The sequence below is a fragment of the Rhamphochromis sp. 'chilingali' genome (assembly GCF_963969265.1).
Source record: "Rhamphochromis sp. 'chilingali' genome assembly, chromosome: 2".
In the NCBI taxonomy this organism is placed as follows: Eukaryota; Metazoa; Chordata; class Actinopteri; order Cichliformes; family Cichlidae; genus Rhamphochromis; species Rhamphochromis sp. 'chilingali'.
Genome location: NC_137930.1, coordinates 27030223 through 27286945, shown reverse-complemented (window position 1 = coordinate 27286945; position 256723 = coordinate 27030223). Strand labels below are relative to the sequence as shown.

Sequence of the window (256723 nt, the reverse complement as noted above, 5' to 3'; positions counted from 1 at the left end):
TATTTTAGTAAAGAATGTCTAGCCATGTTTAAGTTTCTTCAAGCTACACCGCTCTGGACTGTAGAGTACTGAATTATAAGAAGATTTAACTAAAACCACCTATGCTAATCTGAATGAGGTGGAACAAGGTTTCTTATAAAACAATGAATGAATTTAGAAACCTTGTTCCACCTCATTCAGATTAGCATAATTGTACCATAATGTGAAGAATTCTATTTGAAAAAAAAAAAACTGCACAGTCTATGGAAGATAAACTGCACGCATCAGCTGTAGAAACAACGAAAATGAAAGCCAGGATGTCTATTTGTAAGGACTTCACTGAGAACAAACAGCTAAACAACTTCAAGTATCTCCTTATTCTTCTGTGAAACAAATATATTCACATTATAATACTTATGCCACACAGCTGTTGGGGAAGAATATAAACATTAATCTAAAGATATCTGCTGCTGAAGGCTCAATACAGACATTACAGATTGGTGGGGGACCTGCAAATGAAGACCACTTGGATGAGTTACTGACAGGAATACTGGAGTGCCAGCAACCTTTGGACAACACCAGGTTATGTCCATCTAGATAGTTTGCACATATTTTCTCCTGTTAAATTTTCTGTTGTTTATGTGTGTTCCTATCTCCTCATTTAATCTACATTTATTTGAAATTTGTATGAATTATTCTATTTCTCAGGTGACAAAACACATGGAGGAAACTAAAGGGTTGCAAAGCAGTTTAAACTTCAAATCCTCAGAGGCAAGGGTAGCAAGGTTAGTGCTGGTCATTTACTATCCATTGAAAGCCCAGCTATTGAATTTCATGAACTTAAATTAAGGTAATTTAGGGAGGAGCAGGAAATGAAAAAATAAAGATACTGCTAGTAGATCTGGAAATGAAGGCGAGAGATGCACCTCTCATTTCAAAAACGTAGACGTTTTCATTACTGATGCTGGAAATCTGGGGTTTTTTTTCTGTTTCTCTGTGGTAATTAATTCTACATCTGGACTGGATCAGACTGTTTTAAACCAAGGATGAAGGGAGGGAGGTCAGTGCAGTTGCTGCAATGAAGTGTGTGCATGAGCCTGGTTATAGTGCCATTACTCAACTGTCATGGGGTGCAAGCATGGTGCTCTGAGCACACCCACTGTCACTGAGCAGTACTCTATTACAATGTCCACTTTACCTTTTAACAGTGGAAAACTATAACTGAAGGGTGCATACATTTTTTTATTTGTTTGTATGAGGCTCATATTCATGGATATTCATTTTAACTTCTAGCTAGCCTCAAGGCAGTCTATGGCTTGTCCTTTTTGTAGCACTGCATACACTGTGAATGTCTTCACATACGAATCATTCATTGATGTCACCAAAAAACACCTTAAATTTAGAGGCACCTGGTGCCAAATTGGTACAGGCTGTCCTCTTTGGTTCACGGAAGTGAAATAATCTCCGCTGTATTTCCTTCATGCATTTGAAAATGATCTTGAAAACTCCTATCATCAAATTCTTGTTTATCTTAATTAGTGCAGTCCAAGTAATCCATATGTTTTCTTCGACAAACATTAACCTGTGGTTAAACCTACATCCCTGGAGGTTTAGTTTAAGCTTCAATTTAATCCTAGAGAAGCACCAATCTTCCTTCAGAAAATTGCCAATTTCATTCAGGACTAAGCGTAGGAGAATTTCAAAGCATGATTGAGAAAACTTTTAGATGGTTATTTTAGTCTAGGATTTGACTTGATGTCTTGGAAGCCATCCCTTAGTGTTTTTGAGACATCACAAAGAACCTGCTATGGCCATAGCACATCTTCACCATGGTGAAGAAGGCTGCTATATGTCTGTACCTCTGAAAGAAACTTGAAAGGGCTAAACAGAAGTCAAGTTCTTCATCTGAAGTTAACTTTCACAAAGAAGCAATAGAAAGCATCGTAACGGGAAATGTCACAAACTGGTATGACCTGAAGGCTGTGCAGCAAGTGATTGAAACTGTGCAGAGGATCACAGACACCCATCTCAAAGCATCCGTGATATCTGTGAAGTGAGGAGTCTGCAAAGAGCTCAAAAGATAATGCTAATAATATTGATAATATCAACCCCAGCCACAACCAGCCAATTAAATGATGCAATTATGAAGTGTTAGATTTATAAAATACAAAGTGATGGTTGCCTCTCCTTTATATATGTGTTTGTATTACATTTGCAGTGCAAAGTTAGGCCTGTGAAAACAGTGAGTATGAAAGTTTGGCATTTATATGCAAAGAAACATGATATTAAACTGAGTGATTTTGTTCACTCTTATTCATCCAAAGGGTTTTGGCTACTTTGTGCCACAATGTCCTATATATTAGATGCACCTTGGAATACTGTCCATGATTGCATGATACTGTCCATGAGCAAACGTTGCAGGTCATAGGAGGAGACAAAAGCTTAACATAATGAAAAGCACCAACAGTGTTCATCTTATGTCTCTATCTGGTATTGGTGCTTTCTGAGGAGGCTGTAGCTCAGGTGATAGGATGGGTCAGTTCCCAAATCGTCCAGCCACAATCCAAAGTATCCCTGGGTAAGAGACTGAATCCCAAGTTTCCCCCCAATGTGAGCATGTATGTGACTGTTAGAAAGCACTTAGGCACAGAAAAAGTGACTGCTGCAGAAAGCACTTTGAGTGCGCAGTTGAGTAGAAAGGTGCTATATAAGTACCACTCCATTTATCATTGTGTTTTATTTTGGTAATCACTTACTTTCTGTGTCTCTAATGCTTTTGCTTACTGCCGTTGTGTTTTTCCCTTCATTTTTGGATTGTTTGCTCCTCCCTCATTAGGCTTAGCTGCATCTATGTATATTTATATCCCATCCCTCCCTTTGTTAGTTGTCAGCACGTCTGCTTGCTAACATCCTTCCCTGTCTTTATTCCTGAGTTTGTTCTTTTAGCATGATTTGGATTGTTCTTCATTATCCTTCTCCTGCCTGAACCCTGAGGCATCTTTTGCCTTTCTTCTTCAGTAACTTTCATGAAAGTTTGTTTTGTGTTTGTTTGTGTTTTGAACTATACCAAACAATTATAGTCTCTCTGAGAATAACACTTTTATCTTTGAAGACAACGATCATGGTAAATCTTCACATTTATATGGTGGGTGTTTAAGGTCCCTGAAACTTGCTATATTTTTTTTTTTTACATTATCCTCCTATTTGACTATATGAAGACCATCATTTACAAAACAAATTCCAAGTTGTATTTAGTACAAACCTAATAAAAAAAGAGTTGTGGTGCCGTGTGAAAGTTAAATAAAGTCAGAAAGCAGTGATTTGTAAATCTTACAGACCCATATTTTATTCACAATATAACATCTCAAATGTTTGAAACTGATTAAATAAACAAATTTTAAAAGAAAATATTAGCTTACTTTTACTCCCTTTCATAAATAGTACTTAAATGTCTTGCTATAAAGACACTATAGCTGCTAAAGTAGGCAAGGCCTTCTGTGAAAAATAAATTGTCTGGATGGGAGTATATGTTGCTCTCAAAAAACTTTCAGCACTGATGGTGCCTTTCCAGATGTACACGTTACCAATTCTAGTTCCATTTCCAGCTGCACGTCCTTCTTCTCTATAGTATGGATGATGCAGCATCCATAGTTTTCAAAATTAATTTCACGATTCTGTTTATCGCTGCAGTGAACTGTGTTCACAGACAGTCAATAATGCACCTTTTTAATACAGAGTTGAGATCTCAGATTTCCGATGCTGATTTTCAGCCTTGTCCCTTGTGTTCTATAGAGTTCCAATTTTTGTGATATCATGTAGTGAAGAAGTCATGTTACTCCTACCAGTCAACCTAATTCTTTTTTATTAATACTTATTTTATTAATACTGCGACCATCATCAGGAAATGTTATAAAGAGGTCAAGGGAAATCAAGAGAGCAGATGGATCAGATTTAGAGACTTTCCGAAACTATTCATGGCATTTTAATCACCATGTTGGTAACTCTGGCATTCTGTTTTGCCAAACTTTCATTGTTCAAGCATAACTGCTTGAATTGGTATCTTGCAAATTAATTTTGGGCAGATAAACTGACAACTAGAGACAAAAATTTAATATCAGTCAGTACTGGCTAAAACTCTTTTGAACTTCACTTCATCTAAATACAGCACTTTAAGCCATTAAGCGGGGTGTAAAACTCCATCACTCCATCACATAATCAGACTGTTTTCTTTGAACTTGGCATCATTATGCATCCCCATTGTTTGCACTGATTTGATCAAAGGACAGCCGCATAACACTAAGCTCTTCAAATTCTCCCCTAATATGTCCGTAACTGTAGTGAAAGTTAATGGTGACAATGCAATCAATCAAGTTGTGCAGGCATCTTTTCTCTTATATGTATAATCATTTATTTCAAAGACTTTTTGGGGACAAGAGTCCCTCAGTGGGCATTCTAATTTTCTTCTTAGACAACAACAGAGACACATTTACAGTGTTTCATTGTTGCCAAATTATGTCCTTGATCACATAGTAGTTAATGCAACTGGATCACATTTTCTACTTTTGGTGCTTTTTATTATATGTGGTCACATGTTACTGCAATCCAGTCACACGTGTTCCATGTTAATGGTTTGTAAAGCTAGTCTACTAAAGGTGGTTTGGAGCAAAAGAACAACCAGATCTAAAAATTTTATTTTTTTTATGCTGTCTCATCATGATGGCAGTTGCATCGACCTTAAGCCACAAAATGTGTTCTGAGCAACAAATACTCTAAAAAGAAGATATTATTGGGAAAAATTGTGTCGTCTAGATTTGTGTCACAATGTCTAGACAAGCTAATACAATGCCTGCTGTCCACCTCACTAATCATGACATCAAACTGTATCAGATGAACTGTCTAACTGTGGAAGAAATGCCTGACAGAGTGTTTACTCTGCAGTCCCTGCTTGTGTCAAAGTGACATATGAAAGTACTTAAACCCTGTTAAACCCAAGGAGGTGGTGTGGCTATTCACGAGAAAGTTGAAAAGGTGTTCAAGTGCAGGAGCAGCATGTTTATAATGAGAAGAACAGGGTGCACTGCAGCAGTATAAAGAAAGAGCTCTATTGCACATTAAAGTCTGGAATGTTTTACAGAGGGTAATAAAGCCCCCGGCTAATCACAATCACCAGGAGTGCACTATCTGTCAGCCAATGACCGTGTACAATCACCGAGGTTTACCCCAATAATATATATATATAGATATAGATATATATCTATATATCTATATCTAGAGATGGAGATGGAGATAGAGGTATATACACACTGGCTGTTGCACTTTAAGGCTAAAACTAACACCCCCAAAAGTTGATTCTGTTCCTCTGGACATAGCGTTTTGAGTGGTAGAATGATGAAGAAACTGACCTCACAGCCCATTGTTTGCCAGTGGTACTAGCTTACCGGTGAATCATTATGCAAATGTACTGTTTAAAAGGTTTGGGAAACCTGCAGCTGAGACTCAAGTCACTTGGATGAGTGATGAAAAATTTCTCCCAGTAAAAACACTGCGTCCAGATCAACAGAATCAACTTTTTGGGTTGATGATTGAGCATGCAACAAGACACTATAACAAACATCATCAGGATGTACTCCACAAGTCCTCTCTGTGTGGAGTTTGCATGTTTTCTTCAGGTACTCTGTCTTTCTCTCACCGTACAAGGACATGCATGGGGTTAGGTTAATTGGCTTCTAATTTGCCCATAAGTATAAATGGTTGTCTGTCTTTATGTGTCAGCCCTGCAACTTGCCCACGGTATGCCCTGCAACCCTAAATTGGATGAAGAGAAGAAAATGGATATATTAGAAAGGAAAAAATAAAATTAGTGTAGCATGTCAAAAGTAAAATAATCTAAAACTTGGTTTGTATGCAAGGATCAGCAGTCCACAAGCACCATCGGCTCATTAGCTAACAGGTTATTTACTATGTCACCATGACATGAATGCAGGCCAGCCTAGTCTATTGTTTAGTTGGCACAGTGGTGACACAGTCACATAAGTATTTTATGATTCATTTAGCTCGTGAGGATTCGGGGCAATTAAGAGTATCATTCATTAGCAGCATCATGCTGAATTGTAAACAGAAGCTCTTGGTGGGAAAAGATGAAACAGGTCTGCTTTTTTAGACTGACAAAAGCACAAAAGCAAGCTTTAATCAGTTTATTCACCATCCAATACAGTTATCTTCACCGATAATACTTGGCCTTTCACTTCCTACATTCAATTATTATTATGTGGACTAACTTATGGATTCATCTATCTGTGTGCTTAAGAAGATATTTTCAAACACAATATTAGATTCTTAATACAGCGGTTCATTACAGTGAAACAAAGATGAAGGTGAGTCATATCATGACTCATGTCCTATTGCACCAACTATTTTCTGGGAAAGAGTTTTAGCTTTTATTGTTTAGAAATGTTTAAAATGGGAATAACAATCATATGGATGATATAAACACCCGTTTATGCTCATACATTTGACAAAATTGACAAAGACTAAAAACGAAAGACATTTTGATTATGTTTCGTAATCACAGGGCTTCAAATAGTGCTGTTTTTACAGATGTCATTGGTGTCTCAGAGATAAAGTGAGGGTATTATTAGATACCAATAAATAATGGTTCTCTCTTGAAATGGATGTTGAACGGGGAAAGTCACGAAAAAAGCTGTGATGGGTGTCACTTAATTTATTTTCACTTGCTTTTTCATTTTGCTTGAAGCTTTATTAGGTTCAGTTCAATTCAAGTTCATTTTATTTATATTGTAAGGTAAAGAGCCTACAATAATACAGAAAAAACCCCAGAAATCAAATGCTTTTTCTTAATCCTTATCCTGGGGAAAAAAACTGCCAGTGTTTCTTGCTTTCTTGCTCTTTTTATTTTGTGGTATCACCTTCGGCGTGAGTGGCACCTGTGCAGTCCTATTTTTTTGTTTGTGCCACACAGTTAGCATCATGACAGGAAACCATGGGATACCTTTCAGGTGGAAACCATGGCTGGTTTAAAGGACCAAAAATTACTTGGTCAGACTATTGTTTGGTTTAAAATATACCCTTCCACAAAATTAATCCTAAAAGTGCTCTTAAAACTAGCTGCTTTAATCTGTTCTGCCAGACTTTGTCCTGAAAGCCATTTTTAATGTATGATAACTCTGTGGCTGAGTAAGAGGTTATTCATAGGTTCTAAATTTGCGTGTGGTTTGTCCAGTTTCTCCTTCTGGCTCTTGTGTCAGTATACATCTGTTTCTTTATTTGTTGGTTTTGTAGTGTTGGGTGTGTGTGTGTGTGTGTGTGTGTGTGTGTGTGTGTGTGTGTGTGTGTGTGTGTGTGTGTGTGTGCGTGCCTGTTTATTTGCCTGGTTTTTAACCTGCATACATACAAATTCATCTGGCCATCCCTGACTGAATAAAGGAATGCTTTTATTCATTGTTTTTTGCTACTTGTATGCAAGCGTTGACCTTTAATTGTGATTTGTACAACATCCTTGGGTGACTGACTTGAAATTGGCTTTTGTATAAATAAGTACAGTATATTGTAGACAGCAATATGTAAATGTTATGCATCCTTCAGTTGAGGCTACAACAAGAGCATAACCTAATAACCTAGCTGAGTTTTTCTCTGTATTTTTTGCATACTCTTCATATCTTGGTTGAAGAAGATCACAACATGCTGTAGATTAGAAATGTTTAGTAGCAAAATCCAGAATTCATCCTTAATAGATAAACTTACAAAAGAAACAACCCCCATCAACAAAAATTCAGGTACAGCGTTTAAGGGAATCATGTGGCAATTAAACAGGAAAGGAAAATTATCAACTTTTTAGATGCCAAAAAATTGTTTCAGTGAGAATATGTGTTGCCCACAAAGGCCTCCCTAGCATGTAATCAGGTAATGTTTAGAGGGTTTATGATAGTATAATGACATATAAACATGTGATTTGCCATCACATTCAGTCAGCCAGAGTGAAGGAAAGATAAATGCCTCGCTGTGGTGGGGTTTGCAAACGCCTCCGGCTCACTAACATCTTACAAGGAGCTTTGGACTTTACAGTAAAATGAGTAAAGGCATAACATATTTTGAAAATATTCAAATGTGCATCACAATAACAGAGTTCACTACAGAAGGGCAGCATCTGCAGAAAGGCATCAAGACGGAGTGAACAATTTCCCTGCAGCAATCATTAGAGCACCACATGGGTTTGAGCCAGAGTAAAGGCTACAAAAGACATTGCTCCTTCCATCCAGCAGGGCATCTGTGTTTAAATCATAATATTTGCATAACTGTACACATTTTTTACTAAAGAAACTTTATGAATATATGATGTAAACCGGACCCAGAGATGGGATTACAACTTAAGCCTTTAGCAAATGCTAAGTCAAGTATGCAGAACAGTTCCAGCTGTCTTAATGAAAGACAGTGAAGAACATGAGTGACAAGGAGCAGCTTTAGGCGATCTGGCAGGAGAAAGAGGTACAAAGGATTAATTGAGGGCACAGAGGTGTTAAAGAACTGTAAAATGAAATTTCTTCCTTTTTCGAAAACAATTTGGCTCCTATTCTCAGTAGTCATGCACACCATTGGTTTGCATTATATGACAATCTGCCATTATGCTGGTCTAAAGAAGTGAAGGCAGGAATTGCATGGTCAAACTCCAAAATGTTCAACTGACACAAAGGAAATACAAAAATCATAGTTATTACTATCAAAATGTCTAGTTTATAGGTTAGATTAGGAAGTGATTTCTAGTCCCATCTCTGCGGTGGCTGGGAAGTGCAAATCGCAACAAATTAAAAAACCGCAACAAATAAAAAACAAACCACAACAAAATACAAAAAGCCCACAACAAATTACAAAAAGCCCACAACAAAATACAAAAAGCCCACAACAAATTACAAAAAGCCCACAACAAAATACAAAAAGCCCACAACAAATTACAAAAAGCCCACAACAAAATACAAAAAGCCCACAACAAATTACAAAAAGCCCACAACAAATTACAAAAAGCCCACAACAAAATACAAAAAGCCCACAACAAATTACAAAAAGCCCACAACAAATTACAAAAAGCCCACAACAAATTAAAAATCCTTGACGGAAAGGGATTGTCTGAAATACCGGAAGTGACACAAGCGTGATGTCATGAGAGGGGGCGTGGTCAGGGTTTTTGGTTGAGGCGCCACATTTCTGGGCCGAACAAAGCGCTAGCGAAAGAGCGAAAGTACACGGATAACACCAGCTATGGTTCGTACTTGCTGTGCGGTCGGTTGTAAAGTTAGATCGCACGACCGGCAAGGGAATAAGGTTGAAAATGGTTTATCTTTTCATTCTTTCCCCACCTGGAAGCAACATGAGGCAGCTCATGTATCGGATGTTACCAAACGAAGGCGTCTAGCCTGGATAGCAGCTGTGAGACGAGCTGATATCCAGTTCTCTTCCATCTCCAAATATCTGTTGGTGCTCCAGACATTTTCATTCCCGTAAGTTATAGATATGTTCATATCACTCTTTATCCGGTCTTTAAGTCTGACGTCACTAGCATGGGCTCAAACGCTGCTGCAGGTCCATAAATCACAGGATCACTGTGGCATTACTGAGAGTTGAAAAACTGTCTAAAGTCTTTCATCTGTAATAAAATTATCAGCGTTCTGCTCTACCATGTGTAACAATTGAGTTTAACATCCAGGCATCCATGAAAACGAAACGGAATATATGACATTTAACAGAGTTAGAAATTAGCAGGAAGTTAGCTCGCTAGCTTCCATCTAAATGAGGGATTTTGGAAACAAATTCAAACGTACAACTCTGCTATCACTTCCAACATAAATGAAGACAGAAAACTAAACAGCAGTGACGTTTGTAGGGCACTGTGAGTAAAATGCGTTTGATTTCCTCCCGAACATTCAAATTAGTGCAATCATAAATTCATTCATGAGGTGCAAATTAGAGTGAGAACACGTGGAGGCTCTGGCTACGTTCACACTGCACGCGAAAACGCATCAAATCCGACTTTTTTGACCGTATGCGACCCATATCCAATCATGGTATGACTGTGTAAAAACAGCACAAATCCGATATTTTCAAATCCGATCTGGGTCACTTTCGTATGTGGAACTTAATCCGATACATATCTGATGTTTTAGGAAGCAACTGCTGTTTGAATGGTCATGACGCATTAAATCCGTCTTTTATTTCACTGACACAAAACATATGCCAATTATCAGCGCTGGAGAAGACATTGAGAACACATGAGCGCTTCGTGTGCATCCCGTGCAGATGTTAGTGAAACTGTTGGGAAGATAACGTGAACATTTTATTTGTACTGTATAATCTGCAGATTCTGACATAAATCTGCAACTATCCTTTGAAGCACCGCTCCTCTCTAAAACAACAATAAGGATCATTATTAGGCCATATGTAAATAACAAAATAACTTAAAGCAAAATTGGACAACGTAAAGTCTGAAACAAGTCTTTATATTAAGGGCCATCAGTCAAACAATGCTGTTTGGTCTAAACAGAGCGCGTTGTGTGTGACGTCTTCTTTTGCGCATGCGGGCCACTTTGAGGGTTCACAAAGGACTGCGTTTGCTGTCGCATTTTATTTGTAGTGTGAACAAGCAGACACAAAATCAGATTTAAATTTAAAAAAAAAAAATCGGAATTGAGCATTAAGACCTGCAGTGTGAACGTAGCCATAGTGAGTTCAGTGCATTGATGTGACATTGTCCTGAAGGATTTAGTTATTCTCAATGGTTAAAGAAATTGCAATTATTTATTCATATTTATTATAAATAATCCTAATTATATATCTTGCTTCCATGTTTGTGTCCTGTGTCACAAAAAATAAATTTTTTACTATAATACATTGATTAATGACCTGCAGAATCTCCTTATCATATTACGTGTCCATAATTGTCACCTAAAGTCAAACTTTATGCTTTCTCCATCTTGAAAGTGATGACATCCTTGCATTACATACTTTAGGTTCATTTTCTGAAGGCAGGTTTCTGAAAGAGAACAGGCAGATTTGGAATATAACATGCAGCATTCTATAGATGGATACATAAAAAAATGGAAAATTACATGTATGTGCTAACTTTCTAAATACTTTGTTACATTTATGATAAAATGGATTTGAAAGTAGATAAAACAAATTTATGTCGGCCTTGGCTCATTAGAGTCCTTGTCTTTAAATTAACTTTGTATGTTTCAGGTGCTGCACTCTCAAAGACTGAATGAACCAGCATTGGGTCATTGTGAGCATCACAGGGAAGGTTGAAGCCGCCCACTGCACCTGTATGGCCGGAGTCCTGGAGACCTGCATCCATGGCGCTGCTCTTCTGTTTAATGTAGAAGCAACAGTGCAGATCTGTGGCACAAGGACTGTTACAGATGAACCTGCATACTGGGGTTTTCTGGGTAATATGACCAGAGGTTGGCCATAAGATGGACTTCTCCTCTTCAGCTGACCAAAAACTGCTCTCAATCAAAACATAAACAGACCATCTGTAGTGACAGGTAAAAGGAGCCGTCCTCAAAAAAGAAAAATCCCACCTGCTACTGTGGAGGAGTTGTCACTGCTATTGGAATCTTTGCTGGAACACAGTAAAGCTGTGGGTTGTGGGAATGACCCATAATGTTTTATATAAGGGTCTAGATTTATGCCTGAAGTGCACTGCCATGTAAATAATTTGCATTTACTGAATATGTACTGACTGAGTACCACTGTTCAAAAGTTGAATAAAGAAACAAACTAAGTTTTGCTCTTTTTTTTTTATTAAAACCACCTTACAGAACATCACATCAGTTACAATGTAGAATCCATGTCATAGTTTATAAAGGACAAAATGTTTACACAAAATCATGACAGCATTTACACGATATCACCCACTACTAACGTTACTTTATTTACTATCAATTACTTCAATTTATGTTCTGAAAAATTACCGCTATTTATACAGCACAAGACTAAAGAATATTTAACAGGAGCAAGTTTCATTTTCCCCTGGTTTTACTACCACACTGTTCACCAAAACGGCAGCAAACCTTCACCATCTTATCCAGAAGGGTCACCTCTTCACCCTCACATGGAAGAAGTAATCTGATTGGCATGGTGGTATGTTTGAAGCAGGTCCCTTGTGTAGCGCTGGAACTCAGTCACGATGTTTCATCCATTTCATAGGCTGGTTTGCTGCAATAATGCCAAATAATTAGTAACTCTATAAATAGAAGGTAGTTCTGCAAAATCACTCAGTAGGATGTTTTTTTCTAATTTTCTATGACCTCAGAGTGCATCGAAAATAAAACTAATAGGCTATAAAGATATGAACATATTTAGAACTGAAAATGTCTGGAGCACCAACAGATATTTGGAGATGGAAGAGAACTGGATATCAGCTCGTCTCACAGCTGCAATCCAGGCTAGACGCCTTCGTTTGGTAACATCCGATACATGAGCTGCCTCATGTTGCTTCCAGGTGGGGAAAGAATGAAAAGATAAACCATTTTCAACCTTATTCCCTTGCCGGTCGTGCGATCTAACTTTACAACCGACCGCACAGCAAGTACGAACCATAGCTGGTGTTATCCGTGTACTTTCGCTCTTTCGCTAGCGCTTTGTTCGGCCCAGAAATGTGGCGCCTCAACCAAAAACCCTGACCACGCCCCCTCTCATGACATCACGCTTGTGTCACTTCCGGTATTTCAGACAATCCCTTTCCGTCAAGGATTTTTAATTTGTTGTGGGCTTTTTGTAATTTGTTGTGGGCTTTTTGTATTTTGTTGTGGGCTTTTTGTAATTTGTTGTGGGCTTTTTGTAATTTGTTGTGGGCTTTTTGTATTTTGTTGTGGTTTGTTTTTTATTTGTTGCGGTTTTTTAATTTGTTGCGATTTGCACTTCCCAGCCACCGTACATCCTGAAGAAGGAACGCAGCATGACTAAACATGAAGCAGAGACAGTTTAGAGCAGAGGTGTCAAACAAAAGGCCCGGGGGCCAGGATCAAGCCGGTGGAGGCTCAAATTCACCAGAATTGGACAGCTTTAGGTGAAGGAGCGCAAAGATTTTGAACTATTTTCATAAGTTTTACATGTTTTCCTGATGATAAAAACAACCAACCACTATTGTTTTTCATTCTACATCAAAGTAACAAATAAACAGTAAAATGAAAGGAAAGTTCCTGTTTTTCATCTGTTAATGGGTCAAAAACTTAATCTTTTGTAATTACAGGACACTCTGTTTATATTAAATGTTATAGTAAATTAACAAAAACTTAGATGTTTTATACTTACAGACAGCCTGTGCATTGAACAATTACAACTTTTTGTAATTTTACACATTTATCATGTAGTTTCAGTACTACTTAAGATCAAATTGGGCTGTTTGAGTTTGACATCCCTGTTTCAAAGAGTGCCATCAGCGTAGGACAGTGTTTCAACAAGGCTGGATTCAGCCTGCTTTGACTGATTGGAGCAGCAAAAATCAATGGAGGGGTCAGCAGAGAAAGAGAAAACAAAGATCTGCTCCATTCTCTTTACTCCTGCTCTCTGTGGTGACAAAATACATTACAAAGTAATCACATCATAGTGACCTATAGTTATTGGGCTTGAGCCAGCAAAATGAATAGGACTGACTCTGATGTGTCGCATCTCAATAGGGAATTTTGAGTTGCTTGAGTTGGCCCAGCGTCAGCTCCAGAGCAACTCTGCCCTCTATCTGACCAAAGCAGGCATGAGCTTATCCCTTCAGAAGTGTTGGTCATTGGTCAAAAAATTGAAATAATTGAAAATCTGCTTTTTTTAGTAACTGTTTTATTAAATTGCAAATATTCTAGTACATCATATTATTTATCATTCAGAATATTTCCTCACCCATATGTGTTTTTTAGTGTTGATCACTGATCCATCATTATCAATGTGCCCTTTTATTTGCATTTTCTAATTGTGTGACGCCCTCACTAATATAACCAGCTGCCCCAGTTGGCACAAAAAACTATATTGATTGATTGAACATCTGCTTTCATTGAATTTTCCCTGTAAAAAAACTCTAGATCTGGCTAAATCATCTGTTTTCACTTTATATTTTATATCAAAACACTTTGTGAAACATCTAAACCAAATACTTTGCTTTCTTGCTGTTTGTTTGCATGGTTGAATAGTGGTACAATTTACTGAAAAAGAGAAAAAATTAAGTTTCTAAACACATCAGGTGTTGTTCAGTTTTCCACACCTAATAGTTAGATACAAGACTACAGTCAGCAATCAAAAATCATTCAGAAAAATCTAATAACAGGGGAAATGTGGATGGGTTTTTTTCCAGACTGATGTCTAATAAACAGACAGGCCTGAGGCAGCCTAAGAGCAAGTATAGATGCAGTGCAATGAGTTTATGTGTGTCGCTTACCGCTTTCATACTCAGTTGTCAGTTGTAATCATTCAAATAGCTGTGCACTTACATTACATATTTTTTTCTTTGCTTGCAGAATAGCAGTTTCAAATGAAACTCAAACAGATGCCAAAGCTCCAAGAAGCAATGTGTTTATTACACTTGAGCTGAGGCAACAGTCTGAATCTATGGCTCTGAATTCCACTTGTCAATTCACCATTGCAGCTATATTATTTGTAAGTGCCCAAGATGGAGCGGAAGACTGAATTCGAGACATGAAAAAGACATAACATTACAACGGAGCAAAGAAAAGAAATGTAAATGAAATTGTGTATTCACTTTGACCCCATAACATCTCTTTCAAAGGCTGTATTATTACTCAGTAAACGAAACCACTGAATATGACTGCCAAATGTAGGCATATGAATATAAACGCAGAACAATCAATATCATTACCTTTTGTCATTTTCTGTTTTGCTTCTCTTCCCGCTGTCTTTGGTCTCAGTTGGGGAGGATTGCGTTTGAGTCTTTCAAAGAGAATCACCTGCCGTCATACCTTCGGGCATCAAAAGACTTTCAGAAAAGCTCTTTAAAAAACCTCTAATAAGACATCATGAATTATGCTCCAAGATAGCAGAAACAACAGAGCTGCTTTTCTGACATGAAGAATTGGTGCCAGGCAGAAACTGGTAAACATACAACAATAACAAAAATGTATAACTATATCCCACGCTTTAACGATCTTTATAACAGACAGTAGTTTTTGCTTTTAGCAGTGTGATCAGCATGAATGGAAATGTAAGTTGGTCTTTCTGTCGTTAGCTTTCTGTGAAAATTCCCCAAACTCTTCAGTGGTTAAATACCATGTCTTTGGCAATAATGGGAATTTTTCCTATAGTTACACAAGGGGGTCTGCATACCTTAGATCCTTAACCTTCCTTTTCTGTTGGCATACTTGTTACCATTTTCCAAGTTCTTGTAAAAATTCAGTGATAGACAACATTACCAGTTGTTCATCATGAACTACAGAGGGCAAAGGTAGGTCAGGAGAAAAGTTATTTGGATTAGAGTACACAAGCCTTTCACACAGAGAAATGGAAAGATAGTAATCAGTGGGTTTTTTCCTTCACAATCCTTGTAGTAAGACTTCCAACTTAACAACACAAACTCTTTCATCTGGAACATGTCCTTGCCTGAGATAGATGACTTCTGTCAAAAAGAGCCAACCCCCATCTGAACTATGGCCAAGACCCCACCTGATTTACATGAACGTGCAGAACAACACCATAAACACCCCACATCCACTTAATCCCTTCATGGATGTGTTGAGCCCCTCCCTGACCGGCTTCTGACAGCCTTCGTGTCTTAGCTGGGCTGGAGCCACCGAATCCATCATCTTTCTCCAACTCTGCCGGTGCAGCCGTCTGATCAATGATACCACTAATAATAACTGCCACGCTGTCACCTCACCTCTCATCATCCCAACTGGCACAGCCGGGGGCAGCTCTCTGCAGATTGCCTCTGCAGATTAGGACTCCATTAGTGAAGCTATTTACCCACCTTTCCTCCCCTCAGGCTCCCCTTCACTTTGTTTGCCCACTAAAAGACCCCATAGAGGGCAAAATAACTTTTTTTTTTCCAAAATGAGAAATAATACTGTTTCATGAATATTGCTCCAAAGGTATCTGATAAATCTAGAGTTCAGAGTTCCTGTTCGGCTTACCACTATAGGCAGGTTCTTCATAAAGTTTCAACTTCAAGGCTTATGGTAAGAAACTGCATCCAGCTTTTCTCTCTGTGAGCCCCATTCATCATTTTGCCAGTACACACCTCCATGGCATCACCCACGCAGTCAGCGAAAGGTTAACTTGGCACACAGCCACTCCTCTTCTCTTCTCTTTATATAGCATTCAGCATGTAGAACCACACTTGGCTTTGCAGGACTGAAAAAAGTGCATTATATATGAACATAGAGGCTGAAATCTCTGGTTTGCCCCTTCATGCAGCGTCACTGGCACGACATTCTGTAAATCACTGGCCCTGACATCCCAGCCCATTACAGCAGTCACTTAAACCAATCATTAGAGAAAGAAGAGCCATTGCATCTCTGCCCTTCTCTTCCATTATCACTTCTATATTAATCATCTGCAAAGAGAAGGACAAAGAGAACAAAGGTTCCAATTTACCCCCCCCCCCCCCCCCCCCCCAAAAAAAAAAAAAAAAACAACAATATGCAAAACTTTGTCTGCATGACTAAGTTGATTCAAACGAATGTGAAGTCAAAGCAATGGTCAGAATATAAAATGCTGTAAAATATGAAACCTTAGTATATAACCTGAACAGTATATAACTTCTGGAAATGATGAACACTGGCGCTTGTAATTATGCACAATGAGTCTTGCAAATCCAATATTCACCCAATATGATTTGTGGAAGACCAGCTCCTATTACACAATAGAAAAATAGGTATTTAAGCAGATACAAATGATCTATTCTGATAATGTGACTGCTCTGCCTCTCGGATTTCCCAAAAGACGGTGAAAGTGTTTTGAAATTTCAATGCCAATCTGCCCTTACTAGGAGAGAGAAATTACTATAGTGAATCTCTCCTCTGCCAGTCCATTATCGGACCAGCTTCTCTCCAGGTAATTTCACTGGCAAGCGAGTGTACTCCTGATAGACAGAATGGAAAAGAAAAATGTCATATTTCCCCCCACCACTCTTTAATTCATGAGTCCTCTGCCTTATCAGACCACTGGAGTCCTGACCTGTTTTACTTTCTGCAGGTGTCCATTATGTGTGTGGGTGTTCTTCTCCCAGAAGACTTCAGTTTTTTTCCCTTTCCTTAACACTGTGCAGGCCGAGGTTCCCCCGCTTCCCCCAAGGGACTGATAACACCTCACACATACTGAGTCAAGGGGATGGGATGGGATAAGTCTCTCAGAATTCAGAAATGGTTTTCCCTAAATTTGATTAGCGTTTCATAGTGCTCAATTTTCTTGCCCTGCACCAAGGGCAAGCCGTGGGATTATGCAGTCTGCTACGCACATGCGAGGCACACATAAAAGTAGTGTTGGCCAAAAATACTTTGCATTTATTTCAAAGTGCTTAGGGTGGCAGTGGCTTAGTGCTAGTGACAATGAGTCATAGAAGGGGTATCAGGATGGTAGCTGGCTCTGCTTTGTCATAATTTGGATTTGTCTTTTGAAGTTTTGGCAGCCTCTGGGGGGCAGTCCATCTTCTCAACCTGGGACCAGGAGAGAACTTACCAGGAGCTCTTAGTTATACAGGCACAACTGCTCCATAACAGAGGAGAACGTGAGATTGAGGTGGATAAGAGCTTTGTTTGGGGTGATAGAGACACTCTCTCACCTGATGGTTAGATTTTTACTACGATTTATAATTTTCCATTTTGAATTGGTATGATGCATGGTTTGGTTATGTATGGTTTTTAACACGTTTGACTCTTTTATGTTTGTTTGGTTGTTTTTTTTTAATTCTTGATGTTAAAAAAGCATTCCCTGATTACCAACCTTTGTGTCATCTATTCTTGAGCAAAACCAGAATTTTTCTCTGTTTTTGGCCATAACCCCAATCCACAGAGGACGCCATCGCCCACGTCCTGCACACCACCCTCAGCCACGTGGACAAAAAACAGGGTAACTATGTGAGAATGCTGTTTGTTGATTACAGTTCAGCGTTTAACACAATAGTGCCCAGCAGACAAAGCTGAGGGATCTGGGACTCAACAGCTGTCTGTGTGCTTGGGTGTTGGACTTCTTCACTGGCAGAACTCAGGTGGTGAGGGTGGGTAGATGCGTCTCTAACAGCATCACCGTCAACACAGGAGCACCACAGGGAAGTGTCCTCTCGCCACTGCTCTACTCCCTCTACACTTCAGACTGTGTGGCCACCCACGGGATAGTGTTCGTTAACAGTCTGAATGGACCAGGGGAAGAAGTTGTTTGTGAGTCTGGAGGTTTGGGACCTGACTGACCTGAGGCGCTGACCAGAGGGCAACAAGTCAAAAAGGTGGTGCACCTGTGATGGGCATGGTTTTGCTGAAACAGGAGGATCTGGCGATGGCCTCCAGGTTCTCTGCTCTGCTCTTTTCTGGGACTACCCCGAGGGGGTAAAAGAAGAAGTGGCAAGGGATTGGATCATTTGGGCTGCTTTGGCTATAACAACTAGCCACAACATTAAATCCGCCATTTTTGGCAGCTGATCTTTGGAACCTGTGAGTTGTGGGGCCATTGTGAAATCTGATTTTTCAACCAAGTTTTCTTCAACCAAGGCTGAACTGGGTGCATTGTAATGTTTAAAGAGAATATTACTACTCTAATATCGGACACAGTGTGAACAATGTGTGCTGCATGTCAAGGCAACCCAAGCTTTCCACACATCATTGTAAACTGCTGTCTTTATGATCCTATTCTGGATTGCTAGAGTTGAATAATTACATCAGAATATACTAACCACTTTCATTTCTGAGATTTCAGAATTCTTCAACATTGCTAAAAAGAATCGAGTGCTGCAAAAAAAACAACAACAAAAAAACCCCCCACGATAATCAGGTAAACCAAAGTCATCTATAAAAGTAATAATGACAAGGAGTAACTTACTGTTAATCATACATACACATCTTGCTGCCATGATGTGTATAGGCGCTTCCTATGTCCCAGGTAATGTCTCCAATCAGCCCAATGACACAAAGCAGCTTTATGTTAATGACTATTCACGTAAAGATAATATTGCTGCCTATGACGGAGTATGAATAAAAACAGAGGTTAATTGCACTGTGATTGAATCGAATCAAGTGAAAGCAGAGCAGTTAAAACATAATTAAGAAGGGGATCTGGTTGTAGATGGGCTTTCAGTTAAACCCATAAGTCATGAAATTGATTAGGGAAGATGAGCAAAGATACCGGATGCCCAGCATGGATGTCAGGGAATGATAGATCACAAGTCAGGCTGATCACTCTGCATCATTACGGTATGCACTTCTGCTATCAAAAGATGTCAGCTGGAAATGCTGTCATAACTTTTGACCTATTGGTAAATTGATGTTGATGTCAATTTGAGTCAGTAGTGAAGAGGGAACCATTTCATCAGTTTTAATATAAAGGTAGAGATATACAGTAAAATCTATGTTATTCATATTGACAGAAACACAAAGTTGGATTATGGTAGCCGGGGAGTTTGGATATCTAACCATTATGGATAGCTGCTTGTGTGCAATCTGGCAAGAGTGAGGTATTACCTGAGGACAGACTTCCATCAATCATATCAAGCAGAACAATATATAAAACTAGGGAGGCACAGCTAAGAACACAGCACCCATTTGTCTTGTCCTTCATTATGGTCTTTCTCAATTTGCATTGATTGGCTACAGAAAATGAATGTTGGCAGTGAGAGAGAAGACTGAGCAAAACAGTGAAAAAAAAGAGGAACTGTGTGCAAAGAAGAGATGGGGAGGGAGACAAAGACATAGTGTCAAGATTAGAAGGGTAGAAAAACTCAAGCCAACAGTAATAAAGAAAAAGAAAGGTGAAAAAATAGATAGCAACAGCATGTCAGGATGAGGAAAAACAACAAAATAACTCAGGGCTTTAGTGTGAAAGTAGAAAAAACATGCAGCCCGATTGTGATGCAGGTTAATCACAGGCTTGGCCCTTGTCCAGCTGCTCCTGGTCACGGAGAGGTCAAGTAGGCCACATCCATCAGCAAAGGAAGGCAGGATAGACTCTTAAGTGGCCTGGTTCCTCCCCTTCCAGCCACTACAGAGTGATGACGGCCTTGTCTGAGATAAAGGGCGATCCGTTGGCCTGATTTGTAGCCAGTAGAACAATTTCAATACCCATCTTTGGCTTGATAGATGAGGTCCCTGTTTGATAAAGGGCCAATTTGCCATTGGGCCAATAGGGATGAAATTGCAGCAGTCGCCTTTATTTTGTCCTCTCCTCAATCCATAGCAAAAACAAGGATGAAGGGAAAGAACCACATAATGCAAAACAGATACTCTAAAAATTAATCTTCATGGAATATTGCTCTGTTTGCTTGTGATTAAGTCTGAGGTTTGCTTTGATCACAAGCGTATCATGTTACTTTAAACAGCAACAGTCAGATTTTATTACATGAATGGCAGAAAAGACAATAAAAACATCTTTAAGGGGCTAGGCTGCTCAGCGGTATACATGGAATATTAAATGTCTCAATCAATAGGCCTGGTTCAGCTGTAGTAAAATAAGATAGCACCAAAGGATCTGCTTCAGCCTCCTGTCAATCTTCCCTCTAGACTTAAGCTTACACTGGATAACTGTTAAGTAGGGAGATGTGTCAAACTTTGGTTGCCAATCAGAAATCTACAGAATTGATGTCAGCTAGAGGGTATGCCTGTCATTACTACTGAAGTACCTGGATCGAGTTCTCTGGATTCCAAATTACACTAAAGCAGCAGCATACTGATTGAAATCTCTGGAGATATCCATGATCCAGAGGCTGTATATGCATCTTTTCAATTTGAAGGAGTCAAGCACCCAAAATTGCCAGAAGCCTTTGGGAGCACAGTCTTCTGTGTTAACTCCCAGAACATATCTGTAGTAATTAGGACTATATATTCTTTAACTAGCAAAATTGAGGACAAGGAAGTGTGGTAGGACACTTTAATGTCATTCCTCATCTAAGTATGCTGTGCACACTATGAGATCAGAAAAAAAGACCCAAAAATTGTGCTATGAAGAGTCTCTAAAGTTTTTTTTCTGTTTTTATTCAGTCCATGTCACATACCGGGGCATGTGATGCAAAATAAATACGCTCTTGGTGTGGGTGACAGGGCTCGTGTGGAAATGCTGAATATTCAAGAAAAAAAACAACAGTAACAAAAAGAGTTTATGATTGCCAGGAGCTGGCTTCAGGACACTGAGGACTTGTACGTTTGCACATTCTGAATGCTGTTAGTTTGGTCTTTGGAAAAGAGAAACTGATTATTTAGCCAGTTCTTCCTTTTATGTCAGCGATTTCCAACAATTCCAGTCGGTAACCTGAGCAGTGTGGGAATGGACTCAGGTAATTCATAGTACCATAAGTTGAGTGACAAAAATTGGATGGACTAGTTAACCATCTGAAACGCTGTTCACATCTACTTATTTTATTCTTATTTTATTCTACGGTACCGTACAAAGGTAGTAGTCTATTCCTCATGCCTGGCTGGAATTTTTGTTTGTTTTTTTGTTTGTTGAGCCACTTAACGTTGATCTGTTGAATCATTCAAGTGTAAAAAAAAAACTTTAGACACTTTTTGTTACTACTACATCATCTGCTCCCATTTCTTTATCTGAATCTACAAAAGATGCCAAAGATAACATAGTTTGACAAACACGGCATTTTTGCACCAACAAGGTGATTCTTAAAGACCTATTATCAAAAAACTCAGCATATCTTAGCAGGGTGTGCAGTGTGTCCTCTAAAAACATATCAAAACCAGACACGTGGAGGACAAAAGAAAAGTGAGAGGCCTCAAAAACACTATCTAGCAAAAGAAAAGTATCTGAACCCTACGTGATTAAGAAAGAGGAAAACATCAAGCAATGAGCTGAGACAAGACCTAAGAGATGCAGTTCTTCAGTTGATCCATCTGCTGTTTGCCAATGCCTCATTAGAAATGGTCTCAATGAAAGAGTGGCTGACAAGTAGCCATAGTTAAGGAAAAGGAAACAGGGACAAAAGGCTGAGGTATAACAAATTACACAAATTGAAAATCAGTGGCAACAGGTTTATGGAGAGTGTTTGTTTTAAATTCTCTTCATGTATATGGAGGAGGACAGGAAGTCTAAAACTGCTTGAAGAAGAAAATTTGCTTGAAAGAGTTCAGGCTGTGCTGGAGACGAAAGATGGTCACGCTTAATATTGACTTTCAAACTTGTTACAAATGTACAACTTCTGTTTTACCTGAAATACTTTATTTCCATGTGTGTTATTATAGATTTCAATAGATCACTGCATCTATTACCAGTTGGCTACCAAAATAGTTTGCTATTTATCCATTTATCTGAAGAATTTTGAAATGCTATTATTGCTATAAGTTCAGTATACATTGGACAGAAAGCATCAAGTATATTATCCATCTTTGAGAAACGTCCATAGATGAATGAAACACTATAGTGATACCATGACGATAGTGTGTTTGCCATTTGTGAGATGTGCCAAAAGAGAGGAGAAGTGACATGATCTTCTGTAAGATGTGATATAAAAATATGTGATTTTTGACAATTTTTTACAATCCTCGAGAATACTTTAAATTCAGACATATTGATGCAATATGTTAAATGCAATTACACTAACCATTGTTCTGATTGCACCACCTGCCTTCATTAAAGTCATGTTGTGGAGTAATACATCAAAACTCAGCTTCTCAGACAGAGATTATTAGTAATCTTGTTTCTGCCTCCTGAGTCTCGTTATGCTTGAGAATTTCCTCCATGTGCACTCTGAAACATCGATGGTAAATGAATTTTAAAGAATTGGTCATTCAGCCTATTTTTTACAGACACACGGCGAATGACACGGAAAACCATTCAATATATTAAAATGCTTTCAAAACATCAACCGAAAACCAACGTCTACAAAAAAAAGAAAAAACAAAAGTGTGAGAATATCTCCCCTATTAACACTGGTCTAATTTAAAACACTTGAAGAAGAAGAAATAGGAAAAGAGAAATCTTCCATTTAAAATCAATGGTACTTATGCACCCTAAATCAAGGGCTTTCTTCCTCAACTAGACATAATACGGCATAATCATACTTTTTCCCAAAAGTAGATTAATATTTCAAAGTGTAACGCTCTTTCAGTGGGATATTAAACTAATTTTAAACCCGGCTGCTGCCCAAGCCATTTGCGTGCATGAATGATCTCCGTTAGATGTTGCATTATCCGAGCCAATTTTGTTTTCATCCTGTAATCGTGTTAATCAATTCAGCTTTCTCCTGTGTCATAGCTCGTTGCGTATTCGTGTAAGTAAATAAATAGGAACACTGATGAACATTGAACACATGCAGCCTTTCATTCACGGTCACCAGCTGAGAGGACAATCAGGACAGCAGCTATTCCTGGTCACATGCCTGAGGGGGCCCTCTGTCTATTACTTTGCTAGACAATGCTCAGTGATAGAGCAGTTGGCTTTTATAAGCACAAAGCAGTGAGTATTGCCCTGGTTTTCGACAGTAAGTATTTACAATGTCAGTTCTAAAGGTCCTGTACTGAATGTCAGGCAGCAATAAAAAACGCATTAGAAGTCTGTTTTGCATAACAGCTGAAATCTGTCTGCTGTCTGGGGCGTATGAGGTGTTATCGTGTGTATTTGCATTTAATATATAATTTATCTTAGATTTAAAAGTCAAGCACTTTTACAGAGCTGAAGTGCTGTATTTATTTGCAAGTCTTTTTTCACAAGAAATCTTTTAAGTAAGAAAGGCGTTTGTTTTTCTTTGACTTCTTGTATTTGTTTTTTATCTCAGCAGAGCAAGAATTCAGGTTGGATCTCTCTTTTTTTTGGTGACTCATTATACACATTTTTGTAAAGCACCCCTAATACGAAAACCTCAGTGTGATGTGTCGCCTATACAGTGACAAAATTAGATTTATTTACCAGCCATTTATTAATCATTTTGACTGGCTCACTAATTTCCGGGCAGAACGGGTAGACTCCGAGGATGTTTGTGAGGGATGAGTGCATTTAAATCAAAGCAGGATGTAATCAGCCATGCAGGGTTTTGCGCTGTCCCCGGGGGGATTTAATACTCCATTATTTAAAGCAAGGCCCCATCATTGTGAAAATAAAACAAAAAACTGGCAAAGGTTGCACCGAGCTGTCAAACATCAGACTAACAAAAAACACCTGATTTGTAATTTGACAACATATCAGATTAGTGTTTTTAACTGGAATATTTAATCTTTTGTGATGACTTTTATGCTGGAACATTTCTCCATGAATAAAATTTGAACCTCACACTTTTATCACAAAAACTATTTGTTTGCTGTAACCTTTCATTTTCTTTTTCCTCAAAGCGCACTTTTTTTTCTCGCACATTCTGAATGATGTCTTAAAGGCTTAGGCACAAAACATATCCATACTCTTTCCAAATTAACACCCTATGCTCAAATCTACAACTGTGCTGCTGTTGTGACTGGAGTTGCCCTATATTGTTAATCTGGTGGGAATCAGCCTGAGCTATCTGAAAATGCCAGTTTTCCAATTACTTCTGTGTTTATTTATCCATCCATCAATTTTCTTAACTGATTATCCTGTTCAGGGCTGGAACCTATTCCAGCTTTCGCAGGGTGAAAGGCAGGTTGCACCCTGGACAGGTTGCCAGTCTATCAGAGGGGGACAGATAACCATTCACACCAATTTAGGATCACCGCCATTAACCAAAGATACATTTCTTTAGACTGTGTGAGGAAGCCAGAGTACCTGCAAAGAACCAATGCAGGCACATGCAGGGAGTACATTGTAACGTGCGGTGGAGATGAAGCCAGCCGCGGAGGTGTGCAGGTGGATAGCGAATGAGCAACAGCTTCTGACTTTCCAAAAAGTACTCATTTATTTACAATATCAAAAATAAGTGCTACCTCTACCACACATTACTGAAGAGCACACTAGTCCGCGTACACACGGGAGCATCCATTACAGGAGGAGTGCGAAGAAGAACAAAAAGGGGGTGACACCAGTCGTGAGACAGGAGGCGCCGCCATGTGGTGATACACTGCATTACGATAGCAACTGTTACAACATGCAGGATGGGACTGAATGGCACTGTTAACCAATCTGCCATCCCATTTTTTAAAACCTTTTTTTAAAATCCTAATTTAATTTTGCATTCTATTTACCGATTTACTACTGTTATGTATATACTACATGTATCCATTTATTCATGTATTATGTCATGGAGACATTTATTTACCCAAACTAATTTATTTCTACTTTTTCTTTTTACATTCCTTTCTGCTTTATAATGGAAATGAGGGGGCTGTCACTGCAAGTGCACCTATTGATGATCAATGGAGGGGGCCCATTTTAACCATAGAACTAATAAAGACTGAGATCCATTTAGTTTTATTTAATGACTTTTGTTATTATTTTCTTTCAGTTTGCTCCACTGTATCTCATCGTCAACTGAAGATGAAATCCTTTATGTTGTACAAATTGAAATTTGTACAGCATAAAGGAAAATCTATTCTGGGATGGCAAGATTTACACTGTAGCTCACCAAAAGAGCGGGAGGAGTCCAAAGTTCTTATCTATAACATTTAGAGGAATCACTGGTGGTTGCAGCAGACTTTTCTCTAGTGTGTTTGTCCAGCAAAATTGTACAGAAAGTTGCACACTAAGCAACCTCTCTCTTGATGGAAAATACCAGACAAATAGATATGCTGTCAAATCATTTAAATCACGTAAGTTTCAACCTGTGTAGTCTTAAACTTGTAAATCTAAGGAAGTAAATCCTTCCCGTGTAAAATTTGGTTCACACTGCCATCTACTGAAAGGTGACATCAACCCTTGCCACATGTGGACCTTTTCAGAATAGGAAAGCTTTTTTAATTGAATATGAATCTTGCACACCAAAACGATAAAGTATTATGCATGTTGTTAGAAATGTTATTTTAAAGTCACTTTTGTGGCAGTTGCATACAAACTGTCCCTGATAGGGGCTTGTAAGCTATGCAACTGACATTTTATCATACAGTAAATGTATAATTTCACTAACAGGGAAATCAAATTCTCCTATTAACCACTTTAGAATCTACAAATAGCAAATAAGCCAATGTGATTTGATGCTCCTGGAAAGATGGTACTATTTAAAAAAAGAATGAAAAGAAAATAATGTTTACTTAATCCAGCAGAAAGTGGCTCTCGCTGACTGATGGCTGCTGGGGCTGTGTGTGGGTTGTGATAAAGAAACTAGCCTGTGCAACAATTCCTTGTATCAGTCTCATGAGAATGAAGGTTGTTAGCCAAACTGCAGTGTGTCATTCAAAAAAGTAATTAAGAATGACTTGTAAGTTTTAAATGCCATATAAACTACCACTGCTTTAAATTAAACTTTAATGCTTTGTTCTGGATGAATAAAACTCCTGTTGCGTTATACTACACATTGTTGTTACAAGCAAACAAACCAGCATGTAGTGAATGATTGTCTATTATGCAGATAATAATGTAAATGAGATGAGTGCTTAAAACTGTATCTCTCTACAGTGCTGACATATTCAATCCATATTCTCTTTTTGTAGCTTCCTGTGGTGCTGAAACATTCAACAAAGATAGCAGTTGGTTCTATAATGCCCTTCCCCAGTGTCTTCTCCATAGTAATGAAATATTATCGCCACCAATCAGTGATTATAAATACAAAAATTCTTTAACTAATAACCACAGGCATAGACTAGTGCTGCATTGCAAAACTCACACAATGATTAAAATGTGAAAAGATTGTTAGAATAGAGAGAACTTGATCAGGATTATATGCAGGTGTACAAAAAGTTCAAGGATTCATAAAATGACCTCGCTTCAAAATCAAACAATCACCGAAGGGTAATCAGAAAAAGTAAGAGCGTGTCAGCGGCACTTGTGCTAAAGCAATTTTATACATGAAAATGTGTTTCATTGCCTCTGTAATTATGCCATTATCAGCATTAAAGTATTGCTAATGTTTCAATTAAATATGTATTCTGAGTGGAGATCATTGGCTCATTACACCTTGATGAATACAACAAGAGTTAAAATGGGATTTGGCAGGGTGGGGAACCATAAGATCCGGTGCAGCAGTGCAGTTTGAGCAAAAGAATCACTCAGAAATAAGTCACATAATATCTTGTACTGTGAGTTCTAGTAAAGATTTTTTTTATATTTTGGTTCTCATCAGACTTGTGCTGCTACTCACATATTCATTGCTCTAATTCAACAAGATGTGAGCAGATGTTTTATGAGCCATATGGCTGATTTCCAACCCTTAGACACTATAAAGCTAATATAAAGGTGAAATCCAATGAGTGAATTGAATCAGCATCAAACTGCCTAGAATAGTATTTTCATATAACATACAACAGAATAGTTATAAGCGTACTTAATTTTATTTTGCAAGATTTAAAAAAAAAAACATAACTCATCAATCATGTGTAGATCCTGTATTTGATTTAAAAGCTTTTAATTTGACTATTACAGTGGGGCAAGAAAGTATTTAGTCAGCCACCGATTGTGCAAGTTCCCCCACCTAAAATGATGACAGAGGTCAGTAATTTGCACCAGAGGTACACTTCAACTGTGAGAGACAGAATGTGAAAAAAAAAATCCATGAATCCACATGGTAGGATTTGTAAAGAATTTATTTGTAAATTAGGGTGGAAAATAAGTATTTGGTCACCTCAAACAAGGAAAATCTCTGGCTCTCACAGACCTGTAACGTCTTCTGTACGAAGCTTTTCTGTCCCCCACTCGTTACCTGTATGAATGGCACCTGTTTGAACTCATCATCTGTATAAAAGACACCTGTCCACAGCCTCAAACAGTCAGACTCCAAACTCCGCCATGGCCAAGACCAAAGAGCTTTCGAAGGACACCAGGAAAAGTATTGTAGACCTGCACCAGACTGGGAAGAGTGAATCTACAACAGGCAAGCAGCTTGGTGTGAAAAAATCAACTGTGGGAGCAATCATCAGAAAATGGAAGACATACAAGACCACTGATAATCTCCCTCGATCTGGGGCTCCACGCAAGATCTCATCCCGTGGGGTCAAAATGATCATGAGAACGATGAGCAAAGATCCCAGAACCACACGGGGGGACCTGGTGAATGACCTGCAGAGAGCTGGGACCAAAGTAACAAAGGTCACCATCAGTAACACACTACAACGGCAGGGAATCAAATCCCGCAGTGCCAGACGTGTTCCGCTGCTGAAGCCAGTGCATGTCCAGGCCCGTCTGAAGTTTGCCAGAGAGCACATGGATGATACAGCAGAGGATTGGGAGAATGTCATGTGGTCAGATGAAACCAAAGTAGAACTTTTTGGTATAAACTCAACTCGTCGTGTTTGGAGGAAGAAGAATACTGAGTTGCATCCCAAGAACACCATACCTACTGTGAAGCATGGGGGTGGAAACATCATGCTATGGGGCTGTTTTTCTGCCAAGGGGACAGGACGACTGATCCGTGTTAAGGACTGAATGAACGGGGCCATGTATCGTGAGATTTTGAGCCAAAACCTCCTTCCATCAGTGAGAACTTTGAAGATGAAACGAGGCTGGGTCTTCCAACATGACAATGATCCAAAACACACCGCCCGGGCAACAAAGGAGTACAAGCATTTGAAAGTCCTGGAGTGGCCTAGCCAGTCTCCAGACCTCAACCCCATAGAAAATCTGTGGCGGGAGTTGAAAGTCCGTGTTGCTCGGCGACAGCCCCAAAACATCACTGCTCTCGAGAAGATCTGCATGTCTCCTCTTTCTCACGCTTCTCCATCTCTGAGCGATGCACATTTCACTTTCTCTCTATGGGAAATGGCTACCGCGACTGTACATTTACAAAATTTTACAAAAACTGCATTTTCTAAAAAGGTTATTCCATTCACGCTCACTCCTCTTCTGCAGCGCTAGCTAGACGCTGAGTAGCACAACCAAAACTTTATTTGCCTCTGAATTATGAAAGCATCGCAGGAAAGGGAAGGAAAAAAAGAGATGCGTTGAAGGTGTAAGCGAGTGGTAGGATGCAATTATTTTCTTATTAGTGAGCAAGTGCAAATATCTTCATGCCATCGCTGGAAGTAATGCCAGGCCGCAGCACATAAAAAATTAAATAATTTGACAGTAATATGCATTAACCTGCCTATCAGATTTAATTGCTCATTAACTGAAGGTGCTGGAACGGTGTTTCAGATTGTTCCGGTGCTGAATACAACTAATGTCTCCCTTTTTTAAGCTTTTATTGACAGGATAGTAGAGCGAGTAGACAGGAAGGCAGAGAGATAGCATTGGTGGGAATGACATTCAGAAAAGGGTCCGGTGAAGATTCAAACCCAGCCCCTCCCTCCAGTAGTCTTTGGCAAATGGGTCACCTGCTAAACCCAGGAGCTATAGAAGGACCCCAACTAATATTTCTTGAATTAGTGCTGATTAATCAGCTTTTTATTGTGGCTTTATTTAACTTATTAGAGCTATTGAAACAAATCTGTTCTTATCGGTTAAAACAGTTGAGCCAGTAAGTGAGAATCTTCATCCTGAGCCCATAACTTGCGCCTATCACTTTCAGAGGGAGGGTCAAGGGGTCAGATTTATTTTCTTTCAGTGCCTGAAGGTACATTGCAAACTTCTTGGCAAAAATGTGTGTTGTGCATTGATAAAAACAAATATATGGAGGCAAGTGTATAATTGCAGAGCTTTCACCTGGTTTCCTAAATAATAAGGTGTATGAAGTTTAATCTACCCATAGGCACAGGCACTGCTTGTTCGAGGCAGTGAATCATTGTGAACCTTTAACAGCAATCTGAATCGCATGAGAGTAAGTAATCCCACTAGCTCTGCAGTGCAATACTAGGAACAACCTTTTCACTAATTGCTTCAGCAACAGCATGGCGACTTTCCATCACAGTATTCTGCAGTTTCATAAAGGTCAAAGATATTCTTCATGCTTTATCTAGCCCTTTTCCCCCAAAACTGTAAATGGTTCCATGACCACAATCATAACTGAATTAAGAAAAGTTATACTAACTTGTAATTGCATTCTTTGTATATATATACATATGTATTTAAAAAAAGCAGTCTGCTGAACCAGTGCATTTCAAATTGTTTCAACAAATAGTGAAATAATGGAACTGACACCATGTTTAGTAGTAATTGCTGCTACCGTTACACTGGCACAAACAAGTTTAGTAACAAGCAATTTCATACATACATATGCTCATTGATCATTTAAAGCACCTCAAAAACAACAGTGCACATGGTTTAACTCAAAGTTAAGACTTCTGATCTATTCAGGCCAAAACGCTGTGTGAAACTGTGCACAACAATTGGCGTCTACTTTAGCTTTGATAATACTGTCAGGAATCACATTGCCATCTGTGTTGAGAAGCACATGAAGTAGCAAGTGTTGGACTGTTTTCTTAAAGAGGAGTGCCTAAGGCTCAAACTTGTGCTTGCCTTTCAACATTCAAAGATACAATGTTACCTACTGAGTTCAGAGGGCGATACACTACGAGGAAAAAAGAAAACTCTTTAAAGATGTTTAGAGCGCCTTTGCCATGCAAGGTAAAGAGATCACACAAACAGCCAAAGCCTGAGACCATAAAGACAAAGTTGTTTGTGTGATGTGTCTAACACCACCAGATAGGAGTGTACCTGACTGAAATGCTTAAAACCACTTCTAAGGAAAAAACAGCTTTTATTGTTAAGAGGTGCTCCGATAAGATCTAATAAACCAGACAAGCACAAACACAAGTAATTAAAATCATTTCTCTGAGGTACTCATAACCTGCCACTTCATCGTTTTCCTCATCAGAACATGCTGACATTTCAGTGAAACACAGTGAGTATGGTATATCTGATTTCCAGGCTTCAGCCAGCCACAGCTGAATTACAAGGAGTGGGCACTTTTCAACCATTGTCACAGAGGTCTAAGTAAATTATCAAGTAAGAGGTATAGGTCAGCAGCTAGTTTGCCTTCTCAGTGCAAACTCCACTGTGATTTTGAGACAACTCTAATCAGTGCAACAAATTACATTCTAATAACCACTGCCCTAGACTCGGTCTTTTCTCCCAGTGCAGTCTTTCACAGATGCAGATGTATGCAGCATTTTTACCATCATCATCCTATATCATAGTCTAATGATATGGCATTTAATAGTACCATAACGATAATCAAACCAGCATATATACAGTAAGTACAGCTTCTGTTTAATACCATGGTTATTTTTAGTGTGCTGAGTTAATATCACACTTCCCAAGAGCTCCATTACATTCACTTATAAAATGGATGTTGCAACATTGCCCCTCCTGGACCCATTGTTTGTGCATTTGTCTTTATTTACTGTTTCACTGTAAAAGATAAATGTGTCTGAAATTGATTGCTTTAATCTGCATTTTGCTTACAGCACCATCTAATGTTGCAAAATGTAAAAGCTTTGGATCTTTTCACACAGTCAGAGGCAAATAACAGTTGATACCCAACCAGGCCAAAACCATCAAAGTATTGCATCATTCTTCAAAGGAAGCATAGCTTACATTTACATTCCAGGCACTGTTAAATGGAGAGGGAGTATTTTATGATGCTGACACCAGCACATGCAAATTGTATTTAAGTTAAATAAATAATAAATTGCAAATTATGTTGGGTTAAGACTACAACAGCCATCCATCCATCCATCCATTCTGTTTCGCTTATCCTTGACAGGGTCGCAGGGGGACTGGAGCCTATTCCAGCTACGATAGGGCGAGAGGCGGGATACACCCTGGACAGATCGCCAGTCTGTAGCAGGGCAAACACAGAGAGGCACAACCACTCGCACTGACATAAGACTGCAACATTTTTTTAACTCTTGTGTTGATTTGGCACACTATACATTGATTCCTGCACAATACTGCTCTCTTTTGGACAAAAAGAAACAAGAATTATAAGCAAACAATGGCATGAGTGGTATTGGCTGCCTTGTGCTAAGCCTAAAAAACTAACACCTCCCTGTCGCTGGGCCAGGGGCCGGGGGCGCCCTTAGTCAGGGCTGATTGCCTCTTCCGCTCGCGGGGGGGTAGGCGGACTCACCTGAGCGGCATTCGCAATCATGTCTCGCTGGCTTAAAGGGTGAACTAGGTCCTGCAGTGTTCTTGTTGGTTGACTGGGAGCTGCAAAGTTGCAGCTGATTGTGAAAACAGCAACCGTAATAATAACGTATGCGGAAAAGCATGAAAATCGGGTTGGGTCTGCCGTGGAGGTATTAAACAGACCAAAATGGAAACATTTGGCTATAATGAAGACCATTACATCGGTCAAAAACTAATGTAGCATATGAGCACGACCACCTCGACTGTTTACCAACTGTGTGCTTAGTTTTCCACAGGACTGCATAAAGTCCTGTAAAAATTTCTTTTTCACATGACTCAAAATCCTCTACTGTTCACTGACTCCTGACCAGAACCAAATCCCACTTCATTCCTCACTCTGACTAATGCAATTGAGGTCTAAGTTTTTGGCTTTCTGGTATAGACAGTAACAGTCTGAACCCAGCTGTAGTGTGTTTAGGGTTACCACATTGCACATTTGCACAGTTATGATTCTATACTAATCAGCAAATAGCTAAGCAGCTGCAGGATGAGACTGTGGATGTAAAACATGAACTGAGCAACCAGTTAGTTACTGCAAACTTGACTTCATTGCTTTGGATGAACCAACACAGAGAAAGATGCACACATCCAATTTAGACCCTGCCTTACCTATTTTAAATGTTGGACATTTAGATGTGTTTTTGTTTTCTGCAGTTTCCTGCAATGTGGGAGTTATGGAAAGCAGCATAGGAAAATGACAGTTCTTCTTCTTGTTGTTTTTTTAGTCAGGATGACAGCAGCATCTGTGAGCATGCAAAAAAAATTCACCCTTAAGACCAACTGAAGTAGAAACTCCTCCTGATACATATTTGATTAAAAAAACTGTCTTTTCTCTGCATTTATAATGGGTGCCTGTGGGCCAAAACCAAACAAGTCTGTAAAGGACCACCTGGGGTGACTAGAGTGCTGGTTCAGGCAGCATGAAATTTTCTGGAGAAGTCACAAGTTTTAGAGGAGCCGAACAAACATGTGAAAAGAAAACAAGGGAGATTAAGGGAGATCTTAAAAAAGTGAGGATGTCAGTTAGGGTGCTAATTAGTTAAAGTCCATGACATTTAATGTGCTTATGTTTCTGTCACTAGGCAGGGAATCTAATGATATCTTTTTAGATAAACACAGATTTCACACATTCTTCTAGGGAGGAATGACTCATGTGATAATGCAGATGGTTAGAGCAATAGAGTCAACTATAAAAAAAAATTTTGCATTGCATTACAGTGTCATAGGCTCAAAAACATCAGCGGGGAAAGCATGTAATAAATATTAGGGAGAGTAGGTGAACTGGAATCTAAACATGTATTTTATTGCACAAAATGATTAGATCAATAAATTACTACACCAGAATGGCCTTAGGGGTGGAGACTAGCAATGCAGTGTGAAATATCAACGGATAGCATGCAGTTTTTCAATTTCAAACCAAGAAAGGTGGCCACATACTAACATGCATACAGACCTAATGAATCAGCTTATCCAAGTCAGGGACCAGAGGTGGGGAGCCTATCCCAGCTGTCATGGGACAAGAGGATGGATAAACCCTGGACACGTCGCCACTCAATCAGGTCTAGCAAGGAGAGACAGACAAGCATTCACACTCATGTTCACACCTACAGCTAGTTTCCATCCATCTATTTTCTTATCAAATTCAGGGTCGCAAGGAGGCTGGAGCCTATCCCAGCTGTCACTTGGGAACAAGGCAGGGTACACCGTGGACATGTCGCCAGTCCATCACAGAGCAAAAATAGATAGGCAGACAACCACACCTATTGCCACTTTAAAACCACCAGTTACCCTATTGTGCAGTCTTTGGACTTCAGGGAACCAGTGCAAACTCCACACAAAAAGGTTTCCAGTCAATTCAAACTTCTGACCTTCTTATTGTGCAAAGCCCTTCACCACTGTGCTGCCAGCATCTCTAATGTGTAAGATAATGAAGACAATATTAAATGATGGCAAGCTAAAGATACATGCCCTGAGTAACAACATTGGAGCCTTAAATAAATCTTTAAGAAGAGAGGAAAAATAATAGCCAAGACGGTGAAAAGGCAAAATATGTGGAGGCTGTAAAATGACTGAAAGAGAATTAAGCATTTCACCTTCACAGTATAACACATGGATATCTATTTCTTAGAGAAGGCTGCTACAACCACAGATGATGTTTTAAGCCCATGCATTGACAGCATGATAAAGGGATCATTTTTGGTCAAGCCTGGAGTCATTTTAGAGGTTTTTTGAAGATCTGTATTGGGTGTTTTTGGAATGTAATGGTATTTTTAGAGATCAAAGCACATGTAGGCGTGGAATGCTATGAAGATGTTGCTGTAGCAAGTAAAGAAGCAAAATGAGATCAGTGTATTTGAAATCTGACTTAAAGGGATTTAAAAGCGGTCAATCATAGAGGAAAGTAACAAAGAGACAGTAGAGGGAGTGGGAGGAGAGAATGGACATATATGCTAGATAAGAGTTGATGATGGTAACCAGCACTATTATATCCCACTATATGAGTTTAGTTCAGGTTAAAAGGCCTGAATAGAGCAAAGTTTTTATATAGGCCATTTCTGCGAATTCAGTCATCCAACACAGAAATATAAAGGCTTTAAAGTCTTCAAAGTACCATAGAAAAAACAGTCTTCTTATTAATGGCCTTTATGTAGTAAGTATAAACACTATGTAATGAAAGCTTTCCAACTATTGCTAACCCTGACTAATATTTCTGTGTGTTGATTTCCACTTTTTTATATCACAGAACAGTTGTAATTCAGTATTCTGTGTCAACATTTGCCTACATTTGAGTGGTTGAATTTACTGTGAACAATTGTATCCAGAGTAAGTCTGACAAGACAAACAAGGGATTTTTACTTGCTCTCCATATATCACAAATCCATGCTAATTTTTTTCTTGTTGAGCATTAAGATTTTTATTTAAAAAATTTCATATCAAAATAAGGCTGAGAATATTTTTTATTGTATGAATATATTATTTAGAATATAAATTTCTAAAGTTCTTTGTGTCAATATATTTAGTGCTAAGTTGTCAACTTTGCCCATACTGTTGTGTAGTGTCTGTAAAAGTGTATAGTGAGTGATGCAACAGCAAACAGGACTTTATCATACTTACCTGTACTTAATAATGTCTTAAATCTCAAGCAGGTATGAGGATAAATTATCTAACAGGTTTGTGGGTTGCTTTTATGCATACTGTATATCTCTTAACAGTAAAGGTTATACATCAGAGGGTTTATATATATATAGCCGTGGCAATCGTGGCTCAAGAGTTGGGAGTTCGCCTTGTAATTTGAAGGTTGCCGGTTCGAGCCCCGGCTTGGACAGTCTCGGTTGTTGTGTCCTTGGGCGAGACACTTCACCCGTTGCCTACTGGTAGTGATCAGAGGGCCCGGTGGCGCCAGTGTCCGGCAGCCTCGCCTCCGTCAGCGCGCCCCAGGGTGGCTGTGGCTACAATGTAGCTTGCCATCACCAGTGTGTGAATGTGTGCGTGGATGACTGGATATGTGAAGCGCTTTGGGGTCCTACAGGCCATTTATAGGGCCTTATGTTTTTATTTTGCTGTACTAATGTAAGGTGACCTTGACGATCTTTAAGGCGCCTATAATTAAAATGTATTATTATTATCATTATTATTATGTTATTATTATACATTAATATGCATAAAGGAGAAACAAAGTGTTTTAGTCAGTTATATGTTTGTTAGGGAGATTTTTAATATCTGTAGTCTTAATGTTTCCCTGGTTAATTTGAGGTAAAATGATAGTTTTTTTTAAGCTAGCAGATAACAGAGGTTTGTTTTGTTTTTTTGGTTTTTTTTTAATGCACGGCATTTGGCTGTTTAACTGTCATTACATGTGCACATGATTTAATTTACGTTACATTTTTTCTAAAACCCAGTTGTATTTTTATTCGATTTAATTAAATATTTTAGCACAGTTTTAGCTTAGTTTTACCCTGACATTTGTGGTATGCTACGTACATGGGGAGGAAGATTTGCCTGAGAGATCTGACTCAGGGTAAAAATGGCTCACTACTTCCTCAGACCACTTTTTTTATAAGTCACTGACGGCGCTGTCTGAGAGAGAAGAAACGTGGACGGTGTAGTTTAAATCGTTTCCACAGCTTTAGTTTGTGTTAGTTACTTCTTACTCGAAAACATACATTTGTAAAATGACGGGACAGTCTTCGTTGTTATTGCGTAAACAATTATCAGGTAAGTTAGCTAACTGTTGCTGCTAAGTCTGTGGACACTAGCATTTCACTTTGTTTTATTGTCAGTCACAAGTGAGAAGCAGACGTGTTTCGTTTGGTTGTTGTTTAGTAGTAGCAGTGTTTGTCATATGTGACCTGTGTGTTTTATATATAAAAGCTTGAAAATGTAGTTGTAATGCACGTGTCGCGCGTAGATAGCGTGTCACACAGCTGTTAGCGGACATATGACTAAGGCTAGCTGCTATTGCTCAACAGCTACTATTTAAAAGTCAGTACACCCCCATTCATTACATGTGCTTACTCTCTCCATGTCTACTTGATGTTATTCGAAACACACAGTGTGGTGAGTTTAAACACGTTTGATCACTTTGAATCTGCAGAACTGATCAAGAACCCAGTGGACGGCTTTTCTGCCGGGCTCGTGGACGATGATAACATCTATCAATGGGAAGTGGTCGTTATTGGACCTCAAGACACATTATAGTGAGTGATTCTTGTTTATTGATCTTAACTAATGGATTTATATCCATCTGAAGCTAAAGCTGGTCTTGTTAACACCATCCTCTTTCTCATTTTCAGTGAAGGAGGTTTCTTCAAAGCTATCTTAACATTTCCTCGCGACTATCCTTTGAAGCCTCCTAAGATGAAGTTCGCCACTGAAATCTGGCATCCAAATGGTAAGAGCAAGCATCTCAGAACCTCTTCCTCTTTATGTATTCTACATCAAAGGATAGAAAATTAGCATTTTTCTTTTTGGGGGGGGGCTGTCTTAAATTGTGGTTATGATTATGCAAACATTACTTCTAATCACAGCCAATGGCTTAGATGGTAATTTATATTATTAAAAAATACAAGAATTATGAGTTTTAAAAATATATAAGCCTTAGCTTAACACTCGGGTATGTACAGTAGTGCTGTGCAATACTGCAGATTTTGGTATTGATCAGATATGAAGCAAATACAGGGCCAGCATTGCCGATACCACTACCTTTACCCTATAAATGCAGCTTATATACCGGAGAGCAGCGTGTGTGATTTACAAGATTAATCATCATCATTTTGCAATTTCTGAACACATTTTAATGACCACTAAATCACAGTGAAAACACCTGATGTGGCTGTCCAACACTGGACTGGAAGACCTACATAAAAAAAAAAGATGTTTACTTTGCTCCCAAAACACAGATGGGAAAGTAGCAACTGTTTGCTTCTGTGACATGCCAGCATGCCCTGAGCAAAGCAAGAGGCAAACTGTGTATTATAACTACTTGTAGTAATCATTTAGCTTTAGGTGTTTTTAGTTGTTTGCATTCCCAGCATTAAATCAGACTCGATCTCAGTGGGTGTTGGTCTCCGCCAAGGCTTTTATTTGTCACAGACTCGTTTTATGGGGAGAATTTCTAGACACAGCTAATTGACGGAGGATATCGGGTCTTTTGTCTCAGCTTCTTGCAGATGATATGGTTTTGTTGGCTACATTGAGAAATGACTTTCAGGTTACACCCGAGTGGTTTGCAGTCGAGATGAGAATCAGCACCTCTAGGTCTGAGGCCACGGTTCACAGCTGGAAGAGAGTGCCCACTCTGGGTAGGGGACAAGTTGCTGCACCAAGTCGAGGAGTTCAAGTATATCTGGGTTTTGTTCTCAAGAGAGAGGAGTTGGGAAAGTGACAGGCAGATTGGTGCAGTCTTGGCAGCAGTGTGGGTGCTGTACTGGTTCGTTGTGGTGAGGAGACTAGTGTAAAAGTGAGTCTGTCTGTTTACCGACTGATCTATGTCCTTACTCTCACCTGTGGTCACAAGCTCTGAGTAGTGACTGAAAGAATAAGATCACAAGTGCAAGTGATGGAAATGAGTTTTCTCCGAATGGTGTCATCTTTCAGCCTTAGAAATGGAGTGAGGGCCTCAGAGTAGAGCTGCTATTCTCTTCCAGGATGTCTCCTTTGCCCGTTCTAGGTGACATGTTTTGGGTCCCAGGGCTGATTCAATACACGCTAGACAGATTATGTCTCTCAGCTGGCTGATTGGTTTCATCATATATACATAACACAATTAATATTTAGTTGAAATGATTGAAATTGAGTGATACCAGAGTGAAGGAATGGTAAATCTGCTTTTTAAGTAATAATGTGGATTGTACTTGGGACAAAAACTAATTATATTTATAATTAAATTACTCAAATTTTCATTTTATAAAATAAATAAATTGTGAATCTGGAAAAAATTCTTTAAATGACATTAAATACATAACCAATAACACTTTAAGAAGAAACATGTTTTGCTTTTATTATCATTATTTTGCTATTATGATTGCTTCTTCAGTTGGTAGTCTGTGTATGTTAACTATATCAGTAGGGTGAGGATCAATAGATCCATCAATCGTGTACTTTTAAGTGGTATGACATGAGCCACTTTTACCACAAGTGGTATGGAATAAGCCTATACCACACCACTTGTGGTAAAAGTCCCTTAATGAGCTTTTACCTTTTATTTTATATCTGCAGCACTGTAACAGTCTGTTTATTTTCCTGTTTTCTTTTATGCCAGTGGCAAAAAATGGCGAAGTTTGCATTTCCATTCTGCACGAACCTGGTGAGGACAAGTACGGCTACGAGAAGCCTGAGGAGCGCTGGCTACCGATCCATACAGTGGAGACCATCATGATCAGTGTCATCTCCATGCTGGCAGATCCCAATGTAGATTCTCCTGCCAATGTGGATGCAGCTGTAAGTGCTCATGTTCTCCGCTAGCTTCAGACAACGTGTAAGCTCTAAGAGAAATGAAGTAAACGTGTTACAGGCATCTCTGATTTGTGCAGCTTGTGTGGCCAAGATGTAGAAACAAGAAGTGATGGAGGGAGTAAATGACACTGTATACAATCACTGTCTATTATACCCGGCAGAAAGAGTGGAGAGAAGATCCTACAGGAATTTTTAAGAAAAAGGTGGCGCGTTGTGTACGGAAAAGCCAAGACACTGCTTTTGACTAAGGCGTCAGTCTGATCATCAGTTCTGTAAGTACAATCACCCAGATTTAACCTCTTCACATCTGCTAGGCTGCCTTTGAGCAAGTTTGGCATTAGCTGCATTTTAAGTAATGACAAGAAGAAGCTTTATTGTTCATGCATTACAAATTTATTTATTTTTTTTGTTAGTTTGTTTGATTTTTAGAGCCCTCTGAATTCATAGCCTTCTACCATAGTGATTTACTTCCTTATGAAACTAGAACAGAAACTGAAATGTTTATTTTTTTCTTGGGTAGGAGCTGGATGTGGATTGCCCGTTGAGGGAGATGGCTGGCAGATCTTTGCAACTTTTTGCCAGTGAAGAAACTTCTTCATGAATATTGCTGAACAGCAGTAACATCAATGCTGCAGTTTTATATCATTACCACTTTATCAGCATTTCACTAGCAGGACATGTGCAGCCTTTTTGTGTGGCTTGCATACTTATGGAATTTGACAGTACACTGCTCCTATTTTGTTTTTTTGTTTTTTTCCCCCAAAGTAAATGTATTAACATAATATTTAGGATGATTTCCATAATTTAAGTAGTGTAATGTTAAATTCTGTGTATGGGGAAAAAAATCATCAGATTTTGGAGAAGGCACCAGGATAAATGCACCTTCTCTAAAGCTTGTTTATATTAATCTATTTATTTGTAGTGAAGCTGTTGCGTGTCGACTGCTCGAGTTATTTTTTTTTCCTTCAATTTGCAACACTGAGCCACTCATTTCACTATATATGCAGTTTTTCATTAATCGCAGTCATTGATCAGATGGAAATCTAGAAACACATCTTCCTCTTTCTCAGGTACTTCTTCTTTCCTTTGTTGGTGAACTTGAACACTGCCTTAACTTCAGCAAGGACTGCATTTAAGAGCCTTTTTTTTTTTTTTTAACTCAAGGAAAAAAGGTGTCTCATACAAACCAAAGAGAAACCGTGATTTTAATTATTATTATTTTTTTAAATTAACAGACTTTCTTCCTATCCTTGTGATTGCATATGTAGAGTAAATGTATTCTCTCATTCCTATGGAAGAGGTCACAGGTCAGCAGTTATTTTAATACCTCTTACAGAAGTTTATATGTAACAGCTTTTTTTTTTTTATGGTTACAATAGCATGGATATGTCAAATGAAATATAGTTGTATTGATATAAGTGTGAATAAAGTCGTGCAGATACTGTTCTTTCTGTAGAAACCTTTTCTTCCCTCCGCTGTACACCAACACATCCTTAAACAGACCTCAAGTCACTGAAGTTTTCCTTCACACCTAGTGGCACATTTGGTTAAAAACTAAACGGCAATAACTGCACTAGTTTCGTGTCTCCATAATTGCTTTATTGAATTAAGCACCAGCTCAATATAATCAACAAGTGAAGACATGCTTGAACATAAACTGTATAAAATCTTAACACAAAAGCAGACCCTCCTTTACCACCCCACCCAAAAATCCATCTTGCAAGTGTAGAAAACTGCAGTCCTAGTTGCTCACTGTCCAGGGGCTGACAGGCTTTTGTTCATGAACTGCTTCTTGACGAAGCAAACCCACCACTGAAAGAAGAAAAAGTTGGTAAACTTTTCAGTCAAAAGGACACGTTTCAGTGTTAACTGCTGAAACCTGCACATATTTAGATTGTAGAAAGCAGCTTAAATCTAGCATTTGAGCCTGTATCCCTCCTGGGTTAGCTGTGTGGTGACCTAGATTTGATATTAAGTTGTATAAATCAGATAAAGGAGGCAGGAAATCAAGACAGGAACAACAGTTAATTTTCGTTCGCCTCTGATCCAAATATGAGCTATGCAAGTTCTTTTCTGTATTGCAACTTAAATCCTACTGGATGCATCAGACACAGTAATTAAGGAACAAGGGGTGCATTAGCCCTGAGACATTTCCCTTGTCATGTTCACAGACCGCAACAGCCAATCACTTTGGACATGCCAGACTTACCTTGCTGGGTTTATCTGTCTGGGGGTCAAACACACGATCGCATAGCCTCAAGCCAGTCTCCTGTCGGAGCTGCTGGAGGTAGGCCCTCATAGTCTCTAAAGAAGGATGAAGAGCAAATATTATCAGTCCAGCCACAGACAGCAACAACTACTGTTTAACAGCAGGAAGGCATGGCTTTAGTAGTCGACCTTCCACATAATATACTGTACAAAAAAAAAGAGATCCAGGCATTTAGATTTAGGAGTAAGATTGCTGTAAAAGATCTGAGAGGATTCACTTGGATATGGAGTTCAGTAAAATAACTCGATATTTTCAGGAGTTTTTAAATAGGGTGGAATTCCATTAGTTTCATGTGTAACAGTTGGTACTTTATAAATGATAATCACATAAGTATAAAACAACATTTTCAGCCCCAGACCCCTAAAGCTTAAAGGTCAGCATTTCTATTTTTACCTTGAAATATAAGAGGTGTACAAAGGAACCAGTCTAATTCAGAGTCAGGGAATTGAAACAACATAACCAGTTGGTATAAATATGGTGAAATGTCAAGTTTGTTTTTACTTATTTACTGATAAACACCCTAAGGCAGACAAACATGTACTAATCCTAGCTTGTGGCTTCTTACCTTCCTCTTGCTTGTTTGCAGGTTTGACATACATAGCATTAAGGGGGAAGCCAGGTTCTCCAGGAATGGGAAAGTTTGTGATGCCCAGAGTGTACATCTCCTTTTCTCCCTGGCTCCTGGAGCTGCACTGTAGAGCCACATATCCCAATGGAAATAGTTTGATTATGTTTTCTGGTCACCTACTTGAATATATATATTTAAGTAGCTCATTGCTACAAGTGATGAAACTGCATTAAGCCCTTTGTGGGGATTTCAATTTACCTTCTGTAGTTTCTTTAGGCATTCAGAAATATAGAGTGTGACATAGATCAGTGTCCTGTCTGCCTCATTCTGAAAGAAACACATGTACACACACATTTTTGAAAAATTTATATAAAGCATTGAGGTTACTGTAATTTGTAGTAGTTAGGTCTCAGAATTGAACAGCCTAAACTATGCAAACTATGAAAAGATTGCACTGTTTGCAATCACAGGAAGAGGCAAGCCAGGGCATGTGGAAAAACCAAGTGCTCAGCTGCTCCAGAGAGTAAGAGAAAACATAGAGGAAAAGGGGCACCAGTGAGGTGCATACCTGCCTCCTTATTCAAATAAAACTTATTAAGCTACTTTAAAAAAAAAAAAAATTATATGTTGATACAATGGTGGGGGCACAAATACAGCAAAACCACCCTAAGGTTTATGACTATTTTGGTCTCCTTAAACATGGAACACATGCAATCAAAACAGTGCAAATGTCAATGAATTGCTTACCTTGATTTCATAGTTCTTGAAGAAAACATTGGCCTTGAAGTAGTAGATAGCCTCGTCAATAATATCAGAATCTACGCCTAAAATTTAAAAAAGCAAAGAAGAAATCAACAAATTTATGGCTCTAAATTCAGTATTTGTGCATGTGCATATGTATGTGTCACTGTTAAAATGTCATTTCCCGTTTTGGCCATGCAGGCCTTTTTTGCTACCAGCAGAGCTCCATTCTTGATTTATGAGCTGCTAACAAGCAACTAGAATCACCCAATCACAAAATATAATAACTTTATTATTCAATAGCACTGAACCTGTCAAACCCACAACACCATGGAAGACTGAAATGAACATTTAGGTGGAGTAGACACTACAAAATGCACCGTTTTATTACAGAAGTGCTCATAGACTCTAATGAAGAAGTTAGAAGTTGAGGGTGAGCTTTTTACACCATATAAGGAAGTGTATCTGATGCATGTATCAGGAAATACAGTAGGGGTCATAACAAGATACAACCCATTGCCTAAAAATGACTTAACCAAATCAAAAAACACTACTATAGACTTCACTACAATTGATATGCGTTATGTGAAGGACATTATCGAGTAAAATATACTCGATAAATATTACACAAGTAAAATATATCGCATAGCCTTACCGTCTCCTCTGGCTGGTCCTTTAAACTGAGTTTTGACGGGGAGCAAAGCCATGTTCCCCACCAGCCTCGTTTCGGTGGCCATCAGGTTTGAGTGATACGCCTGAAAAATATTAAAAGAAAAAGTTGCTGTCACCTGATATCTTTGGGAACATTTCTGCCAGATAGCATCATTGCTACTATGCTAGCCTGGTTTAATAGTTATGTTACCGTAGAACCAAATAATAAGAAGTAGTATAGGCAGCGTGCTAAAACCTATTTGCAACAAAGCATCAAACGCGAATTTGCGCTTTCTGACATGTCAAACATCGTTAAATTGCGACCCAAATGGTTAGGTAATTAGCGAACTATGCTAACGTTAACTCGGAGGCCCCTTTTTTCCTACTCAGTGGGATTTCAGCGCAATATTTCTGCTCTAAACCTAGCAGTAAAGTTCTCTGCTCGTCAATAATAGTGTGTTCCTTCTTATTTTTACTCACCGGCATGTTGAATGATAAATATCAGTCCAACTGCTCAGCGACAGAAATATTCCAACACTTGCAAGATGCTGCTTCCGTGCTGTCCCACCCTTCGGCTTTACAGGAAGTGGCCACGTGTCATGTGGCGTATCAACCAGCCGGGGGCGCTAAATAAACACTTTACATCACACGGGCGGCAAAACGTGTATTTTGCGTTGCATTTTATTCAAAAAAATATAATAGCAATATATTTTAATAACTGCTAAGCATTTAAATGCATCAAACCACTGTTTTAAAATATACTTTTAAATGAATAGCTTCATTTTCATCAAAACAAACAAAAAAAAAAACATGAAACATTATTTATGATATCCACAATCTTCTTCACGTGTCCATTTCTCGGTATCCATCCAGTTACAACAAACAGTCCGATTGGAACTCCTTTGCCAGTCTTGCTACACAAAGTCTGTATTTGCAGGATTGGCCGTACTCCGCCTCAGCTGTTCGCTTTGTCTTGAAAAATGTCGTCATAATTTAGGTTAGCAGGCTGTTCCTCAACCTCCTGTAGGAAAACAAGGTACAGAACAAAAAAAAAACTGGTTGATCATGAAAAGCTATATAATGCATCTCACACACACACACACACACACACACACACACAGTATATTTATTATATAAATATATATTTATTATATATATATATATTTATTTTTTTCCAGTTGTGTTTAATTGGGGTGGGTGGGTTGTGCTGTTTCTTCACCTTTGGCTCCTTAAACTCCAGGTCCTCTCCGTACTGTATTGAGAAGTCAATGTGTTGCAGTACTATGTTAATACCTTCTTCATCAGTGCGGTCAAAAGGGAGGAATCTTACTATACTGTAGTCATCAATCTAGATACACAAACAGATACTGTCTCATTAAAAACAGACAAATATATTAATAAAAATATCAATCTGGTCATAAACATGATGCAGTACCAAATCAAGGCCTTTACTTACGAGACCACAAATAGCTTTGGTTAGCTTCTTGAACTTTTTGCTTCTGATTGTGTTGGAGCCGTCTTCCATCATCGAGTACATGTCCGGGTCCAGGTATCTTTATAAAAAAAAAAAAAATGCAATGCATAAAAATGTAAGCAAATTAAAACTAAGAATTGTGTCTTCAAACATGTTCAGGTTTTGAATAACATGAAAAGAAAACATTAATCTAGTCCTAGTACAGACGACAAAGGGAATTACTTTTGTAGATTTTGTGTGCACTTAACATTGTCAATTCATATGAAACTTACTTTTCAATCTCCTTCTTTGCTTTGGGGCTAAGCAGATCCATTTTTGTCATGATGTTTACCTGAGGAATCTCTAATGACACCATAGCACTGAGGGCAGCCATGACTCCAGAGATAAACTACAGTAGGAGACAAGTAAAAGGTGTGCTCTCACTATTACATTATGTTTGTGTTTGTACAGAAATGAAGTTAAAAAAGGAAAATCAAATAAATCAGAGGAAGACACTGTGAGACTGTTACCTTAAAAGACTCCACCATGAACTGCGAGTCAACAAGGAAAACTCCACAAACCCGAAACTCCCACTGCTGGAGCTGCTCCACCAGCTGCTTCATTACAGGAAGGTGTGTGTACAGCTCAATCTGCCCTGTAAAGAGAAGCCACGCTTCACACCAGTTCTATGAGGCACACACGGACAACCACTTTTCCAACGATAACATACCTTGTTCCAAGACTGAAATAATGATATATACACTCATCTGCCAATTCAATAGGTTTGTTACTCTCTAATGGCAGCAGCTCAACTACATTTAAGCATACAGACACGTTCAATATGCTGAAGTTTAAAGCAAGCATCAGAAAAGGGAAATATGGTATGGTTATTGATGCCAGACGGGCTGGTCTGAGTATTTCTGAAACTGATCTGCTGGGATTTTCCCCAAACAGCCATCAACAACCATCCGTAGGGTTTACAGACAACAGTCCAGAAAAAAAAAAAAAAAAAAAGAGCGCCACTTCTCTGGGTGAGAATTCTTGTTCATGTATGAGGAGAAAGACCAGACTGTTTAAAGCTAATATGAAGGCAAGAGTAAACTCATATTCATTACAACCTAGGTTTACAGAAGAACATCTCTGAATGCACAACATGTTGAACCTTGAATCGGATAGGCTACAGCAGCAGAACACCACACCAGGTGCCACTACTGTCAACTATGACCAGGAAACTGAGGCTATAATTTGCAAAGGTTCAAGAAAACATAATTTAAACCCCACAGCCTACCTGAGTATTGCTGCTGACTACCTTATGATCACAGTAAACCCATCTTCTGATTGTTGCTTCTAGTAGGATAATTTGTCATACTACAAAGCTCAAAATCATCTCAAACTATGTCTCGCTGCATGCTCAATCATCCAGGTAATGAAATCCCAAAACATTGATCCTGTCCATCAAAACCATAGCACTTTCAGTGGGAGAAACATTATATCACTCATCCAAGTGCCTTCTTCAGTCTCAGATGGCCAAAATCAACGTTTTGGCATCTCAAACAAACTGACAAATCTGCAGCAATTTTGTGATGCTATCGTGTCAGTATGGTCCAAAGTCTATAAGAAATTCACCGTGTTGAATGTATGCCATAAGGAATTAAGGTAATTTTGAGGGTAAGTGGTCATGAGTGTAAATCTATTTTGGTGATTTTAACAAAATTAACAAATAACAGTGCCCAGGATATGTTGAATCCCATCCACACTCCAGCACAAACAACTGCACTGTGCTGAAGCTAATGGAAGTCTGGCTTCAACATACCCTCTTTGAAACATTTACCTGGACAGTCAAACAATATGTAGTCATCTTCCACGTGGCCCAGGCTTTCCTCCAGCCAATCAAAGTTGTTTGCGAAGTACTCCATGCAGAAAACCAGACCTCCGTTTGGGCCAAATCTTAAAGACTCGTCCTCCATCACGTCATCCACCTGAATAAGCTCACGAATGTCTGAGAGCAAACATAATAAAGTTACCATGTGGGTTGTGTAAAATAACTCCTATATGCTAAATACTAAAGCAAGAATTAATGTTAGAGCCTAATTAAAAGCCATTTATCAGGGTTAATCGTATCTTCCTCTCTTCTATGGACACTACTATGTCATATAAACTAAAACTATGCTGCATTTACCTGCCATGACAGGGTAATCAAAGTGCTCAGCTGCTGGGTCCAAATTGACCACCTGAACCGAACGGTTTAAGGTCTCTGAATGCTGGACCATGGTGGAGCAGTAGGTACTCTGAAATGAAAATGAACTCCAGTAAACAAAAAGCAGATGCAGTCTGTGTTGAACACAAGACAACCTCATGCCTTAGCATTAGCCGAATAGCACAACAAGGTATTTCAACAAGTTTAACTGAATGAGTGATAACTTACCTTACCGCTACCCGCGGGACCCATCACTAGCTGTGCATAACGAGGCATTGTGCCTCAGTTAAAGAGAGCTGTGTAAAACTGGGTCCTTTTTGTCGCCAAAAGTAGCTTCGTAGAACTGTTCGTAATATTGATGCACTAGCGGTGGTGGTGCTTGTGCTTCTTCTTCTCCTTCTTTTTCTTCTTCGTCTTCTTGTAAGAAACATCTACATTGTATTAGCACTTCTGCCACCTATTGGTCAAAGCGTGGTTAACAAGCTTGGATCATTACTAAGAAATTTAATTGTTAAGTTATACACTATATGAAGACGTCTTTCTATTTAAGGTAAGACATTTCCGTCAGTAGAGACAGAATACAAGTCTCTCATAAATAATGAAGTTAAATAAACGTAGGAGAATACATACATTAAAAAGCTAAAACTATTTTTCTGAGCAGTTAAATAATTTCAGAAATTACTCTCTCTTTGTATAATATGTTTAATTTATGTAAAATAAAACAAAAAAATAATGGGATAAAGGATAAAGTACAAAGATAACGTCATTACTAAACACTAGGGGGCAGCATTCTGTCGTCGTAGCTTCTAACCTGCATACCTCTAAGAGAATAAGAAGGAAAGGAAGTCGTTGCAAACCGAAACATTACCATCGGCATGCCAAGCAAGAGCAACAACACGCAAGCGATTGCTCCTGGTCTCCTAATTTGACTGAGCCTCTAAAAGCTGTCATAATTGGGGAGGGAAATGTCTCGATAGAGTGGATGGAGCGGATAGGTGAAGCTTTTGGAAAGAGCTTACCGACTGGAGGTGGACTTCTTATTATCAGGTGAGCTCTTTCATCATAGTCCGTCTTGCAAAACGTTTCAAATTACTTTGCACGTTACGTAAACAGTATTAGCTTCATTATGCTCTGTGCCACACTCTTTTGCTATAACTTAAGGCGGCCCTGCTAAGCCTGTCGTCAAAGAGTCGTTAAATGTCCCGTAAGAGCTCAGACTTAAAGAGAGAAGCTGTCCTTCTTTCACTGGTACATAAATAACTACAGGGCTCAATATTGTCTATGGTGGAGGAACTTCCAAAAGCCACGCACTGTCATTACCAACAGTAGCGGTGCTCATTAATGTGTTAAAAGCTAATCTACGCCAGCGCTAAACTTGGCAAGCGGGCGTTGCTAGCTGATAATAGCAACACAGTGAACGGAAGAATGCTACATGCAGGGACAAGTAGGCTAGTAGACTAGACATAAAGTGTCGCTACCCTATTTTTGTAACGTTTTGGTAAGAATGGACTGATCGCTGCTATTGCTAACAGGTCACTTAAAAACAAGCCTTTAAGTTCGCAGCTTAATTCCGTAAACCCACAGATTTGTGGCATTCACAGACTTGGGAATACATTAGTGGAACCTCATAGTCCGTTAAATTATATAGCTTTTACTAACATTTAAAATTGTAATTAGTGATCTTTTTTTTCTTCTCCCCCTCTGTTTTCCAGAGTTGTAGGCTATGAGTGTGGGTGATGGAGGACGGTCAGCATGGGGACTTGGACTACTTGATCCAAGATGAGGACACTCTCATTGAAGGTGTCAGCAACCAGGTCTTATTTGTGGTGGTGCTCAGTGTCGCCTTCCTTGCAGGCCTCCTCACTCTCCTCTGCAGGTAAGCAATTGTTGTTTAATAAAAGGAAAGTGCCGTTTTCTTTTTCTTTGGATGACAGGTGTTCAGGACCGATAATATATGCATATATCTGAGGGTTGTAATCATGTAGAATATTGCACTTTAGGGCTACTCGTAACACTGATGATGAAGTTCATCAGTGTTACCGTTTCATTACTGTGTTCACAGGCAGTTAGTGTATTAAAACTTAGCTCACTGTCTTGGATTTGCATTGTCATGCTCTGTTTCATAGTTTACGCTGACAAACATCTGATTGCCAAATCATCCTTTGACATTTGCAGACAAGAGCAGCAAAATATTCATCCTGAGAATCAGGAGCATGTTAGAGCCGTCCGACAACAGCTCCAGACCGAGCAGGTAAAGACGCAAGCGCAGCTCTAGCCTTTTTAGCCCTACGTATTACTTGGAATCCTTTGAGTGGTTTGAAACATCGCCTGAACATTTCAAACTCAGAAAAGCAGAGTTTTGAGGATTATATTTTAATTTGGAGGATGTCATCCTTTACTAAAACTATTATTTTGTTGGTGTTTAATTTCTATGTTATCTTAAGAAAGCAACCTCTAAAATTTATATTTATATCTCTGAAATTTAAAAGAAGCAATTAGTTTTGGCTCTAGAACTGGCAAAAGTCCAGAAGAAGGAACTGAAAAGGTTTAAATTGTCAAGTCACAACAGGAAGTTGCAAAGGGGCTGATTATAGATAAATATTAATATTCTTTTACAGCTAGTAAATGGTTTATAATTTTTATTGTTCATTTGGAGGGAATGACTCTCAAAATTGTGCGCTCTGTTATAACAAATGTGCTAAACGTTTTAATTTGTATGCTTTTGATTTCATTTTGCAGGATGAAAATCCCCAGGCTGAAGCCAGGCAGCAGTATTACACAGACATGTCGTGTCCTGTATGTTTACAGCAGGCTGTTCTGCCTGTGGAAACCAATTGTGGACACCTTTTCTGTGGTGAGATTATTGTACAGATTTCAGTAATGTGCACTAAACAAAACAATATGATTTCATTCTTTTAATCGCTTATTTCATTACTAAAAAAGTAGTACAAAAAGTACAAAATTTCTACAAATGTTGACATTATTTGAAAATATGCACATCAAGGAAAACAACATTTGAAGTAAAAAAAAAAAATTCTTTTTTCTTTTTTTTTTTGTGCTTTAGTTTTACTCATGTGCCATATCCTGTATTCTTACACAGGCTCCTGCATCATAGCCTACTGGAGGTACGGCACCTGGCTGGGAGCTATTAACTGCCCCATCTGCAGACAAATGGTGAGTCTTTCAGTACTTGTTAAAATGCACACTAGGGATATTCATAAGTTGCCAGCTGTTCTGTATTCATATCTTTGAATGCACAAAAATACCTTAATTCTTTTTAGGCGTTTAGCTACTGCCACAGTTGTTGGAAATGAGTGTTAAATGGAATAAGTGATGTGTCAGTCAGAGCGGTGCTGTGTGACCTGTCACTGCTCTACATATATATATATATTACCACCCAGTTGATTTATAATATCAACTGGCCGATATAACTATAAATGAGTACATAAAAAGAAAAAAGAAAAACACATGGCAAATTTTGGGGAAAACTGTTATCTATGCCTCTAATGTTTCAGTAAAGGACTAGATGTTACAATCCCAGACAATGCATTGCTTTTAATGGAGAAAATCTTGAAGGATGGCTGTTATGAAGAAAGCAGCGCAGAAACATTACCAGCAGCACACATCGTCGTGTGCCTTCTTTTACCCAAGCTAGCCTGCCATTTCCCCTGCTTAGGTTTAGGGATTAGAGATCTGATCTAAATTGTTAAATTTGCGACACATCGTCCGTAGTGGACCTTGGATTCATCGGGTGTTTCGGCCATTATCACTAGACTCCTCATCCAAGGAGGCCCTGCCAGGGTTGATCAGGCCCTGGAGTGTGTCAATGATTTATGTTAAAATTGTTTTTCTCTCCTTCTTTCTCCTGTTTAATTTTCTACAGTTTATTTTCTATCTATTCACTACAACTGAGAAATACTTACCTCTTTAGCATTTATGGAGCCTCATTTCTTCAAAGGGACAGAAAAGGTGACAGAGAGGAGTAAGACAAGTAAGATGAGATAAGATAGGAGAGAGCAGAGAGGAGAGCTGGAAGGAGGCGCCCGATCTGGCTTCCCACACCTCCCCGCCGGATCTGGCTGTGCGCTCTACCTCCCCACTGCCTACCAGAAAAGGGAAGAAGAGCAGAGGGGAGAAGAGTGGAACGTTTTTCATTCTTCTTTTTAGTTAGTACTACCATGAAGTTAACTGCACAGTCCCCAGGAGGCCCTGAGACAGCTGTAGCAGTCAACCAGCAAAACTTTTAATGTTATGTTTTACTCTTTCGACGCCCCCTGTTGAGGCAGGCCCGTGGTGGGCCTGCCTCATGCCAAGGATTGGTCGTGGTGATCAATCCTTGGCATGTGTATCGCAGTTAGCTGACTGCCTTAGCTGCCCAAGTGATGTCAGCCCTTTGTAGCCATAGCCTGTGACTGGTCCTCTCAGCAGTGTTAGCTAATTCTCTTATAGCCTGCCGTTGTGCCTGTCCTCTGATCCCAATCTCTCTCAGCAGTTTTGCTGTTGTACTGGCAACAAAGCCCCCCCCCCCCCCCCCCCCCCCCCCCCCCCCCCCCCCCCAAAAAAAAAAGTGTATATATGTCAACCGATGTATGTGATTATCATCAATATCAGTATTGGTATCCTTCTTAAAAATATCTTTATTTTTTTTTTTCTTTTAATTCCAGGTAACATTGCTCTTTCCACTATTTCATGAGCACGCTGGTCCTCAGAGGGTACAGGATGGGGAAGCTGAACCTCAGCTAATATTAAGAGATATCAATGATTACAACCGCAGGTTTTCCGGCCAGCCGAGATCTGTGAGTATTTCACAGTGATATTTATTTAGATTGGGGCTTTAAGTTCGAATATTCATTCTGTACAACCCAGAATATGGTTATATTTTAAGGGGGGGTGCTCATCTGATTATGACCTGATCTGTCTCCTTTGGTCTTGGGAGCTGCGGACTTCTCCATTGTATAACTCCTTCTTTGTCTCTGTGAGTCATAGTCTGAAACCCAACAACAGTTATATTCTTGATACAAAAGTTAGGAAAGTTGTTAAAGAAGTGGATGTTTGCTCTCTCTGCAAGTCTATCATGGGAGACATGCGAAAGAGAGGGGTTTAAAATTTGCAGCCATCCATGAAATGGCCGATATGATACTACCTTAAATGAGATAAACGTGAGTTATTATTGACAACTTTGTTTCTGTGGTTTACCTCAGTTTATGGACAGGCTGCGGGATGTGCCCACTCTGCTTCGTCACGCCTTTAGAGAGATGTTTACTGTGGGTGGCCTCTTCTGGATGTTCAGGATTCGAATTCTTCTCTGCCTCATTGGGGCAATCACCTACCTGGCCTCTCCGCTCGACATCCTTCCCGAAGCGCTCTTTGGTCTTCTGGGATTCATGGACGATTTCTTTGTAATCCTACTTCTCTTTGTGTACATCTCTATCATGTACAGAGAGGTGGTTACTCAGAGACTGAACGGCTAGGCCTTCTCAAAAGCCTCGGGAAGAGTGAAGTCAACATCTGAGGACGTGCAAAAAAACGGAATAAATGTTCAAAGAGCAGTTAGTCGATAATACAGATTTTGCTCTCGCTCTCTCTCTCTCTCTCTCTGAAGCCTTGGATGTTATTTTATCACAGGAGATGGGTTAGCAAAAAAAAGTACTCTCAATATTGACTCTGTATATAGAATTTACCATTCAAGATTCTAAGGTCATATGAGTCAGTACCAACAGAAGCAGAATATAAGGATGCAATGTAAAAATCTACTTGGAGTCAGGCACTGAGGTCAGTCAGGAAAGTCTTTCTTGCCTGTCAGTTTCCAACCTTAACTAAATAGTCAACAGTGCCATGAACGGGCATTTGGTTAATGTGTATGTCATCATTATGGAGACAATCGTGTAAAACTGTAATGTCTTTATTAAATGGATTTAAAGTCAACAGTCTACATTTGGGTTGTCAGTTGACAAGCAAAGGTGTGTTACAAGAACCCTGTTAATGGGGTTATTAGAACCTGCTTTATTCATTTATAGTTACGCCCATATTTCAGTGATCTGTAACCTGCATAACCATGACTTGAAACCAATGTTTGTGTCAAAATCACTAAAGTTTTTCACCTGGAAACGTCTAGATTTATTCATCCATTCTAACATGCTTCGAACTTTCCTGGGCTTACCCACGTGAAAATATAGTGAACAACACCAACCAGTCTGATGATGATTTCTCAGTTAGAGATGACTTTGTTTTTCAAGAAAAGAAAGAACTGATTAAAGTTCATTTTTAATCATCAGCTCACTCAAGTAATGAATGTTAATGTCATGTTTCAATGTTCAAAGATTATTTTAAGGATTCTCTTTTTTTTCTCTTTTTTTTTTCTTCTTCACATTTCAGGATCTTAATCAGTTTGTCAGTGTCAGTTCAGCTTCACGCACTACAGAGCTTTTCAGAACGTCAGAGTCTCTCAATCTGTCAGATTTTGAAATGTATTAAAGTCTTATTTATGTTCAAATTAAATTAATGTTCTATACAAAATGTGTTTTACTGAGGATATAAATAAATGGGGGATTACCAAACTGTTCAAGTGTAAATCCAGCTTGAACTTCTGACTGGTGCACAGTAAATATCTCCACCTCAACTTCTTTTATTATTTTTTTTTTAGTTGTGATTACTTAAATAGGTAGTGTTGTCTAGTGGAGCCAGAGAGGGAGACTTCATTATCTGCCCTTTTCCCTCAAAGTTACTGTGTAACCATGGTTACTTTTTGAGCAATGAGTCCAGGCTATTTGGTTTCTGGGGATTCAAGCCAATGTTTGATAAGCTTGTCATGGTAGGCAAAGTAAAAGGAGCAGGTTAACTGTAAATTTCACTGTATTTCAGAGATTTAGATTACCAAAAAAGGAGACCAGCAGATACCTCATGGAATGTCTTGTTTTAGGGTGTGCCCACATACCAGTATGTGTCATACTTGAGTACTGCTCCACTAGTGTCCCTTTCAGTTTAAACTAAAGCCAGAGACAGCAGCATATGTTGTAATGCTCCAGGTGAACTACATTTGAGAGGTTTTTTGGAAGTCCCACCCTGATGTAATCTTTATTTTGGAAGCATCATGCAAGGGGCACTTTGTGCACAGACTTCGTGTACATGCCAAAATGCATGTCAGAAATGTGTAAAAATGCTGCTTCTCTCATACAATCTATTAACATAATTTCAAAGATATCACGTGCACTCATTTTCTCAGGGTTAGTGGGATTCCATCTAAATTAAATGGAATTGTGGCAATTGCATGAAGAAATCAAGTGGTTTTCTTTTATAAATCATTAGTTGCTTTTGATGGGAATTTTTTGTGTGTGGTTAGACCTGCTCCAACTTTTTTTTTTTTTACAATAGAACAGAATAGCCCTTTATTGTCTTTGTGCATGTACAACAACATTTTTGTGTGGACTGATTCTGTGTGGATAATTTGAAAGCAAGAAAAATGATCCACATGTGAAAAAATATTCAAGACAGTTGCCAATTTTCGCAGGAGTGGATGTCCCCAAAAATCCACCCCTAGGTCAGACTATGCAATGCTCAAAGAAATTACAACAAACCTTAAGAGCTACAGCTCAACAACAATAAAAGCGCTATATAAATACAGGCCATTTACCATTTTATCATTTACCAATATCATCAGTTGAACAAGTTATTGAATCATATGTTGGACTTAGTTATTAACAAACTTTCTGTATTTTGGCTTAGTTTTCTTTTAAACCCCACTGGGTGTCTCACTGTGAGAAGTACCCTCTGGTGCTCTCTATAAGCATTTAGACTTATGCTTTTACGCAGCACTGAGTCAGCTGTATGTCTTCCCAAGCTTATGCGCTGCTTCCGTTTTGCTTGCCAGAAAAAAAAGTAATTTCCTTGGATTGTTTTGTTTTTTTTGCCTGTGATTGTGTCTACATATTTTAGAACCATAAATAAATGAATGTTTCATTTGGTGCTTGTTTTGTGCTAGTTTTCAGATTCTTTTGAAATAATAATTGGTTGTGGACTAGCTTTTCATGTAATTAATACCTGACAGTACATTCAAAGTGAGAACTGCCCTTTAAAACGAACTATAGACTCCGCCCACACAGCCCGCCTCTGGTAGACGCCGGACTAGCGAACCAGCGAACCCGACCATTGGCGGACGGATTGTGAGACACCCAGAGAGCCAGAGATCTCGGGAGTGTATGAAGCTGACTATCAAGTTCAGGCTCTCTTCGCCACGTAAAGTCGGTCTACGTTAGATCACGATGAGTACATCAGAGTCTTTGGATCGTATGGAAGTGTGTGAAAGCCTCTTAACATGGGTAAGTAATCGAGTTATAGTTGTTTTTCCGCTGACAGACGGTTCTCCGGCGCCCCGGCGACGCTAGCTAGGCTAATGGTAGCTCGAAGAGCTAACGGGAGTAACGTTAGCTGGCTAGAGGAAAATGACTCGCCTCACAGTGGTTACGTATGCAGGCCAGCTGTTTGCTGTGTTTAGCTGCTGATGTGTTGGTTGCTAGCCGCCAGCACACCACATACCATGGCTTAACTATTGATTTTTGATTCATGCGCTGTGTAATCGGGCTTTTATCTAACGTTATTTGAGCTTTCGTTTACTAAATCCCTACCGAATGGTGTGTCAAACCGCATTGGCCTTGTTATGATTTAAAGCTTCTTTTGGTCAAACCTTTTTTGTCTTTTCTTATGGTATGAGGATAAACGCTCGGCGTCTGCTTTGGGGTTAAATTCCTGTCATCGTTGTTCAGTGTAGCATATTATTATGTTCGCCTTTCTTCCTCATTCCTTCTTCTGAATAAAATGTTAATGCTAAATAACTTCTTGGGCTTGGATTTTTAACCAGACATTACCCTATATTGTTGATGCTCAGAGGCTGAAAACTGGGATTTAAGCTAAAGGCGTCGGACTGTAGAGTCACGTGCTGCAGACTGGTATATGTTTACATTGATCAATGAGGTCTCCCAACACTGGGTTTCTAGAAAAGGCATAACACGTTGTACTTGGAAAGCTGTCACATCCTCATTTACCATAGTATGACGTGACGATTGCTGATGGTTAAACCAGTGACCTTAAGGTTAATAAAGTGCTGCTCAGGCATTTGACTGGATGGAACGTTATGAAAACTCTGCATGGAAAAATTACATGTTTTCACAATACTCTAGTGGTAGAAATGTCAGAATTGTATAATGGAAACATCTATCTGGTGTTGGTTATATTGGAGCCGAGTTCATGCATGCTACCCTGCTTCTCTAATGTCAGCATATCTGCACACAAGCTGGTTTCTGAGCAGGTTCACTTGGGTCACCTGGATGTTGTTGTGTGATACTTGAAGCCATAAAACATCCAGTGATTCCAGAAACTTCACTGAAGATGTGTCAAGAAGAGCAGTAGATGACCCCACAGATTAGTTTTACACACATAGCATAAAATAATTGATTCCCTTTGTGAAAAGGCCCAGTAAACCTTTGTCATAGTGATAATGGATCTGGCAAACATGCCTCACATACCTTACATGCCTATTAACAGTGAAGATACATCAGTGACTAATTAGGACTAAAACGAGACAAGTGTTACTGGTTTAGATTAGTGCAGCATTAAGATCAAGCATAGCTGATTTTCATGCATGTTCTTTGAATTAAATTTGCAAGTACTATTTAATGACTTTGTAAATACTAGATTTGTTTGGAGAAACACTATTTACCTTCCCAGCTTTCTAGTTCAAAGTCTATAATATCCAAATGTGTTTGCATGAAGAGCAATGCAGGCAATTATCCTTTAAATTCACGGTGAGCCATTCAGCTTCATGTATTCTGCCTGCTGAATGGTCCGCCTTGCAAGCGCCCACAGCTAAAACAAGTGGAATATTTCCCGGACTGAGAACACGTGATTATCTCCCACTGCATGCTACATGTGAGTGTGTGTAGCTTTGGTAATTATCCAGACTGTTAATGAAAAATTAACTAGATATTTAGTATATATATTATACTAATATATATAGTATAGATATTTCTCAACTCATACTTTAAATATATAGGGTTGCACATGACTGGAAAATACACATCATGTACTTTTACTGTCATTATATGAAATTACTGGATGTTTAAAAAGAATTAATGAATAAAAGCCACAGGATTTAATGTTTTTGTTGTTTTTCATTAATTTGCCCTTGGGAAGGTTTGGTATCACAGCAGGTAGAGCAGGTCATCTACTAACTGGAAGGTCGGTGGTTTGATCCTTTTTGATCCAGTCTGCGTGGCAGAGTGTCTTTGGGAACGATACTGAACCCAGAGTTATTCTTAATGCATGTATCAGAGTGTGAATGTGCAGCACTTACATGCTGCACATTCACACATAGAGAGAAGTTATTGTGTGAATGAGACATGTTGTATAAGGCCAGAATGCTTGAGTAGAAAGCCCTATATGAGAATCAGCCATTTACCATTAAATCTGAGAAAACACACAGGAGATGGTTAGTCTGGTGTATTTATCAATGTTGTGATTTAGGGTTTCGATGCGCTGCAGATTTGAAAAAGGCTAATCCGGCCTCTTAATACGTGATCGCTTACATTCTAAACTTTATTTAGTCGTGCACACGTTCTCCACAGCTGAGCATGTCCTGACCCAGCTGTTACTGCAAACTTTTAGGTGTGGATTTCCTGTTGGGTCTCAGTCCACCCCATGTGTTACCACCAACTTATGTACTACAGCTGACATTTATAATAACATGATTGTTTATTGTTTTTGGTTGACTAGCTGAGTTTTTACTTTTCACTACACGCTCATTTCCAAAAGTACATATGAAACCAAGTTTACGTGTTGCAGTGGCTTATGAAACACATCTTGATGAAGCATTGTTTTGGTTCAGTGGCCCTTTATGGTCTATACTGTCAGTCAATGTGTTCTTATTAATGCAAGAATTATCTGTGATGGCCAAAAATGTTTGTGGTAAACCAGGTAGTCTAATGTGAAGTTCCTGGTCAACCCTTTTAATACACTGCTGACTCGTGAGCTGAACCTGAGCAAAATTGGAGCCTCCAGTTTACAATACCTCAGTTTACACGATACGTTTTTCATAACTATAGTTTGTATCAGTTAATGACCCATATGGAAAAAAAAAAAATATATATATATATATACAGTGGGGCAAAAAAGTATTTAGTCAGCCACCGATTGTGCAAGTTCCCCCACTTAAAATGATGACAGAGGTCAGTAATTTGCACCAGAGGTACACTTCAACTGTGAGAGACAGAATGTGAAAAAAAAATCCATGAATCCACATGGTAGGATTTGTAAAGAATTTATTCGTAAATCAGGGTGGAAAATAAGCATTTGGTCACCTCAAACAAGGAAAATCTCTGGCTCTCACAGACCTGTAACGTCTTCTGTACGAAGCTTTTCTGTCCCCCACTCGTTACCTGTATGAATGGCACCTGTTTGAACTCATCATCTGTATAAAAGACACCTGTCCACAGCCTCAAACAGTCAGACTCCAAACTCCGCCATGGCCAAGACCAAAGAGCTTTCGAAGGACACCAGGAAAAGTATTGTAGACCTGCACCAGACTGGGAAGAGTGAATCTACAATAGGCAAGCAGCTTGGTGTGAAAAAATCAACTGTGGGAGCAATCATCAGAAAATGGAAGACATACAAGACCACTGATAATCTCCCTCGATCTGGGGCTCCACGCAAGATCTCATCCCGTGGGGTCAAAATGATCATGAGAACGGTGAGCAAAGATCCCAGAACCACACGGGGGGACCTGGTGAATGACCTGCAGAGAGCTGGGACCAAAGTAACAAAGGTCACCATCAGTAACACACTACAACGGCAGGGAATCAAATCCCGCAGTGCCAGACGTGTTCCGCTGCTGAAGCCAGTGCATGTCCAGGCCCGTCTGAAGTTTGCCAGAGAGCACATGGATGATACAGCAGAGGATTGGGAGAATGTCATGTGGTCAGATGAAACCAAAGTAGAACTTTTTGGTAAAAACTCAACTCGTCGTGTTTGGAGGAAGAAGAATACTGAGTTGCATCCCAAGAACACCATACCTACTGTGAAGCATGGGGGTGGAAACATCATGCTATGGGGCTGTTTTTCTGCCAAGGGGACAGGACGACTGATCCGTGTTAAGGACAGAATGAATGGGGCCATGTATCGTGAGATTTTGAGCCAAAACCTCCTTCCATCAGTGAGAACTTTGAAGATGAAACGAGGCTGGGTCTTCCAACATGACAATGATCCAAAACACACCGCCCGGGCAACAAAGGAGTGGCTCCGTAAGAAGCATTTGAAAGTCCTGGAGTGGCCTAGCCAGTCTCCAGACCTCAACCCCATAGAAAATCTGTGGCGGGAGTTGAAAGTCCGTGTTGCTCGGCGACAGCCCCAAAACATCACTGCTCTCGAGAAGATCTGCATGGAGGAATGGGCCAAAATACCAGCTACTGTGTGTGCAAACCTGGTAAAGACCTATAGTAAACGTTTGACCTCTGTTATTGCCAACAAAGGTTATGTTACAAAGTATTGAGTTGTATTTTTGTTATTGACCAAATACTTATTTTCCACCCTGATTTACGAATAAATTCTTTACAAATCCTACCATGTGAATTCATGGATTTTTCTTTCACATTCTGTCTCTCACAGTTGAAGTGTACCTCTGGTGCAAATTACTGACCTCTGTCATCATTTTAGGTGGGGGAACTTGCACAATCGGTAGCTGACTAAATACTTTTTTGCCCCACTGTATATATATCTCTTATAAAGTTTGTATCTGTGTATTGTGTCTTGTGTGAAACTTGTATGAAAAGCATACGAGAGTGAAAACAGATATACTGTAAGATCCATTGAAAAATTATATATAATTGTAATATAATGTAATATATATAATGAAACTTGTATGTTTTGGATACTTACTAAAACAATATATGAAAGTAATGAGAAAGTGGCCACTTTCATGAGTAAATCATATAAGTTTTTACTATTTCTTTTCCATATGGGGTGCTAGTAAACATGTCGCTTTTGCCTGGTTTCTTTTAACGCAGAGAAAAATCCAAGTGAGCTCCAAGCGAAGCAAAATTCCTCACTACAAATCACATGAGAATTTTCACTCCGCTTATTGGCCAGATGGATTTCCGGAAGGAGCAATAAAAGTAAACTACAGCAAGAAGGTGCTGTGTTCTGGACACTTGGAGAACATGGAAAATTTTGGGGGGTTTTTTTCACGGCTAATTGCTAGCCCATACAGACCTTTGCACATCTATAAACAAACTGCTCTGTAGTTCATTTGGAGCCGCACTGAGACCAACATCTTCAAAGGGTCTCGAATTGGTTGTTTTTGTCCACACCTGCGATTATTGTGTTCACAATCTATAAAAGTGAACCACACCAAGGGGGAAAACAAACCAGAGTTCGGTTTTAAACATAGGTTAGGGACTATAGTGGATATCTAGAAGGTATCTTTGGACCGCTTCCCACTTGTTTAAGAGAAGTTGCCTTGAGCAGGACAAAAGGGTAGCTGTCGAAGCAGTTTTTCATAAAAATCCAGGGTGTGCAGACGGTACTATTCCAGTAGTTGCTGAAGTGGTTGTTGGCCTTATTTTGCTCTCTCGTAAGTGCTTCAAGGCTTCTTGATTAGTATAATCGTAACAAGCTGAATGGAAGGTGATCCTGATAATTAAGAGGACATTTATTAGCCCAGTTTTGCTCTTGGACGAGTGCTTCAGGGTTCCACGATTAGTTTAATTAAAATAAGCTGATTGGAACATGAGCTGATGATGTCATTCAGAGGACATTTAGTAGCCTAGCGCTATCTCAAAAGTTGACATCCCATCTGAAATCAATAAAGTTTGAATTAGGCTTATATTATAAAATATTATATATAATATTTTACACTGGGGCTCATATTCTGTTGCCCTTTAGTCGAGGCAACACAAAGGTCTATCACCGAAGTTTTCTTTCCAAGACAGTATTTACCAAAGCATAGGAAATACTAACTAGATTTAGTCCTCTGTAACTACCGATTGCATGTATTTAGCTCTTGATTCACATAAACGTAGAGACTATAAAGGGGATGGATATAAAATTAAATCATATTTTTTATATTCAGTGATGTAATCCAGCATATTGGCGATAAACATTAGGTTTGATTGAAGGCTGATTGGCTATTTGTGACTGATGTAATTACTGGGTTAATTGTTTTTAGATTTGTGCCTGATCAACATTCAAGACACCAAATGTGACATAATTAACTAATCTCTAAAGGCGTTTTTATGAGGATAAGTGTACTGAACAGAATGATACTTGGCTTCATTCATGGAAAACGTGACTGCACAATGTCCTGCACCTGCACATAAAGCAACCCACCTGCACTGGTCAGCTTTGGCTTTTATTAGAAATCACATCAGCATACATTCCTTTCCGATGCTTTGTTATATAGTGTTACTCTATGTATTGCGCTGGTTTGGACAGTGGGACATGCAGCTAAAGCTGTCAAGCTCACATTACCATGAAAGCCACTATTGTTTAGAAAGAATAGTGTAGGATCTTTTTCAAGCTACAGCCACACAAAAATGAAAGGAAATTTTTATCAGTCAGCAAAGTGGAAAAGTAGCTGATTGATTTAAGATGACTTGAGGTAATACGTTAAATCAAGCACAAAAGCACATTGCGTGTCAGGGGCTGTGAATTCATTTCTTTTGTACAACTCTCACAGCGTGTTGTCAGCTAAGGACTGCCCGGCATAGTGTCACGTTTGTTAGTGGTCAGTGTGGTTTTTGCAGGACTGGCTATTCCTTTATTTTCTTTCCTTGTCTGCCTTTCCTGCAAAAGGAAACGATGCAGACCAAATATTGCTGTTGTGCAGTACTAAGTTCATAACAATAGGGATCCATGCAGCCGTTTCTACTTAGATGTTTGTCTTGTCTCAGTTCCTCTTAACTCAGTGGCTGTTCAAAAGAAAAGGGATTTGTGTTGTTGCCGTGCTCGTATTTTAGTAACACATTTTAATACTGCCTAAAAAAGCTAACACAGCAAATGTTTTAAGAGGCAAGTCTTGCTATTATCGTCTATCCCAGTTCCATCAAATATAGGAAGTTAGTAAGTAACTGTATCCTGTACTTTAAAGCTGGCAAAAGAGTTTAAGTGAGCTGGTAGATGGAGTGAAAACTGTGGGTGTGGGTAATCAGGTGAAGTTTCTCTGCCTTTTCCCCAGTAATTGGTGTTACATAATCACGACTATTGTTTAGGTTCTCTTTTGTGTTGGCTCCTGGCCAGTGTCTGGCTTTCTGTTCCTGCTGCCTAGGACTACTTGACAAATCGCTTATTTTGAAAGCAGTAATAGATAAAGTTTTGCAGCTAATTGGCCCCCCAATGTAATTACAGTGCAAAAAAAAAAGACAAGCGGAAAAGACTCAAAATTCGCATCTAAACTGTAGCGTTACCTTTCATGTCCAGCCTAAATACAACTCTAGTCTAAAAGCTTTCCCTGTAGATGGATGTTACTGCAATGTCATGCTCTCCTCATACCACATGAGCTGTGTCCTTCTAAGGTGCACAGTGTCAAGTGTCTTCTTGTTTACTAATCTTGTTCTTTCCTAATGATGAAATAGTGCCGTTAGTTGCTTTTCTGTGACATAATAACACACTTCCCATGGTCCCAGACTTAAATTGTTAACTTAAAATATAAATTAGTGTGAAACTGTTAAAATAGTTAGAAATCAAATTAGTTTAGTACAGTAAATTCATCCATGGTGGGAAAACGTACTAGACATGAATTAAAATGATGACACTCACAGAGACAAGCAGGTAGAACCGGGACAAAGTTGCTGGTGTCTTTTTGGTACCTCTGTGTCATTCATTCAGTTTATGTCACTCACAGAAAAATAGATTGCCGCAAGAAACAAACCTCACTAACCTGTGTCGTTGTTGATGAGCAAAATATGTGGACGGCTGGTTGGCTTTTACTTTTAATAGAGGCCTTGCATTATGTATATACTATACTATATAATAGAAAGTGAGGGAGACAGAATTATGTACAAACAGGATTTTAACTAGGTTTTTCATCCCTTTTCTTAGTGTATCTTCTTCCTTTGGCTCTTGTAAAGTTGGCATGCAGACTGATATCACTTCTTTCTGGGCAACAGACTTTCTGCCAGAGGGGTATGCTACAGAAAAATATGGAGGGTAGGAAGAGAAGACATGTGAAATAGTTAGAAGGGACATAATGAAATAATGATATAATAGAAATTGAGCAGAATGACAAGTGAAGTCCGCAAGAGCAGTAAGTGTGAGTTCTTGTTAGTACTGTGGATGATTGAGAGTTATTAAAAGGCACCATTATAAAATTTGCAATGCGTACGGTGGATCTGCTCAGTGGACAGCAGATAAGTGTGTGATGATACTAGCCAGCATACAGCTGTGACAGTATGATTGTGAGCAAGGGATTCCCTAAAACAGGGCGTTTAATCTTATAATAGGTTTTTTCTAGTGTTTCAAACATGTTATGCTGTTTTCAACACACTGGTTACTCCTGTATAATTGTATAGTTTAGTTCTGTAACCAGCGCTTTGTTTACTTATTTCAGATCCAGACATTTGGAGTAGAGGCTCCATGCAAGACTGTAGAAGACCTGACAAGTGGTGTTGTCATGGCACAAGTTCTACAGAAAATGTAAGTAGTTACTGTTAATGTTTGTGTAGAAAGAAAATGCAATGTTTCTAATCAGTTTTTGATGAATTTTATTACATCATTGTAAAGTTTAGGTAAACAAATACAGTTTAATCTCTATAAAGTTATATTAAATCCATAGTCCACAAATGAATAAAAAAAACCCCAGTCATTTCATTTGGTATGCTTTTTTTTTTTTATTTTTACCAAAGCCCACTTTGCATTGTTTTGTTTTGTTTTTTGTCTGAAATTTCTAGAGATGTAGTGTATTTTAGTGATGCTTGGATTAGTAGAATCAAGCCAGACGTTGGAGACAACTGGAGGTTAAAGGTAAACATGACTTACTCTTGATTTCAATAATAGCAAAGTGTGCATGAGATGGGCTTTGTCAAATGGTCTCTTTTTTATCAGTATTTGCTGATTAAACCTGAATTTTACTAATAATATACGTTCTTCTCTTTTACAGATCAGCAATCTAAAGAAAATCTTGAAAGGCATCCTAGACTATATCCAGGAGGTGAGAGTATTTAAATTATTATAATGATTTTAAAATGAACTTTCAGTACTTTACATCCAGACATTCTTGTAGAGGAGAAGTGATTGTCTACTCTACTCCAGTCAGCTTAAGTCATCACAAGTCCTAATAATCCAGTTGTTCTTGAGGTTTCTGATGTGATTTTATTGTTTAAAATTTACTGTTTTATTGGATGTGATACAACTACCGATTGCTAGGTTGCTAAGACGTTGCCATGGTGGTCTGTAGTTAATCGCGTTTACTTTTCAGGTTATCTGTCGTGTTGTTCTAGCTGAGGAGTAGGATAAGTTCATAAAGTGTGATACTTACTGGAAATGGAGACCATTCGACTTGTAAGTAAAAGTTGTGTCCTTTGAAACGTGTTGGCTGCAGCACTGAGGCACAACTTTTACTTTGTGTAAAGCCCTTCATCATTTCTGGTTTGTTTCACTTTTGACAGTTTAACAGCTCGGAGAGTAGCTGGCAAGAGTTTGTCGACAAGTCCATCACTTCCAATCAAACTATAAACGCAACAATATAGTAGTGACCAAAACAATCACAAGGCGGTATTGCCATCTGGTTGAGGAATACACATTTTCCCCTTGCGACAGGTTACACAGGCCTATGTGCCTGGCACTCTAGCAATCGTTTTCCCAGCAACTACAGTCAACTTCCAGCAATGACTTGCAACTGGTCAGTGAATACTATTTCTTTCACTCATCTGGTTGCCAGATGGACTAAACCCCAAAACACTGTATATGTGTGTATATAATATGTAAAATACTTTAAAAAATGCAGACGTACAACTCACTTTTTTAAATTGTTCATAATATTGTGCGCCACCCCCCAGAACACACAACCAGAGCTTGGAGCTCACAGCTCGAGGGGACTGTGAAGTTCCTAGAAGGAACTCTGCTTTGTTCCAATCTGCCTTTATGTTTAAAGCTGGCAGGAAGTGGAATAAGCTCATTGAACTACTGTTTATTGCCACTCTTTCTCATGTGATGTTAAAAGGGGGATTCTCTTTTATCCTCTTGATCTATTTGTGTTTATGTGTGACAGTAATTGTTATATGGGATTTGGTGCTGTGTTACAGTCTGTGTTTTATTGAAGGAACTACCAGTTGAATTTGTGTTAGGATAATTTTTCCTTGCTTACGTGATTTTGTGTATTTGTGTTTATTGCTTGATCTCCCCGGTGACTGTGGATAGAAATGATCTAGTAACTGATGTAAATCTGGTAGAATGCATCTCTTCTCTTAGGAGATTCATGTTCTTGTGCATTGACCCTGATAAATAAATACAAACCAATACAATGTATAGCCCTTACATATTTCATCCTTGTCTCTAGGTCTTAGGTCAGGATATTAATGACTTCCCACTACCTGATGTTAATCTTATTGGAGAACACTCTGATGCAGCTGAGCTTGGAAGGATGTTACAACTTATATTGGGCTGCGCTGTCACCTGTGAACAGAAACAAGGTGAATATTGGATTTAAGAGGCCCATGTTCTGTGTTGTCTCCCTGCTTTACCCACTGATTCAGAAAGTTATGTGCTACTTTATACTTACTTACTCTTAATTTTGGTTTTCTCTCTAATCCCTAGAATACATCAAAACCATAATGGTGATGGAAGAATCGGTGCAGCATGTTGTTATGACTGCCATCCAAGAGGTACCTTGTTATCTATTTTAGACCTTTAAAAAGTATTATGTGCATATAATAACTAATAAATGAAAGTAAGAGTCTTTGATTCTTGCTTTTTAGTGATCAACAGCTAACTGGTCACATTTTTATGGATAAAAAAACACACTCTGGTCACTGGTATTGTTAATTATAAATTTGAAACCTATTCGATTCAGGAATGATGATAAATAGTAATATTGATACCAATAAAACTAATGGTATCCATCGCTAGTGTTGTTTTCACTTCTAATCATTTTTGTTTGTATCTGTAGCTGATGACTAAAGAGACTCCAGCTACAGGAGGAACTGACTCATATGTGGATCTGGACAGACAGGTATGTAGATTTCAAGCTTTGACAAGCTCCTATGCAGCATTTCACTCAGGTTGAGATCTAGACTTTGACTCCGTCATTGCAACAGTGTGATCGTTACTTTTTCAGCAATCTCTTGTACATTTGCTGCTGTGCTTGGTCTGTTGACCCAATTTTGGCCATGCTGTCAGACAGATGGCCTCACATTTGACTCTTCAATACTTTGGTATACAGATCGGTTCATGATCCACTCAATTACTATAAGGTGCTTCGTACCATCTGTCAGCCATATCCTGTGGCTGACAAATGGTAGGAGGTGTGCTGATTGGCTGTATTTGGTTTTTCCTCTGCATCGTCACCAAACATCTCCGGTTTGGTCTCGTCTGTCGTCTGTCCAAAGATCTGCTCTTTTCCAGAGCTCTTGTGCTTTGCTCAGATGTAGCTTTGCAAACCTAAGCCTTGTTTCTATGTTTGTTTTAGTGGGGAAAAAATCCTGACAACCCATCAAAACTATCCATACTTGTATACTTGTTCAGTCTTTTTCTATGAACTTTTTCTCATAATCATGTTAGAGCAAAGAACAGCATAGGCTTGAACAAAGTTGTGAAGGTAGCCAGCAAAATAATAGTTTTCCCACAGTCTACTCCTTGCTGTATATGAGCAGCAGGTAGTGTGAAAGGGCTGAGCTATTGTGCTGAGCCAGATTCATCCCCTTCAGAGAATTTGAACCACTTCCTTCAGGCTGCAGACGGAGAAGAACACGAGTAAGATGTCATAGGATCTAAACTTTTTTATTACCTGTGCAGTAGCGTTCTTTAGTTTTATGTCTCTCTTATTTACCTTGTGGATTTTTGTTTGGTTTTTTTTTGGGGGGGGGGGGGGTTGGAGGATTATGTCTTATGATTTTGTGTACTTGGAATCTTTTGGATGTAAATTTAATAAAAACAATAAAAACAACAATGTTTTTATTGTTGTGTGTAGTTTTACTGCTTTTATATTGTCTTTCTATAAACCTTCTTTGCTATTGGATTAGATTGAATTAAAATTATTATTATTATTATTTTTTTGATCAGTGAATCCACTGATTAGCAGCACCTGACTGCTACTTACCCTCTTAATTTATATGAAAATATTAAGGATGTACTTAATTTTTCACAAGTCTGCATGGAATTGTTTTCCTTTTTTATTAAGTGTACTACATAAAACATTTTGAGGAGCAGCAGTTCTTGATTTATGCTTAATCTGTTTTCAGCTGAAGAAGACAGTTGAGGAGCTGAATGATGCTTTGGCTACCAAGGAAGAGATTGCCCAGAGGTGTCGCGAGCTTGACTTGCAGGTTGGTTTTGTATGAATAACGGCCAGTGGTTTTAGGCTCTTCACAGCTAGCACCGTGTACATTTACTCTTCCACTACACTCCACTACAACCTATTACAATAAGGTTGTGAACAACTTTTCTGCTCTAACTCATTTGTTACATAAGTGTCATACTTCATAATATAGTTTACAGATATTTTTAGTTACACTTTAAAAGCAGCTCCATTTTTGGATTGATGTCATCAAAATTGTTGATTCAGTTGCTACTGATTGGCATGTCCCATAGTTCCTTATTTAATAATTGCCTTGCCAAATTGGCGATCTGACCCACCAGCCCAAAATCTTCACTGTAAATGAAAGACTGTTAATTGCAGTTGTTGCCAAAAAGTGGAGCTGTAATTTAAAGGGATACTTGCTCTCCACTTGTGTTGAATCAGTTTCCTCTTATCTTTCCTCTTTACTCTTTCAATACTGTTTGCCTTGGTTTAAAGGCTCTCCGTGCCCAAGAGGAGCGTGATAGACTGAGGTTAGACTTTAATGAGCTAGAAGAGAGGGTAAATCCAGACTTTATTTTCTTTGTTTCTTTCTTATGTTCATGGTGTGTGATTTTCTTTAGCCTGCTTGCAACAGGTTCCCCTTTTCCAAATTCTGTGTGCATGTATGTGTACACATTTGTGCACAAGCATTTGTGCACAAGCATTTGTGCACAAGCATTTGTGCAACTGTACACATTGTCCTGTTGGAGCACACCAGGCACAACTGCAGTTTGGTCTGGCTGTGTCAGATGTGGCTTTCTTTTACCTTGGTGTGTCCCATGCTTTTCCACAGCAATAGTAGAAAGCGAGGGAAATAGGTTAACATTTGAATTCAGAAATGAGTCACTTATTGGAAAAATGCGTTCATCACTGTTTAAACATTATGCAGTCTTCAGATTTTTATTTTTTATTTTTTTGGTTGCATAACTCTGATCAGCAAGCAGTCAGCAAAATTATTAAGCCTGTACCTGAAGGCACTTGGTATCTTTTGAGGAACCCGTGTGCTGGTTTTGGAATTAATTGCAGCTGATTTTCACCCTGTTTCCTGCGTTTTGAGCTGCACGGTTCGCATCTTTGATGTGATACAGTTTTGTTGCCATAAGGGAATTTTCACAAGGAATTTCGTAGGAATTTTAGACATGGAAGTGTTAAGCTTTTTAGAAGAGAGAGTGAGTCACACCATATTAGTTTAAAATGCATTTTTAAATAAAATAAAAAAGAGCAAATAGATTCACTAGATAATTTTCCTAAAGTCCCAGAAGGATTAAATTATTTTCCAGTGTTTTAAGGCATGTTTATAGACTTGATCCAGGCAAATTAATAAAAATCCCTTCCTTATTGACTGATTATATTAATTTTTTAAAGAAGGTTTGTATTTTCTCTCAACAAATTATATCAATATATCTAATTTTTACTGTTTACATTAAAATGCAGCAGCAGCTTTTGCTTTGCTTTGCCCATCACACTGAGAAAACACCAACCATGTAGCTCTCTCTGCCATGTTGGAGTTAATTGATTTGCCTTATTAAGGTGTGTTTGGTGTGTGTTTGTTAAACTAATGGACCTGGATGCTGTAAAGGAAACAAGCAAATTAAAGTAGCTTACCTACATTGTGAAAGTTATAAATCATCTCTAACTTGTTTCCCTTCTGCATCTCTTCTTTTCATGTGTTTAAAATCCCTTCAATCGATCATTTCCACACCTTTTGTGTTCCCGTTAATCTTTCTTTTCTCCACGCTGTCCCATTTTTCACCTTTTCTTATCCCATTCCTCTCATTTCACTCATGATTTCGTGTATCCCATTCTTTGGCCTTTTCTTCAACACTTCCCTTTCTCCAGGTGGCAGCCCTGCAAGAGGAGAAGAGCAGTTTGCTAGCAGAAAACCAGGTCTTAATGGAGAGACTTAACCAGTCTGACTCCATAGAGGATATAAACAGCCCTGCTGGACGCAGACATCTTCAGCTGCAGACGCAACTGGAGCAGCTACAGGAAGAAACCTTCAGGTCTCGATTTGCATGCAACGTGGAAAGGAATTTCAACAAGTCAGGGTTGAATTGATTAATGCCCAAAATCTGCAGGCTCAATGACACTTGTTTCTAATTCCCTCTAGGTTGGAGGCAGCAAAAGATGATTACCGGATCCGTTGTGAGGAGCTGGAAAAAGAACTTTTGGATGTGAAGTCCCAGAATGAAGACCTTACATCACTGGCTGATGAGGCCCAGTCTCTAAAAGATGAGATTGATGTCCTCAGGTATTTTGAGGATGCAAAACGAACCCTTAACATATTAAAATTATTAAATTAAAACAAACTAAAAAACTAATAAGACAGGAGCTTTGTTGTTTGTAGTAATTCTAGCTAAGGTGCTGTGAAGCACACGTTTTAATTTTAGCATTCATTCATTAGTAGATGTATTGGCCTAAAGACAGAAAATAAAAGAGCCAAGAAAACACTATGGCTTAAAAAACTTTTAGCTTTACAGCTTGTTATCTGTCCATAAACTAAACTTTAACTAATCCAGTGTGGAAATCAGCAGGATCAGTATGACAGTGGTGAAAATAAAACTGCTTGTTGTTTTCATCGCAGGCACTCATCTGACAAGGTGTCAAAACTGGAGGGCACCGTGGAACACTACAAGAAGAAACTGGAGGACATGGGACTGCTCAGAAGACAAGTACAATCTCTCACTCACACGCGCGCACACACACACACACACAGCAACTTTAATACAGCTTTTATTCTCATGAGTGCTAACACTGCAGTTCTTGAAAACGTGTAAATCAGATTGTGAAACATGACTTTCAGTCTAAAAAAAAAATGTATGTCCGTATTTTCCAGAACAAGCTTATGGAAGAGAAAACCACAGCTTTAATGCAGGCTAATGTTGGCTTAGAGGAAGAGCTACGAAAGGCGAATGCTGCCAAAGCCCAGTTGGAGACGTACAAGAGACAGGTACCTGTTCCTAAATAAATAAGTTTTACATTTTCCCAGTCTTAGTACTGTTTTACAATTTTCATGCTTGTGTAATAATTTTTTAGCGATCAGGTCTTCTTTTGAACTGTCATCTCTCTTCACAGGTGGTTGAACTTCAGAACAGACTGTCAGAGGAGTCTAAAAAGGCGGACAAGATGGAGTTTGAGTATAAACGCCTCAAAGAGAAAGTCGATTCTTTACAAAAAGAAAAAGATGTACGTATATTTAATGTGACTAAAATTAGGACTGATGACATACAAAAGAATTACTTTAATTTTTTGTTTGTTTTGTTTTTATGAAATATGCCACTTTACTGTTCTTTCAGACCTGTTTCTCTTTTTAGATGAAATCAAATTTGTTACAGCTAGAAAAGCCAAACCTTGTAACTTAGCATGAGAGGAAATTTTGACCAAAGGCTCTTGATAACTGGTACTTGCGCAGCTGTCTGGAAAGTATTTTACTGGAAATGTTTTACTACTAAGCACACTGATGTTGATTCCAGATCCTGCACTTCTGCTGTTTGACCTTCTGTCTGTCTCGCTCATTCACACGTTTGACTCTTTGTCTCTTTATAGCGTATGCGAAGTGAGAGAGATTCATTGAAGGAAACTATTGAGGAATTACACTGTGTTCAAGCTCAAGAGGGACAGTTCACATCAGGTGAAGAAATGTCTTTGTCCTGAAATATAATAGGTGTAGCTTTGCCTCTTATAAGTTTAATGAATTCTTGCTCATCTTATTTACAACTAATATCTGTATTTAAAGGTTTATTCCCATTGGGTAGCAACGATGGTTCTGATTCACTGGCTGCTGAGATCACCACTCCAGAGATGCGGTATATGTGTGTGTGTGTGTGTGTGTGTGTGTGTATATGTTTTAACCCATATGTTTTTGTGCCAGTTTGATTATTTTAAATGAAAGAGAAGAATAATGATATTAGATCATCCTAGAAGTTGGTTTTTTAAATAAAAAAGAACAAAAAACTAATAACTGAGTAACAAATACAACAGCAAACTATGCAAAAAGAATATAACTAATGCTCTGGTAAAATAAATTTACTTTTTAAGGCTTGATTCCTAAATTTTGGATAGTAAAGTATGTCTCTAGTGTAATTTATTTTACAACCAGATAGTTTCAAGCCCGCTTCAAGGCTTTCTCTGCTGTTTTATGGTGGATGGGTTTAGCTTAAAAACCCTGTAGAGCGTTATGTAATAATTGAGTGTGAGTTACATCAGACTGCCAGCAGCTTTCCAGGACAGCTGGATTTTCTGTTGGCTGGATAATATGCTTAAATTTTTATTCAGTACTTGTGAACCCAGGAAAAATGTGGATTTGTATACAAATCTTCTAAAAGCTACTTTCAGGGAGAGGGAAGGTTAACCCCATCCAGGCAGTTCATTTACTGTAAAGGTAAATGATGAAAACATGTTGTTTTGTGAATGACTAATGACTTTATGTTCCAGTTGATGTCTTTTGGTGACTTTTCAGTATCAACATGCTGCTTTTATAAGAGGCACCTGTTGCCTGTTTATTTGATCTGAACTGTAAAACAGGGAGTCGCACTCGCAGCTGAAAATTCAGTCCCTCAGCCAACTGCACCTCACCTGAAAGTCGTAGTCAGTACCTGTAGTCAGTAATAAATTGTTTGGAAACAACAGTTCTTCAGTTGGAATGGATTCATGTGCCATGCCCTAAAAACAGGGCTTGACACAAAGCTTCCTACCCATCCTGCTGTTTTGGTGATTAGCTGAATGTAAGGCTCTCAGGTGCTTTATATTCATTTGGCTGTCTGTCACACTAGAGCCCAAGACAAGGCTGGCCTCAAGCTTTATCTCCTGCTGTATTAAATACAGGGAATATCCAACCAAATTTGTGTAGATAACATTTTTGACTCAAGTGTGGAATTTGTCAGATTTAACCCACTGCTGTAACACTGTCAGGAGCACTAAAACGGAGCAGGCCATAGGTATAATTCATTAAGCAGACAGTGTTGTAATAAGGTGATTCACTACAGTGATTAGTTACGCTGAAGTGAATATCTCACTTACACTCACTACTTGACCTGAGCTTGCTTGTGTGTATGTTTCCGTGCACAGGAGTACACCATTTCAAAGTGAGCCCTCTTCCTGTTGTGGTTGAGGTTTCCCTTTCTGCACGAGGTGCCCTATACTAACACGAAATGATAAAATAAATAAATAACAAAATATTGCGAATTTTAAGTTCATCATTTAGACTAATATTCTGAAGCATTTTTGAGACTGTGGTATAAAACAAGAATGCTTGTTATTTGAGTTTAATGCTCTTGATGCTTCTGTGTTTCTAGAGAACACGTGATTCGTCTTCAGCATGAAAACAAGATGCTGAAACTGGCTCAGGAGGGATCAGACAATGAGAAGATCGCTCTGTTGCAGAGTCTACTCGAGGATGCCAACAGGAGAAAAAATGAACTGGAGACAGAGAACAGGTTGGCATCGAGCACAAAGACATATAGCTTATTGGTATTAACAGGAAATCACCTATTACTGAACCCAGTGTCTCACTGATATAGAATATGAGAAGAGCAAACAATAATATTGTTCTTCCTTTTGGTCTGTTCATATTAATATTGAGCCACATTTTCACTTGTGTGCTGGAATGTGGGTGATTCTCGCCTTTACTTCTCCACACAGTTGTTCTTGTCTTTGTTGTATTTCAGTGAATGACTTATCAGCTAAAAATCTCCTTCTAATATTGGATCTACAACAGTTTATTTTGCAGTTTGGTCACTGATTTGTTGAAAATAACAACACTGTGGTGAAACGTTGTACTTGTTATCTAGGTTGATAAATCAGCGCTTGATGGAGGAACAGAGTCAGGTAGAGGAGCTACAAAAGAATCTTCAAGAACAGGGTTCAAAAGCAGATGATGTAAGTAAATGCTTGTACTCATGTACTCATACTGTGTTTAATTCCAGCACCAGTTTACTGGTGGCAGTAAACACAGAAAGCAATCAAACTACACTTCAGAGAGTGCAGTGCTCTGTTTCTACTGACGGCTTAGGTCCTGGAAAGTCATGTGCAATAGTGAAAAAGGCAACGAACATTTTTTTCACAACATCAGCCTTTTTAATTCTTGTGCTTACCTCAATGCACTGTAAACATTAACAACTTCTAACAGCTTTTGCATTCCCCTTTCTGCGCATATGTCATTTTATTTATTTATTTACAATTATTTCTGCTGTAGCATTAGACACACTAGCTTTCTTGGGATGATGTCTAGCCATGTTAAAGACAGGTGTTTGAGGCTTGATTGCGACAGTGAACGAGATTAATACAAGCTCCTCAGCAATTCAGCAACTCTAATTTTTCTCCATCTTATTAACACATTTGCCTGCCGCCTCACCTCTGATGCTAAATGTTTTCATGGCCCTCCTCTCTGTTCCTTGTCTCTTTCAAACTAGTTCCTAGTATGGGACAACAGATTTTTAAGAAAATGCGATTTGGAGCATCTCCCAGGAAGGTTGATGTGAGGAAGAGAGTTTACGTGCATGTTTAACTTTGTCTTTACTGCCTGATTAACACTGATCTAAAACTTGTTTTCTTTTGTGGGGTTTCTGGTTTAATTTCTTGTCCGTCACTGTAGATCTTAGATCTCAGTATCAGCCTCATCTTTCCTTTCACTCAATATCACGAGAACAGTGTCTAAAATCATGCAACAGAAAGAAGAGAATGGAAAACTATTTCCCTCAAATAACATTGAAAGTACAGATGCAACATTTATGTGAGAATCAAAGATGTGAAACTGTCAGATTATTATGTCACATTTGGCACCTCTTTTTAATTTTTGCCATTTTGTTCTTTTGTTATTGTTATTTTCCAACTGTTCTCCACTGTCAGACTATAGTAAGTATATCTTTGTGATTTCAGCAAGTTGCAGCTTTTAGACTTTTCAGTTCTGATGTTTGCATAGCTTTTTAAAACATATTTATATTGACAAGAATGTGTAACCGAATGTAGCATTTACACTTTAGAGTAGTAGCAAGTCGCAAATATTCTCTGTTCTTGTGAGTAGTTTTAAATCCCCTCCCCTGATAGAAACCCCAAAGTCCTTGTCTTCTCCTCTAGCTTCCCTGTAGCAATCGGAGCATGTAATCTCTCAGTACTCTGAAAATGAGTTTTGTCTATACTGGCTGCACGTCGCCTTGATGTCAAATTGGGGACTGGTGCTGATTCAAAATGTAAAGAAATTAGGTTCCTGCTTTAATTGTACATTCTCAGTATCATCAACACTTTGACTATACTGAAGGTCTCTTCATCTCTTCATCTTTCCACATCTTGGATCATGATCTTTTCCAAAAACAGTTCAACGTACAGGAATGATTGAATTTTGATACCACGATTTCTAACACATTCGCCCGTTTTGTTTGTTTTCTTCTTTTTCTTCCAGTCTTCTATTTTGAAGAAGAAATATGAGGAGCACATGTGAGTGTGTTTTAACTTAATTTGCCCATGTCGCTTAATTCTGCATTTCATATTGTGAGCTACCTGATATAAGGTGCAATGTTCTTTTTCTTAGGGAAAAAGTACAAGAGCTGAATAATGAGCTGCTGAAGAAAAATGCCTTCATTGATGAAATGGAGCCGAAATACAACACCAGCAGTGAGTTTACGGTGATATCTGAATATGCAAAACACGCTGACATTTAAAACATTTTGTGTGTAATGTTGCTGTACAGGTAACTCTTCATGCACTGACATTAAAATGTATGAGTCAGTTTAAAGGAAATCTAAACTAAGATGCTGTTTCCCCTCTCAGTCCAACGAGTGGAGGAGCTGGAAGAGGCCTTGAAGAAAAAAGATGAAGACATGAAACAGATGGAGGAGCGATACAAGAAATACCTCGAAAAAGCCAAGAGTGTGAGTAAATGTTTACTAGCAAAGGGTCCATAAATGAATAGTCTTCTTTAGGGCGGGCTGTATGGGACACAAAAAAAAAAACCCAAACATAACCTGAATGTGTCCTTCACAGGTAATCCGAACACTGGACCCCAAACAGAACCAAGGTTCAGGTCCTGAAGTCCAAGCCCTGAAAAACCAGCTGCAGGAGAAGGAGAGGATGTTGCATTCACTGGAGGTAATCAATTATCTAGTTGGGAATTAGGGTGCCTGAAAAAAGGGCCTGGCAAAATAAGTAATAGACTCATGTGCCAATATTTATTTTAGAAACATCCTCCACTCTAAGGTTGATTTTGCCTTCATGTTTCCTCCAAACAGAAAGAAATGGACAAGACAAAGAGCCAAAGAGATCACGAGGAGAAACTGATTGTGTCAGCCTGGTACAATATGGTAAGGAGCACCTATACAGTCTGAAGCAAATCCTGGTGATACAGACGATTGGTCTTCTTTTTAAAATGCACTGTGGCACATACAGCTGAGATTTGTGGCCAAGCAAGTACACTGAACAAAAATATAAACGCAACACCTTTGTTACTGCTCCCATTCCCCATGGGATGGACGTAGAGACCTAAAATTCATTCCAGATACACAATATAACCATCCCTCCCAAACAGTGGTCACAAATCAGTCCAAATGTGTGGTAGTGGGCACATCTGCTATATTGAGATAATCCATCCCACCTCACAGGTGTGCCACATCAGGATGCTGATCTGACATCATGAGTAGTGCACAGGTGTACCTCAGACTGCCCACAACAAAAGGCCACCCTGGAATGTGCAGTTTTTTGCACTATTGGGGGTCTGGGGACCCAGAACCGGTCAGTATCTGGTGTGACCACCATTTGCCTCATGCAGTGCAACACATCGTCGCATGGAGTCTATCAGATTGTCAATTGTGGCCTGTGGAATGTTGGTCCACTCCACTTCAATGGCTGTGCGAGGTTGTTGGATATTCGTGGGAACTGGTACACGCTGTCGTATACGCCGGTCAAGCACATCCCGAACATGTTCAATGGGTGACATGTCCGGTGAGTATGCTGGCCATGCAAGAACTGGGACATTCTCAGCTGCCATCTGCCCTGAACAATGTGAACCATGATTCATCCGTGAAGCGCACACCTCTCCAACGTGCCAGACGCCATCGAATGTGAGCATTTGCCCACACAAGTCTGTTACAGCGACGAGCTGGAGTCAGGTCAAGACCCCGATGAGGACGACGGGCATGCAGTTGAGCATCCCTGAGACGGTTTCTGACAGTTTGTGCAGAAATTGTTTGGTTGTGCAAACCAATTGTTCCAGCAGCTGTCTGGGTGGCTGGTCTCAGACGATCTTGGAGGTGAACCTGCTGGATGTGGAGGTCCTGGGCTGGTGTGGTTACACGAGGTCTGCGGTTGTGAGGCCGGTTGGATGTGCTGCCATATTCTCTGAAACGCCTGTGGAGACGGCTTATGGTTGAGAAATGAACATTCAATGCACGGGCGACAGATCTGGTTGACATTCCTGCTGTCAGCATGCCAATTGCACGCTCCCTCATTGCTTGTGGCATCTGTGGCATTTTGCTGTGAGACAAAACTGCACATTCCAGGGTGGCCTTTTGTTGTGGGCAGTCTGAGGTACACCTGTGCACTACTCATGATGTCAGATCAGCATCCTGATGTGGCACACCTGTGAGGTGGGATGGATTATCTCAATATGGCAGATGTGCCCACTACCACACATTTGGACTGATTTGTGACCACTGTTTGGGAGGGATGGTTATATTGTGTATCTGGAATGAATTTTAGGTCTCTACGTCCATCCCATGGGGAATGGGAGCAGTAACAAAGGTGTTGCGTTTATATTTTTGTTCAGTGTAATAATAGCAATACACAGAAATAGCTACTGTCAGGAAGTAATTCATAGCTGAACAAAGCATCTACTAAAGCATTGAAAGACAAAAATGTTATAATTGGAGCTTTTTTTAAATGTTGCGTATGTTTTCTGCTGTAGATAACAGATATAATACATTTCTCTACCACAGAGGGTAAACACCCCTTTTTGTTTGCCCAAGAAAATCACCACTAGATGGCAGCACAGACTATTCAATAACGTCAATGGCTGTTTGCTCATTATATATCTCATCAGTTGCTGGTATTATTGTTCATGAGCTGCTAAATCAGCACTAATGTTGAATGTCAGCTAATTTAATTTCCTATACCTCAGGCTTGGTGGACTAACTAGCAGATAATCTAATGACTGTCTTAATATGTGTGTTAACAGTCTGCGCTCCTTCTTGAGGGCTGTCTTTGACTTGGAGTGTTGCTGATTTGTAGTGACTTTCAAATGGGGCCTTAAGCTTTCCTCCTCTGTTTCTTTTACCAGGGTATGTCTCTGCAGAAGAAGGCTGCTGAAGATCGACTCGCCAACACTGGTTCTGGTCAGTCTTTCCTGGCCCGGCAGAGACAAGCCACCAGCACCCGGCGCCAGTATCCCGGTCACGCCCAGTCAGCTACCGCCAGGTAGATGGCAGTAGGGCACGAAATGCTGCAGCCAGCTATTTTACAAGTCCCCCGAACGATGTGCCTATTTTGAGGCATTCTGTTTTCATTCATTTCTAATGGAAGTAAATGTTTTCCTGCATTTCCTGCCGATTGATTTTCTTTTTTTTTCCTTCTTGATCAGATCCATGAGGTAGAGATGCCAAGAAAGGTTGCCCCCAAATCTTGCACCTTTTTTTTTTCCTCCTCCCCCTAAGCGTATTTTACCTTGACGCCCATCATGCAAGACTTCTACCTTTTATCAGGCTTCAGCATATTTAATAGGTTCTGACCAATCACACCAAACATCCTTTCTTCCTCCCTCTCTACCACTGACCTTCTTGAACCTGTGCTATGTAGTAAACTTGTGCCATGCAGGTTTTCCAGACTGCAAGGCTCAGAAGAATCGCGTGTCCTTGTCAAGTTACTGTAATTTTTGATAAGAGGAACCGCTCTACCTGTTCATGCAGTATTTATGCACATCTCTACCTGTAGTAACATTTTCAAGTTCAGCTTGTTTTTTTGCAGTGGACTTGACAGCTTTTCTGTCCTGCGTCATCTATTGTAACTCTTTATGATGTAGCTTTAAGGAGGTAAAAGCAACTTTTAGTTTAATGTGTCAGTGTTTCATTTCAGTCTCGACCAGCAAATACATCGAAGCATAGGATTATGTAATGTCTCGTGTAAATCTTTGATTTGCTTGCTAAATGTTCTAACTGATTTGAGTGATTTCAAATAGGACTGCATGATTGTTGGTAATGGTGCAGCAATAATTGTGAATGGTAGCTTTTTTTCCCCGAAGGAAAAAAAAAAGACTTCTTTAGGTTTTGAAATTGTTCCAGGTGGTGCAATTTAAGACTTGATAGATTTCCTGTGCTAGTGTACATACTGGTGTAAATTAGTTTTAAGTATCTAAGAGAACAAGGAGCCACCAGCATTTACAGAGTTGACAGACAACACCTTATGTGCCATAGTGTTTGATATAAATGTCTGTACCTTGGCAATCTGTCAGGTTTACCTTCCCCCTAATATGACGTGACAAAATAATGTATTCACAGAACGTTTAGCGGTGAGATGGTTGGAGAGTTTTAGACCTGAGGACTGTCTGTTGAAAGAGATTTAGTTTCTGGATCATCTGCAGAGTGGACATGAAGACCTGTTCAGTGTCACACATCAGAGTGGACTGTTCCATATCACTTTCTATAATCAGCTCATTGCTGTCACAGTAAAAAGCACTTTTTTTCCAGGTTTGCTAAAGGGTGTTTAAAATGCGCACTACATACAGGTATATAACTTTAAATGGGAGTCTTAAATAGGGTATGCTTTTCTCAATATGTGTTTAACCGATTGTTTGTTCCGTTGTCATTTTCCAGTTTTAACGCATATCAGGAATCATAACTTACTAACCTTGAAATAATTTTGCTTGGTGTTAGATCAGGAGCAGATTGTTGATTTTAGGCTAAAAAGCCCTGCCATCTGACCATTACTTCTTTTCTTTTTTTTCTTTTTTTCCCCTCCCTCAACAGCAATGTCCCTGCATGACTGGCACACCAATGACCTGCCCGAGCCTTGTGTAGCCTGGCCTGTTCTTTATGTGGCCTACACTGACCCCCAGCTGGGCTAGGCTGTGGCACGCGTGCATGAACTACCTACCTGTTTGCATGACTTTGCATTGACTCAAGTCTGCGAATAACCAGCCCACTAGCAGCAGCGCGAGCACTAACAACCCTCTGCGGTGTCACGCATTATAACCTCCAGACAAACCCGGGGAGGAACGGGATTGGAAAAGAAAACCTTCGCTCTCCTTTCCCCTGTTAATTTTTCCACCATTCCGACTCCTTTCCCCACACCCTGATGCTCTTTGTTACATTCTCTCCTCCTCCCCTCTTGTAGCCTTCATAAACATGCCTGCTTGTTTGCTTCCACACTGCATCAAGTCTGTTACACCATGTTACAAACAACCAGGAAAAAGGAGTGGAGTAAGCCAGTTATCTGTCAGTCAAGTTTTGGGTTTAAATAGGCCTGTTCTCTAGTATTTATGTCTAACTTGATTTTGTTTGGCTGCTTAGGGATACCTCAATGACATATTCCTGCATACTCTGTTTATTTGTGTGGCTCGAGGATTGGGGTAATATTTGAGAGGTATAACCGGCAAATCAGTATGCATAACAAAATAGGACTCCATTCTGTTTTTAACTTCTACAGTAAGTATTTTTATGAAAGCCCTGAACATGTTGCTAGATTGCATCTTAAAAGTGCTTTTACCTCAAGTATTGAATGCAACCAGTTTTGGACTAAAGGCAACAATGCTGCCCGAAAAGTGTTTGCAGAGATATAAATATAAAGTGTTTAAATGAAAGACATTGTTACAGATGTGTTTTGAAAAGCAGTAAAAGCCCCCATTAAGCCTGCTTGCAGTTTTTTGTTGTTTTGTTTTGTTAAACGCACATCTACATAGTGTTTCTGATAGTAGCCAAATTTCAGTTGATTCCTAATTGATTAATATTTTTTTTTAGAAGCAAATAACCTGTGCCCTACCATATCTTGGTGTATTTTACCTTGGATTTGAAAATTCTTGGTAGTACAGACATGAAACTGTGCATTAGCTCATGCAGGCTGATGTGCCGTCTATTCACTTAAAGTAAAATTGGTTCATCACACTAAAATTGGAAATGGTCTCCAGTGGTCCTGCTGACCATAGACTCTCCTAAAAAAAAAAAAAAAAAATTATATATATATATATATATATATATATATATATATATATATATATATATATAAAAATTTATTTAAGGCCCTTCACATCAGACAGTTGAGAGGCATCCTGTATTTGGACGCTTACTACTTAAACATGTTACAGTATTAGTAATGGAGAACCATTGATGTTACTGAGAGTAATATTGTACATTTTATGTAGCTTCTTTAAATAAATGTCATTATTTTCCCTAAAGATTATGAAACTATTGAAAAGCGGGACTCAAGGTTAAATGTATGTCAAAAGTATGACTGCATACATTAATTTAAATAAGAGCGTTGGTTGCATCATCTGATTTAGTGCCTTTTTTTATTTGTTATATGAAAACATTAATTTGGTCCTTTTCTTTCTGTAACAATAGATCTTACACACACATTTATTTTGTTATTTGGGGAAAAATGTTAAATATGGATTTTAACTTCATAAATTATTGTGTTGGGCTTAATGTGGGCTTTTCTCTGCTTTTAATCTATTTTACTTCTATTTGATATGTTACATAAGCTTAAATGATTCATGGTGTGCATTTTTTTTAATCTTAACAGCTTATTCTTTTGCTGCTTGTACAGCAGTGTTAAACTTTTAGTAGTATTATAGCACCACTCATATTGTTACAGTGGATGTAATTTATCCATCATTTAAATACTTGTCTTATGCAACAAAAGGAAGATAAAGTTTGTGAACATGTACCTCCCGTTTCTTAAGTAGGAGAATTTTCTTAGAAATCGTTTTATTTAAAAAGTTTTTTTCTTTTGCTTTAACAAACAAATCACTCTTTATTTTTAATTTAATAATTTACTTCAGCCCTACAAATGGTCATGTTTTTTAATGCCTGCAAAGACTGGTGGGTTTTTGTTGTTGTTGTTTTTTTTTCTTTTTAGTGGGAAAAGAGGTTCATTAGCTCTTGAGGATGGATGTTTAACTGCATTAAAATGTTATCTCTGCAAGTCATGTTTGTTTTCCAAAACTGAGTAGTGGATGAATATTTTCAAGTATGAAGTCAGTAGCAAAGTACGGCGGTGTCTTGTCCCAGAGTTTTTGAAACCATTAGCCTGTGACCTCTGCAGTTTCAGCTGTAAATGTTATTCCACAGAACTCTTAACCGTCCATCCCCATACGCTGGTAAGAAATCTGTATATAATGAAACACATCCACATTGGGGTTGACCTGTTGAGATTTATATCAGGGATTTGAGGAAAACGTTTTTTTTTTAATCTCCCTTAAGAAAAAGCACAATGTCTTAACCCCTTTTATCCCAGTGAAATCAGCTCCTGTGTTTTGTTGCTCTTATTTGCATCTGTTTGTTCTTTAATAATACATCAAATCGGCTAGTTTGGACTACTTTCAGACCTCGTCAATGCCACTTCTTTGTCAGTACAAAGTAAAGTTACCTAATGCTGAGGTTATTACTCATTGTTTTCTAATTAACCGAACTCTAATTGAGAAAAGCAGTAATCCTACAAAACTCTGTCCTAATGTAGTGCATTTTTCTTTTAAAACATGCTTAAGATGAAATGACTACCCAGTATTCTCTGTTGTTAGCTGGTTGCGCACCTACAATGGAGACCAGTCAAACTGTATTAGAAAGAAAATATGAACAGGGAGCTGTTAACAAGTCGTAATCATAACGTGCAGTGTTTGCTGTAGGTTTTTGTTTTGTTTTTGTTTTTTACTCTGTGAAAATGAACAAAATTCGTATTGAAGTAGCAAATAACCTTCCATTTGCCAAGTTTTATATAGCTTGTATACAAACACACTATGTACATAAGTATGTGACTTGGGAAGCGTGTAGACATTTTAAGAATGAGGAAAGTAGAAATCCTGTCTACTTTGGATTATAGCACCTGTCCAGTGAGGGCTTACTGATGAAAACGTGCTTCCTACACTGCTAAAAATGACATTGTAAATAAAGCTTGTATAAAACTGGCTGCTGGGCTTTCTTTTGTTATCACCTAAAACCACACATTTCCATTACTTGCTGTTAAAATTAATCTCATTTATTAAATAAGTTAAAATGTGTATTTCTCTTATAAGGCAATGATCAGTTAAGGGTAAACTAAAAGATTCTATATGTAAGAGGCTGTAAATGTCATTGCCTTATTAATCTCTTTACAACAAAGCTTCTTTCATTTGATCATGAGACAAATTCTGATGATTGTCTGTTAAAATGGCTTTTAAATCGAGGGTGTTTGTTATTATTTTGTTCCTAATGCAGAATCACTCTTACCTGCAAAATGCAAGTGTGGCATTAGTGTGCTTTCCCTATTATTGCACTTTGCCTCGTCTATCACCCCATCTTTGTTCTTCAAAGTCACTAATGCCAGAAGGGGTAGTGTTGAGTTTTGATTCTGCATGTCTGCTTGTCTTATAAACTGAATTTGCTCACTCATACTCAACCCGGCCTGGGAAACAAAGCAACAGATGCCCCTTGAGGCTGCAGACACCAGAACTTCCCTGTATCAGTGTCCCATTCTTCGATCTTCTTTTTCTCACTCTAACCTCAGCCTCCGGGTTCTTCCTCGTGACACGTCAAGGCAGATGTCCAGAGTCAATATAAATACACTTCTCTGGTTACTCACTTCTCACACTGACAGTATGATTGAAAGGAGGAGAGGTCATCGTTGCAGTCCACAAAGGTAGGTAGGAGGCCATGGTGAACAAATGGATCAGACACAGGCCTGTCTCCCAGTCAGTTTGAATGTGTGCACCATTTGAAAATAAGGATACTAAATATTTCTTTTGGACTTACAGTTGCGTTATTATCTTAATGTCTTCCTCTTTTATGGTTTCTCACTGTGTTTTGGTTTGCATGGTCATAGAAAACTGCTGGGTTAGGTATAGGAAATGATTATGGGTTGGGTCAGGCGAGACCCTTTGACAGCATTACTCACATGTTAGAAAGTCTTGCTGCTAAAGCCCTGAAGGCAAGCTTCTCCCATGTTCACCAGGAAAGAAAGTGTAGGTTTACCTCCATGTCATACTTACTCCCTGTTGGGCTGACTGAACTGACCTACAAGTTCCTAACAAAATTGTTACCGAAATTTCATCTGTTGTATATCATATCACAATTTCTCGTGAGAAAATGTTAAAAATCAATATATCAGTGTTTGAGTTTATATGAGCTGGAAAGTATGGACACTTCACATTTTGATTGTTGTATTGCAGTTTGCTAAACTTGATTTTGTATAATTCAACTACAAAGAATTGGAGAGGAAAAACTGAGGCCAGTGAAAGTCACAGACAAACACCGAGTCATGAACAACATGAATAGAGACTAACCAGAAGCACTGAAAAAAAATGTGTGGATTAGACAAATGCCATAAATTCTTCTTCTGTCTTTTGAAACCTAAATACATAGTGTCTGCTTCATTATAATGCCATCATGGTCAGACCTTCTCTGAAACATAATAAACTCAGAGATGAATTAATTTTAAAAAAGAAAGAAAAACAATGTTTCACATACATAAAATGAGGCGACTGTAATTTTACAGTTAAACTTTATAAGTTGTTGGCATGGATGAGGTGATTCTCTCTCTTTAATTTATTTTTCTAAAAATGTTGAACAGCTTGAACGCTTAAAGGCTGTGGAGCCATTGGAAGTGTGATCTGTACAGTAAGGTACACCTATTTTAAAAAACATTGTTGCTCTTAACATGCTGTCAAAGAAACAGCATTTTTTAATATCCAAAGAAAATGTTGTCATTGATGCCAGATGTTTTTTCTCCCCTCCTTTTTCCTCTCTCCATTTCTCAGTATTGAAGTCATTACGGAAACATTCCATTGAAAGGAAAATCAGAGCAAATACGAGCTGTCATTTCCTTAATGAAAGAGCCTGTTACTATTTCTTCATAACTTAGCATTTGGCTGACAATATAGGCTTTATGACACTTTCATTTTACATTTCAATCAGGCTGCTGGGGGGGTGCAGAGGCCTGATAACACAAGGCTCTCACTGATGCACGAACGATAACACGCACACACACACACACACACTCGCAGGCACACACGGATCAGGTGGTGGCACTTTTGGATTGAAGCCTGGTGGGTACCTGACCTGAGATTTTGACATGCACACAAAAACCAATGGGCACACACACCATCACTGTCAGCTAACACACAGGCAAGCCCTCCAATTTTCCATTATCATTTCTGGCATGACTTCAGTGAAACATAGGTGAGAAGTGCACCGGTGTAACTGAAACCTCATGCTCAGCCTGTTGACACAGTCAGAGAGTGAAAGGAAGGCAGAGTGGCTCTTTATATTGTGTTGACCCCTGCGAGAAAGGAGAACTGAGCAGAGTTTGAAGGGATCAGTTTGACAGACAGCTGCTGTGCGCAAAAGGCTGCGGTTTATAAAAAAGGTCCAAGCAGGCGATGCTTTTTGGAGACACGAGGCTTTCATTTGCCACGAAGATTTATTTTTTTCTGTCATATTATTGGCCTTATCACAGGCTTGTTAAAATGCCTTTGGTTGAGGGATAGGTTACAGAGTTCAGTAAACAAACAGAACACTTCTTCTCTACATGAAACTCCAGCCTTTTTATGTATTGGCCTCGTGTCCTGTATACAGATTGCTCATTAACCTCTTCAATTTCATTGCATAATTTATATATTGATTTTGACTTGCATCTCATTGTCATAAAACTAGTATGTACCATATGATGTTCTTGGTTAACCACATGCTTTGAAAAATCTTATTTTCCAAGTAGTAGCACATGGCTTTTACTACTGATGCCCATTTCTCTATTTATTTATTCATAGTAATAAATGCTAATAGGAGATGTGGAGTATTCCTACATATATGGGACCTTTGATTCTATAATTCATTAATTTTTCTATCGTCAGCACAGAAACAGCATGTCACATCATAAACATGAGTGGTTAACATGCAGAAAAATGTTTGAAATGTTTTAAGTGGGATTCGCACAGGACTGCAAAAAGTCTTGAGCCAGGCCTCATTTCTTTCTTCATTTTGTTTTGAAAATTTAAAGCATGTGTAGGTATTTCAAGGTACATTGAAATACAGTATATAAGGCAACACAGAGCTTGTACAATTCTAACGAGCTTGTAAGTCAATTTTTGGTATGAGCGCCTTTATTCTTCAACACAGCCTAAAGTCTCTTAGGCAGCTTTCTTTTTGTTTCTTCAAGTAGTCTCCAGGTGTAGTTCTCTGGACTTCTTAAAGGACATTCAAAGCTCTTCTTTGGCTGCTTTTTGTTTTGACCTCTGTGAAGATGATCCCACACTGCTTCAGTAATCTTGAGGTCTGGGCTTTGGGGAGGCCAATCTATGACTGATTGTGTTCCATTGTGTGTGTGTTTTCTGTCCAAGTATGCTTTTATTGCATTGGTAATGTGTTTGGGATCACTGTCAGTGTGAGAAATGAAGCCAATCAGATGCTTTCCTGGTCGATCAAAATGCAATGGCCTGAAATGCTGTTCCAAACCATGACAGAGCCTGATGCTGATGACAATTTTAACCAAAAACGTCAAATTTGAATTCATGACTCCCGTCCAGTTCTTGTGTAATTTGGCAACCTCAGTCTTTTCTCCCTGTTTTCCTTCCACAAGACTGGAACTGAGATTAAAAAGCTCAATGATCAACTGAAGGTCCAGGTGGATTTTTTCCTGTTTCTTAAGAATGTGACTTTGGATACTGTTCATCTGTTGTAGACAGTTTTTAATGCCTGCTACTTTTTCTTTGCCCTCCACTTTCCTCAAATTTCTTAATTGCACATACAGATCAGAGATGTGCTGAGATATGCTAAGTTTTTGGCTAATAGCTCTTTGGGACTCACATTGTTGATGTAAAAATACAATGTTATACCTATTTAAACTGTGTAATCTTTGGGATGATGTGTTTTTGTAACAAAACAAAGTGCCCAAAGATGCAATTTAAGGTCAGTTAAAAGGTCTGGACTGTAAATGAGTGCAAAAGTAGCCAATGCCCAAAGAAAAGCTTTGAATGACCTTCAGAAAGCCTGGAGAACAAGACCACTTTAAAATGACAAGAAAGTCTGGCTCCTTGGAAACAAAACATTAAGAAAGAAAAAAAAACCCCCCAGTGCTCTTGCTTTTTAAAAATCTTTGTCCTCGAGAGGCTCTAAGCTGCGTAAGTACATTACATGAACATTAACCTTTACACCATGTATAAGTAATCAAGTTCAGGTACTGCAGATAGTACACACACACACACACACACACAGGTCAACAGGGAGCAGAAATCCACCGGGCCAGAGGGATAAACGTCTGAGTGATCTCCATGGTTTTTGAGCCAGAGTGAGTCACACTGGGCGCCGTGACCACTAAATCAAAGAGCTGTTTGAACAGCTGCATTCCTTCACACCCCTTCATCCTCTCATTCTCTTGATGTGCAGTAATTCTAATTCTGGCTTTGCTGCTGACCCAATCCCTGTCCCCTTTCCATGTTCTGGTGTGATGGAGATCAAACTTAATGGAAAAGGAGTGCAAGCAAGTTTAGTCATCCTCTGATAATGAAAAGGTGTCTGTTTGAGTTCCAGTGTGATGATGAGACAGAGAAAGTGCAGCAGATTTATGGACACATGACAGCCTGAGTGAGTCGACCTGCCGTTGCTTTTCACATATACAGCTGCCCTCCTCCACACTCATTTACTGTTAGGCCTTTAGTTTTCAGTGACAGGCGTGGTAATTGGAGCGGTATGGACAAATCTCATACTGAAACAATTCTTTTGTTTTAGGTTTCTGACATTTTACTGTTTCAGTATCAGAATCAGAATCAGAATCAGAATACTTTATTGATCCCTGGGGGAAATTATTTTTTGTTACAGTGCTCCATTTTAAACCAACATTAAGACAAGACAGACAATACACTAACTAAGAATAGTACAATATATACATATATATACATACATACATACATAAGTCACTCATAAATAAATAGTTGGAAAAGAAACATGTGTAGTTGTAGCAGCAAACAGTGTGTTAAGTGGATGCGTTGTACAGTACTACCTAATATTACTGTGCAATCATGTGTAATGATTATATTAATGTTTCTGTTCAATATTTCCTCCACGTTCCTGCCCCGATTTTTAACTTGCATGCTTAGGGTGATGATCCTGATCACTAGGCCAGTTTTATTCTACTCTGCATGAGTATTTAGCAACATAAACAACTTATCAGTAAAGTCTGGCATTTGACATTGTTCCTCCTACTTTGGGGGCCTACAAGTTCAACTTCAGGCCATGCAAACTATGTTACATCTGGCATTTAGTGATAGATCCTGAAAAAGAAATGAAGCATCACAGTTTCTCCATTAAAGTGTCATCTTTGAAGTCATCTGTTAACAGGACCAAACAGAGATGCTTACACTGGCGGTTTCAGGTGGTAGTTTCAGGTGGCTCTTCATTTTGAGAAGTTGTTAGCTTTTTTTTTTTAATGTAGGTATTTCCTATTGTTATTCACACTGCCTGAAATAAAACAGTGGTTTAAAAGAGAGAGCTAGGGGAACATTTAAGAAACATGTGCGTATTTAATATCCCACCATTATGACTGCATCCTTAGTGAGTATTTGTTGCTACAATCTCAGGAGAATCTTTTGGAAAATTGAAATGTAACTCTGAAACAAGTCATTTTTAAAAAATCTGCTTCAAACCTGAGGAGGAAAAAACACTGAAGGAGTAGTGCCTGCTGCAGCACTAATTCAAAACAGATGAGGTCTCTCAGCTACCATACTGGATTATAGGTTGACTTCTGTAATGATTCATCAGCATGGTGGACCCTGCAGGCTCTGGGATGGGTTTCATTGGTCTTAGTTTTGCTTTATTTCTTATCAAGTTGCTTTGCAGTTCTGTATTTTTATTTTTGAGTCTTGTTTTATTTAACAACATAATTAAAACCAAAGCAAGTGTGGATACAACATGTAATGTATGTAAAAGATGGACGTACCACTGTGCTGTCACCTTTTGGACTTTGTATTTTGAAGCCTTAGCATCAGTGTTTTGATCTGATGGTTGAGTTCATTTAATTTCAGCCTCAAAGAAAATGGATGAATAAATTTTTTTCCACAATCATTCTAAACAAAATACCCTGCAAATAAAAAATGAAAAGAAAAATACATTAAAACTTCTTAATCTAGGTGTTTTTAATGAGATTGCCTCACCTAACACATATCGTGTATTTTTACATGTTCATTTCCCAAGAAATTGAAATCTTAAATCAGACCATGCCATTTGAAATCCCAAACTTTCTATTGTGTGATATAAAATTAACAGTTTAAATGACAGTTTTAGTGATTTTACCAACATCCAAAATAATGCTCTTTTATATGTGTTTATTTTTTTAAAGAAAAGATTATCTGTTTCACTATACACAAGTCCGTGAGGAGAGGAAGCACGTTGAGCAGGTACACAGGCTGAGAGAAGACAGCGCTAATAAAAAGGGTAATCAGGGAATTGAACACAGGAGGGAAACACAGGTGAAACAAATAAAAACGGTCATGCAAGGGGAGAAATATTAAATGGAACAAACAGGAGACAAATAAAAAATAAAACAGATAAAAGTAATTAACAAATACAGAGGTAGATAGTCAGCAACTTTACAGTGAGGAAAACACCGAGGGAGCTTGTTTCCACCACTTTTTTTTTTTTTTCACAGTGGTGGAAACAAACATGACTTTTGGCCAATGCCAATAAGTTACAATTTCCAGCCATTATCCCAAAACTCAACCCACCAACTCAAATTTCTGAGAAAGTAACTTGACATGTTGTGTTATCAAGTCGAAACTCTGACATAATAACCCCAAACCTCAACTCATTGAAGACAAACTTTTTTTTCATAGCGGCAGTAACGACCTTTCCTAAAAAACTGCAATTCACAAAATCCAAAAACACTATACAAACCTCAGAAGAAGAAAAAAACACATCGATTTGAAACTAGAGTTCAAGGCCACAAAGAAAGTGTCCAGTAAGGTCACAGATCATCTTAGTGGTAGAGTCATCCTCCGGCTAACTTCCATGCAGGAAACCCTCCTTGCAAACAGAGAAGCCGCACCCGTCAGTATTAAACCAAAAGTGCAGATTTAAGATCTTGTCACCTTCACCTTTTGTGTCACAGTCGTAACCACACTTTGATTGGTTCTTCATTAACTTTTTTAAAGATTTTTTTTTGACTTGGTATAAATGCAATCCTCTACATATGTTTTTAAGTCAAGTTATTTAGCAACAATTCTTTGAGAATCAGAAAACTACTTCAAATTGTCACACGATCAACATTTTTCTGCTTTTTTACACCTAAGGAAAACCACACCGCACGAATGTGAGTCAAATATGAAAAACGTGAAAAACAGAGTTCAACAACAAACACTGAGAGGAAGGTGGTCGGGTGATGAACAATTACGAACATAAGCTGGGATCAGAGCTTTGGATCAAGTATACAAGGTATGTGTGTCTGCCCACAGATCCGCCGGGACACCCTGGATTCCAGTAAGTGCTTTTTACCCTGAACACCACTTCTGCCTTTGAAGCTGTGACTAAAGGCTCAGTCACACAACCACTTCCATCACAGCTAACCATACAGTCATGCCTTTTCTGCTGTCTGTGCCATTTGCCATTAATGTCATGTTTGTTTTTGAAACGCGAAACTATAGATGTTTACAAGTACCAGATAATTAAATGTGCTGTGACTATCAAACACAACCATCATGTGGTTTGTGTCCCTGCTAAAACTAGAAACTCTGTGTTGAGAAGTCACAGATTAGAATAGATGGGATTACTGTAAGCAGAGCAAAACAGCAGGACAAATTATCATGTCATAGGAAGAAAATGTGTGTGTTTTTCTTTCTTTTTCTTTCCAAAACCCAAAAAGATGTCATTATAAAAGTCAAATATCTGTGCAATAAAGTCATATTTTCTCTGCCTGACGAAGACAAATACCCTCCAGGACTCATTTATAAATACTCTAAATGACTCTGATTGTATCACAATTTTATATGACCACCTCAAACACAGGACACAACCTAGATCAGGATTTGCCTGTAGAGGACATTCCACAAGGTACCTCTGTGTGGTTTGTATAGTTAATAAAAACTATGAGTCACCATCTAGATTGTAAAAAAAATTAAGAAGTCTCTTTCAGTAAGAATATACCCAAATGACCTAAAATACCTTTACCCTAAATAGCACAGACAGACTACAGGCTTTGTTACTTTCCTGGGCATCTTCTGAGTCCTGTGTTTACCAAAAATATACCAGATCTATAACAGGTAAACAGATGAAGTGAAGCAATCAATGAGGGAAAAAAAAGCCATGTTGTGACAAACAGTTTAACATCCACAGCCTTGTTTTTTATTTTATGCTATCTTGTTAGCACACAAACTGTCCCTCAGCCTCTGGATCTTCTGTTTGGTCTAGTTTCTGTAAGAGAGACATAATGAAGTCTGTCTTTGTATATGATCTGTCTGACATCTATGTATTACTCACTTCTGATCTAACTTGATCGACTGATGTTCAAAGTGGTAAACAGAGATGGGCAGTAACGCATTACGTGTAACGCGTTACTGTAATCTGATTACTTTTTTCAGGTAACGAGTAAAGTAAGGGATTACTATTGCAAAAACGGTAATTAGATTACCGTTACTTTCCCGTAGGAACGCTGCGTTACTGCGTTACTAAAACCGTGATTTTTTTTGCGAGAATGTCTCATGACAGTGACGTAAGCGAGTGCGACGTTCGTGGCAACAGCTGTGTGCAGATCAACAATGGATCATATATCGAGTTCAATTCAGTTAAATTCAATTCAATTTTATTTATATAGTGCCAAATCACAACAAAAGTCGCCTCAAGGCGCTTCATAGATACAGGGAAAAACCCAACAATCATATGACCCCCTATGAGCAAGCACTTTGGCGACAGTGGGAAGGAAAAACTCCCTTTTAACAGGAAGAAACCTCCGGCAGAACCAGGCTCAGGGAGGGGCGGGGCCATCTGCTGCGACCGGTTGGGGTGAGAGAAGGAAGACAGGATAAAAGACATGCTGTGGAAGAGAGACCGAGGTTAATAACAGATATGATTCAATGCAGAGAGGTCTGTTAAGTGCAGGAGAGAGTATGAGCGTGCAGCGTTTAAAGCGTGGAAGTACTGACCTTACTTTGAGTTTGATTCCATAAAAAGTGACAAAAACATTAGTGTCCATTGTGCGTGGGAAGAATACTTCTTTTTACAGCGGAAAAAAAACCCCCTAAACGTCCAAGCAAGCACCGAGTGCGCTACGACGTAATGGGAAACTCACAGAGAAACTCGCGGATTCTTCCACTGACCGCTGCGGCACACCTGCACCAGGGTAAACCTCCGCCTACCCCACTCCTGCTTTACAGGTGAAACTAGAGCAAAAGGACCGCTGAGTCTTTGACTTTATTTATTTTCTGCTGTGTTTTACTTGCATCTATTTGAAAGACTGAGTGTAAACACAAAAAAATATTTTTTATGTGCTGGAATGTGCAGAAAATAGGTTTAAATGTTAAACTAATTTCTTCCAGTCAGAGAATGTTGCATATAATTAAATTTTTGCTTGATGCATGAAGTTAAAAGGTTAAAACTAATAAAACAAGTTTTAAAAAGAGACTTTTCCATTTGATTACATTTTGTATGATGGATTATGCAGAAAAAGTAGAATTGGGCAGAAAGATCTATCGCTTTATCACCTATTCAGGTTGTAAATCGTGTTTTTAAAAAGTAACTAAGTAATTAATTACTTTTGAAAATAAGTAATCAGTAAAGTAACGGGATTACTTTTTTGGGGAAGTAATCGGTAATTAGTTACTGATTACTTTTTTTAAGTAACTTGACCAACACTGGTGGTAAGTTTAATTGATCCAGTGAGACTTTGGCATGAACATCTGCATCTGCAGCCATTAAAGGAGGGAGATGGTATTGGAAGGTCACTTCTGGTCTGGCTCATTTGTTATTGAATCATCTATAGGAGCTCAGAGGACAATCAATAAATCATTTATCACCCTTTTTTAAATAATAAATTCGAATGAAAATATTATTTTAAACTTCACAAAACTCTTTGAAAACTAAAAGTCTTCATCTGTAACTTGAAAATGTCTGAGGCTAAAAACGAAATATAATGTGTACTATATATATATCCTGTGGCTTAATATTTTATGAGAATATCAAAACTTCTCTCATATCTGCACATAAAGCTCCACTCCAGGTTTAACTGAACACAATCTGCTTTGTATAATAATGTGTGTTGGAAATAAAAGCCAGCCACCTCCACTAAAACCACATAGACCATTTTCACGCATGAACTGCCGCTCTGAACTTGTCTAGACATTACCACACAAAGGTACACGTGACAACACTTGGGACAGTCTTTAATCTGCCAGCTCCCTAGTAAAAAGTCCATGTGATGCCTGATTGGGCTGATGTGAAAAATATCAAGCAGGTAACTGTCCCGAGAAATCCCAGCTCGCGAGTGGGAGTCATGTCTCCTGGGTCCTGCAGGCTTTATCTGGGCCCCTACGTGCCTAAACCGAAGAAATCTTTGGAGTGAGAACATCTCCAAAGATTACTGTGCTAAATATCAAAAAGGGCATATTTGGATAATTTATCAGCCGGATTCCTCCAACATTATCTGGAGGTCATGTGTGAAAATGTCTACAGGCAGGCAATGCAAGCATGGAGGCAATCAGGCATCTGCCAGCACACAAGCCGCAGATACTAGAGCCAGGTCTTTTCAATTAGACACAATAAGACAGTGGTTTATATGACTGACCATCTGTAATCGGACAATTACTGGAACTGCATATGCAGTCCATATGATTCTCATCTCTTCCTGTTCTTTTTTTCGTGCCTGATTCAACACTTCATCAAAATGTGCTTTCCACTACCAATATCCACAGTTTAGGTCAGCTATTTTTCTCCCTGACTGATTACAGCTCAGGACAGGCCCTGGTTTCCCATCTAGAATCATCTGTGGATTTGCCAAAACCTCGTTCAAGTTAACTGAACTGTTCCTACATCACAGCTGTAGTCCTTCTGTCCCGCAGGTACTTGTCTACTTCTTCTGGAGGCCTCTAGGTCAGCCAAGCCCAAATGGTCTTCTTTTTCAGCTTGACAGCTTCCTTCATCATCGGTGTCCCCTTGATGATTCTTAGTTTGCAGCTCCAACAGGCGCTGACAGCCTACTGACCACAATTCAAGTAACCACCAGCACTGGGTCCAAACGTGGCTTTCTTTGCTTCCATGTCTCTAACATCCTCACAGTGTATCCAAAAATGTCCCGTGGAGGAAAAATGTGCCACAACTACATGTTAGCTGTTCACCCACCCAAGTGTCCAAGAAATCGCACCTCATATCTGATGATACAATCAGAAAGTCAAGCTTTGAACTTTGACCTTAAGTGTTTTGCTGCAAATAAGTAAGCCTGTGATTGCTAATAAGGTGTTTCTAGCACCGGAACCCAACCATGAGGTCTCACAAACATTCAGGAATATTCTCCAGAGACAAAACACACAACTCAGGTATAGTGTCCATTGGGCACCAGAGGCCACAACAAACTCTGGAAAATGGAACTGCAGGAGAATGGAGGCATAAGCCAGACAACTCAACTACTCAACCTCCCACACCAGCACGGGGTACTTCCCCAGCAGAGTGGTTAGCATGGTTCCATCTCACAGACGAAAAGTTCCACACCCAGGTTTCGCTGTTTAACGAGCCCTAGTGGATTTCAGTGGAGAGACCCATCTCCAAACAGGACATGTTTTGTTTATGTTTTTATGCATTCTTCTTTTGACCCAATATAAACTTCTTCTTCTTCTTTTTATTTGTTATATCTTGTTCATGGTGTTTCCACACACACACACACACACACACACACACACACACACACACACACACACACACACACACACACACACACACACACAGTGGGGAAAAAAAGTATTTAGTCAGTCACCGATTGTGCAAGTTCCCCCACCTAAAATGATGACAGAGGTCAGTAATTTGCACCAGAGGTACACTTCAACTGTGAGAGACAGAATGTGAAAAAAAAAATCCATGAATCCACATGGTAGGATTTGTAAAGAATTTATTCGTAAATCAGGGTGGAAAATAAGTATTTGGTCAATAACAAAAATACAACTCAATACTTTGTAACATAACCTTTGTTGGCAATAACAGAGGTCAAACGTTTACTATAGGTCTTTACCAGGTTTGCACACACAGTAGCTGGTATTTTGGCCCATTCCTCCATGCAGATCTTCTCGAGAGCAGTGATGTTTTGGGGCTGTCGCCGAGCAACACGGACTTTCAACTCCCGCCACAGATTTTCTATGGGGTTGAGGTCTGGAGACTGGCTAGGCCACTCCAGGACTTTCAAATGCTTCTTACGGAGCCACTCCTTTGTTGCCCGGGCGGTGTGTTTTGGATCATTGTCATGTTGGAAGACCCAGCCTCGTTTCATCTTCAAAGTTCTCACTGATGGAAGGAGGTTTTGGCTCAAAATCTCACGATACATGGCCCCATTCATTCTGTCCTTAACACGGATCAGTCGTCCTGTCCCCTTGGCAGAAAAACAGCCCCATAGCATGATGTTTCCACCCCCATGCTTCACAGTAGGTATGGTGTTCTTGGGATGCAACTCAGTATTCTTCTTCCTCCAAACACGACGAGTTGAGTTTATACCAAAAAGTTCTACTTTGGTTTCATCTGACCACATGACATTCTCCCAATCCTCTGCTGTATCATCCATGTGCTCTCTGGCAAACTTCAGACAGGCCTGGACATGCACTGGCTTCAGCAGCGGAACACGTCTGGCACTGCGGGATTTGATTCCCTGCCGTTGTAGTGTGTTACTGATGGTGACCTTTGTTACTTTGGTCCCAGCTCTCTGCAGGTCATTCACCAGGTCCCCCCGTGTGGTTCTGGGATCTTTGCTCACCGTTCTCATGATCATTTTGACCCCACGGGATGAGATCTTGCGTGGAGCCCCAGATCGAGGGAGATTATCAGTGGTCTTGTATGTCTTCCATTTTCTGATGATTGCTCCCACAGTTGATTTTTTCACACCAAGCTGCTTGCCTATTGTAGATTCACTCTTCCCAGTCTGGTGCAGGTCTACAATACTTTTCCTGGTGTCCTTCGAAAGCTCTTTGGTCTTGGCCATAGCGGAGTTTGGAGTCTGACTGTTTGAGGCTGTGGACAGGTGTCTTTTATACAGATGATGAGTTCAAACAGGTGCCATTCATACAGGTAATGAGTGGGGGACAGAAAAGCTTCTTACAGAAGACGTTACAGGTCTGTGAGAGCCAGAGATTTTCCTTGTTTGAGGTGACCAAATACTTATTTTCCACCCTAATTTACGAATAAATTCTTTACAAATCCTACCATGTGGATTCATGGATTTTTTTTTCACATTCTGTCTCTCACAGTTGAAGTGTACCTCTGGTGCAAATTACTGACCTCTGTCATCATTTTAGGTGGGGGAACTTGCACAATCGGTGGCTGACTAAATACTATTTTGCCCCACTGTTTATATATATATATATATACAACACCCAGCACGCCCCTGCGGGCGGTTTATCCTTCAAGCTCGGGTCCTCTACCAGAGGCCTGGGAGCTTGAGGGTCCTGCGCAGTATCTTAGCTGTTCCCAGGACTGCGCTCTTCTGGACAGAGATCTCCGATGTTGTTCCCGGGATCTGCTGGAGCCACTCGCCTAGCTTGGGAGTCACCGCACCTAGTGCGGTGACTCCCACTAGACTCCCACTATATATATATATATATATATATATATATATATGATATTCTTTTCTCATTTTGCAATATTGTTGCATTAGAAAACAAAAACCCCCAAACAGTGTTGTATGAGTCACCTGTCAGGATCAAATGCATTCACCACCCCATCTGTAAAAATGAAACATATGTGGTCATTTCCATACTGTGAGACGCTTTTGAAGATTTTTCTAAAGAGGCCGAATCGGATGTTTGCTCAGGATCTCTCAGAAGACCCCAGTTCTGTTTGATCTTCATAAACAAAGCCACTTTAAAGTGGAAATATACAGATGTAATGTTGCATCTGTATTGACAGGAGGTCACTGAAATCCATTCCAGATTTCAAACAGACTTACTGCACTCAACTTGAACAAAATATTGTCAGTGTTTTTTGGAGTATTCAAAATTAATTTAACTAATAAAACTGTGGATTACTGGTTTAACATTTAGTTCACTTGTGCAAAAAATCTGACCATAAAACCAAATCATCTTTAAAGTCACCTGGTAAGGTTTAACTTATATCATTACAATAAAAAAAACATTTTTCAACCCACAAGAACATAAAACTAGGTGCGTTTAATCTCCCCACATGCTGGTGTGTCATATGGTTTTTAGTTGCAAAGGTATTTTGCACTGACGTGACATTTTTAGCAACGTGTTAGTTAATCTCTGAGGAGTCATGAACCCCAGACTTCATTCTGATCCTCGCTCCAAGCGAGGTACTAAAACTGTGACTTCTGCTGCAATAAAAAACCATAAAAAGCACACGTTAAGGGCTCTTACACCAGGCATGCCATATGTGATGCTACATTGAGCTGGGGAGGATGATCGAACAGCCTTTGCCAGATAAAAAACAGGTGTGTGCTTAGTCGCACACAGATGATGTTCTTTTAATCTTCATACAGATGCACAGAACAAATGATCAAACACACACATGCGTGCACGCACACACACACACACACGCACACACACACACATTCGAAGTTGTTTTCGCTTCTCTCAATGTGTCCTGCCAACAGATTGGACAAATTAGCTTAAGATAAAGATCATTTCCAGTAGATTGTTTATGTACATGATTGACAGTTTCCTGTTAGTCACTAACATCATTAGACAAATGCAGCAATGTTCAGAAATGAGTGAAGTCGAAATGGATCGAAAATAGCACGAGTAACCATGTGTTATAATTTATATTTACAATTCTGGATTCTAAAAAGATGGTGAGAATGATCTCCAAACTATCTTTGGGCAGAATAAACTCAGAGGGACCGGCTTCTTTCTCAACGTAACACTCTGTCTGACACCGCTGCTTCTTTTCTGTCTTTACTTTTCTGGACTGAATTTGTCGTCTCACCCTTCATCCTATCTTCCATCCTCTCTGCTTCCTTTTTCTCCTTCAGTCCAGTTCTGGAACTTGCAGAAACGACTCTATCCACTAGGAGGCGCTTTAACCGATATTGGTAAAATTGGTTTATTTACACACAGCTATGCAAAAACACAGCAGATTATTAGTGTACCAAGGGGAAATGTATGCACATGCAGCCACATATCTGATTATCATCATTCACTGCTAAATGATTTAAACGGATTTAAATCGCACGAGTCAACGCTGTCAATTACATTCGGTGAGCTTGACTCCGTGAGCTTAATGTCTTGCACTGTTGAAACCAATTATCATGCAAGACACTTTTCTCTCTCTCTCTCCAGCCGGTTCTATTTGTATGCAAACAGCAAGCGACAGAAATCGGGCCCCGGGGTCGTTCCTCGCGTCAATAAACCATTTCGTATTTACTCAGACGTCTGAAAACATCAACATGTGTTCACTGCCCCCGTGTGAACCAGGGGTTTCGAGCCAGAGCGCACAGATCGGCCTCGAGACGCAGATATAAACCTCAAGGCCTTACTTAGGAAATTCAGTCAAAAACTGCTAAAACATTAGAAAATGTAAAGCTGTGTTGGATCTAATGATAATACGACCTAATAAATATATAAAAATAGGTTACAAATACATTTTCTGCGTGGACCCTGAATAGTAAAAATGTCATATTGGTAGTCCTTATTTATTCAGGGCGAGGTGACTGACCTTTTCTCAGCTGCTGCATGTCTCTGCTGGCCTTTCATGAAAAGGTGAAGCTCTGCGGTTTCCTTGTCTGTCCCAGATGTAAGCCAGTGTTATGGCAGGTTTTCTCATGCGAATGCCTCCTGTTTGTAAGGCATTAAGGACTAGAACATGATAATCTATCCACGGGATCTCGAGCGGCACCCAAAAAAACAATGCCTTTGGGGCCTGCTTCTCTAGGGCGACAAAAAGAGACCTCATCAGTCTAACGATAATTGAAATCAGGGATAAATGCTGTAATCAGTGTAGCTTTTGTTAATCACACATATCGGTGATAAATTGCTCTTGATTTAAGTCTGGTAAAGGTATGCACACTGAATTCATTGACATATGAATTGTGATCGACGAGGTGACGTTTAATCAGATTACTGTATGTGAGTGTGAGAGAGAAAGCGAGAGAGAGAGAGAGAGAGAGAGAGAGAGAGAGAGAGAAAGGAAAGGGTGGACTGCAGCAGGGTGGTGGCGGTGGGGTTTATGCAGACAACCTGGGGGAGGGGGTGGGGTGGTAGGTGCTCATTCACACACGTCAGAGAGAGAGAAAGAGAGACGCAGAAACAAACAGTGCACGTCTCCGTGGATAGACGGAGCAGTGTGCGCAAAAGTTTGGGGTTTTTAAATATCTATCTGGCAAGTGCAGCTTCGTGCACCACGCTCACATTCACCGAACCAGACATCAGGAAAACAGAGGTCAAAACGTAATCCCGAGTTTTATTCTGATGTTTAGCTTCAGGTGCTGGCACGGCGTGGACCTGTTGCTTCAACTTTTGCAGGCAACTTTTGGATAAACTCGCGCAGTTTTTCTTGCCAGAAGGGAGTACAGAGAGGGGAGTGTGTGTCTGTTGGAGGGGGATCCAACATGACCAGCAGTGAGAGGATGATGTGACCCTGTGTAGACTCCTATGACCGCCTCTCTCTCTCTCTCAGACACACGTGAAGCGGCAGCGTCGAGTCCAGGAGGCTGAAGTCAACATGATTCTGTCCGGCGGTTTATCGGATACTTGTCATCTCATTTTACGTGACCGCACGGAGCCCAAGCTGTGGAAGTAGGACTTGGTCCATGCTTTTTTGGTATAGTTGCTGCAAACACCTTGTGGTAGAGTAAACACAGGCCACCGTGCACGGTTTGGAGACGGCTACGATGCGGGGCACTTTGGGCGCATTCATTCAGTCCTGCCTCATACTGTTGGTCCGAGCAGACCAGTGGAGGCTGAAGGACTCCGCCAGCTGCGAGCTGAACAGGAAAGTAAGTTGTATGAAGAGAGTGTATGAGTGATCACACTGTTTCAGTTTGCAACAGTGTTGCTTTTTGTGTCTTTTCATTTGCTTTTAATTTTGCACTTTTTGCATAACAGATAAAATAGTTGATCTCAGACTGGACCTGTCTTGGATTTAGTTTTTTTTTACTTAAACCCTCCGAGGGTTTTATAACTTGTAAAATCAGCCCAGTTTGTTTTTTGTGCAACTACTCACTTATCGTCATTATTTGTTTAATTAATAAATTGATGATCTGATCTTTGAAATCTGAAAAAAAGCTTCCAAATCTCTAATGTAGCTTTAACTTGAAAACTAACAATCTTACAAAGAAGTGGATTGCCTACAATTTTCTGTCAGCTAATCAATGAACTATTTCTTTTAACACTCCTTTTGTGTATTGGGATTGTGTTATTTGTAGATCTTTATCTAATCTACAAAAAGATGTGTGCATTCATAAAAATAACCTTTCAGTCTCTTTGCGAGTAGTCTTCTTGTAACACCGTTCATCATACCCCAGAGTAACTCAGACCAATTTGAGGTCAGATCCAGCAGCAACAGGAAGGAAAACATTCAGGGCAACAGCCTGTAGTCTGACAGTCACTGACATGTGTATTGTTCATTTGACACTTGGGCTCTAAGTGGCCTGTTAATAAGTCATTATCAGCATGTTAGTGGTCTGTCTAATAAACAGCCACTCACAGACAAAGAGGCAGTTGGTGTCAGACAGGCTGTAATGTAAACATAATGGAAAGACTGTAAATTTGCCCCTTTGTTTCTTTCTCGCTTGTTTTCCTATGTTTTTTTCTTTTCTTAGAGTTGCTATTGTTTAGGTGCTACGTGCTTGGGTGATAATTTGATTACTTGAGCAACTCACAATTAGAATTAATTAGACAATCAGGAATCTCCTACATTAAGGATTTCTATATTTCATGAGATTGTGGTTTAGGACTATCGAACAAACATAAAAAGTAAAATATTTAGCACGTTATTATGAACCACTCAGTTTATGTTTGTTTGTGGTTACTGTGTGGAGTTTACGTGTTCTCCACATGTCTGTCTACACTGGCCTCCTCCTGCACTCCAAACACATACATGGGATTTAGTTAATTGATGATTCTAAATTGTGAATGTTTGTCTGTCTCCGTGTGTGATTAGCGACGTGTTCAGGATCTATCTTGCCTCTCGCCCTATCACACTAGGGATAGGCTGCAGACCTTCTGTGACCCTGAATTGGATAAGTGGAAGAGGGCCCATGAACGGGTCTGTCTATCTTGATTGTAGCTTTGCTAATATTTTTTTCTTGTACCCACAGCAAACTGACCTAAACTCCTTCCTGTGGATGATCAAACGGGACCCTCCTTCATATTTCTACGGTACAATCCATGTTCCCTACACACGTGTTTGGGACTTTATCCCAGAAAATTCCAAGCAGGCCTTCCAGGAGAGCAATATTGTCTACTTTGAGTTGGACCTAACAGACCCTTACACCATCTCAGCTCTGACCAGCTGTCAGCTGCTTCCTCAAGGTGAGAACCTGCAGGATGTATTACCCAGAGACATTTACAGGAGGCTTAAAAGACACCTTGAGTATGTAAAGCTCATGATGCCTTCTTGGATGACCCCGGATCAGAGAGGGAAGGGACTCTACGCAGACTACCTCTTCAATGCCATCGCTGGGAACTGGGAGAGGAAGCGACCCGTTTGGGTGATGCTGATGGTGAACTCGTTAACCGAGGCAGACATTAAGACGAGAGGGGTGCCGGTGCTGGACCTGTATCTGGCCCAAGAGGCGGAGAGGATGAGGAAGAGAACAGGAGCTGTCGAGAAGGTGGAGGAACAGTGCCATCCACTCAATGGGCTCAACTTCTCCCAGGTTAGTTAGAGAGATGTACTTCTTCATACCGTCTCATCTTTGCTTGTGTGAAAGTGTCAATATTGCAAAAATAACAGAAACACAGTGGTACAGCTGTAATCCTACAGCAGAGACTGTTTCAGATAAATTACACATGATGAGGAGAGTGAGGTGGACACATTGAAGCAATGCTATTTCCCAAACCTACAGTTACAATTTACACAAGCATAAAAAGGTCGCTGGGCTATAATTATCTCCATAGTCAACATTTAATGTGTAGCAGCACATAAGTTTCTAATAACTTCCACAGAGGAGTGATCAACTGATTGGACTTTTAAGATAAACATTATTTTAAGATGTGTGCTTTATCTGAACGCGATTATGTCTTTTCGAGTCTGAACAACATCCATCTCATGCTGATGATGCCAAATGATGTGATGTTACATGAAGCAGCTGGTGGGTTCAGGCTTCAGCCTTCATGCATCAGGCTTGCTTGTTTCAATAAACATCAACCTCCCCCCCCAACACTCTCATATATTGTAAAATACATCAGCATAAGACACTAGTATGTGTAATATAAATGATTGAGACTGTCCCTTTCCCTCTTTTCCCATAGCTTATGTGGAGAAAGGTGTGGTGTGAGTAATCAGCTGTATAAACATCCAAGCGCTTGTTTTTTACATCCTTTTGTTATTAAGAAAAAATGGATTCTAATAACTCAAGTCTGAAATCATCAGAAAAAAGGGAACCTTGTTCCTCAAACCTCTCTCACAGCCTTTCTGTTTATCTGTCTGTGCCCCTCGGTGACCCTTTCAGCATTACAAACATGTCTCAAAGACAGCAGCCACTATGAAATCATGTCGCATATTACTGTGGAATTTCTGCCAATGCTGGCCGGGAGTTAGAGGGATTACACCATTTAGCCTAACACCCAGAAGCTTAAATTGTTGTTATTTTAAAGGACGCCCTGTTGGCCACCATAAGTCTCAACTCAAACCACCCAACACCACTTATATAAGCATTCTCTAGAGATGGAAACAAGGGTTTTAATAATCTCACAGCACATATAATCAGTCATATGTAAAATGAATTATGCTTTTTTACTTGTTGGTGTAGGCAGTTTAATAGAAATCTTTTTTCCCCATGGCAGTGCTTACATCTTAATAAACACATGGCGTGTGAGTGATAGATGACAGTTACTGTGAAAGCATTTTTTCCCTCTCACTGAGGTAAGATGATTAGCTTGTGCTCTAAACATCTAAGACTGATTTAAGAATGGCTTTGAATAACTGTGAGTGTTTTTGATTAGAGTCCTCTAATAAATAAGAACTACAGGAGTATCAGCTAATTGCTAACCCCTTTCTAGAAAGCATGCTTTTTTCGTAATTAGACAAAATATCCAATGGCCAGTGGATATATTAATATAGTTTCGATATTTCCAGGAAATCTGCAATAATGATATTTATGACACTTTAGAAAAAATATGTTTTATTTGTTATTGCAGCTTGCAGCCAGTGACATTGATTTCTGCTACCAAAATTTCCATTTTCAATTCGTTGTTGTCACTGATTACAAGCTATGTAATTTGAAGTGAGAACCTACTGCTACAAGCTCCCAGCAGCTTTAGCTGAACTCTAAAAAGTCTGTCAGCGTAGCAACTAATAGTTCCCACTGCACACAGCAGGCAAGAATAAACAGCCAAACTTAACTCAACTGTTCCGCATAGACGAGACACAGTTATTTACAATATCTTAACTCAGGCACTACAATAATTAAACTTCTGGGCGCACACATCAGGCACAAACACAGGTGAGCCAATCCATTATAAAAACATTAAAGAGGATTCAGGTATTGCAGCTGTTTAGTCTCTAAAGATACAGCAGTCGGGACATACAACAGGCCTGTTTGCACACTGCTGACTAGAACCTATCAGATTTAGCATATAATACTCGCCCCAAAGCCAGATTTGCACAGCATACAATATGGTCAAATGCCCTTCTGCAGCAAATGTAGGACTGTAAAATCACTGCCTAATAACAATATTAAACTGCAGCAGCTTATAATAGGCCAAAGGGTTACTTTCATCTGCGTGCACAAATATAATACTCCAAAGGTGCTCCGAGGTTTAGGCAATGAATTTCTTCACGAGTTCTACAGAAGAAATTGTCCCAAGTTTTCAAAATGTCTTTGAAGGCATTCATCAGCAACAGGTCTGTGATTTTCATCTGTAATGCATTGAACAGTAACCATGGCGTCACTGGAGAATAATCACTCTGGTGAGGCCAACAGGAACAGTTCTGAGAGTCATCAGGGGGATGATGCTCTATAATATGCTGGTCTTTTGCTGTGCTCTTTTATAAGCTAGCTGATAACAAAACAAGTGTTTTGATATTACTGTCATTTAAAAAAATGCACCATGTTTTAACTATTAGTGGCTACTATGTAAAGTCATTTGACCATGATAGCTGGTGATGTTTAAAGAAAAGAAAAAAACATCATTACTTGGCATTTTTAATATATTACAACTTCCTATCACACATTTCTTAGACAGCTGATAACAGGAACACTCTTGCCACTATAAAGGTTTTTAACACATTTACCTAGGTTTTTTTGGCACTTGGCAGGGGGTGCTGCAGCACCCCTACTTACCACGACCTTGAACAACAGCAAAACTGAGAGGAGCCCAATTCAGAACAAAGTTGAGCCCATTATAATGTAGCAGTTGTGACAAAGCATTATATAAAGTGATGTAACATAAAACAAATGTAAGCATAAAACTAGAAACATAACTGCTTAACACTTTTGTTTAACAGCAATTAAAATAACGGAATCTTAAAACCCTTCAGGAGCTATGTAATATTTTTATGTAATAAAGTAGTAATAAAGCAGAAATTCAAAAATATTTTCTAACCTGTAATTTTGTGTCTTGGGTTGATCATTTTAACTAGTTGGCTAAATCCCACCTTTTCCATCATGTAACAGCATCAGTAATTTCCATCCACCATTTCCTTTTTCTGTCTACTGAGCATGACTAGCAAGTGTTCCAGGGATGCTAGTTGAGTCATTTACTTTATTTACTGTTGGATTGTGTTGGGAGTGGTGAAGCAAGTTTGCCCTTTCCACCTTTAGCAGGATTAGTTTGTTGGAGGTTGCTGAAGTAGCTCCCTATTTAGGTACTACATTACCATCAGAGGCTAGCATTCTGTTATGGCGATATACTGATATTACGGCAGGCTCTGTATCCAATGACCACTGGTATTGGCCCATGTTGGTCTTGTTGACTGATGTCAGAGTATAACTAGCATAACCGGCTATTGTTATCTGTTTCGTCACATCAGTTTTATAAAATGTTTGAAGGGACTGAAAACCTAAACAACTTCATATGTTCTATGATGATTTCTGTGTTGCCCTGGCACAATAATGAAACAAATAACTAACACAAGATAAAGAAAACAGAAGGACATTTTGGTAACAACTAGTTGTCTGAAGTTTGCACTGCTTGTACTGCTCAAATGGTGATTTGGTGTATGCACCTGACATTATCACCAACATTTGCAAAGAAGTTTAAATGCCCAGAATCATTTACGGGAGGTGGCATATCTCCTAATTCATTTCCCGAATCAAAGTTGGCCTGTTATGAAAGACATTGATACTTTGCTTATTTTGTTGTATAGACATGGTTGTTAGACATTATTAATATCAGAGAAAGGTTGCGGGTGGCTGAAATTGGGTTTGTCAACAGACCTGTAAAGTGATTAAACCTTCCATCATCGCAGCTTCCATTTAATTAGGTCCATAAAACCTCCAGAAGGCTCAACAATGGATTGTAGTGTCCTGAAAACAACCCCTGTCCTGATCCTATCAAAACAACACACAGCTTGGCACTCCGTAATTTCCACACTCAGTTTCAGTCTAATCACCAGCAGCTCGACTGACGCCTTCACCCCGCTGGCTTAAAGCAGCCTGCTTTATACCTTTTTTCACAGTTCTGCCTTGTAGTTGAAAAGGGCAATTCCATTTAAAGCCTTTTAGCTCAACTCAACTGTAAGATGTCCAGATAGAGTGTGATGAGTGAGATACACGCTTGGTGAAACAATACTGCCGCCTCAGCCACCAGTCTTGACAGAGATGTTTAATCAGGCTGCAAATAGAGAAGCACATTTATGGTTTGTAATAGTCTCTGTAATGTTTTCACTGGCTATTTGGCTCTGGCATGGAAAATAAAAATATTTAATGCACTGAAACAGTGAAAAGTTCTCTCCTCGTGCCTTTGTTAAGGACAAACCAGCATGTAGGCCTGTTCACTTCCAACAACTCAGATGGGTATGCATTTGAAGTAAAATTGATTTTCAAAGCCACAGTTGATGTAGACATTCTCTTCTTTTGTGAAAAATCAACACAAAACCTTTCCACAGCTGATTGGATGACTGCACCACTAGCTTTATTTCTGACTTTCGCACTGGAAAATCATGGTTGCCCTTCAGGAATTTTACCAAAACCTTGAAGAAGTTTGAGACAAATAGGTTTTGCAATCATGTATAATTGGACATCCAAAGTACATCTTTTAATGGGTTTTGAAGGCTTGGTATTTGTTCTAAGAAATGAAAGAAAAAGAAGGAAAGAATTACACAATCATCTCACTGTCATTTAGTTTTCATAATCTCAACTCTTTCCATAATCAGCTAATGAGCCAGCTTCCTGCCTTCTCTGAATGTATCCAAACAGATAAATTCACAGAGGGGAATGCAAATGACATAATGCAGTCATTTACATATAAAGATAATGCTGTACATTTTGAACAAATCTTTCCCTGAAAGGTTTCAGTGGTTTTGTACTTGAGACATTCACAAAGAGATAAAGTAATTGCATCAAGCAAGGAAATTTGAGCTCTAAAGTATATGAATTTTGAAAAAGTTTAGATGTTGAACTCCTGCATGCAGCAGGAATGCTTCTTGGACCGATGGCTTAGGAAATTTAGAAAAATTACTGGATTCATGGATCTTAAAGGCAGGCAATTTGTTGATACCCTAGAATATTGGTACCCGGTGCAACTTTTTTACATAAAAAAGACAAGATGCGGCTTTTTTTTTGCTTGTCAATATAAATTAAGCACATTTAGGTCATTATTTTCATGCCACAACTTATTATGCTTTCTTTTGTCGCATCTCTAATCTGGCTAAGCATGACTGCTCTTATTCTTGCGTGGTGCCCCTAGTCTTTTGAAGAGCGAGCTCAGCCTTGCCCATTACACTAAGTGAGCTTGTTGAGGACAACAATAGCTGCATGAAGGCTGGCTTTCTCTGTCACTGTTGCTGGATACCCACAAGACATTCCACACCTCAGTGGAGCGGACCTGCTAATGAAAGTGTTGTTTCTTTGCTTCCATCATTGGGTGTAATGGTGCATGGAGAGGTGATGAATGCGGGTCTCAGTGTACGTCTAGGAGAACAGAGAAAGAATTTTTTGAGCCCATTTGGTTCATTCATGACCAGGAGAACAGGGAGAGCTGAGATGCAGACTGAGATCAGTAGAAGAGCCATTAGGGAAGGAAGGCGTGACTCCATCTTCATTAAAGGTATCATGACGTTACCTCTGTTTGACAACCTTGAAACTCCATTTGTGGTATTTTCTTTTCACAAGAACTGACGAGCCACTGAGCTCTGGATGTGCAAGGTTTCATAAGTCGAGGCCTCATGATATCTGAACAAAACCCACATTTATAACATCACAGACTCAGAATGAAGCTGTTTTCTCTTTCGATGGAGCAGTTCAGTTCTCATTAGACTTTCAGTTCGCCTCTCTTCCCTCTTTTTAGGCTCGTCTTTTTTGCCTGAGGAGAAGCATAAGATATTAGAGAGATATTTTACTAAGGAAAGCCAAACACAACTTCTGCCTGATGTGAAATTCAACACGGACAAGGCTCAATAGCACTAGTGATTTTAACCTAATTATCATATCTTCCTGCATGTCTGTAATCCAAGCTGTTTTCACACATGCACATCAGCCCTGAACTTTTTGAGCCATCACCCTGTGGAGGTGCACACGAAAAGCAAATGTAGATCGGATATGATGCCGTCTTTAACCTGCTGTCTCCTTACAAAGTTTCTGTGCTGTTCAATCGAGTCCACTTGAGAATAGCACAGGTCACTGTCAGGTGAGTTCACAGTGAGCGAGTTGGTGTCAAGTGTCCTGCCTCCTGCATACTTTAACCCGGCTGTGCCCTCACCTAAGAAAAAAAACCAGAGTATGTCTTGTAGTGAGAATGTAACCGTTTCAGACCATTGACAGCAGTGTGCTACATTTGAGAAAGTGCAACTTTAGACAGTGTCCCAACCTGATTCACCCAAGAATATCTGAGGTTCACGTGTGAAAATGAATTGCAACTGTTTCTGGCCTCAAATTCAAAAAGGCTTCTTACTGCACTAACGTACCCATTGCATCCTTTTTTTTTTTAAAAAATCTCTACAAAACTGTTTGAACTTTAAATACAATTCTACATTTATGTAAGAGCATCAAAAGGAGATATGGTAACAGAAGTGTGCTGTTACAGGAACATAATACTAAAGAGCAACTACATGAACAAAAAAAGTATTAATGCCCATGGGAGGAGCTTGCCTGTCAAAACCGAATCTATTGTAAGCAATAAACAATATAAATGTTAATTGTTTTGGTAATTTCTCAGCTTTCAGTGTGCTGCTCTGCACAAGACTTTGTCACTTATGCATGAAGCCACACTTCCTCCATGGTTCAGATTAACTGCACAGATATGAGCGCATTCGTAACAGTTTGTCTAACTCTCAACCGGAAAGCAAAGAAATGTATTTCTCAGGGATTTACTGACTAGCATATTCTAGGCCACTAATGATTCAAATGTTCCATCCATCCATTCGCTTCCGCTTATCCTTTTCAGGGTCGCGGGGGGTGCTGGAGCCTATCCCAGCTGTCATAGGGCGAGAGGCGGGGTACACCCTGGACAGGTCGCCAGTTTGTCGCAGGGCCAACACACAGGGACAGACAACCATTCGCACTCACATTCACTCGCACATTCACACCTAGTGGCAATTTGGATTATCCAATTAACCTATCCCCTCAAGCTGCATGTCTTTGGACGGTGGGAGGAAGCCGGAGTACCCGGAGGGAACCCACGCAAACACGGGGAGAACATGCAAACTCCACACAGAAAGACCCTGGACTGATGTTGGAATTGAACTCAGGACCTTCTTGCTGTGCGGCAACAGTGCTAACCACCGTGCCACCAAATTAAAATGGTTTTATTTGAAAAGGAACCATGCATTGTACCAGAATTAGCTTAAGGCTGGCAACTTAAGTTAACTATTTTTATGTAGCCTGGCATCCAGGCTGTTTAGTAGCTTCTACTATTGGACGAGACCTGCCTATGAGTTTTTGTTCAAACATGTTGTGGGGTAAGATTATAGATAAATCTTTTTTTAATTAGATAAATTAAGTTAAAATAATTTAGCTCTTTATCAAAATGCAAAATTCAAAACTATTGCTACACTGCAGGTAATTGTTGGTCACGGAATCAGTGAATCATCATCACTGCGGGCAGGGCAGTGGTATTGGTTTTGGCTGGGAAAACAAAAATTCTTTCGTTTGAGAAACAGAGAACATATGGAGTCATAATGACAGTATTACACAGTAATACACAGGAGCAAATCTGATTAGAGCTCATTTGTCCAACTGAAAAGTCATAGCAGTGAGCATGTGACGAGAAAAATGTCTGTGTGTGCTCTTATGGCTGCAGTCAAAATAAAGGGAAAAGAACAGCATTTTAACATTTTAACCTGCACTTGAATTTATTAGACTCATTACGGTACTCTTGAAGTCGAAGTTAAATGCTCTGCCAAATAATTGTCTTGGCTTAAAGAATATTAATTTGTTATTTTGGAGAAATGATGAATCGTGCATATTTTTAAAATAACTTGCTAAAACGGTTTTGGCAACAAAACATCACTGTTTGAAATATTAAAGGCAAACATGCAGTGCAATTTTCAAAAAGCCAACAAAGCAGATATGGACTGAGCGCAGGAGGACACGATCTAGTGAAAAACATTTATTTACATGCAACCTGTTGCCCAGGTGTTGCAGTGCAGCTGCATGATCTCATTCATATTACAGAAAGTCATTTGTATTCTTATGCCCAGCATTAACTCGAGCATTTCGTCTCTAAATTGTTTATAAAATAATTTATTATCTTGCTTCACTCTACTTTGATCACAGGGAGTAAACTGCACATGTTTAATTACAGCTTGGGGCGTGTTTGTCCAGTGTATATTTTTTCATATAATTGCTTGTATCCGTTTATTATTGCTTGCATGTGCACGTGAATATTTCCATGCACATGTGCACTTCTGTGCTTGTTTGCAGGAGTTGGATATGAATGATGGTTTGTATCTGTGTGTATGCGTAAGTGCATGTTTATGTGCATATACAGCTCTATGGTTGAACTTTGAACATGCCCTTACAGCTTCTTTCCTCGGTTTCATGTCAAATGGCGGTGCTTGATTTCCTCCCCACTGTTGACCAAACAGTCCCGTATTAGATGTCTGGCATTTCCTCAGACATTATCTGTCAATCTGTCTCGATACATGACACCAGAGACAAAGAAGCGGCAACTGTTACTCCCAAATCACTTTACAGATAGAAACTGAAGCCTGGCAACAAGTCAGAAAAGAATACAAATCAAAAATCAGCAGTCTGTATCGACTCTTGATATGTAGTTTGTATTGGCTGCTTTCATTTTAACAGCAAAAAAAGAAAAAAAAAAGAAAAGAATAAAACACCAGAGATTTTGTTTTTCTCCTGGTGGTTGAGGAGTTGAATGTGGTGCCATTCGCTTTGGTGATTGCAAATATTCATGTTCATATTACAGCGCTCCCTTCTTCGCTTTAAAGTTTACACGTGTAACGTCTCAAATATTTGAGGAGATATTAGAGAGAATTTCTTTTATTTCTCTTGTTGTCAGGATATTCTTTGTGTGATCACTGCACACCTTTTTAAAAGAATCATTAGAAAACCGGCGTCATACCGAGCTAGAAAAACGTTACAAATTCCATTTTCCTGTCCTGTGTAAGTCCACCCATTTGCATAGTTTTATTTTTTGAGTATATTTGCTTCAAAGTGGATGAGATTCAGCTGGATGGTGCCAACTGCGTGCCAAGAAAAAGAGCTTTGATTCCTGAAAGTATATACAGTAATACACTCCCGCCGAGCGGAGTTTGACTTTTTGAGACTGCCGCAGGCTTTTCCTGGTTGTGTAACACAAGCTTCTGCTGCTCAGTTAGGGATTTAATAGCTTGTCTTTCTGACTTAACGCTAAGTCATGAAAGTTTCTGCAGGTTCCAGAGAACATTACACTGCATTCATACATGGATGCTCCAAATTAAAACATAACACTTACACTCAAAGCTTTAGAAAACATAAGCTCTTAAAGAAAACATGTAAAACTGCACATAATAGCTGCCACTTATGTCAAATAAATGCAAGTCACTAATCCTGATCCAGGGTAACACAAGTTAAACACACTTCATTAGAAATAATTCATCGCTGACTTGATCTTTTTCAAGGATTAATGTATAATAACTGAATTGGGACATGTAAAAATAACTCAGATGAACAGAAAGATATCTCTGAAACTGCTTATTTTAATAGGCAGTTTTCCATCCACTGTTCCAACATCTGATTATGAAACCTTACTGAAAGTAAACAGCTCACAAAGAAACATGGATTTTGTTGTTTCACAGTGAACCGCCGCCTTCATTTAAGTAAGAAAAGCTCAGCATCTGCAAATGAACTTAACCCTCACATACTAAGGCCTTCGCTTAATTAAAGCTAATGTAGGTTACATGTAAGAGCTGCGGGAGTCGTTACGACACTAATTTCAATTTGTTTGGTGCCCATCAATCCCTCTATTGTAGTGTAAGTTAACATTTTTGCGGGCTGTATGTGGTTGAGGCCCCGGGTTTGTTGTTTATACTAAGTCGTGACCAATTAGCATTAAATTAGCATGTGACTGATGAAAAGTAAGAAATCCCATACATGCTTGTTTTAGTGTAATTTATTTCTGTGTGTTGCAAAAGAGATACAAGCTAAGTAAAAACAGTTTAGAAGTAAAAGTGTCATGATAAAGGATTTGTTAAAAAAAAATAAAAGGTTGCTTCTCATGGTTCAGTCTTGACTCTGGTAAATTTTATCCTGTTTGTTTTCCCATGACTGATGAAGCCATTGATCAGGATTACTTGATAGCTAAATTGCTGTAATATCGCTAATGGCTCAGTCACACTAGAGTAAAAGTCCACAACTGCCTTGCGACTAGGAAAAATCAGTGCCTCAGTGTCCGAGGCAAGCGTGCGGGTATAACTCCCTCAAACGTTAGTCAACCAAGGTGATTGTGCGAGGTAACGTGTCTCCAAACAGTCACGGTGCGACTGTGACTGCAGACAGATTGGCAAAGATTTGCTAGCAATTTTGGAAAAGTGACAATTCGTGAACAAAGAAATATTGCAAACACACTGCAGTTGATCTAAGTCAGTCTTCATTGGTTGTATTCTGGTTATTTTACTATATAAAAGCAAGGTTGCTGACCGCCTGAATTTGAATCACATCACTATTTGTGGTGGAAAATCTGGATTTCAGTTTCAAATGTGTGAGGTTCTAAGTAGCCTCTGAATGCAAGTAGTTCATGTGGATTTCTGTGTGTGTAGATGTGCAACAGATTTGCAGTTTTTGCTGGTAGTTAATCGCTGTTTCATCACAAACAAACCCTATTGCCAACCTGACCCATTCAATCGCAAACTTACAGCAGACTAATAACAGACTGGCCCCATCTTAACAATTCTTAATTGGTGCACCAAAGCTGCTTTGAAGATGGCAACTAAATGCAAGTGGTCACAGACCTGGCCTCTGTCTTCAACAACAAGATTGTGAAATAATTTCCGTTGTGTCCGCGGTCTCTGACCTAGAGAAAACAGTGGAACACCTTTCAAGGAGGTATTATCAAGCTGGATCATCACTGAATGCTGAAAAAAACATGGAGATGCTTTTTAAATTAACCTTTCGCCGTATGACATGATTTCTCATAAATTCTGCCTGGTAAGCTTATGCTTTCTGTGTGCTGCTGAGGTTTGTGGCTGGTCTGGATTAAATCCAGTTACTCCACTGCCTGTCGAAGTGAGCCAAACCTGGCTGGACTTCAGCCGAGTGATACAAGGCCAAAGCTGTCCGCAAGCTCCCACACAGAGGATTAATAGTTTCTGTGTCACCTGGAACTTGTCAAAAGGTTTTTTTTTCTAAAGGACATTTTTTAAAATTAGGAAAATAATATATTTATCATTTTTAATTTGAAGGAATGTCAGATAATTATATTTTCATATGTTTGCTTTGAGGTCAGCTTTCTCATACTTAGAAAAAAGTTGATTAAACATTTGTAGCACGTATTTCCAGTTAAGATTTTTTTTTTTTTGGCTTCGGCTTCAGTCTGTAAAATACAATGATGTTATTGACCATTAAATGAAGCAGGTAAATGATTCTGATAATACTTAATGTGTTTGAATAAACTTTTAAAAGAGATAAATGACCATAAATGCACTTGTGTCCTTCTGGCTCCAGTCCACATTTTTGGGGTTTCGGTGAAGTTTCACAGGTGAGTGCCACACAGCACACTTTGTGAGAGTTCTGCACAGATGTTTTGAACTGTCTCAGTGCTGTTACACACCTCATTCACAGCAGGTCTGTAATGAATAGCTGCCTTGAGCATCCACTAGATTTCTCCCCCCCCCCCCCCCCCCCCCCCCCAGCTAGGTGATGATTTCTTAAATACATTGCAAAGCTGCTTTTTGACCATTACGTGCCATTACTAACGTGTCACTTGCCAGGCTGTGTTCAGTTTCAGAAAACACAGCTCGACCCACTATTAGATGCTTCTGAGATATTTTTTGCTGCGTGGCAATTTCTACAAATTAGCTGAAAAAGTGAAATGTTTTGTAAATGACGAATAGCTGTCATGTTGGGAGTGGAGGCCAGGACCTTACACATGCTGCAAATGCAGCGAAATGAGGAAGATGCTTTTGAAATGATCTTTTTGCTGTATTCTGCTGAGAATTCTGGTAATAACTTTATTCATTCATTAATTTAAGATTAGCTACAATGTGTGTATGACGAAGGAACCAGTCATCGTTTAAGGTAGCCTTTGACAATTAGAATCATCTTCATAGTGCTGGTTTTTAAGGTTAGCATGAGCTGGAGAGGCCCAAAAAAGTTACTCTGTAGCTTAGCTTATTATCAGTGTTCCACTGTCAGACTAAAATTGCTCCACAAAACCTTGCCCACATTTTCTCCTCCTTTTATAACTTTGTATTGACAAAAATTGCCATGTGGGTAGCCTTCACATGATTCAGATCTGGCACTTACTTCTTTGTGTGGGCATAATTAAACACTCTAATTTAACTCTTTATAGAATTAGGCATGGTAACCATGGTTGATTAGACAGTTGTGATCACTTACACGAATATCTGACATGAGCTGGCAAAGAGACACCGAGCTACACATGCTCCACAGCTAATCAGGACCTGCAAAGGTAATCAGATAGCCTTTACCTCAGGCAGCAGCACACCACAGACATTGTCAAGCTGTCCAAAGGAGAGGCAGGAAAATTTCTGTCTTTCCTTGGGCTTTTGTTAGGTGCCTTGCATGCAGACCTGGTCTTCTTTCATTGTGAAGCAGTACACCTTATGGTGAAAGCATTTGACAGTAAATAACGCTGCAGACACTCTGCACATGTCAGGTTAGGACACTATTTAGCTGATTTTTCTAAAAGGAATTAAGCTGCTCACACTCTAAAAAGAAAAGCATTAGACTGTCAAAGTAACTACTAAACATTGCCTCACCTGTCCCTGCCTCATTTTCTTACCCAATTGGAAAATTGATATATATGTGTTTTTGGCTGAGAACAGAGCTAATTGGAGGTTTGAGTGTCACACGGCCTGCACAGTTTCCCTTTACCTGAACGGAAAAAAAAATGGTAAAAGCAATTTTTCCAATTCTGGAAGCCCGTAGTTGATTTCGATAAGATCTTTTCAGAGGAACACTCCTTTTGATAAATCGCTGCTAAGATAACTGACACATATTGGTCTGAATACAACGGCAAATGTGATGGTCTGGTGATTTGACTTGTTTCGTATCTGTAGATGAAGACAGATATGTTGTATAAACTTATGCGGTGTGTGGTTTTTGTGTGCCGTGCATTTTTGTCTGCGTGACGTGCTATATGTGTGTTTGAATCATTTTTTGAAAATAGTCAAATATTTTACATTATTGACATTGCTGCATTCAAATACCAGGCTAAAATAACGTTTAAAAAACCTGCTAAGGTGTACCTAAGCCTTCGTGAACACATACTTTTCCAGCATTTGTGGAATTTCTACTCAGAAGTTGAGGCGTTTTTAGGTTTGGCTTTTGAGGTTTGAGTTTCAGGTGGTTTTGTGACTTCAACAAAACTGTTTGGTAAGGTTTTTAACCTATGTATTTCAATACCATCGATATAACTAATTTTCATGGTCTGTTACTTGCGATACTTTTTCTGCCCCCAAACATCGATTTTGTTTATCTATTTTCAAAGTAATTTAGAAAGCAAAACCTACCAGACTCACTCTGATGCAAACTGCTCAGGTGAGTACTTGTTGCTTTTTATTTTAATTTTGTACTCAGTATCTTTGTTGTTGGGGAAAAAAACAAGCACGCTGTATTTTTTTTTCACATTTGCAGTTTTTCTGAAGTCACACACTTTGAATCTGTTTCTGAGTCTGCAATAATAAAGAAACTTTACAGACATGATGCAAAGTTTGATTCCTCACCATCTAAACTTGTATGCAAACCACTCTTTGACCCTGTGTGAATCTTTCATTGGCTGTTTCTTATTTCACAGTTTCCTCCCCTTATCTAAAACGTGTTGAAGCCTCTTCGCTTGCTGTTTTTACAGTATATTTCATCATTTGTGTTGCTTTGACAGTTGCTATTTTGGTGTCAGTTTGCATATCAGGATGCTTATATTTGTACCATTCACAATAGTTGCAGAGGGACACTTCTCTGAAAACTGAACTCCCAGCACATTTGTGATGTTTGGATGTTTTTCATATTTTGTTGACTGTTCATAAATCTGTGGTTGTGAAGCTGTGGGAAGTGGTAGATGTCCAGACAACAACAACCATCACACTCTCTGATTTTCACTTGGCCTACCTATCTTTTTTTTAACCGCTATTTCTTTTTCTTTCCGTGGAAACACGATTCTCTCTTTCCTCCCGCTGTTTGTCTCAAAAATATTTTCACCCTCTGTTTATCTCCTTTACTTCCTTTGTCTCCTGTACTGATCAGCCTGACAGAACAATAAACAGATTCATTTCTCAGATGGTTTGGATGCAAGGGCCCATTTTCCATTGCATAGACTTATTCTGTAGGTGATTGGGAGGTGTAGCGTTTATACTGCTGATGGCGTTAAAGGTCGATGTTGAGTTTATTGGGATTCCAGTCTCTGTTTTTGTTTAGAATAAGAGAAGTGATGCAAGCTGACTGAAAGTGTTCACATGCATATTACTGTAAATAAGCGTGTGTGCTTGTGCATGTGCCTGGCTTCTTCAGTTTGGTTTGCCCGCGGTGATTTGGTTCTGAGTCTAGGCCAGTGGTAAATAGCACTATGTGGGTTTTTAATTCCTGCTGTGTCTTTATTTCTTGGAGAACTTGGAGAGCAATTTCTTATCCTGCTGTCTGTTGTTGTTTTTTTAAACATCATTTGCCCCCATCATCCTGTGCAGTGAGGAATTTGGTGTATTTCAATTCAATGTCCAAACTTTTTACGGGATTAATATACAGATTCAAAAAAGTACAAAATAATCATCTTAACCTTCCTGCCTTCTTGGGACCTTTTTGTGCCACTGCTATGTGTTAAATGGCTGCCATTTCCACTGTGTTCAGTGGAATATAACCAAACTTGCCACAGGATAGTTTTTACCTGTCAATGTTAATATTCCAGTGTGAATTCCTTAAATCAGCCTAAAATGGCTGAGCAGCAGAAATCCCCACACCCATCACCCTGGGGACCATTTTCTGCCCATTGACTTCCATTATAAACGCTATTTTTCAACCCCAAATTATCATCATATGATTTTATTTTTTCTTCTTTTCTTGGATGTCAATGAAGACTCAGGGCCTTGAAGTTTTAATTTTTAAATTGCAAAAAAAATGCAAAAAAAATAATGGCAGGTCAAAATGTATGTTGGTGCCAATCTTTGGTCCATCTAAAGGCCTACTTATAATGACAATCACATATTACTTCAACTGGTTTTTTGTGGAAATATTTAGTTTCGTTTTTTGGTTTTTGGGGCTTATAACACAGGGCGCTCATGTAATAACACTGGGATTTGAAGGGTTAAAACAACGAAAATATAATTAAAACTTTACATGAATATTTCAGGGAGAAGTAGTTTTACAAGGTTGGCTAATTTAAAGTGGAATAAAATATGGATATATGGTCTTTTTATGGCGTGGCTGAGAATGGTCCCTAGGGTGATGGGTGTGAGTTTTTTAAAGGATGGCAGGAACAAAGCAATTTAGTCAACGCTGTTGGATTAAAGTTTTGGGCATGTAGTAGTAGTAGTTTGAGTTTTCCCTTTTCCTCTTCTTCCGTAATTTACATTTCCCATGTAAACCTTTTCACCTTCAGCCTCTTTTTGTCTTCATATGTTTCCATAATTTCTTTGGACTTCTGCATCTTGACTCTTTGCAGTTTCCTGTTTTCACATGTGTGCTGAATAAAGGTTCAATTATCTGTGTAGCATGATGTGGATGACTTAGAATGCATGTGATTGGTCTGTGTTTACTCTGTACATACACTGATAAAGACAAAAAGCTGGTTAAAATAACCTTACTACAAATACGAGAGTAGTTCTGCAGAATATAACAGAATTGTCAACTCGAAAATAACAAACTACGTCCATTCTTTGAATCACTGTGGTTTGGCAGCGATGTAAATGGATAAGCTTTTAATAAATACTCCTCTGGCCTTGCAAGAAACCATCAAGCAGTCTTGATCTATGCATTGTTATCGCCACAGGCTAAGGATGAAATAGCTGCCACCATCACCAAGGGGGCAAAGTTTGTGGAATGAGTGCACTGAGTGGGATTTTTCTGTTTCTGCAGAGGTTGGAGTGCAAAAGAGCACACGGACTAAAATGCAATTCATGCATCTAAAACTATGTTTTTTATAAACTCGACACTGAGATATTTCCAGATATTGGAAATACTGGAAAGTCTTTTTCTTGCCTGTATCCTTGCTTGGCTGTTTTTTTTTGTCCAGCTGCGATTCCCAGTTTGTCGATGGCCAGCCATTTGTCTACAATGGCATACAACACTCTGCTATTGAAGCAACCTGCTGTACCGAAATATTACAACTTTTTCCCAGATGAAAGAAGATAAAACAATTTATTTCCGACGTGGCCGGTGGCTAATTTTTGCCTGTTTGAGTGTGGAAAATCTTGAATTAATCTACTCTTCTTTCTTTGCCTGTTTGCGTGATAACACACATACATTCTCAGATGGTCAGTGTGCGTCTGCAGTAAGTGTTCGCAGCTGTTTTGGCTTGAATCTCGGCATGAAACAGCTTGGCAGTGTTGTTCTTGACTCGTGCTGTCCTGAATTAATAGTGTTCTTTCAGTCAACAGACAGTCGTCGAGATTGATGGCTGTTTTCCTTGTGGCTCGCTGTGTTTTCAAGATCTTTGTGTTGTGTCTTGGTGGACCGAGTCGCCGAGTGGCTCGCTGGTTGCTGTGTGGGCCTGTTTTGTATGTACGTGTGAGAGAAAGGAAGAGTGACAGGCAGGAAGACAGAGGCAGGAAAATTTTGCGAATAGTGGACACTCCTGTTTGGTCACTGTCAGAATGTGTGATGACAGGTGGCAGCATGTGTGTGTGGGAAAGTGTGTGTTTACAGTGCTTCTATGTTGATTAGGAAATTAGCTTTGCACAGAGAAGCCACTGTTGTTATGTTAATTTATATAAAAAGTTAGAAAAGCTGGAGTTACTGAACTTTGACATTTTGGCATTTTTACTTAGACAGTCAATCAGGTATAAGAAGACATTACAGTAAATCAAGGGGCTGATCACAGACTAAGAATGACCCTTGTGTGCAAACGGCGTGTTGTTAGGACTCCTGTACAGCTTGTTCAGGGTATAGCGAAGCAGTATAGCCGGATAGAGCGCGGGGGTTTGAGAAGTTGACATTTCAATCACCACAACCCCCACGATCTGCGCGCGCGTGCACACACACACACACACACAATGCGCGTGTAGAAACCTCGAGCCATTTGGTTTGAGGCTGATTCCCTGTGACAGCCTAAATATTTGGCTGTGTCAGGCACCAAGGTAAATGCACCCCGCAAGAATGTTTTTACAGGGCGAGAGAAAGGGAGAGAGAGACAGAAGGGAAGCGAGGAGGGCGAGAGATAGGTTTTGGACAGAGATAAATAGAGAAAGAGAGAGAACGCACAGAGAGGAAGAGAAGGAGAAGTGTAGTCACGGTTTCATATGAATGTGGTCTGAGTGCTGGCCGCTGGTTTCTCTGTGATGTACATGGAGCATGTGCTCATTTTTTTTATGTGCTGAAGTCTGGAGGCATAACTCTACTCCAAATAATTAATCAATAAGAAATTGTATTGACACACTCTAAGTTTAAACTTCAGCCTCCCAAGAGATCTATGAGGAAACAAAACATGCACATTAACTTATTCATTGAAAACATTTTTAAAAAGCAGACAAAACAAACATATTACTTTACTGATAACAGCTATTAGTGAAATCCTTGCTCATCTTAGATGACTTGGCTTTTATAAACACACTTGTGAAGTAAAAATTGCTTGCTGATGATTTTAGTATTTTAGTGATTTAAAATGAAACTGTGGGCTTAACCTGGCTATTAAAGGAGTTGTTCATGTCAGCATTAACTCACAAGGATCATAAGGATTAGGAAATATAAATGGTATATGAGGATACTTTTTCCCTAAAGAGAGAGAATACGTTTTTGGTCATTATTATTTTCAAAGCTTTGGGCCTGAGGACTTTTTTACTTTCTCCTCTTTCTTTCCTGTACAGGAAATCCTTGCCCAATACTTTCCTTCTTTTGTTGCATTGGAAAATTAATAAATCTTTCTTCAAAGGTCTGCTCTGAGTTCTGCAGAGCGGGCAGTAATCCATGATGATGAAGCATTTAAGCACACACACACACACACAAACATATAGGCACAGACACATACATGTACATATAAACACACTAAGATGAGACCTAATCTTGTACAGGTTATACACACGTACATACACGAAAACATACACACGGAGCGAGGAGGTCATTAGTGACCCGAGGAATGTAAGGGTCAAATCTTAAAAAGATCTGATAGAGGGGATCTATAGGATCAAAGGAGAGAAGGATGGAAAAAGAGGGAGTGAAGGAATATGCAGGATGAAAGAGGAGAAGAAGGGAGGTATGAAACGATGGGAGGATAAATGTGTGAGGGAGAGATGTGTAGGCAAGTCGGAGAAAATATGCTCAGGGGAGTTGTTAGGAGGGAATTGAAAGAAAGAAGCAACAATACGGATAAGTCAAACTGACAGGTGTGCGTATCTGTGTTTAAATGGTGGGTTTTCAGCAAGAAAGTGAAAAGGTTGCGCTGTGGTGAAAGATTTATGTGTGTGCGGTGGGTTTCTGTGCGGTGGGAGTGTCAGTGAATGTCTGCTGAATAAAACACTTTATTTCCACTTTTGCAGCCGCAATAGCCATTAAACAGCCGTTTCTTTACAAACATAAAGACAAAAATCATAAAACTGGCAGTATCTTCACTTTTTTTAACCACAGTCTTATAGAAAAAGAAACTTGCTATGTTTTCTTTCACTTTTCAGCTTGTAGTTATGGTTTAAACCACCTTTTTAGTTTATTTAGGTTTTCTCTTTATTTTCATACACCTTTTCCTGGCTCAAAACCAATATTGGATATTTATTTGACCAGAAAGCAGCAGAAAAATACAAAATAAACACATTATGTTGATTTTTTTTTTCTCAAGACTGTTAGATGTTACACTGAAACGCGAAAGTTCGTTTTTCATGGTTTTAAACCTCTGAAACCTCTGAAACTGTGGAGTGGACAAATTGAGACTTTCAGTTTAAAATACACAATGAGACTATTATGAAAGAGAAAACAATCAATTTGAAATCAGTCACATTTTTTTAATCATCTTAGGTATTAGAAGTTCAGCCCTGTTTTGTCTGGAAACTCAGATAAAAATAGACGTTACTTCCTGAACCCCATCACAATCAAATCACAGGGCATTGGTGTTTAAATGTTAACTACCTGAGGACAGCACAAGGTCTCCGAATCACTGTTTTGTGAAGTCCTAGCAGTGCTGCTGTGCTCCTGATGGGTCTTGTTTTAGGGCTGACTGCTCTCATCCTGAGGTTTCATCGATAACAACAGTAGTGAAAGTCTTTTCACTACTGTTCTTTTTCTCTCCCTTTTTTTCTTTGTTTTCTTCTCTATTATTGGTCTGAACCTTTCTCTTACTGTTGCTGGTATAAATCATACTCAGTGCCTGTTTCTGTCTTATTTATGTGCATGTATGACAAAGAGAAAAGGAGACTTGTATTACTGTGATAGCATCACAAGCAAGTAGGAAACCGAGGAGCTGTTGGGAGTCTTCATTTGTACTTGGGAGATTGCCTGGAAGATCTCTGTCTCACTCTCTCTCTTTCTGTGTGTGTGTGCACGCATCTGTCTGAGGACATGGTTTGTCAGCAGTGTGGATAGCCTACTTTATAAAACGTGTGTTACTCCATATGCTTTTTCTGCTCACTTAGGCACGCAAAAACAGAATATTTGGAAAAATCACAAAAAAACCACAAAGACGCTTGCACGCACCAGCACGCATGCTCATCTTTAGTGTCTCATTAAAGCCCAGCTGAAAATTAAACTAGTCAAACACTCTCTAAATCTCAGTGCAAGCTCTTACAATCAGAATAACATAAATTAGCTGGAGGCTTTGCCATAAAAGGAATATAGCTTTGTGTTTACATGTTGGTCACATTATGCCAGATTCATATTATGACATGATCTCTCGTATAGTTTACATAGTCTATATATTTATATACAGACCAGTATAGCCGGATAGAGCGCGAGATTAAAGACGTAAAGTCATCTTATCTTTGCTTGTTATGATTATGGTGATTATGATGGCAGCATTAAGGCCGAAATATACTGAACCTAAAGTAACATGAAGCAGACCAGTGTTGAATGCTGCTGGCTGTTGTGCCGCTGTCTTTCCCTGGATACAAAAGAGGTCCTTCTCTAAACTGTGACACTATTCCTATTCCTATATTATTCCTGTGTTATGGAATTAATTGTGCTGACTTATTTATGGTGCCATCACATTAGTACTGAATAGGTTTGTCACCAGAACTGAAAGTTTCGATACCTTTTGACACCAAACCAAAAAACACTGATACTCGAATACTAATTGATAAAGAAAAAGCACAGATTATATCGCATTAGATACTCATTTGCAGCAGTATTGAAATCAACAGTGCTTTCTTCACTTCCACCAGCTGACGCTCTGCTTTACACAGCCCCACTGTAAGCTGACAGGCTCACAGCCCTTCCCCTCACTAGAAGCTGAACACATGAAAAGTAGTGCAACAAACTTGGTGATGCTTATTAAAAGACCAACAGCCCACTCTTTATCAACAGTTGTCATACATGTTAGCCTGGACACATGTTACCTGATTAATTACAGAGCTGCCGCGTGCTATCATTAAAATAGGGTCTAGTGGCTTTGGCTAACAATAAAATGCTAATGCTAATTTTGGACTTAGGGATATTTTATATTCAGTGCAGTGAATTGACGTCAAATCTGCTGTCACTAGCCACCGTTTCTTGGTCGTGCACTTATCAAGTTTTGTAACCTGCTTGAAGACATGACTGTGTTGTTTTTTTTCCCTGCTGTTTTAATGGTATATCAGTAGAAATGCTCAAACATTCACAGATTATATAAAGGGAGATGGTGGAACAGTTGAAAAGATGATACTTTGTGGACAAAACTGGAAAAAGCAGTTTTTTTCTCCTTGTTTTGATCTCTTCTTCTCCTACATCAGTGCACATGTAGTTCTCTGATCAGGAAAATAATGTAGCGGCTACCTGCTTTGCTGCCATAACAGAGAGCATAAATGAATGAGGCCGTGAAGCCAGCAACCTGGTGGGTATACTGGGGCCTTTAGAGAGCAAACATTATCAGTCCTGCTCATCTGTGTTGTTAATGGACAATGTTAGTTTGTCAAGATAGCAAAAATTATTTGTTTTTAAAAAGTATTGTGTTTCTTTTAAAGAAAGACACCTAGACAAATGATTCAGTAGATATATCTATAGCAGGAACTTTTCATTTAATTGTTTGTCCATTATCTAACTTTGGTGTAGAATGAATGACAAGGGATCTTTATTAATAGAAAAAAGCTGTAAAACGTATGAAAATATCCTGAAAAGTTCAAAATTAAAAAAGCCTTCCAGTGAAACGGACTGGCATCTTTGCTTGCCCGATTTTGACCCCCGGGCCTTATGTTTGACACCTCTGCTTTAGAGAAAATCAACATTTGGCTCTGGTACATGTTCCTTCACATGATTTAAAGCATCTTTCCACTTGGCTCGCAACCAAATGACAATTTTTACTAAATAGTTGAGGAGGTGTAACACCTTAACAATACTCTACAAAACTCAAAACCTTAAACTAAGACTCCAAACTCCAGGGCGAGAGCAGCAAGAGTTTTTTGAACACTCCAAATCTCCACATGTGGGAATCTGACCGTGATGATGTTTGCTCTAGATGCACACACCCACCCCACTCCATCTCCACAAGAGGGGAGATTTCCATGACAAAGGACAATTATTGACTTTCATTGGCTCCGCTTTCTTTGATATCAGCAAGGGGTGTGTCTGTGTGTCTGTCTGTGTGTGCAGGAGGGGGCGGGTTAGGGGACAGCAGAAGAAACAGGGGGATCTGATGAAAGGAGCCGAGTGGGGAAAAAGCACCCGCTGACCCGCAATGGAGTAGTAGAAGAGGACGATTACAGCAGAAAGAAAGGAATGATTTGTTAAGGTTTTCTTCCTTTCAGTCCTCCACTTTACTGCTTTTTTCTGTTTCCTCACTTTCTGGTTAGTGTTTTCTTTCTGTCTGTCTTATTCCTTCCCCGCATTTTTTTTTGTACTTTAAGCTGCCTATATATGACTGATCCTCCCCCTCACCCACACCTCCGCTCCCTCCTCCTCTCCCTTCACTACCATAATTTAAGGGGCTGAAAGGCATGGCGAGCACAGAAAGAGGAGAAGGGAGAGCAGTGAAAAAGGGGAGACCCTGCAGATGAGGGCCTTCCTTCACGGAGATGGCACAGATGTGAGGGTGTTTTTGTGAAATGAGTCGGGGAGGGGCGGCGATAGGCTAATTTGCGTGGCATAAAGACGGGGGTCCTTTTCATATGCAGAGCTCCACTTTGATGCGCGGCCGATGAAAGCTGGAGGGAGCACAGAGGAGAGGAGAAGAGAGGGTGACGGAGGGGTTCTTTGTCCCCCTGACAAGAAGGCATCTGCTCCACGCTGCTCTCCTCTCCTGCTCTCTTCAGCTATAAGGAGGCTCCCACAAAGGGGAAGCCGAGGGGGAAAAGTGTCATCGGAGCACCTTAGAAAGCAGAACATAAAAAGCAAAAACATAACAAAAAAATAGCCGCTCAGGTCCGCCTTGCATACAGATACGCATATCGTTACAGAATTCAAGAGCTGAGGCTTCACACACAAACTGGTGAATTGCAAAAACATGCTGACATACTGTGGACAAATTTACATAGTTCCACTGCTAACCAAAAACGTATTCACTTTGACTCATTGTTCCTTTTGAGAAGCAAATAAACTATACAAAACTTTCTTCTGTCACTGGGATTGAGATCAATGGCTTCCAGGGTGAAAGGTGTGCGTTTGTGTGCATGTGTCTGTGTGTGTGCGGTGAGAGATCAGAGGGAGACCATGCACTGAGGTGACTGGCGGTGCTTTCTGTACGAACCCCTGTCTCAAGTCTGATGTGTAGACTGTACAGCTTTCTGAGCATGTGCGTGCGCTGATGTGCAATTGTGTATATCTATATTTGCATGTGCATGTGTGCATATGTCTTTCATCTCACCAGGCCTCTCTAACCAAACACTGGCTGATTTCATGCTCACACAAAAGCTGAATCTGTGCTGCAAAGCTGAAAGGGGTCCAGGCAGAAAAAAGTGTCCTTTTTAAAGTGGTTAATTCAATAGGACACGTAAATCAGAATTTTATGCCCAGTCTTGCCTAAAATTTAACATGTTTGCTGTTTGCTGACAGTGTCTGTCAGTCAGACTAGTATAGCTCAACAACTTTTAAATGGAATCCTATAAAGAGTGTACATAAAATAGTTTTCAGATAATGGATCATTTTAACTCTAAACCAGGCTGGACTCCAAAAGGCTAGGCATGCTGCGCTATGTTGAAACTGATAGCTCCTCTCCATTTCCCCACTGTGGCAGTTACCACTACATATCATCACAGCAAAAATCTTCCTTATGTGGATTCCTCGCTTCTCAAGATTTTCCGCTCTAGGTGAGCTATCCTCTCACCTTTTATCAGACATTTGTGTTTTTTTTTAGCAGCAGAGCTCCTCTCTCTTACGGATAATTGACATTGTCTTGCATTGACAGCCACATGTGCTGTCATTTCTCTTGATCCTCTTTCTTTGTTGTTTTTGTTTTTTTGTGTTGCATTGCTCAACAGCTGATCTGGGAATATCTTTAACTCTCAATTTGATTGTCTCTTTGTTTGGCAGGCCTTGAAATAAAACCTCAGAGTCACAGAATGAAGCCTCCTGAATACAACTGTCATCATTAATGGTTCCCAACAATAGCATTCTTCAGCTGCATGGCAGTTTTAGCAGTGGCACACTGCACAGCCAATAACTGTTCAAAGATTGCTTTGGCTTGTAGTTGAGAGGGCACTGTTTATTGCTGGTATCCAGTAATTACACCAGAACATACCAATGCTCACATGTATGTGTGAGGTTGCTGACTCGCTGCTTGTTTGATTGTTAGAAGTTGTATTTTACACATATAATTGACATTAATTTGCTTGATCTTCATATTTTTGACCCCAGAAAAACCTCTGGGTCTTAGAGGGAGGTAGAAATAAATCTTTCATTAATTGGTTATCCCTGTCTTATTTTAGGTGATCTTTGCCCTGAACCAGACTTTATTACAACAGGAGTCTTTAAGGGCAGGAAGCCTACAGGTCCCATATACCACTGAAGACCTCATCAGGCACTACAACTGTGGAGATCTCAACTCCATTATCTTCAATCATGACACATCACAGGTCAGATCATCCACAATCTCATCTTATCTTGTCTTGTCTTGTCTTATCTGTAACTTTCAGTCTGTCTAATAAGCTTAGATTCATTTTGATCTTAGGTTTGTCCAACTGGCACAACCCTTAACCTTTTACTTTCACCCCTAACCTACTGACCCACCTCACCTTCTTCTTCCCCCACCCCACACACCCCCAGCGCACACATGCACTTTCTCCATACTTAGCTACTTCTGTTCTTTCTTTGCCACCATTGCTATATGTTTCTCCTGCCAATCTCATGAGATCTTTGTCAGTCCAAAGGCTTTTAAGTCAATTGTACCATCAGTCATGTAAAGAAAATAAATAAGTAAAAACCCTTGAACGATATGTCTTAAGAATTTCAGATTTTTTATTGATTCAACCTTAGTCAAAGGTTTGCAAATAACCTATAAATAAACAATCATGTCTTCTGTGTTTTACTTTCATGGCCAACTACCTTGGGAACTATAGGTCCCTAACTTCAATAATGTGACACTGCCACCCAATGAGCAGGCCACTGCCCAGGAAATAGACAGCTACTTCCGACAGGAACTCATCTACAAGAGAAATGAAAGGATGGGCAAGAGGGTCAAGGCTCTGCTTGAGGAACACCCAGACAAGAGCTTCTTTTTTGCTTTTGGAGCAGGTTGGTGTTCTCTAATCTACACAAAATACACACAGAAAAAAATGAACAGTGAACTCTGTGATCAGTGTTTGGAGTATCAGCTTTATAATATGCAGTGTGGGTTGTTGGTTTACTAGTGTGTTATTAGATACAGTAAATGCCGCTATATACGTATAATATCCCAAATCCACGAGTTCCTCCCCGTGGATACTTCTATGTGTATGTGTATTTGTAAAGTGGTAATGAGATCTTTCCTTCAGTCCAGACCAAAACTCCTGGACACAAATTTACTTAATTACCTTCAAAATGACTGAATGAGTGAATGGTCTGTGTGTGTGTGTGTGTGTGTGTGTGTGTGTGTGTGTGTGTGTGTGTGTGTGTGTGTGTGTGCGTGTGTGCGTGTGCATGGCGGGGCCTGGGGCTCACTAAGCCTTGACCCCTGTGGGACATGGTCCTGCTCCCGGCTGGATGCTTCTGCCCGTCTTTGGGATGTGGATGCTTGTTTGTTCTGGGGTGCGTGGCTGGATGTTCCAGTGTGGTTGTTGGCTTGCTCCCTTGGTGGCAGGGTAATAATAATTACTTTTATCCATTTAATATAATGACTTTAATTCCAGTTTTGTTTGAAGAGCACTCCTACAAAGGAGATTAGAGACTTCTTAGTCAGAGCAGCTTAGCAAACTCAGGTAGAGAAAGCAAAGACATCGTAACCTCCTAAGACCCGAACTCTTTCATGGCATGCATTTTTAATTTCTCTTTGCTATTTGGGCTGATTGGGACCGAATGAATGTAAAAACAAAGAATTACGTGATTTTTATTTTTTTTTTTTACCTGATTTTTGTTTCTGAGAAAAATGAGATCCACATATGAGGGCATTCGCTTTAAATTTCGATAGAACAATAGCAGTATAATGTCCTCATAAGTGGATATCAGACACTTGTAGAGCAAAATGTAGTATTTTGGTCTAAACAACTCAAAATGTGATGTCCACATATGTGGACGCCAGGTCCTAGGAGGTTAAGGAAGAGGTGAACAGAAGCCCCAGAAAAGCTGAATTTAGCTTGTCTTCCCAGAACTGAAAGGGCAGAGTCCAGAAACACACACATATATATACATTTATACATATAAGTGGGAATTCGTGTCTCTTACTGTTGTCTTTAAATAAAGAAAACAATTTTTTTGGATGTTATTGCATTGGATTTATGGAAACCGGTGCTGCTAATCAGCCCTATGAATGAATAACTCACTGACTGATAGATGGTCTTTATCAACTTTGAGTCCAAATAGTTTAGTTTAAAGGAGATCTTCTATAAACCATAATTTTATCAATGCAGGGTTAACCAGAAGCAGACTTGTGGTGTGTTTGAGTCATTTAGAAATGTCAGCATAATACTTTGAATTCTTTTAACACTACATAGCAACCTCATAAGTATCACCCATCTAATAAAAGAATCCAATGAAAACAGGGACGGTGATAAGAACAGAAATCAAGCATACTTCTATGTGTGTGTGTGTGTGTGTGTGTGTGTGTGTGTGTGTGTGTGTGTGTGTGTGTGTGTGTTCACTTTATGTGTGCATAAGTCCATCAGCCAGACTTTCTTTATTCTGTTTTGAAAATGGACAATCAATTGATTCATTCATTTTCTCTATCCTTTGAATTTGTCTTTGTTGTAAATCACTGATTGATCTATTGATTATATTTTGGACAGTTTTCTAATGTAATGTCCAACAATCAGCTTATTTTTGCATAAAGTGTTTACAGATAATTAATAACACATCTATAAACTATTTATTAGCCATCAATAAGGGGAGTCTTATTGAAAAGTAGCGCCATTACATTCTGAATTTGGCATGTCATAAAGTTTCAGTTCATTTCATACTTCTTATACAGAGCTGTATGAGAAGAGTGGACCAAATTGTATTAATTTCTTAATCCAATTTTGTTGTTTTGTTTTGTGTTTTTTTGCTTTTAAGCAATGTTACTGTGTAAACCTTTGGGGGGTCATTTTTGAGTAGAACAGCAGTGAGCTTTGAGCAGAAAGAGAGAGGCTTTCACAGACTATTGGTCTGCTGCAGGAAACAGATGAGGAAAAGCAGATGAACACGCTCACACACACACACACACACACACACACACACACACACACACACACACACACACACACACACACACACACACACACACACACACACACAAAACCCACTCCCAGTGCCTAACAAGGAGTACATTTCAGAGCTATCCCCTAAGGAGGTGCCTTTACAAGGGCTTGGTCTCTCTAAAGGTGTGTGCCTCTGTGTGTATTTTTGTATGTATGGGTGTGTGCTTATATGTGTGTTCACTGTGCATGTGTGTGTCTGCATGTGAGCTGGTGAGTGAAAGTGATATGGCCAATCAGCCCAGAAGCATTGGTCTTAGACATATGGAGGGCAGGTTAGGTCGTTGTGTACAAGGAATGGGATGTGGCACACGATGGTCCACACACACACACACACACACACACACACACACACACACACACACACACACACACACACACACATTACACAGGCCCCTGAGTATCTGGGTAAAATGTGTCCTTAATTATCCCGGGTGGGGTCAGAGGACAAGCACACTCACGCACACACACCGGCTACAATGGAGCCCATTATGTCAGGGTACTTCGTTTCCCTGTTGCTATCAGCTGTGAGATCTGTCTTATCACTGACCTTATCATGTCCCTCTGATTCGTTAAAGAATGTTTAAACAGATTAAAGATTTTTTTATGTTCCACATTTTCAAAGCTTTAGGTAATCTGTGATTATGAATAATGTTAACTTTAGATTAAATTTGATTCAGAGGAATTAGAGTTGTGCTTTTTGAAACAGCAGTAGCATATTTGACATATTTCTTTTCCCGGGTAATGATCCCATTTGACTGCAGAGGTCGGCCTGCAGATTCCTGACTGACCTATGTGGAAAATTGTTGAGGGTTTTCATTTTTGCTTTCAGTAAGCTTTATTGCCACAACAACTTAAGTACACTGGAAATAAAATAATGACCTAAAATAACTTCAGCATTAACATTCTAATATAGTACAAAGTTAACTGTGATGAGGAAATATGGCTGTTTTTTTATATTTAATTTTTATTTACATGATCAACGCAGTTTGTCTGTTTGTCTGTCAGCAAGACAATTCACTCACTGGCCACTTTGTTAGGTATACTTCAGTAGTTCTGAAGCGCACTTCTACAAAGGAGATTAGAAGCGTTGTAGTCAGAGCACCTTAACAAGTTCAGATACAGAAAGCAAAGTCAATTTTTAAGTAACACGAGACAGAAAAGCTGATTTTTTTTCTGGAACTGATGGGTAGTACATGGCACAAATTGAGCCTAATCAGCCAGTCACATGACACAAACTCAGTGCTTTTAGGCAGATATGTGCATATAGACATGCTAAAGTTTAAACTGAGCGTCAGAATGGGGAAAAAGGTAATTTAAGTGATTTTGAATGTGGCATGGTTGTTGGTGCCAGACGGGCTGGTCTGACCGTTTCAAAAAACTGCTGATTTGCTGGAATTTTCTTACACAACCATCTCAAGGTTTTCCAGAAAATTGTCTTACAAAGAGAAAATAGCGAGCAACAGTTCTCTGGATAAAACTGCCTTGTTAATGCCAGATGCCAGAGAAGAATGCTATGAATGCTTCAAGTTGATAGCAAGGCAACAATACTTTAAATAATTACTTATTATAACTAAGGTATGCATAAGAGAACCTCTATATGCACGCATTTAATGCAGATTGGCTACAGCAGCAGAACATTACACCGGGTGCCTCTCCTGTTAGCTAAGAACAAGAAATTGAGGCTACACTTCAAACTGGCTGGTGAACAAGCCGAACTAGGAGACGCATAGTCAAAGGAACCCGTAAAGGTTTTGTGCAGATATGTATACCTTCTGTCATAATTGAACAATCGTGCACTGGATTTGACCCACAGTTGTTATCTTTGACTGTGTGAGCCATATTATGTGAGTATTTAGGTGTTTTTGCATTGTACGAAAAAAAAAAATAAATCCATGAATGGACAGTAGTCACACACTAGAGTAAAATGCTTTCGCACCCTAAATAATTTCCCATACAGGAACACATACACACTGATTTATACACCAAGAAAGAATTGCTTTGTTACACGTGGGTGGAAAACGAGGCCCTGCCAAAGTCTTTTACCTGAACTGAGCTGTAGGGGCTAAACTGACTGGTCAACTGAGAAATTGTTATTTAATTTCTTGTCATCATTTTCACACTCATGTTAAAAATTCACCAGAATGTGGCCTGTGATTGGTTTGCATCCCAGCTTTCACTGTTAGATAAACTTTGTTTTTCAGCAGTCTGGCCAGAATAGTGGTCAGGAAGGCAGCAGTCAAACAAACAGTAGCGGTCGCTGGTCAGTACCTCACACTACACTTTAAGGCCCAATGGAGCAGACACATACACACACTCTCACTCTACACTGGCTGTGTCTCTCTTTACTCCCACCTCACACTTTGTTGTCTAGAGTCCTTTCTTCTTTTCCTTGTGCAAACTGCCTGTTAATGCAAGTTCACAGAGTGCAGTGGGTAAAGATTTGAAGAAGGAAAAGAGATGCGGTGATAAGAGCCGGTTATAACAGAGTCACATTCATGGTGCACAGACCTCTGTGACCACCCAGTAGTTCTGGTTGTTATGAGAAAATTTAAGGTAGAAAAAAGTTTCATACACCTGCAGCACAAAGTACCCTGTGTCATGCTTAGTGCCCCATCTTTCTGCTAAAGCATAAAAACCAGGCTTATTAGAGTAACAGAGACATTGCCCCAGTCTTTCCTGTCATCCTCATACAAAAACATGTCAATAAAAAGATTTTGACTATACTGGGATTTGAGCCAGCTTTCAGCGATTTGCCTTTTTAAAAAATTTTTAAAAGTTTTTTTAACAACATAACTCATAATGGTGTACATATAATATTTGCCAGTTCTTTAGTCCTAGAAGGAGCAGTGATTTTAGACTCAATATATTCTGCCCTTGTCTTGACCATAATGGTAAAACTATGAAGGTTTTTCCAGTTTTACTTTGCGTAGCTAAACAGCTATCCTGTCACAACTTTGTACTTTACTGTACTGTAAGTAAATACCTCCTAGAAATTTGTCTTTTCCCCCCACTTGTTTGTCTGAAATACCACGCCCATCACTCAACGTGAATGATGATGTTGAAAACGTGCCATATGTTCAGACAGACATATGGAAGTGGTTATTGCTCCGCTCCATAGGTACAGTAACCCAATCCATGTATACAATCTGAACCCTTGTTCCCTTTATAATCTCTGCCATACCCTGGCACGCTTGACTTTAATAAAATGGTGTGTTTACATATCGCTAAAGGCCGAGAGCGACGTTCTGCCTGCTCTCAAATGTTTTTTCTTTTTCCAGGCTGAACTTGAATACATCCATGTTTCAGCCTGAAGCTCCTTAGCACACCATGATTCCCCTGAAAATCTGCTCCAAAACCACAAATTTAAATATTTGCGGCAGTGTAATAGCCAGTGTGGTTGACAGGCTCTAACGGTTACTGTACTTTGAAATGTTTGACTCTTTTCACAGACAATTAAGGTTTGACTTTGGATCTTTTGCTGTTTAGCTTGGTACAGCCTTGCTAAAGTGAATACCCCTTGGTTAGTGAGCTGTTTAGTACTGTGGGTATGCCTGTAATAAATGGATGTTTTGGCTCATGAGCTGCAACTCATGACAGAAGTTGACATGAACTCATAACTCACACAAAGCACCTTGACAAGTCAGTATGTGGGTTGCTCTTGGTACTGGAATCCCTTGATGAACTGCTGAGTCCTCTAGTTTCAACATAAGCAAAGGGTACTAACATAGCCACATTTATAATGCATTTGTTTGCCAAACTATTTAAAAGCAACTTAAATAATAAGAATATATCTGGCATATTCCAATTGGAGCCCCCTCGAGCCAATGGACATGACAGTGAATCCAAATCCCACTACCATTTTAAGATGGTAGCGTGACAGTAACCATTTTCAGCTGCTACTTTATATCAGTTTTTATGTTAACAGTGAAGTTATGTGGCTTTTATTGACACATAAGTGCTGTACCACAAAAATAGAGTGAAGCCAATAAGATAACCGTACATATCTCACTGTAAATAACTCAGAAGCTTTTTTTTGTTATTTTATGATGTGATAATGATACAGTTATTATTTCACAATTATGTGAAATAATACATGCAGAAGCAAAAATGTTCTGTATCACATTTAATGTTATAGATAATCTCAATTGATATTTGGGATTCAGGTATTTGTTTTTGTTTAATATTTTAAAGCATTATTTGCTGCCAATGGTTGGTGCTGCTCTCCCAAAGTGCAGAGTAGGATTAGGATTAGGTTTAGCAGATACGATGACAGTCATATGGGAGACGGGGTACACTCTGGATAGGTTGTCAGCTAATCATATGGCATGAAGCAACCACTGACACTCACATCTACACCTACAGGCAATTTAGAGTCACCAGCTTACAAAGCATGCTTTAGTCTGTGGCAGGACTTAACCACTGGCACAGTGATAACATTGAGCCTTGGGGAGTCAGTAAGTTTGAACCCAGCAGTAACAGCGCTAACCACCGTGCCAACCCCATATAAACATAGGTTTGAATATTTCCCTCAATGTAAATATAGTTGTGATGAAGAGTTAAAACAAATTGATGCAGAATCTATAGTTTATGATCCTGCTACACACTGCAATCAAACCATATTCAGCTCATTTGAAAAGCATTACATTATAACTGTTGTTACAACACTTTTTTGTGTAAATAAACTAAGCCTCTACTGCCCCTACATACATAAAATGGTAGCTTCATAGGATTGACTAGAGATTTCTCCAGGTTAAATCTTCCACATGCATGGCTCAGATCTCTGCTGTGTGTTTTTACTGTATGCACGGCATCACCGCTGCCACTGCCCCTTTGGTTTTTCTCGCCCAGATGGTGTGAAAGTCAAAAAAAATATGGTGCTTTTTTCACAGCAACCTCACACTCATAAACAGCCAGTTTACAACTGTTTGGGGTAGTCGCTGACACAAGTAACACACATGTCATCCAACACCATTAAAATCCAGACCAGACCTACCACACACCGGTTAGGGAAACAGGCAGCTAGGGCCAGACCATCTGCCAATCCTACATTAAGTCCCGGATTTAAGTTTGAATGACACCTTTATGCCTAACCTTTTTTTTAAGGTTTAGTTTATGATGATACATTTAATGATAAATGAAATTATCAGTTATTAAGATATTTAATCATGTTGATCGAATAAAACAACAGCTATCAGGTGTTTTTTTTTAAAAAACAAATCTGAAGAGGTGGACACGGTGTGTTTACCACCTCCAGAGTGGTAAACACACTGTGATGAGGTTTTGTGTCAGAAGAGAGGAACAACTAGCTGCTTTGAGTTCAGCCAGACAGACTTTTACTTATTATTTAAAACTGTGAGTAGTTTCTGTTTGCATGTATAATATTAAACTCAGCCCAGATTAAAAGACAAAACATTTTAGCAATCAGATGTTAAGATACCACGATCTGTAATGTATCATTAGCACATGCAATGTCTTCTTCCATGAGGATAAAAGAGCGATAAACCTGTCAGCCCCTCTGGGTAACTAACTGCTTGTTAAGCTGCTGAGTGAAGCGCTCCTAAATATATACATTTTGTTGAAGTCATCTGGTCAAAGGCCTCAGCCTCTGTACTTGAAAGACATATTTCCTACAGCTCACGCTTCTCTCTCGGCTGCAGCACTAAATGCTTGTCACAACAGTTTGCTGTGATTTATTAAAAGAGTTGAACTCCTCACCCACTGACCTCATTCAAACTCAGGAGTATTTCCTTATCCACCTGGAAAAAGGCTTTTTACATGCCTGCCCAGAGGCTCAGTTTCATTTGGACCAGAGGTAACTCGCTTCTATATAAAAGGGGAGAGGGAAAGAAAAATGACATCTTTAGCAGCAGCAGTGCATCTATTGATGATTTTGAGTGGAAATTTCTCATGTACAGTTCCTGTATGAATGAGTCTGTCTCTGGCTGTACGGTGACTCTGTACATTCAAACAAGCAAAGCAAGGTTTGACCTCAGTAACTTCTTTTCTGGCTTAGATTAGCTTTATGTGTCCTGTACACAGTGTTGGGAAGGTTACTTTTAAAATGTATTCCACTACAGATTACAGAATACATGCCCCAAACAGTATTTTGTAATGTATTCCGCTATGTTACTCAATGAGAGTAACGTATTCTGAATACTTTGGATTACCTAATATATTATCATGCTTTTTACAACTACATGAATCTACATTGCTGTGTGATTTATTACTTTTACTGAAGGTTACTCGCCATACCAATACCAACTAGATGTTAAAATCTTAATATAAAGTGAGTAACAGTAGGTGGACATTAGGTAAGGCTGCACTTTTTGCAGCGATCTCGTATAGAAAACTATTCCGCACGTATATAAAACAGGTCCACGGCTCCGAACCCTAACGGCATAAAACCGTAAAGAGACCTCTGGCTAATACGTCGGGTTCCGTGTCGGGATCGCAGCCGAATACTAGCTTTACTTTGTTGTCTGGGTCAACTTTGTATATATATATATTATATATTTACATGCTTCCATCTCCTGTTTCTGGTCGGTGACATCTCTTACTTTTCGACTCTCTTTCTTGCTCCCTCGCTCACAGACACATAACGGGTATGGCAGTCCATTCTCCCTGCAGCACGGACTACACTGCCCATTTTTTAGTAATCTTTTGGAAAATGCTACATTGGCTTCGATGTAGGAAAACTCATAGGAGACGTATTAATTTGGGTCTAATTTGATTTTGAAAGATGGCAAAAACTCACAGCTCAGGCTTCAGTCACACAGACCTTGAGACAGGTAGAGGACACCCTTGCAACCTCTGGCTGTTAGCGAAAAAAAATGTATTACCCAACTGGTTGGCAAGTGTTTGCTGGAGGTTGCTGGCTATTGCTGGCATGTAGCACCAAAAACCTCTTTGTGATGGTTTTGATTATGTTGCCATGGTTGCTCACAGTTAGAATCAAAGATGCTTGCGAACTACTAGCCGAGCTGCAGTGAAACTACTGCAACACAAACGAGAAATGGAGAATCTTCACCTTCAAAGTAAAAGTTGTCCCCTTGCAGCTGCAACCAAGATGTTTCAAAACGTGCACCTTTTACTTTTAAAGCAAATGGTGTCTGTTTCCTTCATTCATTGTTTTACAAGTCAGAATCTTCCATGCAAGCTACAGTGACAGCAGCAACCTGCCAGCAACCAAGCATTTGCCAGCAGGGTTTTGATGCAGCACCATATGTCTTTTGGTGACCTATTTCATTTTGAGATTGCCAGCAACCACTTTCCAACCAGTCTGGGGAACACAGATGTTTTCTTAGCAACCAGATGTTACCAGGGTTCACTGATTGATCTCTAGGTCTAACTGGAGTTTTAAGTTTCACAGACAGCCAGCAACCACTCACCAACCAGTCGGGGAATACAAACTTTTCCCTAGAAACAAGGGGTTGCCAAGGAGTTGCCAGCTGGTTTCTAGGTCTGCGGATTGGGAACTTAAGGCTTCACAATGGGACTTAACTAACCAATGGGTGATGTCACAGTGGCTTTCTCAATTTTTATCTGCAGTCTGTGGGATTAAGTAAGAGTTCAAACACATACCAGAGCTGACAGAGTAACCGAGCGAGGAGGAGAGTAGATCAACGAGGCACTCAGAGAGGTTACCTTTGCTCATGGCTGAACAAGGGAGCTGTACTTTACTAATTTAATTCAATTTATTTGGGACAGTGCATGTTAATGAACATACATGTAAAAAAAATGTCTAACTGATGATATTTCTCTGACCGCTTATTGCTGAAAGATTATTTCTGCTCAAGAAATGTAGGTCACTCTAGCTTTTACTATTTGGGGGAGGCCTTATGCTCAGGGGATTCTTTTCTGTAACATTAGGACCTGACACTTGGACACTTGGAACCTCTGCCTATGCAACTTCTATTTACATCTGCAGAAGTATGAAGGTTAGGCATACTGAAGCTGGGGAGTAGAAATCACCTTATCTGGAAAGAAGAGTAAACACAGACAAACTCTGAAGCGAGGGGCCGTCCTCTAACTCCCTGTGAGAGTATAGCCTACGGAACTGGACGACCTAGCCTGCCCTAACATGTGCTCATCTTTTTTTTGTAGAAATACTTGATTGATGTCATTTCCATAACAAATGCATTTTTATTTTGTGTTTTACATCTGTGTCCTCTCAAAGATTATATCTGCAAGAGGAGAACTTGGTCTTACAATGTTCCCACAATACTGTTTGTGCAAAGAAGAAGCAAAGAAGTTAATGAACTACCGTTTTAGTTGAACAGAGTACAAATAGTCGTTAGCTTCATTAGAGTCCTAAAATGAATGACTTGATAAATGAGTGAGTTTCATGTGTCCTAAATTATAAGCATTAGGGAAATGAAGGTGCTGTCCTCCTGCTAAAGATGCAGAAAGAACAAAATAATCAGCTTAAGATGGTATGGTTTTAATTAACATGTGCTGAAATTACCCTTTTGTGGGTCATAACTTCTGTTTGGCATTTAAAAAGATCTGGAGTGAATGAGAGGTTTTAATCAGAAAAACATCATTTTTAGGTTTTGCCCAAGCTGCTTCGGATGTTTTAGCTGCTGCAGAAGTTAAACGTGGGTGTGTTTTCTTATGAAGCTAAAATGAGAAAGCTGGAGGATGTAGGCTCACAGTTCAATGCAGGTCACAATCTTTTTAAATAGGTAGTAAAGGATAAAACAAGAGTGAATAGAGACAGAGGACGAACAACCGGGAAACTGTCTGAAAAAAGTGCTTTTGAATTTGTCAAAAAAAGGAGAAAAAGAAAAGTGATTGTGTTGTAAAGGCAACACGGCAGTCACAAACGTCCGGGGAGACTTTAAAATACTCTGTCCCGTGGATCTGCTTCTAGTTATAACACAGACCTAAAGCAAAGACGATATGCAGGCCTCGTGGACAACTGCTACCGCTCTTGCAGATTACTCAAACTAAATGGGCACAAAATTGCACTCCAAGCCACATGTTTTCGATGGAAGTCCTGTGAGAAAACGTCTGAGAAAAATGACGATCTGGAATTCTTTTTAAAAAGTGAGAGGGCATCCGACTCCCCTTGGTATATTTTTTTTCTGTGCTCAAACAGTTGAAAACCTGAGCAGAGACTCACAGCAGGATCGCAGAGGTTTGTGTGTGTGCGTGTCTTGTTTTTGTTTGAGAGGAAGTGGTTTTTGAGGCTACAGTATGCAACCTCCAGGAATACATTCTGGTGGCAGAGTGTAACATAACTGGCCATGTTGTGTAGACAGTTTTTCATTCTTTTGCTGTAAAAAAACAACAACTGATAACTTTTGACAGTCTTTAAAACTTTCTGGCTTTTCTGGATTCAGTATAACGGTAATCAAAGTCTGCAGTATGTGTTGCTCACACAGAACAAAGCTTTGTGTCTTTGCTGACAAGTACACTCGTCTACCTTTTTATTAGCTTCCAGTGTCCTGACCATGAGATTGTGAACCACTGGTCAAACAGACCCAGAAGAAAGGATAATAATAATTACATACTCATACTCACTCATTTACCTGCTTATTAAATATCTCAAATCTCAAATATCTAATCAGCCAGTCACATGGCTGCAACATGTACATGCCTAAATACATTTGCATGTGGTTTCAGCCAGTTCAGCGTCAGAATTGTTTAGCGTCAGAATTTGGGAAGAATTTAAGTGACTTTGAACATGGAATGATAGTTGGTGCCAGATAGGCTGGTCTGAGTATTTTAGAAACTGCTGATCTCTAGGGTTTACAGAGAATGATCTGAAAAAGAGAACATGCCCAGTTGATGCCAATACAAAAATGCCTGTTGTATGCCTTGTTGCAACCAAGTTATGCAGAAGCGTATCTCTGAACACAACACATCGAACCTTGACGGACGATGCCACTCCTTTCAGCTAAAAACAGAAAAGTGAGGCCACAATTTCAACAGGCTCACCAAAGTTGGATAACAAAAGAATGGAAAGCTGATGCCTGGCCTGATGAGTCTCAATTTCTGCAGCAACAGTAGGGTGGAAGAGTGGCTCCATCCAGCCAGTGGTGGTGGTGTAATGGTGTGGTGCATGCCTACCATGCACGTCCCTTTGGGACCACAGTGTATCCATCTCCTGATTGGTTGCTTTCTACAGGATAATGCGCCTTGTCATCTCAAATCATCTCAAACTGTGACAACTCATGACAAAGAGTTCACTGTACTCAAATGGGCTCCACAGACATCAGTCTAAATCAGGGGTGTCCAACTCCAGGCCTCAAGGGCCGGTGTCCTGCAAGTTTTAGATATCACCCTGGGTCAACAAACCTGATTCAAATGATTAGTTCATTACCAGCCTCTGGAGAACTTCAAGACATGTTGAAGAGGAAATTTAGCCATTTAAATCAGCTGTGTTGGATCAAGGACACATCTAAAACCTGCAGGACACCGGCCTTCGAGGCCTGACGTTGGACACCCCTGGTCTACATCCAACATATGACCTTTGCAGTGTGGTAGAACAGCAGATTTATATTATGACTGCACAGCTACTTTCTGATGATATCATTTCAATATGGACCCAAATATGTGAGGAATGTGTACAGCACCTTGTTCAGTCTGTACCATGAAGAATTAGGAGAGTTCTGAAGAGAAAAGTTGGCCTAACCTAATACTAGCTAGGTGAACCTGGTGAGTATGTAAGCTTGTATAATATTGAAGTTGCAATAGGCATCTTTTACAAAGCCTGTTTCTTTTTCTCAAAAGAATATATCTGCATATATCAAATTGCCTTCTCTTTCTTTATATAAATGTCTTCATTGTGCATACATTTTTCATCTGTCTCACTTTACCGTTTCAAAAAGTCTCTACCATGCAGCTGAAGAAACAATTAAATTTAACATGAAATCCAAAGACTGTATATCAGTAAGAGAGCGTTCTCAGTCACGGGTATTCAAACACACGGGTATTTTTTTCTCCTTCTTGGCGCTTGAGACGCTGAACTGGATATAAGCACTGGAAAGTGACGAGTACAGTTTTTTAGGAGCTTTACTTTGATATTTCCACTTTATGCTACAGTCAGTTCCAGGCTGTAGGTGGACAGGTGGCCCAGCACCATCCCCTATTAAATATTCTCTGAAACTTTATTTGTAAAATGAGACATTCAGTGGTAGGGACCTTCAGAATTGGCATTGCTCCGGTTTATTTTGTCAGAACTGCTCGCTTGTAAAGAATTTTCCAACTTTGATCACTTTTTCACAGTCAATGAGCCGGTGTGTACTCAAGTCCCTTAATGTCTTGGCAGAAGGAGCTAAAAATGAGGACTGCGCTGAGCGAGAGAGTGTAGACTATTGCAGCCTGACAGATGTAATCCCTAACACGGCTCCAAAGTGCTGTGTGCCACCACAAATTTTCAAGTGAGGGTTTATTTAAAAAACAACCTCACACCACATACCTCTTATGTGCCCTGTTTTTCATTTAGGCTCAGCATAAATTTAAAGCTGCAGTTGCTCAGCACAACCTTAAAAACTTCTTGCAGACCCTTGAGCGCTTATCACACTAATTATAAGCATGGTTCATGTTTAAAAAAAACAAAAAAATGCACAAAGCAAGACAAAGTAATTAAATGACAAACGCATTTAATGATCCGTCTTCATCAATTCTGTAAGTGCGAACAAAGTTGCAGCAAATTTGCACTAAGCAATGCAACTCCATGTACTTTCTCTCACATTCTCCCAAATAACATCCACATTAAAGAGACCATTATTCCGAAACACTTGTCTGGGACAGAGACGGTGATCATTAAATAACAAATTGGTGGTAACAAACAGTGTCAGATGAGATGAAGGCAATGTAATCGATTTCCTCTGAAGCACCTAAAACCTTTCTGATCCAAATTATGTGAACGAGGAGTTCACGTCTAGTTGTAATGTCTTCTCAAATTCACATTTCCTAATCTCCGCTTTCCCTAGTTTAGCTTGAGCTCAAGATATTTGGTTAATTGTTTGAAAACCACCACCAAGCTAACACCGCGCTTCAAACTGTCTTGTCCCCACTCATTTATTCAGGTTGGTGGTAGTAAGCCAACTTTGCGTGGGCACAGCTTCAAGATACAGTCTACAGAATCTCAATAGTTTGTTTTAGCTGTAAAACTGTGGCCTTAAAGGATGCTCTTGTCCTCTGCTATCACAGTCTGGCATCTGAAGTCTTGACATTCCTGTATTGCTTTGCAATCTGTTTTTCTTTTGTAAGAAGGATAAATCTGCTCTTTTGTTTCTGCTTCTGTCTTGAATTGCCTTGTTTTCTGTCTGCATTTATGTCTAGCTTCTTTGTTTTGCCTTCCCTGTGTGTCTCGCTTTTTCTTTGTCATCTCTACTTCAACAGCTGTGTCTGTTTACATAATCCTGATTGCTATCAGTTTGATTGTAAATTGTTTTATTTCACTGAATTAAGCCTATTAGTGAACTGTCTGTCACACAGTAACATGCCTGAGAGAAGTACAAGGAGAAATGTTTTGGTATTGGTGGAGATGTTAGCATTCTTTGGCCTAACTCTATAAAGGTACGTGGTGTGTGGCTTTCTCTTGTGTATGATCAGTCTTTCAAATTCTTACAGCCGTATCACAACCATCGTTTATCACAGCTTTCTCTTATCACTGGCATCTCCCTTTCAAAACCACATCCTGGAGGAGTTTGAATGAATGAGGTCTGATTGTAATGATGTAATATGTTGTCGAGTCTGACTAAAACAACACATGAAGCTCTACTGCTGTCCTCTGTGCTGGACTGCTCTGATGCTACAGAGTCCACCATTTTTAAAGTCTTTGTGGTAAGTTATGTTTTTGAAGGACCTGCAAGAGATAAAACTGTACTGAGTTACAATGTAATATAATCTACAGTTAGAAAGTTGATGTACTCCAATAAAAGGCTTGAGACTTGGGTGGAGACTAAATCCGCTGGCTTGTATGCACACCCGTTTAACCAAAGCTGTCTTGGTTTTGGCATTCTCTCTTATGCTTTCACGAAAAGAGGTACTCTTTTTTTCCTGCAGGGGGTTTGGATCAAAATGACAGCACATATTTGCATGTAACATCATGCTAAATTTATTCCAGGCAATGACATTGACATTAAAAAAAGTTTTTTTCCATGACTCATCCAATGGTAAAAAAAAATCACGGTGCCCACAAGGATATGAATAATGTTAACATTAAGAGTTTCAGCGCCACAAGCTGGCTGCATGAGATAATCTAGTGTATGCCTCTGATACAGGATTATTTGGGCTGTGATTTTAGACCATGGTGGCATCATAACATATCTTGCATAATAGCATTTTTGTAGATAGAAATTAAATGTCAAAAACTATAAAGTGAATATATATAAAGTGAAGTACTTTAGCATTTTATAGTTCATGTTTAAAAAATCAAATGTTTTAGCCCATTACTAGGTGGTTGCTAAGCTGCATGCTAAAGTCATGCATCACGAAAAGTACCTTGGATATAAATTGCATTCTACTTGTTGTGAAATTAAAATGATTTGATGGTTTTATATGTGTATAATATGTGCATAATTGGTACAAATTTGTACCAATTATCATCTGTAGACGGTTGCTTGGCAATATTTTGGTTGTTTATCTTTTGAATGTATAAGAGGAGTTGTGACTTTGTGCGTTGTAGGAAGATTATGAAAGTTTCATGTATGTAGAACAACAGCTGTTGCTGTGCAATCACACTGTGGTATTCAGATTAAACACTCAGTGGTTATTTCATGTATTTCCATTCTGTCACCTTCAACAGCAGTGTTATCAGTGTAGCTCTAGTACCAACTATGCATTTCTCTGGGTAGGTATTTGATTTGCTATTGTAAAATTCTCAGAGTCTCAACTGGATGAAAACTAGTGACTGACCACGCCACTAGAAAGTTTGTTTTGTTCAATAAGATTATACTATTCTATTATTTTAGTTAACAATATATCAAGTCATATTATGCCAGAACTTTTTATATGACCAGTACTTTGGTTTTATGACCCAAAGTGATTTTATTTCCCATCACCCTCAGCGTACTGTACTTTTATTTCTGTGGTCACTACTAACATTTTTTAGTTAAAGTAAGATGGAATACCTGCATCACATGAGAAATGCATCTTATTCAAAGTGTTAAGTAGATTTGCCACCAACTTTCCTTGCAACTTTTTTTTGTTTAAGAAGAAACAAAAATCACTGCATCAATATTTATTAATTATTTAATACTCATTTGTTTTGCTCCAATCTAAACTTTTGAGTCAGATTTTAGTTTCTTGAAAGTAAGCAGCACTTTTATGTAAAGCTTTTTTGATTTCATTTGTTGTACGCCAATTGTTCATTTTTTCCTTAAAATAGAAAGAAAAAAGTCGTGAAGCCTGCTTTAAAATCAGTGAAACAAACCATTCACAAAAAAGAAATCCAGTATTTTCAGCTGTATCCAATGAAATGTTTTATCCGTCTACAAATTATGATAGAATAATAAAGTGAAGATTGATAGACTGTATTACAAGGCACTGTGTGTAATTACTCTTAACTAGCTTGACAGTGTTTAATCATCATGCCTGTGGTTTGATATTACTTCCAACGGTGTCCTGTTCTTTTCAACCAAATTGCATGTGACTGATAATTGATGAGGTTTCAGTTTAATACAAGGAGGAATTGACTGTCCATCAAGGACATGCAAATCTATGACTTAACCAGAGATTAAAAAAGTGCAGTGTAAGCAGAGCCCGTATTTCCAGACACTTGATATGTGTGTTAATACTGAGCTGGCATTGTTTGAAAAACACCAGGATGGCTGTGTGATTTCTATGTGAGTTGATAACCAGTCATTTTCTTGTCATTTGCCTTTGACATGACTGTTGCCTCCATGGATGGCTAAGTCTCCTTGACAGTTGAAGGCACTGAGGTTTTGCTCAACTTTTAGCAGCTCAAAGAGCCAAAACTGTGATTTTCCAGTAAAATCTTTGGCAGGTTAGTACTTCCGACGTCCTAGAGATGTCAGATCATGAAATTCAGTTTGTTATTTTAATAGTCTCTCTGTTTTTATAGCTCTCTTTGTCTCTGTGCTATAATTTATGCACAGTTGATGTTCAGGAAACCGCTGTAGCGTCAAATATCTGAACAAGAATAGAAAAACTGAAAATGACCATTTGAGCCAAAGATTGTGGCTCTACGTCTTGGCCAATAATAGTATCTTCCCGAAAGAAGCAAACCAAACGCTCCACACATCAGATATCTTATTGTCATCGTCTTCAGTAAAAGGCTTTATTCAGTGCTCAGTGGTCATGATTATGGGCTGCTGGGTCCAGCTGACTAGCAAGGAACATGTGTACATAAACGGAAAGAAAAGGCTATGTAGGGCAGAATGTCCTCAGCGGTGCCTATACGTGTAGAGTTTGTTTATCCAGCATGCTGTAATGTTATGAGAACTGCTGCTTCAGCCTTAGTTACAAGTTGTAATGTAAATATTGATGTGTATGGAAAAGGAACAGTATTTAAAGCTTACCATATGTTCTAATAATTTGACACACTGATTCTGAAAACTGGATAAGCGTTTAAGGACAAATACTGCTGTGGTCCTTTTCTGTTAGAGTTAGCAAAACTGTATTTTGTTCATGTTACAGACAAATATTCACATTTAGCACTTAAAGTCATGTGAAAAGGTCCTGTGGCATGTAGAACCTAGCTTGTAACTAGCTAGTAGCACCACCTGTAGCAGCAACAACGAAGTAATAATTTTTTTGTATGGCTTTCTAAGTCTTTCACATGGTTGTGGAAGAATTTTGACCACTGTTCTTTACAGTGTTGATTCAGTATGGGCAGTAACGCGTTACTGTAATCTGATTACTTTTTTAAAGTAACGAGTAAAGTAAGTAGGGTTGCCAACTCCCTGAAAAATAAATAAGGGACACCTCGTGGCCAGGGCCGGGCGACCCAGTTGTCTTCACCCTTCCCAGTGTGGTGAATTTTCTAGCTCTTTTTTTGTGTGTGAAATTATTTTTTTTAACCCTTTGACTTGAATTTGATTTAAGTAGATGTGTATTCTTTGTGATATGAACACATGTGAAACAAATGATCATTTAGCCATTTATTTTTAGCTCAAAATGACAACATTAACAGAGTAAAACAGGTCTCTTTCTTAAACAGAAGCCTGTCATGCTTAACTTTTGAGAATATAAGTAAATCTTTCTTTAAAAGAACTCTGTCCTGCTTAACTTAAAATAATAGAAAACAATAGAAAGAAAAATATTCTTGTAACAGTGCACATTTAGTGCATTTAGTACAATTGGCTTCAGCTGAGGTCAGTGGCGGCTGGCCCATAGGGGGCGCTCGGGCTCCGCCCCCCCAAATGTGGAGGAGTAAAAATATATATTTTTAAAAAATTCATCAATGATAGTTTTACTATGTGTGTGCCCATATACAGCCAGGCGTATTTTAACATTTTCACCAGCTGACTCATTAAAGTTCAACCAACAAACGGTGTTTTTCTTCTTCTGGGGCGCTCGTCAAAGCGCCCTTGATATGCAGCGAAATAGCCTATCATTAAATGGTTGCCAGGGGAAAATAATAAATATTTGACCTATCAGCGTCGCTGAATTAAATGGTTTGGGGGCGCTTAAAATTGCGCCCCTGCAGAAAACGCGCGAAGATTTGCTGTTCTAGAATTTTACCTCAGTCAGTAGCCTAAGTGAGCTATAAGGTCAGAGAGAGACGATGGCAGCGGTATTGTTAACGGTTGAGGCACAGCCTCCCCCAAATTCGGTTAGATCGCTTCTAACCTACCCTTTTGCCAGAAGGACAATGGCAGAAAAACTGCAAGTTAAAGAGTTGGGACCTGACAAGCCCGAAATTCAACTAACCCAGGCAACGAAGGAGAAGTCAAAAGCATACAACAGGACTTTTTGTCGGAGTTGGTTCCAGCGCAAGTCGTGGCTGACGACTCAGCCACGCTGGCGCTGGCGCTCTATCAGGTTCTGATGGAAAACAACCTTCAAGACACATTCACCGAAACTGTAAGTCTTCTTAACATCCTCATCACCACACCAATGACAACATCAGAATCGGAGAGGTGTTTCTCTACTTTAAAGAGGATAAAAACTTTCCTGAGAAACAATATGGCTCAGGATCGGCTCAACGCTCTGGCTATGCTGTCCATAGAGAAAAAACTCACACAAGAACTTCCTGATTTCAACACCAGGGTCATCGAGAAATTTGCCACTCAGAAAGACAGACGAGCAAAGTTCTTGTACAAATAAGAACCCTTAACCATATTTACTCTCTTTCTCCATCCCTCTCTCTTTCTCTCTTTAGCCCACCCCCCCAATCAGTTTACAGTTGTTGTTTTCAATAGTTATTTTTCATTCATTCATTCATTCATTCAAAAAAAAAAAAATCTGTTCATGTTCATTTTTACAAATCTATACAAATGGCCAGAATATGGTTGTTCATTTTTACAAATCTATACAAATGGCCAGAATATGGTTGTTCATTTTAAATTTAAATTAAAATTGTGTTGTTTGATGTACTCATTAAATGGGTCATTTTAGTCGATATCATAAAAATTGCCCCCCCTGAGATTTTTTTCAGGAGCCGCCACTGGCTGAGGTATTATTTCAGCTTTTCTAATGCTAATCAGCTGCTCCCGTTTGTAAACCCACTTGTTCCCATGATTATGCATCTTAACTCATCATATTCATCTATGTATTACTTTTATGTATTAGTCATCTATTTGTTGTAATCATCTATCCTTGCAGTCGTTTATTACACAAAATAAATTATATTATCACACTTCTGGCCACATAGCGCTGATATTCACTGCACATGCCCATATTAACTTTTTCCAGCCAGGTGTTTTCCTTTTCCCATTCTTCCCTTTGTCTGAGGGGAACAAACATTGCTGCTCTAACGCTGGGCTCACACTGTGCGGTTTTAGGCCCATTTTGAGCCGATTTTTGAGTGATCGGACCGATTTTGGCCTTCATCGTGTAGTATACGTGGGGTAACGAGAAGTGATTAACACCTCACGACCAGCTCCCGATCATCAATCGCTCGTGAGCCGCTCACACTGCTCGCGCGCAAACACGTAAACGTCGGTGAAAAAGACGGAGCAGCACGGCTGTGCAGCGTGTGATCTGGACACAAGCGATGGAGGCACAACTTGTAGAACTTTGAAAAGCTCATCCGAGCCTTTTCGATGTGGCCTCACAAAATTATCACGACCACAACAACCGTGAAAATAGTTGGATTTACATTGCTGCTTAATCACAGCTGCCTGATCATGTTTTTCATTAGCAATTTAGCAAAGTTGATGGTGGTGGTGTGTCTGTGTGAGTGAGAGACAGAGAGAGCGAGCGACAGATTTTCTGTTATAACCTTCATGTTATGGACGCACAGTGTGAGCACTCAGGTCGCATCAGAGCATCGGGCGGTATAGTGTGAGACCTGCATCGTGACCTACCAACGTCTAACCCCTGCGAGTCAATCGTGCAGTTTGAGCAGGAGCTGAATAACGCGACTGAAAAAATCGCACAGTGTCTGCCCAGCTTTAGGTGTACTGTCATCCGAGACTTGCACCGCAGTGACGGCGTTTGTTTCCCTGTTGGCCATGCTTCTTGTTGTGGTCATCTGTTGTCTTCCGGTATTTTCTCCGTAAGCGACCTTTCCTCGACCAATGAGATGAGCGGTAATCTGAATTGTCATACTCGAATTGTCATAAGTGTGCTGTCAGCTCATTGGTCACAAAGCAGGAGAGGGGCTGGGAATTATGTTTTCAAACAAAGCGTTAATTCCATTAACATTTATAGACTACTTTTGATTCTCACTGTATTACGGGACAAAGTGCGTCCCTTATTAGCTCAATACGGGACGTGTACTTTTGTTTCTAAATACGGGACGATTCCGTATTTTAAGGGACGGTTGGCAACCCTAAAAGTAAGGGATTACTATCGCAAAAACGGTAATTAGATTACCGTTACTTTCCCGTAGGAACGCTACGTTACTGCGTTACTAAAACTGTGATTTCTTGCGAGAATGTCTCATGACAGTGACGTAAGTGAGTGCGACGTTTGTGACAACAGCTGTGTGCAGATCAACAATGGATAATATATCGAGTGCAGGAGAGAGTATGAGCGTGCAGCGTTTAAAGTGTGGAAGTACTGACCTTACTTTGAGTTTAATTCCATAAAAAGTGACAAAAACATTAGCGTCCGCTGATCACTGCGTGGGAAGAAAACTTCTTTTTACAGCGAAAAAAACCCCTAAACAAGCACCGAGTGCGCAACGACATAATGGGAAATTCACAGAGAAACTCGCGGATTCTTCCACACCGCTGCAGCACACCTGCACCAGAGCACACCTCCGCCTACCCCACTCCTGCTTTAGAGGTGAAAATAGAGCAACAGGACTGCTAGTCTTTGACTTTATTTAATTTCTGCTGTGTTTTACTTGCATCTATTTGAAAGACTGAGTGTAAACACAAAAAATATTTTATTTTACCTATGTGCTAGAATGTGCAGAAAATAGGCTTAAATGTTAAACTAAAGTCAGAGAATGGTGCATATAATTAAATTTTTGCTTGATGCGTAAAGTTAAAAAATTAAAACTGATAAAACAAGTTAAAAAGAGACTTTTCCATTTGATTACATTTTGTATGATGGATTATGCAGAAAAAGTGGAATTGGGCTGAAAGATCTATCGCTTTATCACCTATTCAGGTTGTAAATCGTGTTTTTAAAAAGTAACTAAGTAATTAATTACTTTTGAAAATAAGTAATCAGTAAAGTAACGGGATTACTTTTTGGGGGAAGTAATCAGAAATTAGTTAATGATTATTTTTTTCAAGTAACTTGACCAACACTGTCTGCCACAGGACTCACAGTCTCACTTTGATTGGGTCATTGCAACAAACCTGATTTGTTTTGCCAGTGTTTGTTCTGTAGATTTACTGGTGTGCTTGGTATCTGCTATATCCCCAAATGTTGACCATTCTTTAGCTGTTAGATAGATTGCCTTGCAATTAGCCTTTAGCTCTAGACTCCGGGCCCTGTGGTTGCAAAACAAGCTAAAATCGTTACCAGAAGTTTGGTTGTTTGTTCATTTGCAACTTTGCAATTCCTAAGCTGTCATGTTCTTTTTTTTGAGAAGAGTCTTTCCCCTGGCAACCATGCCAAACGAGGCATATCTGTTCAGTTTTTTTCTAACTGTTTTGGCATGCTGAGAAATAGCTCCCGGTTTATTCACAGCTTCTTTGAGCATTCCACGTTATGACGTTAGTGAGGAATTTGCAGGGAAGACTGTGGCATTATGTGGCCTCACGTTAACCTGTTATGTTAACACACATGCTCCAGACCACCAAACTGCCAAAACTATTGTTTATACAGAGATGCTCACACTTGCTGATGATCGGTTAATCGTGTGCATTTGATTAGCAGCATCTGCTTACCCCCTTGATTCCTATGGAAGCTTTAAGGGTGTACTTAGTATTTCACAGGACTATATAGAGTTACTTTCCTGGTTTTATAGTGTCAACCAGGAAAGTAATGTTATCTCAATATCATAATAAAAGTTCAATGAAGAGAAACATAATTTATTGAGATACAGAATTCAGTTATTCTATGTGGTGATGAGACTCAGATGACCCATTATAACAACAGAGTCCCGGCTACGATAGGATTTAGCCCAGGACCCCTTGGAGTTTAGACGCTAGTCGTGGTGCAGGTGAAGATGGAGGTTTGTATAGAGTTTTGAGTGACTACGGTGAGGCGGAGATGGGCTGAACAAATTAGAGCCTGAATGGCAGAATGACAAATGAGCAGTGATATTTACAGCACACAGAATGGAGGCTAACTGGCTTACAGAAACCAGACAAGAAAATGACTGGACTAGAGCAATGATGTCGGCATTGAGTTTGACAGTGTGGGAAAGTGGATGTAAGAACTAGACTAGCCGCTGATGTATCCATCTTTCCAGCAAAAGTCTTTGCAACAATGCAAATGACTACCTTGTAACAGCTTTCAGACACAATGTTTAAAGAGTGTTTTGAAAGATTTTAGTTTTCATGTTTATTGTTAGACTCTGCTGGTAGATGATTGTAAAAGATGTCACTTTTATATAACCATAACATGAACTGGTCCATGGTACTCCAACTCAGAGGTCCATTCATGTATGCATGTAGCTCCACGAAGGAAGTTAGCTGTGAATGAAAGCTTTCAGGTCACAGGTCTTTATCTGTACCATTCCCCCCCTTCTCAGTGGTACAAAATAAACCATACAGTGAATATATTGTGCAATAGGACACAAAGTAAAAGCCAATTTCATAAATGTAAAATGTATGAAATTGGTCTAAATGAGTAATCAGTGAAAATATGTCAGATGTCACACATGTTATTCTAGAAGTGTGCTCTTAAAACTGTGGCGTGGGCTGTATGCTGGGCGGCAGCCTGCAGCTCTGTTTTGAATGGGACCCTATAAATATAAACTACTGCTTATGTACCCAACCCAAAACAACACGTAACAACACCTTAACTTAGAAAACTCTAAACTTAATTAGTAATGAGAAACATGGTGAGTCAGTAGACTCCAACATTTCCAACTTTTATAACTATGGTACAAAGATATGTTTGTTTTGATTTAGCTTGAGACAACCAGGAGTTAAACTGTGCTGGAGGCAGCCGTAGTGGAGCTCTGCTTGTTGATACCTTTAGATATTATCTCTCACGTATGCAGTAGAACACTGCCTTCCTTTTTTCTGTCCATCCACCCATTTCCATTTTCTTAACCACTTATCCAATTCAGGATCACTGGGGGGCTGGAGCCTATCCCAGGAGTCACAGGGCGAGAGCAGGGTACATTATACAGGGCAGTGGTAACTTTAGTAATTTTTTTTATCCATACAAATTACACATACTAAGAAGAATTTGCTTTCACTGAAGAATCATATTTTATGGTATATGCTTACATCTGGGTGTGGCCTTGTGTATGTTTTGTTAAGTTCGTGTAGGCTAACCTTTTCCATTAAATTAGTGAAAATATTGCTTCATCTTATCATCAAAAGGCACAGAGTGTACTAAAATGAAATGTATCCAAAAGTAAGAATCTTAGATTTTATTTATCTTAATTAAAATAAATATAATTAATGAGCAATGTTGTTACTCTGGACAATTCACATTAATATAACACAAATGAAACTAGTATCTACAAAAGAAACAGCCTATAAGGTTAAAGCCAGTGGCCAAATGTTACAGCATACACAGGCCATATTTCATCAAAATCCAGGCCTAACACATAATTTTCTTTTCCCACTTTATACCTTTTTCCTGGGGCATCAATCATTTTTAATCAAAGATGTCTACATTTTGTTTTTGTTTGTAATTTCATGAGTTGGGCGCACGATTAGAGTGCAAGTTTCCCATGTTTCATGCTAAATGGAACACTTATAAAATGGTCTTTGTGTGAAGGGTTTGCTGCATGGCATCCAAAAAAACGCCTAAAATAAAAATGTCCCTCTGAAACAAGCATGTGAAAGTTTAAAGTCTCACCACTTGTGTTTTCTATTATATTGATTAAGCATGCCCTAAAATCTGCTTTAAAGCATTGGCTACATGTTGATAAGATAGCTTGTTATTAAAAAATATTTATTATTTAAAGCACACAAATGTCACTTTCTATTTTATTTTCTTGTGCCACAGGATTAAAAAAAAAAAACTTTTTTAAACTCAGGAATAAATGAACTCTAATTTTTTTTCATCTTGTCAAACATGCTCTCACTCCCCGTGAACACACTGGCCTTTGGGGACATGACAGAATTGATGGCTTACCTCCTTAGCGCTTGCGTGTGTGTACGTATGTGTGTGAATTGTGCTCCTTTGAAGTTCTGAAGTCCGCCCATCTCTCTATGGCTCTATATTGTGCTCAACAGCTCCATTTATCCCACCTTAATCCCCTGACTTAAACTTGCATAAATCACGCTGAGTTGTTTCTAAACCTGGGCAAGCTGGAAAACAGTGTCTCTGTCTCTGTTTCGTTCTGGTTCAGCTCTCATTGTGAGTTTAAGGGCTTCTGGATATTTAGCCGACCATGCTAATGATTACTGGACAAGTACAAAAAATGTCTTTTTATGTGGCAACTGCGTTTTTTCTCCTACACATTTTAGCAAACCTGAATTAGGTAAATGTGCCTTAAGACAGAGAAAACATAAGATATGAAAGCATAATTAATGGTATTTTTTCTGTTTATACATTAGAAATATACAGTTAGCTTGTAGCGTAGGAAAAAGAAAAGGCTTTAGAAGAAAATAGGGCTCATGGGATCAAAAAGACTTCTAAGACTAAACTCACAAAGTTCACACTCACAAATCGTTTAACTGTTTTACTCTAGCAGATCATATGCAAACATTGTAGAAGTCCCTTCTCTGGCCTTTTTCTATGGCTGGGACATAATGTGACATTGTTTTAACCAGCATTCAGTCCAAGTCTCTGGGCAGCATCACGACACCCATAGTGCATCTAAGCTAACCTCTCTCTATCGATGGCTCTAGGCCAGATTAAAGTGCTGGGGCTCATTGTTTACACAGCTCTGTGGTGCCACGGCTGAGCAGGCCCAAACAATGGACCCCTGCTCCCTTTTGTCAGAGTGAGAGGAAGAATGGAGACCTCTTGACATGGCAACCTGAAGCCTCAATGCCCCTACTTCACCTAGCTGAGAGGGTCACAACGAGAATGAGAGGGGAAAAAAGGAGAAGAGGGGAAGTTGGACATAAGAAAGAAGGAGAGCAGAGAGAAGAAAATGGAAAGGGAAGAAAAGAGATATAATATGGAAGGTAGAAGATTAATTAAGAATGGAGGAAGAAAGCTCGAAGTAAAGGACGTGGAAGAGGAATGGGAAAAGGAGAGGCAATGACAAGTGGATAGGAGATGCAGAGAAAAGCAACACTGAACTTACTTATGTAGGAATCATAAGTTTTGTAATGATGACAGAAGCAGATATATAAATGTATGCGTAATAATTTGATTGGTGATATCAGGCTTGCTTTTTGTTTTACTCTTAAGTTAAACGAGAAAGAGAACTAACAGAGCTGGTGCTGTCCTGACAATGTTCCGCTTATTTTAGTTTGAGATGGCTCATCATCTCCTTTCAGAACAGCAAATTTATCATTTTCTACTTATTGGTTGTAGGTCACTTTCTGGGTAACAACACAGTTATTGACGTGCTTCGTCGCCAGGGATATGAGGTGGAGCACACACCTGCTGGGCAACCCATAAACCGGTGAGTTTGCTTCAGTCTAATCATCATCATAATGCTGCTTGTTTAACAGGACTGGACCGTAAGACATCCATGGCTTTTAGATGCAGTTTCTCATATACTATATGGTGTTTTCGGTAACATCTCCCCGCCTGTGTGCTTTTTGCAAGTCTTCTCTTGTTTCAGCTTAGATTGTACTGGAAGATAAGTGTCACAAATTCCCCGCTGGCCACCAATGAAGTGGTGTTGAAAAGGCCAATTTAAGTAGGGTTCTCACCTCCTGCTGTGAAGCATGTAGTGCAGTCTACCTTGGCACACTGAGGGTGGTAATCTCGCTTTAAATCTGTGTTCTTGTTCCTGTGTCTGAGTGAATGAATAGGTAATTCTACTTTCTCACACACAGCCCCCGTGTTTGATACGGTATTATGAGCCTGAGATGAACCCACATCTTGCCTGTTCATAGACTACCTTGATGTTGTCTTGAGAGAACAGACAGCCTTCATTATATCCATGTATAACAATTTATTATTCGACTTCTCATTAGTATATCTGACATCACAGTTGTTCAGGTCTAAGTGCATTTACTCTCTTTGTTACCAGTATTGGTTTATTCATGGTGATTAACGTGTCTTGAAAGGAAAACTAGTGTCAAATAGTATCAAAAAGAAGAGTTTAGGTTTTTCTGTCATGCTTCCCAACTTGTAATTTGTTCTTCCACAAAAAGAAGCTATGTTAACTATTAGACTGTAGTTAGTTTTTTGTCCTTCCATTGCATCCTGAATGGAGAAAGAATGGAGACCTGTTTATAATAATATATAATATTAATAATTAATAATACTTTTTTCTCGACTTCGCTCTGCTCGTGATTTGAAAGTGTATTTCTCCTGCTTGTTTCACTGCCATTTACTTATTATGATCAAATATTCACTTTAAACTGTCATGTTAATATTTTATTGGCAGGCTTTTTAACAGGACTGTCAGGTGGAATAAACTCCTGGCCTGCATAAAAACACTCTAACCTGCTTTCAGCACTTTGCTACTTTTGCTCAGCATTTTCTCTGCACTTGTAGACTCTCCCACGAGACTATAATGCCATGTTTCAGTGACCTCACAGGAAAATGTGATATTTATTTTGCCTGTAACAGCAAAACAGACCTTGTCCTTACATTCTTTGGTGTCCATGGCAATATCCTTGGACAAGGCACAGAGGCTGTAAGATGTGCTCAGTTTGTTTCATCTGCATCTTCTTTGGTGCATTATGAAAGTTCCATTTATGGCAAAGCCCTCCAGACAATCATATGCAGGGTGAAATGTGGGCAGGCTGCAGTGTGAAGTGTGAAACCAACACTGGCTTCATCGCCAGTATAGTCCAGCATCACCTTCGTATCCATGATCATTGTTAATTGGAGCTCATATAGTTCACCACACTTGATGAGTTCTTCAACAGTGATCTCTTTTTGTCCCACGTGATTTGATTAAAACAGCCCCAAAAATGTGTTTTCAGCATAAAGATTTCAAGTTTTTGCTTTTGCTTCGGACAGGCAAACATCATCTTATAATCTTCATATGGTTCCTTGCCTTGTATCCCCAGTTTTCTGCTTCTGATCACCTAGGCAGGGTAACTACTCTTCTTCTTTTGCAGACAGGCTTGGCACCATCGTTGGCAGGATTAAAGATGATTAAAGACTAAAGTTGATGATTTTATTATAAAAGTGACATGCAACGAACCCCTTTTCTCTTTCTTTCTAAAGCATCTTACCCTACTGTAATGTGCATCCTCTAGGCGATCATCATCTGGACCCGTCTCACCAGAGCTGGAGGACCATTACGATGAGTCGCCTCAGCTGGAACCTTTCTTGCACGAGCTTCCTCACAAAGAGGAGGGTCAGGGGCATACTCTGGAGGAGGATCTGTTACCCCACATGCTTCTGCCACCAGATAGCCTGGAGGTTCTGGAGAAATCTGAGAGAAAAATGCTAAAGAAAAAGAGGAGGAATAAGCAGAAGAAACAGCGGCACAGGCATTTTAATGACCTCTGGGTTCGGATAGAGGAGAGGTAAGATGAAAGAAAGAGGGGTAAAGATGTGAAGGTCTTTCTTCTCTATATATGGGTTATCAATGACTAGAGATGAAAGGCCACAGGTGAAATGAGAGTATGATAGCAAGAGCTCAGAAACAAGCCAGAGAGGATGTAAAGGGAAACTCACACTTGTATATAGAATAAAACTGACACTTCCTGGTGCAGTGCTGCAGGCTCAAACAGCCACCATATCACATCACCATGCACTTCATGCAGTTTGCATAAACTTCAGCACATACACATATGTGCCCTGCAGTGGTATATGAGTCCTGACTAGTTCCAAGCTAGTGTAGGTGTCTTGGTTATGAAAAGAGCGACCTGGGAATTCCTGCTAAGTATCGGGATTTGGTCTCACAGTAGCTCCAGGCAGGAACTCACAGGACAACACGATAAGATCACCTTTCAGACAAAGAAGAATCTTTTGCACAAGGTGTGGTCTGCCATGTGGAAACATCCCTGCATTTTTTGCAATGGCAAAACACAGTTTTGTCATTGGGTTGGAAGCAGTAACGCTAATATGAACTTCAACACATAAACAGTCCTAATCTATTCAGTCACACCTTTGGGGAATTTAAATTTTCCATGGCCTTGCCCAAATTTGGGTTGCAAGAGAAAAGACAAAAGGACAACATGTGATCTTGACACAAAACAGAGAAATTTTTATCTTAATTGAAACAGAGAATGGGTGAACAGCTAACATTAGCGTTATTCAGATGTAGATCTGGACTTAAGAAGTTGTTGCAGGCAGCAGTTTGTAAAACTGAACTTGTGCTACCAGTATTTATTATTTCAATATGCAGTATGCACTAGTCCAAATTAGTGATGGAAAGAAAAAGCTAAACAAATAGTGTCACTTCTTCATGTGAACAGAGGAGGTTTGTGAACATTTGTGTACATTATTTCTGCAGAAGTGTTTTCTCTAAATCTGCAAGATCCTGTATTTTGAGCAGAAATGAAACGGACTCTTTGTGCATGGACGTTACAATGTTATGCACGTTCTTGTATATTTTAATGTCTAAAAAGGTGGCTGAGTAAGAGAAAGTAAGGCAATTTGAGAAAAAGAAGCAACTCCAGTCTCACAGTTCTTTGTTGTGTGGCCATGGTATGTCACACCTGGTTTCTTTGCGCCTCTTAAGGCCTTTTCACACAAACTAAAGTTAATTTCTCTAAAACTATGCCCCTTGAGTATTTGGCTGAATGCAAATAAGTATGAAGAGTAATGTAAATTTGGGGCAAAGTGGCATTATGTTAGGAGTGTTTCTTTTTAATAAAAATGGAAATGCTATGATGTCTGTGTGGTTTTGACCACCTCAAAGCAGTTATTGCCTCACAGACACTTCAGTCTGTGTAATTTGGGGATGAAGGAAGAGTAACAAAGGGCATAATAGCTTTCAGGTTTATTGGCAGTTGGTCATGTGACGATCAGTGATTTGAGCACCCAGAAATTCTGTCAGAGAACTTTTTCTTTGTGGCTTTCATCATCATTAATGTTTCCATTGTTGACTTTCTGCAGTCTGCATATTTTCTCTGGCAATTTTTGACAATGTGTGGATGTGGAGAGAGGCTGGTTTTCCTGCTGATCCTGCCACAATTTCCCCTACAGTACCAAAGAATTGTACAGTGCAGAAACAAAACAAAATGCTTTTTGTTTAAAAAAAAAAAAAAAAAAAGTAAAAGTCTGGAATTAATAAGACCCTACCCAGTCTGTAGTGATTCTAAATTGCAAAATGGGAGCCAGTGCCTGTAGAAAAATTATGGTGTAGTTTACTAATTGCAGCATACAGAGTTTTAAAGCCTCTGAAATTAAGATCTGATGTTGTTTTGTTTTTCCTGTAATAAAAAGAGTGAAAAAAATCAATGAATGTAAGCAAACGTTAATGTCACAGCAGTGAAGATGGGTTCATTGTGAAAGCCGTCATTCAGTTAACCCTTTAAAGGCTAAACCATGATGTAGTTGACAGAAATTAAATTATTTTGCATTAATGAGTGTTAATTTGTGTCAGTGTGCAATGCGCAGCGTCATTGTGCAACCAATTTTTTTTTCAGTTGGGGAGCGCCTGGGGGGGGGGGAGTATTACCCACACTAATACTCATTCCCTTTGCCCACAAACCAGTGAAAGAAATGCAAATACAGAATGAATGCAGGATCCTCGTTAATTATACCAATTAAAATCATTCTGTTTTGTGTTCATCATTTACGACCCATCATTCAATTGAGAAATATTATAAATCTTCATTATTAAATCCATGTTTTTGCCTCTTTTCTCTCTACAGCTCTGTGGTGCAGTCCCCGCCTCCCCCAATGGTTCGCATCATCAATGGTTACATCACGGTGCAGCCGCCTGACAGAATCCAAAGCCAGTACAACTATCATCGTGTTCCTTCAGCAGCACCAGCGCCTTCGATCTTCTCGTTGTCTTTACTGAGCTTTCACCTCACACTACCTATAGTGATCTCACAGATATGGACTGTGGCCCTCTAGTAAAATGGTTATAAGGACTCTAAATAAAACTGGTACACGTACGCGGTTTCAAATATACTGCTCTTAAAAAAAAGTCTGGTCTAGCTGTTCACTCCATGGATGTTTGGGCACAGAAAGTTTGCTATGTTGGAAGTGAACTGGAAAGGTGTGGCAGTAGGGCTCATCTCTTTACAGATTGGGCTTTGATGTGCATGCGAGTTCATATAACTTGAAACATAAAGGTCTGAGTTTCACTTAATTTACACAGAGTGAGCACAGAGTATGCAGTAGGGAAAACAAGAAGCTCAAACTGAGGTAGTGTTATCACTAATTACACAACTCATCAGTGCCTTGCTGGGTTACACAGTTATAGTAGACAGCTATTAGTTGCTCTGAAAATTTGAGAAATCACTTAAGTAATTTTTCAGCTTAAATATTTTCTCCAACAGCAACTGGGACCACATGTCCTTTGAGTATCTCTGTGAGAGTACGTGGGCGTGGGACAAACAACGTCTATCGGCTCTTAAACCCACTGGGCTTGCAAACACAAGTGCTCAGACTTTAATTTATTCTTCTATTTTAGAAGAATCTGATTTGATTACATAAAAACCTGCTGCGGGGAGAAAATTGTACATACGCCTTTTGAATATTATAGAAGTATTTTAGAATTATTAAAAAAATTAAGATTATCAGAAGCATTGTTGTTTATATGGAAAAGTATAAATAGATATGCAGTATATTTTCAAAACAAAATCAGGAACTAACCACCATAGCCCCATGCCATGTGTCTCACTGAAATTACATTTTTGAAAGGGACAGGTGATTGTATTGTACTTTATTAGTGTTATCGACTGCTTTGATGTATATGTTTGCTGAAAGAATTTATGTGGATGTGTCTGGGCGTGTGTGCGCGCGTGTGTTTTACATAGCATTCATTCATTTTTTATTTATTTAAAACTGTAGTGTTGCTGTTAGCCATGTGAAACATTCCCTGTGGCTTTTGTTTTTATATATTTCATCTCACCATGATGCCAAAATGACTTGTTTTTCAAATGTTCTTTCAGTGTAATTTCAAATGCATATCATGGCAATAATAATTAAACTGACTACATGAGCAGACCGCGTAGTGCTTTACGACCTTCACATTTCATTTATGGCACGAGATAGCAACAATAAAATATTTATCTGGATGTAAAATTGGTCTTCGATGCTCGTTCTTCGCTGTGAAGCAAATCAGTGGAAAGTCAGGGGAGAGAAATTTTTACAGCAAAATAACCAGTGTTATATTAAGTATAGATCAAATTATTTTATGTTCATCACAACGAACAAACGAACAGCTTCCCAACACTTAAAACCTTTTGGATTCCTTCAAAAATCTTTTTATTTAATGGTCAACAGGTTTACGCTCCAGTCCCATTATCATGTGTATAACCCTCAGTTCCAACAGGCAGCTGTTTTCAGTGATCAAGCGTTTAGCAGCTAAATTGCGCATATCTGTTTCTAGTTGTTGTTTTTCATCAGAGATGTATGAATATTAATGTTAATGCTGTGTGCCCTATGTCTGCTGGATGTATAAATAGCCATCTGTTAGCTAACATGTTTTTTAGGTCCATCAGCTTTAGGTACAGCAGTATCAACTGAACAAAGGAGTGGGCACACACACGTACACATGCTGCCCTCCTGATGGGTTCATGGCATGTTTATGTGATGTTAATGTGATAAGACAGCTATTAGAAGTTGTTTGACGTGTGCATGTGGTCTGTCACAAACAAGACAGCTGCTCTGCTGGCAAATATCTTTCCTTTGAGACACAAACAGGAAACCGGAGCAAACTGGCTCTTTAGATGTACAGGAAATGAGAGATAATTGATTTGTTACATTAACAGGAAACGCTGAGTGACTTGTTAGTTTGTGCTTTTATTTAGGAGTGGCTATGTGCTTGATGTGCTGACATGCATGAGCAAAATTAGGGCAGTGATTCTGAGTTATTCTAAGTGTTATATTGGGTAACAACAAGTACAGTACAGCCCATGGAATATGCTAACTTTATCTGATGCTTTCTGATTGTTAAAGACAAATTTATGTTTGTTTTTATTTAAAAAGCAAAAAAGTAAGATGCATGGAAAAAGTAAATCACATCCTTACAGCTTTTCACACATTTGTGCATGTCTTGCACTAAAAATACTTTAGTAAATCATCACTCTGTAAGTGATATCAGCTACAGGGTTGAATTCAAACTGCTGTTTTTTTCAGGACTGGCTCCACCAGCATCGGTGTCCTGGAAGAAGAAGGTGAAGGCACTTACAGCAGCATCACAGGATGATGACAGGATGCAGCAGGTGACAGGAAAGGCAGCCGTGGGTGTCACTTATAAGTCTGTGCATAATGTGTATTTTTGTCTTACTGTCTGGAGACAATGTGATGGCTCTTACACACTTTGTCTTCTTACCAGGAATATCAGCACCATCACAACCTTTTAAAAGATAAAACATTTCCATCCATCGCTACATTTTCTTTTACTTACCCAATTCAGGGTTTTGGGGACTGGAGCCTGTCTCATGGCAAGAGGTGGGGTACACTCTGAACAACTTGCCAGTCTCTTGCAGGTCTCACACAGACACACACTCACTCACTCGCTTTCAGTACTTACAGATATTGTAGACTCATCGCTTAAAACGTGGATGCCTTTGGACTGTTGGAGGAGATCACATAGCCTGCATGCTGGATTCAAATCTTGGACCTTGTTACTGTGAGGTGATAGTGCTGTTATGCTGCTATACTACAGTATAGCAGCAATATATAATAGCTGTAATAGCATCATAACAGCTATTATGTAAATTTCCAGTTAGGAAACAAGGCCAGCAGACAGATCTCCCAAAATTATTATTACACTACATATTATCATTACAAGCACAGCATACATAGCTACTTTCAGATGTGCTCTTACTGACAAGAGCAGCACACAGCAGGTAGCTGTTTGACTGGCAGATTTTTGATTTATTCATTTCTTGCCTTTTCTGTCTTTTTTCCTCACTCCAATTTCCTCTTATGTGCTCGTGCAGATTTTCTTTGCATGGATCGTACACACTCTCTCATAAAGGAGACTGCAGGCTTTTTCGGGACAGACAAATCACTGAATCACTGATTCAATTCTAAATCTTATATTGGATCAACAAATGCTAAAAAATAACATGAAGGTGTCCAAAGGCTGAACTTGTTCCATTTGGGTATCTGAAGCTCAGTTAAAAAACAACCAAGGAATAGCTTAGAAGACGAATAAAGTCATGTAGCAGAGTAATCACAGCTGAGATTTGAATCCCATTGAAATGTTGTTGGCAGGATTTGAGATCTTGCACTGAAGGAATTTAACATGGAAAAGTAGTGAACATTTTCAGAGGCTATATCAGAGACTGCTATGCAATTATGCAAAATGGCTGCAACGAGCTATTTTAGCTCAAAGAGCTAATGTTAACTTCTGAGGCTAAGAGGGCACTTCCTTTTCACAGAGAAGAATTATACTTCAGCTTCAACTTCTGTTCACTAAAAGCCTGAAACAGACATTTCTCTGCGTGTCATTGTTCAGCCTTTATCTGCTTTGTTTGTCCAAATAGGTCAAAAGGCCAAGAATAACAGAATGCAGGGATATAATATTTAGCTCTGAGGGCTTTTTAAATTCTTATTCTATAAACAATTTAGGCCTACTTTTGACTTTTTTGCTGATCAGGTCAGGTCATTAATCTTTTTTTTTTTTTTAAACTTAAAGAAAATGAACCCCAGACTTTTGCCGCTGACCTTATGTGAGAATGTGGAACTGAACACTGCTACCTTTCATGGCGTGATGCGTGTTTGGAGAAATGTAGAGAGAAAAAGCAGACTGATTGTATAACTAAAGTCATAACTGGAGCCACTGCAAAAGCTCGAAAACATTAACCTTACATCATGTTGATGTGCGACTCCAAACGACATTTGTCTTGTGCTCCGTGTAACACAAAACTTTAAAAACAACAGACCTTGTAAGTCACTCAGTCATTACATAAAAGAACAAACAAATAGGTGCGGGTCACTCTGCTAATTGCCTCCCTTTGAGTGCTTTTGCTGACAGATGTTACAGCTCATTTACTACTAAAAACACTGTATAATGAATGGTGTGAATTACATAAGTCAAACTGTGGACCATATGAGTGAACTAGTGTCAAGGTAAAATCAATTCAAGACTTTAAACCAAGACGAGAATCCGCTTATACACACATCAAGTGGCAATTTCTTTCATTTCAGTTTAATTTTTTCTTACATGTTTTAGTTCCCTTCTCATTTCAAGACTTTAACCAAGAATTAATACAAGCATGCAAAGGCTATTTGATAACAGCTGAACCAAATACCAAACTCAAGAATTCAATACTGCACATCACGACGAGTTGAATTAGAATAGCATTTCGTCTAGAGTTGGTAATTATAGTGCAATAGATATGCATGTAACATGTGGCAAATGCAAAGCATTACCTGCAACGTGAATATGAGGAATTTGTTCATTCCGATCCTTTTTAACATATGATTCTGAGCATGTTTGGGGGATTTTTGATCTAATTATACCCTTATTTATCACTATATGAAGCAATATCCTCTTGCCAAACATTGATTTGGGAAAACACAATCAAATAAGAAAGCAGGTCTTAAAAAAATACACGCTACACTGAACTGGAGGTGCGCTTTCCAGATCGGACAAACCCATGCGAATTGAAAGCAGATGGCGATGCATCCATCTGTTTCTGGAAAGCAGAAACCTAAAAGGTAAAACCAGCCACAACTTAATTTTTTTTTTTTTTTAAATTAACATGCTTACAAAAAAAATAATCTGAGGTTGCCTGTTATTTACAGGCAGAATAAATATCTAATCCCTTGTGAAAACAAGATCTAACCTTGAGTTTTCTCCATTTGTTATTGCACATGACGCAAAAAGTTCTATTTTCTGCACTAAAAATGTATTGGTTCAAATTGATCAGAAATTCTCAGCTTGTTATTTCTGTTAAGTTCCTCCCATAATACCAATCACCCAGAAAAGCTTTTATCTACCCTAGTCTATTTGTGCCTTTGTGACACAAGGTCAAATCACTTTCTCACTGTTAAAACAAGCACTGAATGCTATTGTTTATCTGATGTAGCTCTTGCACAATTGAGCCTATGTTAGGTGGATCTGTCTTTGGCTATTATCGCTGCATCTGTCTAAGAGTCCTTGCACTGTGTTAGCTGCGACCCATGGAAATAAGTGCTTTTTTGCCTGAGTCCTCAGTATATATTTACATACTAAATCTCTCTGTGGTTACATGTGTTATGAGTATTGGTTAGAGCTTTGACCAGTGGGAACTCATATTGTAAACATGCAATATTGGAGAACAGTCAATTCTTAGATCAACTATCAGTAAAATAGTAAATTTTGTATATTTCGTCTCTGCTCTTGATTTACATTTCTACATTTTTCTTATATTTGCCAGTTCCAGCATAATTCATCAACTTTCACAGATGAACAAAACCTGCTTTTGTTAAATGCAGCAATGTATCGCAAATCGACCTTTGCAAACTGGGCATGTGTGACATTACACATGATTTTTGCCAGGGGCCCAAAAGAATTGCTTAGAGATGGAAGTTTTCACTGGGTGGAATTGCCCAGAAATAGGCCAGACTGAATAAAACATATGAAAGCCCAGGAGTTCAAGTATTTTGTAAGGAGGTGATCATAACAGTTTTCTTAAACTGCTTTATAAATCAGCCCATTTTTATTCGCATAAAATGTGAATAATATTATCATATGACCATAAAAAACTGATTTGATTTCCCACCACCAGCTACCATCACCACTGACTACTTTATAAAATAAAAAGTTGAGTGATAACTCCCCCAGTATTGGGCATTTAAAGAGGAACTAAACACCAATTTTAAACTATGTGGTGTATTAAGTATAACAAGCATTTATATTTCTGTAGAAATACTGCAAATTATTTAGGCCTTTATTTTTAATCATTAAAAAACAATTATTAAAAATAAAACATTTTTCTACTTTGTTTTTGATACACTTCAATTGTATAAGAAATAACTACTAATCATCAAAACAGCCAGGTCATCCCAATACACCTAAAATCCATATTTCAGTTCATTTGGAGATTCAGAGCAAAAACATTGTTTATGTGTCTCACTGCCTGTCAGGGTTGCTCAGAGTATGATTGTCAGCATATAAACAAATCTAAAAAATTTTGTGCTGGCACTGCACCACAGGGTGTCAGTCAGCTGCAGCTTGGATCAGTGGAGCCCATTCACAGGAGTGATTTTCCTGACGAGTGTTGTGGATAGAAAGAAGCCCACACTGGGAGCTGTAACCTGGAGTCATGGCACGCACGCATTTGGAAACACTGCTTCTCAAAACCAAAGCACACAAACACTCATGGTTGATATCAAAATATTGATAGTATATATAAAGTAGTATCATAGACGCCTTTCTGTCTTCCTGTTGCTCATATGTCAACATGCGTTTTAAACCATTCATTTAGTAGGTTTCCCAGTTATGCCAAACGCACATGCACCCCAAGCTGAAGTATGAAGACCACTAGGTGGTCCTCTCTACTCTGTCCTCATTCCACTTAGGAACATTTTTTGACTACTTCATGTGTCAGTGTTTCTATTCTCCCCCCAACAACAAGCCACATTACTAGCCTGTTACTTTATAACCTATTTATGAGCTATTTCACCCCCCCCCCCCCCCTTTTAGTAAGAATTACACAATATCCCTGTCCTCATTTTTAGAATAATGTCATCCAATGCCATGTAGTTATTTACAATTATATACTAAAGAACTGAAGGACTGAGCTGCATCTTTCTTTTAATGGGAATGACAGCAGTGGATTTGCGTGCAATGCTGCCCTCTGTCTTTGAACTGAGGTACTGGATTTCAGTTAATTTGTGATTCTCCTGACATAGTGACTGTGCAACTACTGCAAAACAGTAATAATATATGTAAAAATAATTAAGCTTATATTTACATTTTTTGACATGGGTTTAAATAAAACAATAAACAAATAAATCTCAATTTTATTTATTTATTTTTTTTTTTTTTGGGGGGGGGGGACAGTGTTAGCAAGACTACTTTTGGCTTTTATGCCACTGTGCCTGCTGTTCAAGCAGACAAGCAACTCCATTGATATATAAAACATAATTTTTTACTGGAAAAAAATAATAATAAAAAGAATAGTCACATTTTTGATAGCACCTTACCTACTGTTTCCTGCAACTGGATGTCGATGCATGTCACTCAAGGGTAGGTACATTATTATGTCCACCTGCATAACTACAACTGATCGATGTCAAGTCTGGCTCATATGAATAAATTCTCTTTTTCATTCTCTTTTTGTGTCCAAGCTTTTGGACAGATAAACATCAAATGCCGTTATAACAGTGTAAACATATGCAAAAGCAAAAATCTATCTGTGCTTTACATATTGTTGATAAACCTTACTCCAGTACAAAAAGCTGAGATGAACTTAGTCTGCCTTCCTAAAACCTTAACACCAACTAGTTCTGAACAAGCTATACCTTGGTAGGCTAGTCCGGCACTCTCATCTGACAGCAAGACGGTTCCTTGTTAGAATCTCTAAGTCAGTTTAAGTCTTTTTGTACATCCTCAATGGACCTGGGTAGATTCTGCATGAAGCACTGTATGAGCATGCAGCTATAGGGTGATGTAAAATCTAAAGTACTCAGAGTTAAGACTAGAAAAGTACTATATAAATTTGAGTCTATGTACATAACTACAACAGAATAAGATTAAACACTTAAAGTACAGTAAAGTAAAGTTGAGGATATAAATTGGCACAGGGATCATTAGAAGATTATGAAGTGTATAAGCCATTTTTCTTTTCTTTGCAGTCCATCAAGTGCTCTTCTCTTGTTCAGGGTCCCTGCTGTCACGTTCCAGCCATCCTGCTGACTGACTCCTCTATGACTGAAGCTTCCAACTCATCCTGGACTGGCAAAATCTCATTCTTTGCCTTCATTTTTTTAAGTAGTGACATCTCGACATCTCCAGTAGACCTTGTGCCTTAGCTACATCTGAGTGACAGCCAGGACCTTTACTGTTCTCCCCTTTCATACTTTGAAGACATGAATAACTGCCGCAGAGACTTTTGAGTTGCAGAACTTTCAGCATTTCAATACTTTCCTATTATGGGTGAACTTACATTCTTCATTTATGCTCAGATATATTGCCAGAAGTATTCACTCACCCATCTAAAGTATTTAATACATGTGTTTCAATCACTTCCACGGCCACAGGTGTATAAAATCAAGAGGTGAGGCATGCAGACTGCATCTGCAAACATTTGTGAAAGAATGGGTCGCTCTCAGGAGCTCAGTGAATTGCAGGATGGTACTGTGAAAGGATGCCACCTGTGCAACAAGTCCAGTGTGAAATATTCTCACTACTATTCCAAAGTCAGCTGTTAATGTTATTCTTCAACGTGATTGGGCACGATTGTAACTCAGCCACAAAGTGTTAGGCCAAAAATCACTGAGCGAAGTCAAAGGATGCTGAGGAGGATACTGGTCGCCAACCTTCTACAGAGTCGATCTCTACAGACCTTCAAACTTCATATGGCCTTCAAAGTATCTCAAGAACAGTGTGTAGAGTCTCAGTCTGTGTGTGTCTCTGTCTGCCAATCCAGTGGAGGAGGAAAACAGTACTTGTCTGACTGCGCTACGTCAAGTGCAAAGTTTATTGGAGGCGGAATTATGGTGTGGTTTAGTTTTTTAGGAGTTGGGCTCTGCACCTTAGTTCCAGTGAAAGGAACTGTTAATGCTTCAGCATACCAAGAGATTTTGGCCAATTTCATGCTCCCAACTTTGTGGGAACAGTTTGAGAACGACTCCTTCCTGTTACAACATGACTGCGCATCAACGCACAAAGCAAGGTCTATAAAGACATGGACGAGTGAGTTTGGTGTGGAAGAACTCGACTGGCCTGCACAGAGTCCTGACCTCAACCCACCAGAACACCTTTGGGATAAATTAAAGCGGAGACTGCGAACCACGCCTTCTCATCTACCATCAAATATATGCTGATAATGCAAAGGGGAACATGTGGAACCTTTCATACCAGCTTTGAGACAAATGTCAGGTCCTCCATAAAAGCTGTAGACTCTTGGGCACTGAGCCTCAGCAAACTCTACCTGCATGTTTATGGTGGCTCATCAAAGGATCCTTAAAAAGGGTGCATCCATTTCCCAAGTTCAGTTACGGGGTGGGTGTGTCACCCTGTAGTTAAACCTAGAGGACAATATGTAAATGAAATCTTGTTTGCTTTAACTCTTACTCTTTTATATCCTCATTGCTTCTCCTCAACATCTCTCTCCTTCAGAGCAATTTTTATAAACCATTTAATTTACCCCATTTGGCTCAGTGTTGAGTATCTTTATTGGCCATCTCCTGGATCTCCTTTCCAGCAGGAAAATGTACTTCTTTGGACATGTTTAATAAATATCTAATGCAGTTTATGCTGAAGTAATTCTATAGTTACAAACCTGAATTTATTTTAAAATATGTCCAAGAATTAGTTGTTCATAGGGGAGTTTTGAACAACAGAAAAAAAGATTTAGGTGAGTTTTATAATAAATTCTTGCTTTTATTTATCTTTTATAACAGGAAGCACTTCAAACTGACTTGGGTGAAGTATGTCTACAGAAATAAAGTAATTTCTTTTATATATTTGGTTTCATTCCAATGGATTTATCCACAAGAATCGCTAATTTTTCATATGTTCTTTTTAAGAGGGCATTGGAGAAACGTTTCACACACAGCACAAATAATACTATTACTTGGTACAGTTGTTCTGAGAAAATTATGTACAGAATTTAAGGACCTTGCTTTAACCTTGGGATAATAAAACAGTTTTAACAAGGGGACTGATGAGATACTGTCTTCATCAAAATCAAACCACATTTTATTCATGTGTGTAAATTGCCCACGCACCAGTCCTAATAACATCAGCAGTGTTTTTTTGGTCTCTGAATGGAATTCATGAGGGAAAATGAACTTTACTCCCAGGTAAAGCCTTATTATGTTCACCCATAGATTCAGCTGAACACACTGCCAAGAGATGGTATTCATTTATGAGCTTAATATGCAGGAGATAAGTTTGTTTGTGTGCAGTAGCTTGATTGCCCCAAACCTAATCAATTAAGAAGCCAAATATTTTTGATTTGTTTGACTTTGAGAGGCTGCATTTAACAATAGCCATCCTACGTATCGCATTTTTTTTTTTTTTTTGCCTGTCCCGTTTGGCTCTTTTGCCATCAGAATTGTTGTCTAAAGGCAAAGAAAGATGCCCAACGGATTTACTTTACCAAACTGACCATCCCAGCCTTGCCGTAATGGTCCATTTGATTCACCTTTTATTGTTTATTTTATTTTCACTTGCTGAATACGGGACAGACTTGACTGGGGGAAAGAAGGGGAGAAAGAAAGAGGGAAAGAGAAACAGCTGAGAAGAGGGACGGGGGAGAAGGGCAAAAACCAAAAACCAACAGAATGAGCAGAAAAAAAAAAGAAAAAATATGCATATATCGATCACCTGGATCACCTGCTGAGAAAGAAAAAAGAAAGCAAGCAGAAGAGAACAAGAGTAATAGAATAAACAACATCACAATGATATATGGGAATATGACAGTAAATACTAAATATTAAACATTATTGTGCAGCACATAAGATCAACAGAACACAGTGTGCTTTGAGGTAGGAGCCAAAAAGGGTGTAGTTTGTGGGTGTGATCACCCGTGTGTACACCTGTGAGCATGGACGCGCTTGTTTTTTGTTTTTTAAAAGGTTCCTTCATGTAATGATCTGCTAGAGGGTGTGGGGGGGCCACAGCCCCGTCCTCCAGGGCATGAAGCAGGTATGGAGGAGATCAAAACTCCAGACATCCAGAGGCCCCCAGAACACAAGAGACCAAGGAAGACCAACAGAGGGGCAGCCGCGCCACTGTCCCAGAAAGAGCTGAGGAGAGTCCCAGATGAGGGCTCACTCAGCAGCCGCGGAGCAGAAGCCAGGGGGAGTTGCAGTGACGCGCCCGTGAGCTCTGCCGGCAGCCAGCCGTGCCTGAGTGAGCCGGTGTGTACCTGGACGCCCATCCCCAGACACAAAGAACCAACGCACCGATGTCTGAGGGAGTCCGCCACTGGCAGGGGAAGTGGTGGTGGGGGGAGATAGGCCTCCAAACCTTGGAGGGCCTGAGATGTCCCCAGAGAGGTGACGTCTGATACCCAACCTGACATATAGACACAGACATACAGGCACACACAGACACAAACATCCATTCCCACCCTCATGCTCTCATATGCACTTACTCCAAACTCAACCAACGTGGAGACAGACATAAAGAGACGCTGTACACACGATCACACTCCCCAAGCGTTAAAGTTAAGGTTAAGGTTAAGGTTCTTTATTTGTCACATGCATAGTTATACAAGTATAACACACAGTGAAATGTAGCCTGACACGCTCCTCGACATGTGCAAAAAAATTGGGGGGGGGGGGGGGTGTAGAGGAAAAACATTATATATATATACACATATAGTATATACATTGGGTGAATGTGCAGTAGTAGCAGCAAGCAGGTGAATTCTGTACATTAATATGAATAGACATCTGACTATTTTACAGGATAGACAATATAAACATATTTAAAATTAAAGGAATTGAAATGTACATTGTGCCTTGGTTTAGTGTCAGGAAGAGTCCTGTCTCAGTCAATTATAGATGATGTAAGAGGGCGGGTGTGTGTGTTTAGGGCACGGATGGCTTGGGGATAGAAGCTCCTCTTGAGTCTCTCTGTCCTTGCCCGGAAGATGCGGAACCTTCTACCAGATTGCAGAAGTTGGAACAGTTTGTTGCCAGGATGGGACGGGTCCTTCAGTATCTGCGCTGCTCTAGTCCGGCATCTCCTGGTGTAGGTGTCCTGAAGCGGGGGGAGAGCAATCCTGCAGCAGCGTTCTGCTGTACGGATCACTCTTTGGAGAGCTTTTTGGTCCTTCACACAGCTGTTCCCAAACCACGATGTCATGTTCTGTGTGAGGATGCTCTCCACAGCGCCTGTATAGAAAATCCTGAGGATCTTTGGAGAGACCCTGAACTTCCTCAGTTGTCGTAGGTGATACAGGCGCTGCCTAGCCTTTTTGGTCTGGACCTGAATGTGGGAAGCCCATGTCAGGTCTGAGGAGATGTGGACACCAAGATACTTGAAGGACTGCACCCTCTCCACTGGAGCTCCATTGATGATAATGGGCTTGTAGTCTCTGTGCTGACCCCTTCTGAAGTCCACCACCAGCTCCTTGGTCTTGCTGACGTTCAGCTGGAGGTGGTTGTCCTGGCACCACGATGCCAGATTCTTCACTTCATCCATGTAGGCCGCCTCATCGTTGTTGGAGATGGCACCCAACACCACTGTGTCGTCAGCAAACTTCACAATGGTGTTGGAGCCATGGGTGGCCACACAGTCTGAAGTGTAGAGGGAGTAGAGCAGTGGCGAGAGGACACATCCCTGAGGTGCTCCTGTGTTGATGGTGATGCTGTTGGAGAAGCACCTGCCCACCCTCACCACCTGAGTTCTGCCAGTGAGGAAGTCCAACACCCATACTCTACGAACCGGGTCTAGGTACCCTTGCCCCTGGAGGGGGGAACTGCACCCAGACCCAGGTTGTGTTACCCTTTTCCCTGCGGTGGGGAGAAGCAGACCGCCCCGACTCCGCAGCAGCAGGGAGGCCCCACACTCCAGACCGCAGTCGGACGGCCAACTCCTCCTCCTAGCCCCCCCGCTCCAGCAGGCCACAGAGAACGGGGGTGAGAGAAGACTCCAAACCTCCCTCCACCCGCTCATTGTAGTGTTGATGCATGTGTGTTCTAAGGTGCATTTAAAACCCAGGAGGGCATGGAGCTACCTGCCAGAGAGCAGCAGGTAAGTGCATGGTCCCTCCTGCTAGCCCTCAATGTCTACGTGTATTTAAAATTGAGAGGTGGGCAACGACGCCAGGGGTGAGGTTGTACACCCCGATGGTACTTTGGACTCCGTGTATCGTGCCCACCACCAAGATCCTATATGTATGTGTAATGAGAGTGTGAGTAATGTGAATGTCTAAGTTGTGGGATAAAATTGAGGCAGAGGCAGCCAGAAGGGGACAGAGGGGGGGGGGGGGGGGGGGGGGGGGGGGGGGGGGTAGCCTCCTCTGCACCCTACGTATCGCATTTAAGTAAATCCATTAGATTTCAAATACATGCCTGTAGGTCTGCCTCCTGTGAACTTAGTATTTAACAATTTAAAGTGGTATTATGTTCGTCTCCTGTGGTGTCTCTCATTTTATAATCCTCCCCCCATTATTACTTAACTGGCATAGAAGAAGCCATACAAAGGTAAATGCCCTTCTTACTTCCACATCCCCCGCACCTGCTACCATCCCTTGTGTTAATGGTGCAGTGGTGTTTTGAAATGAGTACCTATTAAAATGCCATTATTAGATAAAGGGAGGGATGTTGTCCGTGGCACAGGTTTATTGGGAAGTAAATGTAAGCCCCTACATGCGAAACACCTCATTAATCCTGCAGTTATTTACGACCCTGCAGCACAGAGGCAAGTGCAAAGATGAAATCCCTGCTCATCTAAATATTGTCTCAGCTGATAAGATTAACTCTGCTCCTACTCATACATGTGGGTGCAAAGGGACTTAACACTTCAAGTAATGACCTTTACGGATTCCTGCAGAGAAACTTTCTTACGCTTAAATCTCACATAAACAGAACACAGAAAGCCCAAACCCCCCCCCCCCCCATTGCTGAAACGACAACAAAACCCTGCAGTATTATTTGGGATAAACTGCATTCAATATTATGTTGACTTTAACAAGAATAAAGAGGTACAAACTTAAAAGAGTGTATTTTTGGTGTGAATTGGAGAATTGGAACAAGTTTTTAAAACAGCACTGATCTTGTAGCCTACGGAGTCCAAAAATGCTGCCATTAAATATGCATGTGAAGCAGTAGGTGACCATAAATTTATCACAGCTCTTCGTGTCTAATATTCTTCCACGGATTCAACTGCAATTTCTTCTCGAGAGGCTCTGTTTTGAGAAAAAATTGCATCAAATGAATTTTGGAAAACCTGCAATAAATAATACAGAAGTGGTGCAAAAATTTAGCAAACATCAAAGCCAAACAGTCAAATTCCACAGCTCTTTATACACCAGTCAAAGTGACACTGTAACTGCGATGTTTAATAGAATTTGCATTGTTCTTTTCTCACATCGACATACATGAATCTTTTTTTGTGCTTTTCCACAGCCATTGCTTAATGATCCTCTTCTTGTTCCGTATCCAAGTTCATTCTGGATGTTCAGTGGGATTCACCTGAAGTCATCCATCATCCATCTGCTAGACTAACAAGAAGCACTTCAAAACACCAACCTCCGCCAAGGCATCACACTTTCTGGGCGGTGTTTACTTTTGACAGTACAATATTGTATCTGGTATATATCAAGGCTGTTTTGGGGTTTTTTTTGTTCTTTTCATACCTACTTTGGAAGTTTGTAGAGCAGTAAAAGTTAGACAAGGGAAGCATGACAAATGTTTATTCTGAGTGTTTTGAAAGAAAGAAGGATGTGAGATGTAAAAGTGATGTCAGAGGTCAAATTAGGGAATTTTAAATTAAATAAAAAATTTAAATAAAAATACAAATGGGGGTATTTTAAATTTGTAATTTTTATATGATTCTTTTTATATGTTGACAATACACAACACACTTACTAGTTTCTAGAGTTTGTTTTGTCCATTTTTGACATATAAATCATTAAGCTGGTGGATGTAAGGCACCCCTACAAAGTGTCATCTGTATTCAATCAAAACTTTTCAACCAATCGTGTTTACAGACAGCAAGAATGGCACATGTGCATGCAATGACTGCAAAAAACACAACCTCCTTGGCGGAGGAAATAAACATCAGAGTAAAAGTGTATCAAAAGATACAGGATAAAGCTGTATTTTTGTTTTTATTTAAATTCATATACATTACAGACAGTTTTCTGTTTTTAAGTGAGAAATAACCTTAATATCCATCACCTCACCACTTTCAATGAATATAGACAGAATAAAAAAAGGTGCATTAAATACAGTTTGCGGCATACTTGCAACACTTTAGAGATATGATCATTAAGCATGCTACATGCTGCTAAGGGCATTATGATTTGAAAGGGTTACGTTACAAGATGTACTTGCCTGAAGTTAATCGTTTTTACATTTACCCTGTTATTCAACTAAACACAACAATGTTCTTTAAATTGTCTGCCATGCAGCAAACTGATTGATGTGTGGCTTTGATTGCAGAGTAGGATGCACAGAATGGCAATGAATACTACCTGTCAGATAAGAGTCGAGGCTAAAAAAAAGAGTTTGCAGTATAACCCCTCTCAAGACTTTTTTAGCTTTTTACTTTAGGCTGAATCCATTACTTTTTTTTGAAAGACGGATGGCAGTGCTACCAGCCCCTCTGAAATTCCTGACCATTTCTTTTTCCCACCTTCCAAATGTGAGTGTGAAGTCTTTCCAGCTTCCCTGTCTCCTCACCTTAGGTTCTTGTCAAGCAACTGGAGATAACATTATTAAATATACAATTACCTAGGACCAGGCCCCCTCTCTACCAAGATCAATTTCCAGTCAGAAGCTGTAAAAAAGTAGCTGAAAGCTCTGTGAAATGAAACTGAAATAGCACCCGGCCACTCACAAAACACCCATAAATATGGAGGTTCCTCTTGAAAAGTCTTATTTACTGGGAGCTTGTTACTGAATTTAGGGAGAATTCAACCATTGCGGATGAAGGTCTAATCATCACGTACCCTCTGCTAGATAAGCTATGTAAGATCTCTATCTCTAAGTTGTTTGAAAATAAAATAAATGTTGTGCTCGTGGTCAACTATACCCTGAGATACTGTGTAAACAAACGCATCGCAGTGAACTGTGAAGATGGCTCGAGCCTCCAAAACAGCACAAGAGGGCAAATTAATAGTCTATGTTTGCCTGGCTGTCAGACATTGCCCTGTTGAGACTGCAATTAAAACAAAGGGTGTTTTGACCCTGCCTTTCGTACCACTCTAATTTCTGCCGCAGTCTCTCTGCTTGGCATTTGAGTATAAGATTACATAGATAGAAAGGCATTCTGCATGAAATGAAAAGTTACCTTCGCCTTTTTGAGGGGAATGCATGCAGCTATTTGTCATTCTGAAGCTTTTTTCAGCTCCGAAAAGGTGACTGTAACACTTAAGGCTTCTATAGTTCAGTGTGTTGTGATTTAAAAATGCATGTTTTTGTACTGACATTCAACTTTCGCAGTCTTTCTTCATTCTGCATTCAAGTAAAAGCTTCTTCTTTTTTTTTATAAAAAAAGTGGCACAGTCTTGATTGCTGTGTTGTTGTACGTTCACCTGGCAGGAAAAAACACTTTTCTCCGTTTCATTTGGTTTCACAGGGACAGGAAAGAAACACTCTCCAAGCACAGTTCTTTTGTCCATCAGGTCCCACAGATCCAAAACCATTCTCATCATGTTTTGTCATGGATATCCACATATCCACATATCCATGAGGGAAATTAGGGAAATTTTCATCCAAATGCGGTGTGGCAATTTATTCCTGGCTGACAACAAGCTGCCAAAAGAAGCCTAGATGACAACTGCACTTAAAAAAAAAGAAACCAGAGAAAATATATTATAAAGCAAAATACCTTTTTTGGCCTCTTCAGAGGAAGTGTGCTTTCTCTGTTTTTCTGTGAAAGACTGACCTTAATCTTTAGCATGTGAGAGTAATCTAATTACCAGTAAACATAGTACATTATTGAAAGACTGAACAAAATGATCTTGTAATTTTTATGTATCAAACCTTCTCTTGTCTTTACCCTACAATGTTAGGACCTTGGCCTGTTGCTCTTACGTTGACAGTCTGACTTAAAATTAAGATTGCTTTGGGATAATAAGAGAAAAGAAGAAAAATCGGTACTTTTATCCAGACATGAAAAATCTCACGAAAAAAAAAAATAGAAAGAGTCAAGGATAATCCAATCAATCAAAAGGAATCATTTTTAATAGCTTAATCATTTGCCGCATATCCATCTAGGCTTAACGGTATGGCAGAATTGATCTTTTATTAGAGCTGATCTTGCTCGCACGGTGAGGCAGATGATTGAGCCTTATGCAACAGCCCAAGGCTCCTCTGGTATTCAAGAGTGAGGCTGAGATAACTGACACTGACAAGGCAAAGCTGGAGTAGATGAACCTCATCGACTCCTGGAGGCATCGCCGATCACAACCCCGACAGTGCTGGAGAGAGAGGAGGAAGACAGACCAGAAGACTGGAGGTGTGAAAGTGCATGTCAGTGCTGATACGTAAAATGCTCCCAAAGCAGGTAAGACTACCTCTGTGTAGAGCTGATGAAGATGATAGAAGGCTGTGGAAGACTGCAGTGATCCATAACATAAAAAGATGAGGCGGTTTCATTTTACCAAGGGGGCAAAGGAGGACCAGCTATGGGAACTTGCTACCACGTTGAAATGTTTGAACACTAGATGGCAGTTTGACACAGAACACTATTGTTTTGTGGATGCCTTGCTGCAAAGCATAAATTTATTTACCAACAGATACGCTGTAACTGTTGTTGTTTAGTGATGCAGATTGAAGAGAAGATTTTGATTATCCTAAGCCTCGTGATTTCATGATCTCGTAGATATTAAAACCCACTTCTATTAGCGTGTGTGTTTGTGTAGGTAGATGAGCATCACGGCAGAAAAGTCTTTTGACTTTTATGTTTTTGCCACGCCTTGTTTATTTTAAATCAAACACTGTTTCTAAAAAAAAAGATGAAACAAACAAAAAACTATCTAAAGGTTAAAAAAAAAAGATTAATTTCACAGGTTCACAGCTTTTGCTTTTATTGAGTTTTTACTACGCAATCCACAGAGAGAAACGTGCGCTGTAGGTCTGTTTGTGTGCACAGTGTTTTTGGCATATCATACAGAGACATTTTTTTTCTTTACCTTTTTGGCCATGTGCGTAGGAAAGAGTCTTGTGACATTTACAGCCCTCTGGGGGGAATGAGCACTCACCTGGCAGACTCTGTATTTATTAGCAGATGACTAACTTGGTATTTATCTGATGCTCCATTTCAGCCTCATACCCAGCAGCAAGCAGTGACCATGGCCAAGTCAACTTATCAGGCAGGCTAGGGTAAATGTCTACTCCACAGCTCCACTGTGATCCATCCACAGCACCTCTGTGCTTTGTGTATATACCCTGTTGCTATTTCCTGAAGTTTTCATTACATTCAGTGCACACAGTAGACTAAGAGTCCCATCTTCATCACATTTTTCTTAAATCTCCAGTGACCACATGGTTCTCCTGGTCCCAAGTGTCCGTCCCCTGTCAGTTTGATAACTAAACTAAGCTAAATATACTACGATAATAAAGTGGCATGGTTTGTCTTTTGTCTGAAATATTTTTAAACAGAACTGCAATCAGTCAATCAATCAAATAGACACAAACTAAACAAAGGGTTTGAACTAGAGGTTGATATAACTGCACATTTTTCCATTCGCAAACCAGCTTTAGAGCTGTCCTTAGGGAAGGTTTTGAGAACACAGTGACCATATAAAAGTGGCTAAAACCAGAACTGAATTCAAAACATATTCATTGTTCCCTCTCTAAACCGCTGGCACATTTATTCAACAGACCCTTCAGAAAAATAATATTAATAATAATAACAAGCTGCACAGTTAGAGGTCTTTGCACTCAGCTGAGACCTGTGAATGGAAAACAGCATGAAAACAGCAGAACGTTTAATCTACCCTCATTGTAAACTACAAGAGATTTGATAATGTAAACTCTAATGGCACATCAGCCCAGAAACCTGGAGGGACCCCAGTGCGTGAGGAACACAACAAAAATTTGATTTGCCTTTTTCTATCAGCACTCATGTGTGTATATATTTAATAAGAAGGAAAATTGCTTACAATTAAAAATACTGCAAGATTTAAGGCATCACGGAAAGAACTTTGTTCACAAAGAATTTGTCCCTGAGCCAATAAGCAACCTCAGATACAGTGGGGCAAAAAAGTATTTAGTCAGCCACCGATTGTGCAAGTTCCCCCACCTAAAATGATGACAGAGGTCAGTAATTTGCACCAGAGGTACACTTCAACTGTGAGAGACAGAATGTGAAAAAAAAAAATCCATGAATCCACATGGTAGGATTTGTAAAGAATTTATTCGTAAATCAGGGTGGAAAATAAGTATTTGGTCAATAACAAAAATACAACTCAATACTTTGTAACATAACCTTTGTTGGCAATAACAGAGGTCAAACGTTTACTATAGGTCTTTACCAGGTTTGCACACACAGTAGCTGGTATTTTGGCCCATTCCTCCATGCAGATCTTCTCGAGAGCAGTGATGTTTTGGGGCTGTCGCCGAGCAACACGGACTTTCAACTCCCGCCACAGATTTTCTATGGGGTTGAGGTCTGGAGACTGGCTAGGCCACTCCAGGACTTTCAAATGCTTCTTACGGAGCCACTCCTTTGTTGCCCGGGCGGTGTGTTTTGGATCGTTGTCATGTTGGAAGACCCAGCCTCGTTTCATCTTCAAAGTTCTCACTGATGGAAGGAGGTTTTGGCTCAAAATCTCACGATACATGGCCCCATTCATTCTGTCCTTAACACGGATCAGTCGTCCTGTCCCCTTGGCAGAAAAACAGCCCCATAGCATGATGTTTCCACCCCCATGCTTCACAGTAGGTATGGTGTTCTTGGGATGCAACTCAGTATTCTTCTTCCGCCAAACACGACGAGTTGAGTTTATACCAAAAAGTTCTACTTTGGTTTCATCTGACCACATGACATTCTCCCAATCCTCTGCTGTATCATCCATGTGCTCTCTGGCAAACTTCAGACGGGCCTGGACATGCACTGGCTTCAGCAGCGGAACACGTCTGGCACTGCGGGATTTGATTCCCTGCCGTTGTAGTGTGTTACTGATGGTGACCTTTGTTACTTTGGTCCCAGCTCTCTGCAGGTCATTCACCAGGTCCCCCCGTGTGGTTCTGGGATCTTTGCTCACCGTTCTCATGATCATTTTGACCCCACGGGATGAGATCTTGCGTGGAGCCCCAGATCGAGGGAGATTATCAGTGGTCTTGTATGTCTTCCATTTTCTGATGATTGCTCCCACAGTTGATTTTTTCACACCAAGCTGCTTGCCTATTGTAGATTCACTCTTCCCAGTCTGGTGCAGGTCTACAATACTTTTCCTGGTGTCCTTCGAAAGCTCTTTGGTCTTGACCATGGCGGAGTTTGGAGTCTGACTGTTTGAGGCTGTGGACAGGTGTCTTTTATACAGATGATGAGTTCAAACAGGTGCCATTCATACAGGTAACGAGTGGGGGACAGAAAAGCTTCTTACAGAAGACGTTACAGGTCTGTGAGAGCCAGAGATTTTCCTTGTTTGAGGTGACCAAATACTTATTTTCCACCCTGATTTACGAATAAATTCTTTACAAATCCTATCATGTGAATTCATGGATTTTTTTTTCACATTCTGTCTCTCACAGTTGAAGTGTACCTCTGGTGCAAATTACTGACCGCTGTCATCATTTTAAGTGGGGGAACTTGCACAATCGGTGGCTGACTAAATACTTTTTTGCCCCACTGTATGAGTTTTCATTTATGTTTGTTCAATATCAGTACAGACAGCAAATTAAAACTGAAGAAGAATAGATTGATGTGACGTGATTAAAATACAGCTCATGATTCTGATTTCAATCTTTTAGTACAAAGATTGCATTCAGTAGTGAACAAGATCTTCTAAAGGGAAATCACTGTCATTCTTCATTGGCGTTTTTTCAATATACTTCTCTTGCCTTCTTTTTACCTTCCATTTTATGCACTTTGCATCTGTTTATTTATTTATTTATGAAAGTTCTCCTTATGTCCTTAAACTCTTCTCTCAGCACATATTTAGATTTAATTTCCTGGGGAAAAAAGGAAGCTGTGTAGGTGGTATGTCCAAACCTCCAGTTATTAACTCCAGCAGCAATTCTGATTTTCATAAGAGAATCTCAAATAAGCCTTGGGGCAGTGAGAAAGCCTAAAACCAGATGCAGTAGGAGTAACAATCAGTCGGATTTTATTTTTGAAACTGTTCTTATTTTGTCTACTTTTTCGACCTGTGCTCATTTTTGTTTTGTTTTTTAGCTTCTTCTTTTTTTAAACCAGATGCTCAGTGCACACATCAGACAAACAGAAGGAATTTTTTTCAGTGTGTTCCCCCTTTTTTCTGTCTTTAAAGAAAAAGAAAAAAACAGGTGGACAAAGGCAGAATATATGTGAGTTTAAATCACTTGCACATAGATGATTGGGGTTTTGGGGGTAGAAACTGACATTTAGAGTACTGCTTAAGACCTGTTGGTGGCAGTGTTGATGCTTCCAGCTCTGTGAGAAGCTGTACTTTGGTGAACCCTTGCCACACACGTGTCTGATAAATGATAGGGACAGAGCAGTAAAGCCCAACACCGAATGGTGGCTTTAAACTGAATTTGATTTGGGGGTTTGGAAAATATATTTATTCTATGCTAGTGAATCACAATTCATGAGCTGAAGCTGCCACTCCAGCGCAGACACACACAAAAAAGCAATGATTAAAAAGAAAACAAATCCAAGGTAATATATTGATTATTTTGTTTTGTTTTTGTCATTATTTCATTCAAATCATTATTGATAATCCATATATTAAATTTCCTAACCATCACACCAGACAGTCCTTAAATATATCCTTTCCATTTTTCACACTGTGTGGTGGACTGACAATCTGGATAGACATTTTCCTGGTGGGCCTCTCACCCCGTAGGTCTGCAGTGAGTCTATAGTGATAAGGACAGATTCATAGTGTTGAATGGTTCACTCCATCCAGGTACATGTGCTGAAGAAATGTTAAAAACAAACAAACATATCATACAGTATGTCTGCTGCTTTCTCTCAGCATGTTTCCCTTTCTATTTTGCAAACTGTCTTGGCTGTGAAAATCAGCATCATACTGCTGTACTTTACCTTTTATAACAATCAGGATTTTATTGACTTATCTGAAATGGTTAATTTCATGAAAGCACTTATACTTCCCACTTAATCCTGTCCTTTATGGTTGCCCATCAAATGATTTTAATGGGCTCTACCAGTTCAAAAGTTTACAGTGTGAAGCTGCTGTTTGATTCTCTGACTCCAAATCAATACGGCATCATTAATGGATAGCTAATCTCTCTACCCAGACCTCACATACAAATGCATGGGTAACATGAAATTTTAATGCATGGGGTACCCTTTAGTTCAATTATTAACTTGAGTGTTAACATTGTTGAAGGGTAAATTTTAACTCTTAAGCTTTTTCTAACCATACCCAAGTGGTTTTAGTGTCTAATCTGAGAAAACAACAAAGGAAAGTACGTACAGAATAACTGCTGGGAGCAGCCGACAAACTTCATGATTCAGAATTATGAATGTGATTAATCAGGACCACAATGGTGGACTGATCAGACATCTGATGAGTAGACAATGGTATAGAGACTATCGTAGCTAAAAAAACAACAACAACATTTTTTGTGTTCGATCTTTGATGTTACACACTGTGAGGTTTCAGGTCTATAAACTATCAAACACCAGGAACACCAACAAATGGGACTGCAATCAGGCCCATGAGAGATTGGAAAATGACCCAGTTTTTGTAATTTACCCTCTGTACACCACCACAGTTGATTTTATATCAAACAGCCACTACTGATGGTTTGTTCTGATTGAGTTGTAGACTTTCAACATTAATTTGAGCGATTAAAGGGAGGGATAGAACTTTGTATTTGGTAGCTTTACTGTGGAACTCTCAACATGAGGTTCAGAAACCAAAATAAATCTATCAGAGATAGCAAAAACTTGAAAAGTGGCCAAACCTATAATTGGTTACATTTTGGAAATGAAGGAATGCGCTGTGCTGAGCAAAAGATCTGAAATACCCCGAAAGATTACTAAAGTAGAATTTAAAAGAAAAAAAGAAAAAGAAAAAAACCCTTTACAATATTGTTAACAACACTCTTCATGAGCTAGCCGTAGAATTGTTAGATTCTACAATCAAGAGGTGCCTTATTCTGAAAAAAGTCTTTGGACAGATGAAACCAAGATTAGCTTGTACCAGAATAATGGGAAGCCAAAAGTATGGAGAAGCACGGAAACAGCTCCCGATCCAAAGCATAGAACATTATCTGTCAAACATGGTGGAGGTAATGTTATGGAATGGGCACATATGGCTGTCAATGGAGCAAGTTAACCATTGTTTAGGGTTCAGGGCTGTACTCTCTTATGCTTGACAGCGCAAATGACCCAAAGCATACTTCAAAAGCAACCCCAGAGTTCCTAAAGGCAAAGAAATGGTCAAGTCAGTTACTTAATTGCAATTTGCAAACCAAGAAAACAGAAATTTCAATTACTGAAGACAATACTAAAAGCTGAAAGACCCCAAATAAGCAGCAAATAAGGTGACTGCAGTAAAGTTCTAGGGAAAGACATCTCAAGGGAGGGACCACATCATTTGCTCATGCCCATCTGTTCTAGACTACAGGCACTCATTTCTTTTATTCTTAAAAAAAAAATCCATTTTAGTCTGTCCAGTTACTTTTGATTGTGTGAAAATAGTGTATATAACTATTTTTTTTAGTTATAGCAACCTGAATTTGTTCAAGCCTTTGTATTAAAGTTGAAAGTCTGCATTTGAATCACATTTGGGTGTTTTGAATAACAACATATAAAATTAAACATATCTGACTTCTATGTGACTTAAAAATTGTTGAAACAGTATAATGTTGTTTATAACAATATATGAAAGCTCATATTTGGAACACACATGGCATCACAGGGTTTCTCCTAAGAAGACAGACAGAGCTAATATTAAAAGTCATTAGCAAAGGCAATAGTTGAGGGCTACATAAAACAAACTGCCATTACCGTCTTGTTTAATAGCCTAAAGCTGTTTACTAACTGACGAGCAAAGCAGAATTAATAAAGCATCTTGTTCTTCTTCCAGGATTAAGCTGGTAAACAAACACAATTTGAATGCAAATTGCTTGGCTGGTGACCACCTGCTAATCAACAATACTTCCATCACCCGAGAAACTTTGCTGCGAAAATGAAAAATAGAGTTACTTTGCATTTATTGATGTTCAATTTATTATCATTGTTTTTTTATTCTGTACATTTCGAGCTGCGGTTTTGTGCTTTGTGTTTTGAAAGGCACCTAAAGGCGAGGCTTAAAAACCAGCACAACAGTAAATCACACTTCAAAGGAGGCTAGCTCTGGCTTTTGTCTTTCAGATACAAGTACTCAGCTTGGATATTTAAATGAGCTAGCAGAAAAATAAGCCCATATACAGCAACACTGTTTTACCTTTTGGATCACAGGGATCAGTGCACAACAGTGTTGGTCAAGTTACTTGAAAAAAGTAATCAGTAACTAATTACTGATTACTCCCCCCAAAAAGTAATCCCGTTACTTTACTGATTACTTATTTTCAAAAGTAATTAATTACTTAGTTACTTAGTTACTTAGTTACTTTTTAAAAACACGATTTACAACCTGAAGAGGTGATAAAGTGATAGATCTTTCAGCCCAATTCTACTTTTTCTACATAATCCATCATACAAAATGTAATCAAATGGAAAAGTCTCTTTTTTTAACTTGTTTTATCAGTTTTAATCTTTTAACTTTATGCATCAAGCAAAACATTTAATTATATGCAACATTTTCTGACTTGAATAAATTAGTTTAACATTTAAACCTATTTTCTACACATTCCAGCACATAAAATAAAATATTTTTTGTGTTTTCACTCACTCTTTCAAACAGATGCAAGTAAAACACAGCAGAAAATAAATAAAGTCAAAGACTCAGCGGTCCTTTTGCTCTATTTTCACCTGTAAAGCAGGAGCAGGGTAGGCGGAGGGTTACCCTGGTGCAGGTGTGCTGCGGTCAGCTGAAGAATCCGCGCGAGTGTCTCTGTGAGTTTCCCATCACGTCGTAGCTACTCGGTGCTTGCTCGGAAGTTTAGGGGTTTTTTTCGCTGTAAAAAGAAGTTTTCTTCCCACGCACGATGGACGCTAATGTTTTTGTCACTTTTTATGGAATCAAACTCAAAGTAAGGTCAGTACTTCCACACTTTAAACGCTGCACGCTCATACTCTCTCCCGCACTCGATATATTATCCATTGTTGATCTGCACACAGCTGCTGTCACCAACGTCGCACTTGCTTACGTCACTGTCATGAGACATTCTCGCAAAAAAAATCACGGTTTTAGTAACGCAGTAACGCAGCGTTCCTACGGGAAAGTAACGGTAATCTAATTACCGATTTTGCAATAGTAATCCCTTACTTTACGCGTTACTTGAAAAAAGTAATCAGATTACAGTAACGCGTTACAAGTAACGCGTTACTGCCCATCTCTGGTGCACAAATGCGCACACCGTCATGGATATCCTTTTTATTCATTTCTTTTCCCCCCAGTGTTATTAGTGACCACAAGAAGAGCTGATTCTCCACATAAATCTGATGCTATTACACTAGTCAAGCCAATTAGCTGAGTGTTTTGATTGCATTCTTCTAATGAACATTCAAAATTGTGTTGTCAAGCTCTTGCTGGCCCATGCTGTTATTGTAAGTATTACATTAGCTTTAATGAGGTATGAATAGACATGTGCTTTGGTATTTATTTCACTAGAGAGTCTCTCTCTGACTGAATGGCATGAAGCACATTTATCTTGAAACCAAAGTCTGCAGAGGATTGTCTGGAAGGAGAGACTCAAACAATGCTTTACAAACAGCAAACACCATGAGACTGTGACAGGAAATGACAAAATAATGACTGCTGAGCTAGCGAGGGGATTGTAATGGTTTTAATGATTTGGAAAATATTATTAATACAATGTTATGCAACTGTGACAATTCAACAGTTTTAATTGATATGCAGATAGACACTGTTCAATCTGTTAGGCCCAGGGAGTCTTTCAGATACGATGACATGAACGATTAAAAAAAGGAGCTGCGTGTGTGCAGATAATTGCATTAAGTAGGTAATAAAGGAATCAACCAACTCAGGACTGACAAGCATTTAATTGTAACTGTAAAAGAGAGAATAAATGAGCATGGAGTAGCTGAAATATGCACAATAAGTGTACAATACGGTTGTATATATTTCAAGACATTCCTGAACAACTCAGCCTCTTCAGTTATGTTTGATACAAAAAAAGTAAAACAAAATTATATATATATATATATATATATATATATAATTTTGTTTTTTTGTAAAAAAGTGTAGTCGGATGGTAACAAAGAGAGGGAAGGTAGTCAGAACAGAGGGGATCAAACTACCAGAAGGCAACATTGCAGACATAGAGGACAGTTACAAGTACCTGGGGATCCCGCAGGTGAATGGGAACCATGAAGAGGCCGCTAGGAAAGCTGCAACCACCAAGTACCTGCAGAGGGTCAGGCAAGTCCTGAGGAGTCAGCTGAACGGTAAGAACAAGATCCGGGCCATCAACACGTACGCCCTGCCCGTGATCAGGTACCCTGCTGGGGTAATAGGCTGGCCAAAGGAGGAGATAGAAGCCACTGACATAAAGACAAGAAAGCTCCTTACCATGCATGGAGGGTTTCACCCCAAGTCCAGCACCCTGAGGCTGTACGCTAAGCGGAAGGAAGGGGGCCGGGGACTGGTGAGTGTCAGCACCACAGTCCAGGATGAGTCAACGAACATCCAAGAATACATTGGGAAGATGGCCCCAACTGACCGAGTGCTCAGTGAATACCTCAGGCAGCAGAAACCCAAGAAAGAGGAGGGAGACGAGGAACCATCATGGAAGGACAGGCCCCTGCACGGTATGTACCACCGGCAGATAGAGTTGGCTGATATCCAGAAATCCTACCAGTGGCTGGACAAAGCTGGACTGAAAGACAGCACAGAGGCACTAATCATGGCAGCACAAGAACAAGCTCTGAGCACAAGATCCATAGAGGCTGGGGTCTATCACACCAGGCAAGACCCCAGGTGCAGGCTGTGTAAAGATGCCCCAGAGACAATCCAGCACATAACAGCAGGGTGCAAGATGCTAGCAGGCAAGGCATACATGGAACGCCATAACCAAGTGGCCGGCATAGTGTACAGGAACATCTGTGCCGAGTATAACCTGGAAGTCCCGAGGTCAAAATGGGAGATGCCCCCAAGGGTGGTGGAGAATGACCGAGCTAAGATCCTGTGGGACTTCCAGATACAGACGGACAAAATGGTGGTGGCTAACCAACCGGACATAGTGGTGGTAGACAAACAGAAGAAGACGGCCGTAGTGATCGATGTAGCGGTTCCGAATGACAGCAATATCAGGAAGAAGGAACACGAGAAGCTGGAGAAATACCAAGGGCTCAGAGAAGAGCTCGAGAGGATGTGGAGGGTGAAGGTAACGGTGGTCCCCGTGGTAATCGGAGCACTAGGTGCGGTGACTCCCAAGCTAGGCGAGTGGCTCCAGCAGATCCCGGGAATAACATCGGAGATCTCTGTCCAGAAGAGCGCAGTCCTGGGAACAGTTAAGATACTACGCAGGACCCTCAAGCTCCCAGGCCTCTGGTAGAGGACCCGAGCTTGAAGGATTGACCGCCCACAGGGGCGAGTGGGGAATTTTTATATAAATATATATATATGCCAGTGCAAATGTAGAACTGATTTAGAGGCATTAAATCAAATAGTGCTTGTTAATTACCACCAGTCAAAGTAAATCCTGTGTCTGTTCAACAACAGTATCTGTAGAGTATATTTTTTGAAGTGAGACCTCATGTGGATTCTTCATTCCAGACTCCCCGCTTTGCATAGTTTAACAATTATGTAACCTATTTCATTACTGCTGCTCACCTCAGTGCACTTTTATTTATTGGATTCAGGTTTACCAAGACAAGTTAAAACTATTTCTTTGTAAAAGTATAAATATCAAGGAAATTTGACAGATTTTACCTGATAAATCGCTCATGTAAATGTAATAATGTAAAACAAATATTTCCAAATATTTGGTGTAAACCAAGATGACAGGGAACAATGTGGGTTGCTGTAAAAGTCTTCATACAAATGTTTATTGTATGAGAATATTGATGACTGATTGTTACATTTAATACATTAAATTGCTTAATACACTGGACCTTGTTTTACTGGTTTTAAGGCATTGAATGAATAGCTAGTGCATAGTTCACATATACTTTTAATCGTTAATAGTAAGTAACACTGATATATTACTATTTATCAAATCATTTCTTTATTGGTCTTCACTGACTCCTGAGGCAGTTATCGGCCCTTTTAGTTTCTTTTTATAAATACTCACTATTATTTCAAATCCAGCTTATGGCAAAAGCTGAAATAGTGCCAAGATTAAATCACTTTCACCCATTCCTGCTTCAGTAGGAAATGTGTATTGTTTCCTACTGAAGACACTCTTACAAAATGTGTTCTGTGTGAGTGTTTTCTGAGATGAAAAGCCAGTGATTAAAAACAGCTCTGAAACAAGTGGTAATCAATCATTTTTAACTAAAACCTAGAAATACTGCATATGAATACGTCGAATCTGGATATCACCACAAGCTCTACCACTTAAGCTTTCCTATATATGTAAGCTTTTTACAGTTTCTATTAACCTGATATTTGTTCTGAGAAACGAGCCTGAATCGAGTTAATCAAAATAAAAATTAAAAAGAAGAAAGAAAAAAAAATCCATCAAATGTTAAACTTTGTTCCACTGATATCCATCATCCATTTATTTTGGCAGGCTAACAATAATACAGTATGCAATAATGCAGGTGCAAGCTAACTAGCTAGCTTATCCACAGCAGTGCTGGTTCGAATAACTTCTCTGGTGGAAATGCACCTTAAGACTCTGTACTACTTCTAAAACAGAGCTGCTGGGTGTGGTTAAGAGATATGGAAATCGCTAAAACACATCAGAGCTCTGCTGCCTTTCCACTGCCCCTATATCAAAAGCTAGATGACTAATGACTACCACCGTGATGTGTCTTCTACTGCATTTTTATTCTTCATCAAATAAGAAGCATATATGCAGATCGATAGGTCACAAACTAAAAATTAATCATTTGATCCACTGCAAACAGAATTCAAATGTAGGATATAAAACAGTACATATAAATCCGCTGCAGCATTCTGACCCTAAAGAACTTTCAGGAGTTTATAGCGAGCTCCAGCTTTTGCATCACTTTGCTGTTACCATGGCAATGGAGCTGTGAGAGATCGGAGCCTTCTTCAAATGTTATACTTTGAGTGTAGCATCATCATCATCGTGCTTCCTCTGGAAGTGTTGTCACCCACAGATGACACGATCATCTTCTCTTCATTTCTTCTCCATTTGTTTCCCTCGAGGCGTGTGTATTCAGTCACTCCTCGGTCTACATGTGCCTCGATGTGTAAATTTATACTAACATGAGATTTATGATGTGCGGTTTCAGCTTGTCTGCGAAACAAGCTCCACTTGAGCATAAGCTGCCATGGCTTAGACGCATGTAAAGCTGTGCTTAAAAACCACGAGCTCTCAGGTATTACTTTGTAATGTTACTTATCGTTACCTAATTCTTTAAAAAAGAATACTTTCCTATATTATTATTATTATTATTATTATTATTATTATTATTATTATTATTATTATATGGCTTTCATTAACCATCCTCCTTTAAAAAAATGTTAAGCCTGAATCATTTCCATTTATTGATCTTAGAGAAGTCAACAGTCACCCAAACAGCTATCTTGAAGCCAATGAATCCTGACAAGTGCCGAGCCTTTTCAAATCTTGTTCACTTAAGGTCTTTCCACCTCCGTGTCCTGCTCTAAAATCCAATTTATATGAGTGTGCATTACCGATGGTAGAGGCCTTCCTGTCAACGCGAGTGTATTTTTCAGCAAATTTCACATTGTTGAGCTATCAAATCAGATAGCTTTCACGGTTGAAAGGTGCTCCTGCTGAAACAAAGTTCAAAAAGAATTGACAATATTCTGTGCATTTTTGAGCGAGACAAACTAAAAATATTGAAAATACTTCCAGCTGTTCAAAGTACAACTTTCTCCCTTCACATCTTCTTGCATTCTTCATTTAGCTTTTTGCCGTGTGGCTGACATGACCTGTGGTGATGGCAAGGAAAACGAACAAAAACAAAAACAGATCTGATAAAAACTGCTACTGCAATAATCCAGCAGTACTACCTGCAGCATAACTGTTTTAGAAATAGTAATTTCTTAGATTACTCATGGTAAATAAAATATGCTTAATACATTACTGTTGAACACTGCTCATAAGAAACTTAAAAAGATAATAAAAATCTATCTTCTTCTCTTTAAAAGGTTTTTCTTTCTTCTTTTAACTTTAGAACTAAAATCAAGAGAGGGAAATGTGAAAAATGCAAAATGAAACTAAACATAATCCGCAATCAAAGCAAAACCGCAGGCAAGCAAATATCATAATTGCAGTTTGAGACATGGTTACAAGTATTGTCAGTCAGAGTGGTCAAAACCATCCTTTTTAGTACATGTTATTAAGCTGTCATTATTCCAAATTGAGCTACACTTCTCTATTGAGTTAAGAATAATGCTGCAGACAAAGTGAATCAGCTCCATTTGTGTTTTTAGGAGCCTTAAATCTCTTTTAAAAATTGTACAACCTAATTTTGAGCACAGTAACGCTGGCTCTTTTGGGGCTGCTATGGAAATTGTATGGCTGGGACAATGTACAGGAAAGTCTTGGCAGGAAATAATTTGCAGACCTGGAAAGTAAAACAAGGAAAACTTTCTTTGTCCCTGAAGACATTAGATGTGTGAAAAAATGTAAAATAAAGCTTTGGATATAATGCTGCAATACTGATTATGTTAAAAAGCCGGATATAATGGTAATGGATTCCATCCAGCAAGCAGGAGGCAACATGTTTAAAGCTGTTGTGTTTCTAATTAAGACCTCTTTGCTTGGTACTGATAGTGACTGACTTTGTATAATTGCTTACACAAATTCTAAATCCCACAGCATGTAAAGTCACAGTTGAGGTGTTTGATGTATACTTTATATTTGACAGATTGACAGCAGTAAAAACTATTTCTTTGGATGTCTTTGATTTTCTCGGCTGGCTCTCTTCATGGTACAGACTTCCCACCTGCATCTGCTTGGCAGGAAACAGTAGGCTATAAGCAGTAACAACAGGGATCCAGTTCTCACTGCTCGGCGAATGTAATCACACTCTATTTCCTGAACTCTGTATTGCAAATCCTTTCATGAAAGTCACTTTTTCTATTCTCCATGTGTTTGTCTGCATGTCTGGCACTCTCTCAAATACAATGGTGCTTACTTTATGCTCTAGATCAGTAACTTGGTTGATCACGGTAGCTTATCCCAGCTACCACAGGGCCAGAGGCGATGTACACCCAATTTGAACTAAATTCTTACAGTTATTTACATGCTTGGTCTATTTTAGGTGCTGTTTTTGTATCACTTCTGTCATTATTCTGATAGACTTGTTGGTCTTTTCCATTAAAAAAAAAAATCTAATCTGAAACTTCCCTTCCAGTGGACAAATTCATGACTTGCACATATTGCATCAACACGCAGCATCATGTGGTTGTTGGAACACAGTTGCAATGGAGTTATTTTTTCAGTCTGTCCTTACTGATAATATTTCCAAAGAGCAAATATTGGATGACAATGCACTTTCCTCCCAACTTTGAAATAAATAAATAAATAACTGAGCAGAAGAGTAACTGGTGGGGAGCAGAGACTAGACAGGCTGCATTACTCCTCGCAGATGGCTGTCTGGATCTGCTGCAGTGATGGAGGACAGCTTGTCATTTTAAACGTGTTTATCATTGTTAGGTGAATTGACAAGACCCCAACATTGTTTTTGTTTCCCCTGCTCTTCCCCCAAATCCAAACAGAAATTGCTGACTTTTGGCAGACATGCTTCATTGCCATGCCCTCAATCTGCTGCTGTGCGAGTACATACAGTAGAGATTAATGAGTATCTGTCTGCTACAATGACAGAAGAGTTCTAAAGGGCACATTGTGTCAATTATAAATTATTTGATGAGTACTTAATGGTATAAGTCATATCTCCCTCCCTTTCATGCATATGCAGGTGAAGAATGGTAGGAAGTTTCATAATGTAAAACTTCTAATATTTTTAGTACATTAGCAGGTTGCTTTGTTTTTAAGGAAATAATAATCTGGCAGAGAACACAGAGTTATCTTTTGGGTTATTTATCCTGGAAAGTAAAAATCACTTTTACAGTCAATAATGCAAATAAATGTAAAAAGAAAAAAAAATAACCTGCACAGATGTAATTACTGTAGTATACATACTTTCCCAGTGCTCAGTCCCAAGTTGTGCAGAAGATCCTGGTGCAAAGACATTAAAATGCATAGGACTGCAGAAAGAGTGCAAGACAGAAAAAAAACACTGAACAAGAAGTACCAAAATATCTGCAGTGGCTTAGCCTAATATAACACACAGCCCCCAACTTAGTCATTAATAATACTATTACATTACATTAATGTATGAACACAAATACATACAAACTATTGAGCGCATCAATCCAGACACAACAGAACAAAAACTACACAAAAGGGGAAATGAATGGACAGATCAGCTTAATTTCCAGTTCAGTTGTCTTTAAATTTGGTTCAGTTCTCTTCTGTCAAGATCCACCAAATACAGTCATGTGAATGTACAAAACCTTATGCTAATACATGAATACTTGTGAGTGTTTAAAAAGAGTTTAAAAATGCATTTATCTAAAAGAGCAAAAATCAAGAAGAAGCACTATTCTCTGGAAATATCCCAGATTAATACTGCATCAAAGTGTCCCTGCACTTCTTTCTGGTCCAAGTCCAGTCTGGCACCAGTGCCCTCCCACTCCACGGTGAGAGTAACTTGGCTTAGGGTCACACTTGTAAAATTTGAAGGGCCTTTTAATTAAATGGTAGAAATACAGCAAGGTTGGAGAGGCCTTCTTCTTTCTGCAACAGAGAAATGAACTTCAACCAACGTCTTCAGTTATTTATGCTGCTGTCAGATGGATTTATTAAGAAAATCAAAAAAAGAAAAACATGATTTATGAAGCACTTTTCTTCATGAAGTGTTTCCTCCATATCAGAGACAAAACAGGTGCTACGCATTCACAGCTTATGGTTTGTAAGCCTGCATCAGTACAGATTCTGTGAAGCATTTTATAAGCCACTTTCCTTTTCCATGCTTGTTGGTTTGGAGCGGCATATGGCCTGAAAACAACACGCTAATGTCAGTTTTCACTGTGGAAATATTTTGATAGAAATAGTAAACATCTGATATTTTTCAGTGGAAAATGCTTAATTTTTAAATATTACTCAACCATCTGTACTGTTCTTTGTGTTATCATAGCTTCATTATAATAACAAAAGTTTCATATATGTGTGTTTTTTTGACTGAGAGGACATTCAGTAGGTGTTTCAGGGAGTAAGAGTATGAGGTATCCGTCCGCTGTCATATGCTATTTGGTCCATCTACAACTGTACTGACACCTTAGTTTGCATTGGCAGCAATGAGTCAGACTCAACCCTGGTGGATGCTGGACTCTGCCAGGGCTATTATTCTTTTATGGTCAGAATTTCTAGGCATAGCTAGAGGGTGGATGATCAGATCTTCTCTGTATTTCATCTCTGCTTTTGAAAAGGATGTGGTCCTGTTGGTTTCTTCTAGAGATGATCTCCAACTCGTACTTGGGTGATTTACAACTGAGTATGAAGTGCCTGGGATTAGAATTAGAACTTCCAAGCCTGCTGGAAAAGGGTGTAAGTGCTCCTTCTGAGTTGGTGACTCAAGTGGAGGTGGGGTGACCGTATCCCAACACAGTGAATATGAGGCAAACACTGTGTTTTTGTCGATGCAGTCTCGACACTGCTGAGCTTTATGTCTGAATTCAATGCCAAATTGCCAAGATGTCTGAATTTTATTGTACTGTTATTTCACTCTTCTGTCTGGGAACACTTTTTGGGTGTATCCTTAAATTGGCATACGATTTTTGAGCTATAGCTGACAGCAATTTTTATCCAATTATCCACACATACACTCATATTTGTTGTTTGGTTTGGGTTAGGACCGGAGAGAAATGTTAATATTAGTTTGTTCCCTGATTTTTGGTGCCCACTTGTAATATAAGTTGGATTGTAGATAGGGGGCAGGGTTTAATAAGAATATTTTCTTCTTCCTGCTCCTTTTCACACATGGTTGTAGTGCTTTATTGATAGAAAGTGTGGTTGGTTTGTTTGATCTGTTGTACCAAGTGTGAAATAAATAAATAAATGAAATGAAATATTTTCCCCCCATGCGAAATTGAAAAATAACTTGAACAAAAAGACAAAATCTCTATTTCTCAGAATGTACTGCAGCTTGATTTTTCGTGAGCTAGTTTCCATCATATTTGACATAATTTGCAAAGCTTGTGAATTTTCAGGGACTTGTAACTTCCTCTGATACCCTGAGTATGGCGTTAGAGACAGTAACCTTCTTACGACTATAATATAAAGCCTTCCCTTCATATACATTGGGTAAAATCCATTCTAGTAAAAATGTGAACTACTCAAAATCTTGTTCATTGTCTCAAGATGTGGGATAGGCAAGGGGACAGGGAGGAAAAAATGCTGTGCAGTCACACATAAAGAGGAACAATCTGTCATCCTAAGTAGAGGAGTTCAAGTATCTCATTGTCCCGTTCACAAGTGAGGGGAGAGTGGAGTGACAGATGGATTGGAGTAGTGTCTGCAGCGATGCGGACACTGTACCAATCTGTTATGGTGAAGAGAGAGCTGAGCATTAACGTGAAGCTGTCGATTTCGAGGTCGATCTGAGTTCCTACCTTCACCTATGGCCACGAGCTGCAGGTAGTGACCGAGAGAATGACACTGACAACACAAGTGGCAGAAATGAGTGTCCTTCAAAGGGTGTCTGTGCTCTCTCAGATATGGTAGGACCTTGTTCGGGGAGGGGCTCAGAGATGAGCTCTACTTCTCCATAATGACAGAAGCAAGGTGAGACGATTCAGGCATCTGACTGAGACTCCTCGTACGTGAGGTGTTTTAGGCATGTCCAACTGGGATAAGGCAAACTCAGGACACGCTTGGAGAGATTATATCGCTCTGCTGGGTCGGGAATGGCATGGCGTCCTGCCTGAAGAGCTGGAGTAGGTGGCCGGGGAGAGGGAGGCATAGGTGTCTCTGTTTAGACTGCTATCACTGTGACCCAGAACTGGATAAGTGGCAGAAAATGGATCGATGGGTGTCTGAGTAAAGTGTCTGTCATTTATGTTGCCCTGCATGTGCAGTTTAAGGTACAGACCAGTAGCTTTTATTTATTCCACTTTCTGCATTATAGGCTTGTACTTGTTTATGATGGGGCAGGTAAAAGAACAACACTGTCACTTACTCGTTTTGAAAGTTGTAGGATGACAATACTATCATTTTGACTATATCAGTAATATTTTTGAATCACAGCTAAATTTTGCAGTTTTACAACACTCACTGATTCTTTTTTTAAAAAGTTTGAAAAATAACTGCTAATAACAATATTCAACAAATTATACAGTAAGACTCACACATGTAGCCAGATTGTATACCACAAGCACACCCAATGCATTTCTATCTAATCTGAGCCACAAATGCACCATGACACCACAATACAAATTAACATTTGACCAGGGGACACATTTGCACTGTAAATTGTAGGGGTGGTAAGACAGAGTTATTAGTGTTATTATGTCATGCCTAGTGTGTTTTTGTTGATTGTTATTATCCCCTCCTCCGGTCTGCTGAATCACTCTGTGTATTTATTGTTCTCATGCACATATTTTTGTCCAGGAAATGTGGTTGTATATTAAATATTGCAGTTATTTTCCCACTTAAACTTTTTTGGGTTGTAGTTAGTTGTAAGACTTGTATTTTCTGTCATCTTCTCGTCTCCTTTATTATTTGACTGATAAGAAAAGGCATTTTCTTGCACTTCATTCTAACACTTGTAAATTATGTTAATTATCAGGTCATGTATGACACAAGGAAATGACTTAATCTCCTAAGACCCGAACTCTTCCACGACATGCATTTTTAATTTCTCTTTGATATTTGGGCTGATTGGGGCCCGATGAATGTAAAAACAAAGAATTACCAGAATTTTGTTTTTACTTTATTTATGTTTTTAAGAAAAATGAGAGCCACAAATGAGGATATTCATTTGAAATTTTGATAGAACAGCAGCAGTATAATGTCCTCGTAAGTGGATATCAGGCCCATGTAGAGCAAAATTAAGTAATTTGGTCTAAATAACCCAAAATGTGATGTCCACATATGTGGATGCCAGGTCCTAGGAGGTTAAAGCAACATAATACATATGCCCTAGATACGCAAATGCATTACACTCATGAAAATGATTGTGTTTAGCAAAGGAGGCTGAATGGAAAACACAGGAGAACAAGCTCAATGCTGAGATTGTGTATTTGACCTGGCACTTGCAGAAGTTGTAATCTTCAGTTGCTGAAAGTTGTGTTTACTGCTGACAGTGTGAGCATCTGATGCCAACAGTCTCTCTCTCTATCACTCGCTCTCATGGGGTCACTAATGCAACTGTTGCAGCTGCTCTGTGCTTTCCATTTCACACAAGGCAATTGTTTATCCAGTGTTTACAACCCCCACTCTTATCTCTGTTTATTCTTTTTTTCCTCCCTCTCACTCTTTTCTCACTTTTTTCTTTGGTCTCTCTGCTGCTCTGTCACCCGTCTTGCCAATAATTGAGGGGTTGTCAACCCTGATTCACTGTGTGTGACAGGTGTGTGCTAAGCGCCTACTGTTGCCTATCATTGTCCTTGTCACCGCAGTCTTCTTCACTCACAGTGCTTCATATCAAGATCGGTAAATTTATATCAGCACACCTAGATCTGTTTGTGATTGGCTGCGTGTTCCCCCACTGCTATACACAGACATATTGGAAGTAAATTTTTATGAAGGATTCAGATAAATAAAAAGCAGTGATATACTAAATCACACCATGACTTTCTGCTTTATAAACCTATCAACTACAAGATTGAAAAATACTCGGTCTCCAAGGGACCATTTTCCATCATCGTCCATCCAGACTCCCAGAAGGTTCGAATAGATTTTTAAAAAGTCTGCAGCAGTCATCTGCCGGATGTGTAGGAAAATTGGTCAACAACATCAAATGGAGCTTTTAAAAAAAAAGAAAAGTCACAATCCATGCAAGTCAAAATAGTCAATTAATATTTTACTTTAAGCTTTACAGATAGCTCACACGGCTTTTATTTAACTAGCCACTTTCCTTCAGATTGTGTTTTTCCTACTGACGTGGTTGCACCCCATAAGTGGCAGTTGTAGTCCTTCCTTCTCACACTGTTCTAATTTAGTGCGAACGCTCCACTATTGTGTTTTGTTGTTGTGAGGCAGCATGGTATTTTAAGCTCTTGTGTGGGCAGCTTTCCGTCTATGCGCCAATAGTCAAATAGAACAAATTAAACTACGGGTTGTACTATTCTAACTGTACTTGTGTCCTAGTATATTGTATTGACATTTTGATTATTTTTTGGTATTTTTTCACATGGTTTCGCTGGTTTTTGCTTGGGGTTTTGAACTATTTGTACACTCTTATTTTAATCCTTTTTGTTCTTATTTTATTTGAGTTCCTGTTACTGTGTATACAGTCTGTTATTTGTGCTTTGTTTTCTCAGTATGTTCCTTTTGTTTACTATAGTCTCTGTGTAATTCTTTGACTTTGACTTTGCATTTTACTTTGGTAGTAAATTGTCGCGTATTGCCTTAATTGTCTACACCTTTGTCTAGTTTGCCCCCGGTGTCTCCGCTTCTCTATTTTCCCCATGTGTATAAATAGCCCTGCCTTTGTTGCAGAGTTTGTTCAGCTTTTCTGGTGTTTTCTGCTGTCTCACCTGAGTTGACTTTTATTACATGTTGTTATTATTTTCACTTTGTTTTGAGCACCGGTCTAAATAAGTGGCTTTCCTTCTGTTTACTCAACCTGCTTCACGCGTCTGTATTTGGTTCCTCTAACCTGCAACCCATGGCAGAAAGAATACAATCTAATGTATTGTTCATCACCTATTGATGCAATCGCAGAAGGTTAGTGTTTTGCAGTTTTTAGCATACCTCTCTTAAGTCTATTTTTTTGGGGGGTGGGGGTTACTTACAGGGTTCATCAGAAGTGTCAGTTTTATGCCACATATTATGCTTTAATTTGACATTCTCCCTGTATACTCCCCATGGGATTCATAATCATTAGTCAGCTGACACCTCCAGTGAAATCTAATAGCAACTTTTCAATGGATTATGCTTCTTCATAAATGTCACTTTTTTTCTCAACACTGTCTATTTGTGATAGATAGATAGATAGATATTTTAAAATGCTCTTTCTCCTCGGAGATCCAGCAAAATATTTCACCAAACATCTACAATTAACAGTGTTGGGTAAGTTACTTTAAAATAGTAACTTAGTTACATTACTAGTTACTTCTCTCAAAAGTAACTCAGTTACTTCAAGTTACTCGTTACTTTCAAAGTAACTAGTTACTAGGGAAAGTAACTTTGGTTTTACTCAGAATTCTCTTGTTAATGTGTTTCTTCCATAACGTTGCCAGTCTTCTAGCTTGCTTACTTGCCACAAGTGCACTGTGCCACCTACCAATAGAAGGGAAAATATAATGTATAATGTATAATGCACATTTCCACGAGAGAAATCCCACGCCTGGACCGTCATTGACTGTTGCCATGATTCTAGCCTACGTCACAGAGTCATGTGCGCCTTTTACATCCAACACAAAAACTGCAGTCGTGGTGCTTTCGATTGTACTCAGAACTCGGAAATTCTGCCTTCTGAATAGGAAGATGTAGGCAACACCAGACTGCAGATGAGCTGCATACAGGGCTGGACTGGGACAGAAAATCAGCCCGGGCATTTTGACTAGAGACCGGCCCACCATTATAGGAAAAATCTTAAAGCCTTTGAATGAAAACAAACACTGTTGTGACAGTGATGTACACTGTTTTGATGGTATATATGCATCAATCTATCAATCGTTTGTTGTAAGATTCAGATAATTATTTTTTAAAAGCTAGACATTTTAAATGAGAATAAGAAAGAAAAGTATTTCCTTGTGCCCACCTCTCCCTGTTAATGCCCTACATGCCCCCTGGCAACACTTTGCTAGATCCGCACCTGCACAGTTACCAGCTGTCAGCTACCTAAAAAAGGATCCTGGTGTTATTTGTCTCTCAGAAACAGTTCATAACTTCCCTTCAACTCATTCATGTCACCTAAAAGGTAAACCTGTTTCTCCATCACCTGTTCAGCTCTGATGATCCAGTAAGGACATCTCCTGGTTTCATCTTCATGTTTCCCTCTCACCAGATAACCAAACCGACATCATGACCAGCAGCTTTTTTGCAGCTGTGGCTCCAGCAAACATCAGCTGATACTAGAAATTAATATTAAATAAATTCTAACAACAGCTGATCAAGCTTAAACGTGCTGCTGTTGTTTAGCGCGACATCCGCTGGTTTCCTCTTTCGGCGCAAAGTGGGCGATAAACAAACAAGAGAGCCGATCAGCTGATCACTGATCAGTTTTCATGATTGAAGTAGAAACGGGAGAGGGAGGGGGGAGAATGAGAGGAGAAGAGGCAGCTGTGCAGCAAAGACAAAGAATAACTCCAGCTTTGTGTCTTTTCCATTGTAGCTGAATTACGGGACAAACTGTTCCTTTTCACCTCAATAAGAAACGCGTAATATTTTCTCTGAATACCAGACGGGACGGTTGGCACTTATGAACAAAATAAAGTTCAACATCAGTAACATAGCACCACCCAGCTGTATAGAAACTCCGTCATGCTAGCTAGCACGCAGTACGGAAAAAGTCAGAATAACGAAAATAAACTCCACCTAAACTTGGTTCATATCTGACCCAGAGAGACTGCAGGTCATAACTTCTTACCTGAAGTTCAGTTCACACTTGGACCGGCGGCTGCTTCGGGTCTCTTTTCCTTCTGCGTCCCTTTTCCTTCATCCACCTGCTGCCCTCCACCACTTGCTAATGTTACTGAATCTGTGGAAACTCCGCGATAGCCGCCACACGAAGTAACGAGTAACGACCCTATCTAAATCCCAGTAACGAGTAACGCGTTCCTGATTTTGGCATAATAACTAGTTACCGTGCTCGTTACCACAATAATAACGTAGTTACTGTAACGCGTTACTTAATAACGCTTTAGTCCCAACACTGACAATTAACAACAAAAAGGTACAGTTTTCAGCATATTGTCTTGTTTAGTTTGTCGGTTATTTCCCGTCACACGTCTGTGTTTGCATCATTTAGAACATGTCATGAACTGGCTGTGTGGAGGCAGATGAGGACCCGAACGCAAAACTAACGGAGACAAAAAACTGAACTCAAAATCACTGCTTTATTGCAGGCTTCACAAAGAAACAGAACTAAACTGGGAATGCTAACTGAGGACCGAGGGAACACAGAAAGGCACACAGGTTCGGGGAGGAGACATTGACGACGCGACACCAAACTGAGGGAGACATGCACATAAATACACAGAGGGTTAACGAGGGAAGTGGGAGTACACGGGGAACACAGCTGACACGGATAATCATAACAAGACACGGCAGGAGTAACACAACACTGACGGGAGACTGTCAAAGTAAAACAGGAAGTACACAGAGGTGCAGACAGGAGGAGAGAGAGAGACAGGAGAGCACAGGCATAGCGGCTGGGGAAACATGGAATAAAACACAAGGAGGGGAGACGAGGGCTCACAGATACACAGAGGGGCACACAGGGGGTAAAAGTCACAAGGTGAAATCAAATAAGAAACAACTTAACAGAGCAACCCAGGAACAATGGCCCAAATAAAGAACAAAATACAAAAATACATGAAAACTAAGAATGCTGGGCCAACATGGACAAGGATCATGACAGAACAATTCTGAAATATGGCAAAAAACCTGCCCCAAAAAATAAGGAGGATGTGCAAGGATTTTTTGCTCTAAATATGAAAATGAAAATGCTTTTTTGTGCTGTAGCTTCATTCTGTTCTGTTAGTATTTATAGGGCTAAAGCTTTCATGTATTAAGTGGGTCCTTACTTTTTTGGGTGACTGATACCTAAATTCAAAATAAATAACGGAAGAAAAACAACAGTATGATGACACACACAGAAAGATTTGTGGTAGAAGACCTTAATACTTTGTGATACATGTCAATATAGATGTAGACATCAATACTACTCACAGATAGAAACTAATAGAATTAATGCACTGCTAAATAATGAGTGATAATGTGCCCCCACAGCCCCAAAACAATGCTGTGTAGGAATTTATGGCAGATTCTACAGAGTGAAATGTTTTCTGTTTGAATGTAGACTGCCAGCCCCTGCAATTGTAGTTTCTTTGCAGTGTTTGAGAAGCAGAGGTAGAGATGGTATAAACCTGGCAGGTATGTGGGAGTTTTGATCCAATGGATTCTTGTGTAAAATGAAGCTCTGAAGCTTGTCACTCTACTTAATCTAAAATGACAGCATCATCTTTTACCAATTTGTCACACATGTACACTCATCTGCACAGCATACACACACCCAAAACACTTGCATACAAACTAAGCACACTCTCCAGTTCCTATTTAATACAGATGCCATTTCAAATTATTGTTGGTTACTACAACTTTATCAGTTACCTGCACCTTAAAATGTCATGTTTCCACCCCCGACCCCAACCTTCAGCATTTCAGTCAGTGTTAAATAGAAGAGCAGAATCAATCTGTTAATTATTGCAATAGGCAAGGAGTCCTAAACTAAGCACAGTATATCTCTTAATCTGTCCAGCTACACCAAACCTGGGATGATGGTCATGAATGTTCTCACTCACCCCAGACTTTATCCAGAGTCCACAGCTTCTCATTGTGGTTGTAAACAGTTAACTGCAGGATAAAGACAAAGTTCAGTAGCCTGCTCAACTGTGAAATAGACTTCAAATTGCACATAATTAGTGCATAATGAGCTCAATGTGTTCTATACAAGACCCCCACAATCATATTGAATTAATTAAAGTTTTAATTACCAAATCACCAAAGGTTATTTATATGTTTAAAAAGAACTGAGAAGTTTTGATACTGACTGTTTTTTGGGTCTCTTCTTAAACTTTTCCCACCCATTTTCTTTTTTAATATAATTTAGTAGCATATTGAAAACAATGTTAAGATTTGGTCTTCAGTGCTTGTATTTGCTGCATTAATGGCACACCAGTCATTACCTTGAATGGTTGAATTAACGTTCGTCCTGTGTAGTGAGTAGTGGTGAATCTTAAATTTTGAATCCTCGCAAACTGTGATTGGCGATACTGTCATTCTGGGAAAAAACTAATTTTAATGTGAAATAACCTCAGATAAAATCCGGTTATCAGAAAAAAAAAATCTGCTAAACCCTCAGATATAGTTAAACTGTTATCTTTCTGTCCCGTTTAAAAAAAACATTGATAGAAATTAGTTCACAGAATATTAAAAAAAAATATACATTTATGCTGTTAACCATTTGCAATAAGGTAAAAGGTGGCTGCAGTGTTGTGAAGGCTACTTATCCAGAGAAGCTCACCCTGTTTTCCCATTCACTTACAAAGAAATACCTTTTAAATCTGCTTCCAGGTATTGCTTCAAAAAGTCACTTCATCACTGTCAAGTCCTTTTTACGTTGAGGTCGTCTGTGATCTACATCTGACTCCATGGATGACAGCCTCTCGACCAATCTATCCACATCATTACACAACTCCCCTAAGCACAAAGAACAATCTCAATTATTCTAAATATTCAACCAACGTCTTGTTCCCCAGTGTAGTGTGGGTAATGAAATCTATTACTCAGGACATCTCGTGTTGTTTCCATCCTGGTTTTTTTGTTCCTTGGTATCTCAGTCCTCTTTTCATAGCCTTCTAATCGAGGGTTGTCTTGTTTGAGTCCTCTCATAGTTTTCAAACAGTGGAACAGTGATTTGATCTAAGTGCAACTGAATGAAAGGGCATTATCTGACTTTTCAATATAAGATTAGGAAAATAGATCGTTACGCATTGAACAAGTACATGGAGGCAGTCCTACATGTACTTTATAGAGTTGTCTGGGCACGTCCGTGTGGAAGGACACTCTGGGATAGACTCCGAACACTAGGCAGATTGGATTTCTTATCTAGCTTGGGAAGACCTTGCTGGAAAGAGGAATGCTGGACTTCTTTACAGTGCCAGCTACTACCTCACTGTGGCCCTGGATAAATGGATTGGATGGATGGCCTGATGGATGCTGGTGTAATGACAAGGTCTAGGATAAAGGACAAGTGGCTGGATGATTACAGAAAACAAACAAGCTCAGCTGTCTGTGAACAGCAGACGAAAACCTGTCACACTACCGACTGAGAAAGGATTATTATCAGGCTCAAATCAGAGAAAGGTCCGAACCTTTATGATGTAAAGACTGCCAGATCATGGTCTGTGATGTGATACAACACAGCCTGGCACAACGCTGGAGCACACCTATAATAAAGTAACAGCCCTCCTGCACAAATCCAGCACATCTGTGGCTGACTATACTGCATCTTGTTAACATATTGTAGTACATTGTGCTAGACTATAAAAAAATGGATGTAGCCTTGGGTTTGAAATGTGAAGGCAATGCAGACGTGCCTTAAACCTGTACTAGCACACTTGTTTCTAGTAGTAAAATGGACAAATACTTTGGCTTTAAAAATAAAGATTCTAGTCGTATAGAAACAGAGAAAATGTACCTCTCACTTCCACAATTATCTCAGTACAATACAGACATTAGCAACACATTCATTGTCTCAATCTTTAGTTTTAAGTCATATTACTGTATGTACAGAATGATGAGAAGAAGCAGCTCGTTTATTCACACTGCACTACAGAGCCAGTACATACAGAATGATGGTTGATAATGATAATTGTAATTGATAATAATGATGGCAATTTTGTAAATTATGGTGCCATCTAAAGTAAAACACAACACAGCAGGGTGTGAATATTGTGTCAGTGACAACTATCAATGTCTGAGCCTTACTACTCATTTAAGCGAGCCAAGACAGTTCCTGGTTTCTCTGTCAGCTCTTCTCACCTCTCCTGTCCAGTTTCAAAAGACCAAACACTATTACCTAAATTCTCCACTCAAGGTTTAAAACAGAATTTCAGCTTTAAGAAACTTTACAGCCGTATCCATCTCTTGCTTTGACATATGCAAGATGAGGGCCCAAATGGAGACAAGCTGAATTAACTGAAAAGGAATTCAGTGGATAGTCCAAACCAAGCAACAAAATTCATAAAAAATAACCCAAATAGTGAAACAGCTAAATAAATTCAGGCAGGGAGCATACACAGACAATCTGATTGAGAATAAAAGAAGTGCAGTGTTGAAAAAATACACAATGTAATGAGAGAAGGTGAACATGCACACACAAGTGAAGAACAGGTGAACAGAAACAAAGGGGAAGAAAGACTAAATGCAAAATATGCATTACAGGTGGCTAACAAAATAAAACTGGAAGTAACTAAACAATACACAGACAAAAACAGAACAATTTAACACTTAAGGAAACCAGGGGGATTAAAACAACCTACAAGCAAACAGATTAAAAATCTAAAATCTCACAGAGGTGCTCCCCATTATAATATTATATAATGGGGGCACCTACTGTATATATTGGAGAGGGGTATTCCTAAAATACATCTTTAATCCTTATTCCTACCAATCTGATGACATTCACCTGTTCACAGCACTGACATAGACATTCTCCCTCTTTCACTGCTACATGACACGCACTGCATCTGATTTGTATAGGTTAATTAAAGATGAGAGATCTTTCACTAGTTCCCTAAAACAGGCTCAGCAAGTACTCTAAAATTTGCCAGTAATGAGACATGCATCAATTACCCAAGCCACAAAAACAGGAGATCATTTAAACAGGCTTATCAGTGGCCAAACTGTCTGAAAAAGATGTTGCAGAAGTTGCTGAAGCAGAAGACATTTCTTGTTTAGCTTGGTGTTTTCTCACTACAACCACTGAGTAATGAGGCCCCCAGTGAGCAAGAATTAAAAGAGCAAGAATGGCCTTTCTTCCTTGTCATGGGAATACTTGCCCTGCTCATAGCTTAAAAACGAGGCTTTAAATTCACTAACTGAAACAGCGTCTTTCCAAAAACTAACTAGTGTTCAATAATTATTGGCGGTGGTTTCCGTTCACCTCTGACTTCTATTCCCTGTTGAGGAGCCCTTAAACTTTAATTAATATATAAATAAATAATATGAAAAAAGAAAAAAAAATGTACGGTTACGGTGGATGATTTCTTTTTCAACACATAAACAATTTTACAATGCATTAAATACACAAAGACAATCCAAATGTCTGTGCCAGCAAATTTTTGAATGTAATAACTAAATTAGGCTGGCATTACTTCTGCCTGCTTCATCAGAGCATTCAATACCACTGAATTTCTGGGTATTACACATTTAAACAACAAAAGTTAGAAAGGAAAAAAAAATGTCAAAGGTTTTTCTACCATAACCAAAAACATGAAGCTAGATAGCTACAGAACCAAAAGCAAGCTTTATTAACTCCCATACTTTGTGTTTCTCATGAAAAGGCAACAAAATATCTGTTCCTGGGAGGAAAATACGGAGAAGATATATGGACAAACTTCATATCACACGTATGTCACATATGGACAAGGAAAATAAGATGCTTGCTCTCACCGGTTAAAACATGACAAACGTTCAAATTTAATATGTTAGTTAATTGAGTCAACTTTAGATTTAGTCTACTGTAATGACATTTAGTCTAAGAAAATGAAAATCATTTAGATGCCTAAATTATGACTAAAACTAAATGGAAATTTGCTGTCAAAATTGACCCTGCTGCTAAGTCAGAGCTACCCATTGTAGCCACTACATGGTGAAAATAACTTACTAAAGTAAGATATTGGGCTTTGTTCATAGTACAGGCAGGCGTGTTTACCTCAGGTCAAGTAAGGAAATTCAACTTATGATTTAACAATGAGAATGTAAAGTGATGAGGAGTGTTTTTCTGCACTCATACACTTTTTACTTTTTGGTTCTTTTTTGACATGAAATCTTCTTGAAAAGCAGAATATTCATCATTTGAATGGGGCGACGTCAACAGTGCATCTGAAAATTAATGAAAGCACAAAATACATTAAGGCATGCCACTTCTTGGGGCTTCTGCAATGCATAAAAGTCAATGGTTGACAAAAAGGTAACATGATGGAAGCTAAGTCTCCAGGTTTGCATTCTTTGTTGGGCTCTGTTCTCTGAAGACATGATGAATTTATATTTCGCTTTGCATTCTATCACTGCTGTGCAGAAGCATTAATAATATAAAAGGTACTACTATGATGATTAGTTTCTCTGTGTGCACTTAAAAGGCCTCTTATGAAGAGTGAAGATGAACTCAGCTTTCGCCTGACCATACATAAGAAAGAGTTATGCATCCATTGCAAAAAATCAATTACTTATGCTCCAAGCAAATTTTATGTGTAGCCTGGGAAATGGTTAGCCACGCAGGACACAATTACTGGGGTTCTTAATGTGCAGTTTTATTGTCAATCACGACTGGATAAACAAAAAAAAATGTCCTTTGACCTTTACTTTTGTCAAACAGCGGCCATATGGACTTGTACTGAACATCTACAGCACGAGAGGTAACGTGGCAAAGTAACAGAATAACCTATTAAACAAAGATGCGCCACTACAATACGAGGAATAAAAGAAATGAAATGAAATACAAAATACAAAAATACGGCAGTGGCCTCTGTATTCCACAGAAATCTCAGCTCACTTGCAATACTGGAGCACACAGATGATCTCGCAGCTTATCCCTTGCATGGAGAAAATGGCCGCTCCACGCTGCACATACAGGTCCAACAATTTAACTCCTTCACAACATTCCCGTTCCACATCCACAACAAAAAGAAAAGTAAACAGGAAGTCCCAAGATGCATTTCTTGTTAAGTTTTTTTTGGAAAACTGCAGTTAACCCTTAAGCACTGCCCCCCCCCCCCCCCCCCCCCCCAGTGACCACAATATGCAACTACACAAACCTATAAAATTAACAGCTTCAAGTGCACACAACATGCAGATAACCAAAGAAATAGCACAAGCAATAACATTAAATTACCCAATAACATTCTTGTCTTACCATACATGGAAACAAAGAAACAACATTTTAAGACCCCTTTTTGAACCTTAAATGGATATTTGGTTAACTGAAATGGAAAATATTATTATTAATTTACCACTCGGCTACATATGTATCAATGGGAGGTGCTCTAAGACTTTCATCTCATACTCTGCAGTGATTAATTGAAGCAGTTCAGCTGCTGGGGGCTGATTGGTGAGCTGTTTAACTGTCAACAAAAACCTACACATGCACATCACATTTGATATATACGAAGACAGTTATGTGTGTAACCACCTCCTGTACCTTCAAATGACATTCAAGATCACTATGGACTATTTCCTCTCTTGAGTTTACACAACCAGCATCTTGCCTTCTCTTAGATGCCGTAATTCAGGCATCATAAAGTTGATCAGTCAGCTCTCAGTGATTATAACTTCATTCTTTGAGGTACCCTGTCAGAGGCACTAATGTGCAGTTACTGCTGTGAGCCACATGATCCCTTTACAGTTGTAATCAGTATAGTCACATTTGTCATTATGTGAAATCCAAGTGAGTGCTGGATTTGTAAAAAAGAAAAATGGAGAGGAGAATTTGAAATTGGAGAGACACTTTTGTACTGTGTATTCTTAATAGATTCAGATTACATGCATCATTGTGTATATTACAAAGAAAAAAACGCAACAGCTTTGTATTCAGCTGTCCTAAAAGATTTAAAATGGTAAACCAACTGAATATTTTATTTCACATAACCAAAATAAAGAAAGAAATGCCAAACCAAAATACTAAAAAATACGGAGCCCCACAGGGGAGATGGGAGAGAAAAAAAATAAGACGGACTTTTGCAAGATCTCGCAAAACAAACTCGGGATCTCGCAAAAGTTTTAGCCGCATTCTTCAGAGGCCGCCAGCTCGAAGCCGACCGGGAGGTCGAGGCACGATGTGCTGGGAAAGTGGTGTTCCTCCCGGCTGTAGTAGGTCTCGACCTCCCGTTAGCTTCGAGCTAGTGGGTGTCAGATCTCCGAAAACGTCGGAGCACTTTTGCAAATATGTGATGTCTTGTAAACCGAGCAGGTATCGGACGTTTACACAACTACATTCACGCCTCAAAATATCTTAAAAGTGTATTTTGTGACCCAGAAAGAGTAATATTACAACTAAGTAGCTGCCGCCATTGTTGGAATTCAACTTTTATATCTTTTATATCCCGAGTTTCAACTTCAAACTCGGGATCTCGCAAAAGTTTTGCGAAGTAATGAGTGAAAATGGCCAAATTTTGTCCAGCTTTGAACATTGAATTTGAATCATAATGAAGGTTTATCATTTGTTGTATCCAGTATCACTACACAAGCTGCATATATTATACCTTTATTCTCTTCGCGATTAAATATGTATAAATATAAATTTTATATGCTTAAAATATTTTTATCCATATCGTTTTCCCCAATATCTGTAGAAGGAAAGCTTAATGAACAGTAAAGTTTGATCAGCGAAACCATCTTGTGATTTCAAGTGTAGAATTTGTGTATTTTATAAAACAAAAGGCATTCTGTATCTCATGGACTATTTACTTAAAGGCTCGAAATCATAAGTTGTAAATGATAAAATATATTAACACTAAAATGTGGAGCCAAGTGAATTCCTTTGCTCAAAAAGTTTAAAGATATTTTTTCCTTGAGCAAAAAGAAATCTTGTGCTTTCTGTGAAATGAGATTGCAGCACTGCCAACTGCCCACTTACATTTGTGTTGGCCATAGCCTACGGTGCCATTACTGATGCCAGCATCAGTAAACAGAACAGTTGTTGTGTTGAAAAACATGTAAGTTAATGGGCAGGCTTACCCCTAAGTGTTTCATAGTGATCTATGTTATCCTGCACCGCTATAAGGTGTTTTAAGACGGTGCCCTCCCTTCAGGGGTTACATAGTCATTTTAGAAAAGAAAGTCACCTTTGAATTCTACAGCTTTATGTTTTTCATGTCATAGAAATTATTCTGATCCTCATCTGGTTGTAAAATTGTTTAAATACATCCTAGTTAAAGAAAGAGGGTTTAATTTATGACAGCTCTGCATTTAATAGTTATTTTTGTCCTGTCTCTGTCCCTTCAAGCCCTCCCTGCCTGAGATATCTTCCTGTTAAAAGGCAGTTTTTCCTTGCCGTTGTCGCTAAGTGCTTGCTCACAAGAGAAAACTACCTGATCTTATGCGAAAAAGTGAAAAAGTAAGTTTTTGAAGTTTTCAGTCAAAGTCTGACCTTAACTGGGGCTTCCTGCTCAAAAACACTCCACTGCAGGTGAATTAAAACAATTCTGCAAATATTTTTTTCCTCTTAAATAAATGAAGTCATCATTTAAAACCTTATTTTTTGTCTAATATTAACAGTCCTGATAGTGTTCCTCTTGCAATATTAGCACTTACACTGATAAATGTAAGAGGAGCTTACAAATAAATAAAAAGAAACAGATTTTTTCATGCGAGTATTTAAAATATGATTAGTATGAGTTGCTAGGTTCCATCACCTTTTGCTTTGTTACCCAAAATGGGCCTGATTCTGCCATGGTCCTGGGCCATGTTGGCCCAGCATTCTTAGTTTTCTTGTATTTTTGTATTTTGTTCCTCATGCTGTGGTTCCTAGGTTCTGTTAAAGATGTTCCTTATTTGATTACCCTCTGTGTGCCCCTCTCTGTATCTGTGAGCCCTCGTTTCCCCCTCGTGTTTCATTTAATGTTTTCCCCAGCCCGTTATGTCTGTGCTCTCTCTCCTCCTGTCTGAACCTCTGTGTACTTCCTGTTTTACTTTGACAGTCTCTCGTCAGTATGCGTCATGTTGTGTTCACTCCTGCCCTGTCTCGTTACAATTATCTGTGTCAGCTGTGTTCCCCGTGTGCTCCCACTTCCCTCGTTAACCCTCTGTGAATTTATGTGCATTTCTCCCTCAGTTCAGTGTCGCGTCGTCAATGTCTCCCCCCTGAACCTGTGTGTCTTTTTGTGTTCCCTTGGTCTTCTGTTAGCATTCCCAGTTTAGTTCTGTTTCTTTGTGAAGCCTGCAATAAAGCAGTGATTTTGAGTTCAGTTTCTGTCTCTGTGAGTTTTGTGTTTGGGTCCTCATCTGCCTCCACACAGCTAGTTCATGACAGATTCAAACATTTTTGGAATACTAGTTATTATTCCATTCAGCAAAATTGTAAAAGGACTACAAGAAAAGCGTGTGTGTGTGTGTGTGTGTGTGACCATCTGCCATTATTCTTGGGGTTGGATCTATCACTGTTTATGTCCCAGAACAGATGCGAGCTCAGAAAGTTCACCTCTCAAAAACACATATTGTGTCTCAAAGAAAGCTGTGTGATGTATTCTTATAAGACTCTTTGCTGCTGCCAGCAAAAGCAACAGTAGAGCAGCATATTGAGAAACAAACACAACCCAAACAAACAGATTGGTACTTGATGTAATTATACAAAGGTTGTGGAAGATAACATTAGAATTACACTCTGATAAACCGATGATATGCACCAGTATGTCTCAAAAAATATTTTTTTAAGCACTAGAGACAAATGAGCTGTGTATCCAGCCTAAAAAGCTGTTGTTTTTAATGCCACTCAAATTTTCCAGACCATCCATCCATCCATTATTTCTTAGTAGAATCTAAGGTGTTCCATTAAACTATTAAACTATAAAGTGCCCAGTGGTTTTAACCCTCTCCAGGCAGACGTTGCAGATTTGCAACAGTTAAGAACTAACAACCTGATTACCTCACATACATATTTTATGAGTTTTTTTTACTCAGAAGTACCACTGCAGGGCTTGGTTGTGCATTAGCAACAATAAACTTCATTTGGGCCTGAGAGGGTTGCCTTGCCACAGAAGAAAAAGTACATTATCTTCACTTACATCCAGTAACCTTCCAGTTTCTGTTCAGTATATTATGAATTGGAGTATGAGTGTCACAACAGCTGCATATAAAATATAATTACACGTGCGATGTCATAGACACTTCGACAGCTGAAAGGATATTTGAAAGGAACAAAAGCCAAATGTATAAACCAAGTGTATTTCTTTTTGCAAATGAGACAGGATATTAAAGGATTGGTGATTTTCACTTACCATTGTTATCTTATTTTGTTCTTTCCACAAGATTTCAAAGATTTTCAGCCCCTGAATTTTTCAGGCAGGTAAACTCAATGTGATTAGGTTGTTTATTTGACTCCGATTTTACTTCAACCTATTTTCTGAACCCTGTTAATCAGATGATTAGAAAACTGCACGGCCTCTGTTAGTAGCTTAATGGGTCGAGAAGTCCCCCATATTAAATGTTCTCTAACAATATAATGTTATGATATTTAAAGTCACTGTTATATGACAACATAGAGAAATATACTTAAGAGATCATATGCCAAAAAGAAAATAAGGGGAAAATTGTGTCTTTGTGGAACAAAGCGTTTGGATGTGCACACCACCACAGTGTAATCAAGTCAAGGAATCAATATGTGATTAAAGTGCAAACTTTCAGCTTCAATTTAAGGGTTTTGTACAACAATTTAATATTATATTAACTGTTCATGAATTACGTCCATTTTTATAAACAGTCTCATTATCAGTGACTCAAAATGGACTAGCACAGTTTTATGTTATGATACTTTAAAATTAAAATCCTTTAAGGTTAATTACTGCCTGAAGTCTAGAACCTACGAACATCACCAAATACTACGTTTCTTCTCTGAGACGCTCTGCTAGGTCTTTACTTCAATTTCTGCTTAATTTGGGGTCTCTTTTTCTTAGGTTTTGTATCTAATATCCTTTTTTTTTGCCTTGAGAAACTCTTGGGTTGCTTTTGCAGTATGCTTTGGGTCTATATCCATTTGCACTGTGAAGGGCTGTCTGAACAGTTCTGCACCATTTGATCTAAACTGAGCAGTAGAGGTGGTGATCGATCTAAATATTGATACTATTGACACCAATGATGGTATTGGATCGAAAACCTTTTTGTGCTGAAAGTTATATCTGTTTTATTTATAGCCCATTGCACATTTAAACAACAGAAGCTGACCCAAAGCGCTTTAGTCACAGGCACATTTATATTCCAGGTCTTGGAAAAAAAAAGTTTCAAAATACATGAAAAGCTGAAAGGTGTGTTTTGTTGTATTAGGTAATTATTGTGGAATGTCATGTTAGACGGATAATGTGGTATACACTTTTCTCTTTGCAGAATTGTAGCACAAGTAAATCTTGGTTTCATCTGTCCAAAGATCTTTTTACAGAAAGATCTGACCTTGTTGATCTTGAATGCAACCAGTGGTTTGCATCTTGTTGTAAACAAGCTGTATTTCCATTCCTGAAGGCATTTCTTGATTGTAGACCTTGTCTATGCTACACCGACCTCATTGAGAATGTTCTTGACTTGGCTAGATGTGAAGTTGTTTTCCTATTTTGTCATGATGCACCTTAGTTGTCCTCTGTGATCTTTTAAGCTTTTTGATGTTGCTGAGCTGGCCAGTGCATTTCTTCTTTTTAAGAAAGCATCAGGTTTCTCCTAAATATCTAGCATTTCTCTGATGGGTTTATTTTGTTTTTTCAGTGTAATGGTGGCCTTTTACACGTGCATTGATATTTCTCTGGGCCTCATATGTGAAATTTCACCGAAAAGATATAAAATACGAATTCAAATCTTTAAATACCGTAGTTATTATTTCTGTTTTTTGGTTTTTGATTAGTCTTTGGTTTTTGATTAGTCTCTCAACCACCCAGGTTAGGAGGGAACTGAGGAGGATTAATGGCAAGAAGGCAGCGGGTCCAGATGGCATCAGCTCGAGGGTCGTCAGGTCCTGTGTGGGGTGATGGAGCACCTCTTCAACCTGAGCCTGAGGTTGGGAAGAGTCCCACAGCTCTGGAAAACCTCCTGTGTTGTACCAGTGCCAAAGACTTCACGCCCCAAGGACCTCAACAGCTACAGGCCGGTGGCTCTGACATCCCACCTGATGAAGACCCTGGAGCGGTTGGTCCTGGCTCAGCTTCGGCGCCTAATAAGCTCATCACTGGACCCACTTCAGTTTGCCTACCAGCCTGGCATTGGAGCGGATGATGCCGTCATTCACCTCCTACATCGTTCCCTCGCTCACCTGGAGACCGCTGGAAGCACTGTGAGAATCATGTTCTTTGATTTCTCCAGTGCCTTCAACACCATTCTTCCCTCGGTTCTAAAGGACAAGCTGGTGAACTCTGGAGTGGACCATCACCTCACTACCTGGATCCTGGACTACCTCACCGACCGACCACAGTATGTGAGGACTCAGGGCTGTGTGTCGGACAGGGTCGTCTGCAGTACGGGGGCCCCACAGGGAACGGTTCTGGCTCCGTTCCTCTTCACCATCTACACTGCAGACTTCTCCCACAATTCCACCCAGTGCTTCCTGCAGAAGTTCTCTGATGACTCTGCAATAGTCGGCCTCATCACTGATGGGGACGACAAGGAGTACAGAGGTCTGACCCAAGACTTTGTGGACTGGTGCCAGCTGAACTACCTCCAGATCAACGCCAGTAAAACCAAGGAACTGGTGGTAGACTTCCGCAGGCACAAGCATTCTCCACTGCAACCACTGAACATCCAAGGTATGGACATTGAGGCTGTGGACAGCTACAGGTACCTTGGTGTTCATCTGAACAATAGACTGGACTGGACTCATAACTCAGACGCCCTCTACAGGAAAGGGCAGAGCAGGCTGTACCTGCTGCGGAGACTCAGGTCGTTTGGAGTGGAGGGCCCACTCCTGAAGAAATTCTATGACTCTGTTGTGGCTTCTGCTATCTTTTATGGTGTGGTCTGCTGGGGCGGCAGCATCTCTGCTGGGGACAGGAAGAGACTGAACAGGGTGATCCGAAGGGCCAGCTCTGTTCTAGGATGCCCTCTGGACCCAGTGGAGGTGGTGAGTGACAGGAGAACGGCGGCTAAGCTGTCATCCCTGATGGACAACATCTCCCACCCCATGCAGCAGACTGTGACAGCACTGAGCAGCTCCTTCAGTGGGAGACTGCGGCACCCACGGTGTGGGACGGAGAGATTTCGCAGGTCTTTCCTCCCCACTGCTGTCAGACTCCATAATAAAGACTTTAACTGATCAAGCACACACATCCATACATATGCAATAATACTAAGTGCAATAATCCTTTCTGTCATCGTTGTATTTTTACTCAGTTGTATATAGTATTTGTATTTGTATTCTATTTTTATCTTATTGTATATTTATTTTATTTTATTCTACTGTATATAGTATTTTATTTTATTCTATTCTGTACAGTTGTGTACTGTATTTATTCTTATTGTATTCTAATTTTTGCCTCATAACTTTTGCACTGTCCACTTCCTGCTGTGACAAAACAAATTTCCCACGTGTGGGACTAATAAAGGTTATCTTATCTTATCTTAGTCTTGAAATAACAAGGGTGCAGGCCTCACTTAACTATAAAACTGCTTGTCAAGCAGCTGTCCAATTAATTTTCAGCCTCTGAAAATGGGGAACTAATTCCTAAATAGCAAATGCAAAATTTCTGTAAATCCTGCTGAATGAAAGCTCAAGGTCCACACTTTATTAAATTGAATAATTAAACTTATTTTATTTTAAAATTGTAATTTAAATTTTGATTTTTTTTCACATAGATGGATTCAATAAATTGTCCAATAAATTTGTTTACTGGTCAAAGTATTTATTATTATTTTATTAGTTTTCCCCCATTCATGTTACATGCTATGTTATATGCATTCATTTAAGTTAACAGTTTGGTACTCAGCAAAAACAAAGGTCTTGATCATGAATCTCTGAAGATGGAAAAGCACAAATCAATAATGTTCAATCCTACAAATTCACATTTTCATTTTTAAACAACTCATAAAATTAGTCTCACATATTCAAAATTACCTGAATGAATATGTGTAATGATTACCTGTTGGGCTTTCACCATCCTGCAATCATGTATGGATAGCTCAGAATACTACTGTATACGCCTGTATATATGTCCTACTTTCATAACCTTGAGGATTTGTACTAATTATCAACGAGTGACTCTGAGATATTGCATAATTAATAAGGTAATACTGTGACCTTAAGGTTACTGATTAATCCCCAGCTACTCCTATTTGTATATTAAAATATTGCTGGTAAAGTGTCACAAAAGCATAAATAAAATTTAATTAGAATAACAAAAGATTCTCAGTTGCGCTCAGCTACTTGTTTTGTTGTCAAATTATGTTATTCTTTTATTTAATAAATATGATTCACCTGAAGCCTCAATTTATCCAAGCCAAAATATAAGTGCCTATAAGAAGATGGGATGATGATTTGTGACCTTTTTATTTTAATGACCTGTCAGTATTGCCAGACTCGGTGCAAAACAAGAATCACCTGAAGACCTTCTAACTGACTGTAAACAAGTTATTTTTAAGCTCACTGGTCTCTCAAGTCAACCATGAGGGCAGCCGCAAGGACTTCAGTCATTTCTTGGTGAAATTTATTACTCATGTCCATCCTTTCAGACAGTGTCTATGGGCTATTTTTTTATTCTTTTTGCCAGAAATTACTCCCCCCCCCCCCCCCCCCCCCCCCCCCCCCTGTAATGCCTATCCCTAGGAGGAGTTGGCCGTCCGACTGCGGTCTGGAGTGTGGGGCCTCCCTGCTGCTGCGGAGTCGGGGCGGTCTGCCTCTCCCCACCGCAGGGAAAAGGGTAACACCACCTGGGTCTGGGTGCAGTTCCCCCCTCCAGGGGCAAGGGTACCTAGACCCGGTTCGTAGAGTACGCTTGGGGAGTGTGATCGTGTGTACAGTGTCTCTTTATGTCTGTCTCCACGTTGGTTGAGTGTGGAGTAAGTGCATATGAGAGCATGAGGGTGGGAATGGATGTTTGTATCTGTGTGTGCCTGTGTCTATATGTCAGGTTGGGTGTCAGACGCCACCTCTCTGGGGACATCTCAGGCCCTCCAAGGTTTGGAGGCCTATCTCCACCCACCACCACTTCCCCTGCCAGTGGCGGACTCCCTCAGACATCGGTGAGTTGGTGGTTCTTTGTGTCTGGGGGTGGGCCTCCGGGTACACACCGGCTCACTCCTTGGCGGCCGCTTATCGGGGCCTGGAGCCTGGGGCTCGCTCGGGCCACTTTGGAGGTGGGGTGCCCCCGGCCTCTCGGCCTGGGGCTCGGTCACTCAGGCGCGGCTGGCTGCCGGCGGAGCTCACGGGCGCGTCACTGCAACTCCCCCTGGCTTCTGCTCCGCAGCTGCTGAGTGAGCTCTCATCTGGGACTCTCCTCAGCTCTTTCTGGGACAGTGGCGCGGCTGCCCCTCTGTTGGTCTTCCTTGGTCTCTTGTGTTCTGGGGGCCTCTGGATGTCTGGAGTTTTGATCTCCTCCATACCTGCTTCATGCCCTGGAGGACGGGGCTGTGGCTCCCCACGCTCCCTAGCAGATCGTTACAAACCTTTGGAATGCAAGCATGCTGATCCACACAGGTATGCACACAGGTGTACACGCGGGTGTTCACAGACGCGGACTACAGCTTTCTTGGCTGCTGCCTCAAAGCACATTGTGCGCTGTCTATCTTGCGTGCTGCACAATATCGTTTATTATTTAGTATCTACTGATATTTACTGCTAGCTAGTTTATTGTGATGGTGCCAATTTTTTTTTTACTATGTTGCTCTTTGTTGTTTGCTTTCTCTTCTGTTTTTTTTTTCTCCATACAGGTGACCCAGGTGTTTTTTTTTTTTTTTTTGTTTGTTTGTTTGTTTTTTTCTTTCTTCCCCCCCTTCTCACCGTCTCTTCTCCCCTTTGGTTTTCTTTCTCTCCCTCTCTTTCTTTCATTCTTTCTCCCTGTCCTATCCCCCAGTCATGTCTGTCCCGTTTGTAGCAACTGAAAATAAAATAAATTCATAATTATAATAAAAGTCAATCAAATGGACCAATATGGCAAGGCCATGATGATCCACTTGGTAAAATAAATCCGCTTGGCATCTTTCTTGGCCTTAAGACAACAATTCTGATGGCTAAAGATCCAAACGGGACACACACAAAAAAAAGAAAAAGAAAAAGAAGTTATGACCTGCTGTCTATCTGTGTCAGATATAAGCCAAGTTTAGCTGTAGTTTGTTTTCGTTGTGCTGACTTTTTACAGTCTGTCATGGTCCTGGGCCATGTGGGCCCAGTATTCTTAGTTTCTTATATTTTTGTATTTCGTTCCTTATTTAGGCCATGTTTCCTAAGTTGTCCTGTTATGTTGTTCCTTATTTGACTTCCCCTTGTGACTTTTATCCCCTGTGTGCCCCTCTATGTATCTGTGAGCCCTCATCTCCCCTCCTTGTTTCATTCCATGTTTCCCCAGCCCACTATGCCCGCGCTCTCTCTCTCCTCCTGTTTGCACCTGTGTACTTCCTGTTTTACTTTGACAGTCTCCCGTCAGTGTTGTTTACTCCTGCCATGTCTTGTTATGTTTATCTGTGTCAGCTGTGTTCCCATGTGTGGCCACTTCCCCTGATCATCCCTCTTGTGTATTTAGTCTCTGTGTTTCATGTAGTCTGTGTCGCGTCGTCTGTGTTACCACCCCCTGTGTTCCGTATCTCCAGCCATAGCTTTTCCTTAGTTTATGTCCAGTTTAGGTTTCTGTTTGAACTATTACTCTTATGCTGCCCTCACTCTGTTTTGTTCCTTTCATCAGCCAGAATAAAAGGCTCGCTTTTGTTTAACTCCACTCCTGCATCCTCGCTTGTGTTCGCTCCTGGGTCCACCACACACATTTCCGCACGGTCTGCCTCCGCAGACCGTGACATAGTCGCTTAGAATAACTGGTACTGCGTACATGACGGCATGCATGACGGAGTTTATATACTGCTGGGCGGGTGCTATGAAGTTACTGATAGTAAATTTTATTTTATGCTTAAGGTTAGTTTCTCAAACTCCTCAAAATCTTAACAAATTGTGCTAATCCTTACATGTTGCACCAGGCTGATTTATCATCAAAAGTGGAGAAGTCTGTGACAGAGGAGACAGAAGAGCAGCAGAGAGAGATGGCGCAAGAGAGAAAAATAAAAGAGCAGGAGAGAGAGATGGAGATGGAGAGATGACTTTATGTCATCCATGAGGGATGCATTTGACATATGTTTCACATATTATAGCCCAACAAGTTACTTATAGCAATTTAAATACGAGCAATCAGTTTTTGGCAAATACCGGAAATCAGTTTTTGGCAGACAATCACTTTTTGGTACAATACCGGCTATTGCAGTTAATAATACAACAGCTTCTTGCCATTTTTTGTGTTTCTTTTTATCGCTGTGTAACTAAATTCAATTGAAAGCCTGCATGCGCTAGTACCTCTTGCCACAAGTTCCCAGAATCCTTTGCGGTTTTACCCCTGAATGACGTCACATTTTTGGTGGGCCGGTCTCTAGTCAAAATGCCCGGGCCGATTTTTTTGTCCCAGTCCAGCCCTGGCTGGAGCTGTCATATATCCTTCTTTTTTCTGTAGCTACATGCTCTGATGGCTGCAATGGCACCCAGAGGACCCAATTGAAGGTTTCAATTCAGTAACACAGCTATACATTCCCAGTGGTGGATGAGACATGATCCATATATGCAGATGGAAAGTGACAAGTGGTGGCTAGTCAAACGATCCAAACTTTATTTATTGTTGACTGAGAATGGCAGCAGGCTTACCAAGTAGTACTGTTTTTCTCGTTTTATTTTAAAAAAGATAGCATGTTTCTAATTCAAACTATAGCAGCTAGTGACGTTTTATGCTAATGATATACATAATCACATGGGTTCATAGAACTGAACGTGCAGATTGTGCATGCTCAGTGTGTAAGCGTAGCTTCATTAACAGTGCTTGGACATATGTTGAAGTAACATGAGAGAGTGTTGTTAGTAATCCTGGCCCAGCTTTAATAGTGAGCTTTGAGGGAAATAAGACTCTCATGGGCTATTTGCCAACCTTGGCTTACAATCTTTATTTACTTGGACCAGCAGCATCTTTGTCCTTTGAATATTCTTGGGAATAAATTAGCTATTGAATTAGCAAATTAGAAACACGCAAAAGAGCCTATTTAAGCACACCTTTAAAGACTAGTGTTCGTTTTGGGCCATAAATCAACGTGTTGGACAAGGGATTGCAATTGCTATTTATTCAGTGTAGAACTGAATGTTGTACCAAATTTTGTCACAATTCATCCAACAATTGTTTGGTGTATTCTCAAAGCAAAGAAGCTTAACCTCATGCTGGAGCTGGAGGAAATGCCGGTTCTCATAGTGCCGACCACAGAGTGGTAGTGGAAAGACTCCTTATCAAAGGAGGATTTCTAAATTTATGTTGTCTGCAAGCTAAATGCAGAACTTCTCTTATAATTGATCAGTTTGTCTGACTCTTGTGACCCATCACATTGCAGTCGTCATGACTTTTGTCTATGACTCGCCTCTGTGATGGAAGCTAATCTAAAACGTCACAATGCGAAAAAAATAAAACACACCTTCAGTAACAGCAGACAAGGCATCTTATATTATGGCCAGCGGTGTTGGGAGTAACATTTTACATTTACATTAAGTACACATGCTATATTTTTCAGTTATGTAACACGTCACTGTACTACATTGAGGAACAACATTATATATATAACACATTTGCAAATATATAGTTATGTATGAACACAGCAGGTGTTCAACTATTTAAAAAAGACGACATGTGTGCTTTCGTTAGATTAGGGATTTGTATTGGTGTGTGGGACAGATTAGCCTAAGGTTTATTTTGTTAACTGGTAGTTATGAGACAATTCATTTATATAATGGATAGTGTATTATGGTGAGTTAGGGTTAGCATCATACTATAATACTTGTAAGAAAAACAACAAGTAATGTGTAATTCATTACTTTTTTGTAACGACCTTAACACTGGTGGCCAAATGTTTAGTAAAAGGCAAAAGCAGCAGAAAAACTCATATAAACAACTGTGATTGAATTGTGTGTGTGCCTCGAACAGAAACAACTTATTAGCCAAAAATAGTTCCACTTTCAAAGAGAAGAAGAGCGTTCATGGGGGAAAAAAAATTGTCTGCAATGACTGCAATAAATTAAGCACAGGGCACATCTGTATGTAGGAAATTACAGTCTGGTTTTCAATAATGATTCCAAGAACTGAGAAAATGTGGAAAACACATTTTCCCCAATTTTAGCTGTTTTCATTGCAAATGGAAAAAGTGAGCTTCAATCATTCATTACAAACTTGGCTGTGTTACAAATTTTTTTCAACGCTTTATTTGTAGTTTTCCAATTATCATACATAGCATTCTTATTATTTTACAGATAACCACAAAACAACAATCCCCACAGATCATAAAGATAGATAATACCAAGACAGAAAAAGGGAAACAAACAAACAGAAAAACAACAACAGCACAAAAAAAAAGGGCGGTGCACCTCTCAATTGTTTTTACAGGACCGTTCTAGGGCAAACAAAACATTCAAGATTCCAGTTCCAGACCAGGTAGATTGTTGATGTATGTTAACAGAGGGTCCCATGTTGTGTGGAATTTGCTGACGGATCCGTTGAGAGTACATCTGATTTTTTTCCAGTTCGACATTTTGCATAACATCACTTATCCAGTGGTGGTGGTGGATAAGGTGACTTCAAAAAATGATGACCAGAAAGCAGCAATTTTCGGACAGGACCAAAACATATGAAGGGAAGTAGCTGGAGTCTGTTTGCATCTCTCACATGATAGGTCTATGTTTTGAAATATATTTTTGCTAGTTTAGCTTTTGAAAAATGTAACCTGTGTAACACATTGAATTGTATTAGGGAGTGTCTTGACCATATAGAAGACAAATGGACCCTGATAAGAGCCATATCCCACTCTTCGTCAGACAGCTGGGCACCCAAATCATTCTCCCACTGTTCTCAAATGTATGAAATAGACATGTTACAACTGTCCATGATATGTGAGTAAATAAATGATATTCTGCCTTTTTTCCCATCTCATTGACCCTTAGTATAGAATCCAAACAGGAAGGAGGGGGGAGAGTAGGAAAATTGGCAACCTTTTTACATATAAAATCTCTGATTTGCAAGTATAGCAAAAAATAGTTATTAGTCAGACCAAATTTTTTTAAATAGTTGTTCAAAGCTAGAAAACGTATCATTAATATACAAATCCTCAATACTGTGAATGCCCCTGTCATGTCAAAGTTTGAAGCCATTATCCATTAAGGATGGTTGAAAAAGATGGTTATGTATTATTGGAGAGTGAATAGAAATACTCTGAATACCCAGATGTTTTTTAAACTGATTTACAATGCGTAGCGATTGAGTAACAGTTATGTTATCTTTAACATTATTAGGTGGTAGGCGTGCGCAGAGTAAAGCTGGGAGTGAATGTGGCCTGCTTGTGACCCTTTCAATCTGTAGCCACGCAGGGATCTGATCATTCCAGTCCTGTAGCCATAGAGAGATGGTATTGAGATTCGCCGCCCAATAATGTGTGCGCAGTTTGGCAAATCCAAATTCCTGTAAGACTCTGAGGATTTCAGGGGTAGACGTGATTGGATTTGTTACATATAACAACAAATCATCTGCATATAGTGAGACAGTGTGAGTTATGCCACAAAGCGAGATACCTTGTATACTATTATTGCTTCTAAGAGCTATTGCAAGTGGCTCTATAGCTAAAACAAAAAGTATTGGACTCACTGGATCCCCCTGCTTGGTCCCTCTGACAAGAGGAAAAGGTTCTGATGAGATACCGTTGGTGTAGACTGAAGCAGTCGGATTAGTGTAAATGAGCTTGATACAATGAATAAAGTTAGGACCAAAACCAAAGTGTGTGAAAAGATAATCCCACTCAATCCGATCAAACGCCTTTTCAGCGTCAAGCGATATTACTGCTTCTGGGGATGGAGTATCAGCCTCAGTATAGATGATATTAAACAATCGCCTCAGGTTAAAATAGGATTGTCTACCCTGGACAAACCCAGTCTGGTCCCCTGAAATAATATAGGAAGAATTTTCTCAAGTCGGAGTGTAATGGCTTTTGAGAACGCGTAGGCGGAAAAATGTTATTCTCGATTGCTTCCGTGTAAACCAAGAGTAGAAGAGGGGCAAGTTTGTCCATAAATTTCTTATAAAAATCAGTTGGAAACCCATCTGGACCAGGGGCTTTTCCACTCTGAAAGGACATTATTGCATTTTTAATTTCTTCCAGTGTCAGACTTTGCTCCAATTGTTCTTTCGAGTCAGAGTTAATTATAGGAATATTCAAATTAGAAAACCTATTTTGAGCTGGTGCTGAATCTGAGGAATATAATTTAGCATAAAACTCTCTAAAATAGTTGTTAATAGCTTGATGATCCTCAGTTGATAAGCCATCTGATAAGATAAGTTGTGAAATAACACAGGATGCTGCTTTTTTGCGGAGCTGGCTAGCTAATAATTTGGACGGTTTATCTCCCTCTTCATACAACCTACTACGGATTTTAAAATGAGCTTCTCTGCTTGGGCAGTAGTTAATAGATCAATTTCAGTTTGTAAGGCCACTCACCTCTTAATCAAATCAGGGGTCGGAGAACCAGATATGAGTCCATCCAGGGTCTTGATTTCTAAGGATAACTCCTCAATCTTCTTATACTTCTTCTTCCTCATATAAGCAGAATGAGAGATAATCTGTCCCCTGAGATACGCTTTAAGCGTCTCCCAGGGGGTCGAAGCTGAGATGCCATCCGTATTATTTACCTGTCAAAAAAAATCTATTTGTTCTGTAATGAACTTCACAAAGTCTGAATCAGCCAATATGAGTGGGTCCAGCTGCCATGTCCGCTTTGTCCTCAGAGTCGGAAGAAGGGCATGATCAAAAAATGACGATGGCTGTGTTACAATTTTGTGCCAGTAAGAGAGATTTTGAGATATTTCATTTGATAGAGTAAAACTTTGACTTAGGCCACTACTGTAGCTAAAAATAAACTCCAGTGATGAACGATCGTAAGCAGGCAAAGTATGATTTTTTTTTTTAAAGTCTTCACTGACCTTCACTAACCTTTAACGTTGCATTAGATAACTCCCCCAGGTAGCGTGTCCCCAGCCTTCGCACATGCAGGAAGTGATGTCATACCAATAAAAGGCACTCTTATTACTTGTATTAATCTTTCAGTGCTATTAGACAAGCTAATGTATAATTGATGCAGCCTCACTGAGGTGTTGAACATGTTCTCATTCCACCTGACTGGCAAAATGGAACCTGCTTCTTTCTTGCACCCACAGATCAGACACATTCAGAACAGATTAAATCACTTTTTCTCCTTTTCAACTCAAATCAGCTCCATCCAGCTTAGACATGACATGAGAAATGTGCTCTTACCTGCTGACCTTGACTCACTCCTGACCTATCAGTCTGGTTGTTTTAGAGTCAGTTTGTAGCTAATATCATGCATGCATCTGTTCAGCGTAAGAATAAGTACGGTATAACTATAAGAATAAACACAGTTGCTGTATGTCAGGAGACATTGTAAGCATGAATATTTTATTCATTAAGATCTGATGTGTGAGTTCGACGTTGCCTTAAGTCTTTCAATAATTACTTAAAAAAATATGTTTACTGCTAGAAAGCAGGAGCCCTAACCACTGAAATATCAAAGTAGTATCCAAGTAATAACTTGTATTGAGAGTATTACACTGAGATTTATATAATTAGCTATTACAGGTCCAGACTGGGGGTAATAATGTATCCCTGTGAGGCAAAACCAATTATCAATAGTATAGTAGTATACTGATAACACAATCACAACTTGCTAACAATAAAACAGTAATACTGCTTGATGCTTTGCCATATAAGGATAGGATTAACCTATTATGATTGTGGAAATAATGCTACCTCATGTCGCCACTCTTCTTTTTAAGTCAACCCTCTCAGGCTCAAATTAAACTTTTTGTTGCTAATGCACAACCAAGTCATGCAGTGGTAGTTCTGAGTAAAAAAAACCTCATAAAATATGTATGTGGGGTAATCAGGTTGTTAGTTTTTAACTGCTGCAAATTGGCAACGCCTGCCTCGAGAGGGTTAACAGTATATTTAGTGATGCTGCTTTTTACTTGGAAGTGTGTGATGGTTTCTGTGAAATAACCAGGAAAAAATGAAAAAATGCCAATTTTGATTAAATTCCATGTCAATAACCTACTCAAGAAAACTTCATGGGACATTTATTTGTGTAAAAAAACAGAAATCAGACCTGCAAATTCCAAACTACAGTTTCTATTAAATGTCATAGTAATCTTCCCTACAGCTAAAAAGGACCAGAAAATGCCTGTGTTCGCTAAACGGTGTCATAGTTCACAGAAGATTTTATTGATGGGCAAATACAAGATGCTGGGCTCTGCAAACACCCTCTAATTACACCATAAGACCTATGCAGGGAAACAAAATAAAAATAAATGGCATACTTTAACATCCTGCCCATATGGCAGTGCAGCTAAGGTAAATAAACCAATTTTTGTACAATCTGATTTTTTAAAAGTCTCTTTTAAAATGTTCTTTTAGCTTATAAATATGTTACATATTGTGGCATTGCACATGGCCTTCCAAACAGATATGTTAGTTCCTGTGGAGTATTCACAGAAGTATTCCCTTTGGCCTTGCCTTTATTATTTCTGTCTCTTAAAGTCTCTATGTCTAACTGACCCACACACTGAATTATTCAATAACTATAGATACACAGCTGACCTGCGCTGCTGTATTGTTTGCCTCCACTTCCAAAAACATGAATGCCCTATAATGAACATCTGTCATTTACCAAAGCTCACCTCCTCTGAAGTCAGCCTGTCTGTCTCCAGCTCTTGCCTGCTGCTCGTTCTCCCCCAAATATCTCATGTTTGAAGTGTAGAGTTTATACAAGAACTTAAGTTCCCGTCTTTGTTGAACTCGGGGCATGTGCTCCCGCGTGGTCCCATATGCATAGAGAATATGAACAAAGCTTAATTTGCATAGGCAAACCAGAATGAACCCTAAAGTCATTTCATTTCCTTTCTCTCTGCCTATAAACTATAACTCTAAAACTCCACATTATGGGATTTAGTGTTAGGTTAAGAGACCGTTGTGCTATGTATCGGTCAGCAAAAAAACTCAGAGGAAGCTGAAAAGAAAGAGAAAGAGAGAGAAGAAAAATACAGACAGTGGAACAGTATAAAAGTGTGAGAGATGGGGGAGAGTCCAGAGAGAATGGGAGACAGTTTGAAGAGGCAAATATCCACAGTTGCTAGCAGGAGGTGGGAGGATAAACAACAAAGAGAATCTTTCCCTGGCAGCCATGGGAGAGAGCAAAAGTAAAAAGAAAAAAAAGTGAGAAATAGAGGCAAGGATCCAGCTGAGTGTTTAAGTAGGGAAGAGAAGCAGGAAGCACAGGGAGAAATAAATATGCTATTCCTCGTATCACTGTGTCGCGCTTCACCCCGTCTTTTCTCCGCTGTGTGGGTGTGAGCAGGGGCAAAGGAAGAGAGAAGGAGAGGCTGCCCATGGTGTGCAGATGGGGGGTGGTCAGGGGAAATTTGTGTCACTGTGTGATGAGCCGGTGAGCCTGCTGACAAATAATAGCATTATTTTGACAGACAATGCATTGTATCAGATATTGATGTATATGTATATTTGTAACAGTATGTTCCTCCAAGATGTGGGTTTGTGGTTGCTTGTGCATTTCTTTGATATCTCAACAAAAAAAGCGCACCACTGGGTTCAGAATGAAATGCTTTATCTTCATCGACAATCCACTTATGTAAAAAAGGGGAATGAAAAGCTCTTCTCATGTTGACTGCTCAAACACTTAAATTCAGATTAGAACTGGCAAAAGACAGACATGGAAATAATTAATGTCCCAGTTCCTAAATTATGACATTCGTTTGAGCCTTTTTTTCTCACTTGAATGCCATTTTAATGTAATATGGCATTTAATCATGACAAATTATGCTGATGAATTCCTTGCAGATCCCTTATCCAGCTCCATTTCCCCATTAAATCCATCCATAAAGATGTGCTGCTCAGTTTAAAAAAATGTAAATTAAAAAAAATGAAAGAATCACATAAAATAATAAGAACTTACTTTTTTATTCAGTTGACTTGCTGACTTTAGGGATTTTATTTATTTTTTTCAAATTTCCTGCATATTCTCCCAAATCTATTCATTTTATCAAAAAACACACACACGCCCAACATTATTCATATATTCAGTTTTTCACATTTCTCACCCACATGCAAAGACATTTGCTCACCCACAACTTTTGCAATTATATGCTCTAACAAGAGTAATCAACTCAAATTGAGGCTAACAGGCTTTTTGCTGAATTATTGCTCATCATTATGTCACAGACTTACAGCTGGAGAGGTGAGACTGACATTTTGTTAAAATAAAAAAGTCACATGATGCGCAAAAGTAATAATCTTGGAGATATCATTTGCATCTTGTAACGCTTTATATATTTTTTTCAGTTCCTGTCTCAAATGATTTATGACGCAGAGCTAGATTGTGAGTGTGAGGTTTTTTTAAATATGAAAAATGCACAAAAAGTCAGAATCTACATGTAGAAGTTGAAAATCTGTGGGTCTCATGGGTGAATGAACAAGCAACAAGTGCCAAAAACTGCACTAACCTATAATCTATGGGTAAAGGGCAAAGATGTGTTGCTAACAGAAATGTGAGCACATATAAAAGTAAGACAGTAAAAATCAAGTGGAAATCAAGTTTCCAGAAAGAAAAGGAAAGAGAGGAATTATGGAATATGGAGCAAATGTATTCCTCATAATTTAGTAGGACTCATTACAAGTTATTAGCCCCAGTCTATATTAAAGAACTTTGGTCATTATTTTGGGCTACTGCCTTTATCAAGCTGCAGTTTGTGAGATCTACTGCTAAATCCCTAATAGGGCTGCAAATACATTTACTCTATAGAACCACTGTTTGGAGATTTTCCATTATTATGAATGTGCATTTTAGCAAGTTCACAGTAATGCATATACTGTTGAATGTATAGACAGCACAATGCACGCTGCCATTTACTCAGTGGGGGATATTATTTTTTGCTAATGCTACAAATAACAGATCATATGGAGAATCAGTACCAATAACAGCAGGTCACATTTTTCCACTAAGTGGGTTTTCATGCTAATTTTTATTAGTGTGTGGGTGAATTCCTTACCTAAGTCAATGCGCACAACCTCTGCCTTCCTATCTTTCTAGACAGAGTTTAATAACCTCAGAGAGTCTCTGTCTCACTGTGGGTGCAAAGATGTTTAAACCTGTGTTAATATGTGGGAGAAAAAAAACACCCAAACTCCATAACTGCATGGGAGTCCGTACACACTTACATGTGTGCACAGATGCATACTGACTGCTTCTCGACATCACCTTGGTTCGTCTCCGAGGATTAATGAGGTGTGCTTATCAGCCTGCACTCTGTATGCCAGAGCCTCGGCTTTCCCTAATCAGGCTGTATGTGTGTTTTCGCTGCAGTCAAGCTGTGGAATACTGATCTGGTCACATTACCACAATGTATCTATAAATACACACGGCTTCTCTTCCTAGCACTGATATCTTAATGTTTATTCATTTATGTATTATTTTATCATTGTTGGTTTTTAGGCATAGCCCTAAATGTTATCTGCAGGGGCAAATGGTTGTTGACACCATTTTACCCCTGCAGCTTTATCTAGTGCCAGCATTAGCTAGCACAGATTGTGGAGCTAATTAAAAATAATCAGCTGTGTGTAATTTTCATATCATGCCCACATAAGCTGTAAAGCCTCAACGTACATTTATCTAAACATACTCTAATGGCAAAGATGATGATCAGCAGCAGTAGCTCTGACCTATCAAGCAAGTGTTGAATGACTGTTAATCAAAATGTTTGTAGTGAAAAATGCTTATGTCATGTCTGAAAATAAAGATTTATTGGATGACCACCTGTGGAGGTGGTCGTCTAGGGAACAGTCTCCATTTCTATTGGAGCATAGCCAATCCCACGTCTTTCCTCTACTTTTTTTTTAACACTTGATTTAATTTGTTTGTGACTCAATAAAAGACAGTGTACCTGTAACTGCTGACCTTGATCACTGTCAAATAACACGTCTGCACTCAAGGCAGTGATAATGCATGTTACCAGCCCGTATCGGTAGTGCACTTTGCCACATCTGAGGCATTTTGACTGTGCTGCATTTCAGTCATTCATTTGATTATTTACATCTGTGAGATGTCAAAATGTCTGCTTTGAAAGCTGAAATGTTTTGATGATGTAAGACACTTTGTTTGATTTTTCAGACACTTGTTATACAGAAATAAAAAGCCTTAAAAAAAATGGTGGATTTGCAGTCATGGTCTGGCCATGACCTTGAATACATCCTTCAAAAACCTCTGGCTTCTGTCTCACTTTGTTCTGTCATTCATAGTTGCTGTGATACATCAGCTCTTTACTTGCAGTGCAGTTACTCATTAGCACAAAGTCATTTTAAGTCTCATTTGGATATGTCCTTTAGTTTTATGGGTTTGTTAGGTGAAAATAGCTGCCCCCAGTTTTTGTTCACAGCTTTGACTGCATTAGGCGAAGTAGAGAACAGATTTGAACAAATCTTTCGTCTAGTGACCTCCAAATTACTTAAACAGCTCTTGGCTGTAAGCCTCAGTGGGATAGGAGATATTCACGTTCTACCAGTCTACTAAGATGTTGTGTCATGATTATATTTCAAGTGTATTTCAAACCCATGCCTTGACATATTGGTCACCGTTTTTGTGCTGATGTCCATGCCAGTAGAGGTTTGGACTCTTGCAGTTATTGAACAAAAGTCCAGACCTAATGACCCTGCTCTGTAGCTTCAGATCTTTAAGTGTCCCTAGAATCAGATCCAAGTCTGTTGTGGGCGCTTTCCATTAATGTGGTCCTGTTCCTTGGAACAAGCTGGCTGCTGACTTCCGATTGATTACATCTGTTTATACATCAAACAAAATGCTCAAAATCTTTTTCTTCACACAGGCTTACACTTACACTTAATGGCTGTGTTATTTCATTCAGTTTTTTTTTTTCCTATTTCACTTTCTTAAGGCATTGTAAAGCTGCACAGGTGTTTATATTTTTAAGCTTACATATGATGAAATATGCCATGTAAATAAAATAGCATCTTTTCAGAATTGATTAAATAAATGTCTAAATTAATCTGAACACAAGGCCTTTTATCTCATGTACAGTTCAATTTAAAAATCCAATTACCAGCCTCATCATCTGTGTTGAATTACTATAATTTGGTTAATTAAATCATATGCTATTCTCCTTGCAGTTAATACAGTGTTAATAATTAAACAATAACAAAATTGGACTAATTTTAATGTTTTTTTCCCTTTTGATGCTGAATGAATTAGCACCAATAAAAGACTACATGAACTATATAATGTAAGATGACTCAAGTTATTTCTTAAATTGAGCAAACCTAAAACCCCAAATGTAACCAAAATAATATCATGTTCCAGTTCTGTCTGTTTTTGAAAGAAAAAGAAGTAATGTTTATTTTCAGTGTAAACGTTACAGACACATGCCAAGAGGCATCACAGAGCACATGAAAGAGAGTCTTATTAATTGTGTTTCACTGAGTCTAGTATTGCATCACACAACTGCACCATATGTAACAAATATCTTATTTCAATCTAACGGACAGGCATTGTCAAACATGTCTGACAACATTATTAAGAACTTAATTTTTTAATCAACTCTTACTTCCTGTAACATGTACATACAAGCCATGCTGAATAAATGCAAAAATGTAATAATGAGAAATATACTGTACATGAAATGAAAAGAAATGTCTGGCTAAGTTAGGAGTCTGTTGTCTAACTTCGATATTATAATTGAATGTGGAAATTGTAATTAGAAATCCAGTTTTTATATATTTGATTTGATTTTAATAGTTTTTTGTCTTCATAAACTGTCTACTATATTAACTTATATTCAGACTATGAACATTTAAAATAGGTCAGTACGAATTTAAATAGATGAAACTCATCTCTCAAAAATTGGATGGATCTTTTACCTCCCGAATATAAAAAAGACTACCCAGAATGCAAGAGCAATGAAGTTGAAATGTTGAAATGTCAGATTGGCCTGAATCATCCAGTTCAATGACTGATGATAATGAAAAATCTTTACAAAAGCATATGACCATGAGCAAACAGCCGGCCTTGTGTACATTAAGTGAAAAACAAATGCTGGCAGTGATTTTTCTTGACATTTAACAGTAGGATGACAGTGATTCTATGGAAGTATACAGTAAATTATTTAGTTTGGAAAGTACGCACGCACGCACGCACACACACATGCTGAAGAGATATATCAAGAGAATAAATGGCCAGCTCTTTATTAGATGCTACTTTTTGAAATACTTGTATGCACATAGGTCAGGGGTGTCCAACTCCAGGCCTCAAGGGCCGGTGTCCTGCAGGTTATAGATCTCACCCTGAGTCAACACACCTGAATCTAATGATTAGTTCATTACCAGGCCTCTGGAGAACTTCAAGCTATGTTGAGGAGGTAATTTCGCCATTTGAATCAGCTGTGTTGGATCAAGGACACCAGCCCTTGAGGCCTGGAGATGGGCACCGCTGACGTAGGTGGTTCGCTGATGAAGGTGTGGTTCTCTCCTCCTGTGTGTATCTGTTATGCCAAATTGTGTTTTATATCAAAGAAGCTCACTTTACTAATGAAGCTATTAGAAGATGCACAAACAAGAGCGCGTGTCTTAGTGAATATTCCAAATATATTCCTTTGAATGTCTACTCATCTCCAGAATTGTTAAATCCCAGCTGTATTACTTTAATGTGGTTTCTAGTAGCAATTTGGCAATTAAGATGAAAATCTAAGGATACATCTACTCACTTTAAAATGGACTTTTCTTACATTATACTGACACGGCAGAAATAATGCATTGTTAAACATATCCCAATTACATCGCTTGAAGCAAGTGCCGCAGCACAAACTGTTTCGGTCAGAGACGAGAATAAGAGGCTTCCTAAACTCCTGGTGATTTGTTATGAGCTTAATACTCATTCCACAGAGTGAGGCATTAAAAGAGGGGCTTTTACACCGTCCCACATCAACTGCCCTACTTGATGGGGCTACAGATAGGGGCTGGGGAGGGATTTTAACTGAATAGATGAAGGACTGCTGGTAACTCTTGAGAAACTCATGTCTTGCATTTTATTGCATGTTGAACTGATACAATGTAATACATAGAAAATAAAGCAACAGATATTAAAGAATATGTCACTGAGTGTAAGAAACCTGCTGTTCAGGCTGCGCAAAATCTCCCTGAACCGAGTTGATTTCTGTCCAAACCACAATGCCCCCAGAAATCTAAATCTGAGCAGATGAAGAATGTTGTCTGTTTTTGGCCAGCTGCTTGCTGCAAAGCAATATTGTGTATGAATACCATCTTCATATTAACATTTCATAAGGTGTAAAATGTGAAAGTCTTTTCGGGGTTAGGGGTATTCTATCCTGCTGTTCAATGAAAAATATGCAAATAAATAAATTGTCCTTCTTAGGTTTGCCTATGAGCAGAAGTATGTTTCATTCTGCTGTCTTCTGATGATGAGTGCACAAAGTAAAAGCAGCTAAAATACATTTTGATTTTCTGCTTGTGCAACAATGGAAGTGTGTAAAATAAAAACTGCCTCCAAACCTAATTACTGTATTCTGTGCAGATGTGTCAGTGTGTCGAAGTTCACATCAGAGTTTTCAAATCTTATTAATGATGCAGCAAATATTTTCAATTGTTAGAGATTCAGTGACCGTAAGGTTTTTGTGTAAAGGAAATGACTTTGTATTCTAGAGAAGAACTAACAATTTATGAATTACTTTCTGGCAACCATTAATAGGGTACATGCACAAAACATTGGAGGACATAATTTAGTGCACCTGTTTAATTTAATGCACCCTGTAAGACAGGTGCTACACAGTCTTTGCTGCTTCATTTTTATTAAAACAGTTTGTTGAGTTACTGGCAAAATCATGGAAAAGCATGATGCAATTACATGCACGAACCTGCAATAAAGGAATTTCTTTTAAATTAAAAGTTTGCATTTACTTGTTTTAAGGCTTTGTGTTTATATTTTCTATATAGATTAATTTCCACTGAAACATGCATCAAGCACTGACCCCACACCATTTATATCACATGTATATACAAAAAGGTTGAAAAAAAAAAATCACCATTTATGCAACACCAGAAATTACAGCCACGGGAAAGCCAAGAAAAGGTTAAATAGATGGTATTTGGGGGACTTTTATCAAATCATTTTAGAGGTTTGTGGTGTCAGAAGTGCAGTTTGTTTCATAGATGCCTGATTGATGCTTTTAAGTTGACGTATGCACACAAGTTAACAGAAATAGTCCTTGAATCCTTAACTTTTCCAGTAAAAAAATAAAACATTTTGTCTCCGTAAGGTTCTTTATTGCTTTTTTCAGTTAAAATAATCACAATGAATCAAATTAAAATCAATTATGAAACTTCATTTTTATGTTATTGAATATAGCAATACATCTGAGCTATCTGCATATTTGTATGCAACTATAATAAAAAGCAGCTCTGCTGAGTTTACATGTTAACAAATTCTCATAACTAATAAGCAAAAACTACTTTTGGCTCCTGCCTTATTCAGAAGGGGTCACTTTAGCAGGTACCTCTCCAGGTTTTGATTTGGCAGATGCCCTTTCGAATGCAACCCCCAAGGAATTTGTGTTTCCTCTCACTATCAAACTGGGGAGCTTTTGCTTGTTAGATTACTGTGTAAACCACTACACTGTGGAGCAATCTCCTATAATAATATAGTAGATAACTGACTGCCAGGGAACTTTGAAGCAAGGCTGTAAGGAGTCCACATTCAGATAAGGTGGGTTAAGCTACTGGGTATAAAACTGTCTCCATCCCAAAACTTGGGAAATGGGCTGCGAAACGACATAACCAAATAAGAAAATGTGAAGTAACTAATTAAGCATTTTTAAATATCAAAATGTAACACTAGTGCTCCTCTCTGACTCGCAAAAGCAGACACAATTGCCTTTAATTTAAGGAACTTTAAACTGTCACAGTAACTTGACACTAATTAAGACACATGGCTTTTAAACACGAGAACATGTGTAAAATACTGTTGGGATTTATTTTTTTATTTTTTTTGCTTTTCTGGTCAAATTTTAATGAGATGTGATGAAAAATGGGGCATACTGGAGTAGTCAGATTGTGCATGCTTAGAAAGCTTAATTGCCCATCTTCCATCTACCACCTCTAAGTGTGAAGTTGGATGTGTTAATGTGCAGGATAAGTGCCTTCTACTCTCTTATTCATTCTACCATTGTTCATTTAATTTCAGGAGGCAGCTGACAGCCAATTATCTGCTCAGTGGTGAAGACAATGCATTGGACTTCAGCCTAGTAATAGCAAAAGCAGAAAAGTGACCTTGTGGTCACAAGCCTGCTTCACTCTTATCTGAAAAGTAAAGGTGATCAACACTAAAATTAGATTTCAAATCCAAGTCCAGCTCTTAATAAGAAAATACTGAACACGTCTTAAAATAGGTTCTTGAAAGGCTATGTGGAGAACATTCATTGTTTGGCTTTTGTGTTGAAACAGATGGCCTCACCTGCTTTAAAGTAGCTGGAAATTATGAATTTCACAGAATCTAAACAGCCTTTCTGTAAGCGATTGCTACAGTTTATTTCATGTCCAGCTCCAAGCTGTTGGCAGCACAACATGAACGCTCCTCTTTTTTTCTAGGGAATGGAAAGTTTGTCATTAGAGACCAACTGTACTGTTATCCTGTGGCAGAAAGTTTGAAGACCATGTGTTTGTAGTTCAGTGATGTATTGGCCGTTCCATGACAAATCCCAGAGGGCTACTGCAGTCGGTGGGTCTGTCTCTCTATCAGCTCTCTTTATCAGTGTACACATGAGAGTGGGCTACGAGTGAGTTCATCTATAATCTAACAAGCCTAAAGACTTGAAGTTATTGGCAAACAGTAGTGAACAAGAATGGACCAGCCCTTACAGGAGAAGAAAGAGTCCGGGCCCTCGAACTCATAGTATCAGCTACACCCTGCAGATGTTTCTACAGCTTTTTTTCTGTAGGCAACGTAGTGTGATAGAACAAAACTATGCTTATTTTTTAATTAAGCAAAATGATTCTGAACATTCATTAGTATTAATAGGAAGAATACATTTGCTTTTATTTGTGCAGAAGCAGGAGAGGTTTGTCGATATTTGTTATATAAGGTTAAAGAGAGAGAGAAAGGGTAGGGCACACACAGATAAGCAGAGTTTGGCATTAAATAGAAGTGAACTTATATTGTGGCACAATATGAATAAAATCCAGTCTCAATTAGGCTGACATTTAGGGCTTATGCTAAAAAGATAAACTGCAATATTTGCCACCAGGATAAAAAATAAAAAAAGTCAATCTAGGCATCCAAGCAATCTGTACTTCATTAGAGTTTGCATCTGTTAACAGGAGTGACTTTAGGAACTTAGTCAAAGGTGCTCACTTTCAAACTTATTTAAACTTTTTTGCTTCCTCCTCCTTTAGTGTGCCCGCTGTTCACCATCCTTATCTTTCATTTCTGTGGCTGTAGGGCTCACAGCAGCGTGAAAGGGGAGTCTTGGCTTATAAACATGATAGACAGCAAAGATGCTTCAAACACAAGCCTGCATTGTGTGTGTGTGTGTGTGTGTGTGTGTGTGTGTGTGTGCGTGTGTGTGTGTGTGTGTGTGTGTGTGTGTGTGTGTGTGTGTGTGTGTGTGTGTGTGTGCGTGTGTCTGGCACTCAATGAATACCAAATTGCATCTGAATATACGGCTTACAATATTGTCAGTACCTAAACCCTGAATTTAAAAGAATATTTACTTCGTTGAGAAAGATACGTAAAAAAAAATCTCGGACCATATTGTTACCTCTAGGTCGATATCTTACCCCGGGCTTTGTTGTTTCTTGTCTGCTGCATCACATTGCACTTCCTCCGCTTAGTTTGAGAAATTGGGCGTTAACAACCCCAGCTTGAAGACCCAAACATTTATCCATGGCAGTTCCGCAGGCGAGATTATGAATTAGTCAGGGAGCTCAGAGAAAAACAACAACATAATTAGGGAACTCCATCACCACTGTTGATATTGTAAAGAATTTTTATCCTTCAGCATCTCTAAGACATATTCTTTTCATATATTTTGGCTATCCAGCACAGAGCTTAAAGAAGACTGCAAGAGCTCCTCAACGGTATCAAAAACTACATTTAATTTAAAATAATTGCATTAATATGGCTTCAGTTTGTAACAACAGATATATTTACACACTGTTCCAAAAAATAGTAATGTCAAATTATTTTACTGTGTATTTTACAGTTGTGTACTGTTTTTCTAGAATATCATTACATTTACATAAGTAGACTGATCTGACACATCAAATGTAAAATAACATAACATCACTGTAAATGTAATAAAACACAATTTACTTGTTTGTTAAATATATTTTTTTGTACATATGCATATTTAGATTGTAAAAATACATCCAGGAATGTCTCCCATCATGCCTTGGGACATGTGCTGCTGTTTAGATGTTCTTGTTTTATTGTTTATTGTTACGTTACTTTTAACTGTTATCTTGAATGTTGTGCAGAGTCACTGATAGTTGTTGTTTTGTAGAGAGTGCTGTACCATGGGTGACTTCTGTTGTGCTGTTGTTGAACCTTGAGGCACATTGTAGCACCAGCAAGTGTTTCAATAAAGAGCTCCCCCTACCAGCTTGGGGTTAAATAACAAGCTCAATCTCTCTCTGTGAGCTTCTTTGTTAAGATTTCTCTGCATGCCACTTATGTAAAACATTGCACGGACACACTGTGCTAATTATATATTTTGAAAAAGAAATGTAGAGGTAGGAATTGCAATTAATATAAATAACATGACGCTAAGCATCGGCCAATGAATGTGAACTAACAACAACAAGCTTGCGGGTATGGCTGCGAGCGTAGGAAAAACCCTAATATGAAGGTATTTTACTGTGCATTTTACAGTAATGTTCTGTTCTTCTAGAATATCATTAACGTTACGTAAATTGACTTTGACTTCACATTTTGAATGTAAATTAACGTTTAATCACTGTAATGTAATACAACATAATTTTCATGATTATTAAATGTATCTGTCTGTACATATGCATATTTAGATTGTTAAAATACATTCACAAATGTATCATGATTTCACAAATATCTGTCCGTTATTTGAAAAATTGAACTGTTGAATTCAAATGTAGTGCTATGGAAAAGTATATGTTCGTGGCTCAAGAGTTGGCAGTTCGCCTTGTGATCAGAAGGTTGCCGGTTCGCGCCCCAGTTCAGACACTCTCCGTCATTGTGTCCGTGGTCAAGACTCTTCACCTACCGCCTACTAGTGATAGCCGATGGTGCGATATGGCAGCCTTGTCTCTATCCCAGGGCATTCAATCATTATTATTTAAACCAACTGTTAACTGTATATTTCTGTACATTTACATATTATGATTCATATTTCCACATTCAGTGATCTTGTTTATAGGTAATTTCATTGTTTGATCACGTAAAAATGTTCCTAATTTAATGTCTAAAAGCACTTGGAAATGGCAGAATCCCATGTCAAATTAGCGCAACAAACTCTATTGTCATTACTGAAAATGACCGTATTTTTATGGGACAGTTATTTTCTGTTATTTTACGGTCGTATTTTGGCGCCCCGGCTGCCAGAATATTACCGTTTTTTTAAAGATTTTTTTTTTCCTATTTATAGATGATTTCATTGTTTAATGACATTAACATGTTCCTAATTCAATGTTTAGCGGCACTTGAAAAAGGCGAGATCCCATGTCAAATTAGCGCAACTAATTGTATTTTCATTACTGGAAATAACCGTATTTTTATGCGGGAGTTATTTTCTGTAATTATAAGGTCGTATTTTGGCGCCCCAGCTGCCGGAATATTACCATTTTTTCAAGATGCTTTTTCTAATGGTGCATCCTAAGATAAAAACTGTATATAGTTATAGAGAGATTTGGGTCTCTTAGAAATTTTTGGTGACAGTGAGAGAACAAAAAAGCACAGAAAATGAAAAAATATGTCTCTGATATTTAAAATGTATAAATACTTTACGGTAATTTCAAATTATCTTGCCATTTTTTGGTTTCATAAACCTGATGAAAGGATAGTGTGTCCAGTGTTGCCAACTCCTCAGTAAGGAAAATCGCTATCGGTTGTCCTAAAAGTCGCTAGAAGTCGCTAAATGACGTCATCGCCTAATTTGCATAATTGGTCATGCTAATCTAATTGTAACCTATGTTGTTGGAGAGAGAAATAACATCGTGGAAGAGACATAAAGTGAGTAAAAAACGTCCTAAATGCATTTAGAGTTTATTTAGAACTACAAATTAAATTTCTTTTAGCAATTATTGTTTTTTTTAATGTCACAATTCCAACCCTGCTCCTTTACCCGGGCTTGGACCGGCAAAAGTGACCCGAAATAGGCACTCTGGTGGAGTTACTTTGTGTGTGTGTGTTTATAAGTAGTTTTAAACCTTGTGATCCACAAAACAGCATAAGAGTAAAAGAGTAAAAGAAGAACTGACTGCGTTACAGCACCCGCTGCTTGTTGAGAGTAAAAGCAATACGCGCTTTCACGTCTTTTTTTTGTGACTTTTTTTGGAAAAAAAGTCGCTAAAGGGTCTGAAAACTCGCTAAATATAGCGACAAAGTCGCTAAGTTGGCAACACTGAGTGTGTCACCAATTTTGTATTACACTTCTATTAAATGTCAGATTTACTTTAAATGGCAATTCTGTCTGAGATGACTCATTTTAAACATTGTCATTACCACTGAATGTACTTTATCGTCTACATATATATTGCCTCTAGGTGTTCTCCACTTTCCATTCAGTGCAGGTCTCTCCTCACTGCTGAAAGGAAGTAATGCTTTAAATGTTTCTACTTTAACACAAAAACACCAATGCATTTAACTCACAACTGTGACACTTAAATTAAAGATAGGCTTTATGTTTGCTACAGCTGGCTTCTTATCTTTGGTTTAACATTTAAACCACTTTTGGTTGCTGTTGCTGTTTGGTTGCTGTTTTTCTTTTCTTCTCCTTTTTTTTGGTTAAGTATAAGCACCAAAATTACCTTTGGAGAAGACAAGTTTGAATTGAAATGCACAACAAATCGTGCAACATTGAGACCATGCCAATTACCGTTGATGATTTTACATATAATTCTTTTGATGACTGCTAGAGGCCTCTTACATAATCTGTGTAGCTCTCTTTACCAGTGAATGCAAGAGATGATAACAGCCGGCTGAGACTACAAGGCAAAAGGCAGCACCTGCTCGTGATATGTCTGGCACTTTCAACAACTAATAAGTCCATTCAATGGGTTGATAACATCTATGTTGAGACTTGGCTGTACTAGCTGCATCTAATGTCCCCTAAAGCTATAACTTAACAGACACAAGGAACACTCTGCAGTTTGCTGTAATTCTGCTCCCTCAGATCCAACCAACACTACCTCAGGTGACTCACTTTATCAGTTTTTCAGATGTTACACAGCTCCCTCTGGCTTTCTGCAACTGAGGGAAAATAACAACCTTGATTACAGGAGAATGTCTTTAAAAAAACAACACGATGCTGTTCTACATGTTGAGATAACAAGCCTGCTGTTTTTATTTAATAATGTCTATCCTCCATCATACATCTATACACAATATACAGCCATACGTTTCATTTCCTGTTAAAAATTTAACACTGCATAGTGAATATATCTGATCAGCTTAGGCCCACCCAGCAACTTGAAAACTTAAATGACACTGGCAAATGCTCATATATTACCTGGTATAGGCCACAGTGTTCAAGTGGTTTGTGGCTATAAACTAAATGGTAATTTTGTGAAATTAAAATGATCCATTGCTTTTTGTCCAGCTGTAAAAAGTGAATTTCTCTAGCGTGGCATTAAATAAAGTCTATGTCTTTTATGTGTTAGAAATGCATACATGTTACAAATGGGTCATTTTATTGGTATATGTGGTTGTCTTTCCGATGCTGCTGTCTGCTGGGATAGCTACAGCCATCACAACTGGGGTCTTCTGCTCCTGGTCATCCACAACAAAAGCAGCCAGCAGTTGCTCATCTGTCTGTCCCAGCTTGCATCTTACATCATGCTATTATATGGCTGAGAGTCTCCTAAGCACCTTTGCATAGTCTGCAACATGGGTACTCTTGGCTGTGGTAGGCTCCTACCTTTATGGACATGGTGCTTAGGCCATTGATTTCTTTATATTGGCTACTTCCTCTTTCTGTTGATGGTACATCCCATGCACAGTCTTAGATGTCCATGATAGTTCCTCTTCCTGGTCACCATTTGTCTTCGGCTGCCTGAGGCATTCTTGGAGATGCTAATCTCAGGGGCCCCATTTTCCAGATGTATTTGCAGGTGCTGTGTTTTATCCTGGATTGTGAACCTTCCTCCACTAATCCTCACCCTCTGTATTTCCATTGCTCAGAGAGCCTCAGGGTGCTGGATGTTAGGTGTAGATCTCCATGGATTGTGAGTAGTTTTTGTGTCTCAACATCAGTGGCATCCATCTGTTCCTGTGGCCAGATTATTATTCCAGATAGGTAGCAGATGACCAGTATGTGTATGTATTTATGGCTTGGATCGTATCCCTACCATTCTTACCTTCTACATGTATTATGTAGGTATTATGTATATTATTATGCTTTCCCTTAGCCTGTGGGATACCCAGGTATGGGTAGCTACCCTTTATATCTGCTATTCTGCTTTCTGGCACATCCATCTTTGTACCCCTTGTAGACAGGTGGCCAGTTGGCAAATGTGGCCTGCCATCAGAGGTCAGTTCCTCTAGTCTGCAGGCTCACCAATGGCCGTGGTGAGGGTCATCACAGCCGGGATCCTTTCCCCCACGCTCCCTCCCAGTCTGACTGCTCGATAGCGAGACCAAACCCCCCACCCTCTCTGGCATATGGTTTCCTCTGGTGCACCATGCTGCAGTAACTGTCCCACTTGCTACCTCTACTGAGGATACGGCTTTGGTCCATTCTAAGATTAATTATAGTATTAAATAGCAACTGGAAAAACTGCAACTGGAAAAGTTAAAGCCATCAATGGCTCTCGGATGAGCTGTGTGAAAAGTGATAAATTTGGTTGCGGCTTAAGAATGAAGAAGTTTAAAAATGAAAAAAATAAAAGTCTGGAGTGTATGGAGAGGTTCTTACTCCTCATCTCTATTTGAGGGTACAATGTGCTGCCCAATTACTTTAGAAATGGGAGGTTTTTCTGATGGGCTACATTTGAAGGCAGAATGAAAAGCCAGTGAGAAGGGGGGGGGGATCACACATTTTTACCACATTTCAGGAAGACACTTTCATGCTTGAGTGTTCTCATGTTAAGTACCACAAATAGTTGTATGACAAATAAAGAAAAGAGTGTTCAATTCCAGCAAAGTTTTTACCTCTGCACAGCTGGACAATCTCAGGGAGAAGTGGGTGTGAATGTAGTCAGTCAGTTAGTTGGCTCAGTTAAAGCTACAAGCCTTATCTGTGACAAAGATGTGTGATCATACTACATTTATTTTATTCTCTTTTCATTAACTCTCCACTGCTAGCACAATAATCAGATAGGATGCAAAGTTAATTTTTTCCATGACTGGTATTGCTTGCTTAGTTTACATTATTGTCATGATCAAATAAACACAGTGCAGTGTACAATGGGTTCATGTTGATAAAGTGAACATAATAATACACAATGATTATTGTCTCTGTGTCCAAAACTCCTCAATGGATTTATTTGTTGTCCTTTGCTGTAATGAGAAATGTCCCTCTCGTCCCTGGTTGATGGACTTGTAGTGCAAGCTGTAAGACCTACTGTAGTGGCAGGCCAGCCTTATCCTTTACCATCCATGATGCCTGTGGAGCTGCCTGAGCAGACAGCCAACCAGAATCATTCATGACTGGAGCAGTCAGAGGAGATACTTGGATTTGGTCTGCAGCATTCAGACATGCTCAGCAATCATTCATGTCCCACTGTAATGCACTGGGAATATCAGCAATGATGGATAGTTAACGTCACCCTTTCTCCCACATCTTGTTTCCTGCTCTCTTTCATCCTGAAAAACTAACCCGTTCTCATTTATTGCTGCATTGCTTCATTTGTCTCATTGTTTCTTTGTTTGTCCCACACTCCCTCTCTCAGCCTTGTTTTGACCTGCCAGATGCTGACTGTCTCGCTGCAGGCATCACAGGGAGTGCATGGAAACTTGTGACTACAGTAGCAGCCCTTGTTGACAGCTTTCAGACTATACAGCCTAATAACATAGAATTAACCACAGGTACAGCAGCTTGGTGCTAAAGGGAGCAATTATGTATTTTATATATACAGTATTTCAAACCAGAATGAAAGAGTGTTTCACTGTGGTTTCTTTCTTCTCCACTTCCAAAGTATGTTCACTGATGCACGTCAGCAGTACGATTTAATCTTAGCATCAAGAAATTTAATGGGCAGATGCATTTGACCCAATATCACCCCTTACTTTATGGCACATAATGAAAATGACTCCACATAATTCATTTTGGGTTATTTTATTGCTAACATACTCTGGACATAATTATAATGGTGATTACAAATTCACAGATCCACTGGACAGTGCCTTTTCACGCTGTTTCACCTCCCTTTATTTATCTTTTTGTGTGTAACACTGAGACGAGAAAGAGGCAGAAAAAGAGGAAGAAGAAGAAACTGGGCCAATGAAAGAGGGGACAATCGTTGAGCACAAGTTGATGTTAGACACAGCAGAATGAGTTTGACAGATCACAAATGCCTTGTAAGAATAGAAGAACTTAAAAAAAAGCCAAGAGGGCTAATAGCCTTTCATACATATTTTTATAACTCTTACAAGACACAGCCTCTAAGGGCTGGGAGGCACTCCTAAATAGATCTTAAGCTCTGTCTTTCTGCTACTTCCCTGCCATTTTGGGAGACACTGCTCTGTTTCCAGTGTAAGAAACAAAGAGCTGCTTAAACAGATTATTACATTTTGCATATTAGTTCCCTTGCAAGCTGCACTGATCAGATTGGTCATGGATCAGGGGGCAGACGGGTTTAGGCAGAAATAGATATTGCATAGCTTCTGGCTCCCCAGCCTTATTACAAACCATTAAAAGGCGTTTTGCACACTTCCTTCTTAATGCCATTTCCTTCCCCCTGGGAGGAGTCTTGTTTTGCTAAATGGAGTTCCAATCACAGGCTTGACACTTCTTTAATGAAAAGTAAATGGAAGGTAAACAAAAGAAAAGCAGTGACACTGACAATAGACACACACACACACACCAACACAAAAATCTTATGATTTTTTTTTTTCATCATTATGGTTTTAAGACTTAATTTATTTAGTTTGTCTAGCGGGAAATCACAACGCATAGCTAGGGTAACACTCACAAATGGAAAAAAAATGTTTCTTTATAACATTCAAATAATTTTGTCTTTAGCTGAAATTTAACGAATAAGGATATCCTTCATTAGAGGAAAAAAATTCAGTATAGTTTATCAGAATATGGGGTTTCTGCACAATGAAGCAGGATTACATTAAAAAATTTTAAATAAAATCTGACACCAGAAGAAAACTGGTGGGATGGGCAGATTATGTCTTTGTGTACAGAGCAGCAACAGCCAACTGAGATAAGCACTTTAAATGCCATCTATCCATTTCCTGCCACTTATCAAATTCGGGGTTGCAGGGGGACTGTAGCAACTGTCATAGAGCAAAAGGTAGGGCACACCCTTGATATGTCACCAGTTTGCCGCAGGGCTAATAGAGACAGACAAGCATTCACACTCAATTCAATTCAAACTTTAAATTGTAGGGCAATAATACAAAGAAACTTCAACAAACACATGACCCCTTCAGGACAAGCACTTGGTGACAGTGGGGAACTGTCATGAACCGAAGTTCCGTGCGCAAGCTGGACCCAGAAGCAGAACACACACACCAGGGTAGGAGGGAATAAAGAAAGCAAATTTATTATAACTAAAGGTGTCCCGTGAGGGTAGCCGAAAAAACAACGTATGGAACCAGAAGAAACCGAGGGACTGGGGAGGTGAACTGCGCAGGGAACGCCGAGAGCGGGGCTGTGAGAAGCTGCAAAACAAAAAAGAGAAACAGATTACTGGGGTGCGGAAAAAAGGCAGCATACGAGGGAAGGTGGAGTATACGTCTTACGGAGGTAGCCGGGCTGAGTGAACCAGAGGGGGGGGCTCCAAAAGGGTCGAGACGGCGAGGCTGATAGTGCTTCCGAATCTCAGGCGGACAGGTGGACAGGCAGGTGGCTCGCAAAAACGCCGAGTTGTGATCTGAGTACACAGGGTAAAACAGAGTCAGTTCCAATGGACAATTTATCATAAGGGGTTTTTTCCCGCAGGTGTACGTTACCGCTGAGAGGCGACTACGGACTGGCGTGGAGCAGCAGGTAGGGCAGGATTAAATAGTCCACCTGGTGATCGCCTGGGATGGGATGCAGGTGTGGGGTTAGCAGCCACGCCCGTGGGCGTGGGCATCCCAACAGCACCCCGGACGCCGGGGTGAAGGGAGGAAGACACAACAAAAGACACAGTTTGTCTTTAATAACTGAGTTTAATAATAACTAATTAAATGGAGAGTGGTGTATAAATACATAGTGAGTGAAAAAAGGTGAGTGAAGGAGGAACACTCAGTGCATCATGGGAAGCCCCCAGCAGCCTAGTCTATTCTATTGGTACTGTGAGGTCTTGAGATGGGGCCTGATTATTCAAGACCTTGTATGTGAGGAGAAGGATTTGAAGTTTGGTTCTGGATTTCAAAGGGAACCAACAAAAAGGGAAGCCGGATTTGAAGTTTGGTTCTGGATTTCAAAGGGAACCAACAAAAAGGGAAGCCAATATGGGAGAAATATCCTCTCTTTCCAGCTCCTGTCAGTACACTCGCTGCAGCCTTGTGGATCAGGCTTTTCAGGGAGTCTTTTGGACAACCTGATATGATAATAATGAACCACTGAGCCACTTTAAATGGCAGATACAAATAAGACTGAAATACCACTTTGTCTAATTTGCTAATATTTTGTACATTACAACTGCCTGGCATTACTAAACGGGTGTTTTTTAGCACAACATCAAGAGTTAGAAAGAAAGGAAGAAGGAAAAGTCCGAAGACACATGGCCAAGACATAATTTGTACTAACCAAGAAAAAAGAATTCTCCTGAAGAATAAAAGCCAAAAAATGAAATAATAAAAAGAGGGAGAGAGAGACTGGTAATATACATCAGTTATGCCAGTGGCTTTTTAATCTCTTGGGTTACGGTGGCCTTGTGAGGATAAAGCCTGTGACTGATGAAAGTGCTGGCTTGCTTTGATTTACACGACCATATTGATACAGCATGCCTGTTTAAGATCAGAACTGGCAGGAATATCTGTGGGACACATGCCATCAGCAAGTGGAAGTCCAGTGGATGCACTTGAAGAAATTAAAAAGAGGAGTGTAGGTTATAGCAATTACAGAAATGACTCCCGGCAAGTGAGGAAAGGAGGCAAGCTGAGCTGTCCATTGTATTTTAAGGGCTCTTACACAAAACCATATCTGTGAGGGAGCAATAATTTACAGATTGCTTAGAGCTTGTCAATCAGTTAAAAGCAGGAATGACAACAAAGTCTTCCAGTGCCATTTCCCTGGTTGTTCATTTTCTTGTGTGTGCAATGTTAGGAAATAAAATATATAATCTGAATGCTGATTAGTGTGTTTTATGAGAGGCCCAGACTTCAGTGTAAAACTAGGTTGCAGGCTGACAGGAAATTACATGCTTTTGCAGAGCGTGCTTTTGCAGCTAGAAAGTGTTTTTTGCTCAGGTCTCCATATCCTGGATATGTAAAATAAAGATCATTTAAAAAGACCACTTTTGAGCCGTGTCTTTCTTGGCCCTAAAGAATCCGGAATTTAACACTTGGTGCCGTGACCCGGATTCTTGTGCAGCTGAGGGGACTAATTTGGACCTTAAGGTACGATCTGATATGAGGTGGACAGCAGACCAGTCTAAAAGAGGTAAGCGCAAGCCTGTTGAAAATTGTGCACATTGGATGAATTCTAAATTAGTTGACCACTGAATTGATGATTGTTACCGTTAAATTGGCTCAGTAGTGGAAATTAAACTAAATTATAAAATCTGTTAAGTAGATTTCAGGTGACATGTCCATGATAATTTTGGGTGATTAGAAATAAATATAAGTTTGGGGATATTTGATAACATTTATTGTGATTAATTTTAGGGTGAAGTTAAAAGTTGTTGTGACGTATGTGAGTCATTCCTACTATTCGGTGCCATTTCAGTGTGATCACTCTTCATCAAAAAATACAAAATTTTGAATTATTTTAACATTTCATCTAAAAGAGGGATTTTCAACCTATAAGAAAAATGTATTGGTCCAGCTAAGGATATTATATTATAATATTTTTTAAAATCAAAGTCTTTACCCATGACGTGCCAAATGTCCACCCTGTTACAGGACATTCAATTTTCTATTAATAACTGTTTTGAATACACAGTTATAGTAATATTTACATTTTCTAAAAGCTACAATGTCCCTTTTTAAAATCTGCAAGGAAATTTCATGTTACAGTGCATAGCAATAACAGGGGTGACGGTAACAGGGGGGAGATTTTATGCTAAACTTAGCCATTACTACTAGTATGATGAACAACAAGCTAGTACATGGTGACCACTAAGAACCATTTTTAACATGTTTATTAGCCATATTATAAAAATTACAAAAAAAAAATTGTTTCCACTATTAATAAGCGTAACAGGTTGGACGTGTTATGCTTTGCCACATTACAAAATCTTGCTAAAACATTGAAAAAAGGGTTGATTAAAGAGTGGTACTTACTCGTCTTCTTCTTGAAAGTTTTCCCTCCAAAATATGTTACATCCGGGAGTGTCATGTGACTAAAAGAATAATCAGGTGATGTGTTCTATGGAATTCTTATCAGAGTAACAGGGGTGACAGTTGATTCAGGAACACAACATTTTTTAAAGATTTTAAGTATTAAACATGCATTAATAATAAAAAAGAACATTTGATGAGGAACATTAGAAATAAGCCAATCCAGAAATGATGAAAAATTTAGATTTTTTTTTTTTTTTTAAGTTATATTTGTAACTGAAGTCGAGCAAGCATGACTGGGGACATAGTACTTTAGTGACTTGTGCTAAAATAAAAGTAATTTACTTTTAATGTATTTATCCTGTGTATATATCAATGTGTTCTATGGTAGAGGGGGGTTAAACATACAAGAAAATGGTTTAGAAATAAGCATTAGACAAGTTTTACACTAAATATACCATATTATGTCATTAGGACTCAAATGGCACCGAATAGTAAGAATGACCCATGTTTGAAGTTGGTGTGTTATGTGTGTGTTACGTCAGCCAAGAAAGGAGATTTTTTTTTTTTTTTTTTTTTTTTTTTCTAAATGACATCAGAAACAGCAGTATGCGACATTACGTGATGGCAGAGCTTCAGTTCATCCTTTGTCTTTTTTTTTTTTTTTTTTTAAATAAATAGGACAGGTGGAATGAATGAGAGAAAGAGGGGGAGAGAAAGAAAGAAAACCAAAGGGGAGAAGAGACGGTGAGAAGGGGGGGGGGAAGAGAGAGAAAAAAAAAAAAAACAAACAAAAAAAACAAACAGAGGAGACAGCAAACAACAAAGAGCATCATAATAATAGAGAAAACAAAGCACCATCACAATAAACTAGCTAGTCATAGATATCAATATTTACTAAATAATAAACGATATTGTGCAGCACACAAGATAGACAGCGCACAGTGTGCTTTGAGGCAGCAGCCAAGAAAGCTTTAGTCCGCGTCTGTGAATACCCATGTGTGCATACCTGTGTGGATCAGCATGCTTGCATTCCAAAGGTTTCTCCATGTAATGATCTGCTAGGGAGTGTGGGGGGGCCACAGCCCCGTCCTCCAGGGTGTGAAGCGGGTATGGAGGAGATCAAAACTCCAGACATCCAGAGGCCCCCAGAACACAAGAGACCATGGAAGACCAACAGAGGGGCAGCCGCGCCACTGTTCCAGTAAGAGCTGAGGAGAGTCCCAGATGAGGGCTCGCCCAGCAGCCGCGGAGCAGAAGTCAGGGGGAGTTGCAGTGACGCGCCCGTGAGCTCCGCCGGCCCCCAGCTGTGCCTGAGTGACCGAGCCCCAGGCCGAGAGGCCGGGGGCACCCCACCTCCAAAGGGGCCCGAGCGAGCCCCAGGCCCCAGGCCCCGACAAGCGGCCGCCAAGGAGTGAGCCGGTGTGTACCCGGACGCCCACCCCCAGACACAAAGAACCACCAACACACCGACACCTGAGGGAGTCCGCCACCGGCAGGGGAAGTGGTGGTGGGTGGAGATAGGCCTCCAAACCTTGGAGGGCCTGAGGTGTCCCCAGAGAGGTGGCGTCTGATACCCAACCTGACATATAGACACAGACATACAGGCACACACAGACACAAACATCCATTCCCACCCTCATGCTCTCATATGCACTCACTCCACACTCAACCAACGTGGAGACAGACATAAAGAGACGCTGTACACACAATCACACTCCCCAAGCGTACTCTACAAACCGGGTCTAGGTACCCTTGCCCCTGGAGGGGGGAATTGCACCCAGACCCAGGTGGTGTTACCCTTTTCCCTGCGGTGGGGAGAGGCAGACCACCCCGACTCCGCAGCAGCAGGGAGGCCCCACACCCCAGACCGCAGTCGGACGGCCAACTCCTCCTACTAAGAAAGGAGATTAGATTAGGACATTTGGTCAGGGAATTTTATTCCCACATTGATTATAGGGTGGGACCCGAGCATCAGATAATAAACTGGCGGTTAGAGTCCACAGTGATGCTTCCAGAATTATTTAAATTACTTAGGACGGGAACAGAGATTCCTAGGAGCATGGTTGCTCAGCGTGTGGCAGCGACTGGTGATCGTGGATGCACGGTCAGCCCTGGCACATCCAGTTAGCTCGGGTTGGTACCCGCAGGACTTCGTGAACCCGTTAAAAACCAAGTGGTCATTGACCACTTCCTTACTGTGCTTTTTGACCGACAGGGGTGCGGCCCCAGTCGTGACCATTTAACGTGACTGACAGGTAAACTGTAAAGCTGTAAGGCGATGTGGGATACTTAGACGCTGGAGGTGGAGCTTCCTGTCGAGCCACGGGAAGCGGTTATAAATTAATTAGGGCCTAGAAATTTGACCGCTATCGAAGAGGGCGTTCCCGAAGCGGGGTGATTGACCAGCAGGGTGGGCAAACCTGGGCCTTAGAGGCTTTTAAAGTGGTTGAAAAGTTAGGTGTACCGGTACTAAGGTTTTGAAGATGAAGTGAAGATGTGATATGGTAATGGAAATAATTTATCTTGGCAGTTAGTGGGGCGCACCACGTGACCATCAATCTCAATCACTTGGTCAAAGGCTGAGCGTAGGGTGTCGTCACGAGACTGTTCCAGTGGGAAATCACCCGTGGGGGGAACTTCCGGAGCCGGCAGGGCTACCTGTGAAGGACCCGCCGTCTCCCCCTCCCCAGAGTCAGTGTCGGACGACCCCGCGTCACCACTGAGCGCCGCGCAGACACTACATGCTACTAGCGGTCGTGACCGCACCCCCGCATACTGTCCCAACAGATGATGAAACCCCGGCCAATTCGTACCCAGAATTAGGGGATGCGACAGGCGCGGGCTAACCGCAGCCGTTACTCTATGCATTTTGCCCCTATACTTTAATAACAGCGGCATTATGGGATACCTGTGAACATCACCATGCACACACCTCACCACCACCCATTCTGCCTCCAGCAATGCCCCGGGGCGAACCAAGCTTTGGTGCACGAGGGTCTGCGTGCAGCCCGTGTCCACCAAAGCATGGCGTATACCCCCTTGAGTCCTTACCGGAATGCTGTATGTCCCTCCCAGACCGGGAGAGGGTGCTGGAGCACCGGCAACGCGGAACACCTGCCCCACCTCCATCAAAGGACAGTCCCTCCTCAGGTGTCCCGGCTGTCCGCACTTCCAGCACTCCTGCCCCGGCGTCTGTGCTGCTCTCCGTGGCTCAGGGGCGGCACTGCTCAGGTCCGATCCCTGGGAAGGCACAAACGCAGCAAAAGGATTAGTGGGGCTCAACGCCAGCATCCGCTCTGCCTGCCCTGGCGCAGGCACCCGGCGCCTCGGTGCCGGCACCGGGGCTTGTCTGTTCGGCCTCCGGCCGCTGTCCCCGGGCTCCCCCGCTCTAGCGGCAAGGTGGTCCTCCGCCAACGTAACCGCCACCTCCAGACTCGCGGGACGGTGGCACCTGACCCATCTCGCCGTCTCCGCAGGCAGCCCCTCCACGAACTGCTCCAGCACCACTTTGTCCACCAGCAGCGTCTCGCCCTCTGACGATCCCGGCTGCAGCCAGCGTACGGCCGCGTCATGCAGCTTCCGGGCCCAAGCAAACGGCCGATCCGCCACGGCCAGCCGACAGGCCCGGAACCGCCGGCGATGATCTTCAGCGGTGAGCCCCAACCTGTCCACCACCGCCCGGCTCACGTCCTGGAAGCTGCCCCTCGAAGCCGGCGGCAGACTCAGGGCCGCCGTCCTGAGTCTGCCGCCGACAGCAGAGGAAGCAAACGCGGAGCCCACTCCACCTGCGGCCACTGGCAGGCCTCCGCCGTGGCACGAAAAGTCTCCAGAAAAACCTGGGGGTCGTCCCCGTCCCCCATCCGGGGCACCGCCACCGACAGCGGTGGGGGCTTCGGCGGGGCAGCGGCGCCAACCAGCCGCTCCAGAACCAGAGTCTGCCGGTCCGTCTGCTCCTGCAGCGCAGCCAGGTGAGCCCGCTGGGCTGCCGCATGGTCGTGGCTCATCTTCGCCACCACCTGCGCCAAAAACTGCAAAGGCTGGGCGGGCGGCGCAGCCTGCGGGTCGAACATCCCCACACCGGCAGGCTCCTGGGTTTCGGCACCACTTGTGACACACGCTAGGCACAGATACACCCACACACAGGTCGTTGTCATCAAGTCCCACATTTATTAAGAGTGTGCACTGAATCACAACAGAACACCGTCTGACAGCGGTCGGTTTCCCCAGCGTCTCTCTCCTCCGCTCCTCTCCACCTCACTATATAAAGGAAAGGAAAACCACCATCAGTCCAAAATCGCCATCAGCTGTTCTTACCAGCACCGCCCCGTTGAGCTCACTGCACCACTCCTCCCCTGCAGCCGCGCCCCGGACCACACCTCCGCCACAGTGTCTTTTGTTATATATAAATGTGTGAATGTATAAGTGAAGTGTAAAATTGTTATTTGGATGAATGATTAAAGATGCACATTGTTTTGAGAGAAAAGGCGGTGTGTGTGTGAGACGATTATGAAAGTATTGCATGGATGATGTTACAAAACTGAGCTGAAAGAATGGTGATGTGTGGAAAATTGTTAATTATCCTGATGTCTGAAAGAGCTCTGCTGAGCACGCTGAAGACTGTGATGTGAATGCTTACAAAACCAAAGAGCTTAGTATATTTAAAAGTGTGTGTGCGTGAAATAAGGGTGCATTGTTTTTAGATCAAGACTTAGCAGAATTACAGAAGGTTTATAGACTGTAAATACAAAAAAAACAAAACAAAACAAGAGTTCGATTAGCCTGTAGAAACAGGAAAGAGAGAAACAGAAAAATATGAGTCTGTGTGGCTGTGTGTGTGTGACAGGAACTTTGCATGCCCATAAAAGGAAACTGGCTGGTGTGTGAAGTGTGCACCCAGAGAGAGAGAGACGAGTTAAAATCTAGGCAGATGAAGCTAATGGATGTCTTAAGAGAAGAAATGAAAAGGATATTAATTGAATGTTTTAGTGTGTCAATACAGGTGGACTCTTCTCAACCTGAAAACGTGAGTACAGCGGCAAAATCATAGATTAACAGAATTGGGAGGAAAACAGGCTTTGGCTTAAAATTTGACAGCTTCACCTCTCATTGTCTCCTTATCCTGAGAAGAAGCTTAAAGGACAGTCAATCTCCTGATAAAGACAGAAGACAGACAGAACACCGTGTACTTGAAGAATTAACAGCAGGGAAAAAGACTGAACTATAACACTGACGACTCCAGCAGCAGCATGTAAGAAAGCACGTGATGCAACATGCATGCTGATTTGGGCCTGTGTTGATCTGCGAGGCCCCACAGGAAACTGAGAACAGTGAGAGGTGAACCTGGACACCATATAGTGAATGCATATGAGCTAAAATTGGATTGAAGGCTGAATTCATGGAGGTTTAGGAATGTCCACCACATCACAATAAAGAGGTAAAAAAAATGTAAAAAATAAAGAGAGAAACTAACTAACAATTAGATTATTGAGTAGAAAAGACATATCGTTAGCTTCATAGCATAAGTGCCTAAGTCATTGACTTAGTCAAATGACTTAGGCAATTATGCTATGAAGCTAACGATATATAAATGGTTACATGTGAAATTATTTTTGGGGAGAAGCAGAATTGAAATAGTTTGAATCCACAGCTCAGTGCAAAGAGGCATGAGTTAAACCTGATGATAAAATACATATGCAATGAAGAAGCAGCTTACACTCCATTAACATAACCACATAACATGAATGCAAGGAAGAACACGCTTACATTATCAATGTGAATACATTAAATAAACTGGTATTTCTGGCCGGAGAGAGAGAAGTGGGTCGTTTAAGCACTCATGATAATAATGAAAATGTCTCAGTTTTGTTATTTTAAGGTGCAAAGCAGACCTGGATCAATTTTCCACATGCAGCAGTCGGAAGAAAGTTATAGGTTAACATCACTGGAAACGTTCAGGCCAAGTTTCTGGCTGAACTGTTTACAGCGCCATGTGTCACTAAACCTGACAAGCGAGCTCTAACCCCTGGCTGAAGACAAGGAATGCTGTTATTTAAGGTGGGAAATCAAAATTTGGGTTAGCAAGAAAAACTGACTGCTTACGTGGGAAAATTGTGAAGGAGTCTGAAACATTGCAAAAAGAAACATATACAAAATCACACACACAAACAGAAAATGCATTAACCTTACAATCACGAGAGAGCTCATGAAGATTAGACACCATGTTGAGCATGTGAGTCTGTTTATCGGTGTTAAAATAGTGTGAACACACTTAAACCCTAAAGTTGAGGAATAGCTCAGGAAAGTTTCATGACAAGAGAGTGATGTTGGTGAAAATGAAAAGTGATTAAAAGCTTCAAGTAATTTTAAAATAGTGAATTGGAAGTGCTCTTGTGTCGATTGAGCAAAACAAGTGATTACTCTAGGAAGGAAATAAAATAATTTAATAATGTGGTAAGATTTAAATGTGCCTTTCTCTTGTCACGGTAACTTCCTGAGATATGACTCAGTATTCAAATTAGCTGAAATGAGTGGTGAGAAAGAAGCTTCCTGTGTGGCTGTGTGTCAGAGGCTTTGAATGGAGGAAACATAGCAGAGGCTGAGAAGAATTAGTTGGTGAAATATATAATGGTAAAGTAACATAATTAAATAAGGTGGTCAGGTCTGTTTAGAGGGGCAGATTTGGACAAGAAATTTATAATTTAGTGATGACACATTGTTATAACGTGTTTATATCTTATGCTAAATCTAAGTATGTTAAAGTGCTTATAGGGGAACATTATTGTGTGCAAACTGTGTGGCTTTTAACAAGATTTTCTGTGTATTTAGCAGGTGAAATTATGTTGATATTATTGTTGTTTGAGTGATGGTTTGATTGTGTCAATTAGGTTTGGGTTGTTTTCTTACTTTAATAGAGGGAGTTTTATTAAATATGGCCGTGTCTAGAATTGGGCCCTTTAAAATTGTAACAGTGCACTTAGAGAAAACCTGTCAGGTGATTATGTGTCGTGTTTTGATAAGCTAATAATCAGCTCTCTTTTTCTCATTTTTGTTGTAAGCAGGCCTGCAAGATTGAATTAACAGCGCTGAAAAAAAATTCGGGACAGCAAATATAAGGTGACCTTTTCCAGATTACAACTGGCTGAGGAAAAGGCTACCTGTGGGAACCTGGGAGTTCCTGTCTAAAAGGATTGCCGCGTGTCAATCCAGACCAAAAATGATAGACAGTTGTTTTTTCTTTTGAGTGAGTGTTTGTGAATGAGTGAATGTGGGTTAGCATGAATAAAGGGGGACAAACAATTGACTAGGTTGGGGAGAGAAAGGGGATGCTTTGCAGACTTAATGTTTTGGCTGCTGATTTTGGGTTGCTGATGTTTGCTTTGAGAAAATTCTGTTTTATTGACTGGGTTTAGATTATGGTACTAGATTATATTGTTGGGAAAATGCCAAATGCTAAAGGGGAGAAACTTTTTGGTAGAACTCATGCCATTAACAAAATAGGCCACTGTAGAAGTCAATTAAAGTTTATAGAGGAAAATAGTGGGAAGCAAAACTCACTAAAATTAAATTACACTACCAAACATTATAAGACGATATATGTGTGTGTTTGTGTGTCTGTGTGTGCAATAATTCCTACCAAGCAGAAATTGTAACTGAAATTTGTCAAGTTCTCCACTTCTTCCATGTATACCTTTCCATATGTCTCCTTCACGTTCACATGCGTATATTTTGACTTGCTTATACTGACATTCATTCTTTTTCTCTCCAGCACATACCTCCGCCTGCTCCCTACTCTCACTGCAGATCACAATCTCGTCTGCAAACATCATAGTCCACGGAGACTCCTGCCTGTCCTCGTCTTTCAACCTGTCCATCACTCTTGTAAACAAGGAGCTTAGAGCAGATCCCTGATGCAATCCCACCCCCACCTTGAGCACATCTGTAACTCCACCTCACCATTCTCGCTGTTATCATATATGAGCTGCACCACTCTCACATACTTCTCTCCCACTCCTGACTTCCTCCTGCTGTACCACAGCTACTCTCTTGACACCCTATCACATGCTTTCTCTAGATCCACAAAGACAAAGTGCAACTCCTTCTGACCTCCTCCAGACTTCTCCATCAACACCCTGAAAGCAAACACTCCATCTGTAGTGCTCTTTCTCAGCATGAAGTCAGACCGCTGCTCACTGATAATCACCAACCTTCGTGGTATGGCTCATCAGCTTTTATCGCTCTAGTTACTACAGCTCTGCACATCGCCTTTGGGCTTAAAAATTAGTACCAGTGCACTTCTTCATCGATAAATTAACTTCTGAAGCATGAAAAAAATTGCAAAAAAATTCAATTTTTTTTAATATAGATTTCTTTTGTTTACTGAACTTTCTGACAAATTGAAAAAATAAATTAAATATCAAGTTACATGTATAGTTTTTTCCAGTTTATTTATCTTCAACAAACAATAACATATCACTGAGTTAGGGTTACAAAAAAAACCCCTTGATGATGTAAATGTTTTAAAAACTTCAAATATGATGCACTTTATGTGCTTTACAGGATTAATATTTAAATATGTGTGAGGCCATTTTAGCCTATTTTTTCAGCTGTAGCACCAGGTGGGTTTAATGGTGTGAGAACAAGTAAACAAGTAAAACCCAGGCATGAGCTCCATGCAAATTTAATAATAATGTAATAATAATAGGTCCGTGGTTTAGGATCATATTACAGCATACAGGTTAATAAAAATTCAAAATTTATTGAAGATTAGAAGAAGAAAAAAATCAGGGTTTAAGAATTTGTATTTCCTACTGATGTTAATCACAAAAATATTCATAAAAAGAACTTTAGACCAGCCTGACTAAAGGGCAAAGGATCTTCCAGGAATGGTGAGGCTATTTTCAGAAGGTGAACATAACCTGCAGAGCTGCAGCAAAACCATGCCAGTGTACCCTGACTTGAACTGGTTTTGTAATACTGAAAATGAAGGGTTAAAGTGGCTAACTAAAGATTTCCAACTTCAGAAGATGCATAATCATGAATGTAGCCTGAACTGTTTACCCTGAATTGTTTATTCATTAAACAAAAAAAAAAAAAAAACACGTTTTAACCTTTAGATGTACTGACTCACTCTTTTGCTCTTTAAGATGACATTAACATCACGCTGGGAATGCAGTGTACTAGCTTACATTGGCAATCAATATGTGACTGGAAGAAAATGTCTTCAGAGATGATGAAGTCAAAACCATTTTGGTTATAATTGCAAGAAATGAAGAAATACATGATGGAACTAATGTAGGTCTGAAATCAATGAACCCAGTTATTCCACACTGTTATGCTGCATAATTAAAGTGCTGTGAAAACTCTGTTATCCCAAATCCATCACCCTCCAACCTTAATTTTGCCCCCCCTCCACCTGCCATTGTTCTCATTTTTACAACACCATTATTATTTTCATACGACTGTTGTCCTTTAAAGTGTGTCCATAACATGCATTATGTAAACGCTGTGAAAAATATGTGAAGATGAATTTGCCTTCAGCACACTGATTTAGACTGCTTGATTTCTTCCTGAGACAAAATTCTGACATCCTCCTAAAATGTCATGCAGTGCCCGGGACTTCATCTGTGTTTTGTTTTTCTTAAAAGAAAAACACAAGTGAGCACTGAGTTTTGTACTGATTATGAAAAACGACTTTGACATGAATGGAACGTATCCCAGATGACACTAACATCTGTACTATAAACATGTTGAAAACAGCAGCTTCTGCTAGTGACTTTCTCAGCTAAAATGAAGACACCACACTTCCAAATCTCATCCATTCCCTCTGTTGTTGAATATATACATTTTGATTATAGCAGTCTGTTAAAGGTCAGTCTGCGAGCTCAGTGTCAGTCCATCATACAGTATGTAGCCAGTAACAGGCTTAAAAGCTTTGCATGATGAACTCCGTCGACACTATCTTAGAGTGCTTTTCATTTAAACGCAGTGACATCTTTTTAAGCACTTGGGACCTTTATTAATCATGAGTGATTTTAAAGAATATGGCAGTCAGAACTCTGAATTTAAAATCCCAATTACTGAATGGCATTAACAATTACTGTCTTTCTTTACAAATGCTACGGTACTATGCCACTGAAAGCTCATTCAAACAAATGTATTTTGATGTTAACTGGGCTCATTTCTTGATAGAAGATGTTACATTTTCTAAATAAATATTTATGCAGATGTTATAGTCGACTCTATTTAATTAATATGTTTTAAATTTCATTCATTTAATGTATGATCTTCTTTATTATTACTTATATGAGCCAAAGTTTTAGACACAACATGTCAATGTGGAGAAACCAGTGTGATTTTCACTTTGGCATAGCTTATTTTTAGACATGCATTTAAATAAAAAAAATAAAAAAATAAGATTATAATACCCATTTCGGGAGCCATATGTTTGGTACCCCATCATGCTTAACCACTGCAATATGCTTTATGTCACTTTCTATTCATGCATATCTCCATGTAATCTATCTTGTAGAGGGAAGAATTGATCACCAAAGTTGCACGCAGTGAAGTTTAACTCTGAACATCCTGCTGCTCTGACAGCAGCATCGTGCTCTTTTCAAAGGCCAATATTAAACCATTACTGAACATATTGTAGCAGAACTAGATGGTGCCAGTCACCAGTGATGCACAAGCAGAACTTATAGAAATCTCATTTTTCAAAATTGTTCATCATATTCATCAGTCTAATCAGCTAAGACATAGTACAGGTATCTCTGCTTTGCTTTACTTAAAACAGCTGCAGCGGTTCCTCATGAAGTCTGCTTGGTGTTTTACACTTTACTTGGCCAAGAAAAAAGATGATCAGTAATGAAACCATGGTATTGATTAAAAAAAACTGTTCTGTGCATGGGTTCATTTGCACCCTTCTTTGTTTATTTTACAGCACAAACTCTCACCTTGGCTTTGTTGCTGTTTTGCACGTGTTAACAGTATATCAGCTCCTGATCTGCGTGATGTCCACAGAGGATCTAATAAACCCTGATTTCCCACTGATTCTAGTGTCAGGACGACCTTACTGGTCAGTAGCTTCGCTCCCCGTTGAAGCTAGTTGCATTTGTTTCCCCAGTCAGAATTGGCAGAGCACAGTGTGAGTTGTTTTTTTTAGTGCAGAATTTGTGAAATAATAATAATACACCTGCAGTTCAAAAGTTTAATTTTTCAGTGAACAGATTTTTGATCTGTTCACAATAACAGCGAGGCGTCTTGAAAGGGGAATCAATCACAGGGACAAGCCGAACAGCAGCAATGGCTTGGCCTTTTTGGCAGATGTAGCCTGGTAGGTGTCCATAATTTCTAATCCAAAAGTGGAAGAATTTACTCGAATCGGTCAGCTGGCCACAGTGTCACCATCACCCATGGAGGGTTTTAGAGCCAACTATGCTTTGGCTCTAAATTATGTTTTGCCAAATACAAAGAGGTTTTGATCTTTATATGCATAAAAAAGCTGAACTGCATTCACTGAATTTGTTATTATATCTGTTAGGTAACAGAGAAATTGAACACTATCAAACATCACCTATCCTGTGAGGCATTTCTACAATACACAATAAATATGGAAATAATGTTTTAAGTTATTCATACTAAAAAAAAAAAGTTTAACACCAAATGCCTCCAAAAATATAATTTTGTCATCAAATATTATACCGTATTTCCCGGACTACAAAGCGCACCTGAATATTAGCCGCACAAGCTAAAATCAGGGGAAAATCCTGTTTTGTACATACATTAGCCGCACCTGACCAAAAGCCGCAGGTGTTTCAATGTTGACTTATCATATGTAAGAGAATATGCACAAAGGGAATTGTCAGGAAAGAGATGGCTGTTTGGAGACATCACTTTTATTAATATTTTGAAAAACAAGTTATGGGTACATATTTGCATAACTTTTTAGGTATATGTACAAGTAGCGGTAATTACAAGTACGAAACATGTACTGTGCTTCATAAATGAGTAACAAATGTAGTACATAGCAATAACCTGCAGCACACCAGAAAAATAGATTCGGACTACCTTTTAGGCTCAGGTGCAGTGACACGGCTTTAACAAGAAGAAAAGTCAGTCATTCACCACCATCTTTCTCTTCTTCCTGCGCACTAAAACCACCAAAGTCCTCTTCTCCAGTGTCGGATACGAACAGGCTCAGGGTGGCTTCGTCATCCACTCTCCGCTTCTTTCCTTCGTTGTCACTTTCAAAACCAAACAAATCCTCAGTGTCAGAGTCGAACACCCTCAGAAGGGCCGTGGCAGCGTCCTCCTCTCCATCATGCAGCAGTCCAGCCCTTTGAAATCCGTTGGTGATCGTGGATGTTTTCACACTTTTCCACGCTGTCAGATTCCACTGGTGGAGTTGAGCATAACTTGCTTTTCGCAAGTTTACCGCCGCTCGTCATCCACGCCTCCCGCTGAACACATAGCGCTACTTT

At 39.5% G+C, this 256723-nt stretch overlaps 6 protein-coding genes across 8 annotated transcripts; 4 read left to right on the top strand and 2 right to left on the bottom strand.

Moving 5' to 3' along the window:
• The first annotated feature begins 36237 nt into the window (after positions 1-36237).
• Positions 36238-40577, top strand: ube2g1b (ubiquitin-conjugating enzyme E2G 1b). Of its 2 annotated transcripts, none has more exons than XM_080876375.1 (6): positions 36238-36462; positions 36842-36944; positions 37041-37138; positions 39008-39186; positions 39367-39473; positions 39722-40577. In XM_080876375.1, the coding sequence occupies exons 1-5, from the start codon at positions 36420-36422 to the stop codon at positions 39460-39462; spliced, it is 519 nt and encodes a 172-aa protein (XP_080732501.1). In that variant the 5' UTR covers positions 36238-36419; the 3' UTR covers positions 39463-39473; positions 39722-40577. The 2 variants fall into 2 exon arrangements, with proteins under 2 accessions (XP_080732501.1, XP_080732502.1); XM_080876376.1 differs by having other exon boundaries at positions 36243-36462; positions 39363-39473.
• Positions 40578-40778: 201 nt separating this feature from the next.
• On the bottom strand, positions 40779-44054 carry arpc3 (actin related protein 2/3 complex, subunit 3). Its single transcript, XM_080876374.1, has 7 exons — positions 43911-44054; positions 43435-43534; positions 42786-42862; positions 42297-42365; positions 42036-42162; positions 41411-41505; positions 40779-41013 (listed from the first exon to the last, which is right to left on the bottom strand). Exons 1-7 carry the CDS (start codon positions 43914-43916, stop codon positions 40951-40953), a joined length of 537 nt encoding a protein of 178 aa, XP_080732500.1. The 5' UTR covers positions 43917-44054; the 3' UTR covers positions 40779-40950.
• An 84-nt stretch (positions 44055-44138) lies between these two features.
• Positions 44139-47487, bottom strand: gpn3 (GPN-loop GTPase 3). The gene is made up of 8 exons (XM_080876373.1): positions 47309-47487; positions 47063-47171; positions 46715-46882; positions 45414-45538; positions 45177-45292; positions 44887-44983; positions 44650-44778; positions 44139-44451 (listed from the first exon to the last, which is right to left on the bottom strand). The coding sequence occupies exons 1-8, from the start codon at positions 47354-47356 to the stop codon at positions 44386-44388; spliced, it is 858 nt and encodes a 285-aa protein (XP_080732499.1). The 5' UTR covers positions 47357-47487; the 3' UTR covers positions 44139-44385.
• A 429-nt stretch (positions 47488-47916) lies between these two features.
• Positions 47917-53192, top strand: rnf170 (ring finger protein 170). The gene is made up of 7 exons (XM_080874032.1): positions 47917-48127; positions 48793-48956; positions 49256-49331; positions 49820-49934; positions 50181-50254; positions 51745-51876; positions 52282-53192. The coding sequence occupies exons 2-7, from the start codon at positions 48817-48819 to the stop codon at positions 52549-52551; spliced, it is 807 nt and encodes a 268-aa protein (XP_080730158.1). The 5' UTR covers positions 47917-48127; positions 48793-48816; the 3' UTR covers positions 52552-53192.
• Positions 53193-55210: 2018 nt separating this feature from the next.
• Positions 55211-82710, top strand: hook3 (hook microtubule-tethering protein 3). 2 transcript variants are annotated; one of them, XM_080876048.1, is made up of 24 exons: positions 55211-55395; positions 63669-63754; positions 64009-64081; positions 64218-64268; positions 65616-65748; positions 65873-65940; positions 66225-66287; positions 67516-67599; positions 69453-69616; positions 69724-69864; positions 70198-70285; positions 70450-70563; positions 70689-70799; positions 71160-71244; positions 71350-71419; positions 72908-73048; positions 73403-73490; positions 75010-75044; positions 75139-75221; positions 75378-75478; positions 75591-75695; positions 75836-75907; positions 77878-78014; positions 79559-82710. In XM_080876048.1, exons 1-24 carry the CDS (start codon positions 55339-55341, stop codon positions 79572-79574), a joined length of 2166 nt encoding a protein of 721 aa, XP_080732174.1. In that variant the 5' UTR covers positions 55211-55338; the 3' UTR covers positions 79575-82710. The 2 variants fall into 2 exon arrangements, with proteins under 2 accessions (XP_080732174.1, XP_080732175.1); XM_080876049.1 differs by having other exon boundaries at positions 55212-55395; positions 77878-82710.
• Positions 82711-99171: 16461 nt separating this feature from the next.
• Positions 99172-158977, top strand: trabd2a (TraB domain containing 2A). Its single transcript, XM_080866795.1, has 7 exons — positions 99172-99896; positions 101220-101780; positions 126083-126229; positions 126713-126887; positions 153185-153275; positions 155035-155307; positions 157606-158977. The coding sequence occupies exons 1-7, from the start codon at positions 99792-99794 to the stop codon at positions 157811-157813; spliced, it is 1560 nt and encodes a 519-aa protein (XP_080722921.1). The 5' UTR covers positions 99172-99791; the 3' UTR covers positions 157814-158977.
• Positions 158978-256723: the final 97746 nt, after the last annotated feature.

Excerpts from the sequence above, each read along its gene's own strand:
- ube2g1b (XM_080876375.1), top strand. The coding sequence starts at position 36,420 with ATGACGGGACAGTCTTCGTTGTTATTGCGTAAACAATTATCAG. Across the intron at positions 36,945-37,040 it reads GGACCTCAAGACACATTATA|TGAAGGAGGTTTCTTCAAAG; the intron begins GTGAGTGATTCT and ends TCTCATTTTCAG. Across the intron at positions 39,187-39,366 it reads CTGCCAATGTGGATGCAGCT|AGTGGAGAGAAGATCCTACA; the intron begins GTAAGTGCTCAT and ends CCCGGCAGAAAG.
- arpc3 (XM_080876374.1), bottom strand. Across the intron at positions 42,366-42,785 it reads TCAAGAACTATGAAATCAAG|AATGAGGCAGACAGGACACT; the intron begins GTAAGCAATTCA and ends TGTTTCTTTCAG. Across the intron at positions 41,506-42,035 it reads TGCAAACAAGCAAGAGGAAG|AGACTATGAGGGCCTACCTC; the intron begins GTAAGAAGCCAC and ends ATCCTTCTTTAG.
- gpn3 (XM_080876373.1), bottom strand. The coding sequence starts at position 47,356 with ATGCCTCGTTATGCACAGCTAGTGATGGGTCCCGCGGGTAGCGGTAAG. Across the intron at positions 47,172-47,308 it reads GTCCCGCGGGTAGCGGTAAG|AGTACCTACTGCTCCACCAT; the intron begins GTAAGTTATCAC and ends TTTTCATTTCAG. Across the intron at positions 44,984-45,176 it reads GCAAAGAAGGAGATTGAAAA|ATACCTGGACCCGGACATGT; the intron begins GTAAGTTTCATA and ends TTTTTTATAAAG.
- rnf170 (XM_080874032.1), top strand. The coding sequence starts at position 48,817 with ATGGAGGACGGTCAGCATGGGGACTTGGACTACTTGATCCAAGATGAG. Across the intron at positions 49,935-50,180 it reads TTGTGGACACCTTTTCTGTG|GCTCCTGCATCATAGCCTAC; the intron begins GTGAGATTATTG and ends ATTCTTACACAG. Across the intron at positions 50,255-51,744 it reads GCCCCATCTGCAGACAAATG|GTAACATTGCTCTTTCCACT; the intron begins GTGAGTCTTTCA and ends TTTTAATTCCAG.
- hook3 (XM_080876048.1), top strand. The coding sequence starts at position 55,339 with ATGAGTACATCAGAGTCTTTGGATCGTATGGAAGTGTGTGAAAGCCTC. Across the intron at positions 69,865-70,197 it reads GATGAGATTGATGTCCTCAG|GCACTCATCTGACAAGGTGT; the intron begins GTATTTTGAGGA and ends TTTTCATCGCAG. Across the intron at positions 73,491-75,009 it reads AGGGTTCAAAAGCAGATGAT|TCTTCTATTTTGAAGAAGAA; the intron begins GTAAGTAAATGC and ends TTTTTCTTCCAG.
- trabd2a (XM_080866795.1), top strand. The coding sequence starts at position 99,792 with ATGCGGGGCACTTTGGGCGCATTCATTCAGTCCTGCCTCATACTGTTG. Across the intron at positions 101,781-126,082 it reads ATGGGCTCAACTTCTCCCAG|GTGATCTTTGCCCTGAACCA; the intron begins GTTAGTTAGAGA and ends GTCTTATTTTAG. Across the intron at positions 155,308-157,605 it reads TGGGTTCGGATAGAGGAGAG|CTCTGTGGTGCAGTCCCCGC; the intron begins GTAAGATGAAAG and ends TTCTCTCTACAG.